This window comes from Marmota monax, unplaced genomic scaffold, assembly GCF_021218885.2.
Source record: "Marmota monax isolate L192 unplaced genomic scaffold, Marmota_monax_Labrador192_F-V1.1 WCK01_AAM20220418_F8-fsc00008, whole genome shotgun sequence".
NCBI lineage: Eukaryota > Metazoa > Chordata > Mammalia > Rodentia > Sciuridae > Marmota > Marmota monax.
In genome coordinates, this window is record NW_026694432.1 from 26973981 (window position 1) to 27253599 (window position 279619).

The 279619-nt window shown below is 60.9% G+C and overlaps 2 protein-coding genes across 3 annotated transcripts; both read right to left on the reverse strand.

Annotated features, from left to right (window-relative positions):
* Positions 1 to 513: 513 nt before the first annotated feature.
* LOC124075307 (uncharacterized) lies at positions 514 to 3190 on the reverse strand. Its single transcript, XM_046418825.2, has 3 exons — positions 2921 to 3190; positions 1605 to 1849; positions 514 to 1337 (listed from the first exon to the last, which is right to left on the reverse strand). The coding sequence occupies exons 1-3, from the start codon at positions 3062 to 3064 to the stop codon at positions 1070 to 1072; spliced, it is 657 nt and encodes a 218-aa protein (XP_046274781.1). The 5' UTR covers positions 3065 to 3190; the 3' UTR covers positions 514 to 1069.
* A 19207-nt stretch (positions 3191 to 22397) lies between these two features.
* Positions 22398 to 202552, reverse strand: Igsf21 (immunoglobin superfamily member 21). Of its 2 annotated transcripts, none has more exons than XM_058571116.1 (10): positions 202500 to 202552; positions 130746 to 130858; positions 85251 to 85372; positions 55102 to 55220; positions 35869 to 35984; positions 33177 to 33651; positions 24252 to 24337; positions 23760 to 23952; positions 23345 to 23383; positions 22398 to 22623 (listed from the first exon to the last, which is right to left on the reverse strand). In XM_058571116.1, exons 2-10 carry the CDS (start codon positions 130767 to 130769, stop codon positions 22550 to 22552), a joined length of 1248 nt encoding a protein of 415 aa, XP_058427099.1. In that variant the 5' UTR covers positions 130770 to 130858; positions 202500 to 202552; the 3' UTR covers positions 22398 to 22549. The 2 variants fall into 2 exon arrangements, with proteins under 2 accessions (XP_058427099.1, XP_046324361.1); XM_046468405.1 differs by lacking the exon at positions 202500 to 202552 and adding an exon at positions 201974 to 202089.
* Between the last annotated feature and the right edge of the window lie 77067 nt (positions 202553 to 279619).

Genomic DNA, 279619 nt, shown 5'->3' on the forward strand with positions numbered 1-279619 from the left:
GTGAGCATGAGATCACCTGGAGCAGGGACAGAGGGGGCGGGGCTCCGCAGCGGCACAGCGCCCAGGAGGACCCCACCACCGTCCCCTCCCCCAGCCCCGCCCCCAGGAGGGGGTGACATTTCAACACTTGTGATCCTAATTGAATTTAATTGTCTGCGCCGCAGCGCGCTGAGACCTTCTCAGAGTCCCCTGAAATTAGGAACATGGATAATACACTCCTCGGGGTTTCAATCTGTGTCCTCCCCAAGAATGGCCATTAATTTTTTACAAGCTAATCATATCTCTCCGGCAGGCTGTCAGCGGAGGATCCTCGTCGCTCATCAATAATGGAGCGATCCTGCGCCGCGCTCCCTTCCCGCGGCCTCCTGCATAATTCACGGGGCTTCAGACAAAGGCGGGAGGGGGCCTGTCCCCCCAGTGGGCGTCCTTGGGCATCTGCAGGGGCGGGGCGGGGCGCGGCGGAGGGGCGGGGCGGGGCGGGGGCGTGAAAGCTGATTGATGGCTCCCATCTGGCGCCCCTTCTTAACACTCTCTCACCTGCCTCCTCCATCTGTCCCCGCGCCCAGCCCCCTCCTCTGGCCGCCTCCCGGGCACCCTCTCCTCCCTTCCCGGCCTTCTCCCCTCCTGGTTCCTAACTGTGAGTCTTCTCCACAAGAGCTTCTGGGCGGCTCCCACCTGCGGAGTCGTTTGAAACAGAGGAGGCAACAGGTGCCCATTTGGCAGATGGGTCAACTGAGGTCCAAGAGGAAAGCCACTTACCAAAGATCACAGGGCAAGTCAGAGGTGGGCAGCACTGGGCCTCCGGGTGAGGGTCCCAGGCCCTGCCCTTTCCCTGTGAGCCTCAGGCCCAGCGGGCAGCGGCTGCCTCCTTAGCCTTGAGGCTGAAGGCCCCACCTGGCTTCCCCGTCAACCAGCTGTCCCTGTGCAGAGCTGGCCCTGACCTCTTAGCTTGTGCGTCAATCTGAGGCCAAGGATCAGAGGCCAGAGATGGCGGAGGCCGAGGAGGAGAGGAGAAAGGAGGCTGTAGGCACCAGTGGGACGGTCACCCCTCTCCTCCTTGGACCAGTCATCAGGACCTCTCCCATTGCGACCCAGCCACAGGGAGTCGGGTGCAAAGCCGCGTGAGGAGGTTCCTCACACCTGGGCCTCCAGCCGATGGCCCTGCAGGGCTGTGGTTAAGAAGCACCAGAGAAGCTGGAGTCCAGTGCTCCTTGGGCCACCCTTGTCCTGGGAGGGATGCCGCTTCCTCGCATGGACCACCCCCGTAGGCATCGCTCAGGTGGCAGGGCAGGCCGCAGGGCTCCCGGGTCTCTGTGGTGATCCCCGGATCTGGGTCCCTGGGAAGGCAGAATTAAAGAGGCCGTCCGTCCGTCGGTGTAGACAGTGAATCGGGTCAGGTGGGTCAGGGAGGCCAGCTCGGGTCTGGGGAGTGGGAGAGGGGCTGCCATGCTGATGGCCTCAGAGCTGTCCTTATCAAGATGACCTGCCCTGCTCCAACCTGTTGCTAAGGTAACTGTCCCAGGGACTGTCCCTCCTGCAGGGAGCTGTAATTATGCCCCTTCCTGCCCAGATCCCCCCTGGCCTCTCCCGCCTCTGCTTCTCACCTGTGGGCCACCCCGCTGGGCATCTGCTGGGCCTGGTCACACACGCAGGAAGGAGGAGATGCGGGAAGAGGGCAGGGGACAGAGGAAGCCCAGGACACACAAAGGCAGAACCCGCTCACGTCCTGGGGTAGCGGGACGCCAGCCGCGGCCTTCTCCCTCCCAGGAGGGGTCGCTGTCACCCCCTTTTTAAATAAACCCTGCTTCACTTGCCCGCCTCCGCGTGCGTCTCCAATGTCCACTTCAACCTGTGGGGGACAGGACTGTCACCTAGAGGCAGCGGTGTCACCTGGCCTGAAGCAATGGCCGGGTCTGCTCCCTGGGAACCCAACTGGACAGGTCCAAAAACTTTCCCTGTCACCGTCCCAGCTCTCCACCTCTTTGTCCCTTTGTCCAATTTCTGGGTTGTCACCAGGGTGACCCGTCTTTCTGGTTCACTCAGGGACACGGCGTTGGTTGGTTTTAAAACTGGGCAAGTTCCAAGTCCCTTCCGGCCAGGACCCAGCTGGGGTGGGCCTGGGGGCATGTTCCTTCCGGGGGTTTGCAGCCTGGCCCAGCTCCCCAGGGGGCGGTGACCTTGGGTGACCTTAGGTGGGACCCTCCCTCCCCCACCCTGACTCCCTGGGAGCAGAGGTAAGTCACAAACCCAGCTTCACAAGGTCACTGTAGGTAGGGAGAGCCTGTGGTGTTAGTGCTCTCCTGGCCACCACCCAACCTCCCCTTCTCCTCGCGCACCCCACTCAGCCCGTGGCCGAGCCCTGCCAAACCCACCAGGGCTGCCCTGGCCTCAACAGACACTTCCTGCTCTCCAGCTGGCCATTCAAGGCCTTAGTGGTTCAGCCTCAGCCGGCCTTGGCAGCCCCTCCTCCTGGGTGTCCCTCTGCCTTGAGCTGGAAGAATAATTCCTCAATCTGCCTCCCATACTCCTGCCCTCCTTTCCCTGCCCATCATATCCATTTTAGATCCAGAAGCAGAAGCCCAGAGAGGTCGAGTCAGTTTCTAAAAGTCACACAGGAGTTTAGGGCCAGAGCTCAGAGAGGCTGTCAAGAGTCTGAATTTGGGAGTCACACAGCCTTGGGTTCAAAACAGTCTCAATTTTCACCCTTTAAAAAGGATCCAGGCTCAGTGGTGGAGCACCTACCTAAGGTACATCAGGCCCTGGGTTCCATCCCAGCCCCCCTCCCCCCAAAAAAAACCCCCAATCCTCTTAGTACCTTGGGAGGGTGAGATGATACTCTCTGCCTGGCACACGGTAGCCCGCGCCAAGACCCCTTGCCGTTATTCCCGTTATTCTCGTTGGCCATGTGGTAGGCTCTTACCTGCTTTAACTCAGTGTCAACTTCCTGGGCTGTTACCTGTGAGTCCCAGGAGGGCCACCCAAGGCAGCTGGCCTTCCTAGGGCTCCAGAGCCTGGGTCCTGCTGCAGGATTGCCCAGCAGTATGTGTGACCTTGTCAAGGTCATGGCCCAGGTCAGGAAGGGCACCTGGGGACAACAGAGGCAGGGTGTGTCTCCTGGACTGTGGGGGGGGCGCTGGCCCTGCCTTCTCAGGGCCTGGCTTTGGGGCCTGTCACCCTCTGGATTCCCCAGGGCTCGGGTGGCCCAGCCACAGAGGCAAAGGGAGACTTGTGCCTTTAAAGCTCTCGGATCCGGTTCCAGGCCGACAGCGCTGCATTTGCATTTAAATGGAGGTTGGAGTCTGTAAATCTCCATTTCCCCACCGCGGAGCCTAATGGTTGTTTAATCATGTTTAGACGAACCCCCCACCACCCCCCCCCCCCAGCACCGGGGCTGGTGCCTTTGGAATCCACGCGGAAGAGACAAAGATCAAATGAGGAGAGGACTGTCCCTGGCTGCTGGGGAGGGGGTCATCCACGCCCCGGGTGGCCTCTGCCCCTTCCAGGAAGGCTTCTGGGATTGCTCCCAAGTCAGAAGTCACCGTCACAACTCCCCAGTCTTGGTGGCTGACAGCAGCTGGTGACTTCACAGAGGCCCGGATTGAAATGCCCACCTGCCCCTGGATAATCCTGTGGCTGCGGCAGTCACTCAGGTTGACTGGGTGTCCCCGTAGCTGAAACCTGACAAATCATGGGTAAAGTCCCGGGAGCCCAGTGGGGACTTTTGGAACAGCAGACAATGGGACTTTGGATTGCCCTTGAAGTAGAGAGGGGCTGGTGCAGGACTGGGACCCGGGACTGCTCAGATGGGTTCTGGAAGCTGCTTCAGGTGCACCCCCGCCCCCCTCGGATCAGAGCCTGGGCGTTCTGAGCACAGAGCTGTGGGCTCCTGAGGAGCCAATGGCCCGGGATCGCTGCGCCACTTCCTCGAAGCACCACTGAGGCTGCAGGTGCAACCGTCCTGCTCTGTGCACCTGAGTTCAGGTGGTGGCCTAAGGTCACGCCTGCCCTTTCGTGGCCCCTGGTGTGGAACGTGCTGTTAGGGGGACCCTGACATCTGCAAGAACTTCCTGATACACGCAGGTCACAGTCCCTGGTGGAGGGAGGGTCAGGATGGGGCAGGTCTCAGGGGAGAGCAGAGAGCGGAGCAGCAGTGCCCAGGCCCCCAGGGCCACCCCGACCTGGGACAGTTTCCCACACCCCCTGCTGCCTCCTGCGAAGCTCCACGGGGCTCTCGGGTCTGGGTTGGAATCAGCCCTTGGCTTTGCCACTGTCACTCTTCTCTCCAAGTTTGAGGAGGAAGCAGGGATTTCATCTCCTGCTCATTACTGCCGCCCGAGGTCATTACTCCTGGGGCTCCTCAGGCTGCAGGGGTGGGGACCGCAGCTGTGGGGGCTCAGCCACCTCCCTGCACGCTGCCTGGGGGCCTCCCGGGCGGGGCACGTCCTGGTCCCTGCTGCTGGCTGCCTGTGACAGGAGCAGGAAGTGGTCCTCCCTCTCCCAGCTGGAACCCAGACTTTGGGGCAGCACAGGTGGCCTTTCCGAGGTGGCCTTTCCAGCCGTCCTTTGTTCCCTTGAATGCCAGCCTGGGCTTGCCAGGGACAGCCAGCTCCGCCTGGAGCCCAGGAACCAAAGCCTGCAATTTCAGGAAAGGTAATGAAATGCCTCCTGGAGACAGCAGGAGTCTGGGGCTGTCCCCACCAGGCCACCTGCCATCCTGTCTGCCTGGCCTCCTAGGAAGCTGGCCTCCCCCCAGGGACCCTGCAGGAGCTCCCCGCCCAGCAGCTCTCGCAAAGCCTCCTGCAAGTCAGTCCATCTTCATTTGGTGACCTTGTGCCCTTGATCTGCACCTGTCTTGGCAGGTGTCCTCTGGGGCAGGGGAGGTGTGACCGGGTCCTGGAGCCCTCGGGAAGAGGGGGAACTGAGGGGGAAGATCGGGGCCCCCACTCTGCACTGTGCTCCACACTCGGGGCCTTGGCCTCAGTTTCCCACAAGTCCAAGTTGGGGTTGTGCTCGCCCAGTCCCTTCCACCCGGGACGCTGTGGTCCGTCTCCTGATGGCTGATTGCTGGCAGCCAGGGACCCGCTGACCCTCACCATCCCCTTGGGCACAGGGAGGTTGGTCAGTGTCTGAGCTGAATTGATTTGGTTTATTATTTCAGAATCGGTGCTTCCCCAGGAAGGGTCAACCCACCCCTGGAGCCGATGCCCGGGTCTCCCTCTCTGCCCTCCTGTCCCACACAGGCTGGGGCCTTTGCAGGAGACCACGCCACGGTGCAGCCAGCAGCCCTTGGATCTCAAGGTCTGACAGAGTGTGGACGAGATCGCAGGCAGGTTCTGCTTCTCTGTGCCTCCGCTTTCCCGTCTGTAAAATGGGAGTGATAATATGGAGGCCGGTTGTGGCTCAGTGGCAGAGCACTTGCTGAGCAGGCAGGAGGCCCTGAGTTTGGTCCCCACCACCACCATCATCATCGTGTGGGGGTCCAGCGAGATGAGGCCCATGGAGCCCCCAGCGCGGGGCCCGGTTCACGGCACCTGCTCAGCACAGGTCAGCGGTGGCTGCTGCGATTCTTGCCACCCTCTGGTAAGTCACTAGGCTCAGCAGAGCTCAGCGGGTCTGGGGAAGGTGGCTCTGGGACACTCCAGGCCCTTCACGCTGTGGCTCCTACCCCGATTCTCACCAGGGTCACCTGTCCAGGACAGCCTCTCTGGGGAACTTCCACTCACTGCCCTGTTCCCCCCCACCTCTTCTGTCCGGGGACACCTCCTCATCCCTCCATCTCAAACCACAGCCTGTCGCAACTTCTGCAGGCTGAATTAGGCCCTGCCCACTCTCCCCCTCAAACTTGTCCACCTGGTGGGCACCTGTCCCACCATGCTTTATGCCTGTCTCTCTTCCTTATTAGATCGTGGGCTTCTTGAGGGGGGACCACAGTCATCCCTGGTCTGACGTGTGTGTCTGGGGGCCTGGCACAAAATCAGTGCCCAAGAAGCAAGAGTTATTGCTCGGACGTGTGCAGTGGTATTCAGGGACACTGCCTGGCTTAGCCGTTGAGAGCATAGCCACCGGCAGCACACAGGCCTGGGCTGGAACCCAGCCTACCCCTTATTAATCTCATGACGCAGCTGACATAGAGCCCGGCTCAATAAGGGGGGTCTATTGAACAGCGGGGCCCTTGGGCCTGGGTCTTAAGCAAGTTTAAAGTGCACTTCTACTTTCTCATCTGTGAAATGGGCTGATAATAGTATCAAACCGAGGGCTAAGTGACTCCCTAGTGCACAGCGCGTGGTCCATGTCCAGAGTTTAGCAAGCTCTCGGGAGCCCAGCGGGTTGCTATGACAGCCTCGGCACCCCGCCCCCTCCCTGGTGGCAGAAAGTTCTTTGACCCAAGTGGCCTGCTGCCTTCCCAGGACCTACTGGGTCCCCAGCCCCTCCCGGCCGTCAGACTCTGCTGTTCCTGCTCCGTGGGGCGGCCCCTCCCGTGGCTCAGCCCTGACAAAGCTGATTGGGAATTTGTTTTATTTCGGAGGCTTCCGAGGCCTGTCTCCCCCCCTGAAAAAGCAATTAGACTGTGTTTACCAGAGTGGGTGGCTGTAATCTGTCGTCTTATCCTGTCACTGTCCCCTTAGCCTGCTTTGCTCAGCCTGGGATGCCTGGGATGCAGATTTGCATAATCAGTGAAAGTGGAACTCAGGGTGGGGGTGGGGGCCTCTGGCCTGACCTGGTAGGGACGGTGGGGGGCTTCCCTGACTTGGAGGTGCCCCCACAGGGTCTTCTCTTCCTGGCTCTGTTGGGCAGGGCAGGTCTGTCCTAGAGGCTCGGTGGGTGGAGTTGTCTGTTGACCACGCCCCTCTGCATACAGCCTTCAGTGGCTCCCCATTGCCCCAGCTGCCTGTTCCCCATCTCGTCCTGTGACCTCCCCTCTGTCCCTCTCAGGGGTTGGTGTGGGATGGCAAAAGCCTGGCTCTCCCATGGCTCCGGTTCAGAGCTCTCCAAAGGAGGCTCTGAAAAGGGTTCTGAGTGCAGGTATTTTGTTTGGGAGAAGATTTTAAGAAGCAAGTGGTGGAGTGGGGAGGCTGAGACAAGGAGAGAGATCGTCCATGGAGGATGTGCCCCTGACTGAGCTCCAGGCTCTCTGAGTGGAAAACAGGTGCCAGGCTGGAGCTGAACAGCCCGCAGGCTCATTCTCTGAGGCAGCTGGCTCCAAAGCAGCCTCCCTGTGTGGCTCCTCCCACAGGGTCTGTGGGTGTGGCCACGAGATTTGCCTTGGCCAATGGGACATCAGCTCACCAAGAGCCTCCCCGTGTGGCTCCTCCCACAGGGTCTGTGGGCGTGGCCATGAGATTCACCTTGGCCAATGGGGCATCAGCTCACCAGGAGCCTCCCTGTGTGGCTCCCTGCAAAGGGTCTGTGGGCGGGGTCAAGGGACTTGTCTTGGCCAAAGATAAGCACTTACAATTAGTGCTGGCCCTCTGCAAATGCTGCTGCCAACATAAGCAGCCTGGGCTGTCCTGCCAGAGGGGCCATGCCAGGGAGCCTGAGGCACCCAGCCCTGCTGTCGCTAGCCAGCAGACATAGGAACGAGGCCATCTTGGATCATCCAGTCCAGGTGAGCAGCCAGGTGACTGCTTGAGGCCCCCAGTGAGACACCTGGAGAACCCCCTGCTGGCACAGCCCAGTTGTAGAACCAATGGCAAATATGCATAGATATGTGCTAAGTCACCAAGCTGGGGATGTTTCTTATGCAGCTTCAGATGACTGATACATCCACCAACTCCCGTCCTGACTAGTCCTGAAGTGCTCCAGGTGCCTGTCCTCACTGGGCAAGCCTACGGTTGGGAGGGAGGGTGCCCTTCTGGGGGATGGAGGTGCCTCGGGGCTCCTGCTGCGCCAGCTGGCTCTGAGAGCAGTCAGAGGAGCTTCCATTGGAAGCCGCCCCTTTTAAGAAGGAAGCTCCACAGGGTTGGACGCCCGTGGTCCCACCCCTAGGGCAGTGCCTGGGCGAGCCGTGGGAGTGTGGTGGACACTTGAGATGAAGTAGGGGAGTTTAACCAGGCGGAATGGGGAGGAGAGGACCCCCGCTTCCCTCTTCACCCCGTCTCCCCACCCCACCTCCACTTCTCCCCACATCCTTCTTGCCCTCAGTGCTCTCCACGCCTGGTCTCCTGCAGTAGTGAAGCCCGGACCCCAGAGCACAGAGCTGGTGTGGGGGGAGGGAGGGAACACAGCCCTTGGGGTCTGATGGACTCGAGTTCGAATTCAGCTCGGCCACTTTCTAGCCCTACACCTTCCTCGGCCTCACCTTATTCGTCTGCAAAATGGAATATACGCCCTGTAGAGTCGGTGTAAGGAGAAGCACTATTGGAAGTTCGCAGCACACAGTAGGTCTGCAGGACACAAAGTCTGCTTTGGACTTGACCCTGGGTCCTAGGGCCGAGAGCAGACGGGAGGGGCCAGGGAGGGAGTGGAGCCCCCAGCTGAACACCGTGCAGCCAGGTTTCCTCTCTGGAGCTACGAGGTTGTTCTCTGAGGCCGAGCCATGGCCCATTTTCATCTGGGAATCCTGTTAGGAGGAGGTCATATTTTTTTTTAATTAAATTGGAAAAGTTCTAAGAGAATCTTTGAAATGTTCAGAGTGGTGGCTCTTTAAAATAAAAGGAAAGATAAAGGAAACCCTCCCAGTCCTCGGGTCACACAGGGATTGCGTGGCCCCAAACATCATTTGAAATGACAACCGTCAGCCCATATCCAGGGACCCGCTTTGTTGTAGAGAGAATCCTGGGGTTTGTTGTAAGGGTCTGCCCCACCCCCGCCCTCCCTGGAGAGCGCTTCCAAGGAGCCCCGCACATTTTATATCCATTAGAGTTTTACTTGTCAAATCAGGGATGTAATAAAACCAGTCTCCGATGCTTCACAGAGAACGTATGTGAGGACATTTTGATAAAGTTAAAAGCCTTCTACAAATGGGAGGGATTATTAGCGGTGGCCGCCATGCCCCGAGAGGGGAGGGGATTTTTCCCAAGGTCACAGAAAAAATGGGTGAAAGAGCCAGAAAAAGAAGCAAAGCGTCTTTTGATGCCAAGGGTTGGGACCTTGTCTCTGTGGCTCCAGGATGGAGGTCGCCACACACAGCCAGTGCCCATGCGTATGGACCACGGGACCCACGAACGAGCCAGGGCCAGGATGCCCTGGAAGTCCCGGGAGCCTGAGGCCCCGCAGAGCTTCCCGTCCCGTGTGCGCAGCTGGGCTTCTTGATCGTGCGCTCTCTGTCCTCTCCAGGACTCCTGCCCGGGCCCCGCGAGCTTGGGCCCCAGGTTTCAGGCCTCCCCAGCCCTTGCCCTTCACGGTCTGGTGCGGTCACTGTCAGAGGACATTTCCCACCCTGTGACCTTGACTTTGGCCGCAAGGCGGAGTGAGTGACAGTGAGTCTGGTTCTGGGCATAGCCCTTGGCAGGCCTGCGGGGCCCTGGCCCTCGGCCACTGCTGCAGGCGGAGCGTTCCCCCCCCCCCCCGCCGGCCTGCAGGACGGGCCTCTTGGAGCGGAGCTGCCCTGGCCCAGGGTAGGTTCCGGGCCCTTCTCCAGAGCCACCAGGAGGAACACCTGTGGTTCCTGATAAGCCCTGGGTGAGTCTGGAGCTCCCTAAGACTAGAGAGCCTCTGTGGAGGCTGAGGCCTCCTGCCCCACGCCGGCCCCCACTCCCTGCTCCCGCCTCAGGCTGCTGGTCAGTGTCCTGCAGGGCTCAGATCTGCTCACTGACTGTCCCTAGAGGGTCTCATCTGCAGTCAGACCGCAGGCCCCTGAGACCCACCCATCTGGGAGAATCGGGCTTTTTCTGCAACCTAAAGCCCTTGTCCCCTAGTGAGACAAGTGTCCCCTGGTGAGACAAGTGTCCCCTAGTGTCAAGTGATTGCAGTGGCCACAGAGGTGGAGAGGAGGCTGGGACCCCTGCAGGGGGCCCGCAGTCTGTAGGAGCCCCCTGGTCTGTGATTCCGGGTAGCTGGCAAGAGCCCCCCAGGGTTCTACTCCACCCTCCCCAACCCCGGGCAGCACCTCGTTGATGAAATGGTGGCGAGGCTCAGCCGCTGGCCACCTGGCAGAGTCCCAGCAGAGCTGGTGAACCTGGCGCCCCAGAGGAGGGGACTCCAGAGCCAGGTGAGTTCTGAGAAGGCTTCGGGGCTGGGTGTCTTCATCCTGAGTCACAGGGTCCCAGCCCTGCCTGTGCCACCGAGCCGCCGGGCACCGGGACAAGCCCCTGGCCAGCTTTGCTGTCGCTGAGTCGGGAAGAAGGAGATCACGGTTCCGTCTTCCACCTTGACCTTGTCCAGGGTGATGCTCCCACCCCCAGGAGCACTGGCCGTCGGAGGAGGGGTATCTGCGCCCTCCGCCTGCCTCCTGCTGTCCCTGCGGGGGCGGGGGCTTCCCGGGGTGGGGGGCCGCTCTGCTCACTGTGGGGCCTGGCCTGTAGCAGGTGTCAAGGGACGTACCCTGAATTCTCAGTGTGTCCAGGTGGCTCCGAGGCTCCAAAGCAGACTGGTGTGTCAGAGGCCAGCCGCGTCCAGGGTGCCTGTGGCCGCTGAGGGGTGACAGTGCGGGTCAGCCATGCGTTTCCATCGGCCCCCGTGGGCACTTGGGAACGGAGCTCACTGGGCCTGGGATGACCTCAGAAGCAGGACGTGAGGCTCCTGGCCGTCCCCTCCATTCTGCCTGTGGCCTGTGGCCTGCGGCCTGCCTGGGCGGGGGCTGGAGAGGCAGAGCCGCCCAGGCCCCACTTCCCCTCATGGGTCCCGTGTCCTTGGCAGCCAGTAACCCTCCCCCCAGCCTGGGGTGGGGGCAGGCGAGGGGCGGCCACATCCTGCTTCCCAGGTCATCCCAGCCCCAGGGAGCTGTGTTCTCCAGTGCCCAGTGTGACGAGGGACAGCAGGGGCAGCGGGTGGGGACTCTGCCTTCACAGCTGTGGGGCGGGCTCCGCGCTCTCGTTGGAAGAGCAGCGAGGCGTAAGCCCCGAGGACGCTCCAAAGGGTCCCTTCCCCGCCCCACGCTCTCCTCAGATGGCTGCAGGGAGGCCTTCAGAGAAGGAGAGGTCCCAGGAAAGGGACAAGATGGCCCTTCAGTGTAGAGCCCCGAGGATCTTCTCACGAGGACATCAGTAAGACTGGTGTCCTCCACGGGGACATGAGGACACAGCACATGGAGGGAAGGCTCCGGAGGACGCAGGGAAGGCGGCAGCTACAAGCCAGGGGTCCCGGGGACCGGCCCTGCCACACCAGGCTCTCGGGCCTCCAGCACTAGGGGGACACAGGCCTCTGTTGTCACGGCCTGCTCAGGTCCTTTGTCACCGCAGCCTAGCCGATGAGCACAGCCCCTCTCTGTGGTAACACCAACGCACTAGGCTGGGCCTGCATACGGGGGACCTGGGGCCTCCCACCTGGCCGGGCCTCGTCACCTGGAGCATGAGGAGGTGGCCTGGTGGTTTTCGGGGGGTTTCAGTGCCGGGGCTGGTGGCCAGGAGCTGCTGGGATGTTCTCTGGGCCCCACCAGGTGGCCAGGCGGCGCTGCCCTGGTCACACGGGAGCTGAGTCCCTGTGCGCTCTCCTTTCCATGCAGTTCCCCAGGCTCTGTCCTCGGCCTTCTCTGGACACCTGCTCCTGCCCAGGTCCACGGTCCCAGGACGGGGGCCACAGGGCTGCTGCCTCTCTCTGGGGCTCCGTCAGACCCGGCCTCCCGGGCCTCCCTCCCCCCCACAGATCAGAGCTCACATGGTCCCTGGGGACAGGTGGGACCTTCCCTGGGGCAGCCGTCTGACTGTGACAGTGCAGAAGGGGACAGGATGGCCCTTCAGGAGGACTCCCTGCCCTCACGTCCCTCGTTAGATGGCAGGCTGGCCAGGGAGAGGCCGAGGAGGCCCGGGTGGGAACTGAGCTCCAGCAAGTCATTTGCTGAGGCTACTAACTGGGAACAAGGCTATTTATGATGGACAGGGAGGGGACAGGCAGGGCCAGAGGATGGGACTTGGCCCCCTGTGCACACCTCATTGGAAGGTCCTGTTTCTCATCTTTCACGTGTGGATGGCCCCTGTGTATCAGCCAGCCACTGCTGTGTAAGGAAGGAGTCGGCGGCGTGGCGCCACTCATCCGCACATCAGCTGCAGACACTTGTTTCTCTGCCATGGTCCACGGGGCCTCACTGGCTGGAGCCAGGCTCAGCTCCAAGCTGAGGGGCAAGCCCAGGACTGCCCAGGGCAGGTTGTTATGGTGACGCACTGTGCAAATGAGGGAGCGAGCTAGGGATCCTATGGGAGGTCCCTGCTCAGGCCACTAGCATCATGCTTGGCCATAGTCCCATGGCCAAGCCCAACGTCAAGGGGCTGGGGAGGGAGCTGGCCCCATCTTGGGGAAGGTTACCCTTAGTTACAGAATGGCAGGGAGGAAGTGTCTGGTGGACAGTGACGTCATCCACCACACAGCGTTTTCCCAAAGGGCTTTCCCCCAGACCACCCAGAAACCACGGACTGGGAGACTGCGCCCAGGGCCTGGCTCTCACCCACCGGGGAACCCAGCCTGCCCTCCAGGGCGCCCTCTCTCTGCCTCCCCCTGCTGGCCAAGGGAGGCACTGACGCCGCCTGGCCTGGACCGGACTCCAGGTCGACCTCACCTGCAAGAGGTCACGAGGAGACAGAACTGAAAAAGAAAAGCCACCTGGGCTCAGGGCTGAGCGTGCCACTCAGTGGCTCTGTGGCCTTGAGCAAGTTCCTTGAGCCCCTTCAGTCTCAGGTCCACTGTGTGACAACGAGTCCTCGTGAGGATTGAGAAGATGGACTCGGGACTCACTGGACCAGCTCGGCAGGGTTGGCGGTGACTGCCCAGGACAGGGGTGAGGCACACAGGGTTCTGCCCCCCGCAGGACCCACTGCGTCCTCGAGCCCAGGGAAGGGACCTTCCACGGTGCCAGTGTCCAGCCACCCAGCACCCTGGCGTCCAGGGGCTGCAGGACACTCCCCGTGGCCTCAGCCCTGGTGCCCACCCCAGAGCGCTTTGCTGAGCTGACCCGGTGCCAAGGAAGCCCGTCCACGCTGCTGGCCACTCATGCACCGGCCAGGCCTTGAGGGCTGCGTCCACTGGAGTGGCCCCTTCCTCACGCATGACCTTCCAGCCCCAAAGGCTGACGGGCACCCACCTGGGCACGTGGCCGATGTGGCCGGCCTGCGAGGTGGGCAGCAGGTCCTTGTGCCCAGCCAGTCACCGCTCAGACCTGCTGGCACTGCAGCGAGACCGCCGTGGACTTAATGTATGCTAATTAGGTTTTAATGGGATTCAGGTTCCCGGCAGTGGTGCAGTGTGGGCCGCGGTAAGTTATAATCACGTCTAATTGGTGATTCTCACATAACAAATTTCTTGGATAAATTATTCTTAGTTAATAGTCCCCGAGGAGGAGCCTAGCACAGGCGCACGGAGACGGAGGGAGATTGAGCAAAAGGGCCAGGTGGAGGCGGGCTCGGCAGGCGGGCACCTGGGCTCCTGCAGGGCCACCGGGCCACAGACCCCGACCTGGGAGCTGCCCAAGTCCAAGCCCAACGGAGCCTGGGGCGCGTGGGACGAGGCTGCCACTGCTGTCCTGGAGGGGCCCCTCCTGGGAGGTGGCAGCTGTGGGGCCACGGGGCTCGGCCCTCCTGGGCCCCCCTGGCCACCCAACCCCGACTGCCCCGAGCTCTTCCCTGGTGCAGAGTCCAGAGCCCGCTGCCCGGGGACACCCTCCTTACCCCGTGGAGACTGGACAGTGCGTCAGGGCGCCGGAGGTGGGACAACCCAGCCGCCTCCGTCCTCCAGCTGGCACCTGGGCTCCGCTGACCTGCTCCTCTGCTCCTGGCGCAGGACGAGGCCCGCCCCGTGGGGCGGGGTGAGGGGCTCCCTCCTTACCAGACGCTGGGCCCCGGGGGCCATGGGCCACCTGGTGACCAGAGACAGCGCATCCTCATCCCCTGTGGGTCACTTTGTCCCCCAAGGTGGCCACTGGCCATGGAGACGTGGGGGTCCCCCCTGCCCTCCTTGCTGGGCTGCTGCAGGTTCAGGCTGGCGTCCTGGGGGCCGAGGACACAGTGGGCACGTCCCTCCACTTGGCAGGCCGGGGGCATCAGAAGTCCAGGGCAGGGGCAGGGCTGTGTTCGAGGAGTGGTCTCCACCTGGGCTCCGCTCGAGGACGCGGGGGCCCTACGGGGACAGAACCCTGTGTCCCTCTCATTGGCTGGAAGTGCCACCTTCCAGGGTTCTCCTGGGGGCCATGGGGACAGCCTTGCCAAGGGTCTGAGCCAGCGCGGGGGGCGCTCTCTCCCTTCATCTTTCCCTTCTCTCCCATTTCCCTCTGTTTTCCTGTGGTGACCTGGGGACATGAAATGACCTTGGAGGACAGGAAAGGAGTCCCGGGTTGTTGACAGCCACAGCCGAAGGGGCCCCAGCAAACTTCCAGCTGCCAGCTGATTGGCTCCTCTGTGGTGATGCTCATTGGGCTGTTTCCCCGCCCTTTCAGACCACAGAGCTGCTCATTGGGGGGCTCTTGGCTCCGCCCACATGACCCAGCCAATGGGCCTCAAGAGCGGGAGGAGTGGGGGTTGAGAGGCTCGTGGGAAGCCGGTGGTGGCCGTTGGGCTCTGAGGGAATTCCTGAAGAGCTCCTGAGGTGCTGCGTGTGTGTTCTAAAAATAAAGTTCATTTCTGCTTGACAAGTGGCTCTGAATTGTGCCCAGCCAGACTGCGGCACCGGGTGAGCTCCTTCATCGAGTTCTTCAGGATGGAGGTTCGGGTTACCCCTGAGGCCAAGTGGGTCACAATGACAGATAACATTTATTGAGCACCTACTGCATGCCAGTACTTTCTAACTTTAAACCTTCACACTCTCAGCAGCTCTCCTAATAGTCTGAGAGGAAGGCATGGTCACTGTTTTATTTCCACCATCGAGTCCCGAAGGCACAGAGAGGGTATGCAACTGACCTGAGATCACACAGCTCATCAAAAGCCACATCACGATATGAACACAGGGGATTTTGACTCCAGATCTCACATCTTTCATCACCTCATGGTGCAGCCTCTTGAACTGACCAGTTTAAGATCATTGGAATATTTAAAAGAACCATCTACCTTGATTGGGCGGCTTCCTAGGGGGAGAGAGGAAAGGAAGCCAACATTGGCCAGGGGCTTAGTCTGCACCTGATGCCGTGCGGGGCTTCTCACCAATGGCAGCAAAGTTACCTGGTGCATCAAGCCCAGGAATAGATGATCTCAGCTCCAGGACTTGCTTTGTGACCATTGGCAAGTTGCACAACCTCTCTGAGCCTCTGTTTCCTCAGCACTTCCTGTGTTGAAAGGCTGTTTGGAAGACCAGATGAGATGACGCGGGCAGAGGGCTCTTCACAGCGCCTCGCACGCAGAGGGACTTCCTAAATATGGAAATGCTGATGTGTAACTTGTCACAAATGGTCTGCAGGTTAAGTGTAATTACCGCCTTTTTTGTCATTGGGAAAACTGAGTTCAGAGGCAGGGCTGGGAGCTGAGCTGCTGGCCCTCCAAGCGCTGGGCGGGCTGCAGTCTTCCCTGTCACCTCCCTCCCCGTCCGTTCCAGCCATCGGCTGCCTTGGAGAGAAAGGAAAGGAGACCCACGGCCGGCAGCTGGCGCTCCAGACCTGTTTTCTGTGTCCTGGAGGCTGCAGGGTCGAGGCCCGTCCTGGGGACTCCTGCCTCCCGGGGCCTCTTCTCTTGGCGTCCTCACAGGGTGGAGCAGGGTCCCCTCCAGCAGCCCCACTTCCCATGCCACCCCCTTGGGGGCTAGGATTTCCACACGTGACCTTGGGGACAGGAGCTCAGACCCTAGTGTGGCTGTGGGAAGAGGCTGGGGCTCCCTGGCTCCCCACGCCCAGGGCCTCCCCTCCGCTCCAGCCTTCGCCCATTTCCGCTGCGCCTTCTGATCCTTCCCCAATGAACCGCTTCTTGCGCCCGAATCCCGAGCCCAGGGCTGCTGCTGGAACAGCCCTCACCAACCCTCAGCCCTCAGCATCCACCTGGGGTCTGGGGCCATGGAGAAGCCGGAGCCAGGTGGACGGAGGCTTGCCTCCTGGAACTGGGCCTCCGGGCTGTGCGGTCCCCAGGAGGTGACCCGCCCCTGCGGCTCTCTCTGTGGAACGGGAGCCAGCAGATGGAGAGCCAGGCATACAGCTGGCGCTCCATGATTGCTGGTTTTTCCTGGTAAACTCTGTGTTGGGGGCTGCTGGGCGCGGACCAGGGCCTTGGCCACGCTGGGAGAGTGCTCTGCCCTGAGCTGCATCCCCCAGGCTGGCCACTTCAGGGCAGGTGACTCTAAGAGGCCCCAGACCTCTGGGTACCGCCCTCCAACCCGCCTGATTGTCCAGCGTCAGGGGACTCACCCCTGCCCCCGTTCCTGGCCCTTTAGCCCCTCCTTTTGTGCAGGCCCCGGTCACCCCATGCCACACAACACACGCCCAGGGCTGGGGCCCTCTGCTGCTCCCCCTGCCCGTCGCCAGCCCTGCCCTGCACTCGGGGAGCCCCGGGCACGGCCACTGAGCTTCGCCTCCTCCTGGGCAGAGTGGGGGCAGCACACGGCCGCAGCTGGTGAGTGGTGGGTGCCCGCTTGGGCCTCTCCGGCCCTGACGGACCCCTGCTGGTCTTCCTGGGCCAATGGCAGCTCCCCACGCTCTCCGGGCACACAGATGCCCTGGGGTCCGGGTCCTGCAGACGCTGATTCAGCGAGCTCGGGGGGTCCTGAGCTCCGCGTCTGTCACGCTGCGTTCCGGGGCCACACTTTAGTAGACTCCCCTCTAGCACGGCCCCTCCACTCGGCTTCCAAGCATCTCCTGCAGCTCTGATGCTCTCACCCCTGCTCAAAGGCCGTCGATGGCTCCCTATTGCCCAGTAATGATGGCGATAGCCCACCGTGCGCTGGTGGAAGAATGTTCTAGATCTTCACTGATTGAGGTGAGCATCGTGAACACGGGCCTCCCCATTTCACAGGGGGGAAGACAGAGGCAAGAGACGTTAAGGGTGGGAGTCACAGGGACAGCTGTGGCAGGCAGGCTGGTGGCAAGGTGGCTTCAGACGCGGCTGGGTGGGGCTGGGTGCTGAAGGCAGAGCCTGGCTCTCCCTGGAGAGACCCTGACCCTCCTCTGGGTTCCCCAAAGGACCTTCCCTGGGGTGAGGAAAGGAAGGACCCTGGAGGAGGTGGCACCAGGGCTTAGAGGGCTTCTCCAAATGCACGTTGTCTGTGGCTCTGGGAACTCCAGGAAGGAGAGATGAGGGGACATGGGAGCCGGGGGTGGGGACCGTAAGACCCAGAGCTCAGCCCCAGTGAGCCCCCTGTTAAGAGTGGGAGTGGGAGGGGGGGACAGAGGCAGGCAGGAGGCTTCTGGAAGCTCAGCCCCAAGGGCAGGTGCAGTGGCAGCCTGTGTGTGCTGACATTTACGCCTGTCACCTGTGATTGGGCCCGTTGGGGGGGAAATGCATGTAATCCGCGCGTCCATTCCCTTCCACCGTCTCTCGGAGCTGGTGCTGGAGGAGGCGAAGGCCCGCGTCACCGTCACCACAGAACAGTGAAGTGCTCTTTGGGACCCCCTCGGGCTGTCTGCAGCTGGCTGCGGGGCGTGTCTCCCCCTCTCCTGTCTCTCTGGTCTCTTCTTCCTTGTCTCTGAGTTGAGACTTGCTCTGCGTCCCCATCTCTGTCTCTGTGGTCCCCGTCTCCCCCTGCCCTGTCCCCTCTCCCCTGTCCCACCCACGCCCACTTCTAACCACCCCTCACTTCTCCGCCTCCCTCTCCCCCTCCCTGTTTTGGGGGAGCCCAGCTGGACTGGACGCTTCTCTCCAGAGCCCCTCCCACCCGCACCCGGCCCGGGGGCCCCCCCTGCCCCCCGAGAACCCAGCTGGCCTTCTCCAGACCCCTCCCTGCCTCTCCACGGCCTCATCCTCTTGCTGCTGAGTCACTTACCCGCCGGGCGGGGAGGGGCGGGCAGCGGAGCCCAGACCCCGCTGTTAACAGGGCAAAGCGACTCCCATTTCATGCCTGCATGGACTTCCCTCTATTAAGGGAAAGAGAGGGAACAAAACTGTTTCTTAAAATCTCTTCCAGAAAACAGGCAAAAGCGTTGTGCAACAGAGGCTTATGTAGAATTACTGACGGGCGGCAGAGGGGACAGCTGGTTCCCGTGAGACCAGGCAGTGTTTGGGAGAAGGAAGTAGGGTGAAGAGGCTGTGATACTGTGTGGTTGTTGCCTGCTGATCTAGCCTGAATATTTATACACCGATGAGTGCCTGAGAGCCTTCAGCAATTGGCAGTCGTCAACTTCAGCATGGCGGTCAGCTGGACAATGTGGGCATGCCCACAGTTACTGCATGATGGATCACTCAGTTCTTACAGATTGACAAGAGAAATTGCCATAGGAGACAGCTGGGCTTCCCTGAGGGTATGAAACACGGCGTGTGGGAACCAAGATTCTGGAACTCCAAGTTCAGGATGAGGGCTGCCCGGGGTTGTAAGTAACGCTGAGTCGCCTTCCTTCCTAGATTCCTCACCTCCTGCCATGAGGCTTTTCAGGTCCTCCCAGCCAAAGCCACTCTGGGCCAACCTGTCCCCAGCTGACCTGCCAGCTCTGGGGACCCAAGAGCAAGTGCAGCCCCCATCAGCCAAATGTGACTCGGGTCAGCAGCCGCCCGGGGCTGGAAGCCCCTGCAGGTTGAGATGTTTGTTACACAGCACTGTTGCGGTGACCGCTGGCTGATACACGAGCCATGTGACATGGCGGCACCAGTGCCCGGAGCAGCTAATGCGTGTTTGCTGAGTGAGGGGATCGGGCCTTGGAAGACTTGGCTCTTCCCCAACAGTGCCCAGCCATGCAGCCGCTGGCACTGCCCTCCCTGTCCCTCACCTGCCGACCCCTGTCTTTCCTTCAGAGCTCGGCTCCGGGGTCTCTTCTCCGCTGACCCCCCTCCCACCTGCAGAACCAGCGGCTCCCACCTCCACGCCCTGGGGCCCGGGAGGCTCTGAGCTCCTCAGGGACGAACAGGTCAGTAATCTGAGTGGACTGAGGAGAGGGACTGGAGGAACCTCCTGAAGGGCGCTTCCCGCCCAGCTCCTTCCTCTGCCTCTGCTACCCTCCCCCATGCCCCTGCCCCACGAGGTCCCTCTGCCTCCCCCAGGCCCACAGTGAGGAGTGTCTGCCAGCAGTGACAGGAAGCTCCCGGCCCAAGGTGGCTTGGGGGAGGGGCACATGGTCGGGTCCCTCCAGGGGAGTTGCCCAGCTGCCTTCCAGACGGCAAGGGGGGTCAGCCCGACAAGGGGAAGCGAATCCTAGGCCGAGGGAACAGGTGGAGCAAAGGCCCTGCGGCAGGAACCGGCATGAGAGTTGGAGGAGCAGAGAGAGGAGTGGAACGGAGCCAGGGAAAGGGGGTGTGACGATGAGACACAGTCAGGGGACAGCAGGCCGTGGCCTGTAGCCCTTTTTTTTGGACAGTCTCGCCATCCTGCCGGGCTGATCTCAAGCGCTCCTCCTGCCTCAGCCTCCTGAGTTGCTGGGCTCCAGGGGTGCGCCGGGGCGTCCAGCTCCCTGTGTGGGTGGTACAGGCTGATTCCTGAGTGAGGGGGGCCCCGGAGGGTTCTGGGCAGGGGTTTGCCAGGCCAGGGATGGAGCAGGGCTCCTGCTGCCAGCGAGGCCCCGGCCACAGAGCCGCGTCCCCAGCCCTGGGACTCATGCTGCGGAGGACCCCGGCTGGTGGGAGCCTGAGCTGTGGCCTGGGGAGATCGGAAGACCCAGGGGGAGGCAGGAGCGTGGGCAGGGGGTGGCTGGTGGGGGGGGGACAGTGGGAAGGAGAGGGCTTCAAGGGGTGGGGTGGACGGGGAGGGACGAGGAACAGAGGCGTTCGGGAGCCACGGAATCGACGGGATCGACGCTGTGCCCAGGGAGGGGAGGCCGGGAGGTGCGAGTTTGGGGACACCAAGGGCTGGTCTGTGACCAACTCGAGCTGGAGATGCACTGGGGCCCTCCAGCAGGGAGGGGGCCACCGTGGCCAGCTGGATGTGATGCTGGGATCTGGGGAGTCAGGGAGCCTGAGTTCTGCAGTCAGCAAGGAGATACTGGCTCCCGGCACCCAGGTCCTGACTTGATCAGGGCCCAAGGGGCTGGGTGACAGGACGAGGAAGGAGTCACGGCTCAAGGCCCAGCTCCGTGTGTCTGGGGCCTGCGGCCTAGGAAGGGACAGCCCCATCCCCAGGACGAGTGCAAGGTCTGGAGAAGCACCCGAGCTTCAGGGAGGTCATGGCCTTCTCACTGGGGAGGAGAAGCCTCGGCCCCCACATCTCCGTGATGCGCACGTTCCCTCTCCCAGGGCACCCCCAAAGACCACACTTCCCAGCATCCCTTGCAGCTGGTTGGGGCCATGTGACTTACTCCTGACCAATGGGCTTTAGGCAGAGATGTCTATGCGCTACTAAGCCGGGCCCTCGATCACATCCTGTCTGAACGTATGAGTCTCCTAACTGCTGCTGTAACAAGAGGCTTGGAAGAACCCAGAATTATTACCTTGGCATTCTGGAGTCGGAAGCTTGATGTTATCTTAGGAGATACGGGGTTGGCAGGGCTGGTTGCTTCTGGAGGTGCTCGTGAGAATTGGTCCCCATGCCCTTCCCGGTTGTGAGAGTCCAACTGCAGTGTGGGCTTGGTGGGCCCTCTCTTATGTCACTTTCATCTCCTGCTTCTGAAATCCCCTCACTCTGCCTCCTTCTCGTGAGACCTGGTCATCTCACGGGGCCCTGGGTGATCCAGGATTCTATTTGCACCTTAAAATTCTTCACTTGATCATATCAGCACAGCCCCTTTGCCATGACATAGTCTCAGGCTCTGGGGATTGGGACAGGGACATCTTTGGGACCTCATTAGTCTGTCTGCCACAGTGATCCTCCCGCCCCCTTCCCTGTCCTGGTCAGCCTAGAGGCCACGTGTTCCAGAATCTAGCCATGAGGTGGAAGGGGCTACTGGCTTTTTGTGAGCCCAAGCTATTCTCTGCGTGTTAAGCCAGTAAGACTCGGGGCACAGCATGTCCCTGCAGCGTGGCCTGGCCTGTCCCCATGGATGCAGCTTCCCACGGTCTCCTTGTTGCTCTGAAGCCTTGGCCATGGCTGGGAGAGGTCAACCCCCTCCCCAGGACCCCTGCCTCCTGAGCTGAGAGGTGAATGACATGGGGACTCTCGCGGTTGAGCAGGGGGTTCTGGGAAACTACCCCTGGGGTGACCGGGGGTGGCCGTGGCCGTGGGCTGTGCTCTGGCTAAGCAGCGTTCTCGGTCACCTCAGCCAAGGCCTAGGACGCGCTTGCTGGCTTGTGCTTCTAGAGCTCAGGTGGTGGACGTCCCCAAAGGCCCAGATGTTAAAGGCTTGGTCCCCAGGGTGGCCTGGGAGGGAGTGGGACATTTAGTAAGGACCTGGGAGGTCCTCAGGTCGCGGTGTACCCTGGAGGGGACGGTGGGGCCCTGGCCTCTTCCTGTTCCTCTAGTTGACCTTCTTCAGGACGTAGGAGGTTCTGCTCTGCCACGTGCTCCTACTGCGAAGGCCTGGATTGGAATCTTCAGAACCATGAACCCCAAAACCTTTTCTCTTTATAAGTTAATGATCTCGGATATTTTGTTAGAGTCATGGGGAGCTGACATGCCTGAGCTCCAGAACAAACGCCCGTGGGACAAAGAAATGTGTGGGCGAGACCTGAGCCCACCTAGACTGGGGGCCACCAGGCGGCCTGCTGTCTGAAGCAGAGCTGCCAGGCTGGGCCCAGCCCAGATAGCTAAGCCACTCCAATGGCACGTTGTTAGAGTCTGTAAACAAGTCAGGATGGCGCCTGGCATTTTGCCAGAGGGAGTGGTTTGTGAAGTAACGCCAGCGAGCCGTTAAGTGTGGAGATTCCTGATTGGTTGACTGATGTATCTAGTTTATGCTAATTAAGATAAGCTGTGTGGAATGTATAAATACCTCTGTTGTCCTGCAATAAACGGCTCCCACTCCTGCTGTATCAATCTACACAAGTTGCTCGTCACCCCCCCCACCCCGGTTATTTTGCTGCAGCCGGACTGCAGCAGCATGTGATCATGAACACTTGCTGTGCGCCACTGAGATTTGGGTTGGCTTGTTACACAGCATTATTTGAGCAATGGCTGACTATTACACTTATACCTGAGGGATCTTGGGGTTTCTGAGCGTCTCTGGCCACTTCCCACACCTGGCTGTAAGGATCTGGGTGAGAGAATGGCCACATGTCCACCCTCTATCAGGGAGGTCCATATCCTTTGTGCCTGTCCCAGTTCAGGGTGACAGTAGGTGCCCGTTGCTGCTGTAGAGCAGAGGAAGAAGGCAGCGCCACACACCAAGGTGGGGAAAGTGGGTCTGTTTGTTTTAATTAAACCGATTGAAGAAGCCAAGACACAGACAGAAAGAGACCAAGAACAAGACTGGAAATAGTTTAGAAAAGGAATGAAAATGATGGCGGTGTCCGTGCCGGGTGGCCTCGGGGCGGCCGCGCCCTCACGTCAGCTCCAGGGCCACTGTCAGGGCGAGCACCAAGGCGAGCCGGACACCAGCAGGGCCAGAAGCAGAACCTGCGGGAGGCGGGAGGCAGCGTCAGAGTCTGCAGACCTGGGGGGGTCCACTGGGGGGGGGCACTGCAGGGAGCGGCCCGGGGACGCCGAGCTTAGAGGTCCCCTGCGAAGACGCTGGATTGGGCATCAGGGTGAACGGGGTCCAGGTCCAGCTCTGCCGGCCAGCCCGCCCCACCGCCTGGGACCCGTCCCCCAGCTCTGAGGACGGCAGAGGGGCCTGGGGGTGGGGCGTCCACTGTGAACCGTGAGGCTGGCCCTGGAGCACGTGGGGTGGGGGCGGGCCTGGGAGCAGTGTCTGGGTCCCTTGGGGTGCTTTTCAAGTTGGGGGGTGCAGCCTAGGGAGGAGAGTATGAAGGACCCCAGGTGGGGAAGCTGTTCCCACGTGTCCTGTGGAGTCACTAGGGCCCCAGAACACAGCCTCATGGTCCCTGCTGGACACACGCCCTTGGGGTCGGGGTGCTGAGTGCCCTGGGCTCAGAGAGCTCCAGACACCATGGATCGTGACAGGGGACACACTTGGCTCCCCAAATCCTAGCCGGCTACCTTGGGATCCCAGGCCCCCCTTTACTGCCTCCGTGCCCCCCTCTGACCACACCTGACCCTCCTCTGCCCAGCTACAGGGCGACGGTCTGTCTGAGGGCGAGGACCATCAGGGGGACAGAGCTTCCTGGGGCCTCGAGAGTCCTCACATTTAAGCAGGGAGCCTTAGAAGGGGACTTACCGTTGGAGTCCTCTGTTCCTCTGGGAATATTTGGGTTTTCTATTGGAAAGAAAGAGACCGAGAGAGGGGATGGCCCCCGGAACTCAGAGGGAGACCCTTGTGCAGCACCCGTGTGGGGTGACAGGCAGCCTCCCGCCCTCTCTGTGGCGTGTGACATCAGCCCATTGTGCAGATGGAGGCGCGGGGGGAGGTGGGCAGGCGGCCCCGGTCCAGTGGCAGAGCTGGGGCTAAGCCAGAGTCTCTGACCCCGGGGCCGGCGGGCTCTGACCACTGGGCAACACTGCCTCTCGGGGGGGGCACCTTCTCAGGGCAAATTCAGAGGACGTGGCCCCTGCTGCTCCCTCCTGTGGGGACAGCTCCGAGTCCGGGCCGTCCCCAGGGGCAGCCCTGCGGGTCCCCAGCTGAGGCCGCCTACCGAACACGATGAGCCGTGTGTGGGTGTCGGTGGCGCCCAGCGGGTTCTGGGCCGTGCAGCGGTACATGGAGCCGTTGAGCTCGGCCGGGACCCGCTCCAGCACCAGCTCCTTCCCTGCGAACTCCGCGCTGCCGTCCAGGAGGCGGCTCCCCACCCGCGTCCACGTGAACATGGGCTCCGGGAAGACTTCGTTCTGTTGGCCGGAGCAGGGGACGGCGGGGTCACGGGAGGAGCCACCGTGTCAGGGCCATCAGGGTCCGAGGCAGGCCTGGCCGGGGCCAGCCACCGTCCACTCCTGCCCCCCACCTAGGAGGACAGAGCGTCTCCCCTCCTGGTAGCTCATTCTGCCACTGACCACACTGGGACACTGTGGACAGCTGGCGGTGGCCCTCGGGCAAGGAAGGGCACAGGAAAGGGTCACCAGGAATGCTGGTGACCTGGGAGTGTCCTCCCACCTGCCCGCCCCCCCCTCGGGCTCAGAAAGAGGCTGACCTGGAATCCGTGGACCAGAATCCTCACCGTGTCCCCGACCTTGGCTCGGCTAGGTGTCATCACGATTTTGGGTCCTTTGGGGGCAACTGTAGGGAGAGGAAGGTCGGGTCAGAGAGGTATGTGGCGGGCAGTGGGGGGACCACCAAGGAAAAGAGGCCAGCACGCGGGAGGGAAGGCTCCGGCCAGCAGTCGGCACCCCTGGGTCGGCCGCTTCCCAGTCGGGCCTGCTGCCCCCTCGTCCAGCCACTGACCCAAGCTCTGCAGCGCACAGACCTGCCCGGGACCTGGGGACTCAGTGGGACAGGACACGGTCCTTGCCCTGCAGGGCTCACTCCTCAGTGGGAGAAAGACGGGCAACCGGCCGGAACGAACCCGTGGGACATGGGCAGAGTCCGGGGTGGGACTCAGGTGGGCAACCCGGCCACTCACGGGGAGCCTGTTCCCAGGCCAGGCCACCCGAGCCATCCAGCGCCCACTCGCTCTAAACCCTGGGGAGGCGGGTTCTGCCATTAGTGTCCCCGGTGTCCGGTTCTGTTCACTGAGGCCCAGAGAGTCACAGAGGGACTTGCCAGAGGTCACAGGGTGGGAAGGATGGGACCCTGACCCAGTCTCCTGACTCCTGATCCAGGGCTCTGTCCCCGTGGTTCTCTGGAATCCCAGGGTGGGGGTGCCCAGGCGGGGACACCATGGCTTTCCACGGAGCAGGCGAGGACACAGTGGAAACGGCCAGGGCCCGCCACCCGCGGCTTCCACTCTGTACCAGGAGACGTCACCAGCGCCCTCAGAAGCCCACGCCAGCCGGGATTGGACAGGAGGCGCTGAGAGGCAGAGGGTGCTGTCCTCAGAGGAGGTGGTCAGGGAAGGTTCCAGGTGGAGGGAGCGGCCAGCGCAGGGCCCCAAGGCTGGCCAGGGAGGCGGCCCGGGGGATGCGCCTGCTCAGCTTCCAGGGCCCGAGGACGGCGCGGGGCTGGGATCGGGGTCAGGCTCTGCGCTGCCCTCTCCAGCAGTGGCAGGGGGAGGAAGCTTTGTCCCTGGCCTGGGGGGCCCTGGGGGGCCGCAGCTGCCCTGGCTGCTCCCTGCGCCCCTCCTTCCCCAGCGCTCACTCGGAGCGTGGCTCCCAGGCGCTGCCAACTTCACTCTCCGAGGACGAGACCAAAGAGCTGTCAATTAGCCACGCGCAGGACAGCTGAGGCGCCACGTGGGCCCCGGACGGCGCCTGCCGCGAGGGGTGGGCGCCGGCAGGAAGGCGGGTGCCTGCTGCTGCCTCTGCCAGCTGAGCGGGGGCGTTCCAGAGTGTTCTGTGGCCCTTGGGTGCGTCACTCCATGTGGCCTTCCCAAACGCGCCGTGGGGACCGTCGCCTGACCCTGGCCCGCACCCGCCCGCTGCCCTGGAGATGAAGGGCTTGGCAGCGAGCTTTGCTTCCTTCCTCTTTCCCGTGGTCCTGGGCAGGGGACCCAGGGCCTGGCGCAGGCTGCGTCCACCTCAGGGACACCAAGCGCCCGGCCCTTCCTGCGCCCGCTGTGCCTGACTCCAGTTCACCTCTGGCCTCTCGAGATCGTCCCCAAGAGGAACCAAGGCTTAGCAAGCCCCAGCCACCCCTGGCCTTCTCTACTCCCTCTCAGGTGCCGCCTGGGTTGGGGGCAAATGGGAAGCCCCTGGCGGTGGGATCTGGGTGCTGCGGGGAGCGCTGTCGGCTGCGGCCAGCAGAGGGCGCCCCACAGGAGAAGGCTGCACCCGGGGGGGCCAGGCAGCGGCCCCCTCCCAGCTCAGGCTCCTCGCTGCCCTGCTCTCCAGAGGCCACGCCTCCTCCCTGCTGGCCCGGACAGCACCGGGACTCCATCTATCCGCTGCCTCACATGCGCTAGACTCCTAGGTCCGACTTGCACCCAGGCCAGTGCTTATGAGGCAGGTTACCACGAACCCATCTGACCGGCTCCCGGCACTCAAAGCCTGACCCTTGGCTGCTTCTAGAACCCCACACGGAGAGCACCCCGAAGGCAAGGCCTCGGTCTCCTGAGGTTTACTCCTCTCAGACTCTGGACACTCAGGAAGAGCAGAGCCCAGAGACCCCGGATCCAGGCCTCCCTTCTCCTCTGGCTGCAGGACCTGGGTAAGTAGTTCCACCCGTCCCCCACCCCTGAGAGGGGAGAATAGGCCACACGGGCTTAAGAAATGCTCCCAGATGAACTGGGCGGGAGACAAGGGCACAGTGCGAGGTGTAAAGAAGTGACTCCACCTCAGGGAAATGCAAAAGCCCTGATTAGATAAGCACCCTCCTCTCTCCCCAGCACCCCGATGCAGCACTATGAAGTCCACAGGAAAGTTCTTCTAGACTTCCCCAGGAATTTGGGGTGTTCATTAAGATAGCAACTCACCCACCCACCCATCCATCCATCTATCCCATCCACCCACCCACCCACTATCCACCATCCATCCACAAACCTGCCCATCTATCCACCTATGCAATCCAATCCATCCATCCATCCATCCATCCATAAACCTACCTATTTAACCTCCTATCCAATCCACCATCCATCCATCCATCCACTCACCCACCCACCTATCCATCCATCCATCCATCCATCCATCCATCCACCCACCCATCCATCCATTCTTCCATCCATCCATCCACAAACCTACTCATTTATCCACCTATCCAATCCATCCATCCATCCACCTATCCACCCACCTATCCATCCATCCATTCATCCATCCATGAACCTACCTATTTAACCTCCTATCCAATCCACCATCCATCCATCCATCCACTCACCCACCCACCTATCCATCCATCCATCCACCCATCCATCCACCCACCCACCCATCCATCCATTCTTCCATCCATCCATCCACAAACCTACTCATTTATCCACCTATCCAATCCATCCATCCATCCACCTATCCACCCACCTATCCATCCATCCATTCATCCATCCATGAACCTACACATCCACCCAACTGTCTACCCACAAATCTAGCAATCTGCTCAGCCACCCATTCATTCATCTGCTCCATCCATCTAATTATTTATTGTACACCTAATTTGCATGAGTTACTACGCAGGGCAATGTTGGGGATGCAGTGATTAATAACAATGGCAGTTTATATTCACTGAATATGTCTTCCATCTGTCACTAGGCTACACACTCTGTATGTACTGCCTTACTTAATCTTCACAACAACCCAGAGAAGTATTAGCCAACTAATTATTCAACTAGTGTTTAAGTAATATGTGGGGGTTTTTTTCTGAGCCCTGCACCATATGAACACGGCAAATTAAAGACCTGCCCATTCGCAACTCAAATCTCAGTAGGGGGTTTGGACAAGAAAGAAATACAGACTACACTCTGAGATGAGTGTCACTCCAGAAGACAAAGTCAGCATGGGCCGCGGAAGGGCTGGGAGGAAGAGGCTGTTAGGGACAGTAGAGGCTCAGAGGGAGGAATTGAGAGTGTCTGGGGTACGATTATTCCAGGAAGGAAGGAAAGCCAGAGGCTCAGAGCAGAACTGTTGCTCGTGGCGTGGAGGGCTTTCTGTCTTTGAAAGAAACTCTGGGTTTTCCTGGGGGGAAGTACTATTTGATAGTCCCAGCAATGCAGGAGGGTTCTGGCTGTTCTGTCTCCTTGTCAACACTTGGTATTGTCAGTTTTTAAAATTTAGCCCGTTTGGCTAGGGATGTGGCTTGGGGGCCCAGCGCTTGCCTAGTAAGCACAAGGGTCTGGGTTCCATCCTCAGCACTCCAAAACAAAATGAAATAAAAGCACAGTCTCAGAGGTGGGTTTGAGTGTGGATCATTCAGGCAAGAATAAGGAGGACATGGGGCTGGAGCAGGTGGATTGAAGGGAGAGTTATGGAAGAGAAGCACCTTGGAGCTGGGATTTGGGTTGGAGGTGATGGCGGCCAGGTGGACTGGGTCTCCCCTCTTTCTTCAGACATTTCTAAGTTGTGATAGAAATCTACCTGTCAGGAAGGGCTCTGTTCTGAAGTGCACAATCTGATAAACTTTGATACGGGGAATGGGCGTAACCACCGTCCTGAGCAAACTCTAGAATGTTCCTGTCTCTCCAGAGGGTCCCGTATGCTTCTTTCCTGTCCAACTCCACTCTCCAGGGGTAAGTGCTGATCCACTTCTCTCAACAGAGGTGTGTTTCCCTGTTCTAGAACTTCACAGAAATGAATTCGCACAGCGAGCACTTTTCATCATCTAATTTCTTTTGCTTGACATGATGTTAAACTCCATCACTGTTGGTTCCAAAGCGCATTCATTTGAAATGATGAAAAGTATTTTATTATATAAACATGCCACAAATTTGTTTATCTGTCTTGCTAACCAAGGGCATTTGAATTATTGTTTTGTTTTTTTGTTGTTGAAGCACAAATAAATCTGCAGTGAACATTCAGGTCCAAATCTCTGGAGACATATTTTTCATTTCTCTGGGATCAATTCTTCAGAGCAGAACTGTTGCTCGTGGCGTGGAGGGCTTTCTGTCTTTGAAAGAAACTCTGGGTTTTCCTAGGGGGTAGTACTATTTGATAGTCCCAGCAATGCAGGAGGGTTGTGATTGGTCTTTCTCCTTGTCAACACTTGGTATTGTCAGTTTTTAAAATTTAGCCAGTTTGGCTGGGCATGTGGCTAGGGGGCACAGTGCTTACCTAGTAAGCACAAGGGTCTGGGTTCCATCCTCAGCACTCCAAAATAAAATAAAATAAAATGATTAAAAAGAATTTTTTTTTTTTTTAGCCAGACTAATGGTTGTAAAATACTCTCACTGAAGTTTTGTGGGTTTTTTTTTTTTGTACCAGGGATTGAACTCAGGGCACTCAACCCCTGAGCCACATCCCCAGCCCTATTTTGTGTTTTATTTAAAGACAGGGCCTCACTGAGTTATTTAGCGCCTTGCTGTTGCTGAGGCTGGCTTTGAACTTGCTATCCTCTTGTCTCAGCGTCCCAAGCCTCTGGGATTACAGGCCTGTGCCAAGGCGCCTGGCTTCTCAATGAAGTTTCAATCTTCATTTCCCTGACTCATAACGCACACAACTTTTTGTATATTGATTGGTCATTTGCAAATTTTTACTTAAAAAGTGTGCTGTCTCGTGGTTATGAAGCAGTTCTTCATGTGTCCTGGGTCTGAATGCTTTGTCAGGTGTGTACTGAGAGTTTCTCTCTCATTCTGCAGTTTGCTTTGTAATTTTCTTAAAGAGGTCTTCTTGTAAGCAGATTTGAATTCTGATTCAGTCCAACCAACCAATCTCCCATTTTCCGGGTGGTGTTTTCGTGACTGCTCTGGGGGTTCCCTGCTGCCCCAATGTCGTGAAGACATTTTCCAGTTCTGTTCCAGAGCTTCATGATGCCGGCTTCGCACTTAGGTCCATCATTCACTTCAGATTAACTCGTGGGGGGGGGGGGCGGGGGGCAGGAGTCCAGGCCCGATTTTCCCTCTGCGTGTTCGGGAGCTCCAGGGCCATTCATTAAAAAAGAGACTCCTCTCTCCTTTCTCCGTGGCCCCAGGGTCTTTGTCAAAAATCAGCTGACTCTACACTCCTGGCCTATTTCTGGGCTCGATTCTGTTCTATCAATCTTTGCCTTCATTGGAGGGTTGGGGCAGGTGGACATGTGAGTCATGATCTGATTCATGTTTTAAGTAGATCAGGCTGGTGGAGAATGGGATGGAGCAAAAGTGGAAGCAGAAAGCCAATGTGGAGGTGACTGTGACTCCAGGTGTGAACTGATTGTGCTTAGGTGGGTGGCCGCAGGGGGATGGGCAGCAGGGGCGAGGCTGGGAGCAGGGGCGGGGCTGGGAGAAGAGAGGGGGCTGAGAGAAGGGGCGGGGCTTGGGTGGGCGGGGCTGGGGATCAGGGGCGTGGCTGGGAGAAGAGAGGGGGCTGAGAAGGGGTGGGGCTTGGAGTGGGCGGGGCTGGGGATCAGGGGCGGGGCTGGGAGCAGGGTTGGGGCTGGGGAAGGGGCGGGGCTGGGATATGTTCTGGGGTGGACGGGCCAGAGCTGGACAAGTTTGGACGTGGGATACGGGAAGAGTGGGCGTGCAGGTGGTCCCGAGGCCTCTGGCTTGATCTCTGGGAAGAATGTGATGCCATCCACCAAGATGGGTTCGAGGCACCATCAGGCACAGTGATCCAGATCACATGACAGCGGCCATGCCAGGAGGTCAGGGGTGCAGAGGGGTCCTTCCAGCTGAAGGCCTGGAGGAGGCTTCTAGAGTGGGTGGCATTTGAACTGCGGGCAACCTGCCTGGCGGGGAGGGAACTGCAGGAGCGAGGTCCACGGCAGGAGACCAGCCCAGGCCTTTAGTGGACTGACCTTCAAAGTCCTTGCCAGATGCTTGGGTTCTGTGCCCCCAGGTCATCTCCTCCACCCCGCTGTCTCGCCCAGAGTGCGAGTGCCTGGTGGTGCAAGGTGAGCTCACTCACCCCCAGCTCCCCGCAGGCCACGGGTCCCGCCCACTGGCTCTCCGCCTCCTCAGGCCTCCAGGTGGGTGGGGCGCACAGTGGTGGAGAAGGTGGGTTCCGGGAGGCTGACGCCTTGGCTGGCTGATGCAGGGATAGTCATTCTAAGCCCGGGCCCCTCACCTATGAGGCGGGAGTGACAACAGGGCCACAGCTCGGTGACAAGGGTACTGGCCAGGGAGCTCTTGCAGCCTGGTCCTGCAGTTCCCATCCTGCTCCCCATCGGACAGTTGGGACACTGAGGCTCAGAGGCCTGGGATTGGGGAAGCCAGCCCAGGGCCACCTTTATCCACTCCCCCAAGTGAGCCCCTTTGCGCGGTGGCCCTGCTGTGCCCCCAGGTTGCCACTTCCCCAGGTGCACAGATGTGGCAGCTTCTGTCCACTGCCTGTGAATGGCCTTTCTTCCCTTTACTCTGTGCTGGGTGCGGTGCCCACAGGGATGGCGCCAGGTAAGGGAGCACGTGGGGCGGGACAGGCAGGTGCTCCGCTGTGGCCTGGGCGGGACACTGAGCGCTCCCTCCACAGGCTGACCTGAAGGCTTGTCTGCTCTTTCTCTTTCTTGGTGGGTGGGGCCAGGGAGCCAGCTCTCAGGAAGTGAACATTCCCCCTATCCCCCTTAGGCAGGGGTGGCTCTGATGGACAGGTGGCCAGATGATGGCTGCCCACCCACTACCTGAGCCAGAGGGGTTACGGGAAAGAGGGAGGGGCCAGAGGGGGAAGGGCTGACCAGGGAGGGGCTGAGCAGGCTCTGGGTTGAAAAGACCCCAGCCCCAAGCATAGGGCTGGCCCTGCAGAGCCCCTGAGACGCCTCTGTGGAGTACCACAGTCCGTGGTACCCAAGAGGTGGGGCCTGCGTCAGATGGACGCCGCAGGAGGCAGAGGGAGAGCTCAGGGCGGACACTGTCTGCCTTTGACCCTCCCCTCCCTTGGGCCCTCGAGTGGTCTCCCACCTGTGACGTGGATGCTCACACTGTCAGCCTCACTGGCTTCCCAAGAGCAGCCAATGAGTTAGCACAAGAAAAGCGGCGACGGTCCTGCACACAGTAGGTGTTCAGTAAAGGTGTTTTGGAGGGGGAGATGTTACCCTTACGATTTTCTGTATGGGCAGGTGGCCTGTGGAGACCAAAAGGCCATTTTAAAGGGCCCTCAGGGAACTAGCCTCACAGCCAGCCAAGGGCACCTGGCCCAGGGCTGGTGATATCAGTGGCTGGCATTGTGGGGGTGAGGAAAGCAATAGACCAGGTTCAATATCCCAGCTCTGCTAATGCGAGTAAGTGACTTGGGTCCTGGGGCCCAACCCAACCCCGGTTTTGCTCATCTGTAAAATGGGAGCACATGGCAAACTCATGCTTTCGAGAACCGAAGGGGGCGGTCCCTGCAAATGTCCTGGCACACAGGCAGTGACAAGGTACACGAATCCTCTCCCACGGTGGCTGATGTTGAGGAGGTGTCGGGTTTTCTGGTGGGCCAGCAAGACACAGGCTGTGCAGCCCCCACCATCTTGATCACTGCTTTCTGTCCTTGTCATGAGGGGCCTGGGCTAGTCCCTGACTGCTACAGGCCACTCAGGTGACAACCCAAGTATCCTGGGCTCAGGGAAGAGCTGTTGTGTGCTGTAGATGAGGTTCAAGGGGACACAAGCAGAAAGGACCTGCGTAGGTCATGTGTCCACCCCCCGCCCCCGCCCTCCCAGTCAACACAAACACCTGGCTGTAGGAGGTATGCATTTCTGGTGGGGAAGTCCCACATGTCCCCTCCTGCCCTGCTCTGACTCAGCTGGACAGGAGCCCAGGAGGAGCAGTCTGTTCCTTAGAGCTGCTTTGGGGAGGTTCCAAGTTGGGCTCTGGAGGAGGAGGAGGCACTCACAGGCAGGGGTTGGGTCCCGGGGCTGAAGTGGCCCTGGACCTCCAGTTTCCAGCAAGGACCTGCCTGGTCCATAGCCACAGAGGCGGGGCTTTCCTTGCCCTTAAAAGTGCAAGCAGGAGTCACACCCTTCCCAGGCCTGTGTGTCCCCAATCCAGCCGAGAGGCTTCCTGTGACCTCTAGGAGGCCCCACCTCAGTCAGCAAGCCCACGGCCTCGCTCACACTGTCCCCTGAGCCCACTGGCCTCTTGTGTGACCCAGAAAACCTCCTGTCACCTCCCATGCTCCTGACTGCAGTCTAGACACCTTCACTGACCTTGCTGTGACCTTCCTGGCCTCTTGTGACCCTGACCCTATCCAGCCAGCTCGATGACCTCAGAGGGTCCTGCCTCACCCCAGCAAACTCCCCAGCTTCTGGGAACCTCCCATTTCCTCCAGTCCAGTCGGCAAACCTCCTCCAGCCCCCGGCTCTATCTTGGGGCCGACCTGCTCCCACTCTCCTCCCACCCTCCACCTTCCGGCCGCCCAGGGACACTCTTCCAGAGGCCCCACCACCCAGCTCTGCAGGGGGTCTGTGGAAGGGTCCTGAGCAGCCTTACCCAGCGTGACCTCTGCCTGCATGGGCATGGACAGCGCCGGGTGCTTGACCTCGCAGCTGAAGAGGGCCTCGTTGTCGATCTGCGGGTTGAGCGTCCAGGTGAGCAGGGCGCGCACCTCCACGGTGCCGTCGCTGCCCGGGCTGCGGCTGTGGTGCAGGAAGTACACGGGCTCGCTGCCGTGCACCCAGCGCGGGAACTCGCGGCTCACGACTGTCTCTGGGATGTTCTCGGTGGTCGGCTGGAGGAGGAGGCTGGGATCTGGGGTCAGGCCGCGGGAGGGGCGCTCCGTGTAAGGGCGGCCACCCCGGGTCTCTGCGTCCAGGAGGGATAGTGACTTCTGCATCTTGGTTTCGTCCAAGTCGCGGTGCAGGAGGCTGCGGAAGGGTCTGCTGTCCTGGAGGGGCCCAGAGCTGACAGACGGCGGCTCCGAGAGGGGCACCGCGTCGATGAGATCCCCGTCCCGTTTGAAATAGACCTGGAATTGCAAGGAGGATAGGAGGAGAGATTTCCTGTGAATGACCTTGACCTTGGGTGGGCTCTCAGATGAACCTGCCACGGCGCCGGGTCTCCCAGCGCCTGCTCCTCTTGGTGCTCGTCCAGATGGGCCTCCCAGGCCCTTCCCTCGGGTACCCCCAGGAAGATGAGCCCAGCGTGGCACAGTGGCCCTGTGCTCAGGCCCTGGGGGCAGAGCTCTGGGACAGCTGGGGAGACCCCGGTGTCAGTTTCCTCATCTGTAAGGAGGAATGTCTACATGGCGGGGCTGGTGGAATTCAAATCAGTCTCCATAGGGAAATGGGCTTTGGCGGAGAGAGAAGGGGGGGGGCTCAGGATGAGGGAGGCCGTCCTCTCCTTCCTGTTTGGAGAGGCTGAGTTTAATTTAATTTGCTGTCTTTTTATTTTGGTACATGCGCCCAGAGGCCTGCGGGGATTGGATGCATTTTTTAATAAATCAGATAAATAAATCGATAGGAGACAGGGGGAGAGGAGGGCAGGAAGCCGTTTTCTGGGACACAGGTGGGGAGGGTGGGGGAGTGAATGCGGGATGCGGGGAGTCTGCCGAGAAGAGCCTCCGAGGCGCATAACAGCCTGCTTTAGGGCTCTCTCCCCCTCCCCCTTTGCTTTTTTTTTGTATTTGAAAAGTGCTTCAAAAGCACGTTTGTAATTTATATCAAAGAATTTCTTTCAAGTTCTGACGTCCCAGGCAAACGTAAGATGCCTGGAATGTGAAGAGGTGAGGAGCCGGAGGGGGGGAGAGACAGACAGACAGAGACAGAGACAGGAAGAGACACAGACAGAGACACAGACAGAGCGGAGACCGTCCTTCCCTGGCAGCCCAGCCAGGTGGGGGGTCTTGGCACAGCCCAGGTCTGTGAGAAGCCTTCCTTTGTTCCCTCTGGGAAAGGAATTTCTCTTTGGGTGGAAAAGACCAACTTCTCTGATTTTTAGGGAGAGTGGACTTCTTTAGGGGGTCAGGGGAACATTTGGGGACACGTCCTGCTTTCGACCTCTGGTGGCTTTAAAGCCACCTTTTCTTCCGCTGTTTGTTGGAGACTACAGCTTGCCCCGTGCCCTGGCCCATGTCCCCGTCCCCAGCAGGTGCAGAGGCACCTGCTCCCTGTCCTGGCCTGGGCTTCTGCACACACTTTCTACCCTGTCCTGAGCAGCTGGGTCTATGTGGCCCTATATCCTGGGTGGGACTGGGCCAGATCCCCAGGTCCCAGCACTGGATCACGCCTGAGAGTCACGTCGGCCGCCAGGGACCCTTCCCCTCCTCTTGCTAAGCCCTCGCCATGTGTGGAGCTGCTAGGGTCAAGAGCCAAAGTATTAAAAATGTCAAAACTGGAGGGTCCTCAGCAGCCACAGAGGGGCTCCGGGGGTCCAGGAGGGCGACTTGCCCTCCCTTCACTTTAAAAGTCGGACACACGGAGCTTCTGAGTCCCGCAAGGCAAGGTCAGGGTCAGCTGGGAAGCAGAGGCGGAGGGCGGCTCCCAGCTCAGGCCCCCCCCCCCCCAGGGAATCAGGGCAGGCCCCAGCGGCAGCTCCGTGGTGGGCAAGTAAGGGCCACCCTGCTCCTGCGAGGGGTCTCGAGATGCCGTGAGCTCGACCAGGGGCTCTTCGTGAGGCTGGCGTGGGTCTGATGAGGAGCGGCCACTCGTACTATATGAGGAGCTCCCCTTTCGGATCCCCTCCCTCCTCCCTCCCTCCCCCCTCCCTTCTCCCCCCTCCCCCCTCCCTCCCCCCTCCCTCCCCTCCATCTTCCTCTCCTCTCCTCCTTCTCTTCCATCTTTCCCCCCTCCCTTATGTGAGCCACGTGGGGTCCTGGGAAGAGCCTTGGACTTGAAGCTCAAGGGCAGGGACCTGAGTCCCAGCTCTGTCAATCACATCTGGGGGACTTGGGCAAGCCCTTCCCCCCTCTCCTCCCCGCTCCTGTGTCTCCGTCCTGCAGCAGGGTGTGCTGGACGCTGGGCGCCCGGAGACCACTCTTGCCAGGACATTCTGGGATTCCAGTCCAGGAGGAGTGGGGGTTCTCCGCCTGGGAGCCAGAGAGGCTCGGGTGCCCAGGTGGGTGGAGTGAGGGAGGGGACCCAGGCCAGGGGCGGGTCATGCGCCCAGGCCGCACCCTCGGTGGGCACAGAGGTGACATCTGCAGGCGGTCAGCAGGTGAGGAGGGCGGGGCCGCAGGGGCACTCACCGTGGGCGCTGGCTTCCCCCCGGAAACGATGCAGACCAGCGTGAAGTTCTGGGCCTGGTAGCGGCTGAAGGGGGCAGGAGTGTCAGCGGCCACCACTTCAATGGAGGTGGGAGGAGCTGCCACAAGGAGACAGAGAGGGGGCTCGCTGGGGTCCCGGGCTGGGGCTGGGGCTGGGAGAGGCAGTGTCCCAGGCCTCCAAGGGCGCCACGGGCACCCACCAGGTGAGCTCGGGGTCTCTGTCTGGGAGCACAGACCCAGGCCGGCCCCTGGGGCTCGCAGCCAGCAGGCAAGACACTCAGGAATCCAGAGGCCACCACGGTAAGTGCGTCAGGTACCCAGGGGGTCACAGTGTGGAAAGGGGACCCTGGAGCTCTGCTGGAGAAGCCACACTGTGCTGTGATCTGAGGAGGCAGCAGGGGGCGGGGACAGCAGGGCCAGGACACTGCAGGCCACAGGGGCCAGCTCAAGTGTGGGCAGTCAGGTCCCACCATGGAGCTGGCTGTGCCTTTCCCAGCTGTTAAGGACGCCCTGGGGCAGTGGTGGGCGGAGGCAGGTGACTGGGGCCTCTGGAGCCGGGAGCTTCCCTCCCTTGCTTTCTTGAACTTGGCCACTGTGACCGCAGCCTCCCACCAACTCACCCCCTACTCTCCTCTGGCAAAGCCTGGGCCTGGGCGCTGTGGGGTATGTGACGGGCACCTGCTGCCTCAGGCCCTCCTGGTGCAAATCCCAGCCGGTCACTACCACCCCACGTCCTTGGCCCATCACCCAAGCCGGGGCCTCCGCCTCGGGTCCATTAGGTGGCATCGTGGCAGGCAGGCAGCGAGGAGCGCGCTGCTGGATACGAGAGGGTCCGGCACGTGACAGGGATTCACTGTGATCACCGGCTCCTCCTCGCCCTGGGCAGGACGGGAGCCAGAATCTTGGGAAAGGCCGGAAGTTCTTGCTTCCCAGCCTTGGGCCACGTGCAGAGGCAAGAGTGAGTGAGCGCTGCAGGGGCTTGTCCATCCAGTGAAGTTTAATTAAATTCAGCAAATGCTTCCTGCCACCTACTAGGTGCTGGGCATGGTGCCGGGAGCTCAGTGTGGCACCCAGAGGCGGCGTGGAGCAGCCTGTGGTCGGTGGGGGCGGCAGACACCAGGCCGCTCTATTTTAAGGCCTCCTGAAGGGAAGTCAGGTACCCGCTGCTGTTCATTCATTCTTGCGGCCGCCGCTCAGCTCGCTGTGGGCAAGAGGAGGGAACCAACAGGAAGTGCGAGAGCAACGCATGAGGATTGTGATTAAGGAACAGATGGCGAGTGGGGCAGGAACGCCAAGAAGGGAGAAAGCACCGGAATTCTTCAATCACCCACAAGCTGCAGACGCTGCCATCTGACTTTTCCAGAACTCGATTGGAAACTGGGATCCCTCAGGAAGAACCTGCAGCTGGTGACCGTCACCAGCGGCGGAGCCGGGGATGCCGGGCTCTTCCTGAGGGTGAAGTCTTTGCAGGCACATCATGGGTCTGGGAGGCAGGTTTGTGGATCCCCGTTTTACAGATGGGGACGCTGAGGAGGTGAGAGGGCCTGGCCAGGTTCTGGCAGCCAGCGTGACAGGGGTCCAGGATCTGAACCTGGGGCCCAGCTTCTCACCTGCAGCTGCGCCAGCTCAGCCTTCAAAGGGGAGCTGGGACCTCTTGGTACCTCAGGGTATGTTTTAGCCACCAGGGACAGTCACTTCCCTGACACATCTCAACCTCCAGAGATGCCTCTTTTGCCAGTTAGAGCTCAGCATAAAGCTGGGTGTCTGCAGGAGTGGTGAGCGCCCCTTGGGGGAATCCTGGACCTCAGAGCTACAGAGGGGTGTCATCAAACCACTCCCTCTTTCTTTTTACCTTCACTGAGCGGAGATCAGACACCTAGAACCTCCTCCAGGAATAGCATTGAGGAGTGAATGAGATGATCACCAGGTGACTGCGGAGCGGGTCAGCAGGCCTAACTCGCGTTATCTAACTTTAACGGAGCTTTGACCCTCGGCCCTGGACCCTCACTAAGAAAGCAGAGAGTTGAGGACAGTGGCTAAGAGTGTGGACTCTGCATCAGACTCCCCAAGGTTCAAAGACGAGCTGTACCACTTACTGGCTGGGTGGCTTTGGGGAAGTCACTTCACCTCTCTGAACCTTAGCTTCCTTATCTGCAAAATGGACTTACAGGGCACTTACAAGGATTTGACAGAGTAGGACCTGTGAAATGTTTTCCCCAAACAGATCAGCCGCACTTATTGACAGAGTTACTTATTAACATTATTTGGGGCTACTTGCTAAGGACCAGAAAATAAAGGCTGGCCTCTGCTTTGGGGCACCCGTAGATTAGAGAGCAGACCAGAAGGTGCCTTGACCTGCACCCACACAGTGGCCATGCATGCCAGGAGCATTTGGAATGGGAATTGTCCCAGATCACATGGGCTGGGGTATAAAAGGCACACCAAGTTTTGGAGACTGACTTAACTTTTTTTAAAAACACATATGAGATGCCACTGGTATTTCTATACGAATGGCATGTTGGCGTGATAAGGGTTTCCGTATATTGGGTTTAATAAATATATTATTAAAATTAACTTCACTTTTCAGTTCTCCCTTTCCTAAGGTGCTGATTAGAAAATTCAGAGTTAAGCATATGATTTGCATTTCTGTGGGGCGACTCTGACCTGGGCTTCCTGTTGAGCAGGTGAGCGAGCTGAGCACCCACAGGCACCCGTCTGCCTGTGGTCACACCAAAGTCAATGACAGAGCCTTGACTGGCACCCAGGCTTCCGAATCATGGCCAGGGTCCCCGCAGGACACACGCGCGTGTGCACACACACACAGAGATACTGGAGATCTGCACCCGAGGCACGCACACCACCCACACAGGCCTGATTGGGAGCTGTGTTCATGTCCCTCGTTATATTTCTGAGCAGGTGTTAGCAATGCGTAGAGTTAATCAAGCTCATAAGACAATAACGGATTCCCTGGTGTGGACCTTGAGGCAGCCGAGTTGCTGCTGTCACCACAGACAGCCCCGGTCCCCCCACTCTCCCATCAACGTCTCCTCGGGCACCGTGTCATGGGAAAATGTCACTCTGCATCTTGCTTCCTGTCACTTGGTAGAGGGCTCCGAGTGCAGGCAGGCAGAGAACAGTCCATGCCTGGGAGTCCCCGGCTGTCCCAGGATGCTCGCCCCACACGTCTCTCTCCTCCCGTTCCTCTTCTTCCCGGGACTGAGTGCTGCATCTTAGGCTAAAGACACCACCATAAACCCCCCCCAAGTCCCCCCCTCCAGAGCCTGGAGTCCTTTCAGTTTATTTCTCACTTTGACTTAAGTGGACCGGGTGCTTCTAGAAGTTTCCTTGACTAATTCTGTCCAGCATCAGGCTAGGGGAAGCGGCTTCCTGTGTGACACAGCTGCGGGTCCCTGTTAACCTCCGTGGGCCCTGATCCTTGGCCACTGAGGGAGGCAGGAAGCTACCTGAGACGCGGCATCAATGTGGACACATGCAGTAACGGTCCAGTGACCGGTTTTATGAAATTAGCTCTGAGGTATCGCCCGTCTGGTCATCGCAACTCACCCTGCAGATAACGTGGTGGGTCTCCTTTGCTCGGTAAATCAGCCTGTGGCCTTTGCGACTTGGGAACACAAACCTGATCTGAGAGAAACCCCAGGATTCTTGGACAGGGACATCTGCCCTGAGTCTGTGTCTAACTGTGACCACCACAGTCCAGTTCTCCTCCCAGGCAAGATGCCCACCCCTCCGGCAGCCCCCAGGGCACCAGCTCCCCATCTCTGCTGCCAGCCCCGTGGATCTGAGGGCAGATCGGTCACCTCTCTGGACATCAATCTTCCTGTCTATAAAATGGATTCAACCAGACACAGCTGCCAACCTTGGGCTTCCAGGGGCGGAAGCAAATGAGACTGTGGACAAAGCCCTCCTGTGAGGCCAGAGGGCGGAACCAGCAGAGTACACAACCTGTCCTACCTCCCAGCTGCCCACACCCTCCCTCGGTGGACAGGGATGCACAGGGGCACTTCCATCCCTCCTAGGAGTGGCTGTTGTCTCCAGGAAGGGACAATCTCCCCTGCCCCTCAGGTGCCACTCCGTGTCCCTGCTTGAGTGCCATTTATCACGGGGAGGACATCAATTAGATTTTGGGGAAGGATGGGGGGGCAGACAAGCTCAAAATTATATTACTTGCAAAGAATCCATTCTCTCCGCGCGCTCTATGGACTGCCTGCCCCTCCTTCCGGCTGCCCGTCACCACGCTGCAAACACAGGGAGGGCTTTTCCTTTGTCTTTTTATCTCCCTGCATCTGCGGCAGCTCCGTGTCACCCCTGGTCTGGGCTAGGCTCCCCTTTCCTTCCTAGGGTGCCCTGTAGTGGATAATTAGTACAGACCCAGAAGGTGACTTTCTCTGACTCCGCCCCCGAGAAGGTAAGCACCTTGAGGAGAGGAACTCTCCTTAGTGTCTGTCACATCCCAGGGGCCTGGCGACAAGGACTTGCTCAATAAACAATGCTGGAATGGAGGGATGAGTCGAGGGACGGGGCCGGGTGTCCCCCCCTCCAGTCCCTGCCCACCCAAGTCCTCCCTTCCAGCCGAGGCCGGACCCCACAAGCTGGAGGATCTCCCACGAGCAGACGGGGGAGGGAGGAAAGAGCAACTCTGTGTTTTATGGGAAAATTAAATATTGAGCTGAGTAGTAACAGCAGTCAAGGGGGAAAAACCCGACAAAAAGTCCCCAAATGGAGCCGCCATCGGTGACGAGAGACATAAACGCAGCGTCTGCGCTGGCACGGGCTGCAATGGGCCCTTTTATGCGGCAGCTGCTGAGCCGAGCATCCCCCCCCCCCCCACTCAAACTTGAACTTGGCCTTGCTGAAAGGAGGGGCGGGGAGGTCTCGGGTCTAGTCGTTGCCCGCGTGCCCCGTGCCACTGCCCAGGGATCCTCCCCACGGGGGCTTCCCCGAGTGGACTCCGGAGGCTGCGGGAGGGCACCTCCACCCACCTGCCTCCCGCCCCCCGGGGAGCGGCTGGCAGCGCCCGCTCACCTGCCTCGCCCTCCCCTGCCAGCTGTTGTGCGTTCGCTGTGGCAGAAGATAAAATTAACAGCCCCAACTGGAGGCTCTGGCTGGCTGCTGGGGGAGCACGGGGTGCTGGGGGGGGGGAGCTGCGTGCAGGCGGCGCTGAGGCGGGGGTGGGGGGCACAGGTTATGCAGGTTACTGCTGGTGGGGAAGTAAAACCCCAGGCACTTAAAAGGGTGGAGGGAAGGCCTGGCCGCAGGTTTTGTGCCAAAGCTGGATTTGCACGCTAGCGCTATTTTCTAGAATATTCCTTTGGAGTATGTTCCCAGGACCAGCAGCATCGGCATCTCCTGGAACCTGGGCGGATCTGCAGCTTCTTGAGCCCCCTTCCAGATCCCGCCATCTGGGTGTAACTCGCTCCCCAGGTGATCCCAGGGCAAGTCTAGAGGAGCCTCTGCCCTGACCTGCGCCGGCGTCATTTGGCTCATCTCGAAATTCCGGGTGACAGGAAACGCTCCCGGTGTTGCTATGTGAACCAAGGGCTTGGACTCCAGTAGGTGCTCAGTAAGCAGAAGGGGCTCAAGGGAATTGGGAAAGCTCAGCTTCGCTTCCCCAGGCCCCAGAACAGGGCAGAGTCAGCACCCGGAGCCTCCGGGGCTCCATGCACTGATTGGGTGGAAGGACCCCCAGTTTCCAAAGCCCGCCTGGGCCAACTTTCTGTGCCTGTCTTGATTGGCTGCTTGCCAGGGTTCCAAGTTTTCTGATTGGTCTCCTCAGCTGCCAGTCCTGGGTGGACCCCCCGCTGCTCCCGAGGGTGCGGGTCCCAGGCAGGGCGGGGCCGGCGATCTGCTGCCTGGAGGTGGCCTGTGCGTGGGTGACCGTGTCTCCTCTAACACGCCATCGTAGTTTATGTGACCACTGAGTGAATGTGCTTAAGCCCTACGCTAGGTTCCGTTTCGGCAGAGATGAAATCTATGGGGTGTGACATGAATTCTTTTTAAATAGCAGCGGGGCTGGCCAATTTGGGGGATGTTTTCAATAAGCCCCAGAGGTGCACATTACACACATGAGCGGTTTCTCCCGGTGCCGTGTTTGCAGCTTTATGAGAGAAGCTTCCGGAAGCCTGGGGAAGCTTGGGGACGCCCGGTGGCCGCACCTACCCTGTGGCAGCAGCTCCCAGCTGCTCAGCCAGAGGGCAGGGGCGAGAGGTCTCGGCCACACCTTCCATCTGCAGCCTCCCACCCCTGCCAAGGACTACCCCTGTCCCTCCACCGAACCGTGTCCCCCCATGTCCAGGGCTTAGAACAGGCCTAACTCTAGCCTTATATGCCAAGGTCACAGCCCTTGGCTTAGACGCCAAGTGTCTTTAGGCAGTTGCTTGGCTTTCTGGGCCCCTCCCAGGGGACAGTGATGACAAGAGATGTCAGTGTGGGGTCCGTGGGGAATGAAGTACAGAGAGTGCCCGACTTAGGATGGTCCTGGTTACAGTGTTTCAGCTTCATGCTGGTAAAGTGACACAAGCTCAGTGGAAACGTCCTGGTTGGGTTTGGGGTTCTGGTCTTTTCCATGGATATCACCCTGACACTCTCTCCACGCGGGCAGTGGGGAGGCAGCGGGTCAGCCTGGCGATCACAAGGGAAACCCCCGCTGGCCACCCACCACGGCTGTGCGTGGCCCTTAGTGAGCATACACTAAATTTTACTTGATGCTGTGTTTTTATTTGCTGGTGTGTGTCTGTGTGTGTGTCTGGGGACAGAGGCGTCCAGAGCTGAAGTTCTGCTGGGGCTTTTGAGGCTGATTTCTAGTGACCCCCCACAATTCCTCATTTAAACAGGGGTGCCGCAGAAATGCCTAAGGGTCCGCTCACTCCCCAACACTGGATCACAGTGCAAGGCCACCCCAGCCTCCCATGGCACCTGGGCCGTGGTCACTCTGCCCCCCACGCCCTGGCTCAGAGCCTGTCTGCCAGCGGGATCCCCGGGGACACCACAGCCACCTTTCCTGCCCAATCAGCGTTTTAGGATTGATTTCCCGAGTCAGAGGGCAAGTAAATCATTTGTGTTGCTGCTGCTCAGAAAGCAATTTCCAGAGAGGAACTGTGAAGGGCGTGTGGTGGGAAGGGGGCCCGGTGTTTTCCCCTCCTGGACATTTTGCTATGCAAAGGTCCAAACCGTGCTCTACAGTGACCGCTCGGGCACTGTCGTCCAGTTCTGCAGAGAACTCGCCTCTCTCTGCTTTACTGAGCCTCGATCGCCCCGTGCTGCTGGCCGGGCCGAGGGCTTTGGCTGGCCCCTGGGGAGGGGGTGGGGGCCTCAGGGATCCAGCACTGTGCCCCTCCTGGTGGCCTGGCCCCTGCTCCGGGTGCTGGGGCCTCAGCCACCTGGACGGGGAAACCGAGGCAGGAACCCACTGCTGGGAGCAGCAGAGTCAGGCCTGCTGGGTCCCAGGCCGGGGCGACTCGGGTGTCATCCTGGGCGCAGGTTCCCTTCTGCAGAGGCAGTGGGTGCTCCCTCTCCCCAGGAGTGTCTACGGGCTGCGTCTCTTGGGGGCCGCCCTGGACTCGGCTCTCCGGCCGCGTCCAGCTCTGGGGACACCTGTAGCCTCGGCTCCCGCTGCTCCTACATCACTGGGCCGGAGGCGCCGCGTCCCCACAGCCACATATCACTGGTAATTAAGGGGCTGTCCCAGGAAGGGGAAGTCTACCTTCTGCCGGAGCCACTAAATCCAGCTCCCAGGGAGCAGAGGATAAAGCATCGCAGGCTGCTCCAGCAGGGTCCGAGGCCGGAGGTGATGGACGCCAGGGCAGGAGGGGAGCCAGACACAGAGGGTCCAGGGAGGCGGGGAGCCTGGGGCCGCAGCCCTGCCTGGACAATTCAAGTCTCTTCCTCCTGCTCAGGAGGCTGCGGTGGGCCGTTCTACGTGAGGCTGTAGAGAGGCTCTGGAGCCAGGTGATCTGGGTTTAAAAAGAAGCTCTGCCACTTACTCGCTGTGTGACCTTGGGCAAGTTATTTAACCTCTCTGGACCTTGTTTTCCTCATTGATTCAAACAAGAATAGTAAAAGTAGTTACTTTCTAAAGCTTATGAGATTCAATGCATTAACATATTTAAAGTGCCTGAAACAACAATTGGCACTTACAGCATTCACCATTTGTCCTATATTGAAACGGATCCCCATCTCCTGTGGCCCTCTTGGGAGAGCGGGCCTCTCTCAGTCCTTGCCCCAGAGCTGGCCCACGGGAGAGAGAAGCTCATAAACGTTGGTTCACTCAGAGGATTAGCAAGAGTGAGAGGTGAATGAGCCGAGGGCCTGTCCACCCCCAGCCAGACCTGAGCTCCCTGGAGAAGGGAGGTGACCCCCAGCGTGTGGCCCCAGGGACAAGATGCAGGACAGATGTATGTGCTGCTTCACCAAATTGTCTGCTCTCTGGCTCAAACCAGGGGCTTCCCAGGTCACACCCAGGAGGGCCTCAGAGGCCTGGACTCCACCAGCAGCCAGGCCCGGTCCCCGGGGAGGAAGAGTGGCGTCCAGTCCAGACCCTCGGTTTCCATGTGAGCCGACTGGCGCTGACCCCCTGGAAGGCCAGCCCAGGCGTTTGGCGCTGTCCTGTGAAGTAGAGGCCTGTGTCAGGTGGGGCCCTTGATCCAGAGGCCATATGGCAGCCCTAGTGCCCCCCGCGCGCGGACAGCTGGTGTCCCTTCCTCGGAGCCTCATGCATGGGGGGGGGTCGGGGGCTGGGCTCGCACAGGCCTGAGCTCACACCTCACCTCGCTCACCGCTGGGGGCACTGGGCACGTCCTGACCTCTCCTGGCAGCCCCTGGTCCTCTCACTGGTCCTAGGGTCTCGTGGGGGAGGAGAGAGGGCCACTGAGGGACGCTGTGGGCCTGGGCAGGGGCAGAGTGGGCTGCGGCCAAGGGCACCTGCCGCGGCGGGGCCGTGTTCAGAGACCACCGGTGGGGAGGATTCTGGGAGCTTCTCAGGAAGCAGTCAGGCAGCAGGCCAGACCTTTGGGGCTGCAGCTGGGAAGGACTGTCCTTGCAAGATGACCTGGCTAGCTTCTAAGTGCTCCTCGGAGCCTCACGCCCATCTGTCTGGCCCCTCTCTGAGCCGGCTCTCAGTCGGCGACCTCCACCAGCTGGGGGGGGCGTGGGCAGGCGGCAGGCAGAGTGGACGTCCTCCCTCCAGGCCCCCAGCGGCCTCCGGACACTCAGGAAGACGGTGCCCGGGCTCTGACGCGCTCACGTGCCGCTTCGAGGAGCTTGGCCTCTCTGGCCTCAGTCCCTGGGCCGCGGGCCTGGCTCTGGTCGGCTTCTGACAGCCCAGTTCCGCCGGCCACCTCGGCCCCGCTGCCCTGCGGAAGCTTGGCTGGCAGGCAGAGGTCCACGGGGTCCTTGGGCCCGCGGCCCGGCCTCTGCGCCCCAGTGGCCCTTTCTCTGCAGTCCCCGTGAGCTGAGTGACATCGGGCGGTTGCCCAGGTGCCTTCCCAGCAGAGCCTCTGCATCCAGCACCGGGTCCTGCGACATCTCCCCATCTGTCCCCATCTCTCCATCGGCCCCCACACCCTGCATGCGGCTCTGATTAGAAAAGCCTCTCGGGTCCAGCTGCGGCACAACTGCCCAGGCCCCGGGCTGGCTCCAGGCCTCTCTAGCCTTCTAACAGCTGCCCTGTCCTTGTTAGGAGGCCAGCCTCCTGAAGGCCACACTGCAGCCCAGCAGATGCCCCTGTGGCTTCTACTTAGCAGAGAGGGAACCTGAGGCCCAAGGGCCACGTTCCAGTTAGAGGTGGTGGAGCGTAGTGGTTGGGTCCACGGGCTCTGGGTCCAGACCCGTACCAGACCCGTGTCCTTGGGCGGAGAGGAAGAGCCCTGCAGAAGCTGTTACTTCTCAGTTTACACACTTGTGAAATGGGGAAAGTGGTAACAGGCCCCGCCTTGGAGGGCTGTTATAAATGATACAGCAGGTGCCTGGCGGAACTGTACCTGGTGTGTAGTAAATGCTCAATAAACATTAGCTGCTTTTATTACTATTAGTTGCAGGACCGGGTAGAAAATTTATGTCTCAATCCAAAGCCCACACCTTCAGCCATTCCTCAACTCTCCGAGGAATCAGCTCCTTATTTACGACCAACCTAATTTAATGGAGGGAGAATTTTCCAATCGGGGATTATCCAAACTCCTCCTTTTCTAGTTTGGAGGACGTGGTGGCTTGCCTGTCCCTCACCCAGAGTGGTAGGAAGGGGACAGGGAGAGGAGAAGAAGTGGACATGGGCCTGCCTGGGCGGTGGCTTGGCCCCCAGGCCCTGGGCCTCTGGGGCGGGGGGTGGAGTCCGAGTTCTTGCCTCTCCCTGTCATTCTTGGTGCCCCTCGGGTGTCTGAGTAGCTCTGATCTGGATCCCAACCTGCCCGGGCCTCCTGTGCATGGCAGCCAGTTGGCCCCCTGGAGTCTGTGGCCACTGCAGTCGCCTGGGGCTGTTAATGTAATTAGATGAGTCCAGCAGGGGGCTCATCCACTTAGGTTCCAGACGGGGGACCAGCTGGTAATTTTCTGCTCGGCAGGTGTCCTGGGGGCTGAGGGGCTGTGGCTCTGACTCTTGCTTTCAGCAACTCTGCCAGGAGGTCTAGTGACCTCAGCCGAGCAGGCTCCGTCCACTGACCAAACCTGCCCCCTGGACGGGTCACACACCCGAGCAGTGCAGGCTCTGCCCCGGGGGGTGCCCGGGCAGCCTTCTGGAAGGGGCTCCCGCCGACCAACCCCACTTTCCCACTCGCGTCCCTCAGAGAAGCAGAGGAGTGTGGTGCCTCTGTCCTGCTCAGGCCGCCGGGGACGCGGGCTCTGAGGGGGACGGGCTCTGCTCCCAGCCTGGATCCCCCCACGCCCCTGGGGGGTGCAGACTTTCTCCTTCGCCAGTCCAGAGGGGGTCTTAACACCCCAACTTCTGGGCCTGGGAATCCACTTCTTTTTCTGAACAGGAACACCAGGGCGGGAGTCCAGAGAACCAGGTTGGAGACTCAGGGTCCGTCTCTTCAGAGCGCCTAGGTTCTGGCCAGGCTCACAGATGGGGCTCACGGGGTCCCCCCCTCCCCTTTCGCCTGGGAGCCTCGTCAGCCCCAGGAGAGTTGTTTCAATGGGAAAGTTTGAGACATTGGTCACCAGGGAGCTGTCTGTGGGCCCATCACCCAAAGTCCCGCAGCTGGGGAGCTGGGAACCTAAACAGAAGGGGCCAGAGGGCTTTAGAAAGCACAGGCGTGCCCGAGGGTCGGCTCCCGGAGAGGGAGAGGGAGCAGGAGACGCAGCCCAAAGGAGGCCTCGCGTTCCAGTCACTGGTTTTCAACAAGGACGCCCAGAGGACTCGACGGGAGGGATCACATACTCAGCCAATGCACCAGACCCGGGAGGGTAAGAGCTAAAACTGCACAAACTACTAGAAGAAAAGTGCAGCAAAAGCTCCTTCGCTGGGACACTAGAAGAGCAAGGATAAGAGACAAACTAGACCACATTGAAATTAAAGCCTTTGTCCTTCAGGGGACGCCACCAAGCAAGCAAACTGAGAGCCACAGAATAACAAGAAAAAACGCAAGTAAATATCTGATGGGGGACTTGCTTCTAGATTAAAAAAAAACTTAGAACTTAATATTAAAAAGACAAGTAACCTGATTGAAAATGACCAAAAGATCTAAATCAGTATTTCTCCAAAGACGGTAGGTCAGTGCCCCAGAAAGGGACGGTGCTCTATGTTCCTGGACGTGAGGAAAACGTAGACCCAAACCACAACGAAGTAGCACTTCATATCTAAAATGATGACTTGACTTAAAAGACAGACAATAATAAGTGTTGGCAAGGATGTGGAGAAGTTGGGACCCTCCTAAGCCACTAGTGGGACTGTGAAATGGGTCAGCCGCTGTAGAAAACTGGTCACTCATTCCTCAAAGGGTTAAATGCAGATTTGCCATTTGACCTAGTAATTCTACCCTAGGTATGTAGCCTGGAGAATTGAATTCACTCAACAACTTCCACATGAATGTTTACGGCAGTGTTAGTCATGATCATGAAAAGTTGGAAACGACCCAATGTCCGACTTCCACCGATGAATGGTAAACACATGTGGTCTATCCACAGTGGAATATTATTCAGCAGTGAAAAGGAATGGGGTCCTGATCCCACACTTCAACATGGATAAGCCTTGAAAACATGAGAAGTGTGAGAAGCCAGTCACTAAAGACCACATTTTGTATCATCCACTTTATATGAGACACCCAGAACTGACGAATCCATAGAGAGAGAAAGAAGAGTCCAGGTTTCCTAAGACCAGGGGGGACAGGGACATGCAGCTGGGGAGTGACAGTTAATGGATACACCTTTTCTTTGGGGAATGATGAAAATATCCTAAAGTTGGAGGTGTGTTTCAATCCTGTGAATAGGGTGAAAGTCCCTGAATCATACGCTTTCAATGAGTCAATTATGTTATATTAGTATCTCAATAAAAACACTTTCTAAAAGTATAAGGGATGCTAAAACCCCACCCCCAATAAAAATTCAGAATATACTGAAAAACAAACAAACAAAAAACAAGAACATGCCACGTGTGTTACCATCTATTCTCTGGGGGGCGGGGCTGTGACCCCTGGCTGGGGGTTTGGAAAGATCTGGTGCAGTGTGGTGCACTCTGGCCTCAGGTTCCAAATGTCTACTGCACCCGCCAAGCTCATGTGGAAGCCTCCAGAAGAGAGAGAAGGGGCCCTGAGATGGAAGGTCTCCTCAGTGCTTATCAACGTGAGCCTGGACCCCTGCTCCAGGTGCATGGCAGGCTGGTGAGCACGCTGGGGACGTGGCAGGTGACATGCGCTTGGTTTCTTCATCTGTCAGAGGGAAACCGGGGGTAACTGCCCGTCAGGATCTTTGCAAGTTGTTTAATGAGTCAACACGGGGAGTGCTTAGCACAGTGTCTGGCTGTTAGAGGAGCAGGAGGACAGGTGGCCCGTGTCATTGGGAGCACAGAGCATGTCACTGAATCCTGTTCTGCTACATCGTGGGCTGGAATCATGTCCCCAGAAAAGCATCTGGACGTTCTGGGCCTGGACCCTGTGCGTGTGGCCTTACTTGGAAACACGGTCTTTACAGACGTGACTGAGGTGAGGTGAGGTCTTGCTGGATCACAGAGGGTCCTGATCCAGTGACAGGTGTCCTTACGGACAGGAAGTGTGGACAGAGACTCGGCCCCTCAGGGAGACGGCGATGACCACAAAGGCAGAGGCATCCACAAGCCGAGGGAGGCCAAGGACTGTCACGGCCACAGGGAGAAGGAGCAGGGTTTCAGGCTCAGGCTCCCCGGCTGCGAGACGTATTTCCCGAGTCAGGTCACCGGGTCCTGGCCATTTGTCCCCGCACCCGTGGGAGACGAACACGTTCACCAAAGTAGTTAATTCTGCGCGTCTCACCTCAAGCCACCTGCCCCGGCGGGGCGAGTCCCCCAGGTGGGTCCCCTCTGGGCCCTGGACTGGACCAGGGCCTGGCCCCGGGACACAGCTCAGGAGGGAGCTGTGGAGCCATTTGCATGAACCGGTGAGGCCCATGAGGTGACCTTGTCTGAGTGTCACCTGCTCTGAGCTGCCTCACTGACCACCTGGTTTCCAACAGCCCCACGTCCCTCTGGTTGTCCCCTGGCTGTTGGTCACCTGTCCCCCTTGTGCCCTGCCCGAGGACCCGCGTTTTCTCCTGCCTGGTTCTGGCTGCGGCCGGGGGCGGGGGCAGGGCCTGGGGGCACTGAGGGATGAGCGTGGGTTGAGGTGCCCGGGCACGAGGCGCAGGCCACGGTGGACATGGACAGAAACACGTTCCTTTCCGGAAAGGAGGTCAGCGCTGGGCTGTCCACGTCAACTAGGATTTGCAGCTGGCCCTGGCCCCCGGGGCAGGGGTAGTGGATGAGAAATAAATAGGGACTGGGGCCCAGAGACAGAGGGCGTCACCCCTGTCCCCTCCTTCCCCCCGCCATGGACAGACCCCAAAGGGCAGAGAACCCTGTTGGCCACGGGAGACCTTGGGCACCGAGTGCTCTCAGCCAGAGCCCAGTCCTCATGAGGTCCCCCTCTCGAACACCCCGTGCCTTATGCTCAGTTGACATTTGCGTGACTAAGAGCCTTTATGTCAAATGGGGGTGTCCCCTTGGCAGTCACGGTGGCTCTAGGGGCATCAGCTCTGGCTCAGGCAGACCCGATGGGACCCCCAGCTCTGTCCCTCACGTGGCTGGTCCCTTACACTCCCAGAGCCTCTGTTCCGTCACCTGTGAATCTAGGATGACCACGCCCGGGACCTGGTGCGGGTCACGTGACTGCCTGTCACCAAGCACAGGGCCAGGCAGGGCAGGTGGCAGAGAAGCACTTTCTGGGAACCACAGGAGCCACGGCTCAGCCTGGCGTGGCCGGGAGTGGAGAGGCCGCCCTCGTGACATTTAATTGATGGTCACTGTGCGCCCTTAGCCTGCTCCCCCTCCCTGCACGCCCCAGAGGCACCTGGGAGGTCCTTGCGTGACTGTCCATGGGGTGTCCAGGGCCAGCACGAGGCTCTCAAATCGGCTCACAGTTTATTGGCAGCTCACGGGAAAGCGTTTTCAGGGCTTATGCAGCACACACCCCCGGTGTCACCCAGGGCTCCCGATGTTCTTCCCCCCCACACAGTGGGCTGTCACAGGTGCGAAATGACAGTGGCCACTGCGTTTTCATCTTCACCCGGGGCCTCTGCAAGTGGCCACGGGGGCCAAGAGCCTGGCTCCTGCACCTCCCCCCGGGTGGCCCTGGGCTCGCCCAGCTCCTCCGCTGCCCTGGCCACCGCCCTGGGCACCAACCCTTGGCCTCCAGCTTGGGTGGGGCTGCCTTGTCCCACCACTGGGCGCCCCCCCTCGGCTCTTGTGGGAAATATTGTATGTGAAGGAAGAGGAGGTGGAGGCCGGAGGGGAGGACGATGTTTGAACCTTTTCTAAGCCTGGCCTTTACCTGATGGGATCACGTTCATCACAGGACATACTATGTATCAGTCACCCAGAATGCGCCAGGCCCTGGGCCCAGGACATTCTGCTGTGTGGATGACCTCACTGAGCCTCCGCTGGCCAGGCCTGGGCTCCTCTGAGCTGCCTGGGCAGGGGATCCGGGCAGCTCCTCCTCAGGCCGGCCACGGACGACCGAGAGGCCGCGCGAGACTGCGGTCAGCCCCTCTGCTGCCCCTCCCGGTCACCGCTCTGGACCTTGCTGAAGGATGAGCCCGTGGCTCTGGAGCCAGGAGCAAGTCCTTCCCCGCCCTGGGCCGCAGTCTCCTTGTCTGTGACGGGGGAGAACATACGGTCATCGTCCCCGGGTATCTGCAGGGAGTCCCTTCCAGGACGCTGTGCGGATGCTGGAATCTCCAGATGCCCAAGTCCCTTATATAAAGTGACGTTAGTATCTGCATTTAACCCGTGTGCACTCAAGTGTCATCTCTGATCACTCATGATTCCTAATACAAGGTCGCACTGCGAGGACAGCTGCTTCACCGTGTGGTTCAGGGAACGGTGACAAGAAACAGTCCTTATGTGGTCGGTGAAGACACAATTTTTAGAAAACATTTTCAGTTCACAGTTGGCTGCATCTGCGGGCGCAGAGCCCCAGGGCCACCTGACACCCAGCTGGGGCTGCACCCAGGGCCGGCGGCATGCGTGATGGGAAAGCCCTCTGGAGCAGGCCCCCTGGACGAGGGGGGCCAGGCTGCCCTGAGGACCACCCAGCAGGTTCCGGCGCCCTCTCCAGGGTCGCGCACCAGCCCCACACACCCTGGCGGAGGAGGCAGAGCGCGGGCATCGGGGCTTCTGGGGAGCCAGGGCCCACAAAGCTGTGCTCCCTGAAATATCCACTCCCCAGGCTGCCGTGAGCCAAGGCCACGACCAGAGGCCAGAGAGGCCGCCACGGCCCTGGACAGGAGCAGGCTGACGGGGATGACGGGGAGACAGTCCCCCCAGCAGGAGCTCGAGCTGGGCAAGGAGACAGGCGCCTTGTCTGTACGTACAGTGGGGAAACTGAGGCCAGGGAGGATGAGGAGCCTGAGGTCATACGGCGCAGCTGGGATTTGGACCCAAAGCAGGATGTCCCCAAATCTGTGCTAGAGAGACAAGGGAAACCCTCCTGTGTGGGATCAGGTGAGGTGGGGGCTGGAAGAGGAAGGAGAAAAAACAGGGGCCGAGTCACAGGTGGAGAGAGGGAGAGAGAGAGAGAGGGAGACAGAGAGAGGGAGAGAGAGAGGAGGTTGGTGGGGGGCCACCAAGATAGAGGCTTAGCGTCTGGCCACGGTTTCTCAGTTTGGTCCCTGGCCGGCAGCGTCAGCGCCCCGGGCCCTGTGAGGCCAGCCGCCCTGGCTGCCGGCCCTGCTGAGTCGGGGCTGCCGGTGGGCGCGGCCATCTGGACTCCAGGGTTCTGACGCGTGACGCTCACACTGGAGAACCGCTGGCTCCGATCAGGGACTCTGGCCCCTGACAGCTGGAAGGACCCAGCAGGTGACTTTCCCTCTCTGAGCCTCGGTCCCTGGGGTCATGGGGACCAGGATTCTAAATAGCAAGATGCGTGAAGCCAGAGCTCAGGCACCGTTGGGCACGTCCCAGGGAGGGACAGGGGCGTGCCAGCCCTTGCACAGGGTCCCTTGGGCACCATCAGCAGGGGCTTTCCTGCCCTGTCCGGGGGCAGCTGGGCTGGGAACGGCAGTGACCTGTGAGCAGTAGGTCAGCCAGAGGGTGACGGTGAAGGGCAGGTAGAGTCCCACCCTGGGTTTCCAGGGCCGGCCTTACCCTCTCTGGGACTCCAGGGTGGAGCCCAGGGGCTGAGTCCCTGGCCCTGCCCCTCCTGGGCCTCCTGCAGAGCCTGCTGGGCCCCTCGGCTGCCCCCTGAGTGGAATCTCGGCTGTTCCTCCCTCCCTGCTGCCTCCGTGGCCGCCACCTTAGCAGACTCCAGACCCCACGTCAGCGACAGGGAAGGAGCTGGCTCAGCCAGGAGCACACACCTGCTCCAGGGACATCAGGCCAGCTGTGCAACCTGGGCCAGCCCCCACGACCTCTCTGCGCCTCCCTCCGCATTCTCACCTAGCACATGGGGTGATAAACTCCATTGCATCAGAACTGGGAGGAAATTTGGATTCTCTGGTCCGAGTCCCACTCTGCACAGAGGCTACAGAGGGCAAGTGCCCAGCCCAGGGTGTCTTGGTGGCACAGTGGGGTGTGTGGGCCTCACAGAGGAGGCTGCTGTGGAAGACTGGCCTTGCTCGCAGGCACCATGAGCAAAGCTCACCGTGAGCGTCTGCACCGCTGGCCCAGGAATCAGGGTGCCTGGGGTCTGGCCATGATTGACCACGTTGAGTGGATGTTATGCCAGGCAGCCCCACGCCAGGATGCTCCAGATTTCCTCATCTAAGGCAGGCCAGCCTTACTCTGTACGTGGGACAACCCTGAGCCCCCTGATAACATAGGAAGGTTTTGTGATCTCTGCTGTGTGACCTTAGGCAAGTTGCTTGCTTACTCTGAGCCTCTGTTTCTGCATCTCCAAAATAAGGCTCATAACAGTAGTGACTCAGTACTCTCAGTCCTGTTAGCCACGACACATGCCAAGCACTTAGCTTAGTGGCCTCAGAAAGGCCTCTGAATCTCTCCTCTGCAAACTAGCCACAGCCCACCTGCAGGGACCCTTTCCGTCACCCTGCCACATTTTCCTCTGGTATTTATCAGAATCACTGTGCTGACCGCTCAGGAATGTGTTTTATGCCTCCTCGTTCACTGAGTACAACTCCCTAAAAGCAAGAACTTTGTCCTAGTAAAAGTCTGCGTCTTCTGGGCACCGTGTGGTGGCAAATGCCTGTAATACCAGCTACTTGGGAGGCTGAGGCAGGAGGATCCTAAGTTCAAGGCCAGCCTCAGCAACTTATGAGTCCCTGAGCACTTAGCCAGACCCTGTCCCAAAACCAAAACTGAAACAAACGGGGGACGTGGCTCAGTGGTTCAGTGCCCCTGAGTTCAATCCCTGGTACCAACAACAACAACAACAACAAAAACCCCACAAAGTTGTGCCCATCACCTGGCACATAGTAGGTGCTCAGTAATTATTTGATGAACAAGTGGTTGGGTTCATGTGTCTCTGCCTGGAGCCCTGACGGTGCAGGCTGGGCTTGGTTCCTGGCCTGGTCCCCTGGTGTGGTCCCCCAGGGCTGCACCCTGAGGACATGTTCCTGAATTAGAGGAGTGTCCAGCAAGGCCCCCTCCTCACACCCGGCTCCACCAGGGGGGAGCAGCGTCCCTCTGGAGGCCTGGCCCTTTGTGCCCTTTGTCCAGTGGTCCCAGGACAGCAGACCCGCTGCAGAGCTGAGCTGGGGTCCCAGGACGCACCTGGCCAGGGCACGGAGCTGGCCATGGGGCAGTGGCCTGGGATCACAAAGGGGGAAACTGAGGCTGGGGTGGGGTCCGCCGGCCCAGGGACGCAGTCAGCCAGGGACGGACACCAGTGTTCTGAGGAGGGTGAGGATGGACGGGAACCAGGGACCCCGACACCTAGCCCAGGGCGTTTCTAACTCATCACGTGGTCCTCGGACACCTTCAGAAGGGCCTGGGGGCAGGAGGGCGCCCGGGGTGGGCAGGACCCTCGCCCATGTCAGGTGTGCCTCGTGGCCGAGGCGCTGCCTCTGCTCCAGGAGACCCCGGTGTCCTCCCTGTGGAGCGCCCTGCACCCGGGCTTCCCTGTTCTCTCGTCCTCGGCCAGGGCAGGTGCTCCCACTGCCGCGGGCTCAGGCTCAGCACCCCCTCAACCCCGGGGTCCAGAGCCGGGTGCTCCGTGAATGGCCCCTTGGGCTGCGTCCCTCCCCCATCCTGCAGAGCCTGCAACGGCCTGCTGCCCCAACCCCTCTCTCCTCCTGTGGTCACTCGCCCACTCCTGTGTCCCAGGCAGCCGGCTGGAGCCCCCCATGGGGCACCCCCAAGGATCCGGAGCCAGGCTCAGCCTCAGGGCACCCACAGCTTGGGGTCCCAGTGCTGAGAGATGTCCCTAAGGGGGGACTTGGAGGCAGGGCCTCACGGTCACCCCTGGGCATGGCCTGGTGGCTCCCCCAGTGCTCCCAGACCTGTACAGCAGGTGTGTGGCCGGCGGTCCCCAGGATGCGCCCCTCTCCCCTCCTTCTGGGACCCCGGGGCCAGGGCCCTGCACTCACCCATGACGTTGAGGAAGATGTTGCCTGAAGCCAGGACCACCTTCTCCCTGGTGGCCCGGTCGTAGATGCCCACGTGGCACTCATAGGGACCGTTGTCTGAGATCCGGACCTCGGGTAGCCTGCGGGGAGGCAGAGGACAGGTTGAAGACCACGATCCTGGAGCCAGGAGCGGCAGTGAGGAGGCCGGGGCTGTCCCTCCTGGGGACCTGTGCTGGGCGGGGAGGACAGGCACACGTACGGAAGCCCCACTGTGTGCAGGCCCCGTGCTCTGTGCTGCGGGGGGCCAGGTGGGGACCTGTGCTGAGCTGGAGCCCCCCTGTGCCCCGGGGACCTCAGAGCAGTGGTTTCGCTGTTGGGCTGGTGACACAGGTGCTCACCGGCTCCGTGATATGCCCGGGCACGGGGTCCAGGACCCAAACCACCAGGACCCCCTTCCGCTTAGGGACTGGTTTCCCCTCCATCAACCAGAAACCGAGGTGCAGGGGGTCCTCATGGCCCCCACCCAGGTGGCTAAGAGCCAGGAGGAGTCTGTGTTCCTGCTCCACACTGCCACCGGCACCGGACCCCAGTCCTGGGGACATTCCCATCCCGAGGAGCCCCCATCATGAGCGCCCAGGAGGCTGGGAAGCCTCAGGCCCTGCACGAGGGCGTGGCAACGGGCTCTCTGAGCCCGAACCAGGGGCAGTGGGCCCCGCCTGGGGCACTCAGACTGGAGAAAACTTCTCCCAAAACTTCTCCAGACTCTTCCTCTAAGAGGCCGGAGAGTCCATGCCGTGGGCTCCGATGCACCCCCGCGACCTACACAGCCCAGCAGCCAGCAGGGGTGGGGGTGGGGGTGGGGAGTGGGTGTGGGTGGGGGAGGGGAGGGGGTGGGGAGGGGGAGGAGCGCGGCAGAGCTTCACTGGTGCCCATTGCGCTCTGGACTCGGTCCTCTTCCCGAGGTGCATGCTGCCCTCTGCTTCTCCCTTTTCTTCCAGCAATTCAGACGCGGTAGGAACGTTCTCGCTCACAGCGTGGAAGAACAGGTCCTGGATGGGATTGGCCCTCGGCTGTCCTTGGGTTCTGGATCTTTCTCGGGGGCTGCAGGTCAGATCAAGTGGACCCCCCCGGTGTGTTCCCGTCTCCTATTCTGGAAAGACCCTGAGACGGTGCGAGAAAGCCAAGTTCCAGCTCTCCCTGGCGGTCCTGACCCAGTCACCCGGGGACGCAGGCTGCCCCTCTCTGGGTTTCCCTTTTCCTGAAGTGGAGGGGACCCCTCACAGGACATTTGGAGTGGAGTACCAGGTGCCCGGGACTTCTGTAAACCAGGACGCTGTGGATGGGCACAGGGCCGTGACGTGTCCGGCGTCCTCTGCTGTCCTGTGGGCAGAGGGAGCTCCTGGCACGCGGGCCCTGGGCACTGACAGGCAGGAGCCTCGGCCTGAAGTCACTCTGGGTGGGTGACCTCCAGCAAGTCCCAGCTGTCTGGCTGCAAGTTAGAGGACTCAGTAGGACTTCCGGGGGGCCGGCCCGGGGGGCCTGTCAGGGAGCCAGGAAGGAGGCCAGCTGGGCTCGGCGCTGGGAGGCCTTCCTTCTCGGCTCTCGGGGGTCCTCCCCACCTGCCCAGCCTCCCGCCCGTCTGTTCTGCTGGGCAGGGTGACCTCGGCCTCCCCGGGAGTCGCTCGTTTTCTGTCCCCTGTCCTTGTCTTCCTGCTCCTTGTTCCTCAGGACTCACTGTCCCCCATCCCGCTGCCACCCCCACATGGGGGCTCCCAGGGCTCTCCCTGGGGGGGCAGAGGCAGCCGCGGCCCCTCCCTCCCTTGCACATTAGCATCAGCAGCGTCGACATCTGGTCCCCCACCGAGGGCTGAAGAATGGGGGAAGAACTTGGTGGAGGCGAGGCTGCCACCTCCCCCTCCCATCCTCCCACAGAAAGCACTGTGACAGTGGGAACAGCAGGGGACCGTCTCCCCTGGGGAAAGATTCTCTTTGTTTGTAACTCTGTTAGACTGAAAAAGTAAGTCTCTGGCGGCACACGGTTACTGAGTGACAGTCACCTAGAGTGACATGTTTTGGCGACACTCGCGGGTGTCTGTTAAGAAGTAACCTGCTTCAGTGACTTTCTTGGGGGAGACAGGGTTTCAGGGGCGTGTAAAGAAACAGGCTCAGGGGACCCGCGTGGCTGGCAGCTCCCAGGTGATGTCATAAGATGGTAATGACACAGTTGACACACAGGTGCATGCGTGCAGGTAACTGCCACATGGGTGACAAACGCAGATGTGCTCGTGATAGCAGCGCAGGTGACATGTTTAGGAATTGCCACACTGATGACACGCTCAGGTGACAGTAACATAAGCAATATGCTTGGGTGACACGTGTAGGTGACACGGCACAGGTGGTAGGGAAGACATCTCGGGGGACACCTGGACTGACGCTTGAGGAACAGACCCTTCCCCAACACTATTTCTGCAGCCCCCCCACCCCGCCCCTCCCGTGGGGCTCTCTGGCTCCAGAATGGCCCTGCCCGCCAACACCCAAGTCACACCCCGGCGCTTTCTGGTTTCCACACTCCCCAGATACAGTCGGCCACCAAGTCCTGGTGCTCTGCCTCCTAAAAAATCCCACCTGCCACCCCTTTTCTCCCCTGCACAGGGGACCCCCTCTATCCCCCCTGAGCCAGTCACCTGGTGGAAAGGGATCTTTTCAAATGTACAGGGGATCGGTGGGCTCCTGACCCAAGTGGCTCCAAGGCTTCTTCTGCTCTTGATAAAGGCCAGCCGCCCACAGCCCTGGCACAGCAGCCCCAGGCCCCTCCCTGGGCCGCCTCCCCTGCCCCAGGCTCAGAGGCCCTCCCTCTGTCCAGCCTGCCCTCTGCCGAGCTCCCCTTCTGTGAAGACAACGCTTTGATTTTGGATAGTCCTGGGATTAGGGGAGAGTCGCAAGTCATGCCGGGCCTGTTCTGTCCACCCAGAGCCACCTTGGTGTCCAGGCAGCCCCCTCCCGCGGCAGCAGATCTAGGCCTCCTGGATCTCAGCCAGGTCTGGGCTTTGATCTGGGCCCATCCGCCTCTTCTCAGCGCCTCGCCTCGTGCAAATCCGAGATCCCGCCTTCCCTGTCTTCCTCCTAAGTGGATTAAGTGGCCAGAGTCTCCTTCCCAGGCTGAGTGGCATTGATCTGCATGCTGGCTGCAAGGCCTTCCGCAGGCGGCAGGGACCCCAGGGGGTGGGAGGCGGCCCCCTCTCCTCCGCGATGGGCTGAGATCAATACACTATTAATAACTGCAAAGGTTTCTGGAGAGATCGGCGTAATGCAGTTTAGCGGCTGGGGTTTACCAACACTGGCGGCGTCTCGGAAGGGCGAGTAATTGTGTTTTTGAAAAGCTGGACACAGGAAGAGCGGGGGCCCGTTGGCTGTCCCCGCTGGCCTGTGTGTCTGCCCAGGTGAGGCCATGCCAAGGCCAGCCGAGGTGTGCGGGCCTGGGGGCGGGACCGGGGGCCATCCTCATGCCCTTGTACACCACGCCTGGGGCTGAGCCAGGGAGAGGCCGGAGGGACAGAGGGCGCAGGATCGGCCGTGGCCTGTGTGCCTTCGCCCGGGCCGTTGGCTTGCTCGGGACCTCTTCCCCTTCTTGTCCAAGTGGGGAGCCTCCAGCCATCTTTCTAAGCAGTAGCTCAGTGCGGTGGGTACAGGCGCAGACTGATCCATAATGCCTCCCACCCCAGACCCAGTCCTGCTTTGTGACCCCGAGAAAAATCACATCCCAGTGTGAGACGCGCCACGGGGGGGCCTGTTGGGAAGAGGAGAGGGGAAGTCCAGGGCGTGGCTCAGCCCGTGGCGTAGGTGACCCTGGCCACAGAGCTCTGTGGGTGCCACATTGGGGCCCCCTCCACCAGGCAGGCTGCCCTGATTGCTCTGCCCTCTGTGTGCAGAGCTCATCCCGGCTGTGCCCACATCTGTCTGGAAGCGCCTACCTGCACCTTCCAGGCTGCGGTGGGATCCACTCTCCCAGGCCGGGAGCTCCCCAGGGGAGAGCTTGGCCCTGTGGCGGGATCCAGGGGCGCCTGCAGTGAGAGGAGTCCTGGAAACCCCTGGGCCAGCACTGGGAGCCCTGGCCCTGGACTCCTCCCATCACTGGGAATCTGGAGAGTCGGCCTTCACCTTCTGCCGAGAACCCATGCAAAATTAATGCCCATGCAAAAGCCCTCGGAGCCACGCTGGCGGCTGTGGGCGCCCGCCATCTCCTCCCCCACATCACTGGCCCGGCATCTGGCCAGCTCGTCAATGGGACGAGGCCCTTTGGCTCCTCTGAGCTTCTGTTTCTCCATCTGATAAACGGGTGCAATACTAACTGTCCTGTGCGGATCTCAGCGAGCCCTGCCCACTGCCCGCTGGGCATGCTGGGCTGCGTTCCGGGCACCCCATGGTTGGTTGCTACAGCACGACCACGGCAACAGGGCGCATCCCCACGGTACAGACGAGGAAACTGAGGGACAGGGAAAGGAGGTAACAGCCGAGGTCGCAGAGAGAGGAGGTGGGTGCCCAGATTTGAACCCACGCCTGACGGGTGCCGACGCTGGAACGTTCTCTGCCCTCCCCAGGCGTTGCCCCGGCCCCTCCTCTGCCAGCAAATCCGTGTGGCTCTCTGGCATCTGCCTGCGGGCCTGCGCCTGCCCCTCTCCTCCTGCCTTTGGGAAGAGTCCTGATCCTCTGGGATGCGCTGCAGGGCTTGGGAACCAGGTAGAGCCCTGGGAAGGTGGGAAAGTTATGCTGGGAATCGAAAGATCCAGTATTTGACTTTTGCTGTGACCCAATGCCTGTGGGACTGAGCCTGGCCCGTGGCGGGGGGCCCGCCGTACCTCCCCCCACCCCACTGATTCTATTTTTTAAATCAATCATAAGCGCCAGCCACACACCAGGCACTGATTTCGACGCTGAGCACACCGTGAGGAGAGACAGTCGAGCTTTATGTTGAATGGCAGCACCACGGAGTGGTCTTTCCTATCACCATTAATTACCTGACCAGGATCCAGGTCATCGTGACGTAGGTCACTCTCATTTGCTGGATCTTGGGGGTAGCTTTCTGCAACACTAACGTCTCCTGGGATCTCCTTCTTTTCTTGCTTTGTTTTAAAGTTTGCTTACAGTTTGTTGCAGTATAACTGACGACACAATACACTGTGCATATCTAACATTTACACATTTGATGAGTTTCAACATATTGGAACCATTGCCTCAATCAAGATAAGGAATACCTCCTCCTCCCCAGAAGCCTCCTCCTGCCCTTTTGTAATGCACCCCCCGCCCTTTCTGATCTGCTTTCTGACACTAGAATCATGTTTCCCGGGATGTTATATGAATTGTATCATATAGTGCATGCAATTCTTTGTTTGGATTCTGTGCTCCATTACTGTAACAAAATGCCTGAGATAATCACTTTTTTAAAAGGGAAAGGTTTATTTTGGCTGTCTCAGAGGTGTCACCCCATGGTTGGTTGGCCCCGTTGCTTTGGGGCCTGTGTCCAGGGAAGCAGGTGGCCGAGCAAAGTGGCTTACCTAGTGGTGGCCATGGACAGAAAGAAGAAGGGTCTGGAGTCCCACTATCCCCATCAAAGTTTGCCCCAGTGGATGACCTAAGATCCCCCCCCCAAGCCCACTTCCTCTAGTTCCCACCACCTCCCAACAGGGCCAAGCTGGGGACCAGGCCTTCACCACACAGACCTCTGGGGGACGTGCAAGGCCTGAGCTGGGTCAGCTCTTCCCCTCGGTGGTGGCTGGGCATTCAGAGACGCGGGGGCCTTTGTGGATGGTTTGCTGAGGCCCTCCTGCTGGGTCTCGCTGCTCATTCACCCACCGATGGGCACGTGGGCTGCTCTCAGCGTGGGTCACTACAAACACAGCTGCCACCCGCTGCCCCATGTGGACCCCAGCTTTCAAGTCCCTTGGAGAGTGGCGTGGCTGGTGTCTGACGCTGCGGGCTGTTTTCTAAAGTGACTTCCCAGGGCCTGTGGGCCTCCTCTGACTCCGGCTCCCCCAGGGCTGCCCTCCAGGGCCAGCCCAGTGGGAAAGGGCTCAGGGCCCGGCTGTCGCCATGAGAAATAAAGAAGCAGGCTCTGGAGAGGGAGCTACGTTTCCGTCCCCCATTCCCGCCTCTGTTCCCTCCAGAGCCTCCGTCTCTGTCTCGGTTCCTGCCACCAGTTCCCTGTGAGACCCCCCCGCCCCCAGGCTGCCCTGTCCCATCCCGCCACCAGAGTGACCCAGCAGCGGCCATGAGGATCCAGCCTGTCCTCTTCCATTCACCCAAGGAGCCAATCCAAGCCGTGCGACTGCGAGTCAGACCTGGCCCCGGTCCAGGAAGGAGGAAGAAAGGGACAGATGGAGGGTGGAGAATGGCGGGTGGCCGGCAGCTCTTGCCAAAATCCAGCGACCGAATGCGGAGGCTCTTCAGGCCCCGACTTGTATCCTCCACCCTATTTAAAAGGCATTTTGTAATCCAAACGTCTTCATTTATACCCAGCGTCCCTCATTCTGGGCGAGCAGAGAGGCTTCAGGTGGAGATGGGTCCTTTGAGGCTCGGCTTTAATGAAGAGATGAGAGAGACTTTTCATTTGTTTAACTATTGTTCTCATGGCAACCGGCTCCAGGGCCCAGAAGGGCTCCTCTTGCAAGTAGGTTAGCCCCGCCCCCGCCATCCTATTAGCCCAGCGCCGCCCTCCCCCCTCCCCCGCTGGAAGGATCCCAAGTGTGAAGTCAGGAAACTGCTCCTGCCTCGACCCGCCCCCCCCACTGGCTGCCCCCTCCCCGTGTCCCATTTCTCCCTCCCGGGAACCTGCTCCTCTCCAAGTGCCCGTCGCGTCCTCAGATGCGGGGGCAGCATTTGAGCAGCCTGCAGCCTCCGCAGAGCCGTGAGGCTCAGTAATAAAAATGGCCGTAAAGCCTCTGGCTGGGGTGTCTGCTAATAAGACATTTGGAAAAGGTTTGCTGCTCTGTGGAAAAGGAGGGTGCCGATGTCTCTGCTCCCCACCCTTGGCCCCGTGCCACCCGCAGAGCCCGGCTGGGGTGGGAGTCATCCAGCTGTGCCTGCCTGGTCCAGTGGCCCAGACACGTCCCCTTGGGCCAGCCCTGGCTGCCCCCTGTCCCCGGCTGTCCTCCTGGATTCACACCCTGGGTGACCGTGCAAGCCCCCAGGACTGGGGAATGGAATGGCCTCTGGTGGCAGCAAATATGCTACTGGCAGGCCTGGTAGGACAGATGGACAGGCGCAGGACAGGCCACCCCAGGCCTTTTGTTGGGGTGCGGTCCTCCACAGGAGACCCCAGGGGCAGGCGGGATACTCCTGGGAATCACCTGGGGAGCCCATAGGTCTGGGCGGAGCCTGAGGGTTTCCCACACGGAGCTGCTTTGGTTGGGAGTGATTGACAGGCGCCCGACGGGGGCCTGGTGGATACTGTCAAGTGGAAATGATTTGAGGGTCAACTTTAGAGCCCCGGTGGGTCCTTTCCTCCACCAGGGGCTGCCACAAAATTGGTGGGAGACAAGCAGAGACCTCTACCAGGACCCTCTGCCGTCACTAAATGCTGAGCCTCGTCCTCTGCCTTTGGGGACCGGCCCTGGCATCTCTCCTGGCCTGTTGGACGGGGTCCACGTTAAAGCCCAGACTCCAGAGGGGGCCGAGACGGCCCACCTCGTCTGACTTGGTGTGGACTTGTCCAAAGCCATCTCCAGGGTGACATCCCTGGGCCACCTGCCTGTGAGGATGGAGGTTCAACTCCAAGGACACAGGGACAGATACGAAACTTTACGGAGGCTGCGGGGGTGGAGTCGTGGGCACAGCGCCAGGCAGAGAGGCAGGTGGACAGCAAAGTGTCCCTTGTGGGGAGGGACACTTTATGGGCACAGGGGGGACACCGAGAAGCTTCCTTCCTTTAATATCCACCCTCTGGTGGCGCCTGGTTCCCTTACCAGGGTGACCTGCTGGTCCTGGGTCCTGGTTGTCAGTTTTAGCCCCGAGAGTTCCATGTCCCAGGAAGTCCCAGCCCCGGGCAGATCAGGATGGCTCGTTACCCTACGTTCAGCAAGTGAGACCCGAAAGGGACAGGAGTGACTTGCCCACGGCCAGGGGCCGTCCGTGGCAGACCCAGGGAGGGGAGGCTGCTTCCGGGCCAGGCGTCCATCCCAAGCTCGGGAAATGGGAGGAAAGCAAGCCCCACAGGTGACTGGAGGTCGGTGGCCTGGCGATGGCTCAGGAGCCCTGCACAGAGGCCGTGGGTGGGCAGTAGGTGTGCGGCACCCACAGCCGTCTGACTTGGTGGGCCCAGGGCTCCAGGAGCCAGGGGGATCCCCTGCCCTTTTCCCACCCAGAGCTGAAGAGCTTGGGTTCGACTCCCCAGCTCCTGGGGAGGCTTGGCCAGGGGCTCCGGAGCAGCCTGTTTTCCCCAGGGCCTTTAGGAAGCCATCAGTGTGACCGTCACCCCCTTTCCACCTGAAAGTGGCTTCCTTCATGAAACTGCCCCAGGGGTACGAAACGTCGGTGTCATCTAATCAAAGGCAGTGCCAGCCCCCTCTGTCCCCTCCTTCTGAACACCCTTCACCCCCAGGGAGGCTCAGGGACCCATCCCAGGCCCTGCCCTGCACTTCAGGAGACCCGCGGGTCCAGTCTCCACCTTGAGAGGGGCCCCCTGTGCTGGGCGGGCAGGAACCGGGCTCCGGACCCCCTCGGGCCTCCAGGAAGCCACGCGCCGACTCCCAGACCCCGGCCGCTGTGTCCTGGCCATAGGAGACCTTGGCCTGAGGCCTGGGCCAGGGAGGAGGCCACCTGGAAGCCCCAGCTTCTTGGGGAGGGTGCCCTGGAGATGCCCCCTGCGGCTCATCAGCGGGCACCTGGCCAGGGCCCGTTTTCAGTGTGGGGATCTGCCGCTCAGAAAAGCCAAAGAGCCCAGCTTGGGGTTCCCAAGGCCAGGAGGCTAGTGACGGGGACCTGGGTGATGACGGTTTGGGGTGGCTGGGCCCCGCGCCTCTGGCCCTCCCTCCTGCTCCCTGCCCCTCCGGCCCAGGCCTCTCCTTCCAGCCTCTCGCGGCTGCCATGGAAACCACTCCCTCCCGGCCTGGCGGATCCCCTGAGCCCTCACCGCAGGCCGCTCACCCCGTGGGGTCTCCTTCGCCCTCTTCTTCCCTGGATGCCCTCCTGGCCCCGTGGGCACAGGGCATGGCCCACGTGGACCTTAGAAAAAGACTCTGGGCAGAGGGTGGTCAGGTGGAGGAGCTGGCAGGGACCAGGCGGGAGGGCTGAGGGCGCGGGCGGCGGGCTCCCTCCTTCCCCTTGAGCCGGCTCCGTCCTCTGCAGGAATCTCCCTTCCTCCCCGCTCTGGGATGGCAGGTGAGGCGCAAGGCCAGCCCTTGGAGGCAGCCTGCGGGCAGCTGGAGAGGCCCTGGAGGGAGCAGCCTGCCCCGGCTCCCGGCCTCCTCCTCCAGTTACCCTCCTCTCCTCCAGTGAACCTGGCCAGGCCCTTGCTGTGTGCAAGGGTCTCGTGCGGGACCCTGGGCCACTCGGCTCGGCCTCCGCCTCACCACGGGTACTTTTTGTTTGTTTGTTTAATTTTCTGACAAGTTCTCACTAAGTTGATGAGGCTGGCCTCAAACTTGGAATCCTCCTGCCTCAGCCTCCTGAGTCGCTGGAATTGCGGGCCTGTGTCACACGCCAGCCAGGAGACACTTCAGAACGGATGTCATTCAACCCTCACCAAATACCCTCTACCACGCGAATAATCAAAGTGGCCGATGCCCTTCCCCCGGGAGCCAGATATCCCCAGCTTCAAGTGCCAGAGTGAGTGGCTAAGGACAGGTTATCTAAGGCCCGTGCCTCAGTTTCCCCACCTGTCAACAAGGTTGTCACTTCATCCGGAAAACCCCATGACACAGGCCGTGGTGCTGCCCCGAGTGAGGTGACGGAGGCCCAGGAATGCTCTTTGTGACTGTTGGCCCAGGTCACTTGGGGCACAGCTGGGCCTCACCCTGACACTGGTCCGGGTCCGTGCCTGCTCTGGTCTCACTGTTAGGGACCCTGCAAGATTCAGATGGGGGCCCCTGGCCACTGTGCAGGCTCGCGGAGCCTGTGGGGGCCGCCAGAGGGGACCTGGCCCTTATCCAAGAGCCCCCAGAGGGGCCTCACGGCCTCCACCTCGGGAGGGCCAAGCACTTCCTGACCCACTGAGGAAGACGGGGCTCGGGCAGGAGGCAGGTCCCCACCAGGCAGAGAAACCGCTGTGACCTTGACGTCCCAGGACCCAGAACGCGGCCAGGGGAGCCTGCTGTCCCTCGCGGCCTGGCGTGTGGTCTTCTTTCGAGGCCCTTACGCACTAGGACGAGGCCCTCGCCCAGGCCCATGCTTTTGGGGGTGGGTGGGCGTGGGAGTGGCCCTGGCACCTGCGAGGTCCCTCCACGGGTCAGTGCAGAACGGAAACACTGCTTTGAACTGGAAAGAGTGGCAGGGGACGAGCGGACGGAGGCGGGGCGCTGAGATCTTGGTGGCAAGGACCCGGCTCTGGGCCTCCCACCAGCCACAGGAGCCCGGGGCCCGGGGCAGGGTCCCCTTTGTCTACAGGAGCCACATTTTCCCTGGAAGCAAAGTCCAGGAAGAATCTGTCGTGTGTGTCCTCCTGATGGGACACCCAAGCACCCAGAGGCCAGACTGCGCACTCACAGTTGGAGGAAAGGATCAGAAAGGCTCAAAGAGGTGGCTCTTGACCCCTAGAAAGCAGACGGCTGGCCACGCTCCGCGGTTCAGAGATGCCCCGTCTGCCAAGGGCTGAGCCGGCCTGGCCCACCGTGTGGCTGGCCACCAGCCCAGCTTCCTGCAGGGAGAGAGTCGGGGTGAAATGGCTTCCAGCCCAGGACGGTCTATCATTGAGTCCTGCGATCGCCGGGGGAGATCAGAAAGACAGACCTTATTCCACAGATTAGGAAACTGAGGCCCAGGGAGGCCAAGCAATTTGTCCGAGGTCACACAGAGAAGGCCTAGGGCTGGAGCTTAGGCCCGTGGGGCCTTTGGGGCCCATCAAGAGGATGCATCAGCTGAGAGCGGCTGGAGACCTCTCTCCTTTGCGATGACCCCGGGGACAGCCGCAGCGCAGGACCAATTAGAACGGTCAGGGTAGAGCAGAGCTTCCCTCCCTCCTCGTGCCAAGCCGCGGCTGGGCCTGGGGACCTGCAGGCCAGTTCCTGGGTGACCCGGGGCCGAACCCGACTCCCGCTGCCTCATCAAAGCCGAGCTAAAAACAGCTGCACTTTGGCAGCGGAAATGGGAAGCTCCCGGCTCCCTCTTAAGGCTCTTAAACAGGTCAACCCACCCCAAACCCGAGCCTTCAATCTAGGTTCGCTCAAAAAGTAGGGCAGGCTGATTAGGTCTCCCCGTCCGGAGCTACGTGGGGCTGGCGGCCGGGAAAGGCAGGCCAGGGCGCCCAGGGCCACCGCGGAGAGGAGCCAGGAACCAGCCTCTCCCAGCAGGCTCTTTGTCAAAACAAAATTAAAATGCCTGGACGCCTGCTGGCCCCGAGTCCCGTCCAAGGTAATAGGTATTTATCTTAGCCTGCTCGGCTCTGGGCTCCCTGCCACGGGGATCCGGAAACTGGAGGGAGGGCGCTTCCTAACCTGGCTCTCACACTCGGCACAGGGCCCGGCGCTTAGAGGAGAAGGCGGCTCTGCTCGCTCTTCATTCATTCCTTGGATACATTTTTTACTGAGCACCTACTATGTGCCAGGACCGGTCCTAGGTCCTGCAGACGTGAACCGTGGTGGAGCCCACATGCTGGCCGAGGGAGACCGAGGGAGCTTTAAAAAACGCAGCGAGTCCGTGAGGACAGGCATGTTTAGGAAACGAAGACTCGACGGGGCCGGAGAGGACCAGGTGGAGGCCGGTGCTTAGATCTTAGATCAGTGTCTGGGAAAGGCTTCGGGGAGGAGGCAGCACTGGACCATGACCAGAAGAGGGGAGGGAGGTGGCCGTGGGACCCCGGGTGAGGAATGGACGCACGCCACTAGGCACACGGACACCATCATATTGACAGCCGGGGGACAACTTTAGAAGACGAAGGACAGTCTACCCAGGAAGTAACAGAAGCCGAGAGGCCGAGACAAAGTCAAGCCCCGTCCCCAGCCTGTGAGGAGCGGACGCTCCCGGCTGCGGGTCCTCGTTCTTTAAAGACGCAGGCTGAGCAATCCCAGCCCCCAAGTCGGGAATCTGAGAGGCGCAGGAGTCTGAGACTTTTTGAGCATCAATATGACATCAGGAGAGGAGAGTCCCACATGTGAAACCTCGTTTCACGCACGAAATTATTAAAAACATCGCATCAAGTTACCCTCGGGCGACGTGCCTAAGTGTGTCTGAAACATAAATGAGATTCCTCCCCAGACGAGGGTCCCATCCTCAAGATCACTCATGTATATGCAAATATCCCAGGCTCTGAAAAAGTCGGGGATCTGGAGCAGCTGTGGTCCCCAGGGTTTCAGAGGACAGCTACTCAACCTGTGGTTACCCAGAGAGTTAGCGGGCCACCTGGCTGGCGCGAGTAAAGAAGGTATTTCCCAGCAACCCTTGCAGCAGGAGGGCCGTGTGATGAAGTCCTGGCGGAGGGGCTGTAAGTCGGGTACCGGGTACAACTTCCTGAAGGCTCTCTAAAGGAGGGAGTGTGGCCTGCTTCCCGTTTTCCTTCTGTTGGCTGGGATGTCACCTACAGGCAGGTGCTGCTGCAGCCTTCTTAGACTTGGAGGAAAGCTTGAAAATAAAGGACATCATGAGGGAAGAAGCCGGGGTCCCTGACTCCGTGGAGTCCTGGGTGGCTTGGACGGGCCATCTGGGTCTCTCAGCAGAGAGGAGAGCACATTTTTGTCTCGTTTAAGACACAAGTGTTTTGGATTTCTGTTGCCTATAGTGCAAACGAGTCCCGGCCGTGGGGAATGCAGATACCACTCTCTGGCTTAAATCCAGAGACTATTTATGGTTGTTTTTTATTATATTCTGGGAATAACCAGAAAGAAAAATAAAGTCACATCTTCAGCTTTTTAAAGAGAAGCCGACACAATATGGATGGGTACGTGAATGCTCTTGATTTTCAAAAATTTGTCATTGATTTAACAGAAAACTGATTTTTAAGAATTCTTTATATATGTATGACTTTATTTTATTTATTTTTATGTGCTGCTGAGGATCGAACCCAGGGCCTTGCACGTACGAGGTGAGCGCTCTACTGCTGAGCCACAGCCCCAACCTCAGAAAACTGATTTTTAATTTAAAAAAATTAAATGTGGGTCAAACGGAGCTTGTTGACCGGCCTGTGAGCCCGTGGCTTGTGAGTGAGGCCCGGGGGGAGGACAGCCAGGAGAGGCCGGGCCATCTGGGGCTCAGAATTGATCCTGCCGTGGAAGAGCTGGGCGCCGGTGGTCACCTCCAGGTGCAAGGTCCCATCCTAAGTCCCCGTGGGTTCAAACTCCTGGGACAAGCCTGTGGCTTCTCACCAAAGCCAGAGAAACCGTCCCCGCAAAACACACGCACACACACGCACACACAGGCACACACAGGCACACACGCACGCCCACATTTGCATGCTCATGCACACACACCCAGCACATCGTGCACACTTCCTTGCCCCGACGGCGGAGACGGGCTGGGGAGTGAGCAGCGGCTTGGCAGGCCGGGGCCTTGGAAGGCTCACGTCACCATCAACCCAAGCCGCCACCATCTGTTCCTTCTGCTGACTGCCAGCGTGAGGAGATGTGTCCGGGTGGTGCTGGGGGTGAGGAGAGGGAAGGGAGCACCATCTGTCGCCCCTGTGAGTTTGGGAGGGTCTCGGTGCCCTCCCTGGTTCCCAGTGATGCCGCCCAGAAAATGCCCTGGGGTGGTGTGGCTCGATGTCCTGGCCCGGGGTCCCCACGCCCGCTGCGGCCCAGGTGACCTTTCCCACCGTCCTCCAGACCCCGTGAGAGCCTGCGGGTGACGGGGCACCGGGAGCACGGACGCCGGAGCCCAGCTGGCTCCTCCCGACCCACTCCCCTGCTGACGCTGTGTGGCCTCGAGCAGTCGCACCCCCACTCTGTGCCTCCATTGCCACCTTAAAGTCTGGGTGACCACAGAATCCTTCCCGTGGGCTCTGGAGGATCGAGTGGGAAATCCACGGACGTACTCAGGGCGGCCGCTGTCGGAGGTCCTCAGGGGCCCGTGGCGTCACCGTCACCACACCCGCTTGTCTTGGTGTTGGTGCTTCCTTCTGTCACCTGCTGTCCTCCTGCTCTTGGAGAAGCCTGGATAGGGACGTGGGTTCAGAGATGGGGGACGGGGAGGACCCGGAGGTCTCAGGACCGTGGACTCATCGAGGGGCACACTGAGAACCGGGGCAGGGGCAGCTTTGGACCCCGGGCTGAGCGTCTGCATTTCTCAACAGTTCCTGCTGTCCCCAACTTTGTCCCTTATGTCTGGTGGCCCTGATTCTCAGAGCTGGGGAGGGTGTGGCTTAGTGGCTGGGAGCACAGCCACTGAGGTCTCAGCCCTGCCACGAGGGGGCACTGTGGCCAAGGACGGTTGGAACCTTCTTCCCCAGTCTCCTCTCCGGGACATTAGGACACAGGGACTTTCCCTCAGTGTGACTTTCCCTCAGTGTAACTCCAGAACTCCTTCTCTGCGGTCCTGGCTCTGGCCACGCCCATGCCGGGAAGGAGGGGACATGACAGCTCTGCTCTGACAGAGACGGAGGACTCCAGGGCACCCTGCCCCACTGTCCTGCGCCATCGCCTGGCAGAGCCAGGCCCAGTGACGGGCATGGCTGACGACCCTGCTGCCCCTGCCGTGTCTCTGGCTTGGAGCTGGGTCTGGGTCTGGGTTTCCCATCAGGAGCTCTGACTTCCAGAAAGGGAGCCTGAGAGGCCCCGGGAATCCCTGCACCCACCTGCTTCTGACCTGACAGTGAGCCGCGTCCCCAGGCCAGGAACCACGGGGGCTTCCACCTGTCACCACCTCAGTCCATCCCCCCCCATGCCCCACCCACTCATCCATTCACCATCCACCCACCATCCACCACGCACCCCCCATCTATCCACCATACACCACCCACCACCCACCACCCACCATCCACCCACCAACCACCACCCACCCATCGATCCACCATCCACCCATCACCCACCACCGACTCGTCCATCCACCATTCACCCACTATCCATCTACCTATCCACCACCCACCATCCACCACCCACTCATCCACCCACCATCCACCCACCATCCATCCACCCACCATCCACCCACCATCCACCCATCACCCACCATCCACCATACACCATCCACCACCCACCATCCATTCACCACCCTCCCCCCCTCCTCCATCCTCCATCCCCCGCCTCTCCACCCACCCACCCACCCATGCACACGATGCACCTGCAGTGCCTGCCCCCCGCCACTCAATGACGGGGTGATCACCAGAGAGACGACAGAGACAGGCTCCATCCTGGCCTCATGGACCCCACTTCCTGGTGCTGCCGACAGGTGGAGCTGGCCCCCTGATACGCATTTGATTGACAGGTCTCCTGAGACACGTGGGGTGTGGTGGGCGTGACGGCAGAGGACCCCACCGAGCTACACTGGAAGGTCAGGTGACGCTTCCCAAGGACAGGCCATGGGAGCAGAGGTGCGGAGAAGAGACCCAGCGGACGAGGCATCGTCCCCCGGGGGCCCCGTGGGAACAGCCGGGGAGGCTGGGTGGGCCAGGGGTCCCACTGCGAGACCCTCTCGTGCAGCCCCCCCCCGCCCACTAAACAGCCACAGGCCCCTGGACACGCCGCCTGACCTCGCCCCACGGTGGCCTCCTCCTGTCCTTTGTGCAGTCTGCCCCTGGCCACCAACCACCGACTCTGAGAAGCCTCCCAGGCCCCTTCCCCAGCACCTCCACCAGCCAGGACAGGGGACACACAGGGACTCCCAGGGCCCCAGCCCCCATCTCACCACAGAAATGCCCCTGAGCATGGACACACCTGCTCGCCAGTTCGGCCCCTCCCCGGCCCTGGGCTGGGCCCTGAGGGCCTCCCGCAGTCCGAGTTCCTAGCCCAAGAGAGGCCCAAGGCTTCAGCCTCCGTCCCCACTGGCTGGTCCTAGCTGTGCCCGGGGGACTCCGGGTGGCCTCATGCAAGGCCGGTGCCCTCCCCCTCCTGCCCAGAGCGCACCCCGGCAGGCCCCTGGGCAGACCAAGGGAAGCCCCCGGAGGCCGCGGGAGGGCCTGGCCCACGGTGCCCGTCAAGGGGCCTGGATAAGCGTCAGCCCCACGGTCAGCAGTGACTCGGCACAAGTCACCCTGAGGCAGGAAGGAGGGAGTGTGGCCTCCACCCAGGGACCTCTCGGCCGGGCCCCACTGGAGGCAGAAACCACCCCCAGACAGTTTCTTTGTTTAAAAGAAAAACCCCGACCCCTGGGCTGCGCGGGGGCTGGCGTGAGAATGGGTTTATCAAGGTGGTTTTCAGTTCCCCGTGATTCAAAATAAATAGTCAATTTGGTGTTTATGGAGTGAGTTATGCCTATTAGGGACACGGTGGGCCGAGGAGAGGTGGCCAAGGCGAAATCGGGGAGACTGGCCCCGCGTGGGAGTGATCACCCGAGGCCCCAGCGCGCGGTGAGCTTCCCATCCGTCTAATTTATTGTTTATCAGCTTTAAATGGTGAATAGAGAAAGGTGCCCCCGCGGCCTAACTGGATCAGGGCCCAGTTTTCACGTCTCCCCTGGACGGTTGTGTCCCCACCATGTGGCCCCGGGGACAACTCAACGTGTCCGGGTCGCAGAGTTCCCGCCTGTTCAATGGGACGATGATAATAGTTCGGGGCCCCAGGTAACCAGGACGGATCCCAGAACGGTTCCCCGTGGTCACCCTGGAGCCTAGCGCCACGCCCGTCCAGCGCAGGCTCCCAGCTCACTGTGGGACACAGCCAGGACCCAAGCCCGGCTGAGGCTCAGCACTTGGTCACCACCGACCGCCCGTCTCCCGGGCCAGCCCTGAGAACCTCCGTGCCTCACTTCAGCCTCAAAAACACGCCCCACGGCCAGTGCCCGTGAGCACCCCCATCTAGTGGGGGGACCAAGGCACACAGAGGGCCAGACTTCCCCGGGTCCCCCAGCCCGGCAGCGGCCAGCTGGGACTCAGAAGTCTGGAGCCTAACTCCAGGTGACCCACATGTCAACGCCCCCCACCCCCAGGTCCTCGCTTGCCCTCTGCGTCACCCAGCAGCGGGAGGGACAGCTCGGGTCCACAGCCAGCGGGCGTGTGAGGCCCAGCCAGGACGGGGGGACGCAGGGCGAGGGCAGCAGACCCAGGCCACTGTCCCTGCTGTGCCTGACCTTGATGCAGAACCAGAGGCCCAGGAAGGAAGAGGGGACGTTCTTGTCCTAGGGGCACCATCCATGGGACGAGGAGAGACAGACGTGGAGAACTATTGTCCCCAGGACAACCACAGCTGGGGAGGCGGAATGTGCCCCCAGAGACTCCACATCCCAACCAGCACCTGGGACCCGCCGTGAGGGACCTTACGTGACAGGGGGGGCTCTGCAGAGGTGCCTGAGGATTGGGAGGTGGCCCCTGTGCTGGACAGAGGGGGCCTCAGGGAACCACACAGGTCCTTGCAAGAGGGAGGCAGGGGACAGAGTCCCAGCAGAGACCACGGTGGCCTCCTGTACGTGAAACCGTGGGGTGAAGGGAAAACACACGGGCGGGTGGCACAGCTGGGCCCCGAGGGTCCTCGTGGTCCCAAGAGGCGGGGGAGACTGAGACGCAGGGGCCGAGGCCTACGGGAAGGACAGGGGGCATCCAGTGGCCTCTAAAGAAGGCTCACGGTGGGTCCAGGCCCCCCCGGGCCTCCCTGCCACCCCTCCAGCTGGCCGCACAGTCTGAGCAGGCAGGGTTGGGGACGGAGCGGGGACAGGTCATGGTGCAGGCGCTCTGCCTGCCAGCCTCTCGGTGCCAGCTCGCTCTGGGGGGGTCCCATGCTCCTCGTCGGCTCCCAGGACAGGTCCAGCCTCATGCCGCGCAGAGGCAAGAGGAGGCAGGGCCTCACCCCTGGGCGGGAGGCTGAAGAGAGCAAGGCCACCTGGTGGGGAGGGACTGAGCACCTGTCTGGGAATGGGTGACGCAGGGCTCAGAGAGGCCAGGGGACCTGCCCAGTGCCCCAGGTCTCAGAAGAGGCAGGCCTGGGACCCCGGGCCAGTGGGGACGGTAGGGAGTGTGGTGAGGGGGAAGGTCAACCCCCGGCCACAGGTTGCTGGGTTCAAATCCTGGCTCCGTCCTGGCCAGCGGTGGGCACGGGGGACAGAAGGGCCCTCCCTCCAGGAGCCCCAGCCTGGTGGGAGGAGGGGCCTCTGTCAAACAGTGGAGCAGTGACGAGCGTCCCTGAGACCATCCTCAGGAGCAGGCGCTCCGCCTGGGGCCACCAGAGGCCACCTGTGATGCAGGCCCCCCCAGGACCATGGCCACATGAAATGGTGTGAATGTGTCCCACTCAGGAGGCCAAGTCCGAAGGCATGAAGCAGCCTAAACAAGCCCCGGGGACCCACTGTCTCCTAGTGACATCAGAGGTGCTGACGCTGGGTGACGCATGTGAAGACCAGGATTCCTACCCACCCTCCTGACCACTCCTGCAGAGATGGATCTCCGCTGCCTGTAGCCTGCTGCACCGCCATGGGCACTGGGGGTCCGCATCCCAGACCCCAAGCCTGCTGAGCTCCAGAAGAGCAGTGACCGATGGCCTGTGCCCTGCTGCTGGCCTCTCGCCCGGGTGGAGGGTTTGAGTTACTGCTGTGTGACCTTGGGCAGGTCACTTAACTTCTCTGAGCTTTAACTTTTCACCTATAAATAGAGGTAGCAGTAGGACTGCTCCACGGTGACACTATGACAGGGTCTGGCACATACAGAGGCTGGACGGCACTGGACGGCACCCCCAGCCCAGCCATTCCCGGTCCTCAGGACTCCGGCTCCTGCTCCACCATCTCTGTCCGGGGGAAGCCGAGGTCCAGGGAAGTTAGGTCCCAGTGTGTGGAAGCCCCTGGCAGGGCCCGGAGGGCGGAGGGTCGCGGCTGGAGTGGTGCCCGGCCCACAGAGTACCCCGCGTGCCCAGGAGCATCAGCCGAGCGGGGAGGAGGGCAAGGCGGAAATGGCCGCCTCTCACCTGGGCCCCGGGCAGGAGCATTGGCCCAGCTCTGCCCACTCCTGGCCTCCGGGGACCCTGCTCCACCCCCTGCCCCCACGGCAGGGACAGGCTCCTCCCTGACCTCCCCCTCAGGTCACTCTGGGCCAAGCACCAGCCGGAAAGGAAGCTGGCCTGTCCCTCTGCCTGGTCCCAGGGTCGGCTGGCTCCAGGCCCCCTGACGGAGTGACCCGGGTGTGGGACATGGCCTCTGCCGGTGGAGGTCTGCCGGGTCTTTCTGGAAGCTGGGGGAACAGGGAGCCCGGGGACCAAGTCCTGTCCTCGGGGAGCTTGCCTTTGGGAGGCCGGGCGAACTGCTGAGGTCCCCTGCAGAGCCATCTGTCCCCTGGGAAAGGAGGCAGCCAACGAAGGAGGGGGCTCACAGAGGGACCCCGACAGGGCCAGGCACTCGGGACCGTCCCTGCCAGGTGGCGTTGGTCAAGACCTGGGCGGGGGACAGTGCGTGGTGGAGAAGGCGAGCAAATGTCCTGGGGTGGGACAGGCTGGCGTGGCCGGGGGAGCCGAGGCTGGTGTCAGGCGGAGGCAGGGGCTGGGAGGGAGGCTGGCCAGGGGGGCCCCAGGGGAAACTGGGGGTCTGTCCCCGTGACGGGAAGCCCTGGTGGCTTCACCTGGGAAAGCTCACCGGCTGCTGGGGGTGTCAAACCAGCCTGTGCAGTGAGGGACCGCCATGCCGACCCAGGGGACGGGGCCGCCGTGAGCTGGACACTGGGGAGCTTGGCCCCTGGCTGTGTGACGGGGCGTCACTCCACCCCTCTGATCCTCTCCTTTGTGCAGAGGAGAAAGGCTCCACCTGCAGCCAATGGGGCTCCGTCACCCGGGCTGGGATCTGTCTGCAAACGGGGGGCGGGGCGGGGGGCTGTTGTACACAAGACCACTGACCCCGGCTCTTGATCCTCATCAGTGAGGTCTTAGGTGACCACTGATCCCGGCTCTTGATCTTGACCAGTGAGGTCTTAGGTGACCACTGACCCCGGCTCTTGATCTTGACCAGTGAGGTCTTAGGTGACCACTGACCCCGGCTCTTGATCTTGACCAGTGAGGTCTTAGGTGACCACTGACCCCGGCTCTTGATCCTCATCAGTGAGGTCTTAGGTGACCACTGACCCTGGCTCTTGATCCTCATCAGTGAGGTCTTAGGTGACCACTGACCCCGGCTCTTGATCTTGACCAGTGAGGTCTTAGGTGACCACTGACCCCGGCTCTTGATCCTCATCAGTGAGGTCTTAGGTGGCTTTTCTTGGGACTCAGGCTTAGCACTCTAACAAGCTGGGACCTCCTCCATTCATCCACCTCCTGGTCCATCTGTCCATCCACCCACCCACAATCTGTCCATCTGTCCATCCACCTATTCATCCATGTCTGTCCATCCATCCATTCATCCATCCACCCACCCACTCATCCACCCATCTGTCTGTCCATCTGTCCATCCATCCATCTACCCACCCACCCACCATCTGTCTGTCCATCTGTCCATCCATACATCTACCCACCCACCCACCATCTGTCTGTCCATCTGTCCATCTATCCATCCATCCACCCATCCGTCCATCCATTCATCCACCCATCCGTCCACCCATCCATCCATCTGTCCATCCACCTGCCCACCCACAATCTGTCCATCTGTCCATCCACCTATTCACCCATCCACCATCCATCCATTTATCTGTCCACCCACATGTCCTTCTGTCTACCCATCCACCCATCTGTTTGTGCATCTGTCCATCTATCCATCCATCCACCCACCCACCCATCCACCCATCTGTCTGTCCATCCGTCCATCCATTCACCCACCCATCCATTCATCTGTCCATCCACCTGCCCACCCACATCTGTCCATCCACCTATTCACCCATCCACCATCCATCCATTTATCTGCCCACCCACATGTCCATCTGTCTTTCCATCCTTCCATCCCTCACTAGAGCTTCCCGTGTCCTCAGTGTGACCTTGGCAGGTCACTTCCCTCTCCTCCGGCCCCCTCTCAGCCTGCTGCCCTCTTAGACCTTGGGCTCGCGTTCACGGCCAGTCCCGCCTGACAGCCCCCGGGAACACGATTACCGTCCCCCGTGCAGGAGATTCTCCCAAACCCGGGGATTTTATTAAACCTCAATAAAATATTAAGGGGGAGGTTTGACTCTCTGGGAGCAAATTCTAAAGTGGAGAAATAACCTCGGTGACAAATACTCAGCTCTGAACTGTTGACTAAATCAGGTCTTTCCCGGACATTTTCAGCCTTCAGTTTTTTTTTTTAAATACCAGCAATAAAGTGGTTACGTAATTAGTAATACAGCGGACAGGCTGGGGACTGATGTTTCACTTGGAAGTAACAGGAGGCTGTGCGCATGCACTGTGTAGCCGATTCCTACCAGCTCTGGGTTCTGACTGCAGACAAATAAATTATTTTCCACGGCGGCCATTCTGTGCCACAGGCTGCAGGTGTGGCTTCTGCCCCAGGCCCTGTGGGAAACTGTTTCCCCCAGGATTCAGAAGCTGAGTTTCGATTTTGCAGTTGATTAGCTGTGTGACCTTAGGGAAGTCACCTACAGTCTCTGGGCCTTGGTTTCTCATCTAGAGGAAGAGAGGGTTGGCCTGGGTGATGCTGCAGACTGGTGGATCTGGGAATCTGGGAGGGGGCAGTGGCTTCAAATGTCACCTGTGTGTTGAGGCCCCCACAACCTCTCCCTGGCCAACTTGCTGCCTCTGCTCAGATGCCTAACAGTGTCAAAGCTGGTGTAGACGGAGCTGGGAATCCTTGAGCCACCCTCGGCCTGTCATCTCCAAGGAGCCCCTCCACCCAAACGCAGTGGCCACAGCCTGGGGGTCACCGTGCCTTCTCTCCTGAGGACCCCACTCGGCTCCCGGGGGTCCTGCAGCCCCGCTTCCTCCCCCTCCCCCTCCCCCTTTAGTGGTGAAGCTGGACGGAGACGGACCTCGACGGGTCCCTGTCACCAACTCCAACTGGAATGACCCGGAATGTTCCGCAGCAGTGGTCCTCGGGTGCCAGCCTGCGTGGGGACCACCTGGGGCTATTTCAGACCCCGTGCCGTGTCCCTGCTGCTGATGTCCTGGTGAATGGCGGGGCCGGGGCTCCCAGCACGTCCTGCGGCCTTGGTCTCCTCAGGGCCTCCCAGACCGGCCTCACCGTGGAGTCCGAGGCCAGCGCCCTGTGACCAGGCCTCTGCGGGCTTCTCGTCCCCGCGGGCTGGCCGCCTCGCCACCCTCCATCAGCACATGAGCCTGCTCCCGTGGGGACCTCACTGTCCCCTCTGCCTGAATGCTCAGCCCACAAGGCCCAGGTTACGGGCCAGCCACTGCCAGAGGAGGGGACAGGCAGCTGGCATGCCCCCTCCCGTCCTCCCATCAGTGTGGCCTCAGCTCCTTAGCCAGGGAAGCCGCCCGGGAGCCACATTCTGCTGGAGGGACACTCTCCTGACTCAGGGCAAGCCCCCCACCTCTTGGTCCCCAAGCCTGGGCTCTGAGGCTGGACGTCGGGACTTCAGATAACAGATGGTGCAGGTGCCACGTGCGGGTAACCCGTGGGCTCGCTATTTGAACGAGACTTTGCGAGACCCCGGGCTGGGCACTGAGCCCTCACCCTGGAGTGGCAGGACCCTTCTTTAGAGACAGGGGCCACAAGCAAGCCACCCCACTTGCAATACCCCAGTGCATCACCAGAGGGCAGCAGACAGCTGTGCTACGTCCCTCCCAGGGCAGGGAGACCCTCGGGACGGGTGCAGTGCTGGGGCCCGGGGCAGTGGAGGGTGGCAGCCAGGGCTCAACAGAGCACACCTTAGCCCCTGGCCTCACATGTCTCCACTGACCCAAGACCCACCCGCCAACACCTCCTGACTCGGCCCCCGAGGGTGGACCCGGGCCTCCTTGAGCCCCCCCCCCAGCATGAAGGTCGAGGTCTGAGCTGCCAGGGAGACTCGGGCACCTCCGAGCCATGAGGTGTGAGGTCAAGGTCAGGCCAGGGGCAAGGTCCCAGGTGTGAGGTCAAGGTCAGGCCAGGGGCAAGGTCCCGAGGGCGCTGTAGAAGGCGGGTCACAGCCCCGGGGAGCAGAGCCTGGGGGGACCCCAGGGCATATGCTGCTGGGCACGGGGAGGACTGGGCACTGTCCTGCCCTGCGAGAGGCCCCGGGGGGGGGGGGGCAACAGGTGGCACAAGGGGCCAAAGTGGAACGCTCTGCCTCCAGAGAGGGTCAGGGAAGGGGCAGCCAGGCCGGGGCGGGGCATCTGAGCTGGGCCTGGGGCAATCCCTGGGCCCCAGAGGCAGGGAGGGGCAGGGGGTGGGGGAGGGAGGGCGCAGGGCCAGGAGGGGCGGGGACCGGAGGGAGGGTGGCGGCTCCTGGGACTTGGGTAGCGCAGCCCGGATTGGCAGGTTGAAAGGTCTCTCTAGGCAGCTCAATGGGATTGGTGCCACCAGCTGGGGCAGCAGGCAGAGCTGGACGGTGGCTTCCTGAGTCCCTCTGCTAGAGCCAGGGCTGGGTGTCACATGCTCTCCTTGTCCAGGACATGCAGGGACCCTGTGCAGCAGTCGTGTGTGTGTGTGTGTGTGTGTGTGTGTACACGCGCGCGCATGCACCAGGGTGGACAGCTGGTCTCCCTCACTAAGACCCAAATCTACAGTGCTGGACTTTGGTCCTGGCATGCGGTGGGCACTCGTTACTTTTGGTCAGAAGAGCCTGCTCACAATGGCCCATTGAATGGACATGGGTCCAGTGGCCCAAGGGACTGCCGTAGCTTGGGTGTGAACACAGGCTTCACTCTGTACAAGCTGTGTGACCATGGGCAAGTGGCCGCACCTTTCTGTTTTCTCACGTCATCCATCATCTGTACAATAGGGTTCAACGTCTCTAAGATTTGTGCTCCGTGGGAGGGTTGCTAGCGCTCAACCTGATGATGGATGGGAAGGAATTTGCTGACGGAGATGACGATTCCCTATTTGATTATAACTCATCGGCCCAACGATGCAGCGACCGGTACTGTGGGCCTCTACCTCTTTTCTTTCTCTTTTTTTCCCTTTGGCACTGGAAATGGAAACCACGGGTGCTCCACCACGGAGCTGCATCCCCATCCCATTTTATTTTTTATTTTGAGACGGGGTCTTGCTAAGCTGCCAAGACTGGCCTTGAACTTACAATCCTCCTGCCTCAGCCTCCCAAGTTGCTGGGCTGACGGGTGTGCGCCTCTGCGCCTGGCAGTGCTTCAGCTATTTCCTCATCTTCAGACCCAGAGGTCTGGCTGCAGGGGCCCCAGAGCCATGTCAGTGGGCAGCGGTGACCAGCCGCCATCCGAACTCTCTGTGCCTTGGAGTTTCCCATTGAGTTCCTGGCCCCAGTCTGCACAGGGGTGAAGCTGGAAGGTGGGTGGGGCAGGGATGTCCGAATCTCACTGCTAAGTTCTAGAAGATGTTTTTAAAATCGGATGGCCCTGCTCCAGGCCTGAGTCAGATTCTGTCCCCAGGAGCCCGGGAGCCAGGACAGATCCTACTGCACGCGCTCGGTGGGCGGTGGGCGGTGCCTAACTGAGAGCGCCAAAACTCCCCTAGTGGCCAGGAGGAGAACTGCAGCTCTCTTCCTAAAGGTGCCTGGTTTGGACAGGGGGACATGGTTCCCATGGTTCCCGCTCAGGGAATCTAAAAAGAGACCATCTGTCATGAATAAAGTGCTGGGGAGGGCTCAGGGCTATTCTGACAATGTGACTGTCATTCACATTCCTGGGTGGTTTCTGGGTGGGAGAAAGTCAGGAATTGGGCAAGACCTTGTGTACTCAGCTCCACGAGGGCAGGGCCCGTGTGTGCTGGCACAAGCCCAGAACATAGTAGGCATTCAGCACGCCCTTGCTGTGTGACCAGGAAAATGAACGGCAGTTTCAAGGGCAAGCAGCACACGTTATATGTGGAAAAAAGAAGTAGGGTGGTCGTGTAGGCCTCCTAGCAACCCAGGAGGCTGAGGCAGGAGGATTGCAAGTTTGAGGCCAGCCTCAGCAACTTAGCAAGACTCTGTCTCAAAATAAGACTGGGGAGCTGGGGATAGAGCTCAGCTGGCTGAGTGCCTGCCTTGCATGCACAAGGCCCTGGGTTCAACCCCCAGCACCAATAGATAGATAAATAACCCGACCACGGTATCACAGTCTGCAGAGAGAGAAGGAGCTGTGGATGTAGACTTTCAGATCCACGAGAGTCAGGTGGTGCTGCTCTGCACCGACACCGAAGAGGGAGTCTGTGGCCTCCGTCGCCAGCCTGCAGGAGAGGCACTCGCCCTCCCGGGGAGGAGGCCCCTCTGCTCTCTGGACTAATCCGAGCCGCTCTTTCCATTAGAACAGATTCCGGAGGCGCCGACTTGGGATCCACGTCGGCCTGCATGGAGTGGCCCCGTCCCTCCCGGGCACTCCCCCCTCAGCCCTGGCACCTGCAGTGCCCTCCTCCCTCCGTGCCCGCTCCCGGCTCCCCGCTGCCTAAGACCTGCATATGCTTCGGCGCCATTTCAGATGCCACCTTCCCGTCATCCCATGGCCGCGTCCCTGATTCCTGGTGGCATTCCGCTGCACCTCCCCTGGGACACGATGGCTCCGTGACTCGGTGGTTGGTTACCTGACTCTGAGGCCCTCCTCCCTCCCTTGTTCCACTCTGCAAATATTTACTGTTCCTCTCCAAATGCCACGAGGTTCTGCAGATACCGAGATGCAGAGGATACGCAGCCTCCGAGGGACCGAGAGGCCACTGGGCAGCGAGGGAGGGGCAGGGCTGACCGTGACTCCTGTACACTGACCGCCTCGGCCGCTGAAGCTCTACGCACTGCTCACAGGACACTCCTTCCCTGTCCCTCCAACCCACCCTGGACTCGGTATGCAGGGTGAACTCTCCTAAACGCCTGTCACAGGAGGCCGTGACCTCCGTGGCTCCCAGGTCCCTGGGAACAAATGCCAACTCGCTTCCTTGCTCCTGTGCTCTGGCCGTGTGGCCCTCAGGCCACAGGACCTTTGCACTTGCCACGCCCTCCGTAGACACCCTCCCTTCCCGGGCCAGCCTGCCTGGCTGCATTTATGCCACAGGTCTCTACTTGGACACCCCGCTCTCGTCCTTCTCTGTCACATCACCCTATTTCCTTCACCACGCTCGTCACACATGGTAAATATGCTCCCTTTTTATTTCAAACACATTTTTATAGGCTGCCTTTCCTCACCCGCTCTATTACAACCCTCCCAAGGACAGCTCTGATTGTGTCTTGTTCATCGTTTTATCTCCATCATCGTCCCTGACAAACGGGAATCACTTGATGTCTTCGTGACACATGAATGACGCAGCCCCGGCGGGGGACGGACGGCGGGGGACGGACACCGGGCCTGGAAGGGTCCATCCTGAGGCGCGTGATCCTGCAGCTGCGGGGTGGGGTGTGGTGGCAGGGCCCGCTGCTGGTCCAGGGACGCATGGTCCCCAGACACTGACAGGCCTCCTGCCCGTGGGCACTGAGGACAGCAGACCCAGGCCCCGACCTCTCGGGGCGTCTGCACTTGGGGGCAGGGGGGCACAGGAGACCAGGCGCCGGGCACAGGGAGCAGCCCCAGGCTGAGCAGGCACCAGTGACGGGGTCAGAAGCTGCTCCCCCAAAATGTGGCATCTTGGCCGCAGAACCTGAAGCTCAGGGGTCTGAGCTACGGCAGGTGCCAGGGGGGTTCTGGGACCTTCCCTGCACCAGGGACAGGAGTGTCCTCGTCTCTGAAGACGAGGACCCTGAGGACTCCCAAGTGTGGGCTGCACTAGGTCCCAGCCCCTGGTCCCTTCCCCCGACTGCCCACCGCCCCCCACTGGCCCAGCTCCCGGGTCTTCACTGCAGACAAGGCCCCGGGTGAGGCCCTGGAGCCCGTGGGCAGCCCCCGGGGGTCAGGGCCCCGCAGCCTGCTGTGGGTCAGACGTCGGAGGAGGGGACCTGCGAGAGCTCTGGGGAAGCTCCCCTGGGACCGCAAGGGAACTGGAGGATGGCGGAGGGCGGCCCCTCTCCTCTGAGAGGACTGCTGTCCCCCTTCTTCCTGGACACTGGCCCCTCTTCCCTCCCACAAGGCCGTCCGCCTGCTGCTGCTGCCGGGCGACTAGTTTGGATCCTCCTGCAGGTCAAGGCTCTGCCCACCGACCCCGGGGTCTCTGCGGCCCCACAGGTGGGTCTTGCTCCCTAACAGTCCCTCCCAGGACGGTCCCTTCCCATCCCTCAGGTCCCAGCCGAGTGCCACCTTGGTGGGTGGCCCTGGCTGGCCACCTTCTGAAGGGCTGCAGCACAGCCGGGCACTCTGCGGGCACCGTGCCCGGCCTGCCCTTCGTCTCACGACGGCCGTGGGGACCCACGTCTGTGGCACGAGTTCCCTTGCCTCCTGTCTGCCTCCCTCCTGGGTGGCAGCGTGGTGCCTTCCTGTGCCCCTCTGCCTCCCTGGGCACCATGCCCCGTGCCAGGCTCCCAGCAGTGCTCAGGGACGTGCCCACTAGGTACCCGCTGGGGGAAGGCTCTCTCGACCATTCTGACCTGGCCTCTGGGCCCTGGGCTCAGAGCTCGGGGTACCCGGGTGCCTGAGCTGCGCCCCTGGACCAGGCAGATGCCCGCCACCAGCTCCACTTCTGTTCCTGGGGCCACCAGCCGGCAGAAGAGCTCGGGAGTCCCCGGGGCGCCTGGCAGCTATCAGGGAAATTGCTCGCAGCCATCCTGGCGATCTTCTCACCCACTTTCCCCAGCTGAAGAGGAAGCAGATCAGAGGCTGCGAGCTGGGATCCTCTGGTTGAGATGCATTAGTTTGTGAATATCTTCATTTATATGTAAATGCTGCGTCCTGAGCCCGCAGCCAGCCCTCCGGGGCCCTGCAGCCTGCCACTCAGCCCCTCCGCACCTCAGGTCCACTGGTGGGAGGGGCCGGGGTCTGCAGCTTCCTCCTGAGTTCACCAAGTGGGTGGCCCAGCTCTCTGGGGTACTCCCTGCCTGGGAGACCACCCGGGTCACGTGTCACGGGGCTGGGGAGAAGGATGAGGAGGTCCAGCCCCACAAAAGCCCTGGCTGCAGGTCCCCAGGCTGGGCTGTCAGTGACCCTGTGTGGCCTTGGGCAAGTTCATAACCTCTCTGAGCCTTGGCTTTCCTAGCGGTCCACCAAAGAAGGTGGTTGAGGGCTGAGCGGGTCAGGCCACTCCAGTGGAGACCCTCCGCGTCACCACCTTCGGCGTCTTCTGCTAACACAGGAAATGCTGTGGGCGAGAAGGAGGAGCCATCACCCCCCCTGGGCTGGCTGTGACCAGGAGGCTGGGACAGGAAGAGATGAGTTTGTTTTAGGGTGTGTGTGGGGGTTGCCCTGGGACGCAGGACTCTTGGGGGGCAGCACTCCCTGTGAATTTGCTCATCCCACCCTCGGGGCCTCAGCCAGCGGGAGGCCTTCCCCTTCCCCATCAGCAACCCCCGTCCCCGGAACCGGCCCGAGACCCCTCTAAAGCAGGGCGCCGAGGGCCAGCATCTGCACTTGGCCACTGGACAGGAGTCTCACTTAAATTCCACAATCGTTCGGGCCTGGGCCTGCCTGGGGGGCGGGGGAGTGAGAGTGGGGAGGCCACCGCCCTGGCCCGAGGTCCCCCAGGGCCCAAGACTGGCCTCTCGGGCTGGGCTGCACCCACGGTCTCTGCTCCGCTGGGTGCTGCTCCGGGCCCTTGGGCTTCCTTAGGGGCTGGCGACTAAGAGCCGAGGAGTGGCCCTGGAGGCCGAGCCTGAGCCTCGTTGCTGGGCACCAGGCGGGGGGCTCTGGGAGGCGGGAGGTGACCACCACTCCCTCTGCCTCCCTTCCCCTAAACGAGCCTTCACCTCCTTCCCCTCGGTCCCCACCCGCTTCAGCATTTCAAGGTGGCGCCGGCCAGCGCGCGGAGTGGCGGCTCGGGCTCACCCGGCTCTGAGCCCTCGGCAGCACCTTCCCCCAGGCCAGCACGGTCCAGGCCCCGAGAGGAGGGTCTGCCCAAGAGGAGGGACGCCCGACAGCCTCCCCCAGGGAGCAGGGCACCTGCCTTTCCCGCCCGGCAGACAGGGCTGTGAGGCCCTCGCCACCCTCTGGTCCTGTTGTCCAGCTTTACCCAGGAGGCCCCCAGGTCGCCGGGCCAGCAGCCTGGAGTCCTCTGCTGACTGCACAGATCTCACGTGCACCTACTGCGCGCCGGGCTGGGCTCGAGCCTCGGGCTCCTGGATCTCAGGTCCCGGGTTGGGGCGAAGGTGAGACCCTCCCCCGGGATCAGCGCCTAAGACACGCGGCGTCGGGCACCTGTGGTCCAGCCACCCCAGGGAGCGTGTGTGACGCTAACTCGGCCGGAGTCCCCCTGCCCTCTCCCTGCAGCTCTGGAGCAGGCGGCCAGCATCTGGCGGGGCAGCAGGCAGAGCAGCCGGCCACTCGGTGGGAAAGAGCTGGTAGTGTGTTTGTGTGCGTGTCTGTGCGCCATGTGCCAGTGTGTGTGCGAGTGTGTGTGTGCGCCCGCGTGTGTGTGCACTCCACCGACCCAGCCGGATGCCCTGGAGGAGCCTGGGTGCTGGAGGAGCAGCCGTCCAGCCGGGGCAGAGCGGGTCCCCCGGCCTGGGCTGCTCCGATGGAAGCTTCCCGTCCGGGGCCTGCCCGAGTGGGGTTCTGAGGGTTGATGAGGAGTTTGCCAGGCGACCAACGGGGAGGAGACACCAGCACGTGGGGAAGGCCAGAGGAAGGCTGTAGGCAGGGTCTTTCTGGGTGGGAGGAGGGGTGGGCACACACTCCTAGAGGTGGATCTAACTGGCTGGTCCTTGGCCTCTGGGACACCGGGAGGACGCCTTCCTCTGGCCCCTGCTGCCTCTGGCCCGGGAGTCCCGTGGTCTGGGGTCATTTGCTGGCTGTGTGTCGACGGGCGCTCTGCTCGCCCTCTCTGGGCCCCAGCGGCCTCGCCGTCCCCTGCCCTCTCCCTGTGCCGGCGGGCCTCACCTCACGGTGGACTGGTACACCAGGTCCTCCCGCTTACGGTAGTTCTCCATGTGCGAGAAGTTGGTGGAGAACATGGCGTCGAAGGTGAAGATCTTCTGCTTGATGGTGCCACCGTCCGTCACCTGCACAGAGCACAGAGGCAGCCACGGTGAGCGCTCAGCTGGCCCCCGGCCCTCCCCCAGGCACCGGGAGGTGCAGCCCAGCAAGTCCCCCGCCCGTGCCCCGGGGTCTGGAGGCGCCCATGGGGGAGGCCGGTGGTCACTGCAGCGTCCTGCACCTCACTGATGGGCAAGATGGGGCTCTGCAGAGTGGACACTCCCAGGGCCTCAGCCACGAGGGAGCAGACTGGCCCTTCCCACGGGCTCTTTCCACGCACCAGGCGGTCCCCCTCCTGGGACAGGAATGGCCAGCACCTCCTGGGGACATGGATGGACCAGGGGGGGAGTGGGCTGTCAGAGCCGTGGCCAAGGGGAGAGGAACGGGGAGGAGACTGGACAGGAGGGTGGGGGCTGGGCCAAGCAAAGAGTGACCGGAGCCGGACGAGTCAACGTGAGGTTCTGATGGCTCCGTGGAGGGTCGGCCCAGCATGGCCGGGGGGCCACCCCTGGGGAGGGGGCTGTCACGGAGGGTGTCCCAAGGGAAGCCAGGTCTGGAGGCCCCTGCAGGACGGAGAGGGCACGCTCTCCAGGCAGAGGGGACAGCGGGAGCGAAGGCCCAGGCAGGAGAGAGCCCGGGGCTTGGTGGACGTCCAGCTTCGAGTGCTGGAAGGAGGGGCGCTGGGACGCGGGCTGCCTAGACCAGGAGCTGGACGTCCCTGCGGCCCACTCACGAGCTCCCCCGGCCTTAGGGCAAGGACCATCCCAGGGGGTGGGAGGCCGTGGGGAAAAGGGGTCGGTGGGGGACTCGCCCTGGACGACCAGTGGGGAGCCGCGAGCCGTGTCTCCCAGGGACACAGAGGCGGGGAAGGCCGGGGCCTCGGGCTCCCAGCTGGTGAGCAGCAGCCCAGTGTCCCCGCCCCCACTCCCTCCTGGAGCAGCAAGGTGTGTGCTGCCACCGCCTCAATTATTTATCTGGTGCCGGCTGCCGTTTTCCGCTTGTCTCAGCAGCTCTGTCACGGGCCCCCGCTCAGCTGGGCTCCGCCACGGCCTGGGCCTGGGCAGGGAATCAACGCCCCGCGGCTCAGGCGAGGGCGGAGGGGCTGCTCCAGGGGCCGTGGGGGACAGGCAGAGGGTGGCTTCTGCAGGGATCTGCCCTCGGGCTGTGGGGACGGGGCCAGGGCACAGCAGGCTCCTCCAGGCACATCTGCACCCCACCTGGCTGAGGCCACCTCTGCCTGGCCAGTGGCCCGGGAACACATTCAGCCAGCGTTTATGGGGCGCCAGCTGTGTGCCAGGCACAGGCCACACAAGCTCCCTAAGGAGGAGGGCCTTCAGCCAGCACCAGGGACGGTTAGAGGATGACCCTGCGCCCACTAACTCTGGGACCTGAGGGGGATCAGCAGCAGGACTTACTCCCTTACTGCTGTGGGACCCGGCTCCTCCCCTGCCTTCCCCGCAGCCCAGGGCCCAGCTGCCTCAGGGTCTGAGCTTCTACCCCAACTTCCCAACACCCCGTCTGGGTGCAGGCCACGGCTCCGGGGCTCCCTCACGCACCCCTCTGCCCAGCCCCGCGCCTTCCATTTGACCTTTTGGAGCCACCAAGGTGCCTTCTACCCAGGGCCTTCAAACAGGGGTCGGTTTTGTCCCCCTTCCCTTCCAGGGACATTTGGCAAGTGCTGGACTTTGGGTCGTCACAACTGAGGAGGGGATTTTGGTCCTGGCATCCAGACGGCAGAGGCTGGGGACGCGGCGACCATGTTACAATACACAAGACTGCCATGGCGCCCGGGGCCAGAGCCCTGGGAAGCAGGCAGGATGGACGACGGTGTCCCCACTTTGAGGATGAAACCGGGGCCTGAAGGGCACAGGGACTGGGCCGAGGTCCCGTACTAGGTCCTTGGGAGGCCCTGGCTCCCGGGTCAGGCTCCCAGCCCATCCTGCAAGGTAAGTGCAGTGATATAATGCCCCAGGCCTGTGCCAGGCTCCGTGGGGGAACGGAGGGGGCTGGGGAGAAGATGGAGGAGGGAGGAGGGGGGAGGGAGGAGGCTGGAGGGGCTGGAGGACGAAGGAAGAGGGAGAGGATGGAGGAGGAGGAGGGAGGAGGATGGAGGAGCAGGGAGGAGGCTGGAGGGGCTGGAGGAGAAGGAGGAGGGAGAGGATGGAGGAGGAGGAGGGAGGAGGAGGGAGGAGCAGGGAGGAGGCTGGAGGGAGGAGGCTGGAGGGGCTGGAGGAGGGAGAGGAGGGAGGAGGAGGGAGGAGGAAGGAAGAGGATGGAGGAGGAGGGAGGAGGCTCGAGGGAGGAGGAGGGAGAGGATGGAGGATGGAGGAGGGAGGAGGAAGGAGGAGGAGGGAGAAGGAGGGAGGGGCTGGAGGATGGAGGAGGAGGGAGGAGGAAGGAGGAGGAGGAGGGAGGAGCAGGGAGGAGCAGGGAGGAGGCTGGAGGGGCTGGAGGAGGAGCTGAGGGGCAGGGTGGAGGCCCAGGTCTGCCATAAACTTGAGGCGCGGCCTGACTCCCGCCATCTCCCTTCAGGTGCGGCTTTTTCTATCTCCTCCTAAACGCACAGGCCTCACCGCCCCCATCTCAAATTTCACTCCATTTTTTTTATTACACAAAAGAGAAAAAATCTGTCGGTAAAACTGTCTCCTCGAATTTATCCCCGGGCCCGCGGGTTTTATTACTAGGAAAACACGCGCACCCCGCGCCGCGGACTCCCACACGGAGGGAGCAGGACTTGTCCCGCCGTAAATCCCGGTTCAGGCGGAGGGACAGGCGGAGGGACAGGCGCGGTTCAAGGACGAGCGGGTTTTCTTTCCATCTCGTTCTCTGGGGCCTCGTCTGGGACCAGAGGAGGAGCCCGCTCTAGGCCTTAGCCATGGAGGCCGAGGTGGCTCGCACAGGGGTGACAGGCTGGGGGCAGCACACGGGGTTCTGGCCACGGTCATCTCCCCTCCCCTGCCTCAAGGGAGGCCCCGGGAAAGGGAGGCCAGGCACTCTCAGGTGGCAGCCAGGGTCTTCTGTACCCTGCCGTAAGGGGTCCCGGGGGTGGGGGTCCCGGCTGTGGGCGGAGGGTGCCCTTTCACTCTGGACACTTCCCAGGTCCGAGAGGAAGTGGGGTGCAGACGCGGCCCCTGCCCACTAGGGGCCTGCAGGTGGGAGGCGCATGGTCACCGTCAGCTGAGGGAGCAGCCAGGAAGGCGGTGGCCGAAGCTTGGTGTTGGCCAAGCATCACCTGGTGATGTCGAGGATCCCTCTGGAGGGAGGGTCATCCAGGAGGACTTCCTGGGGGCGGCGGTGCTTCTCGGGCCCCTCAGTCCTAGGCCGGCTGCTCCCTGGGTCGGGGTTCTGAGCACGAAGCGAGACCCATTTCCTGCCCCCGCAGTCAACCTGGGTTCCTGTGCGTGGCTCTGCCCTGGGACAGCCACTTCACCTCGGCCACCTCGGGTCCTCATGTAGGATGGGGCTCGCGCAGCGTCCTCCTCGGCAGGCATGAGAGAGGGCAAGGGGCCTCTGCCCCACTGCTCCCTGGGCAGGCCGCTGGGCAGGCTGGCTCCTGCTGAGGTGCCAGGGGCAGCAGGAGGGCAGGAAATGAAAGAAGAGGCCGATAGAGAGAGGCCGAACAGAGAGGCCAGCAGGAGCCAGAGGCCACCTGCAAGGTGCTGGGAGAGAAAGCAGGACACAGGAACGCACTGTCCCCAAAGCTGTCCAGGGCAGGACAGGGGACACTCTGAGCGAGGGCCCAGAGTGGGGCCAGGTCAGGATGGAGAGTCAGCAAAGCCGATGAGGCAGAAGAGACACCGTTCTGCTGAGAGAGGACCAGGAGGGGACGCTCAGGAGGGGACGCCCAGGAGGGGACAGGCAGGTCGTCCCTGTCCCAGGGCTGCTTCAGAAACGATCTCGTTCACTCATTCAGGATATTTAACTGAACAGGGTCTTGAACGTGAGCCGCGAGGCAGGGGCTGCCTCCACCGTCCGCGGCTCCGACCCCCAGCTCAGCACCTGGGACGGCAGCCTGAGCCCTTACCGTCTGGGCCCCCAGACTGAAGAACAGGAGGGCCCTTGCGGCTTCACAAGGCAGAGTCACCGAGACAGAGCTGCGCCCACACCGCCGTCTACCTGGGGCGCTCTGACCAGCCGGGCGGTGGCCTAGGACGAGGCCTGCAGGGAGGCTCCAGAGGAGCCTGCGGTAGGCCCTTCTAGGGGTCCCGGCAGGACACTGTGCTGTACAGGAAAACGTCCCAATCACGCAGAGGAGGTGGCTTGACCAGACACGGATGCTGTTTGTGCCTGTGCAAAAAAATCCCCCCTAGCCAATAGTTGCCGGGACCAGGTCTCCATAATGGACCCGGGCCTCCATAATTTCACTGGATCCTCGAGACCGCGACTCCACGCGCTGTTGGCGCCTGGAAACGCACAGGGCTGTTGCGTAACTGAACTGGGAGCTGCGTCTCTTCACTCCCATTTTGCAGATGAAGAAACTAAGGCTGAGAAGCAAGTGAACTTCCCAAGCAGCAGCAGCGGCGGAGCTGCCCCTCAGCATGGGTTAGTGGGTGGACTGTGAGAGGCTTGTGGCCGTCACAGAACCCTAGATTCAGGTCCCAGCTCTGCCACTCAGCTTACTGCTGTGTGACCCTGGAGAGGTCTCTGGGCTTCAGTCTCTTCACCTGCAAAGTGGGAGCCTATCTGCAAGGTGCTTGAGTGAGAATTCAGCGCATAAGAGTGTGTGCACAGGCAGCCCAGTGTACTGCCCGGCACAGGGTCTAATAGCAGAGAAGGAGTGATAATTTGAAAGTCTCCTTTTATCCATGGGGGTTCAGTTCCAAGATCCCAATGGTGCCTGAGACCTCAGACAGTACTGAACCCTCTAGATATTGTGTTTCCCTATATATACTTTTGATAAAGTTGAATTGTAAATTAGGCATGGTATGAGATCAACAATGACAATAATAGAATGTATGAATTATAACAATGTAATTATACACACACACACACACACACACACACATATATATATATATATATATATATATATATATATATATATATATATGTTATAGGAATGTAATCTCTCCCTCTCTTTTTTGTGCATGCACATGGAAGTCCGTAACAACCTGATAACAAAGTTGGCCACTAACAGGAGGGTAATATATACAGTGTGGATACTTTGGACAAAAGAAAAATTCATGTCCCAGGCAGGATGGAATGGAAGGGTGTGAGATTTCATTACCCTATTCAGAATGGCAAAATATTTGAAATTTATGGATTATTTGTTTCTAGATTTTCCATGTGGTATTATCAGATTTTGGTTGACCATGGGTAACTGTGACCATAGAAAATGAAGTCTGAGTTGAGGGGAAGCTACTGCAGCTAGCCCTCAATCAGTGCTTATTGTACGCTAGGTATTGTTTGCAAACAGGAACTCGGTGACTATGTGACAAAGTATTCCATGCATATTTGCTATTATTAATTTTTACTTATGTCTAAAGTAGGGAGGTGGCCAGAGTGGGTAGCACATGCATAATCAGTGCTTAGGAAAGAGTGGCTCTTTTCCCTCCCGCTCTGACAGTGCCTCTGCTGTGAATTCCCCCATGACCCACGGCGGTGCTGTCTCCGAGAGGCAGGCAGCTGGGCTTGGCAAGGTTTCCCTGGGCCTCAGTTTCCCTAAAAGTCTCCTAAGGAAATCAGGGCAGGACAACCTCGGAACCCTTTCCAGCCAGCATGCCCACATGTTCTGGATCGTGAGCAGCAGCCCCAGCTGACCACGGCCTCTCACACCCCCAGGCCACCAGGCCTCGTCCCCGGGTGCACCTGTCCCCCACCTGTGAACCTGGCTGTGGTCAGGCCAATGGGCTTAGTCCAGCCATCTGCGTGAGAGGCCGCTGGCCTACTGGCCGCGTTTTAATTCAAGAAACAAATAAGTCTCCAACTTCAGCAGCCTCACCAACAGCCCCGGGTGCCATCATCCGAAAAAGGAAAAAATAAAAGTAAGGGGGAAAAATCACCTCCCTCCGCCCTCCCACCTCCTTCTCTTTGTGTTCCACAAAACCAATTACAGGTTGGAAATAGCTGTAATAAACTTGATATCCCACTTACGGGCCGATCCCGCGGCGGCTGGGAAGGTGAGAGGCTCGGGGTGGAGGCTGCTGTTGTTGCCGGAGCTGTTTAAATTGCCTCCTGCATTATCCCACCTCCTCTCCAGCTGGGAGGGAATTTGCTCTCTTGAAAACGGAGCAGCTGAGGTCTCCATGTCCAGGAGCCACAGGGAGGGTGTGCACGGAGGGTTTTAATGAACTGATTAGCTATGGAGGAGGAGAAGGTCCCTGGGATCTTGCCTCAGCTCAGTGCAGGTTCAAATCCCAGCACGGGCTGGTCACACTCCCTGGCTGTAAACGGGCGTTCCGGATCACTGCCCAACCAGGTGGCCGCAGGGAAGGTCATTAAGTGAGATAATGCAAGTGACGAATGTCAGCCCGAACACTGAGCTGAGCTTGGGAACAATCGGTTCTGCTGGGGGCTCTCCATTCCCTGGCTCTGGGTTTTCAGGCAGATCCCAGATCTTCTCTGACCCTCGGTTTCCTCATCTGGAAAATGAGGGCTGTTGGTTGAACTTATGTCTCAGAGTTAGAAACGCTGAGAGGAACAGAAATAGGCAGAAGCATCCTGTAAAACGGCAAAGGGGCGTGAACACTACTATTAAGCTTTGTTCCTACGCCATGGAAGGTGATGAGTATTTCTAGAAACTTCCATCATGCATGCAGCTGTCACCTAGAAGTCCCTTTCCTATCTCATTCAACCCTGTGTGTCCAGCATGAGGACTGGCACATAGTATGTCCTCAACGTACATTTGTGAAGTGGACACAGAGTCAGTCAAGGAAGGAGTGGACGTCTGATCCACCTACGTGGACCTGCCCTCAGCTCCGACGCTGGAAATTCTGCTGAGAAAACTGCCCCTGAGGCCCAGGACGGAGACCCCCGGATCAGCTAAGCCTCGGGAAGGGATCCCTGAGGTCCATCCCCAGCGCTGCAGCTTGGGGCACAGTGTGTCTGTGAGGTTGTCGGCTGGCGCCTGGGACAGCTGCAGACCCTGCAGATGGGGGACAGGGACCCGTCTCCCTGCAGTTTCTGAACCTGTACCCCCTGGCTCCTCTGGTCGGGCTGCAGCCCAAGAGCTGGGACCTGTTGTGCCCAGTGCTGTCCCCAACTTCCAGAGGCTCTGGTCCACGGTGGACTCTCTCCTTCTCATCTTCATGAGAAGGAACATGTTTTATAGGTGCAAAGACTGTCGCGAGGAGGGGGCCGCGTGCCGGCTGCCGGGGGGGGGGGCAGTGAAGAGGAGACTCGAACCTGGGCCTGACTCCAAAGTCCAGACGGAGGGGCCGGGCAGGAGGGCTGGGTGGGGGCCAGGACGGGGGAGGGCACGCTAGGCACAGGGACACCTGGGCAGGGGGACTCTGGGAGGAGGTGGAGAGGAAGCAGGGGACCTCGATGTGGCCACCCGATGGCCTGCCGTGTGGGGGAGGGGCACAGGACGCCTGGCCTTCTTGTTGCCATGGCGACCCAGGACCCCTCTCCCCTAACCCTCCCCGCCCACCCGCTGTCCACCCTGAAGCGGCTCTTTCAGCTCCTAGGCCTGGGAGCTGGGCCAGAGGTGTGGCCAGGGACGTGGTGGACAGGGAGAAGGGGACACCAGATTCCCGAGGACAAGAGGGAGGGGGAAGTCCTCGAGTCAGGTGTCACTCACTCTTGGTGGCCGGGCCCACCCTGCTGCGTCTCCCTGTTCCTGGCAGGGCGGGGCGGGGTGACTGGCCCTCCCCGCGTGGGGACCCGGGTTGACAGAGACAGCTGGCATCATAAATTGCCTTGTCTCATCTGGTTACCGTGACGGCAGACGCAGCTCGGGGACGGGCCCGGGGGCAGGCAGAGTGGCAGGCAGAGGGGCGGCCGAGGCTTCCTCCTGGACCCGGCACCGTGTGTGGGCAGGGGCATGAGCAGGGGCGCCACTGGTGTGACCAGTGTGTATGTGGGGGGCAGTTCCTGTAGGTGAGCACGCGCGTGAGCAGCAAGCCTGTGTGTGTGCGTGTGCGTGTGCCTGTGTGTGTGTGCGTGTGCGTGTGCCTGTGTGTGTGTGCGTGTGTGTGTGCAGCCTGTGTGTGTGCGTGTGCGTGTGCCTGTGTGTGTGTGCGTGTGCCTGTGTGTGTGTGCGTGTGCGTGTGTGTGTGCCTGTGTGTGTGTGCGTGTGTGTGTGCAGCCTGTGTGTGTGCGTGTGCGTGTGCCTGTGTGTGTGTGCGTGTGCTTGTGTGTGTGTGCCTGTGTGTGTGTGTGTGTGCCTGTGTGTGTGTGCGTGTGTGTGTGCAGCCTGTGTGTGTGCGTGTGCGTGTGCCTGTGTGTGTGTGCGTGTGCGTGTGCCTGTGTGTGTGTGCGTGTGCCTGTGTGTGTGTGCGTGTGCGTGTGCCTGTGTGCGTGTGCTTGTGCGTGTGCCTGTGTGTGTGTGCGTGTGCCTGTGTGTGTGTGCGTGTGCGTGTGCCTGTGTGTGTGTGCGTGTGCGTGTGCCTGTGTGCGTGTGCTTGTGCGTGTGCCTGTGTGTGTGTGCGTGTGCCTGTGTGTGTGTGCGTGTGCGTGTGCCTGTGTGCGTGTGCTTGTGCGTGTGCCTGTGTGTGTGTGCGTGTGCCTGTGTGTGTGTGCGTGTGCGTGTGCGTGTGCGTGTGCCTGTGTGCGTGTGCGTGTGCGTGTGCCTGTGTGTGTGTGCGTGTATGTGTGTGTGAGGCCGGTCCCGATGGGGACGTCCAGGTGCAGCCAAGACCCAGGGTTCACTGGGCTCCTAACCAGGTGCGCCCACAGCGCTGCCCACCTAGCACCTGCGCCCGCAGCTGCAAGGCCGGTGGGAGGTCAGCAGGCGGGAGGGGAGGGCAGGCCTGGGTCCCAAGCTGGTCTCTCAGGGAGGGAGCAGCAGCCGGCGAGCCCGGCCCCTCGCCATTCCACCAACTAGACACAAAAGCCACAGCGGTGACCCAGCCGCCCGAGTTCCCCACATCCCACCAGCCACGGCCGGGACGCCCTGAGACCTCCCCGCTGCAGGGCCAGCCGGCAAGAAGCAGGAAGGACCTGCAGCCGCTTAAACTCCAGCGCGCAGTGCGATCGCCAGGGCAGCGGTGGGGGGAGGGGTGTGACCATGTCCACTTCCCCAGGAGCCCACTCCAGAGGCTCAGGTTCCCCGAGTCCTGGGTGGAACCTAGATCTGCATTTTTAACAAGAACCAGAGCCTTGCGGGGGGAGGAGGGCCAGGAGGGGAGGCCGGGGGAGGAGGCCGGGACGGGAGGCCGGGAGGGGAGGCCAGGCTTCCTCTATCCCTGACGGGGCTGCTCCCCGGGCAGCGCTCAGGAGGGGCCTGGAGCAAGTGCTGGGGTCCGAAGCCCCTGCCTCCCGCTGCACAATGCCAGCTTGGCTGAGGCTATTGGGACAATTATTGAGGGGAGATGGGGCCACTAAAGGTGTCAAGCCGGGGAGCGCCCCGCGCTGGTAAAATCCCCCTGAGCTGGGCCTGGGGGGCAGACCTGTAATCCCAGAGATTTGGGGGGTTGGGACAGGAGAGTCCCAAGCCTGAGGCCATCCTGAGACCCGGTCTCAGTCTAAAGTACAGAGGGCTGGGCTGCGCTGGGTGTGGACTGACAGACAGACAGACACACAAACCCTGGCCGCAGTGAGCCCGGTAGATCTAGGGACGAGACTGCCCGGGTTTGGAAAGAGGCTTTGGGGACAGAGAGGAGAGGCCATTTTGCTGGACCCACTTCCAGGGTTCTGAACTTGATTTTTGGAACGCATGAACCGGCGGCCAGGTGCGGGGCGAGGCCTGCTGACCCCATCTGACCCCCGCGTCTGTGTGCAAGACTCCGGCTCAAATCGCCTACCTGTGACACCGCCTACCATGTCCCTCCACGGTCACATGTGACACTCAGGCCCATGCCCCCCACCAGTGAGCACACCTGTGTGGACAGGTTGCGTCTAGCAAAGGCTCAGCGTGGGGACAGTTGCCCAGCTAGTGCCAATCTGGCTGACCCTTGCAGTCAGGAGGGGCTGCCAGCCCTGGGAGGGATCTGCCGTGCCAGTCTGCCTGGCACCGCGTAGAGCAGGTGCTGCAGACAGCTGGGCCCGCGCCAGTGGGTTGGCCGCAGGGAGAGCCACCAACCGTCCGCCGGCCCACCTGCTGACCGAGGGCGGCTGCGGCCTGAACCCTGGCGCATGGCAGGTCCCCTCTGTACCTAACACCCGGCACACATCACCGCCCACGGCCCAGCCTCGGGGCTTGGCTGTCGGTCCATCTGCCAGCCACTCCTGGGCCTGAACACTCTCCCGGGAGCCCCAGCCGCTTGCTAGAGAGGAAGACCCTCTGCTCAGCCACCAACCGGCTGAGGGGCTGGGACAGTCACTCTCTCTGGGCCTCGGTTTCCTCGTCGGTGACGAGGGGTGAGGGTGGCCCATGTCTGAGTTCCTCAGCTGCTTGCCAGAGGGGGAGGTTGTGGCCACAGGCGACCCCGGGTGGCAGAGTTCTGCGCTCAGCGGTCACTGCTGGAACTGCAGGCTCTGTGAACTCAGCGACCTTCAGTGAGGACTTGTCGCGGCCCTACTACGTGCTGGAAGCTGTTTTAGGAGCAAGGATACAGACGGGAGCTGGACCAAGTCCCTGTCCTCCTGGGGCCCACCGTCTAGAGGGAGGAGGCCGATAACACATCAACTCAGGAGGATGGAGGGACTGCTCCAGGGGAGAGGGCGGTGCGGACGACGCAAATGGAATGACAGACGCGGAGTGCGCTGCGTCGGAGGCCACGGAGGCCACGGAGGCCGAACCCACGTGCGCAGGCAGGGACGGGCCTGCTCAGGGGAACCCAGCTCTCCCCTCCTTCCTCTGGCTCCTCTCGATTCCCTTGTGATGGCCCCGGCCTCTCGTTGGGCCCTGGGGCTGCCCGGCGTGGAGCCCTCTGCATCCTGCAGATGGGGATCCCGAGACTCGGCTTCCCCAGCTTCATGGTCTACTCCCACAACATTTGATTCTCAACTCGTTTTGTGTGTGGGGGGAGGTACCGGGATTGAACTCAGGGCACTCGGCCACCGAGCCACACCCCCAGCCCTAGTGTATTTTATTTAGAGACAGGGTCTCGCTGAGCTGCTTAGGGCCTCGCTAAATTGCTGAGGCTGCCTTTGAACTCTCGATCCTCCTGCCTCAGCCTCCCGAGCTGCTGGGATGACAGGTGTGGGCCACTGCGCCCGGCTGACTTTGAACATTTTTAAAAATACAGAAAAGGGTTAAGAATTTTAAAGCCGGTTCCTCTGTACCGACTACCTGGCTTCTACGATAGAACCTGACCACGTCTGCTTCCCTGCACATTTCTCCCGACACTTCCGTCCCATCTTGCTGGGGCTCAAGCCCAGGCCTCCCGCAGGTGGGGCCAGGCTCCCCCTCCGAGAAGCTCCAGCCTGCGCTTCCCTGGCCTCCTTCAGCCCTGCTCTTGGATCCACGGCACAGTGAGCTCCAGCCGTGGGCCCTTCCTCTCGGTCTCCTGGTGCACGTGGTGACGTAGAGGTCGACATCGATTTGCAAGGCTTTTTCTTGAGGTAAAATTTACGCACACTGAACTGCACACTCTCACATGCCCCCTGCTCGGGGTTTTGAGTTTTGACAAATGTGTTCACCAGTGTGACCCAAACTCCCCTCAGAGCACAGCCACCCCTCCAGAAAACTCCCCTGCCCCTTGCTGTCCCTTGTGGCCCCCAGAAGCCACCATTAATCTGATTTTTTTTCCCCTCACCATTTTCCTCTGCTAGAATTTTCTATAAATGGAGTCGTATAATTCGTAGTTTAAGTGAAGGCTCTTTTGTTCCAGCAGAATCTTCTAGAGATCCACCGGCTGTGTGTACCCCTAGCTATTCCTTTTCACAGCTGCGTGGTATTCCACTGTAAGGAGAAACCATCCTTTGTTCGGCCACCCTTTTGTTAACAGGCACCTGGGCACTTCCCAGTTTGGCTCCACCACATACAGCTTCTGAGCATATTCTCATACGTGATTTAAAAAAAGAAAAGGACACATCTTCTCTTCCTTTCGCAGCTGCTCTATTTGACAGAGTCAGTTTGGTTTGACGGAGGTTTCCCGGAGGACGGCCCTGTGCCAGTGCTACGCTGGGTGTGGCCTGGGTAACTGGGGCTTTGGGCCTCCCGGAGTGCACAGGAGAGCTGCGCTCCGTCCTGACGGGAGGGACCACACGCCCTGTGCATGTCACCAAATTCCATGGCCCTAGGAGACTCAGGAGACTTTTCAGAGAAAGCGGCTGAGGTCAGCGTGAGGGAGCCACCTTCCAAGACAAGCAGCCAGGCCTCCGACTCAGGGAGCCTCGAGCCCCTGAGCCTCCTCTGTCCTGCATGACGCACACAGCAGCCTCCCCGGACACTGGACATGTGAGCAAGCCACAGGGCCACGCGGAGACAAGGACACGGCGCCTGGTCCCCCGGCCAGGCTCCCTCCCTACATCTGGGGGACCTTCGGAAGCAGCCGGCAGGTTTGTCAGACCAACGCTTCCTTCCAAACTCGGCCTGGGACGTCGGAGTCCTACAGAAGCCTGACGGTCTGCGTGCTCCAGTGACCTCATGCAGCCCTGAGACTGGCCGCCCCGATCCCCGTCCCCAGGCCCCCGTGGGAGCGGCAGAGGGCATGGGGGGACAGGTGTTGACGTGGGGAGTTGACAGAGTTCAAGGTCATCTCCTAAGGCACAAAGCCCCAGTGTAGACGAGATCAGCACAGTCTACAGGGCGAGTTGGACCCTGGACCGCAGTTTCGTGACCCAGCTCTCGGCAAATGAGGACGAGGTGGCGCTCGGCAAGATGGCTCCATGTCCTTCCACATCCCCACACTTTCTGGGACGGCTCTGACCCGCGGAGTCTGCAGCAGCGGCAGGAGGGCCATGTCCAGGCTCAAGTCCTAGAGCTGGTGGCTGCTGCGTCCTGTCTGGGGACAGGTAGCCGCCAGCCCAGGAGCCCAGCTCGGCTGGAGGGCAGCGGGGAGGGAGGGGACCTTGCTGAGCCAGCCGTCCAGCTCTGCCTGCACCGGGGAGGCTGTGCTGACCCCTGCAGACCAGACCAGCTGCCCACGGAGTGTGACCCAGTGACCCCACGGACACCAGGAGGAGACTGGAAGAGCCCCGCCGAGCAGTGTCCCCCCTGGGCCGGGAGGGGCGCCATCCTGGCCTGCACCTGCGCTAGAGTGACTTTCCTGTGACGGTTTCAGATCCCCATTTGCTAAGAGCCACTGGGTTGCTGGAGGAGGCCACCTTGGGCAGGGTCCAGAGGGACTCGGGTGGCCCAGGCAGAGATGGCCAATAAGGAGGTGTCCGTGTCAGGACTGGGTACAGAGGTGTGGGCAGGGCCACGTCCCCTGCCCCCCGGGGCCTGGAGAGGACCAGGGAGAGCATCCATGACTCCTGTGAGCAAAGGGCAGGGGCAGAGAGGGGCAGGTTTCCCTGGGAGCCTGGGCAAAGGGACCCGGTGGGACCCTTGACCCCACCTCCACCTGGCCTCCCTGTCCTGCAGGCACCACCATAGGCCAAACCCAGCTGGAAGGCAGCAGCAAGCTGTCCCAGAGGCCCGTGTGTAGAGGCTCGGTCCTCAGGGAGGCGCTGCTGGGAGGTGGGGGAGCCTTTAAGGGGCGGGGCCTATGGGGAGGTCTCCAGGTCACTGAGAGCCTAGGCTGCCTGAAAGGGGACTGCCGGACCCCAGCCCCTCCTCTTTTTCTCTCTGGCTCCGCCCCCACCACAAGGAGAGTGGCCCTGTCCACCTGCTCCCGCCACGCGGTGCTGCCCCAGCAGAGGCAGAAAAGCCACAAGGCAACCATCAGGGACTGGAACCGGCAGCTGTGAGCCCAAGTAAACCTCTTCTCTTTATACGTTGATTCTCTCGGGTGATTTGTTATAGTAACGGGAATGTAACTCATTGCCCAGCGAGGCCAAGGGTCCAGGTCAGCCTTGGGCATCAAGAAGGATGAGACGGTGAGAGTGGGTCTGGAGGGTCAAGGGAAGATGTCAACAGAAGGACAGATGGCACCGACTGTCCAGGAATCCAAGGGGCCGGGGTCGAGTGGCTCCCTAACCCTGGAACATTCCAGGAGACCCCGTTCCTCATCTGGTTGTTCCAGAGCTGGGCAGAGTGGGCTTCTGCCCCCTGGGGCTCCCTCTGGGAAGGTGGACGAGCGTGGGGAAGGCGCGTCATCAGAGAGGCTCCCACGGAACTGTCACGCGCTCCCATGGCTGGCTCATGAGCACCAGTAGCAAGCTCACTGTGGGGAGAGCGGGCCCCTGGGTCTCCTCACAGCCAGCCCCTGTGAATGGGGACAGGAGCGGAGGGGGGACGCCACTCTCCACCCCTCCACCCACCCCCGGGGGGCTTCCGTGGCCCGAGGCCCTCCTGGGAGTCTCAGAGCAGATTCTGCGCTGCGCTGTGGAAATCTGAGGTCTGTGGTCATGTTCGCAGGAGGCCTCTCCATTTTGCACTGGCCACAGAAATCGGGTGGCCACCCTAATTTCAAGCAAGGGAGAGTCCCCCGGGCCTTTCCTTGACCTGACTCCCTTGTGCGGGTCGGGGGTCAGCACACCTTCTCAGTTCGGCCGCTACGGCCTGAAACAGCTGCAGGAGACCCACGGATGAGTGGCCGTGGCTGTGGCCCCAGGAAACCACTCACAGGAGCAGACGGTGGGCCGGCTTGGGCCGGGGGCCACAGCGGGTCGACCCTGGCCTAGGTGAGCAGGCCCCTCCTCCTGTCTGCTGGCCCGTCCTGGCTCCGTCATTGTGACTCAGCTCAAAGGCCGTCCTTCCATCTCTGGAAGTCCCCCTCTCTGCCGGAACCAAGAGGTGAGATTCGTGCTGAGCCCAGAGGTTGTCAAGGTGAGCAAGCAGGAGCGGTTGCAGCCTTTCTGGGGCTTTGTGGTAAATACCTTGAGAGTACCAGGCTGTGAGCTGCAGGGGGGCAAGGACGGGGACTCTTTTGTTCCACAGTGTCTATCTTCAGTCCTGGCATGATCACGTGGTGAGGACATGACCAACCCACCTCCAAATGCATGGCCTACAATGCTTTTCTACAAGTTGGGCTATTTGAATCCCTGAATCATCTTTGAGGTAGACCAGAGATGCTCAGCAACTTGCCCTACGACACACAGCAACAGTCGAGTGGTAGGGCCAGGTCCATGTCAGCCATACCCAGTCGTTAGATGTAGGCCCTGAGTTCCTAACAGAGCCTGGGGCAGGAGGGTGACACAGGAGCTCCTGTCTTGGGTCCCATTGCCCGCCTGGTCCGCAGGAGGGCTGGTTTATTTACTCTGGGGGATGGAGAATTGAAGAGTCTAGGTAGCTGTCCAGTAACAATCACCCGTATATTAAAAACAAGAAATCTTTGCCTGGCACAGAAGGAGAACTTGGTATTATTACAACCAAAAAAAAAAAAAATCCCGTTTGCTTTTCATTACGGATCTGGTTGTGTTTTGTTCTCTCGTCCCCCGAGAACGCGGGCTTCGTGGGCAAAATTATTAAAAAAGAAAAACAAGGGCAAGACAATGGGAGGCCCGAGGCGTCTGGAGCAGACCCTGGAGCTCGGCCAGTGGCTGCGCCGACTCCCTCCAGCCCAGAGCCTCCTCATCTGTGTGACGGGGACACGGCGGCTCCTTCCAGGGTGGAGGCAGGGATGATCACAGGGCGGGTGACCTCCCAGGGAGACCCAGCCTGCACCCGTAGGCTGGTGCCCGGAGAAGCGGTGGTCACTGAAGAACCAGGGGGCAGATGGCGGGGGACACGCAGGGGTGGAAGGCGTCACTAGGACCCAAGCCAGAAGACGGTGCTGTCCCGGGGGAGCCACGCGGAGGTCGGAGCGGCTGCCGAGGCCCTGAGAGGGACAGGGCTTGCTGTGTTCAGGAAGAGAGAGGAGAACGGAGGGCGAGGAGGGGCGGGCAAGGGGGGAACCGATGGGCCTCGGTTCAGAGAGCCCCGGGGATCAGATCACGTAGGGTCTGAAGGCTGCCGCAAGGAGGCTGGATTTCACTCTGCGAGGAAGGAAAGGTAGTGGAGGGTTAAAGAGGAGACACCTGGTTTCTGCGTTTCAAAGATCCCTCCGGCTGTGGGTCGGGGAAGAGCTCCCTGGTCAGGGGCTCTGCCACTCTGGAGGAGGACAGGGGCTGCCTCCTGGGTGTGAGGGGACAGGGGCGGAGGCCCCCGGCCGTTCCTCGTGCGCTTTCCTTGTTCCTCCCGCCCGCCCCACCAGGTGAGGGACCGAGTGGACAACGTTCCGGAGGATTTGCGGACTTCGTGGCAGCTTTGAGCGAAGATGCCTCTTCTGTCCAGGGGCTCGGACTGGCAGCCAAGAGCCCCAGTGGGCAGGGGGCCCTGGCAAGAGCAAGGGGGCTGCTCGCCCACCTGGAGACCCGCTTCTTCCCATTGCTCATCCCAAAGCCAGGAAACCCACCCCACGCAGGTAGCCATGGTGCCAGGGACCGCGGCCACTCTCCCCCCTTACTAGACCCAGGCCTGCGCCCCCACACCTGCCCACCTCCTCTGAACTGTGGCCCAGTCCCATCTTGCCATGAGAAGTGAAGTCAAGGTCCCACGGCCACAGGGGGCAGACTGGGCTCGGGGCCAGGCTGTGACCGGCCACACAGCCCAGCCGTGGGGACGTCATCTCTTCTTCCAGCCCCCAGTCTCCCGAGACACCCTCCCCCACCCCAGGTCCCCCTGAGGGCAGCCAGGACACCCCCCATCTCCTTGGCACGTGTCCACAGTCCCAGGGGGACAGAGTCATCTCCAGGCACTTGGGAGAGGCCACCGCCCTGGGAAGCCGCCAGGGAGACGGGAGCCTACGACGGAGCCGGGTTGCGTCTGCCGTGCGGCTGAGCGGGACGGGCCTCCTGTGCTGTTGGCTGCCCGTCCTCTGCCTCCCTGGGAGACAGGAGGTAGGAGGAGTCACGACATCTGTGCTTGGGCCTTGGGAGGTGGTCAGAGGGAGAAGGGACTTTCTCCCTCAGGTGAATGACAACCAGGTCTTCTTGGGCCCCCAGGGGCTGCCGGGTGCCGGATTTCCAGATTCACATCTCGAGCGTCTGCAGGGAGCCGGGTGCAGTGGCCACCCAAGTGCAGACCTGGACGGGGGACTTCAGTGCTGGAGCTGGAGAAGCCTGGGACAGCTGACAGGAGTGGGTCACCCTGGTTCTGTGTCCCCCGTGGAGCACAGAGAATATTAATAGGTTGAAGTTACGTGGTGACAGGTCCTCGGGGTCAAGGCAGCCCCCGCAGAGGCTCGCCAGCCATGAACGCCACCTCTGTCTCCGACTCTGTGGGGACAGGGCCACCTCTCTGTGCCCAGCTGGGCTGTGGGGACACCCTCTCTCCACAGTTCAGGCCAAGAGGATAAACCTTTTGAAATCTCCGCTGGACCCTCCAGTGGCCGGGCATCTGGAGGACAGGAAGTGCTGTCCTGGCGTGCTGCAGGGTGGCCCGCATTGTGTCCCCATGGTCAGAAATCCAGGTCCAGGGGGACCAAGTGGCCACAGGGGAGCCATCAGCTGGCTCCTCGTCTGTGCCACCCTGTGCTGATGCCCCCAGAGGGTCCCCTCAGGCGCCCACAGCGGGGAGAAGAGGAAGAAGAAGGGCCAGGTGCCAGGCGTGGGCAGAACCCAGGTGGGCACCGGCCGTCGGGGACCCCCTCCGCCCACTTTCCTAGAATTTCTGGGGCTTGGGAAGGACACAAGCCTGTCCTCGTGGGGGACAGGGTCTGGGTGGCCTCTCCCTGGTTTAAATTGATGTCTGCAAAGGAGCCGCTCCCTGAGCTCTGGGTGAGGGAGGGACGGCCGGGCACTGCCAGGCGGGTGGGGTCTTTTAATTCTGTTCCCCGAAGGGCTGGTGGTCAGCCACAGGAAGGACCGGAGCACACAGCGGGGGACAAGCCCCCCGCGGCCAGCGGAAGTCGGAAAGCTCCACCTGGCTCTGCCGGAAGCCGGGTCCTGGGGGAGGGTGGTGGCTTGTGGGTAGGGGGGACAGTGCAGGGTGACACAAGGCGGCTCCCTGCAGAGGGTGTGTGGCCGATTCAGAGAGCAGGGGGGACACCTCTGAAATGCTGGAAACGCAACTCCCGAGAGGGAGGAGGCGCTCCCAGAGCCACGCAGCAAGGTCCACTGTGCCCTGGTGGCTGACCCTGTCTGTCTGAAGTCCCTGTCATTGCCCAGGGTCCTGGGGCTGAGGGAAGCCCGGGGTTGCAGTGGGAGGCAAGGGGAGTGACAGTGGGGGGGTGACCTCAGACCTAGGAGAGAGGGCAGCTGCCCTCCCAGAGCCAGTGACCCGGGGGCCAGCAGAGAAGCGGTGGCTTCCCTGTGGGGTGGCCTGTGCCGTGGGCCAGGACACCTGGTCTCAGGGTTTGAACACGGAGCCCGCTCCCTGTGCCCTTCGCAGATCTGCCCGGCCACCTGTCCAGGGAAGGGGCCGGGACCGTTCCTCCGAGAGATTGAAACGGATTCTTTTCTCCACCCGAGACAGGACAGATGGGACTCCTCCGCCGGTGCAGGGAGGCGGGAGGCCCGGCCTTCATCCCTGCACCCAACGCACTCGATCAAGCACCTCCCTCATGCCAGGCACAGTGCTGGGTGCTGGGGACAGTCACGGGCACCTAGCCTGGGGGGCTGGTGAAGGCAGCACGTGTTTCTCTAAGCGCCGGGAAGTGGCTATTTGAAGCGTCGCGAGCCACACGGTGTCGGCTGCAGCCCTGGGTCTGCTCTGCGAGTTCCCACACAGCCTGCGGACACGGGCGTGGCCCGCGGGCTGCGGTCCATCTGTTCTCGAGGGTCCAGGCCGGATCCACAGTGTTCCCAACTTTAAAGAGGGAGCCAGGCGAGGTCCGAGGAGCCGGTGGGGGAGGTGGTTTTCACAGGGCTCAGCCTCCCTCCCAGGACTCCCCCTTTCTCCAGGCTTCCCGAGGACCTGAGGTCTCCTTCCCGAGGTCTCCAAACCCTTTCCCTCTCTCCAAGCCCCGGAGGGCTGCTGTGGAGAGAGGGAGGGCGAGGGAATCCAGACTCTTCCCAGAGAGGAGGCCTAAGCAGGAGGCCAGGGGAGAGTCCTAGGAGACTCCACCGCAGACCAGGGACCTGGACGGCCAGCTCCCACACCCTGTCCCTCTGACGGCCTGGCCCCCGCCTTCTAACCCTGGGCTGGCTGGGAGCTTCCTCCGCTTCCCGCGGAGCCTCCCCGCCCAGGATGCCCGCCGGCGGACTGCCCATCAGGTCTTTGAGGTGTCTCCTCAAATCCTCTGGCCCTCGGGGGACAGTGGCAGAAGCCACTGTCTTTTCTGATTATGTCTCCGTCTTTCCTCAGCCCTGAGACCACCCACTCCTTTTACAGCGAGGTCACCGCCTGCCCCGCAGACCGGGCGCTCTCTGTGCAGGAATTACAGCCTCTACAGCCTCCGCTCCCTGGGGTGGAGGCTGAGCCTCTGTCACCAGGGGGGCCTCTCCCAGGACAGGAATCATCTCTCCTGTCCCCATCTGTCTGGGGACTTCTGAGGCACAACCTGCTGTCCCCACTGGCGGTGTTTCCCCAGCAGAGTGGGGATCCCTAGGAGGCAGAGTCCATGGCAACGGGAGTCACAGGGCCCCTCCTCTCTCGGGGGACACAAGACTGTGCCAGTCCATGTCCCCAAAGGTCCCTGTGTGGTGCAGTTGGGGCATGTTGCAGAGTGGCCTCAAGTTCAGGGTCTCTCACTAAAGGGCACCTCCTCTTTCCTGCTGATCCTGGGGATGGCCTTGGGGTCCACTCTGGCCAACAGAAAGAGGTGACAACGCACCCGTCCTGCAGCGAGGCCGCAGGGGAACTGCTCGTGTCCACAGGCCTCTGCCATGGCCACGGGAACCTGTCGGACCAGCCTGTGGGAGCCAAGGGACACCTGGGTCAGGGCTGAGTCGTCCCTGTTGTCCCAGCAAGGACAGCCCGGGGCTGCCAACCCCGCCAATGGGGAGTGAGCCCAGCTGCCTAGCTCATCCCCCAGATGTGTGAGCAAAAGTGCTTATTGTTGCACGCCTCCGGCCCCGTGATCATTTGTGGCACTGCGTTACCATGGCAACAGATACTGATAACCATGCGGCCAAGAATCAGAGCTCTGAGTGCAGTTGGGGTCAGCTCTTTGCTCCACCGCACACCGGCTGTGTGACCTGGAAGGAGTTGCCGAGCCTCTCTGAGCTTGCCTTCTCATGTGTCCCGTGAGAATGACAACGGACATCATCTCACAGGGTGTTGTCAGGATCGACGACTTTGCAGAAAGTGCTTAGGGCAGAGCCGGCCACCCAGCAAGTGGTCAATAAATATTGACTCATGGTAATGTCGCTATCCCAAAGTCCTCGAGGAGAAATCTTGGGTCATTTCCATCTTCTCCGCACTCTGACAGGAAGGGACTTCCCCAACTCCATCTCCGTCACCCTTAATGGATCCCATCAAATCCCTGAAAACTTCCCCTCCACCATGTTCCAGTCTCCCTGGCTCAGAAGAAAAAGTGCTGCAGAGAACAGCGGCCAGGACCCGGGTCCTGCCACAGCGTCACTGGCCCGGACCCTGCCCTGGGCCTCCCTGCCCCGGCCTGCGGCCTTCAGGGAGGAGGCCACACACTGTTCAAGCTCCCTGGCTGTGCAGATCCCGTGCCAAAAATGTGTGTGAAGATCCGGGAATCAGCCAGAGAGGCCTGAGGGGGCGGCCAGCTGGTGGACGGCAGGTGGACGGCAGGGGGGAGGGTGCCTTTCCCCAGCTACTGGGCAGGGGGAAGGGCCTGTCGAGCGGGCAGGGGTCTCAGCACCAAGGGAGGGGCTGGCCAGGTACCACGCCCGCCCACGCAAGCAAGAGGGCAAAGGCGTGCCCAGGCGGGAGGGATTGGGCTGGACCTAAGCGCCTGCAGGGGACAGGGGCAGCGGACTAAGTGACAGTTTCCAGGCCTGGAAGGGCATTCAGAAGGCGCCCGGGCTGGGAGTCCTGGCTTCACAGCCGCGTCTACAACCCGCGGGGCCAGGAGTGCTGGGGGGCCGCGGCCTCATCAGGGCTCGGGACCCACCCGGGGGCGGGGGATCTCGGCGTAATCCCCCTGTTAATATTTCCGCAGTGAAGCACGCAGGTGGCACTGAATGAGACAAATTAAAGGCCATCGGTAGCCGGGCCGGGTCTCCTCCCTGGGAGGTGCAGTTCTCAGGCCTTTTTGGATTTCTGGGTCGCAGGGAGGAAGGGGCTGTGGCCCTGTGGACACACCACGCTGGGGACTTCTACCTGGGGGGACCATCCTGGGGTGGTCCTGCTCAGAGGCCAGCAGGACAGTCACCAGGGCCCTGGAAGTGGGCACTCTCATGTCCACGGTCTGCAGCGGGGAGGGCTGCAGAGGTTACAGGGCCAAGCCACCATAGCCGATGAGAGGAGACGGGCACAGAGGACGCCCACTCTACTCGGAGAATCTTCTGGAAGGAGCTGCCCAGGAAGACAGCTTGGGTTCACTCTGCATGTGTCCTTCACAGGACAGAGATTCTGAATGTCCCTGGAGTAAAGGCCTCAAGGATTCCGACCCCCTGCCGGGGCTTCCTGTCCTCTTTGTCCTCCTGAAGGAGAACCCAGCGGGGACCACACAAGCCAGGCAGGTTCAAGGTTCCTCTTGGCCACCGCAGAAGCAGAGCCCAGCTCTGGTCTCCCTGGGGCTGCCCAGGCAGGCCATCTGGACCCCGGGAGCCTGCCCTCTCCCGGCCTGCCCACCCCCACACCCGCCCGTTGGAGAGCCACTGTCTGCAGGTGGGAGAATGTCCTCCTCGTCCCTCCCTTCTGTGGCCGGTTAAACAAAGCCACCCAGCCGGGCTGGGTCACCTGGCGCTGGCACCTGTGACATCTAAGTGGGAACAACAACTCATCAAATGGAACGGTTTACAATCGCCTGGGATAAAACTATTTCCTTTTCAATCTTCCCTGGAAAGTGACAGATAACGACCAGCCTGGAGACGGTGATGTCATTAGGGCCAAAAATAAAATAGAGCCCCTTAACGGCCTCCTCTTATGGAGAAAAGCCGAGCAGTCACCCACAAGAGGCCAAGTGATGGCCAGGCCCCCCAGCCTGGCCGTCCCTGCCCAAGCCCACCAGCCTACAGTGGGCGCCCAGCTAGTGTTTATTGTCATTTGACGATATTGTCACCTGGCGCGTGTGAATGGTCCCACTCAGCGCCACAGAGATGCCTGACGGGGAATCGGGGTGCGGTCGCAGCGCCCCAGACGCTGGCCTCTGCTGTAAACTCAGCTTTGCCCCCCGTCACCAGCTCCGCGGGGGTTCCGGCCTCGGGACCTGGCGGGAGTCCAGCCGGGGTGGTCTTTCCCCTTTGGCTCTTTTATTTATCCCTCCAAAGCCTCGGTGACCAGACTGCTCCTTTCTTTCTATATTTATTAGTGTTGCTTTCAAGAGGGACCCAGCGGAGGCCAAGGGACAGTGGGAGGGAGGGGCTGGGGGCTTCTTGGCTGGTTCAGCCCAGCGCCCGGGCCTGGGCACCCAGGGGATTCCACTGGAGAAGCTCCCCTGGGCACCAGGTCCAGGGGTGGGCGAGAGACAGATCTGCGGCCCAGACCAGGTGCCAGGAGCTCCATCCTCAGGAGAGGACAGGGAGGAAGTGTCCCCATCTCATGGACAGGTGACAGTCACAGCAGATGAAGTCCAAGTGCAAGCCAGGCTGGAATGCAGGTCTGCGCACCCCCCGAGGAGCTCAGTGCCCTGAGCATGGGGCCACACGGGGACACACAGGGACACACGGGACCCAGGTTTTCCTGGTCCACTCCCCTGCTCTTCCCGCCATCCACCGGCTTTGCCCAAAGCACTGATGGCCAAGGACAAGGTCCCAGGAGCCCCAAGGGTGGAGTCCACCTCTTCATGGTCCTCAGGGCCTTTCCCCTGCCTCGGGGCGCCCTGCTGCGTAGTCAGGCTGGACGGAGGAGGCAATGGGGACGCCCCTAAAAAAGACCTTGGGGACACCGGCAGAGGCCAGGGCAAGGAGGGGACCGCTCCCCAATCTCTCCCTCTGCTTGGGCGTCTGTGGTGTGTGGTCACTCAGGGAGCCGGGAGGCTGGGGTGAGGAGGACGCAGGCCGCCCTGCAGGGGTGGGAGAGCCGACCAGGGCTGCTGCCCCCTGCACGGCCCTCGGTCCCGGGGCCGACGGGACGCTGTGCCGCGGGAGCCACCAGCAGCCCCGCCTCAGCTCCGTGAGGGGCACCGTTCACGTTCAGTGAGAGGGAGACGCAGTGGGCCTCCCCCCGGGCCCTCAGAAGAGGACAAGGGAGGGCCCTGGGGAGCGGAGGGGGCTGCCGAGAACCAGGACCTTGGCCCAAGACGGGGGAGGGTTTCCTCTTTGCTCTTCTCCCTCCCTTTTGGGGAGATGCCTGTGCCCCGGCTGAATCCCAGGTGGGAGGGTCTGGGTCTGGCACATAGTAGGTGCTCAGTAAGATTCCACTGCTGGGGAACCTTTCTTTGGCCTGTAACTTGGTGCCTCTGCCACAGCGTGGGCATTTGGTGCTTGCTGGTTGGAAGTGAGCTCAGAGGAGAAGGCACCCTAGACGCCACAATCGGCCGCCCTAGCTCCAACTGCATCCATGAGTTGATGCAGGATCCCTGGGGGCTTCCACAGTCCCCACTGTCACAAGGAGGAAATGACTGTCCTGGTTTTGCCTCTAGTGTGTTGTGGGGAAAAAAATTCAATGTCAGATGGAAATATTATGTGTGTGTGTGTGTGTGTGTGTGTGCGCGCTGTCATTATAAGAGATTTTCCTATTCATTTTTTCTACAATTACCATCAGTAAGTCTTTCCATAGGTCTGACTTCCATCCTGCCTGCTGTGGTTTGGTAAAGATTATTCCAGGAAATACGAGTTAGGACACCCAATACAGGGATGGCACTATTGTTCAAAAGGAATATGGAGATAAAAATAAAGTGTATGCCTTCTTTAAAAAAAAAAGTGAAAGTGCTTCCTCCACTTTCAATGGCTGTTCAGAATAAAAAGTATAATTTGCTTGACTGCCCTGGCCCATGAGCTTATCACTGAGGGCCTAGCAACTCCAAGAGGGGAGGATTATGCAAATAGAAAATCAGCTTTCAAGAAAGTGGGCTAATCCAATATCACCAGGAGGGCGGGGTTGAGAGGGGAAGGGGAGCCACCGAGAGGGAGCTGTGGACAGCTTGTGGGCTCCTGGCACGACACAGAGCAGAGGGACGGGCTGCATAAGGGCCTCGCTGGCCCAGAGCCGGGCGGCAGGAGAGGGAGCCGGCCTCCACCTCCCTGGCGCTCAGGGCCGTGAGGGTCCTTTGTTGCTGGGAGGCTCCTCCCGCCTTCAGCAGTGCGGCCAGTGGCGAGAGGCCAGTGTGGGGTCAGGAGGCCACAGCAGGAAGTGACCGTTGCAGAGGGTGGACTCAGATCCACGGAGAGCACGCTGCGGGTCAGGCCCAGGCGGGTCCCCCGGAGAGGGGCACAAGGTGCCCTCTGGGCGTTGTCCCCAGCGACGCTGCTCCTCCGGGAAGCTCGGGCATCGGCAGCACCATGGACAGCTCTCCAGGTCCCCTGGGGACCCGGCTGCTTGGGTGACCAGCCACCAAGACTGAGGAGATGGCTCTAGGTTTTCTTTTGGGACACAGGAAGATCGTTGTCCCTTGTGACCTGGTGGCTCTGGCACTGAGGGCAGAGAGCCGGCCAGGCACACAGGACCCACCGTAATAAGGGCTTTGATTGAGGAAGCAGGACACCAGGACACTCGGAGTGGACACACTCCGTGATACGGCGAGCTGGAGGCCGTCCTGCGGCCCGCGGCAGGCCACCGCAGACGCTGGGCAGCACGGGGACAGGGCCACTCGCGCATTTGACACTCCTTCCAGCCACAGCATGGTGGACGGGTTGGTCTGGCAAGGCCACGGCACGGGGCAGGTTGGGAGTGGCAGTCATTCCGGCTACGGCGACGGTGGACAGGAGTAGCACACGGGGTGGACCCACTGGAGAGTGATTCAGGCCCCGGGGTGGCCAGACCTGGTGGGAGACGGCCCGGGTGGGTGGGAGGTGGAGCAGGGGCTGAGGGTGGCCTCAGGGCACGAGAGCCCCTGGGAAGCAGCAGGAGGGAGGGTGACGGAGAGCAGGAAGGTGCGGCTGGAGAGCAGGAGGGTGCCGCTGCGGACAGGGCGCAGCGCAGGCCGAGGCGTAGAGCCAACCCGGGCCAAGGGAGGGTCTGTTCCGCTGACCGCCAGCCTGTCTGGTGTGTCCACATCTGTCCACAGGCACAGCCTGCCGCAGACCCGAGACCATGGGCAGAGTCAGGTTGACCAAGTCCCTCTGGTGGATGCTGAGTGAGGAAGCCCACACCCCGCGGGCACCTGCATGGGCCTGGGCCGGCGGCCAGGAGTGAGGGGTGTCTGCACTCTCCATCCACTCTGCAGAGGAGGGGGCTGGAGACCAGAGGGCCGGGTCTGGGCAGGGCCTGGCCTGGCCCCTTCCCTAGGGTCAGTGTGATTCAGGGAACCTAACACTGGACATGAGCTGAGTGAACCCCCCCCCCCCATTATCCAGAAAGTCCCAGACTACAGCTGAGGGCCCAGCATAAGACAAGGCACTGGCTCAAAAATACGTGCTGCAAGAGTGGGTGCTGGGTGGGTGGATGGGTGGTGGATGGATGGGTGGGTGGGTGGTGGGTGGTGGATGGATGGTAGATGGAAGAGTGGATGGTGGGTGAATGGATGGGTGGTGGATGGTGGATGGATGGTGGATGGTGGTGGATGGATGGGTGGTAGGTGGTGGATGGTGGATGGATGGTGGATGGTGGTGGATGGATGGGAGGTGGGTGGTGGATGGTAGATGGATGGATGGTGCTGGTGGATGGATGGTGGGTGGTGGATGGATAGATGGTGATAGTGGATGGATGGTGGATGGTGGATGGTGGGTGGTGGATGGTGGATGGATGGATGGATGGATGGATGGATAGATGGTGATGATGGATGGATAGATGGTGATGGTGGATGAATAGATGGTGATAGTGGATGGATGGTGGATAGTGGAGGGATGGATGGGTGGTGGGTGGTGGATGGATGGGTGGATGGGTGTGGGTGGTGGATGGTGGATGGATGGTGGATGGTGGAGGGATGGATGGGTGGTGGGTGGTGGATGGATGGGTGGATGGGTGTGGGTGGTGGATGGATGGTAGATGGAAGAGTGGATGGTGGGTGGTGGGTGGGTGGATGGGTGGTGGATGGATGGGTAGTTGGATGGATGGGTGGTGGGTGGTGGATGGTGGATGGATGGTGGATGGTGGTGTATGGATGGGAGGTGGGTGGTGGATGGTAGATGGATGGATGGTGCTGGTGGATGGATGGTGGATGGGTGGGTGGTGGATGGATGGTGGGTGGTGGATGGATAGATGGTGATAGTGGATGGATGGTGGATGGTGGATGGTGGATGGATGGGTGGTGGGTGGTGGGTGGTGGTTGGTGGATGGGTGGTGGGTGGTGGATGGTGGATGGGTGGATGGGTGGTGGGTGGTGGATGGTGGATGGATGGATGGGTGGTGGTGGATGGATGGATGGTCGATGTTGGATGGTGGATGGATGGATGGTGATGGTGGATGGGTGGGTGGTGGATGGATGGTGGGTGGTGGATGGATAGATGGTGATAATGGAAGGATGATGGATGGTGGATGGTGGATGGTGGGTGGTGGATGGTGGATGGATGGATGGATGGATAGATGGATAGCTAGATGGTGGATGGATGGATGGTGGATGGTGGATGGTGGATGGTGGGTGGATGGATGGATGGATGGAATGGTGGATGGATGGATGGTGACGGTGGATGGATGGTGGGTGGGTAACTGGTTGGGTAAGGGTTGAGTGGCCGGGTGGAAAGACAAACACTGAATGATCATGGTCCCTTTATGGGCTCCAGGATGATGACTCTTTGGAAGACTCTGGAAGCAGGGCAGAGCCAGCAGAGGCTGCTTGGGCAGCCTGGATCCAGGGGTGGTGTGGGCAGCAGCCTATTGGTGGTTGATGAGGAACTGCAAGACCGTCACCGCCCTGAGAAGACCCCTGACAGACACTCTTGAGTGACACAGTCTCCATGGCACCTCTTAGAAGAGAAAGGACAAAAAAGAGAGAGACCGAGGCCCAGGCCAGGCCAGCGGGGGGGGGGGGGGAAGCCTAGCTCTGGTGAATGGAAGGACAGACCAAGCTATCCTCGGGTGGCTCAGAGAGAGGGGACCCAGGACTGGCGGCTTCCAGCAGAGACACGCTCTAGACACCACAGTCCCGGTCTCTAGAGGCCCCCGTGCTGTCCACTCCTCCACCTGGGAGCGAGAGCAGGGCCCCAGGACCACCTGCCTGGGCTTTGGGCTGGGCGGAAGGACCTGGCCTCAGTTCTTGTATCTGCGAGATGGTCACACGATGGCACCACCAGCCATGGGGGCTGAACGACTAGAGACCAGGGACAAGTGTTGGCCAGACTCCAGGGCTAGGAAGCGCCAAGCAGCAGATGGACGACCCCCCTGACCTGGCCCTGGCCCCTGCAGGGCCTCTGGCCCCCTGCCTCTCCCTTGCCCTGCCTCGTCTGCCCTCGGGCCCGGCCAGAAGCTCTGCCTGACCCCTGGCTCCATGATCTCTCTCCGGCCCGGCTCTGAGAGCTCTCAGGGAGGGGCAGAGCCAGGCTCCTTCGGCCTCTGTGGAGCCTTCCAGGAGCCCAGTGGCTGTCCCTGCCCGGGGAGACAGAGATGGTCTCAGGCCTCCACTGCCTGCGCTCCCTCCACTGCCTATTCCAGATGGAAGGCTGGTGGTGCCGTCACGTCGACTGGCCTGTCCCTCTAATTGGTGCTTTGGCAGAGGATGGAGTCCCTGCTGAGCATTAAGAACCTTTGAAACTCTCTGTATTGAGCCACTTCTGGGAGCCCAGGCGGGATCCAGGGACCGGCAGGATCCAGCCCCAGAACCCTGGGCAGGGCCACGGGGCGGTGCAGGGGCCCCGTGAGGCTTCTGAGAGGCTGATGGGCTGTGGCCAGAATCCTGGGGCCCGGCCCATCCTCCAAGAGTGGGCTCTCTCGACCCCTTCACTTCCATTTAGGGCAAACAAAGAGGCCCCTTCAAGGACATTGGAATGCAAGGGAATGGCTCAGCCCGGGGACTTGGGGAAATTGGGGTCTACTGTGTCCCCTTCGGTCTCTGGACAAGGTGCCCAGGATGCTGAATCGCACCTCACGGCAGACAGACTCCGGGCTGGGGACCCTGCCCAGAGGGCGCCCGAGGGGCAGCCTGCTAGGGAGGGAGCGCTCTTTAAGCTTGTCCTAATCCCGGGGCAGCTTTGACGAGTGGTAAAGAGCAGAGGCCTCAGGACCATGTGCCTGGCCTCAGACCGGGCTCCAGCCCCACCAGAGCAGGAACCGGTGGAAGGACCGGGTCAGTTTCTGCCTCTGCACGACCATGATCTGCGTTGAGAGACCAGGTCCCAAGTGCCCCGGGCAGCTTCCAGGACACGGAGCCCCACCGACACGGGAGGGGGCTCTGCGATTCCTCCAGCTAATGCCTCCCCCTGGCCGGGGGTCTCCTCGGCATCCAGCTCTGAGCTGGGGGCTCTTCATCCCCACGACCTCATCCCCGTCCTCATACCAACCCCAGGAGGATGGCAGCCTCGAGTCCTGTTTCTAGAAGAGAAGTCTGTGGTTCAGAGAGGGTAAGTCACTAGTTCCATAGGTGACCGCGAGGGTGGCAGAAGCGGGATTAGACCCCAGGTGTCCACCCGTCTGTGTTCCACGGGAGCCGCGGGGGAGGAGAGAGCACAGCCGCCAGGCTCCGGTGGGCGAGACCAACTCCCTGTGGCTCTCCCCTCCCTCCTGGAGCTCCTCAGATGTGACTGGGGGAGAAATTCTGCCCCCAGAGCCTCCCCAGCCTCTTGCACGCCTGCCTTGCTGGGGGGCGGGGAGACCTGGAAGGGCCCTGATTGCACACAGCACACCTCGGCGGCTCGGCCAAGACCACGGCCACCTCTGGGGCGCGCCTCCCCCGGATGGAACGCAGAGCGGACCTGGACATCTCTGAAGGCACTCCAGGGCTACAAGGCCAAGGTTTCATGATCGTGTCTTTTAAAAGCCTTGGTCAGAGAACAGCTCAGCCTCCTGACCTCACAGAATCAGAGACAAGCCTTGGGGGACTCTTCCAAGGGAGGAGAGAGCAGCTCTAACTGTGAGGGCTGTTGTAGTAAGTGCTGGGGTTGAGCAGGGGCCGCCAGGCAGGCACAGTGGCAGGTGTGGTATGGATGTGACAGCTTCCCCTGCTCCTCTGCATCCCGTGGCCACCGGTCACGTGCAGGCCACTGTCATCCCTCATTTTGAAGACTGCAGGAGCCTCCCAACTCTTCTCGACGGTCTTCATCCCTGTCCTCATCAGAGACAGTGCTGTGTGGCCACCAAATCCCATTCCTTATCTTTCTGGGCATCCAGGGAAACCACATTTCCCAGTCTGTCGTGCAGTCGCAGCCAGCAGCCAGGCCTGGCCAAAGAAACATGAGCAGAAGGAACCTGAGATCACCCAGAGCGGCCAATCCCCAGGGCTCTCTTGCTCCTGTGCCTCCTTTCAGTGGTTGCCGTATATTTGAGCGGGTACAGCCACCAGATGAAATGTGCCTGGATCCCGGAGTCACCTCCTGGATTGAAGTTGCCCTGAAGTGTCACAGGACTCACATCTATCTTGCTGTGCAACAAGAAAGACATCTCTGCTGCACCAAGCCACTGAGATTTGGAGGCCCTTTTGTTAATGCAGCATCACGTCAGCTATCCTGACTCATGCACTCCCTGGGAGTCTGGGCTCTGCACAAGAGAGAATTCTCTTTAGAGCCTTAACACTCCCCAACACGCTCCTCCAGGCTAACAAAGACATCTAGACGTCCAAGGCTCCCGTGGGAAAGCCCTGTCTCCTCTCTGATCTAAATCTCCCCCCCTTTGCTCTCTGCTCCCAGCACATGGCCTCATCTCTGGTCAGTGATGGAGCTCGCCTGCTGGGTAGATGCCCCCCCCCCCCCCCCCCGGCCGGGCACGCCCCTCCCCCAGGTCTCAGCAGGGCTCCCTTCAGATGGTACAGAGCTCAGCTTCAGTGTCACTTTCCAAGAAGCCTGTTTCCTGTCCAGCCAGTCTCAGAAGGCCTCGCCACACTAGCTCACCAGACGGCGCTCACCCCTGTCTGGTATTTTCTTGCTGATCAGTTCACTAATGGTCTGCTCCCTCCCCCAGAGCAGGGGCCTTGCCTGTCTTGTTCCCCGTGACATTCGGTGCCTGGATCCTGGGCTCTGTAAGTGCCTCTGGACGGGACATCAACTGCTACGGCCCAGGGAGGTTGGAGCCTCCATCCCCACAGAGGAAACCAACCCTAGAGAGGTTAAGGCCAGGCAGTAAGAGGCAGAGCTCAGAGGCCAACGCCGCCATGTCCGGCTACAGGGCCACCTTTCCTCCGGGGCTTTGAAGGCGTCCACAGGGCCTCAGACAGCACAGAGGGCAGAAGCCCCATCTTAGCAGGGTCTCCCAATCAGGCTATCCCCTGCAGAGGTTCCCTGTCTGGTGGGGAGACAGGGACATTTCTCCTGAAGGGTCACTCAAACCAAGGCAGAAGACAGACCCCACCTCCTGTGACACCCACGGGGGCATTTACCAAGCAATGCAGGTGACGGCTGGGGGCAGAACAGGGAGGACCCCCCAGGGCCTCCATCGATCTGAGGTGAACAGACCCAGGAAGGAGGGGGGAGGGGCGCAGGCCGGGGTGGGCAGAGGGGGGCAGCCTGGGTCTCCCCGCCTCCTCCGAGCCCACGCTCGCTCTCCGGGCAAGGAGGACCGTAGACCACCTCCCAGAAGGTCAGAGGGCGTCCCCGTCCCTCCACAGCAACAGGAAGCAAGGGTGCGGACACTCTCAGGGTCAGGGGTCAGCAGCTGGGCCTGGGGTGGCTCTGACCCGCACCCGCCCGGCTTGAGATCGATTGTGCTGTGTTTGAGGGAGGGGACAGGGACACTGAGTACAGCCTGGGTCTCCCTGTTCTCACCAGGCTCCTCCCGGGACATGTGGCACGTCTGCCTAGACAGGTCCACCACGCTCCTTGTCACCACTCCCTACGCCACTCAGGGTGACTGCCACCCCCATGGCACGGACGTCACTTCAGGAGGGTGAGTATCCAGAGATGGCGTAGAGCCTGCGGGAGGCCGTGTCGGTCCCTTAGATGCCACAGGGTTTTACATAGGGCTGGAGCATCCTGGGCTTTGGTACCTGCAGGGGACCAGGAACAGCCCCCTGGGGAGATCCAAATGACTGTCGCTCCTAAGGACAGTGTTGACACTGAAGTCAAGCCGCCAGTTTGAGTCCCACCTCTTTACTTCACAGCTGTGTGACAGGCAGTTACTGTCCCCCATGCCTTGGTCTCCTCACTTATGGGGACAATGACGCACCCACCCATAGGCTTGGAAGAAGGATCAGTGAACCGGGACACACCACGTGCCCAGAGGGCTTGGCCCGGGCTCAGGGCTCAAGGGCATCAGCTTCTGTGTCACTGCCTTTGCCCCCGAGGCCACGCCCTGAGGCCCCGCCCCACGGCCCCGCCCCCGCGGCCCCTTGAGCTCATTCGTTCCCCCATCGCCCCACGGGGGAGCTCTACCCCCTCATTTTCCAGGTGAGGGAGGGAGGTTTCCGGGAGCCGGTGACCTGCCACACGGCCCCACGCTGCTTGCTGGCCCGTGGCTCCCGCCTGGAGCCTCTGGAGCCCACGAGTCCCCCGATGCGCCCATCTCTGGGTGCCCCACTAGGTGACGGGTCTGGACTCACTCCAAGGATAATGTCACCACCCAGGATGACAACGAGGGACGGTGGCCAGGAGCACTGTGGTGTGGGCCCCAGGGGGTTTGATGGTCCAGAGGAGGAAGGGGACGTACCGCTGTCCCACCCCCAGCCCAGCCGAGCACCAAGCTTGCCTCTGGCAGCCTGACCAAGCTGGCCCCATCCTGGGGTCATCAGGGCCAGTGGCGCCTGTGAGGGGAAGAGTCACCTCCCCGGCTGTCCCTGTCTCGGGGAATAGGAGACGGCTCGAGGGGGGCTCTGGCATCAGAAGGTCCTGGATGCGGGTCCCACCTGTGGACACGGGGTTGCTATCAGCTCTGTTCAGGTGACCCGGGGCTCTTACTCGGCCCCCCGAATGGTGCAAATAACCCACAAGGGCTCCTTCTCTCCTGCCTGTGTCCGAAGCAGCCTCCAACAGACGGGGAGGATGTCCCACAACCTGCCCAGAGACTGGGGTGGAGTGCCGGGCCGAGGGCGGCTCCCGGGCAGCCCTTGGGTGCCTCGAGGGCGTGCTAGACAGGCTGCCCGAGCCCGCACAGCTGTTGGCGTGAATTAGTAAAAGGTGTCCCGAGCTTGGGGCCTGGTGATCACAGGACAGACGGAGCAAGTGGCTCTTGTTTCTCTGTTGGACGCTGTGTACAGAGCGTGACTCCAGGGACTGCGCAGCCCAACGCCAGCTGCTGTCTTTGCAGGGGGCAGCAGAAGCCCGAGGGGCGAGAACACAGGGGACAAGTGTGGGAATCTAGGCCGGGGGCTGGAGTCCTGAGCTCCGCAAGGATAATTAGGTTGACTGTCATCAGGGGAAGGAAGATGTCACTACGGGCTCCTGGGGCATCAGATGCTGAGCAGAGGGGCGGGGGCCGCGGGGCACGCGGAGGCGAGCGATTGCTGAAGAGCCAAGAGCGAGTCCCCAGGCAGGAAGGGGCAAGCAGGCAGGGACACCAAGAGGCCACCAGGTACCCAGAGACCCTCACCCAGGGACAGGGAAGCAGGGAACGATGACATGCTGCAGGGCCGTCTCTGAGCCTGGAGCAGGGGCGCAGTGGACAGGAACCAGGTCAAGGGACATCTGCTCCTTTTCAGTAGAAGCTGGTCCAAGACTCAAGGAGGAAGGGAACCGAGAGCTGGATGGCCCAAGGCCAGGGCGAGGGGAGGGCACTTGTCCTCGCTGTCACTGTCGAGAACGGCCACTGTGCCATGAGCTCTGGTCCCCTCCTGGATCAAGGTTACTACTCCCAGTCCTTGAGGGGATGCGTGTCCATCAGGAGTCCGCCTGACCGTGGTGATGGGTTTGAGTCAGCCCGAGTGGCTCTGGGACCGCAGGGGCTGCCCCTCGCCAGGACCCCGCTGTCGGCCCAGCCAGGTGCCCGGACCCCTCGCCCTCCCGAGCAGGCGGCAGAGCCCAGCTGGGTGCCTGGCACAGCGTGGCGCTCCGTAGATACCTGCTCACGTGTAAATGCAGGATGTCGAAAGTCGCAGGTAAGAAGGAAACGGCGACAGCTGCCTGGAGAGTCAGGGAAAGCCACCGCCTGCCGCTCGTTAGGGGGAAAAGAATGAACTCATCTGATTTGTAGGATGCAAGATAAAACCACACCAAAAAATCAATTGCTTCAAGTCCTTAGAGCCCAGAGACCCACAGAAAATCCAATGAAAGAGATTCCATTTATAATAATAAAAAATAAATACTTGAGAGTTCTTTTAATTTGGGGCACAAGAAATTTGTTTAAAGAAATTATAAAAACCCCATGGAAGCTCAATATTAGGAAAACCATCAACATAATTCATTCCATTAGTAAATTAAAGGAAGAAAACCTTATGATTACTTCAATAGATTCTTAAGAAGCATTTAATTAATTTTTCTTTATAAAAATTCTAGGAGAAATTGGAGTAGAAGTAACCGTCCTGTCTGTGACCAAATGGAAGCCTTTATCAGAAATCAGCAGCAAATATCGCATGCCACGGTAGACTAATAAATGCATTTCCATGAAAACCAGGAACAAGACAGGGCAACATTTTTACAAGAATTCTGGAGATTTTAGACAATGGAATAAGGCAAGAAATTATAATAAGTTCCGTAAATGTAACCACGTCAACCACCCAGCGCCAGGCACTGTCCTGAGTTCATTACATGAGATGGAGAAACTAGAGCACAGAGAGGCACAGCAACTCTCCCAAAGTCACACAGCTTCTGAATGACAAAGCTAGGATTTGAATCCAAGAGATCTAGTTCCAGGACATGGATGTTCCTGACTTAGGAGACGTTGTCTCTCAGGTATTGGAAGAGAATAGAAAACTTACCACTTTTTGTAGATGATATAGAAACCTAAAATGTTCAAAAAAAAATTTAAAAATTAGAATGGGTGTCAGTAGATGTCTGTGCAAACAAAAGGCGTGCAAACATTATCTGTTCCCTTGATGCCCTTAGGAAGGGGCCTGGTGTGTGGCTCGGAGGTGGCTTACTCAGAGCAGCACCCAGGGCTTCAGCCCCAGTGGTGACCGGGGGTGGGAAGCAGCAGCTGGACTGGTGCAGGTGCTCAGAACCCGCCAAGGGGAAGAGGGATCCGGGCAGCGCACACGACAGGGGGTAGAGCCCAGGGTTCTGCTGGAGGGTGATGCCATCTTCTGAGGTGGGGAAGGGTGGGTGGGGGGCACCCGGAGCTCCGCCAGGGCCAGGCTGAGTCTGAGCTGCTTGTCAGACGTCTCTGGGGAGAGGTCTGGAACTTTCTAAGTTGGACGATGGGGCTTCAGATTCACCGACCTCCTGTGGATACCGTCGTCCTGGCTCCGCTACGGGCCCCCCAGACGGCAGGAGCTGCTCAGGTCCCCAATGCCCCCTCCCCCGCCTCCTTCACAAGGCCCTGATGGGAGGGAGAGTCGCCCTCTGTGCCACCAGGACCCTGTCTCTCCAGCAGGATTCAAGCTGGGGCCGCGAGACCCCATGTGGGGTCTGTAGGGCGTCGGCTCTGTCCTGACGGGGGGAGGGGGCAGCCGAGACCCCGCACGCTCAGGGCCTCACGTACAGTCAGGCCTCGCCTCTCGTCCTGCAGAACAGGCCCCGAGCGATTTGATATTCATGGAGTAAACAGGGTTAAGGGGGAGCGTTTAAACCACTTAAGGAAATAAACAGCTTTCAACACCCTGGTCGCTGTGGGAAGCACCTGCTCTTGTGTAATTAATGTGCCAATTAAAATAATTATTATAGCCATTAAAACAGATTCCCTAAGAACCGCTCCCCGACAATGCGCCTCCGCTCACTCGGGTCCCCACCCTGCAAGATGACGATACGTGAGAACACTCAGCTTCGTCCCTAAGACAGGCTCCAGGGCAGACTTTCCACCATCTGGCCACTGTCACCATTAGTGGAGTCCCGGGGTCCTGGTGGGGCCCGTGGGGAGGGCCGGGGGAGCCCCCCCGCCACCTGTCAGCTCTGTGCTTGTCCCAGGGCAGGGGAGCCCCCGTGCGGCCTGTGTCCCCTCTGGGCTGGAAGCTGTTTGTGCTGTGTCCTTGCTGGAGGCCGACAGCCTCTGTAGACAGGTGGCTCTGGCAGCGAGATGATGACAACAGCCCGAAGCAGCCACCCCCGATGACCCCAAACCGTGACATCCCTCTTCCTGAGCAGAAGGTGCCTGAGCGTCCCCGAGGGGAACTGGGGCGGCCCTGACAGCCCTGGGCCCCAGCCTGGGCAGGGGGCAGCCAGAAGCCAGACAGGACAAGTGACCCTCTGCATCACTGCCTCCAACAGCTGGGACAGTTAGTTACTGCTCTGAGCCTCAGTGTCCCCAACTCTGAAATGGACACTTGTCCTGGAACCAGATGGCCCCCATGCAGGCTCACAGAGGTGACGTCTGTGGTGGACCTCACACAGCCCCGGCCTATAGTGTGTTGGTGGCATTAGCAACAGTCACAAGGGAGAGATGGGGTTGTCCTGCTGGTCAGCTGGTGCCCCGAGCCAGAGGGGTCCAGCCCTTCCATGGGTCTGTTCTCCGGCTGCCAGCCACCCAGGGGTCCCTCAGCCTCAGGAGGGTTGGTGGCCTTCCACGGAGCTCAGGGAAAGAGCCCAGCCCTGGGCCAGAGCCGGGCCCCAGACGGACATGACCACTGTTAGCAGCACCCCCTGGGCCAGTTCTTAACTTGGCCTGACCTCAGGTTCCCGTCAGCCCTCGCCCCAGGCTCCCGGGCGTCTCTGAATATCTGAGCTTCATCCTTCAGGGCAGAAGACGGGGAGCAGGGCCGAGGCCAGATCATGCAGGGCTCTGACCGGTGATGCCAGTGGTGGTCCCCATCCTAAGGGCCAGGAGGCTTCACTGATGAGTTTAAAGCAAGGTGACAGGGACAGAGAGGTGTCTTTCAGGCCCTGGGAGCAGAGGCCTCTTCTGGATCTTAGTAAATTCCTTCCCATGCCCCCCCCCAGCTCTCAGGTGGGGGCTGGCCTCACCTCCTTTGAATGGTCACTCAAGGGGGGTCCCTCCCTGGACACTTACAGCCACATGGGTCTAGTTCCCAGCACATGAGGTCGACCCTCTCCAGGGGAATCCGGAACTTTCTGCCACAGTCCCGCCCCTGGCCTTCACCAGGCAGGTGGCCGGGTGCCCCATGCGCACCTGGAGGGCCGAACTCAAGCGCAGACCCCAGAACAGGAGGGCACAGGTGCCCCCCGCCCACCCAGGCCAGGAATCCTGGGGCCTCTCTGACATCTGCTCAGACCCTACCTACGGGGCAGAGCCACCCCGTCCCCAGGAGGCCTGTTACAAAGCTCCCATTGTGAGACCCGAGGCGGCTTCAACGCCCCACCCAGGCCCCTGCCCAGCCCTCATTAATCCCAAGCAACGTCCTCAGCTTCATGGAGACTCTGGGGAGGAAGGCAGAAGCAGAATATTGAGCTGGAGGAACGGGGTAGACGCGAGGTACCCGAGCTCATGGGACGGGGTAGACGCGAGGCGCCCGAGCTCATGGGACGGGGTAGACGCGAGGCGCCCGAGCTCATGGGACGGGGTAGACGCCAGGTGCCCGAGCTCATGGGACGGGGTAGACGCCAGGTGCCCGAGCTCATGCGTGACACAGTGCAGGGGGGTTGGTAGTGGAGCGATCGGGTTCAGAGAGCCTGGACCCAGTCGGTGCGTCCATCCCCTGTGGGGACTCACTGGGTGGTAACTGTAGGAAGATGGGCTGGGGCTGACCCAGCTGGGGCGTGTCCCTGGTGGGGACTCTCTCTGCTCCCTGTGCCACGTTCCAGCCGCTTTCCTCCCCCACCTGCTTTGCCACGATGTTCTGCCTCATCTCAGGCCCTAAGGAAGCGGCTGGCCAGCCATGGACTGAGGCGCGGAAGCCACGGGCTCCACACGGCCTTTCCTCCTGGACGTTTGTTCTTGTTGGGTCTCGTGGTCATGGCTGCCAAAAAGCTGATGGAAGCACCCGGCACGGAGTCTGCGCTGTGCGAGTCATTTAATTACTACAGTCAGTCCTCCTGTCGTGAGCGGTCAGCTAGCTGCACCGGTCCTTCTCTCTGAGGCAGTGACCACAGCCTGGAAGGCTCCCTCGAGGGTCTTTCGCACAGCACCTGCCAATCCCATTCAACTACAGGCTCCGCGACAATAGGGCTGCGTTGTTCTGATTCCGTGCTCTTTTCCCAATGCCTGCACATAGTAGGTGCTCAAGAAACAGCCGCTGGGTAACTGAACACAAGCCCCAGCGTGAGTCTTGGTGGAGTTCTGAATAGTCTGAGGGTTATGAGGTCCCACCTGGGGGGTAGCAGTGGGAGGAGGGCGGGGAGGGCTTAAGGTTCTGGGGAGTCGGGGAGGCTCGGCCGTGGAGGGAGAGTGGGAATGTGCTTGGGGGAGGGCAGAGAAGGGCAACGCTCTGGCATATGCCCCCACGGAGGTGGGAAAGACCCTGCCCACGAGCCATGTGATCCCCACGGTGGGCCCTCGGGGAGCGAGGGAGGAAGCAGAGCGGGAGAAGTGGGCCCACAGAGGTCCTGTCCAGAGGGGCCTTGAAGGTGGGGCTGACGGCCTTGAACTTGGTCCTTAAGGTGGCGGAGGCTCATGTGAAGTGTGAGGTGGGAGGGGCGGCCACAGGAAGGGCAGGCGTGTGTGGGAGAGGCACATGGCCGCGTCTGCCTGCAAGCGTCTGCCTGCAACGAGGCTGAGGTCCCGTGGGCCTGTCACCAGAAGAGGGAGAGGGAGGCTGAGGAGGGAGGGGGAGGCCGAGGAGGGAGGAGGAGGCCGAGGAGGGAGGAGGATGCCGAGGAGGGCAGGCGGCCTGAGCCGTTCAGCCGCGGTGTCTTATTTCCCTGGCGCTCTGGAGCGGGGTTCTCTAATCCTCTCTGGCAAGTTAAGTGGGTCATTTAAACAGCAGCCTGTAAGCCGAGCCGCGGCACCAACACCACTGTTAACTGCTCCTGGTTCCCCTGGCTCAGAGCCCCGCCAGCAGCCCAGGCCAGCACCCCACCCAATGAAGAGGGTCCAGGGTGCCCTGACCCACGTCCCAGGCCTCCTCCCCCAGCCAGGAACGGCGGGGAGGAACGGGGGAAGTAAGCCAGTTGCAGGTGGGAAAATGGCAGCGTGTCCGGGAGACAGCATCTCGCTTCATCCTTCTATTTTCCTGGAGGATCCTGAAGCTCAGAGAGGGCAAGTCATTTGCTAGAGGCCACCCAGCAGGACGTGGTGTCCCAGGGGCTGGCTCCTCTCTATGCACTTGGTGAGGTCAGACCCGTCACCCTTTGCCCCTTGGATCTGCTTCCTCACGGCCATCCAGTGGGAAAGCCCCTTACTGCTGGAGTCCATGCGGGGTCCAATAGGACATCCTGTTACTGGGGTTCCCCCAATTCTTGGCTCCCCTCTTGCGGCTTTGGAAGCCAGGAGCCCTGAGCAGCCCCACCCAGAGCGGAGAAAAGGCCTCCTCGCGGTGTCAGAAGCTGATCTTAATCCCCAAGAGCAGGCGGATTTTCCCCTGGTGAAATCCTTCCCCGCGTGCCAGGAGGGCCGTGACGCGCGGCCAAGGAGAGCCTGTCCTTTCCTCCCTGTGTCCCCGTTTCCCCCAAGGGCCTCTGTGCGCAGATCCAGGCTGGCTGAGCTTCCCCTGTGAGCTTTGGGGACACACTCAGATCCCTGGGTGGCGACTCCCAAGCACAGGTCTCTGGACGTGACCTCTACTCAGGACTCTAGGCGCGTGGCCTCAGCCGCTGTCGCCCGGCTCCAGCCCCAAGTCCACAGAGGAGACTTGGCCCCGTCCTCCTCCTGCCCCTGCTCTCTGCTCCCCTCTCACTCACCCAGCGGCCCAAGGCTGGAGTCACCCCAGAGCCCTTCCCACACCCCTCCCACACGCTCCCCCTTAACCACAGTGGAATCTGCTCTTCCCGGGGCCCCCACTACCTCCCCCATGGCGCACCTAAGCCGAGGTGGCCTCTCCTGCTTCCCCCAGGGTGACCCGTGGCCGTGCTCCCTCCTCCTGCAGCCGGTCCTCACCTGGCACTGACCTTTGACAGTCGGCCCCATCCCAATGCTCGATGCTCGTCGCTGCTCTTGGAAACTCCAGCTCGACCCGAGCACAAGGCCCGCCCCAGGGGCCCTGCCCCCCCAGCTTCGCCCCCAGCTCCTCTCGACCCCCCTGCTCCACCCGTGCTTTGCCTTCTGTTCTGGGGACACGGGACGCTTACTGCCAGCGCGGGTCCTCTGGCGGGACTCTCTGCCTCCTCCCTTGGCGGGGTGGGTTTCCCGTTGCCTCCGTGATCTCGCCTGACGTGAGGGTCTTTCTGGACCCTCTGATCCTTTTCTGTCCCACTGGTCTGCCTGGTGCTGCTCTGGTGGTTACCTGGTGCCTTTCTTGTTTGTCCTTCTAACTTTGCCTCCAAGGTCAGCCACAGGAGGGCAGGCCCCATCCCAGATCTGGGGCCGTGGATAGGTGTCCAGGGGCTGGTTACGTACGGCCCCCGCTCAGGTGATCCTCAGACGGAGCCTCTGGTTTCCCTCTGGTGGCCCTCTCCCTGGCTACCCCCTCCTCCCTCCATGTGGCCGCTGGGCTAGGACTGGGCACGAGGCACCCTTCCTGAGAGAACCTGGCCTTGGGGAGGCAGGGACAGGGAGAGAGAGCTGGGCCTGCTCAGCCCGGCTCCTGTCCTCCTCACTCCCCCTCCCCGACACTGGAGCCACCGAGACCTGGGAGCCCCAGAGCAGGACGCGGGTCCAGGGGGGCAGCAAGGACGCGCCAGGCCAAGGGGCCGACAGGCCGCGTATGGAGCTGGAGGGCCCATGGCATCGGTCCAGTTCTCCTGGTCCCCCGGGAGAGCTCCTGCCTCTTGCGTCGGCCCGGCCTGGTCCCTCCTGGTCCCTCGGGATCGGCATTTGCTGTTTCTTCAAACAAAACGCTGTCAGGGGCTGAGGAAGAGAGGGCCACGTCCCTAGGGCTTCCTCTCCCACCTCCGGAGAGCCAGGGACCTTGAGGGTCTCAGCTGGGATCCAGTGAGATCCCGGCACGACCACCTAGGGACGAGGCGGGGGACCTGCCGGGAGTGCCTTCTGCCATCGGCTCCTGGGACTGCAGGTCGGAGGGAGGTCACAGAATGCGCCCTGCCGTCCTGCCCACGCCCCCCCTCCTACTCTGCAACTGGCCTCTGGACCCTTTAAGTCACCCCAGAGGGTGACAGGCCATGACGACCACTGTTAGGCCAGGTGCCACGGTGAACCACGCCCTCAGCCTACCGAGCACATGGCTTCCTGCCCCATTTCAGAGAAGGCCTCTAAAATTCAAGATGGTTAGGTCACCGGGAGGGTCAACCCCCAGAGTGCCAGTGACCCCTGCGACCTCTACCTTTCCACCCCGACCCCCCAGCCGCTCATCTGTCCCAGCTCTAATGGTCCCAGCGGCCACTGACCCTCCCTGCAGAGGCGCCCAGCAGCTCCCCAGGGAAGGCGCCTGGCCGGGTGGGGTCATCTGGTCTCCCAGCTCCACCTGCGAGGAGCGAGACGCGGGAGCAGACTGCAGGGGGCGCTGGTGCCGCGTGCGGTCTCCCCCCTCCCCTCTCCTCCAGGGTTCCCTTTCCTGTGGCCTGGTGACCTGGGCTCAGAGCAGCTCTTGGGAACAAATTGTGGAGGAAGGAGACGAAGCAAAGATAGCGTGATCAAAACGGCTGAGAAAGGTTAGATTCCCGTGATTCTCTGTGGCTGCTTAATGGATTTCTATGACACAAACAGACCTTTGGCTCTGCCTGTGGGGCAGGCGACCCCCAACTAAATGAGGTCAGACAGGGTTTCCTAGAACGAAATGTCCCTTTTCCCACCTCTGCAACGCCCCTGGAGTCTACAAGACCCTCGCTTCCCCTCAACAGACAGATACCATCTATGGAGCGTCCACACACGCCCGCCCAGAACCCAAGCAGGCTCCCTGGCGGGGCCTAGGAAAATGCACACGTGTTTGCATTTTTACAGCTCCAACATTTGTTAATTTAGCAAATATTGACTGCAGGAGGTGTCGAGAGAACAGCGGGGAAAAGATAAAGCTGTTGCCCTTGAAATGCTTGTGTCTTGACATGAGCGTCCCTTGAGTTGGGACCCACAAGAGGAATCGTGGAGTAGGGCATGTCTGGAACCTTCTGGAGAGGCCAGGAAGACAACATGGGCTGAGACACCGTCTCCTTGAAGATTCCGTTTCTTCATTTGAAAAATAGGATTAATAGTAGAACCGACCTTATAGGGTCAACCTGGACATGAACGTAATGATGTTCCTAAAGCTTCAGTGCCTGCCTATGGTAAAGGGTCAATAATGTTCATACCCAAATTAGTGCTAGCAGCATTACTGAACAAGTCCCCAGTGCACAGGAAGCCATCAATCAAGATTATTATGTGTCATTCATTTCTGGCCTAAGACAGTAGATAGATTGACTGTTACATGACAGCCTCCTACTGGCCAAGTCTGGAATTGCACCTCAGCTCTATTAGCCACTCTATATTCCCAGAGCTGTGTGCATGAGCTGTGAAGAAGGAGCCCGTGAGACTCATACCTGGGAGACAGACCCCTGCCACTGTGGAAAAATCACGCAGAGATGGCGAGGAGTGCCGTGACGCATCCTTAAACTGGGCATGACCTTGTTAGACACTACAGGGCCCAGAATCTCAGGGCCTGATGGCTCTCTTGACATCTTTTGTATGGGCTTTTGAGACCCGTAATCCCTACCCCTTCCCACCCTCCCTCACCACCTGCTGGATCTAAGGATGGCAGGTTCCAAAAATAGAATCATTTTACTGAAATTCATTTTAGAGTTTCCGGGAAAGCTGGCTTGATGTACAGTCCTTTGTTAGGCGAGCGCAGCGTATTCCAGAGGCCACCAGAAAAAAAAAAAAAGTCCACGTATCTAGTGCAGGCTGCAGGGCCACAGAACGTTCTGTGGGAGGCAAACGTTCTCTATCTGCTCCGACCAATATGGTGACTCCATGTGGCTGGTGAGCACTCGAAATGCGGCTAATTGGACTGAGGAAATGAATTTTTTATTTAGTTTAATTTCAATCAAGTTTAAATTGAAACAGCCATATGTCATCAGTTGCTACCACGCTGGACAACGGACCCGGGGGCTCTGAGCGTGGGCCTTTCTCGAGTCTATTCTGTATTTCTGGCATCGTCTACAAATTGGCGGAGCCTCTTCCCAGTTGGCCAGACCATGGGCAAGGTGTCCAAGACTCAGGCCCTCGCTCCTTCCCCTCTCCTTCCCTCCCCACGAGGTCCACAGGCAAGACCTTCTGAGGTTCAGCCAAAGGTCTCAAGAACTCAGGGGGTGACCCCTGTAGGTCAGACAACTTTACCGGCTCTCCCAGTTCCCCGCAGCGAGTCCAGTCCCTTCACTCCGTCTTTGGAAAGTTCAGGATGCTCCTATTGCTAAGAGCACGTCTTTGGCCTTCACACAGGTTTGGGGCCGTCCCGTCCACCCTGGGCTGAGCAGGCAGCACGGCCCTTCACAATGCCTTGCTTTTCCCTTCTGAAGGGACTGGAGGCCAGCCCTGGCGGGGCCTGTGTAACTCTATTCACTTCTTTCCAAACCGGGCTCTGAGGCCCATTCACAGGGCGGGGGAGGGGAGCTGCTCCTGGCCAGCAAACACACAGCAGCAGGGGGGCAGCTCTGCTGGCCAGGGGCAGGCTGGGCCAGAGCAGGGGCCGCAGGAGGGTCCAGCTGGAGGTAGGACCTCCTTGCTGCTTCTTTGCGGCCCGGGCGGGGGCCCTGGCTCCCGGAGCCCCTGTCCAGTCTGCCTTCAGCTGGATCCTGGGGAACAGAGGTGACCAGGGAGGGACGCCAGGGTGGCAGCCGGAGAGAGAAGGCGGCAGCCTGGAGCCACTTCCTGGAGTCTCCTTCCGCCCTCTGCCCCCTGCTCTCCACCACAGGCAGGGCACGTGGGCGAGGCACCACCTCGTCCAGTTACAGAATTAAAAGGGCCCAGGCTTTTGGCTCTGGCGAGTGATTTGCATGTAATTTGCATACATCTGCACACCCCCACTCTGGAGGCCCTCAGTCAAAGGATGTGAAGTGAAATAAAATAATTAGTGCAGCCTACCATAGCCTGGCATGCAGGGCCCGACACCCGCAAGAGCTGTAACTGATTCTTCAAGCAGTGACGGCCACCGCAGGTGGGGGTTCAGAGGCCCGGACGGGGCCCAGGACCAGGGACAGGGCGGAGAGGAAGAGGCAAGTCCGTCCAGCCCAGGAGCTGGGCTGCTTCCTCCTCCCTCCCCTCCCCCACCCCAGGGAGCCTCCTGGATTCCTACATGGGGACCCAGCCAGGCCCTGGCGCTGTCCCTGGTCTGGCAGCTGCCACCGAGTGTGGCAGTGACACTGGATTTCCACCCAGAGTGCAGTCAGCTGCTTCAAGGTGACCGAGGGCAGTGGGCACCCCCTGCCACCTTCACCCCCTCGAACTCTTCTTCTTTCCACGCCCCCTTCCCCATCCCTTCTAGGAGGGCGGAGGCGGGGCACGGTTCCAGGGTCCTCAGCAGTGAGCTGGAGTTCATCTGTCCCAGTGCCTCTGCCAGGTGCTAATGAGATGCTCGCAGCCTGTGTCGGCCAAGCAGTCCCCACAGCCTGTAAACACGCCTCTTAGCGATTCAGTTCAGGGCCCTCGTCCACACAGGCCTTGGCTCTCCCGGGCCCACTCATCCTCCAAGACCAGGCTCCTGTGGGGTGCCTGGTGTCAGGGCTGCGCCTGGGGGGACGCGATGGAGAGCGCTGGAGCTGACCCAGAGCAGGGCGGGCGAGGAGGCTGAGATGGAGCAGAGACCCGGCCAACAGCCCAGCACTCACCCGTAAATGACGAGCCCAAGAAGAAAAATGCAAGAAAGAACCGCGAGGACAGGCTGGCCCCGGGCAAGGCTGGGCCGAGAGCGAGGCGGAGGGGAGGACAGAGTTCTTAGCTGAGACCAGGAGTGGCCAGGTGCCCAGGGTTTCCTCTGCATCCATGTGCTGGCCAATGTTACAACAGACCAGGGGTTTGTAACCACAGTCCCTGAACCAGATCAGCCTGCACCCTGTTTCTGTCGGGCCTGAGAGCTAAGAACAGCTTTGACCCTTTAGAATAGTTGAGAAAGAAGTTAGAAGAGGAATATTTTGCAACATGTGAAAATCGTACAAAATTCAAGTTTTGGTGCCCATGCACGATGTCCCCTGGGACCACAGCGGTGCCCACTCACGAACACACTATCTGAGGCGGTTTTCACAGCACGAGAGTAGAGTGAGAGGTTTCGACAGAGACCACGTGGTCAGCAGAGAGGGAGGCATTCACTCTCTGGGTCTTACTGAAACATGTTGCCCACCCCGTCCTAGCTGATGGAAGGGGAGTTCTGTGTGGTACCCCCGCTGTGCACACCTGAGCATGATGCAGAGGAGCATCATATGCCTCTGTACCTTCTCCAGAGCCCAGCCCTAGCTCCTTCATGGCAGAGGAGAGCATCCTGGGTGCCCCATCCAGACCCACAAAGATTGTAAAGGCCCCGGTGCCCAAGGCCAGGAGCTCTTCTTCCTGTTACTGATGAGCCCTGCTCATCTCTGACCGCTTTCCTTCTCAGACCTAAATCCATGGTGCCAGACACCAGACTGGTCCTGCATGTAATGGGATTAGATGGCAGATTATCTGTGTAATGTGATTTTAAAGAGGACAGGGAGCCTTCTCCTTCCCTCTCCTTTGCCAAGAACATTACCCCAAGCCTCTTACTTGGGATCCCACCATAATGGTTCCTTAGTTGTGCCCTGGCACCAGGACCCACCGTGTTATCAGTAACTTTGAATTGGGTACTAGCGGGGCTTCCTCAGAGTGGGGACCTTTTAGGGACACAAAGGAGGCCAGAATGAGATCGATCCCGAGAGCACAGGAGAAGTTTGGGCAAGTGGTCTTTGAGGAGGGTGTCACACCAGATGGGGACCTGGCAGAGGGCCGGGACCACTCCAGGCCAGGGCAGAGCGGAGAACATAGCGACACCTGTGAGAGTACTGGGGGCTCCAAGGGCTGCGGTCAGCCCCGGCACAGCAAGGACAGCAGTGACCACTTACCCGGTACCATACGATCTCGCGCATGCGACCGTCCGTCTTGAAATTACACTTCAAGGTCACCGCATCCCCAGCCACCACAGGGGGCAGAGGCTCAATGTTAACAGTCAGGTAACCTGCAGAGGGAAGGAGAAGAGGCCGTGAGTAGGGAGAGGACCAGGGCTGACCCCACCCGTGGGGAGAGGGAGTGGGAGGAGCAGAGGCCCTTGACAACTGTGGACAGCGAGGGACCTTGCCTCTCATCCACATCTCCCCATCGGCCACCCCCAGGCCCCCGAGGGCCCCAAACCAAAAGCACATCTACTTGGGATGATTTTATGCCCAAAGGTAGGACCGGCTGGCCCCTGCAGGCAGCCTCAGCGCGTGTCAACGAGACGCCCCAAAGAGCTCTGTCCCATGCTGCTCCTCGGCTCGCACGTGGGGTTCCTTCATCCCTCACCACCCTCTGCTGCCAGGGTCCCTGAGCCACATGAGGACCCCTGTGCCTGGCCTCCTAGTGCACGTGCTTCGTCACAGTCCCGGGGAGGGCGCCCTGGAGGCCACTGCTGGCCTCATTAACACCCCAAGTTCCTGTTGTGCGCACCCCGACTCCCGAGGGAGGGCAGGGGCAGGTCCAGCCCCTCCCACAGAGGAGAAGGTGACTACAGGTGGCCACCTAGAAGGACTCTCAAATCCTAGCAAATAGCAGATGATGTCCCTGGCCCACCTGCTGCCCCTGGGAACACCTGCCAAGCTCCTGGGCACACGGGGATGGGACTCTTGTCCTGGTAGCCACACCTTGGGGACACTGGGGCCTCCACACAGTGTCCAGCCTGGTGAGACCTCTGACCCACTCCCCTGCTCAGCAGGGACCCCGTTCCCGGGCTGAGCACCAGGCTCCTGATAGGCTCATGTCCCCCATTGACTGAGCCGATCAATCCAGTCCAATCGTATTAATGAGAAAGCTGGCCGAGACGGGCCGGGATTTCAATTGTGCAGGCAACCTGAGCGGATCGAGCCCGGGGCCTGACCCCTGCCTGGAACTTAATGGTCACAACACTCCAGGGAAAAAACAAGAATCGATCTCAAGAGGATCAATTTGGAAGTTGGAGTCAGACTGGACCCTCGTGGCCCAGGGCTCTGGACCCCCAGGACCCAGGCCAGAGGGGGGATAGGCCTGGGCTCCCCGCCGCAGTCTGACTTAGGCCAAGGTCAGGCTCGCGGGGACACCAGAGCCCGCAGGGTCCACCTTGGGGCTCTTCCTTCCCACTGTCCCTCAGCTCACCGGCTCCTCTGCTCTGTGCAGACCCTGGCCAGGAAGGAGGTGGCAGGCAGAGGGGACACAGACACAGACACGGCCGGGCCACCACAACTCACAGGGCAAATGAAGATGGGGACCGAAGGCTCAGGGCTACAGGATGGGCCCGGGGACCCTCATCCTGCCTGGATGACCAAAGACCTGGAGCATGACAAACAAAGCCACCCTCAGAAGGAGCGAGCCCAGTGACGACAGAGGTCCTCCAAGGCAAGCCGAGTCCAGACGTGAGCTAGCAATGATGGTCAAGGTCCAAGCCCCAGGCTGGCCAGGCGCTGGGCTAAGCCCTTCACACACGTTCACTCATGGAAAACGACGGGCTCGGAGAGAGGAGCCGGCATGAGTCCCAAGTGCAGTAGGAAAACAGAGAGGTCAAGTAACTGCCCGGATTGCACAGCTCTAGTGCCAGAGCTGGCTTCAGACCCAGCCCTGGGGCCCGTGATAAGCACCCCAGGGTCACAGACCCTCCACTCGCGGAAGAGGTGGGAGGAAATGCTGCAGATGGACAGCGCGGGCTTTCTTCTTTCTGCCTCAGCTGGGGACTTTCCTGGGGGGACCGTGACAAGATTTGAGCTCCAAATCCTGTTGGCCACAGTTCCAGGCCCACGGGGCGGCCACACGGCTCACCTTTCCCGTGGGGCGGCCCTTCTGCCTCTCACCTGCGAAGACCCTGGTGAGAGCCGAGCACCATCGGTCCACGTGCTGATGGCCCGAGACCAGGGACGTCCCCTCCCACCGGCAGGCGCAGGGAAGGCCATACCTGGGATGCAGCCCGGCCTGCCGCGGGCACAGATGGCGGCCACAGGAGGCCGGCCAGGACGGAGGGAGGGCACCGTCGGCTGGCAAGCCACCAGGGAACCACAGGTGCGGGCATGGGGTGGGGACCGGGGAAGCTGAGGCGTGGGGACGGGGGAGCAGATGCCTGAGCCAGGGGACCGCAGGGCGGGCCGGAGAGCGGAGGACAGGGCAGCAGCGGAGGGGCTGGGGACGGCGAGGGGCCACCTGGGGAGGGTGCTGAGCGGGTCATTTCCCGACCCCGGATCCCTGGATCGATGGTGAGGCGAGGGATTTCTGTCATCAATTGACCTTGAGAAATGGCGGGCAGGACAGTCACACCTGGGCCCCCCTCAGGGCTTCGCGGAGCCTCTCCTTCCCCCTTGTCCTTCCGAGTCGGGAAACGATATTCACTGAATCTGCTCTGGGCCAGGCAGGCTCTAGGGCTCCGGGAGGCGTCCCCTCGGCCAGGCCAGCCTCGAGCACACACGGACGCTAGGCCTCAGGCCTGGAGGAGCTGGGAGGCGAGGCGCTCTGGACAGGCCTGGGCGGGGCTCGGGTTCACAGCAGCCGGCTAGCACCTGCCCAGGGTGAGATGACCCTTCCACGTAGGCCGCCCCGGACAGAGGGAGCATCGCAGCCAAGGAGCGTCCCCAAGCAACAGTCCTCTTCTAAGTGCGACTGGCACCCTCTGGCTCTGACCCCACAGAATCCCAGCAGTTTCCAGGTGCCCGGCGCTGGTTCCCCTCAGAAACCCCCTCTCGGGCTCCCCCAGCTCCTCCCCCCCCACGGGCCCCCACCATTGGAGCTGGGTCTGGCTCAGGCTTCTCCCCCTCCAGCACCCACTGTCCAGTCTAGGGAGGACCGTCCAGGCAGAGGCAGGAGGAACAGGACACGGGGACCTGGTCAGGGAGGAGAGGAGAGGCAGAGAGGAGCCACCTGCCCAGGCACCCGTCCCGGCGGGACCAAAGGCAAGGACATAAACCCAGGGAGGAGGCCCAAGGAGGCCCCCAGAAAGTGGCCTCCAGGGCAGCAGCCGCCTCCGTCGAGCCCTCCTGGCTGGCTGAGCAGGCAGGGGTGGGAGAGGCCAGGGGGCCGTGAGGACAGGGAGGGGAGGGAGAGTCAGGTTCTGGTCCCAGCCGGGCACCCGGCCAGCTCTGGGGCCTCTGGCCCGTTTCCTCTGCACCCCAGTGTCCTCCTCCGTGAAGCGATTTTAGGATCTTCCTGCTCCGACGAGCCTGACTTCAGATGCGGACTGATCCTCGCCCTGGTCTCCACGTGGAGGCTGACCTGGAGGCCAGAAGTGGAGGCCACCCTGCCCCCTTCCTTCCCAGGTCAGCTCAACGCCGTTTCTTGGAGAAGCGAGGGGCCCATCGCTCAGGCACCAGCTAGAGACGGAGTGCTGTCTTTCTGGGCATTAAATTTGTCACCAATTGGCCTGGATGCACGAGCCGCCCACCCGCCAGCGCACCCTGGGAGGCAGATCCATCTCAGGGAGCAGTTCTTCATCCCGCGCTCCCCCCACCTCGGCCTTTAGCAAAACCGCGGGCAGTACCTAGGAGCCAGGCACCCTCCAAGGAGCCGATGACAGCCGGGTCCTCGGCGCAGAGGCTGGCCTCGCAGCACCCGGGGACGCTCCTCTGGCTTGCCGGGCCCAGGGTGCTGCTAGCACAGGGCCCGCTGGGGCCAGTTCCACTGGGACGGGTCAGCGAGGGATCCCCAGAGGGACACGGTCCTGCCTCGGCGTTGCGCAGAGACCTGACCCAGCTCAGGGCGACCTCAAGTCCTGCTTTGTCCAGGACCCGGTGGTTTCCCAGGAAAAGGGGCTTTCAGCACTGAAAGTCAAAGCTGCCAGTCCCAGGCAACCGGAGGGTCGATCACCCAGGCATGATTCCCCCTGAGGGTGGCCCTGGGCCAGTCACTAAACCTCTCTCCCTATTAGGACATCAGGGTCACCACCCCTCTGCGGCCAGCTGTTCCCTCAGGGATGGACTCTGTGGCTGTCAATGGGAGGCCATGGTGATAAGGGTCGGAAGGGAGGCCAGGGTCTGTCTTGGCCTCTGGGCACCACGCACACTCCCAGCTGTGTCCCTGAGATGCACAGCCCTGGCCTCCCCGAGGGCCTCCCAGGGCTCCCTCCCAGGAGGCCTGCCCAGGCCCGGTCCCCTCCGGCCTCTCTCACCTCACTCCTCAGCCGGTCACGCCTCCAGGCTGTCCCCAGCCTGGTCCCTCACTCTTGGCTTGGGGAATTCCTGCTCGGCCTTCAGGGAGCTTTCAAATAGGAATCCACGAGTTCTGCCCGGGGTTCGCAGAGGAATTAGTGGGAGATCAAGAGAGGCCGGCTCGACCCGTCTCTCAGATTGAGCAGCCCTTGACTTCACAGGTTTAACCACTACTTTGTCCTGAGAATCTAGGACAGCGACCGGCACCTCTTTAGAAGCCAAATAAATATTTGTTGAAAAAAATGAACATGTGATTCCCACTTGGTAGTTTTCCAAGGATTTCTGTAATTATTATCTCATTGATCACCTTCCTGACCCTGTGGGATAGTGTCCCGTTTTAGAGGTGAAGAGACTGAGGCTCAGAGAGGCTGAATGGCTTCCTCATGGTCACAGAATGCCTGCCCACTTCCGGCCATCTCACAGGAGCCTACCCACTCTTGATTCCAAACAGAGAAGCTGAAAACACAGGTGGGGGAGGGGGACGAGGGGACCAGGAAGCCCAGGAGAAGTCCCGCTTGGGGTGCAGCAGGATCAGACACCCTGCCACAGCCCAGGACACAGGTCATCCACGAGGAGAGTACAGGATGGCTGATGGCTGCAGCCAGGTCCAAGTTCAAATCCAGCAGAGGAGGTGGGAGGGAGACGTCTGTCTGAGGACCTGTTGGCACCAGAAGGGACCCAGGGCTGGACTGGCCAATTTGTTCCACTGCCTCCTGGACACACCTCCTCTGAAACGGCTCTAAACCAATGGATTGGCCCAGACATGGCTGTCACCTGTCCCCCGGACATCACTCACACCACGAAGGCTGTGGAGAGGAAGAGCAGGGGACAGGGCTGGGAGTCCCCAGGGAAGGGGCAGAGTCTCCGTCCCCTCTGTGTCTGGGAGAACAGAAGTGGTGCAGAGAACCCAGGGCCCGTCTCCTGGAAAGCCAGCGCAGGCCGGGCCAAGACTGGACGTGAGGCGGGCGGGTGGCGGGCGGACTCTCCACAGCTGGATCTGAGGCCCCGTTGGAGAGGACCATGGGCATCAGGTGGGCCTGGGATTTCTGTCCATGTGACAGTAGGAGCACGGCACACTCATGGAGAAGAGAGGTCACCCACCTCATGAGGACACATGCCACATTTGTCCTGGGGACGGCGGCCTGCGCTCCGGCGCTGGTAATTGCTGGCTTAATAAATATCATTACAACGACCGACGACAGCAGCCGGGTCCTCCAGGCAGGTCCAAGGGCTTGGTGGACTGCCCGGCCATGCCCACCACAGCTCCTCCCCGCGCCCTGTTATGGGCAGAAACTGGGGCGAGGACGGAGGGGACCTTTTAGGAAAAGAAAGCCATTGAACAAAGAGCAGAAGGCCACCGGGTCCCCTGCCTCTGAGACGGGTCAGTCTGCTCCCAGCAGCTCTCAAACCGCCCGTCACGCTCCACTCTGGGCCAGTCCCGCCCGGTTTGCGCCCTCAAATCCTCCCAGGACACCCTGCGACAGCCGGCTTGTGGGTCCCCCGCCTCCAGCGCTGGCCACGCCGGAATCTCCGTGATGTTTCTAAAATGCAAATACGAGGACGCCCCCTCTCCCCGCTCCCGTCTCCGGCTGATGCCATTCCATTTCCTGCCCCATTGGCTTCCGATTCAGGATCAAGTTCGGAGCCCGTCATGGCCAACTGGGTCCCTGATGGGCTTACCTCTCGCGGCCTCCGACTCAATCAGTCTCACATGGCGCTTTGCCACCTTGCCGCCCCCCAGCCCTCCCAGAGCCCCCGCTCCTCCTGTCTGCCGGGCGTCTCCTCCTCCTGGACTGCCCGTCCGTCTGAGCTCATCTAGGGACATCTGTCCACGTCCTTCCAGGTTCAACGGCACGGTCACCCTCGCCTTGATTTATGGGCGTCTGTTCTCCTTCCTCAGAGCCCACAGACCCGTCCGCATCTCAATCACGGCCTCTGGGATCCTTCCCAGCCCGGCAGAGGGTTCTTTGTCTGTCTGTCCCCAACGTCGGACTAGGGGCACCTTAAGTGGGGACTGGGGTGCGCCTCCGTCCCCTGTACCTGCCCAGCGAGCTGCGCCAGGAAGCTGCAGCCCAGTGACAGGAGGTCACCCTTGCACCAAGGCCTCTCCTGCCTTCTCGTTGCTTTAGGGATGAAGTGACCCCCACCCCTGAGGCCCCTCAAGGGTCTGCTTCCTCCTTCCTCACCCCTTGCCCCTCTCTCTTGCAGGCGGCTCCTCAGACACCTTGAATTACTCAGTCCCCAAATGGGGCAGGCCCCGTGCTGCTCCTGGGTCTACGCACCCGCCGCCGGGAACACCCGCCGTCACTCTGCCGGGGGCTTCAGAGCGCCCCTCGGGCTGTAGCTTAGACAACGTGCACCCTGGAGGGATCCTCAGCTCGCACCCCGACGTCACCCCTAGGGCCCCCTCACAGGTCCACCACAGCCTGAATCCACGCAGGGCGCCACCCTTTCTTGCCAATGTCCCCCCCCCTCGCCATGGCCTTGCGGGGGGCGGACTCCTGAACAGCCAAGCCCACGTCTGTCCACTGTGCCTCATGCTGTGGCCACGCTGTTGGCATTCAGCACTGCTGAGGGACAAGCGAACCCACGGGGAACCAAGAGGTTCTGCAGACACTCAACAGCGCAGCCGAGGCCGGGAGACCCCATTCTGCCGGGCAGTGTCTGGACTGAGGATTTCCCAGCCTAAATTTGAGCCATCAGAGACCATCAAGAGGAAGAGCTACCCCACCTCCCCGCCGCGACTCCTGCTCCCCACCTCCCCTGGCAGAAGGTCAGCTCAGCTCTGGGCCACCAGGGGCCTCAAACACCGGGCGACATTTTCAGGGAGATGTACTTGACACCGGAGGAGACCCAGGCCCTGCCCCAGCCTCCCAGGCTCCTCTGAAATCGTCCCCCTCTGTGATCCCCAGCCAGCTAATCAAATCCCCCCCGTCAGCGGGGATGGATGTGCCTGAGCCTTGTAGTGTCATGTATTATTCATGGCCTATGTATTATTTATCATTAGTTTGTTTATTTATTATTAATTATGTTTCATTATTGATAATGACGTGGTTATACTATTAATAAGACTTGGAAGGCTCTTCCGGGGCCCTCGGAACCCACCCAGCTCCCTGCGGGTAGAAGCCAACGTGGGTTCTTTCTCTTCCCATTTCACATGTGGGAGACACTGAGGCTGACGGGACCCAGAACTTGTGCTCTCAGTCCCCTGCTCTCTGAGTGTCCGCCAGGGAAGGTGACTGTGGGAAAATCCCCATGAGGCCACGTGTGCAGGGCTGACCACAGGTCAAGGGCATGGACCCCTGTAGGGTGCTGTGCTAGACCTGCCAACGGTGGCTCCCCTGGGACCCTGTGCTCTGTCCCAGGCTTCACCAGGGTCCACGCCGGGGCCCAGGGCTGCCTGCACGTTGGCCTTGTACCTGATGCCCACTCTGAGCCACGCGTCTCTGCCCTGACCACACAGCCTGCCACGCGACCCGTGCCCCCGCTCCTGTTCCTCCAGGTACGTTCCCCAGCGTCCCCTGAAGTTTCCAGGGTCACGTGGTCAAGTCCTGGCCAGCCAATGTGGCTTCCAGGCCTGTTCCCTACAGACCCCCGTCTCCCTGTCTCTGAGGCCACCTCGGTGGAGAGGACTCGGAGGAGGGTGGGGCCAGGAGAGGGAGGAGACGGGGACTCAGAGGTGTGGGGAGGAAAGCCCTCCCGTGGTCCGCAGTGGACGCCATGTGGATGGGAACCAGTGGCCCACTGTGTTGACCGCCAGGTCCCGGGGTGGGTGGTTAGACAGTCCCCGATACGCTGCACACAGTAGGTGCTCAATGGTTCTTAGTGAAGACACAAGGTGGGGAGAGGTGACAGAACCAGCCGATCAACCCAGGGATGTGGGTCTGTCCCCGAGTAGAATCCCAGCCAGCTCCCACCCCAGGAGCAGAGGAATGGGACCTGGTCACCCAGGTGCAGAAAGTGAGGCCAGGTAGGAAGGCCCTGGCCAAGGTCTCAGAGCCACCAGGGCCTGGAAGACCAGGCCCCGGTCTCTGGGACACAGTCCTGGGACCCTTCTGCCACCTTGGTCCTCTCTGTGACTGTCCGCCGGAGGAGCTACCCTTGCCCTCCGGAACCTGCGCCTGGGGCCAGGGGAGGGGCGGCCATTTCTTAATCCCCTTTGGTTCCTCCAGAGAACAACTGGAGCAGCGGAGGGAAGAGGAGACTGGCGCAGGACGCGGCGCCCGCGAGACGCCCTGACACCATGCTGTCCTGAGGTGCCTTGTCCAGGGCCGTGTTGGGCAGAGGACCCACCGCGTCAGCCCTGTGGGCAGCCGGTGATGGGGGAGAGGGGGAGACAGCTCAGCTCCTGAAGCAGAAGGGTCCAGAAGGGTCCAGGCTTCATCCTGCCAGGGACACAGAGGCACGCGCCTACTCGTCCCTGAGTCTCAGTCGTCTCTCTGAAAAACAGGCTCGGGCTGCTTAATTTCTCAGGACGATGGTGACATTAAGGTGAGAAAATAGAGGGGACAGCGTCCCCTGTATGGGAAGGGGTCTCCTCTAGGTGGGATGTTCCCAGGGACCACGGTGCCCAAGTACATGACCTTGAACTTGGGAATCTGACTGCCCTGGGACAGTGCTGACCCCCCTGCCACCAGCCAGCCCTAGAGCCCCAAGGGAGCCGGCTCACGGCTCAGAGCCTCCGTTTCCCCTGTGCCCAGTGGCAGAGGGGCCGTTGCTGGGCTGGCTGGGGAGGCGCAGGGGGACAGCTTGGGCGGGGAGCCTGGGACAGCACCTGGTAGACAGGGACCCTGCCGCACGGAGGAGCTGGCCTCTGCTGCCCTGCCTGCAGCCCCGGGGCCCCTTGGCTCCCACCAGCAGGGCTGCTTCCCGGGCCAGGCTTGAGAGCTGGGCAGAGGGCCCCAGGGTGTCGAGGGCCGCGACTGAGCCGTCTCTGCTGGACGCTGTTTGGTTTTCTGGGTGGAGATTCCCGGGGTGTGCGGAGGGGGCAGCCCTGCCGCTGCGACCCCACTCAGCGTCACGAGGACACTTGCGTGAGCAACGGGGAGGCGTCTCTGACTTAGAATAAAATTTAAAATATGGATGATAGGTTATTAAGGAATATTTTAAAAGAAAAATAGTTATGACTCAGGGAACACAGTCTAAGCCAGCTTACAAAGTGGCCTTAATAAGTAAAACGAGGCAACTTAATGAAAAAAATCACAATTTAAAATAGGCCCACATTAAATAATAATGCCTCATAAACACAGAAGTCCTTTAGCATAGAAGAATTAATTGCTGGGCTCAGAAGCTAAAGGCACAATAAAGGAATCTTTAATTTTTTTTTTTTTAGGTCTTTTATTTCTCTCTCTCCAAGAGGCGACCAGCATCCGTCTGGATGACCTCATTCTGGCACGGAAAGGCCTGGAAATCTGCAAAGGGAATTTGCTCAGTAACAATTTTGTTTCCTTGACCCTATTATTTTGAGACGTGGACGGAATGAAGTCGGTTTCCTCTCCGGACCTCCATCCATCAGCGCTAAATGAACTCCTGTGGCAGCGGCTTCCTAACGATGAACTGGGGGACGGGTTCCTCTGGCAGAATCAACGCCCCGAGTTCAGGCCCCGCGAGCCGAGCTGCTCAGTTTGCAGGGTGGTGGGCGGCCGGGTCCTGCGAGGCCCCACCTCTTCGCCCCAGGGGCTCCGAGAACCAGTCCAAGAAAAAAGACTCCTCCTCAAGTCACCAGCAGTGACTCTCCAGCCCCTTGGGACATTTGGCAACTTCTGAGGACGTATCAGGCTGTGTTACCTGGAAGGGGACCCCAAGACTGGCATCTAGAGGGCGCAGGCCAAGGACGTGACGGAACCCTCTGCCCAGGGCAGTCCCCACACCAAGGGTCAGCCTGCCCCAAATGTCAGTGGTGCCGAGAACGAGAAACCCTGCAGTCCAGGGAGGCGAGGAAAGTTCTAGAAGGTGGGTGTGGACTAGCAGTTCCAGGGCATGGAAAGGCACCCTGTAGGAAAGTCCCCCTAAAGGTCACCCCACACCAGCTGCGCCTCACCCCTGCCATTCAGGAACCTCTTCAGCACCAAAATGGATCAGCACCCCCCCCCCAGGACCCCTCCCTCAGAGCCCCCTTCCTGCCTGCAGGAACACAGCTTGATCTGTGACACGGGGATCCTGGGAGAAACGCCCCTTATGGTCCCCTGTGGCCAAGCACATTTATTCTGCCAAGTGCGAGAGCTCAGGCTCCGCGCGTCTCTGGGGCTCCTCCCCCCGGGGAGGGCCTGTCCCCTCCCTAATCCCGCTCGGCGCCCGGCAGCAGGAGCAATCTGCCTTCATATTAATACTTTATTAAAGGCGCGCGTCCTGCCAGATAAACATCAGCCTATTACAGTTGTTCGGTCATGGAGTGGCGGCCCGTCACCCCAGGCAGGCTGGCCAGACCCGCTGTCACAGGGGCCTCTCGCAAAAGCAGGTTGGGGAGCAGCTAGGGGGCTGGGGGATCCAGGGGGCAGGGGACACCTGATCCCCATCTTTCAGGGCTTGGGGCAGAACGCCTGGGAGCCTCAAGGTCGGGGATGCACGGATCCTGTCCACGGACCAGGGTCTGGGGAGCAGGTCCGGGCACATGCCCCCAGCTCAGAACTCGTGAGAAGAGCGAGCCTAGAGCGAGCAAGGATTGGGTGGGCCCAAGCCCGGGGCCAGCGGGGCCCCTGATGGCCAAGGGCTCGAGTCAGCCCATAAGGAGGAACCACTTGGCCACCTGACTCCTGGATGGACAGAGCCCACATGTGTCCCCTGTGGAGGGGACCCTGCTGCCCACTGCCCGAGGCTGTGATAATTGGTGCCTAGCGCCAGCCCAAGATCCCACGCTCGGTTGGTGCCACCGCGGCTGTGACCGCTTGATTCCTCTTTAGAGGTACAGTTGGCAGCAGGTGCACAGACCTCAAGCGAAGGGCCGTGAGGTCCTAGACACACACCCGCCCACGGGTGGCCGCCAGGGGACGATGCAGAATATTCCCAGGACCCTAGGAAGTTCCCTGCAGCCACCAGTGGCCACCACCGATGGCAAGAATGACCTCTACGCTGGCTCCTCGCGATGGCGTTGCTTCCCTGGGCCTCCGTAGAGGTGGCCCCACGCAGCAGGTGCCCCTCGGTGTCCACCTACACCATCTCAACACCGTGTTCTGGACATTTCGTCTCCGTTGTGTTCGTCAGTAGTTTGTATTTTTTTAAAAAAATGTTTTCTGCGTAGAGTTCCGTCCTGTGAAATGACCCAATCTGTCTGTCCATTCCATCACGGAGGGACATTTAGTTGGGGGCCATTATGAATAACATCTATTACTGTCATTGGACGGTTCCTCTCAAGCCAAGGGACCCTGAGCCAAGGGGGAGTGGCCAGATTGGTATCGTCACTTCCTTTCCCAGGGGAGAGGAACTCTGCTCTCGGCCAGCTCTGGGTGGGGAGACCCTCGCTGGGTCATGGAGGTGAAGGTCTCATTCATTGTGCTCCCCAACCCTTCCCTGCTACCCAGGGGCCCTCAGGGGACATCTATATCTCGCCGACCCCTCCCCTAGTTTCTATGATAAATCTTCCCTCAGGGAAACATCCCCATTGGTCACTTATTTGCCTTTGGTATGAATGCCCTACTGACATGGCTCTCCCAGGGCCATGTCAAAACCAATCCCTGCCACTCCTCAAAATAATGTCATTGAAGTGGCCCATGCTTTGTAATCCCAGCAAGTCAGGAGGCTGAGGCAGGAGGATCACGACTTTGAGGACAGCCTCAGCAACTTAGTGAGAATCTGTCTCAAAATAAAAAAAAATTAAAAAGGGCTGGGGATGTGGCTCAGTGGTAGAGCATCCCTGGATTCAATCCCCAGTGCCACCCATACAAAATAATGACACTGACACTTGGAACTATTTTGCTTTTTAATTAGGGGATGTGCCCTCCCGTGGCTGATCCTCCCATGAGCCTAAGGGAGGCCAGTACCTCTGTTTTACAGGCAGGAAAACCGAGGCCCATGGATTCAGTCACGTGTGCATTCACCAGACAGATGTGCAGGCCACACCTGGGGGTCGCTGAGCCAGGCCCGGAGAGCGCCGTGCCTTGGTCCCGGGACAGTGGTGCACAGCTCACAGCCCTGCGGGACCCTTCCGGCTGTCCCACCCTTCCGCACAGCCACCTTGGATCTCACCAGATCTAAGACAGTCTTCCCCTGATCCCGGGCTCTGCATCTGCAGGTTCAACTGGCTGCAGATTGGAAATATGTGAAGAAGCGACATTGCTGTTGACATGCCCTGCGTCCGGCCTCTGAGAGCCGCGTCTGCGCTGGACACGGAGCGGCTTTTCCAGTCAGTTCCTGCATAATTCAGAGTAACAGCGCTTCACAGAGCGCGCACGCGGCACTAGGGACTGGAGTAGCCTCCAGACGACGTGAAGCATACAGCAGGTCGTGCGCAGGTTCTGTGCAGCAACTACGCGATTTCATAGAAGGGAGGCAGCCTCCGCTGTAAGAAGACCCCTGCGGAGACCGAGGGGCACCTGCGCTTGGTCTGCGCACCATCTGCCTCAGCTGCCTGGGGGTGCTTTTTATCCTTAATAATTAACGCACAGCACCCATAGGAATTCAGAAGTGCTTAATAAATGCTCTTTGAAAGTGCCGCAGGTGTAGGGACTGTCACCTTGACTCTGCCACTCTGGATTCCCATGCTCCAGTGAGAGAGATGTCCACATATAACTAAGCGACTCCCTGCAAGGGGCTCTCAGTGCCCGAGGAGGGCGGATGCGGACCCCACACTCGCCCCACGCCTCCCCCAGGATGCCTGGCTCAGGGGAGACATCGCCCAGTCATGCTGGGCACCCCGTCTGTGCCATATTTAGAGGGCCAGATGCAGGTACCAGGGCTTTCGAAAAGTGAGGCACCTTCTCTCTCTCCGGGGACAGAAGAAGGGGTCAGATGAATTCAGTGTCCAAGCAGGACCTCAGCCTGCACCCCCTGGACACTGAAGAAGGCATGTGGGCAGGCTGCAGAACAGAGCGACCCCTGGACGGTCAGCAAAGAAACAGGTACCTCAGTCCCACACCCACCAGGATCTGAGTTCTGCCGCCACCTAAATGGGTTTGCAAGTAGATTCTTGCTCAGAACCTCCAGAGGAGAGCCCAGTCAGCTAACGCCTTGATTCTGACCTCGTGAGGCCTGGAGCAGACACCTGCGGGCAGCCCATCCAGATTTCTGACCTTGAGACAGGTGCCCTTTGAAACTGCCAAGTGTCGTGATTTGTTACGCAGCAATAGCTGACCAATACAACCGTTTATCTGGGGTGGCGGTGGTCTTCTGAGGCATCAATCTGACCATGCCACTCCCCTGCTCTATGCCCTTGAGTAGCTCACATCACATTGAACAGGGAGAGCTGAAGTCTTTGTCATGATCTGGAAGCCAGAGCCACAGGACAGCCACTGTCAATCCAATCCCTCGTCACTCCTGTGGCTCACTCCTGTCCAGCCACATCCACCCCTTGGCTCTTCCCCAAACCACCCCAGCTCATTCCTACCTCAGGGCCTTTCCACCTACCATTTCCCCTTCCTGGAACACGCTTGCCCCAGCTACGCACACAGCTTCCATCCCACAGAGGCCTTGACCACCCAGTCGAAAGGTTTTCCCTAACTTCTCTCTCCCTACACTTTGCTTTATTTTGCTTTATTTTTAATCGCACAGTTTCCCTGCCTGAAACTCTGCTTTGAATTTATCTGCTGTTCACTGCTAATTATATACACACTTCTACCCGCAAACGAGAACGGCGGCCCCGGGAGGGACAGGCTGTCTGCTGTGTTCACGGCAGTGTCCCCAGCTCTGGGAACGGATGTGGGACCAGCTGACAGTTTACCGCGTCTCTGGTGAACTCGGCACTGAGCTCGGAGCCTGCCGCTTATTGAAAATGACAAACCCACACGCGCATTCTCCTCATTAAAGCCCCTCGTCTGGCGGAGCGTGGCTTTAAAGGAACCGTCCCGCCAGCCTTGACGGTCGCCACTCATGGTTTCTCTGACGACTGAAGGCAGGTGGGTTCCACAGAGTCCTCTGTGAAGGTCACCTTGAGCCCCAACCTTGGCCAGCTCCCCCCAGAACCCCATGGGACTCGGGGTCTCAGTGGAGCTCGGAATCCAAATGCCCCGGTGGTGTCCCCCGCCCAGAGGACAGGCTCTCGTTGGCTCCCAAAGCCAAGCCGTGCCTGCGGTCACCTCCCTTCAGGACGGTCGGCCTGAGTCAGGCGCCCGCGGGGGCCGCTCGCTCAGCCCTCCTTTTCCGTCTTCCTTCTTGTCAGCAAGAGAAGAGGGAGCGGCCAGGATGACCGATGTCACTCACACCCGGGAGAGGAGCCGGCTGCTGCCCACGCGGCTCTGGAGGAGGAGGCGGGCCTCCCTGTCCTCGAGCTCTACCTCCAGTGACGTCCCTCCTTGGTGACCTCAAGAACAACAAGTTGACTGTAGAAAACAGAAACCAACATGCGTGATCGTACAGGAGACGGAGTCCCCCTCGAGGCCGTGGGGAGGCCCTGGCTGATGATTACAATCCCTCTCCTTCTCCCTGACTTTTCCGCAGGACTCTGTCACCCTCCCTCACGCCACATAACAACCGTGACAGTCGCGCCCGGTGCAATAACCATCTAAAACTGCGCCGGCCAGCAGGGGACAAGGGACTTCTGGAAGTCCTCCCGGGGCCCGAGGCTCCAGCCTCATCCACTTCAAAGGAGGTCTGAGTTGCGAGGACCTCTGTCCCACTGAAGGACGGTCCCTCACAGGTCAAAGGTCTCCAGCTCAACAGGCGGCTGGGGCAGCCCTGAGCGGTACACTCCGTCATCCCCCTGCCTCTGCGCGGACACCAGCCCGTGACCTGGGGGTGGACTGCATTCATCGTGTTTTTTTGGATGATTCTGCTCTAACCTAGATCTCCTTTTCAGGATTGGAGAACCAGCTCTCGGGCGCCCAGGGTAACTAACCTGTCACCACCTGTCCTCCTGCTCGACCCAGCCCCGGGCCTCTCCCCCTCCCCCTGGAGCCGCACTCAGAGATGCCAAACCAGCAGGCCCAGGCCAGGGGCATCGGGGCGGTTAGCGGGGGCCCAATAACCCCCGGGGTGCACTCCACACCTCAGTGAGGAAGGCTGGCCAGCGTTGCGCTGCGGGGACAGCCCAGGATGGCTCTCAGGATCCTCAGGACCTCTGGGAGTGAGCGCTGACAGTGGCAGTGACCATGACAAGACGCTCCACAGTAGCTGGGAGCAGGCGCCAGAACCCAGCTCTTGACTAGCCCGTGACCTTGGCCTGTGACCTTGGCAGGCGAGTGCACCCCTCTGTGCTCAGATTCCCCCCTGCTGAGGCCGCCAGGCACCTTCCACCCCCTGTGGAAGCCCCAGAGCACCCGGAGGGAAGCGAGGCCGGAACAGCGCCCAGCAGACCCCGCGCCCAGCCTCCCTCGCGGACTCCCTCTGCCCGCCAGCGAGGGGGGTTTCCATTCGCAGATGGTCACGTGGTAAGTGGTTATGTAAGTGCCCACGTGACGGCTCCACTTCCGCCTCGTGCCCTGCAAAGCCCCAAGTGCTCACCATCTGGCCCTTTTCAGGGAGAGGGCTGACCTGGGCCTTAGGAGGGGTCAGTGCTGGAGGCAGGACTGCGGCCTCCTTCCCACGGCCTCTGCTGCTCTGGCCTGGTGAACTCAGGTCATGGTGTGGACCTTTCACGTCCCCCCAGGCCCTGGGTTGAGGGTGTCCCAGCTGGCGGAAGAGGTCAAACTGCTCCAGGTGGGGCCTTGGGAAGAAAGCTCCAACCCCCCCACACACACACAAGGGGGTACTGGAACCCAAGTCTCCCTCTCTCTGCCTCCTCAACACCACGGTTGACCCCACCCCAGCCACCAGGTTCAGCCTCGTCATAGGTTCAGAGTGACCAGGGACTCAGGCCTCTGAAGCCACACGTCAAAATAACTCTTTCCTCTTTTTTTATATTTATTTTTTAGTCGTAGCCGGACACAATACCTTTATTTCACTTATTTACTTTATGTGGTGCTGAGGATGGAACCCAGGGCCTCGCACACATGCAAGGCGCGCGCTCTACCGCGGAGCCCCAGCCCCCGCCCTCTTTCCTCTTCTTAAGTCACTTGCCTCAGGTATTTTGTCGCAGTGACGGAGAGCTGACTAATGATTGCGCCTCCTGCAGATTCAAGGGAACCCAGACGCCCTTTCACCGGGGCCCAGGGGAAGCCGGCCGGCCCTGCTCTGGAGCTTGTAGCAGGGGAGATGGACCTGCTTCTCGCTGGAGGCCCTGGAGCCGCTCATGACTTCGTCGCAAAACAAGTGGGTCAGCGGGAAGGAGCACAGGTCTCCGGTAAGACGAGCTTGACAGGGACGCTGTCCCTTGGTAACACGGACTCCTCTAGAGAAAGCCCGGTCACCTGCCCAGGGCTCAGGGGCGTCCACGTTCCCCTGTCCCCCCAGCCCCCACACGCTGGCCTCTCCCAACGCCGCTCCTTCTCTAGGGCATCGGGAGAGTGACCGTCCGCCCGAGCCCACCTAGTGTGGTCCCGGCACCTCTCCCTGGGGTGACAAGGTCGTGCCCTCTGTGGCTGCTGGAGAAATAGATGCAGTGGCTGAGGCGTGGAAGGGGGCCCCGGATTCGCCGAGGGAAGACACAGAGGCGCCTGGGAGCGTAGGCTCCCCACGTGCCCGTGCCCACCGCCCAGCAGCAGGGAGTGGAGCTGCCTCCTCATCTCCTCTGAGCGCGTGGAGCCCGCGATGGGCCCGGGAGAGCGGGGCGCTCACAGCCTTGTCCCCATCGTGGGAAACTGACATTAGGAAACTGCGGAGAGAAACCTCATGTACCTTCCAGAACGAAATGGGGGAAGCCGGCGGGAGGCAGGGTGGGCAGCGAGCCGGAGGCCAGCAGGCATTTTCCAAGGGCTCACAGGCTCCTGACCGAAGCCGGCCAGTCTCGGGGTGAACAGTGGGGGGAGGACGCGGAGGGAGGAGGGTGCGGGCCACGGGCTCACTCCCTGGCTGGGCCGCAGGTGGGTTTGGCCACGACCAGGGACAGGTGGGAAGGATCCCACCTTCAGGACGAAGCGGAAGCCTGGCCCTCGAAGGCCCTCCCCCTGCTCACTCTTGGACGTCACAGCTGACACCTCGACAGTGCGGAGGGACAGGGAAGGGCAGGCCCCGCCCCAGGGCAGGGTGACGAGGGCGAGGCCAGCGATACCTGCCCCTTGCTATGTCTGAGAGGAACAGTGGGGTCACGTCTGAGGTCCACCACCACGGCCAAGAAGGGACCGGACCAGGGCTGAGACCAGGTCTGCCCAGCGAGGCCGAAGGTCCTTCTGGGAAATTCCTGGTTGACAGACGTCTCGGATCCCTGAAGTCCCTGTCGTAACCGGGCGCCTCGGTGGCAGAGTGTCCCCGTTGGCAAGAACCTCAGGGGCATTTGCTGTCGGATTAGCCTTCAGCCGCGGTTCTGACCCCGCCACCTCCGCGACCCACAACCTGGCTCCCCCCACCCCTCCCCCCAGGCCCTGATTTAATCTCAAGCCTCGGCTCAGCTGGCCCCTTGAGAGCTCCCTGCTCTGGCTTCCCTTATCCTGGAAGGGACGCTCTATCTTTCCTCTGTCAACGCTCGTCTCTCGCGTGGCCATGGCACCGAGTGGACACTGTTGTCTGTTCACACACCCAGCCTGGCGCAGGGCAGGGGGAGCAAGGAGTCCCCCCACCAGGGCTGAGGGGGAACAGAGGAGCAAGACACCTGGATCTCCAAGCAGGGGACCTGGGTGGCCGGCTGCTGCCCACGGCCACAGCACGGCACAGGGCCCTGACCAGGATGGCACAGCCAGATGGTGGCAAAGATATGGCAACGTCCTGACCCGGCACCTGCCAGGGTGGCCTTGTTTGAAGAGGGTCCTTGCAGACAGTGGGTGGAGGAGGAAGGGTGCTGAAGGGTCCGTGGACGGAGAGGGAGATGCGGCCGGAGACACGCAGAGGCCGAGGCCAGAGTGAGGCATCCACCAACCAGGGACGCCAAGGACCGTCCTGGCCCCAGAGCCTCCTTCACAGGACTCCAGGACAGCGCACCCCCACCCACCGGCACCTTGATCTCAGAGACCCCACGGAGGAGCAGGGTCCGGGGCCTCCCCGGGTCCCTGGAGCCCCTCATGTCCAGTTCCTCCAGGATCCTGGTGAAGGGCTGCCCAGGGAGGGCGCCCGGGCCCGGGACAGGCTCCCCGGGGCTGAGCCCACCAGGCCCAGGGCCCTGTCTGACAACCGTGCCCACCGTTGACAGTGTCCCAGGGGCCCACCCCGTGACAGCCGGAGGAGACTGAATGGAGTCGGTCCCGTGACCGAGGAGGGGGACAAGGCTGAGTCCCCAGACTCCATCCCACCCAGGGCACAGGTGGTTCCCCACCACCCCCAAAACGCACCGCAGGCCCCCGGGGCAGGAAGCCGGCAGCCGTGGCCCAAAGGGCGCAGGAGAAGGGTCCCAAGGGCCTGCTTGGGTGGCTGCACCTCTGTCCTGTTTGGTCCCCCCCTGCTGCTGGGCCGTGCCCCTGTCCCCGCTGTCCCCGCACAGGGTGCCGTCAAGGCCTGGGATTACAGAGCTCTGCCTCCAAAGCCACCGTCTAGCTCCTGTGCCTCCTCTACAGGCACAAGGTCCTCAGCTGGAGTCTGACCCTGCACAAGGGGACCAGGAAAGTGAGGGCAGAGGCCACCTCCTCAGGGTCCCAGCAGACCACTGGCCTGTCCCTCAGACCTGCCACGCACCAGCCCCTGCTTTGGAACAACCTAAGCCTTTGTCTCTAGAATCTGTTAGACTCTGTGTGTGTGGGGGGAGACCATGACAGAACCGCAGCCACCAGCTACCAGGTGACGAGCCCAGGGCCGTGTTCCGCTGGTGCAGAGCTCAGGGCTCTCTCTGTGGCCACTGGCCTCTCTCTTGGTCCTGGGCACAGGAGGCCGACGGTTTTGCCACAGCAAGCTGGACCGTCTGTGTCCCCGTGCCGGGCCGCGCGGCTTCTGTGTTTCACAGCTAGAAATGAAGACGGGGACTCGGGTGACGACGGCCATCCCCCTGCAGCCCGCGAGTCTGTCCACATGCTGAAGCAGTGGCTCTCCCCCCTGCATGGACGGGGGCCGCCCTCCCAGCCCACAGTGCCCCAGAGAGCAGTAAGTGTCCCCCAGGGGAGGGTGGGTGGCAGGGACACTGTCCCTGGGATCCAAACTGCCACCTGAGGTGGCACGCCCTCCAGCCTGGACTGGACCGGGGCCTGCTCCCCAAGTCTGGCCTCCAGGGGGCTCGTCCTCAGGTAAGAGGACCCCATCCTGGCTCCTTGGAGCAGAGAAGGTTCTAGTCAACCCGACGTCCCTCAGAGAGGCTCCACCAGACGCAACGCACCCTCCTGTAACTCGGGGAAGTCGAAACTGAACTTTCCGTTAAAGCTCTTTTTACAAAGAGCCAGAAAATCGTCCGCAGTGTTGGGCGTCTCCTGCGCACCAGGCTGGGAGCGCTTAGGGGTTAGACCCTCCACCACTTTTTGTTTTTTGGGGTTTTTTTTTGCGGTACTGGGAGTTGGACCAGGAGCCCTGACCACCCGGCTGAACTCAAACTCGAGACCCTCCTGCCTCAGCCTCCCGAGTCCCTGGGATTACAGGCCACTGTGCCCACCCTGCTCTTTACATATGAAGCAGCTGACCAAGGCGTGGGGAGAGCAGGAGACACGCCTCGTCACTGCAGCTAAGACGCAGTCAATGCAAGAGGTGACACATCTGGGAATGTCCCTGTGTGTCAGGAGTCTTTCTAAGCCTTGGCTTTCCCCATGACACCCCTCCCTAGTTATTTCCTTAGGTGAGGACACTGAGGCTCAGAGTGGTTAAGCCACTTACCCAGGGTCACCCAGCCATTGAGGTACGGTGTGCTCTGAAGTCCACTCTATTCCCAGGCCCCCTACTCTCTCTCCACCAGCAGTGGGCAGGATTCTGCCATGGGGGACCTTTTATTCAAAATATCTGGACCTCTGAGGGTCCAGTTATCAGAACATCTGACTGAGTAAATGGCTTGGCTGAAGATAGAGGTTGAGGGACTCTCATCATGGAGGGGGATTCCCAAGGCCCAGAAAAGTTAAGGAACTTGTCCAAGGTCACACAGCCTGCTGTCGGCCGAGGGAAGCCTAGACTCTGAGGCCAGCCTTCCTCCTGGGCTCTCACAGGTCCTGCCTCCGGGGGACGCCTCCTGGGCCTGCGGCCCCAGGACGGCTGTCCTCTCTCCGCCCACCGCTCGGCTCCAGGCCTCTCTGTCCTCCGGGTGCTGACGAGGATGGGTTGCCTGCCCGTGACCTTGGGAAGGGACGGGAGTGGTTTTAGCAATCTAAACACACTCCTTCCTCGCACCGAGACGCCCGGGCGCTGAGTGATTTGTATGCTCCGAGCACGTCACCTCCTTCAGGAGACAGAGGCTGCCTGAAAAGTCATTTTTCAGCATTTGACACAAAGTCTCTTTCGCTCTCTAGCGAAGCCAGATAACCATCAGCCGCCAGGCCGATTAGAGAAAGTATATATACGCCTGGTGCCGGGAAACCAGGAAACGGGAGGAAGCCGGGGATGGGGATGGGGACCGGGGGACGGGGACGGGGCGTGGCGGGCTCTCCCGCTCAGCGCGGGCAAGGGGCTGTCTTCCCAGAGGCCTCGGTGTCCTGGGCGTTGCCGGGGATGGTGGCACCAGCCCAGGCCTAGGAGGCAGGAGAACAGGTCTTCAGGTGCCACTGCCCAGGATGTGACCTTGGGCCAGTCATTTCCCCTCTCGGACCCTCTGTTTCTTCATGTCACATGGGGACAATAAGGTTGTCACCTCCTGGGGCTTTACTTGGCTTGACTGAGGTCACACATAGAGCATGTGCAACGGGGTGTGGCCCCAGGAGTCCCTGAGGAGCTTGGCTATGAGGACAGACCTTAGGCTCTCGATGACACCTAAGTGGGCTGAGTCACACCCCTGCACCTGGATCCATCAGTCCCTGTGGCTGTGACTCGGGGATCTAAGGCCTGGCCTTTCCTCCTGTCATGAGGTCGGAGGGCGTCCTGCAGTTCTGTATGGACCCCCCTGGTGGGATTCAGTGGCACCCCAAGCCCTCCGCTCCCCAAGCCCACCAACCCACCGCATCTGGCTTTCGGTTATGAAACAGCCTCCTCCTCAGCCTCCCTGCCTCCAGCCGCACTCACCCTGCTCTGCCCTCTAACAGAATGGACCATATTCAGTCCCTGCTTCCAACACGCCCAGGCCTCCTCCCACCCTGGTTCTGTCTCAAGGGACAGAGCCCTGGCCGCCTCCATTCCTGTGGGCCTCAGCTCTGGCTCTGCCTGAGGTCTGCCCCCGTTGCTGGCTCCACCACAGTGACCTTCCTTCTCCTTCCCCATCGCAGTCCCCTCTGGGCTGCCCCCTCCCAGGCTCCCTGCCGGGCTCCCTGGTCCCTGTACTCCTGGGGCTGGGCCGGGTCTGTCCTGGTCCTCTGTCCAGCTGCCTCCCTCCCCAGGGCGTGGGCCCAGCCCTCCAGTCCTGCCCTGTCCCAGGGTAGTGCCGCGGGGCCACTGGCCTCCCATCTCAGGGGCCCCTGGTAGGGGCCAGGTCTGTCCACCCCGGCCTGCGGCCTTCGGGAGCTTGCTTAGCCCTCTGGGACCTGTGAAATCACCGCGTGGCCGCCCCTCAGAGAGCGTTTCTCCAGGGTGACCAGCGACCCGAGCCACGTCCACCTGCAGCATCAGGATGAGGCCTTATTTGGGACGAGGACTTTGGCAGATGTCATCGGGTAAGGCGAGGAGCTGTGGGCCCTGAGTCAGACGGAGACCGGGACGCACACAGGCAGAGGACGGCATGGGACAGCAGGGCAGGGGTGGGAGCAAGAGGCCACCAGCCCAGGTGGCCGAGGAGTGCCAGCAGCCCCGGGCCTGGGAGAGGCGCCTGGCGGGGGCGCACTGCAGTCCCCACGGCTGACCCCGCCGCCGCGCTGCACAGGGCAGAGCACAGGCGCCATCTGAGGTGCGGTCTGAGGTCGGGTCGGCGCCCAGGAGCAGAGCAGGAGACGTCAGGAGGACAAGGTGGCCACGCCCCGCCCCCCCCTAACTAGCGGGAATCCCGCTGCTCCCGCCCGCTGTGGCTGTCCACACGGTGCCTCCTGCTAAACCGCAGCCCCTCGCCCTCAGGGACTTGGGCACAACCAGAGGCCGGGTCTTCACAAAGCCACAGAATCTCGGGCTCCAGGGGCCTCAGACATGGCCGGGGCCAACCTCTTCCTGATTCCTAGACGTCTTCTAAACTGTGGCTCCCGGGAACGTGCACACATGCACTCATACGTGTGCACACACACGTGCACACACGCGTGCACGTGCACACCCACATGCGTGCACACACACACGCCGCGTGCCTGCACACGCACACATGCAGGAAACTCCCTTCCCCTTAGCTTGCTGCGCGGCAGGGGACGTCACTTTTACGTAAGTGCAATGGAGGGAACCCCGCCACGTCACGCCCTCCTCTCTCTCAAGCCTCCCTTGGGTTAGACTCTGAGTCAGTCCCCAGGGTCCAGCTGAGAGCTGCCCTGAGCACAGCTCCTCCACCCTGGACAGGCCAAATGTTCCCCACGGGAGTCTCTGTGTCCCTCTGCCTGTTGTCCTGGCCCCACCCCCTGCCCTTGGCTCTCCGTGTCCAGTGCCCTCCTCCTGGCTGCCCTCCCTGCCTGTCCCCGGCCACAGGGCCTGCACCGCTTCCTGGTGGGGGACGTGGCACTGCCGCCCTCTGGGGCCCTGAAGGAGGGTCGCCGTCCCCTCCTCCCCGTTCCTGGTGCCCCTCTGACGACTGAGCCGCTCCCTGGCTTCCTGTTCTTCAAGACGCCACGTCTGGCTCCCTGGGCACCTCCACGAGGCTCCAGAGGGAGAGCACCCCAAGTTTTTGGCAGAAGAAAATCAAAATGGCAGCTGGAGTCCGGGGGAGTCCGGGAGCACAGGCTGAGTCCACGCTGAGTCCACGGACAGTCCTGCAGGGGCCCAGCCGGGCTCCTGACCACCCTCCGCTCCCCGGCGCACGGCCCAGGTGAACCCGTGGTCCCAGCCCAGGGGCCGGGCATCGCGGGTGCTCAGTGCCAGCTGCAGACCAGGGGCGGCCGCTGTGGCACAAGGCAGCCACAGGACAGGCCCCTTGGGGACAGCCGGTGGGGACAGAGATGACACCTGCACCGTGGGGTGCTGACTGTGCCCCAGGTGAGGTTCTAGGGTCTCGGGGATGCGGGAATTCTCCAGCCTCCGTGGATGAGGAGACTGCAGGACACAGAGGGCTCAGTGATGCCCTGGGAGAAGCCACCGGATGCCGGGGAGCAGCCCAGGCCGCTGCACCCTGCTCAGCACGGCCAGCACCCATGGGGGCAGGAAACGGGTCCTTGGAGGCTCTGCTAGGGATTCTCGGCTGGTAGATGACAGGCCGAGGGTCCTCTCCCACCTCGCTTGGCCCCAAAGCGAAGGCTGGGAACGACCAGGCTCTCCTGCCCGCTGAAGCCTGGCGGGGGAGAGGTGGTGAGAGTGGCGGAGAACAGGAGGCCTCACTGGCCTGGGAGGCAGGGGATGAGGGAGGCCGCCGGCTGGATCCCTGGGAGGCAGGTGTCGCATGCCCTGGTCAGGTGGGGCCAGCGTCTTTCACACGGCCCAGCCCCGAGAGCTGCAGAGGGGCCGGAACCACCTACTGCCCTGCCCACAGCTGCTCAGGTCACCAAGAGATGGGAGAAGCGGAACCGGGGGTGGGACCCGGCAGAGCCCCGAACAGATGCCAGTTCAAAAGAACCGCAGGGCAGAGGACAGACGGGGCCACCACAATAGCCTTGAAATGACAGGAGAAAAACAGGACCAGATGGGCGGCTTCCCCGGCCAGCCAGGCTGCCGCAGCCCGCGCCTCCCACGCCACCAGCAAGAGCCCACGCGCGGCCCTGCCCAGCGGCCTCTGTGGACAGCGTCCAGTGCCGGGGAGCCCGCTCTCTGCAGCTCTTCAGCAAAGCCCAGCGTCATCTCCCCCCGCCCTGAACCTGGCTCTGGTTCCGCCCCGTCCTCCTCTAGCTGTGTAGCCCACGTGCAGATTACCCCTGGTCCCCTCCTTCCCAGGGGCACAGGACTCACAGTTGTGAGGCAGCTCTTTCACACCCACTGCTTCAAAGGACCCTCATAATGACCTGACCAGGTGAGGTCAGGCCATTTCGCACTGGACACACGAAGCCCAGAGAGGGCAAGTGACTGGCCAGAGATCACACAGCTTGAAACTACAAAAGGCAGAACTAGACCTGAGACTTCCCTCCCAAGCCCAGTGCTTTGGCTAGCTTTGCAGAAGGCCTGGTACACAGTCGGTGCTTAACAAAGAGGGGGCGTATGAAAGGGGCCTCTGACATGGATGCTGCCCTCCTTTCCCTCCAGAATTTTCTCCTGAGCTCCTGGAGGTCCTCGGTCCACCCCACGTCTGCAGTCCCTCTTCAGGGGAGCGTTCTTGGCCCCCACCCTCTCCAAAGTCGCCTGGGCCCCTGGGGGGCCGGCCCCGTGTCCTCAGGATCCCCAGGGGATTTTCTGCTGCCGGCCCGGTCCCCGGCTCTCCTGAATCGCAGGCCACGGCCAGGCTGAGCCCGCTGAGGACGCTGGCCCCCGAGATGGCGCGATAGCTGCCGTGTTTTACAAGCTTAAATCCCTGATAAGGGCCGGCCACTCTCTGGCTCTGGAGAGATAAGGGCTGCTGCCCCCCTCCCTGGGCCCTCGCGAGCACCCACGCCAGGGGAAGTGACGGGGACCAGAACTGCTTCTGGCGAGCACCTGCTCTGCCCCCAGGGCCCTGCGACTGCTGGGCGGGTGCTGCAGGGACCCCACAGGACAGTCCCCTGGGTCCCACTCTGTAGGTGAGAGGAGGAGAAGGAAATGGCTTCTCAGTGCCCTCCTCAGCTCAGGACGGCTCATCGGGGGCCTTAGGAAGGCTGGGGAGCACCGTGTGCCCGCAGCCAGCCGGCCACCTCCCGAGCACCACACGCGCAAGGACACACTTGTCTCCGAAGGCCCCCGGGTGGGGGTGGCAGGACCCCATTCCACAGACGAGAGCTCAGGTCGGGGAGAAGAGGGGCGTCAGGGACACCCCGGGGCAGAGGGCTGGGTGCAGGCCACGGGCAGGGAGGCGTGTCCTGGGGCGGCAGCTCTGGGGACCAGGCAGGGGGCGGGGCTGGTCGCACGGGGAGCAAGAAGAGCTCCTGGCCATCCTGCAGGCTCTGCCCTGGGGCCTGGGCCTTGAGGTCAGGTGGCCTTCAAGGGCAACTCCTGGACAGTGGACAGCTGTGACCAGTGCCCGGGGAACAGGTGTGTGGCTCCATCCGGGAAGAGGCCGTGGATGGCCAGCTCTCGGCCTCATGAGAGAGTGGGGGACCCAGCTCTGCTTCCACTCGCCCCTCCCAAGGCAGCGCCCAAAGTTTTTGCCCCTTTAGAGAGAGACACAGAGACACAGGGACACAGAGACACAGCGACACAGGGACACAGAGACACAGGGACACAGGGACACAGAGACACAGGGACACAGAGACACAGAGACATAGGGACACAGAGACACAGAGACACAGAGACACAGAGACATAGGGACACAGGGTCACAGGGACAGAGACACAGAGACATAGGGACACAGAGACACAGAGACACAGAGACATAGGGACACAGGGTCACAGAGACACAGGGTCACAGGGACACAGAGACACAGGGACACAGAGACATAAGGACACAGAGACACAGGGACACAGAGACACAGAGACATAGGGACACAGAGACACAGAGACACAGCGACACAGGGACACAGAGACATAGGGACACAGGGACACAGGGACACAGGGACCCTTCTCGGCCTGCGTCCTGCAGTAGGCGACTTCACTTCCCTGCGCCTCCCAGCCCCCCGTCCATGGGGACCACTGTGACGTCACCTTCCCTGGGGGACAGAGAGGCTACAGGGCAGGGAGGGGTGTCCCACGGACGACCCCCCCGTAGGCACTCAGCCGCAGCTGGACCTCGGGCACACCTCCTCCTGCTGTGGCCACCCCTCACCTAGCGAGGGCCACCATCTTCCCGCCCCTCCCTACGGCCGGACAACCTCCGAGAAGTCCCCGATGTCACCGTGATTAATTTCCCTGGGCACTTCCACTTCCTCTCCACACATCTGTATTTTTCCAGGGAGGCTGCATGGAGGTCCCCGTCCCCGCGAGCGCCTGCCTGCTCTGGGTGATCTAATCAAAGGCCACATTTCCCGGGCACGCGCCAGCCCGGGGCCGCATCTCAGGGCGACCTGATCAGCCAGCCGCGTCTCTGAGGTGGGGATCTAAATGCGCGGGAGCCTCTCCTGGCTCTAGATCCGTCATAGTGTCATAGTCGTATTTCACAGCGGGGACCCAACCCAGGGGTCTGTTTTATGGCCAGGCAATCAGAACTTCCATGTGACGTTTTTCTCTTTTTGGGAAAAAAAAAAAAGATTTTCACGTTTCAGAAAAAGTAGACGTCCCCTCGCGAGCCACAGCTGGGCCACCAGCTGGGCCACTGTTGGCAAAGCCCCAGAGTCTCATGCAAGGGCCGCCCACCTGGCTTCCTCTGTGGTCACCAGGACCTCTGGGGACACAGGTGAGTTGTGGGCTCCTCTCAGATCTAGGAGGGACCCCAGATTCCATGTCCTAGGACTGTCATTTTCTTATTCATTCACCAACTCTGAGTGCCACTTAGGGGCAGGACGGGGGTCCCCAGGGGGCAAGCTGTGCCCTGCCTGGATTCCGTGACGGGTGTCCCCAAGTTCCTGTGTCGAAGCCCCAGCCTGGTGTGATGGCATTTGGTGGGTGGGTGTTGGAGGGTTCATGAGGTGGTGCAGTGGGTCTCGGGACATTAGTGTCCCCCTAAGAGCAGGACATGAGCCCAGAGTGTCCCCTCCTTCCCCACACCCCAGCCAGCAGGCTGCCGGCCAGGAAGAGGACCCTCTCCGGAGCCGAATCTCTGGCCTCTGTGTGGACTTCCGGCCTCCAGGGCCGCAGACAGGAAGGGCCTGTCCGTGGGGTTCTCGGTGACCAGAGCACATCGTCCTGGTTCTGCTCTATGAGGACAAGTGACATCAAACCAAGGGTGACAAGGACACGGGGGCCATGCGTGTGGAAGGAAGATAGCGAGGCTGAGAGCGAGGACCTCGCCCCGGCTGGGAAGGCTGCCCTCGCCCGCGGAGGAGATGCCTGGAGGACCGCAGGGGTCACCCGCAGGGGTCACCCGCAGGCAGTCGGGGGCTGAGGCGGACACTGAGGGGGGCAGGAGAAGTCGGGCTCAGGGGTTGCCTGGCACCTGGGCACCAGAGGGACGGAGGTGACTGGCGGGCTGCAGTGAGGCCGAGGGGGGGCGGGACCCAGGCTGCTGGGCGGACGGCCCTGCTCCCGACCCTGCTGGGCTCTGTGACCTCGAAGCTTTTCCTATAAACAGAGGAGCAGCCACCTGGTGGCACTCAGGTGACAAGGTCCTCACCGTCAGGAAGAGGGAGGCCGGCCTGACCCGACCTGGGCTGCCGGGAGGCTGTGACCTGTGACCTGTGACCTGAGTGCCGAGCGACGCCCCAGGAGCCCCAGGTCCACGGGGCCCGCTGCCCGGGGACCGGGGAGGGGTCCACAGCCACCCACTCTTCCCTGGGCAGCAGCCTCCAAACCCACCAAGGCCTGGCCCTGGCCGTCCTCCAGGCCCGGATGGGTGGTGGGTGCCCCTCGGGGTGCCCACCTGCAGGCGCCCCCTGCACCCTTTGGTCAGGACGAGCGGGGGAGGGGGACCAGCCCCAGCTCTGGAGTCACACGGCGGCCAGGTTCTGTGCCCACCCCACAGCCGGGGGCTCACTCAGCTCTCTGCAGCCTTGTCCTGAACGTCCCCGGCGAGTACCAATGACAGCAGCAACCGACTTCACCAGCACCAAATACTGTTGTGCCAAATGTCACCTGCGGCTGTCCCCTGCGTCCAGTTACTGGTCCCCAGACACCCCAGGACACGTCCCCGTGGGACGCTGGCCCAAGGAGCCCCAGCCCCGGGACTGGAACCCCTGGTCTCCATGATGCTCTTTTGCCCCCTCCCATCTCCCAGGGCAGCTGCTGGCAGCTGGCCACAGGGAGGGAGGGGCGTCCACGTGTGTCGGCTTCAGGGAACTCACGGGGGCAGCTGGTCCTCCTGCCTGTGGGCAGGACGCCACCAGAGCTCGGCACCGCGATCGCAGCACCTCCTCATCCCTGGGGCAGCCGGAGCACCCCGCCTGCAGAGACGGACGCTGTGGGCGCGACAGCCCGTCCCCGGGGTGCAGCCCAGGGACGGTGAGAGCCCGGACGCACGTCTCATTTGAATCTCGGTCGAGGAAAATGATTAAAGGTTCGGGGGATTAACTGACGAGGAAGATTAAGGAGCTGAATCTGTGTAGCTGGGCTTAGCCATGACCGAGATTGGGGACCTCGGGGACGTTTCCAAGTATCTGAAGAGGGTGGAGAGCCTGGGGAGGAGCCTGGCCCAGCAGCAGGGGGCAGAAAAAGGGGAGGGGGACCCAAAATGACGATGACGATAAGCTGGACCCTCGGTGTCTCTGAGGCAGGGCTGACACCGCTGCGCCTTCTGTGAGGCCCGAGGCCGGGACACTCCCTGGACTCTGCAAGGGAGTGGGCTGTCTGATGGCACCTCGGGACAGCGCTGCCTCCGTTTCTGAAACCCAGGAAGCAGCGGTTTAATATGAACACTTGTTCACGGCTCGGTCCTTACCTGCCAGCGGCTTCCGAGGCTGATTGACAACAGGTGTCCCGGTGACCTGACGGCTGCCCTCGGGGCTGGGAAGGGCACGGGAGGGGCTCGCAGATGGGGGAGGCGCTCACCCCAGGGGTCACACCAAGGGGAGGGCCAGGCCGCAGGGGGCGCTGGGGAGAAGGAGGGGACGCTGCGCTGTCCCTGCACACAGTGGGCTCCCCGTGATGGCCACTGTCCACGCGCACACAGGAGGTGGCCAGCTCGTCCTCTGTGTTTTACATACATCAGCTCCGGAGGCCCCAGGAGCTGGGGAGGCCCATGGGCTTCGCCCTCCTTCACAGATAAGGCCATGCCGGTGACCCGGGGTGACCAACTCATCCGCCAGCCCAGGCTGCAACGACAGGCGGCCGTGGATCTGAACCCGGGAGGGCAGCTATCTGGCTGGAAGTTGAGTTCTGCCCGAGTTCCGTTTCGGTGGCTGTAAATGGGAAACGCCCAGCTCAACACCAAGGATGGGCTGAGGTGGCCGCGCAGGGACTGGCCGTGGCCCTCCCATGTAGCTGGGCCCGTGGTCAAGGCTCCGCACGGTGGGTGATCCTGGCCCCCTCCCCGTCTCCTCCCTGTCCAGCTCGCACCCTGCACCCCCTCCCTCACCTTCCCTGCGTCCTCCTACGTCAAGGTCACTGCCCACGCTGCCCGAAATCCACGCACTGTTTCCGGCACTGGCCCAGGGGCTTGAAAAGCAATGGAGACTTGTCCCTCAGCGGCCACTGCCTTCTTGTCCCAGCAGCCTGAGGCTCCCGGGAGGTCATCAGAGGGCTTCTCGACCTTTCCAAGGCCTGTCCCCTGCGAGAATGCCCTGGTCCCAGGGCCTCGCTGTCCAGCCCGGCTTATCAGACCCACCGTCTTGCCCCGAGAGCTCGGGTCACAGCACTCGGAAGACACGGGTGCAGCCATGCGGCCTCCCATAGTGGCCCTCACCCCTATCCGACCTCCAAATGCACCCAGGGGCCCTGCCGAGGGTCATGCTCTGAGGGACGAGTCCTGGCAAGAACGGGGCGAGAGGTGGACACTCTCCAATCCCGGCACCATGGGAACACCTGTAAGGGGTAAGGAGACCACGCTGGCAGCCTGCGCGTGGGCAAGAGGTGGGGACGGGACCGTGGCCAGCTGGGACAACCACCAAGGACAGCCTGCCACCCAGCAACAGCCAGGGTTTGTGTTTTGTGCAGCTGAACCCAGATCCACCCCTGGGCACCCTGGACACCCACACCCCCGGTCCTCGCCAGGCAGCACATGCACAGGGCTCCAGGTGGACTTCACTGGGTAGGGACAGAGCTTCAAGCCCAAAGCCTCCCCCTGTGACCGGCATCCTTTGGAAGTGTCCACAGGTGGGTGATTTCCAGCTCCGGATCCTCCAGGCCACCAGAGGACGTGATACCAAAGTCACGTGGCAGCAAAGACGTGGCTGTGGCGACCCTGAGCTGGGCACAGCTCTCTGCCTCCCCGTCTGCTGGGGGAGTGGACAGCGCCAGCTCCTCCCGCACCAGGGGCAACAGAGGGCAGCACCCGCCGTCAGATCAGATCATCACCATCGGCAATGTCACACCTGCCCTGTGGTTACTGCGGGGGGCCGGAAAGTCCCAGGGAAGCCCCCAAGGCCCTTCGGTTCCTGGGGCCGAGTTTTCTCCATGTCCGTGGTCAGTGATGATGAGCCTGGTTTCCTTGGGGAGTCGCCCGGCATCCAGAGCCCTCTGCTGGGACCCAGAGCCCCCAGCTCAGCAAGGGAGGGACGTAGACTCTGCAGACCCTCCCATGGGGCACGGAGGGCTGGGGAAGGCTGAGGGGACAAGGGGACCCTTACACATCAGTCACACGTCAACTCCCCACGCGGGAAAGGAAGGATTTCTCTTTGGAAAACAGGTCCCAAGGACTGTCCGCCCTGTGTGGGGGTGCACTGCGGTGGCCCTGAGGTGGCCCTGTCCTGTCCCCGTGACGGCATTTCTGGGGGTGGGCAGAGTCTTCAGATGCGGCTCTGAGGCTCGGGAGGGAACCGGCCACCCTCCTGTGCATCTGGCAGGAGCCTGGCCCCGAGTCCAGGTGAAGGCTGCGTCCACGCACCTCCTTCACCTGCCAAGGTGTCTCCAAAGGTGTCCCCGGGTGGCGCTGGGGACGCCCCCCACCTCCCTGCCACAGCTCCTGTCCACCTGAGGCAGCTCTGTGACGCTACCCTGAACACCCAGCCTGTCCTCTCAGCTGTGTGTCCTCAGGAGGACCTGGCCACCTGTGAGGGTGCTCAGCACAGCTACAGGGTTCAGGAAACACCGCAGGTCCCTCCTGGACCCCACGGGGGCGCAGGACCAGCTCTCTGGTGACCTCAGGGCACCAGGGCTGTTGAGATTTAGCAGCCATCACTGTCAATAAGCGGCAGTTACTGACTGGGGTGTGTGTTCGCAGCAGGGACGTGAGGAAAGCAGAAAGACAAAACCCCGGAGCCACCAGGGCTGAGCTTCCTGGAGCATCGTGTGCGGAAAACGACATCTTCATATTCACATAGACCAGACCTGACACAGTGGAACACTATGCAGCAGAGAAAAGGGACCAACCACTGTGGATCCACGTAACCACACATCGAATCCAAATCCAAAAGCCACCACGTTAAATGACCGTGTATGGGGACCTGACTCAGAAATGGTCACTGCCCCCGAGAGCATCCAACCCCACTGCTCAGGCAGAAGTCAGGTCCCCACGGACCTGTCTTTCCCCTCACCTCCCTGTCTTGCCCTGCTGTGACACCTGCGGTGACACCCTGCCGTGGCAACTTGCTGTGACACCCTCCAATACAGGCAAGGGATCCCCAAGGGTAGCATCTAGCCTGGCCGGCACCTGCTGAGTCCTGGGGTCTTGCGACAGCTGGGCGGACACAGATCCATTTGACAACGGGGCCTGTGTCCCAAGCCACTGCCTGTCACCCCTTGGTGTGTCTCTCTGTCCCCTGAGCTCCTCTGGGCTCCACCTCCTGCGGAGGAGGCCACTCCTCACCACCTCTGGTCCCCGCTCAGACAGGTTCTAGCCACCTCTGGGTGGGCCGTCCAGCTCCCCGCCCGGACACCCCCCCCCCATGGACCCCGGACTCTGGCACCAGAGGCCCCGTTCAACGCTGGCGGCCAGCAGGGCGCCCCGGCTTGGCCACCGGTGCCACATCTCCACGTGGGTGGACGTGCAGTGCCACCCCCTCCTCCACAGAAGACCCCACGAAGCCTCTCCGAGCCCCGGCCACGGTGTCCCCACCATCAGCAAGCTCCGCAGAGCGGCTCACGGAGGGCGGCGGGGTTCCGCGCCCAGGACCGTGGGAAAGCGGCCCTGTGTGGACTCCGCGCATCGTGGCCTCCGGGCCTCCAGGCCTCTCCCCCTACACACGGGCCTCCAAGTTCTGAAACCTTCCGAACTCAGAGGGGTGGAGGACAGTGGGGAAAGCCCGCCTCTGGCCCTGGCCGCAGCCAACACCCCTCTCCCGCTGGTTCCTCAGCGTCCAGCCTCGTCTGTCCCTCAGTAGACCCGGGAGGAGGGCTGCTTCCCTGAAGTCTTGGGGCGAAACAGAACCTTCCCTCGAGCCCCTGGGGCCTCCGTGACCTGGAAAGAACAGGGACCTGGGGAGCGCCGAGCCCCAGGCTCAGGAGAGAGACTCCCCGGCCCCGGAGGCTGCTCCAGAGCCACAGCAGGTGGCCTGCAGCACCGTGGTCCCTGCCCCTGCCGGCCCAGAGCCTCCTGTGACTTAAGGGTGGCCTCGCCGCCAGGCACGGTGACTGCAGATCCCAGCTGCACCACCTACCACCTGGGCGGCCACGGGCACAGCCTCCCCCAGTCGTGGCCTCCCCCGCCGTGGCCTCCCCCTCCGTGGCCGGCAGCAGCAGCTTCTCTGACGTGGGAGACGCACGTGAGGACGGGGTCGGCACCTGGCGCCTGCTACGTTAGCTCTGATGGTGGCAGTTCCTGCTCCTCTGTCCCTCAAGCCCTCCACGTGAGGGAAACCAAGGAAGAGCCGGGTGACAGAAGGAAGGAGGGACAGGGCCTCCTGGTGGACCAAGCGTGGTGACATCCCCGGGGTCCAGGGGTCCCGCTCTGGGCCCATCTATCTGTCCTCAGTGCCCATTGTCCACCCTCGGATGGCCAGGGAGCAGTGCGTCGGGCCTGTGCTGCCGAGAAGCTGGGACCCTGGGCCGAGTGACACAGTGACATCACGTGACTCCTATTCACGCGCAGCCCTGTGGTCCTGACGACGCTGGAACCAGCCGAAGGAGCCTCCATAGATCACCCTGCGGCCATCCTGGGCAGTTCACAACAAGGAGAGGTGACTTAACGGCCGTGTTTAAGGTGATTATATGAAAGTTAACGGCCCGAGGCTCCCGAGGCGGCTGGCAGAGGGGCCTGGAGGGGACTCTGGCAGCACGGAGCCCGCCCTCCAGTCCAGGGCCTCAACTGGGTGGCCCCCGCCATGCCCGCCAGTAGGAGGAGGGGACGGTACCCAGGGCTCATGCAGCCCCGGGAGGCGTGTGGACCACCAGCACAGTGTTCACGGGGGACAGGACACGCGGACAGGGGTGTGGCAGGCTCCGCGCAGGGAGAGGAGGGGCCTCTGGGGTCCAGCCTAGGGTCTAAGGAGGGCCGCCCACATTCCAGGTGGCCCAGCCCCAGAACTCGCCAGGCCTCGGCCACAGCCCCGTGACAGGGAGAGATGTGGGGCCTGTAAATCAGGAGCAGGGGACCAGGTGACACTCCAGGCACACAGGAAGGAAGGTCCTGTCCTCCTAAGGGAGCGGGCCATCCTGGGCCTCTCTGCGGCTCAGCGCCTTCAGGGCCCTTGCCCAGGGCCGCCCCACCCAGCCCTCCCCCAGTGGCCGGCGCATGGAGAGCCGTGGCTCCCGGGTCCCGCGCACGGCTCCTGCCCTGCTCCCCGAGTGGACCCGGGACACTGATGGGCTACGACGTCCACTTGGCAGGTTTACAGCAAGATGTGGACGAGGTGCCAGGCCCCCGGCTTCTCTCCCTCCCTTCGAGCCACCTCCGTCCCGCATGGTTCCTCGGGCCAGTGCCACCCCCTCGCTGAGGCCCCTGGTCAGCCCTTGCTCCTTCTCGGCCCTCGGCCATTGTCCCCAGTGTCACTGAGCTGCACCTAGGACAACATTCACTCAGCGAGCACTCGGAGCGCCGCGGCCAAACGCCACCCAACCCCGCGAAGGTGGCCTGGCAGGGAGGGAGCTGCCCGCCTCCGCTTCCTGGCCAGGGTGGACGGACCGGCTGCCGTCCAGGCTTTCCTGTCTCCCTGCTCGGCCCCTCCCCAGCTAGGCTCCCTGTGTCCCCTTCCACCTGCAGAAGTGCCCAGGGGCAGGCCCGAGCTGTGGCCAGCACACCCACAAATCCTCCCTTCGCCTGGGCTTGGAGGACAGGAGCCCGGCCCAGGGCTCAGCCACAGCCCCAGGGAGCAGACGTGGGCCATGCCCAGCTCATCACCCCTCACCCTCCACGCCGGGCGCCTGATCAACTGGGGCTGTCACTCGGAAAGACAAGCATGTGCCCAGTGAGCCCCGCCCCGGGCCAGCCCCCCCGCCCCCGGGCAGCTACGGTCAGCATCATTCAGAGAAGCCAGGCTCAGACTCCACGGGAGAGAGTGGCCAAGGCCCCCGGTGCTGGGCCAAGTGCTAGGACCCCAGGCCGGGGCACAGGATCCCCCGCCCACCACACCCTTCTCTGGGCCATGTCACCGGAGGACAGATTGTGGGAGGGGCCAGAGGAGCACTGATCTCAGGCGCTCAGACTCGGGGACGAGAGACGGAGGACCCTACGCAGTGATGAAGGGGACACGGACCTGAGGACGAGCCTTGGGGCTCTGCGGTGAACTGGGTCGTGTCCCCTGAACTCCCGGGTTGAAGCTCCCGGGACCTCAGAACGGGGCTGTGTTTGGGCTTTAAAGTGTGATCAAGTCAGCGAGGCCCCTCGGGCTGCCCTCGTCCAATCGGATGGGGGTCCTTGTAAATAGAGAAAACTGAACCCCAAAAAGACACTAGGGAGACCCGTGCGCAGAGCAAGGACCAGGTGAGGACTCTGCATGAAAGTGGCCATCTGCAAGCCCAGGCAAAGGCCACGGAGGACCAATGCTTTGATCCTGGACTCGGGTTCCGAACTGGGAGAAGATGGGCCTCTGTGGTTGGAGTCCCCTGCTTAGGGCATTCTGTTCTGGCAGCCCCCCCACTGGAAACCCGTACAGACGCCTACTACAAGTAGCACCCCTAAAATACAAGAGGGCCCTAGAAATCAGTAAGAAAACAACTGAAAATGTAACATTAAAAGTGGGCAAAGAATTGAAAGATATTCACCAAAAAGAAATACAAATGGCTCGACACAGAGCAACAGATGCTCAACCTCGTGCACGGGATTAAAGCAGGACTGGATGCCATCTTTCACTTCGCAGATGGATACAGTTTCCAAGGCTGGCTGTGGGCTGACACCGTGTTTAGCAAGTCCTTGGGACGATAGAGAGGAGCTCCGCAGAGCTGCTGGTGGGTATCATGTTGGGTATCAGGCATGGAAGGCCACGTCCGATTGAAGGAAAGAAGGAAGAAAGAGAAGAAGGAAAGGGAAGGGAAGAAAGGAAGACAGGAGAGCAGAAGGAAGAGCAGAAAAAAGGAAGGAAGAGGGAAGGAAGGAAAGGTATTGGTGCTTTGGAGTCAGTGTTAGTTTTCCACTACTATAAGAAAATACCTGAGATAGTCACATTAAAAAGAAGAAAGGTTTATTTTGGCTCCGTGTTCGGTTGGCTCTGCTGCTTGAGGGCCTGTGGCAAGCTCGCACGTCAAGGTGGGAATATGCGGCAGAAGCAGCCCTCACCTCACAACCAGAAGCCAAGGAGGGGAAAGAGGAAGAAGCTGGGGTTGTAAAATCCCATTCAAGGTCATGCCTGAAGGTGCCCCAAGACCTTCCCTAGGCTCCGCCTCTTAAAGGTGCCTCCACCTCCCAGCAGCACCACGGACTGGGGACCAAGCCTTCAACACACAGGTCTCCGGGACACTGATTCAAACAAGAGCCGTCCGTCAACCCAGCTTCACATGAAAACCTTGGGCAAGAACTTGCTTTGTCTGTGTCTCAGTTTCCTCATCTGCGAAGGGCACAGTGAGGATCCGCAGGGCACAGGGTCCTTCCTGGGGCAGCGCCGTCATTGTCACAGCCATTGCCCTCTCCCCCCACCCCCGGGAGTGCCAACCGTCCCCTGGCCTCCTGGCGGTGGTCCTGTGCTTCTCCGTATGACCTTGGCTGTTTTCAGCGATTGAGCAAATCGGGGGCCCCACTGGGTCTGGGGTGGCGCTGCTCTTGCGGCTCTGCCTTCCCACGTCGCTGCCTCTCCAGGACTTGGAAGCACTGTCACCTGAGGCCCCGAATGTGGCCCTGGCAGTCAGAGCTCTTGACCTCACCACCCGGGAGAGACACCAGTGCAGGCTTCTGTCCTTTGTCACCCGCCAGAAGGGGGGGGCGGGGGGACAGCGTGGCCGCAGCCGTGGCTCCTCGGTAGCTGGGGAGGCCGAAGCCGGCAGACTGCAAGGCACCTGTCACAGATGAGGGCCCCCCGCACCGGGCCTCCGAGGAGTCACCCAGGGCCACGGGGACCTGACCACCCTCTCCACATCCTGCCTCTCCCTGTGCCTCCTCCAGGTGACGCCACCAGGGACCTCCGGGGCCCGCGCACAACACGGTCCTGGCTCCCGAGGCTGAGGACTCTCCTGGGCCTCGGCCTCCCACCCTCAGGGCCTCCCTCCTGCCCAGGGTCCCAGGATGGCGCCCTCCTTTGCCCAAGTCTATAGGGTGCGGTTTCCTGGGCTCAGCTCCCCAGAAGGGGATGGGCTAGACCGTCGCTGAGCACCGCCTGCACGCCAGCCGAGCCCCTAAGGTGGGCGCTATGAGGATCCTCCTTTGCAATTAGAAAACTGAGGCTCAGAGAGGTTCAGTGAAGGTGCTCAGGGTCACACAGCACAGAGAGGGGAAGCGGGGATTCAAATCCAGGTCGGCTTCATCTGTTTGATTCTGAAGCCTCTGGGCCTTGGTCCGCCCTTCGTCTTGCAGAGTAAATGCTTAATAAACTCTCGGCCTCTCGGTGCTGCCCCGTGGGAGCCCTCAGCGTGGGCCGGGAGCACATCTGTCTGGCATCTGCTTTCCTTTCAAACAACTGGTTTTTAACCCTGTTTCCCGGTTTCTTTCTCTTTGAGAAACTCTGGCAGCCTTTCAGCCAGGGGACCACTGAGGCCACGGACTCCTTTGTTCTCCTGTCACCGGGGCCTTTGGAGCGAGCGCCTACTGGGGGCAGGAGCGGCTGTCCCAGCCCCTGCCTGAGGAGCCCCAGGAAGTGGGATCAGAGGAGACCAACAGGCGGCGGTGGCCTGGGATGGTGCTGGGAGCCGAGTAAGGACCCACAGGCCCAGAGTGCTGGGGGGGGCCTGGCCCGGCAGGTTCGGCTGCCTGGCTTCCTGCACCTGCGGCTCCGGTGATAAGGATGCATAAAGGAGTGCCTGCTGTATACGGCAGCCATCCACCCGCCCACGCTGATGTCCGCAGCACGGGAGCCGCTGTGGGTGGAGAAAGGGGTTGGAGTGCTCACGGGGGAGGCCGGGTCTGGGAGGGTTTCCTTTCTCCCTGACCCTGGAGACCAGCAGCTGGCTGAGCTGAGGTGCAGGCCCAGGAGGCCACCCCCAGCCCCCAGGTCCCCACCAGCCCCTGCAGGGCCAGAGCCTGAGGCTCTACGGCTGGGCCCCGTGCCTGCAGCCAAGCGCGGGAGATGCCCGGGTCCCAGCCACCTCCTGTCAGCCAGCCCCGCCCTGCCCACCCCTGGGACCCGGCAACCCCGCGTGGGCAGCCTGGTGACGAGCCCCGGCTCCCCAGGGCACCTGGGCGCTCAGGCCAGGATTCCCGAGCACCGCAGGACGCTGAGGTTCAGAAGGGGCATCCCCCTGCGGCGCCCGCCCATTAGCCGAGCCACAGAAGTGGCAGAGTCACCGGAATGAGCACCGGGTGCCAGGCACCATGGCACCTCCAGGGGCTGTGGGCAGGGCCCCAGTTCACCCCTGGAGGACCAACCCAGCAGATGGGGGACCCCGCTGGGCCTTAAGCCAAACACCTGCGCCCCTGCCTAGGAGAGCAATCGCCCCCAAATCCAAGCTCGGCCTCTACTGTGAGTCCAGCACCCACCACGGGCTGGAGTTTGGGATCCCGCGTCATCCACCCCACATGCCCGCCAAGGCCGGGGGCCCACTGTCCAGGGTCAGCACTGAGCCTCAGGAGACCACCGGCTGGGAAGGCCGGAGCCGGCTGCGCCCCACTGCGGGGCGCAGGGCCTACGCCCCTGGTTCGGGAGCTCCTGAGCTGGCCGGGAGCGACTCGTTCCCTTCTCCTCTGCCCCTGCCCTGCCCTTCCCGGGTACTGCTCCTGCTCCACCCTTGGGGGCAGGGACACCTGTGCCCTCTGGAGACCCCGACCGTGTGAAGACCTGGACGATCACAGGGGAGGGTCTGAGAGGAGGCAGCCGCCGTGAAGCTGCCGATTACTGGGCGGAGTCCTCTGTGGCTCCCTATTGCCCACCTGCCCTCGAGCCCAACAGCCCCTGACCTGGGGCGTCCTCTGCAGGCGGCGCCCGCTCTCCTGGCCCTCCCTGCAGATGACTCCTCCTGGACAAGGGCCTCAGGTGAATAGCAGCCTCCAGGGCTGGGCCCAAGAGACCCTCGGCAAAGCAGAACGGCCGTGGGGCTCAGTGGAACCCGTACCGCAGCGGGACCCAGTGACGAGCGGGTGTGCAGAGAGGCCGCGGACCAGCGCAGGGACCTCAAACCAGGCCCAGGACTCAGGGACGCCTGGGAGGAGGTGTCGCCAAGCAGAGCCCCAAAGGGGGAGTACCCCCAGCTCTGGGGTCGCCCACCTGCCAGGCTCCCAGACACCCGCATTCCTGGGTGTCCCCCCCACTGCCGCTCCCCCCACCTCTTGGCACTAGGTAGTCTTCAGGGTCCCCCTTCTCTGAAGCCCTTCCCTGACGGCACAGCCCTGCTGATTTCCCACTGTCTCCCACCCTACTCTAGCACTCAGCTGGAAGAACATGGAGCTCAGAAAGGGTAAGTGACTTGCCCGGGGTCACACAGCAAATGGCACCAAGGAGATCTGAACAGAAGCCCCAGGGCCCTGCAAAAGGCAGAGAGGAGGGTCCTGGAGGCACGGGCGGAGGGCTGCAGGCATGACCCCTGAGCAGGGGCAGCAGGGAAGGCTCCCGAGACACGGCTCCCACACTACCCTGGAACAGCTCAGCAACCATCTGGGCCTGGGTGGGTGGGCAGCACCGGCTCAAATGCCCCGTCAGGAGGCCATTAACAAGCCGTCCATCCAATTAGGAGCCAGTAATTAAAACCCGTCCTCCTTCCTGCCGCACAGCATTGAAGCACAACACTTCATCACAGGCCTCTTTCCTCCTCATCTGCATAAGCGGCGCCTCTAATTGATGCCCGGGTGCGCGTGGCTCAGCGGCCTGCTGGCTGCCCCCGCCGCAGCTCAGGGCGCGTCCTGCCCACGACACGGTCAGGGCTGCCCAGGCGGGCGGCTCCGGGCGAGCTCAGGGATGCCGGGGTTGGGCGGCAGCGCCATCGGAGGGGAGGCTCCGGGCCGCGGCGGGAAAGACCCCAGTGTGACGGGGAGACCCGGTCCCCGTGTGTCGCCCAGGCTGAGGGACCTGCCCTGGGAGCCAGCTGGTCCCGTGGGGAGAGCCGGCCCCTGCTCTGAGCCCGGGCTACGCGGACGGAGGAGGAGGCCTGGGGGCCCGACGGGGAGGACCCTGACCTCGAGGACCCTGGACCACTGGGAGGCTAAGGGACCGATCGCGGGACCCTGGGACAGTGGCTTGACCCTCTCGGTGCCATTACACACCCGCAGAGCAGGCACTTGGCTTCCTCCAGCGGCCGCGGAGGGGAAGGGGGCAGGGCTCCCCCGTGACCCAGGCCTGGGGAGCCCCGGGTGGCGCTGAGGGGGGGGGAGCAGACACCCCGCCCAGGCCCTGCCCACCGCCCTGCCCAGCCATGGTCCAGGCCTGGAGCTGCCGCCAGCCGAGGTCCTGGAGAACCAAGGACACAGAGGACCACTTGTGACTGGGTCCTGCTGACGCTGGGGACGATAGGCAGCGTCAGCACCGTGGGCCGCGGGGCGGCTGGGGGCTGTTCCTGGGCCGCGGGCCTTTCTGCTGCCCCTGCTCAGCCCAGGCCCTGGCCCGGCTCCCGCCCTCCCAGGCTGGGCTTCCAGGGCACTCAGACCCGAGCGGAGGCCAGAGGGCGGCTGGCCGCCTAGAGGTACACGGAGCGCCCCGGGATGTTCTTTATGGAACCTGCCGTCCCGGCTTTTCCCAGGGCACCGCAGCCCGCCCACCCTCTGTGTCCTCGCCACAAGGCCTTCAGGGGTAGGCAAGAGCAGCCCAGGCTGGGGCTGGCCACGGGACCAGTGCCTGGTTTTCTGGAAAAAGGAAAAAAACAAAAAAAGCCCTGGGCTTGGAGCCAAGTGAATCTGCATTGGAGCCTCAGCTGTGCCTGCCCCCTTGCTGTGCATCCTTCAGCACGCCACTTGCCCTCTCTGAATCTGTCTCATCTGCAGAGAGGAGAGGAGAAGGAGATGCACCAGGAGCAGGAACCGTGTGCCATGTGCTTAGCACTCGGTGTGGCCTGGGGTCTGTCCTCTGCCGGCCACCTCCTCAAGGTCCATGGTTCCAGGTAGGCCGTGGAAATGCCAGCCCTGTCCCAAATGCCGGCCCATGGAGTTTGAGTGGCCTCCTGGTGGTGGACATGGCCGAGGGGAGCCTTGGGCCAGACGCGCCAGGCCAGCCTCGGGGCCATGACAGTCTTAAGGACTCGTTGGCAGGGGGCGGGGCGGCCCTGACGCGGGGGTACTGTCACGTCCCCGTCCCCGGGTGTTCTGAGCAAGGCCATAGCTAGGACAGGCGGCCTCCCAGGGCAGCGGCCGCCCGCCATGGTGCCCACCCCACCCCCTACACACAGTGGGGAACCGCCGCAGGGAGTAGAGCAGACGCGGGGACTGAGGTCCCCTCTGAACGCCGGAGCAGACCACCCAGGTCCGTCTGTGAAGTGGGGGGACGATGGCGTCTCTCCCAGGTGCCATGGAGGGGGCGAGCCCTGGTGTGTGCAGGCCAAGGGCCGTGCCCGTGGGTAGGAGCCTCCACACGTCACCACGGTGTGTCCTGGGGGGAGCCAGGTGGCCAGGGAAAGAGGTCGGTGACCAGGGACACGGCTGATGGTGGCAGGAGCGTGGGCAGGGCGGCCCAGGTGCTGAAGAGGGGACAGAGGACGGGGCGGCATCAGGGCCTCCAGCTGCCTCCCGTCTAAATGGCGCCCCAGCAGGGAGGGCCCTGAGGAGACTCCAAGTTCAAGGGCCCAGGGCCGGGCAGCGCCTGGCAGGAGGAGGGCCAGGGGACCCGGTGGCTGGAGCAGGCAGAGGGTGGGGGAGCCGGGACGGGGAGGCTGGGAGGGGTGATGTCAAGTGCAAGGCCAGCCTCCGAGGGGCGAGGGCTGGGAAGCTCCTGCTGTGATTCACATGGTAATAACAGGTCTCTGGGCACCGCCAGGAGCCAGCACACAGACCAGCTGGGAGCAGCCGCGGCACAGGCAGATGGTGGCCTGGGCAAGAGAGAAGCAGCCAGAATGAGCTTAGGGGAAGAGCGGCCGGGGGGCTGAGGGGAAGGAGCAACCCGCGGCTCCACTTTCTCTTTCAGTCCTTGGCTGAGCGCCATCAGCTGGCTGTGTGACCTTGAGCACTCCCCGGCCCTCTCTGAGCCACACCTTCCTCATCTCTGAAGCCAGGCAGTGCCATCTGGCCGCGCAGGGCTTGCTGTGAGGATGGAGTCAGGTAAAACCAGGGACAGGAGACGGGTGTGGCCAGAGGGCACCCAGGAGGGTGGGGGGCGGGAGGTGGGCTGCTGCTGCTCCCCTGGGACCCTCCCAATTCCAGTTTCCTCACCCACCAGACAAGGTCAAAGGGTGACCCAGCCCAAGGGCATGGGTGGGGGCAGCCCTGTCCTCCCGGGCTCCTGGAGGACTTCAGAAAGGGCATGGGCTGGGGCCGCCTCCCCAGAGCCCAGCGACTCAGCCAGTTACCTGCCCAATCAGGGGCATGGCCACCGTCAGCCGCCCTCTCCATCCCAGGGGCCGGGCTGGGCTCAGGGTGATACCAGGGCTCTGTCCTCCCTGTAAGACACCAGGAAACTGGCAGCGGGTGGGGCGGAGGCATTTCGACCTCTGTCTGGTTCCTTACCATGGGACACTGATTCCCCATAACACCCTTGACTAACAGGATCAGAGAGGGCAGGAGATCTGCCCAAGGTCACACAGCAGAGGCAGGGTGAGTGCCAAGTCCACTGCCCTGGCAGAAGCCACATATTTCTTCCCTAAAACACCAAGCTGGCTTCTGTCCCTCTCTGCCTGGGAGCGCTTGGGCGAGGGATAGGACGGAGCCTGCATGCTCTCGTTGGAAGGCTGAATGAAGGCACCAGGGAGGCCCTCGGGGTCTGGGCTCCGACCCTGACAGTGTCACTGCAGGGAGGAGACGGCTTCCCTGGGGCTCACCTGCCTGGCACCAGGCGGCCGGCTGCCCGGGAAGTGCCCTGAGCACCCTGGTCCCTCCCCAGTGCCCCCCCCCGCCGTCAGTCAGTGCCAACGCTGCTGCCCGCTGCTGCCCAGGCTGAGTGTGGGCTCCCGTCCCAGGGGAGAGAAGGTCACCCCCAGGCCTGTCCCCGCCACCATCCACCCGGCTGTCCCGGGGCCCGTGCCAACTGGGGCACAGCGTCTGAGCCACACGGGAGCAGGCGGCGGGGCTCGGTGGCGCCTGGGGACAGTGGATTTCACTGTGGGTTTCAGATGGTTGGTTTCGCCACTGACTTTGAAGGCCTTTGTGGGCCTGTAAGGGTCCCCACGGAGGAAATCGGTGGCTTTCAGGTGCCCCCGGGGTCAGGGAACAAAGGCCAGGAGTGGCCGCCTTGCCCCAGCAACGGCTCCAGCCATAACTTTCCTCAAAAAGAAATGGCACGAATCCCTCTGTTTCCCTCCGATCCCGTCCCCTGCGCAGGCGGCTGGCGGGATAATCGCGGTGGCATTAGAGGCCGTCACGTCTGAGTGGTGCCATTTTCTCTTTGTGTCTCCCTAAATGCTCCAAATTATCTCCGGCTTTGGGGTATTACTTTGGGAATCGAAAAAGAAAGTTGTTTTTTAAAGTCAGATAATCCAAGGCGGCAGGAGGAGAGCCCGGGGCTCTCGGGACACCCAGGAAATGACCGGCCGCGGGTCCCCGTCTCACCCGCAGCCCGTGGGCGCGCAGAGGGGAAACCGAGGCACAGAGACGGTGACTGTGCCACTCAAGGTTACCCAGAAGGGGACAGCAGGAAGGTGTCTGCCCCGGGCCTGGCGCCACCTCCCTCTGTCCCAGGGGCCCTGCTGGGCCCGGCCGGGGCTGTGAGGTCCCTGGCCCCACGGAGGAGGGGCGCCCCGTGAGGTCCTGGCCGCCCGTCTCAGGGGCTGTGTGTACGGGAGCCCTGAGGACAGGTCAACGGGGCATCCTGTGGTGTCTTCGGGGCATGGGGACAGGACCTGGGTGTTTCCAGAAGGTTCCAGACCCAGGCAAGGCGTGGCCAGGGCTGGGCAGAGGCAGGAAAGTGGAACAGCTTCCCTTGGGGACGGGTGGGGACAGGGGCAGTGCACACTGAGCTCTTCCAGCGACAGGCAGCTCGGTGGGGTCCCGGTGGACAGCAGCCCACCTCCAGGCAGGGTCAGAAGGGCAGCAGTGAAGCCTGCAGACCCCGTCAGCTGTCCCGCCCGGCCCTGTCCGTCCCCGGGGAGGGAAGAAGAAAGGACCCGGGCAACAGTGAACGCTGGCGAGGACGTGGGGGGGCACCACACAGCAGGGGACAGCGAATGGGAGGACCACTAAGGAAACAGGACGGAGATCCTCAGAAAACCAGGAATGCTACAAGCACTTGACCCGGCTGTCCCTCTCCTTGGTCTGTCCCAAAGGACTTAAAATCAGCACACTACAGGGACACAGGCACATCGGTTTATAGCAACTCAGTTCACAACAGCTAGACCGTGGAGCCAGCCGAGGAGTCCCTCAGCAGGTGAGCGGATAAAGACATTGTGGTACGCATACTCAGTGGAATATTACTCAGCTCTAAAGAAGAGTGAGATTATGGCACTTGCCAGTAAATGGTTGGAGTCGGAGATCATCACGCTAAGAGAAATAAGCCAGTCCCACAAAACCAAAGGCCGAGTGTCTTCTCTAACATGCAAATACTAATTCACAATAAGGCGGGGGACACTAGGGAAGAATAGGTTACCCAGAAAGGGGTCGGCAGGAACGGCGTCTGCCCCTGGCCTGGTTGCCACCCCCCTCTGTCCCAGTGGCCCTGCTGGGAGGGGATGAGGGGATAGGAAAGACAGTCGAGTGAAACAGACCTCGTTACCGCCTGAGTGTGACGGAATGACCCATGTGACTCTGCAACATGTGCCCTCGGAAAAATGAGAAATCGTGTCCCATCTATGTGTATCAAAGAGCATGAAAGCATCTGCTGTCACGTGTGACTAAATAAAACAAAAATCTAAAAGAAATGTCATCATACCACAGGGACACAGCCACGTCAATGTTCACAGCAGCTCAATTCACAGTAGCCACGCTACGGAACCCACCTAGGGGCCCTTCAACAGGTGAATGGGTAAAAAAGGTTACAGATGGACAAGGGAATACCACGCAGCCTTGAAGAAGAACAAAATGACGGCATCTGCTGGTAAATGGATGGAGCTGGAGAAGATCATGCTGAGCAAAACAAGCCAATCGCAAAGAGCCAAAGCCACATTTTCTCTGTACGCGGATGTGATTCACAGTGAGGGAGGTCCAGGGGGGATAACAGAAACCACTGGACTAGACGAAGGGAGGGGGAGGGGCAAAGGGAAGGGAGGGGGAGGGGCGTAGGAAAGAGGGTGGAATCAATGGTCCCAACTTTCCCAGCCTGGAATTTGAAAGCAGGACCAGGGCAGCCCCACCCCCACAACCCCAAGAGCGGAGCCCAGGTCACACCTGTGTCTGCGGAATGCACCTACTGTCACGTGGAGCTAGAACTAAAACGCACGGGGCAGAGAGCGCCAGCCCCGTCCTCTGCTCACCTCTTCCCCCGAGGACCCTGGGGCGGGCACGGAGCAGAAAAGGAGGCAGCTCACACTCATGTCCCCTCAGACCACGCAGGGGAGGCCGGTGGACACTGTCCCCACCCTCAGGGGCGCCCGCTCTGACCAAGGGCATCATGCACACAGCCCCCGCCCCGGGAGGCCCACCTGGTGGGGGACACACAGCCCCGCCCCGGGTGGCCGCTGCCCAACAGGACCAGAGCGCCCGCCAATCAGGCCTGGGCCTCGTCAGCCGCTGAGACTGAGGCCACAGCCTCTGGAAGTTGAGGCACCCGGAGCTGGACGCTGACCAGGAGGGCAGGGCCTGGAGCCTGCGTCAGGGCCGGGGGCCAGGTTAGGGGTTTGGACTCAGCAACTGGACACTGGGGACCCCGGACCGTTGTAAGCAGGAGGCAGAGCGCCCAGACCTGCTGGGCCACCTGCAGGAGGAGAGGGGGAGCAGGGGGCTGGCGGCGGTGAGGGGCTGGCCAGGCCTGGCCGGGGGGGCAGGGCCGGGGGAACCTGGAGCTCTGCACCCGGGGCCCAGCCCGACAAGGACCGTGGGGTGGATGACACCTGTGCTCCTCGCGGCCGCCTGGCTGGGCTCAATGACACGGGCCCAGGGTCCTCCTCTCCAGATGCCACTGGTCTGCAGGAGTCAAGGTCGGGCTCGGGAGTCCCCTCCCCGGAGGCCCTGTGGGAGGAGCAGCGGGAGCTGAGGCCACAGCCTCCAATTCCGCCATCAACACCCCCCGGCTGCGGGCTGCGGGCATCGACCCCGACTGCGTCTCCCACTGGACGGGCGGGTGTCCACTGGCCAGCGAGGCCTTCAAAGCGGGCAGCACCAGGCTGGGCGGAGCCCGGAGCCGACCCATCTGGGAGAAAAGCTCATGAGCCCCCGATTTGCATATATGCAAACAAAGCTGCACTGTGGACAGGGCAATTAGCACCGCCGAATGCCTGGCCGGCCACCAGGACCAGCCCAGTGCCGGGGAGTGGAACTGCTGGGCGCCGCGCCCGGCTCCTTCTCAGCGGAGGCCTGGCGGGGAGGACGAGGAAGCCCCAGGTTGGGCCTGAGGCCCCTCAGAGGGCAGGGAGGCCTGGCCAGGAGGAGCCCGGGAAGGGAGGCGGCTGCGGGCGCTGGGCGGGCCCAGGAGGCTTCCCGCATCGCATCTTCTCATCTAGATTTTGGGCAGGAGGACAGGCCAGCTGAGCTCAGGGAGGGCGAGGGGCCCAGCCCAGCTGGTGACACAAAGGGGAGAAGCCAGGGCTGGGAGTCCGAGGCCTGCGTTCCAGGCCTGGCTCCACTGCTTGCAGCTGTGTGACAGTGGAAAAGTCAACCCACCTCTCTGGGCCTCGGTATTCTCATTTGTAAAACAGACACAAAGTGTCCCACGAAGGCTGTGGCGCGGATTCAAGATCCTCAAAGGTAAATGCCAAGGTGTAGAGTAAATGGGGCCCCTGGCCCAGAGGGTTGGTGGGAGAGGAGGAAGCACTGGCTTGCTCGCTTCTGCTCTCCCTGCCCCACCCGCGGTTCTTGGTCCTGCCCATTTTGCCTCAGATCTGCGCTCTCAATGGCATCAAAGCCACGTCTGCCCAACAGCTTATGAAACAGCTGGTGGAGCTGGCTGAAGGGGTTGGCATCAGCCTCATTTTTACAGATTAGACAGCAGAGGCCCAGAGAGGTGAAGCCACTTGCCTAAAGCCATCCAGCAAGTTGGAGCACAGCAGGGAATGGCTCCCCCGCCCTCTCAGCCAGAGAATGGGCAGTTCCCTTGTGTCTGACTGCGAGTCCTCCTCCTGCCGTCTTCCTCGTCCGCATTACAATAAATAGAAACTAAATTTTAAAAGACCCCAAAGCTTTGACCCTCCTGCCCCAGCCTCGTCCTCCCCAGAGACATGACCCTGGGACCCCAGCTCTCGGCCTCAGCTGGCCGTGCACGGCCGGGGCTGCCCTCCACACCTGGAGCTGCGTCCACAGGTCAGCAGGGCACAGGGGGTGAGTCTGGGCACCAGAAGCGGCTACTGCGATACCAGCGCCATCCCACAGGCGGAAACCGAGGTCCAGCGCTCCCGGTTAGCCAGACCAGGCCGCGCCTGCCCGTCGGGGCTGGCCTCCAAACCCAGGGTGGGCCGGGGTCCTTGGTGTAAGTGCCGTGGACTGGATGTGTCCCCAACGCTGGAGCACTGGAAACTCAGTCCCCAAGTCGTCACACCAATGGTGTCAGGACCCGGGGCCTGGGAAGTGATCGGGTGGCGGAGGTCATGAGGGTGGACATGATGGCACCAGTGGCTCTGTAAGAAGAGGAAGAGAGCCGGACCCGAGGGCGCAGGCCGGTAACCCCAGCAACCTGGGAGGCTGAGGCAGGAGGATGGCGAGTTCACAGCCAGCCTCAGCAGATTAGCGAGACCCTGTCTCTAAATAAAAACATAAAGAAGGGCCGGGGGTGTGGCTCGGTGGTTCAGCGCCCTGGGCTCAACCCTGCTACCCAGAGAGAAAGGAAGAGGAAGAGAGCCGGCCGGCACACTGGCTGTTTCCTCAGGTGGCCGATGGCCTCCGCCTCACCGTGACTCAGCAGGAGCCTCCAGAGATGGCGAGCAGAAGCCAGCACCGTGCTCCTGGACTCTCCAGCCTCCAGAACCTCAAGCCAAATAAACCTCCCTTCTTTACCAACGACCCAGTCTCAGGTATTTTGTTACAGCCACAGAACACAGACTAACCACTGAGCCGCACTGCCCTCCAGCGGATGGCCCCACCCAGGCAGCAGCACTTGGGAGAAGGTGAAGATGGAGCTGGACAGGGAGGCCAGGGCAGCAGGCAGGAGGGGAAGAGGTTCAGGGAGGCCAAGGGCTCACGGGAGAAGAATGGGTGCCATGGCTCCGGAGCCCCGTGACGCTCCAGCACTCCCTGTCCCCAACCTGGCCATTGATGCGGCCCCAGTCTGAGCCTGTACCTGCCCCCCCAGTGACCATCCTATCCCAGTGGACTTAGACACGAGAAGGTCTCACGAAGGCCTAAGCAGGGCGGACATCGGTTCTATACGTCACAAGTGCCTTTATTAAGATTAAAAATGCCTGCAGTGGGGACCGTCCTGGAGGCTCCAGGAAAATAGGGGCTCTGACGAGACAATGTGGGTTGGAGAGCTCCTCCCGGAGAGCCTCCGGGTTCAGCAGTTGAGAACAGATTCTAGCATCAAGCCAGGGCTGAGCACGTGGTCTGGCACACTGTAGGTGCTCAATAAGCGCTCAGTGACAGGATCTGAACCCTGCCTCTCCCGCAGACTCTCTAGGGGCTCACTCTCAGGGCCGCAGTTTCTTCATCTGTAGAAAGGGGACAGTGACATCCATGGATGGGAGGTAACTCAGGGAAGCCCTCAGCAGGGGCCAGCTCATAGTACGTGCTCAGCTAACAGCGGAGGTGGCGAGGACCAACCCTCCACAGCACCTGCGCACCTCCACCCACAAGGAGCCCAGAGGTGTGTGGGGCCCTCCCTATTATGGTCTGGACCTTAGGAGGTGGGGCCGAGGAGAGGAAGTAGCTGGGGAGGGGGCTGGAGGGTTGGTCCCAGCCCCTCTCTCTGGCGCTCTCCCCCTGGTTTCCTGGCCACCACCAGGTGAACGCTCTGCTCCCCGCGTCCTGCCGCCATGATGTTCTGCCAAAGCACAGGGAAGCCAGCCCTGGGCGAACCCTCTGAAGCCACGGCCCCAGCGACCTCTCCTCCTCTAAGCTGATTTTGTCAGGTATTTCGTTACAGCGTCAGGACGGGAGCACAGCCCCCCGGGGGCAGGACAGACGGCCCCCCCAGAGCCCCCAGCTCAGCGGTCCCCAGCTCCCTCCCTGCTGCTGGGCTTCAGGGTCCCTCCCGTTACGCCTGCCTCCAGCCCCGAGCAGGCGGCTCACAGGGGTCTAGTGGCATCGGGCCCAGGAGTGGGCCTGGGCGGGGGGACGGGCAGCCGCCCTCGCCCCGTCGCTGCTCAGCCCCGTCGGGACCGAGGGGGTCAACGGCAGGACGGGCTGAGGGCAGAGGAGGGGAGGCAGGACCTGGGGATCATTCCATTTCCCTGTAACATAAGGACCGACAGCAGCTGATCCGGGGCTCAGAGCCCAGGGTCCCGGCTCTGTTAATCCCAGCTCGGGCCACCGTCACCGTCACCGAGGGCACCACTCTCCTCAGCCCAACCATGGGGCGGACGCAGGCGTCCCTGAAGAGGATCCAGCCTCACCACTAGTGGGTGGGGCCCCGGGGCCAGGGCAGAGATGCATCCCCTGGTGCCACCAGGCTCAGCCCCGCCCCTTACCCCCTGCCCATCCTGGAGAGGTCACCAGACTTCCCTTGTCTAAAATTTAGAGGCCAAGACGGCAGCAGAGCAGAGGTAGGAGCCAAGCTGGACCGCTGGAGGTGGAGCCCAGCCCCGTCCCTGACGAGCTGTGCAGCTTGGGGTCAGCTTCTTAACCTTTCTGTGCCTCCGTTTCCACGTGTACAAAAATGGGGGAAGAGTAAAATCTACACATAGAATTTTTAACGCTGATCAAACAAAAATATTTATAAAGCACTTAGAAGTGTGCCCGGTACGCAGAAAGTACTATGTAAATATTTGTTAAATAAACACCTGTCTTGCTTACCTCGCAGGGTTGTGGTAGGACCTCGGGCTGCGATACATGAGGGTCCTCCCTACGTGGTAGAAGTCCACGCAGATGGACCGCAGTCATGGATTCTTTTTAGATCTCCATTCCTACCCTAGGTACGAAATCCAGCACGGCCTCACCAGCCGCAGGACCTGGTACAGCTGTGGCAGGGCACTGGGGAGCCATGGACAGTTCTAGACAGAGGGCAGAGGGTTTGGATACGAAATTTGAAAAGATCGGCTGGCGAGACCCTCACCAGAGGTGGGGGCACCTCAGAGCCTCGGTTTCCTCGTCTGTGAGAATGGTTCCTACGTCACGGGGGGCATCAGGGGAGATGGGCATGTGAGACACCTTGACCAGGGCCTGACCCCAGGAAGCACCTGACGATGTGACCTTCTCCCCAGCTCCCCAAAAGAAGTCACCCCACTCCTGGAGGGTCTGGGGCCTCACCTCTGACGGGACCCGGGCACCGGCTCCTGGGGGTGGTGCCCGGGAGCAGGTGGCCCCCAGGGCCCGGGGGAGAACGCAGCCTTGCTGACAGCTGTCTGCCTCCAGAAAAATGTCCACCAACCTCAGCCGCTGTGCGCCCCTGGCCTCCAGGCAGGGCCCTGGGACCCCGTGGAGCACTTCCCCTGGCCGTGACCGAGGCCCAGGTCTGAGCAGCTGGGGCAGGGCAGCCGGCCACCGCTCTGCACGTCCCCAAGGGGGAGCCCCTGGATGTGAGCCCCTGGGGTTCTTGGGGCCAGCAGGTGGCTCCTGGGGCCAGAGGCTGCACGGCCCCGGGGGGAGGAGAGGACCCCAGCAGCGGCTCAGCCTCCGAGGCCGGGAGGAGCCCGGTGTTTGTCCAAAGGCCCTGCCTGCGCGGGCTACGGTGTCTGCCGAAGCGCTCCCCGAGGTAAGAGGCGGGAGAAGGACGGAGAGAGGGGAGCAGCGGTCACTCACCTCCGGGGGGGTCCCATCCAGACCTGGGCGGGGCCAGACCAGGGGGCAGGGGCGGCTCCTGGGAGAGGAGGGGACGTCTGGGGGCTCAGAGGGTGAGGTGACTCCCCCCCGTCACTCGGGGCGGGGCCCGTGGGGGACCAGAGGGCAGGAGCGGAACCCGACCTCGGCTCCCCAGGAAATGGGGTTCTGCGGGGGGGGCCAAGGGGGTGCAGAGGAGCCAGGAGCAGCCCGAGGGCCTCTCCTGGTGCTGGGCGCACCCAGGCCGTGATCAGCCCCGGGGACAGGGGGAGCTCTGGAGAGCGCCTACCCAGCTCTCGGCTGTGGCCAGAGAGGGACACGCTGGGGCCACCACCACCATCAACCCAGGAGCCCATCCCCGGCCAAAGGCTTCAATGAGGGACACTCCCCGGCACCCGAGAGCAGCTCTCCAGGCCCCTCTCCGGCCACGCGTGATCCCGCTGGACCACCCACGAGGGGTGGGCCGCAGACCCAGGGTCAGATGCAGAACTTGGGGACTCAGAGTCCTGGAGTGACTTGCCCAGGGCCACCCAGCGGGGGTGGGGAGGAGGAGCTGGGTTGGCTGCAGCCGCTGCACACACCCATCTCTTCCACCCGCCGGGGGCTGGACCGGGCCCTCAGGGAGGCGGGCAGCAAGGGTGCGCTGGCTCCGGGGCCTGGTGAGTGGCTGTCCTGAGGCCACCCAGCTCCCGCCCCCTCCGCCCTCCGCCTTCACGGAGCCGCTAATTTTAGCCCTGCGCGGAGGCAGCCGGAGCTTTTAAACCCGGGCTGATTTATGCTTTTCCTTAATTGCTCCAAAAAAGTGCGCAGCATCCAGAGGGAGAGGGGACGAGTGTGACTCTATTTAGGTTAAGAATTTAAAGCCAGATCCACTCTGGCCTGGCAGCTCCGCCGCCCCGCCCCCACCTGCTCGCCTGTCTCTCTGTCCCCAGGCCCGAGGCCACCAGGAGAGAGAGCGCAAAGCCAGGAGCACCCCTGGCCACTGTCAGGGAACCACAGGGACCACGGGGACGCCTGTCACACTTCAGAGCGCAGAGCCACCCACCTGTGCCCTGAGTGAGGGCGGGGGCTCCCCTCTCCTTCCGGACAGCCCGGGACCCAGGGTCGGTGGATGAGTGACTGGGTCACTCCCCGGCCTGGAGGGAGCGCCCGGGTCATCTCAGGCATCCCTCTGCTGCAGACGGAAGCTGCCCTGGCTCGAGCTGCAGTACTGACCTTCCCGAAGGTCCTGAGGCCTCTGCCCAGCAGACACGGACACCCTGCGCTGGGCAGGCTGCGCGCGCCGTGTGGGGCCCCGTGGTCAAGGTCGCAGGCCCCGGGGGGTGGGGTGGGGGGGGTGGGGCTGGTTCGGGAACTGCGGCTTCACCGCCGTCCACCTGCCCAGCCCAGCCCGGGCCAGAGCCTGGACGCAGGCAGCTGCCACCAGAAACCACTGGGCCTGGGGCCACCTCCAGTCCCACTCAGACCCCCCACCTCTCGCCCAGCGCCCCACCTCCCGCTCCTCCTGCTGCAGCCGTGGCCAGCGAGAGGGCATGGACGGCAGGCCACGGACACGGCAGGCTCCCGGCTTTCACGAAGCAGAAAACGTGTTGCCCAAGTCACGTGGCGACGTGTGTGCCCGTCGGGTGTGTGACAGTGAGTGCCACCGAGGTGTAGGAGGGTGAGGCACCGACACAAACTACAGGAAGTAGAAGTGGAAACTCCCGACTTCCTCCCTCCTGTTCCCCCAGCTGGAGAGAGCGGCCATGGGCCCGGGGACCGTGCAGGACCGACCGCTATCGGAAGGAGCTGGACCCCTGCGTCTCCACGTGGAGGGGAGTTGGCTGCCTGTCACGGGTCCTTCCTGAGCGAAGGAGGCGCCTAGTGAAATCCAGAGACGTCTGAGCCAGTGAAATCCTGGGGTACCGTGACTACGGCCCCAAGGCCCCCCGAGCGTGTAGAACACATTTTACCAGACACCATTCTACCAATGAGGGCAGAGAGAGAATCATACCATTTGATTTTTATAACAACGGCCTGTGGCAGTTTTCGCTGAGAAAACAGGCTCAGAGAGGTGAAGTAACTTCCCTGGAGTCACACAGCGGGTAGACAGATCAGGATCTGAACCTGAGTCCAACACCCCTTATCCTTTGATTGATAAGACAATCCCCTGCTGACTGGAGAGTCAGGGAATCCGCTGGAACAGGAGGGCTGATGTCTACCCCCGGGGCAGGAGGGGGCCTTGCGGTTCCCAGTGTGGCTCCTGTTTCTAGGACCAAAGGAGAAGAAAACACAAACACCTCCTTCCGAGCAAGGACAGGAGGCCCCAGGTGGACGCTTCCCCAGCCGAGCTGTCTCTCTGCACAGGCTTCTCCCGGTCCACAGGGACCCCCCTCTCCTCCCAGGAAGAGTCAGTGAGGACGTGGACACCCAGTCCCGCAGCCTGGCCTTGCCCTGGACAGTCAGGCCACATTAGCCACCGTGAGCAACGGAGCTTAGGGACAGCACAGACCAGAGAATGTTCCGGACAGAGGAGCCCCGAGATCCGGTGGGAAGCGAGGGCAGAGTCAGGCTGGGCGGGACGGAAGGCTGGTGCCTCCCACCATGTCCTCCTCCCCCAGGCGCCTGCCCAAGGCCATTCCTGGCCCTGCTGTGCCCAGCTGAACTGGGAGGGAAGGAAGAGCGCTGTCCCCAGACCCCCGGCCACACTCAGGCTGGGTGCGCGGGATTTCCCGCAGCTTCTGCTACAGTGGAAGGGACGTGGGTTTTTAGCGTCCAGAAATGGGGTCAGATCCCAGCCCTGCTAGGTCTGAGCAAGTCCTTCTACTTGCTGTCCCTGATCCTGCCACCTCAATCCCCTTGGTGCTACTATAACAAAGTGCCACCAGCGGGGTTTTTTATAATGGGAAAAAAGAAAAAAGCTGGTTCACAATCGGCGGGAACAGGAAGCCCAAGATCAAGAGGTACAGTCCTTGGGCCTAACGGGCTCCTGTAGGTCCTGCCTCAATACTGGCCCAACTCGAGCCATGCATCCTCTGTGCTTGGGGACAAGGTAGGTGCCCACTGTCCTGGGCTACCGGAATGTGCAAGGTCGGGCCACTAAAATGTGACCAGCACCTGCCACGAATCTCCTAAAGATGATCCCGAATCACACGCTTCCTCTTCCTCACGGCCACCTGCCGCCCTGCTTCTCAGTCTTGCCTTTGCCACAGCGGAGGCTCGGCGAGGCCCTGACCCGGGGCGCGCAGTGCCAGCATCAGTCCCACCCGGGCCGAGCGTGAAACTCAGAGACCAGGGCACACAGTAGGACTGATCTGAGGCCAAGACACCTGGGAGGACCAGCGTCCCTCTGCTGGCCCAGGACTCCCTCTCCACCCCTCCTGTCCCGGTCCCTCCCGGAGGGGGCCCACTCCCTCTGGCCAGTGCCCTCCAGCTGGTCCGAGCCCCGTGGCCTCCTCCTTCCTCCGTGGCCCAGGCCCGAGTGCGGGACGCCCCTCCTGGCTCCGGACGCTCTGCGGCTAATAAGATGAAAGCATATCTCCCGCTCGTAGCATCGATTCCTCCTGATTTACTGTCGCTTCTCAGCTGCTACAAAACGGATGTGCGGCCGCCACCTTCATCTCCATCCATCTCCCCGCTGCCGGGGAGTAACTGCTAATTAATACCTCGGCCTCCTCGCCCGCCGGCCCCCACGGCCCGGCATACTCCCGGCTCCCTGCCACCCGGCCAGGGGGCCAGGAGAGAGGGTCCCGCGGTGGCCCAGCCTGTGGGCCACGAGTTCAAAGTGAGTCAGAGTCAGAGATGCCGGCTCCGAGGGTGTCCCCGAGCCGGGGTCTCCTCATCTGCAACATGGAGAGGGCGCAGGACCCCGAGTAGGTCTGGAGGCAGGTGCAGAGCACCCCAAAGAGCCCCACCTCCACGGAGCACACAGGCACCAGGGGAGCACAGGCAGATCCCCGTGATGGGGCAGGACCCAGGGGAGGGCCACCAGGAGGACTTGGTGACACTCTGGCACCCGGGCCAGGGCACACCAACCCAGGGGCCCAGCCTGACCTTCCTGATCCTTTTCTTCTCCCTGCTCAGCTGGGGCGGGGTGGGGGGGCCTCTTCTGAGAAGCCATCCTTGAAAGTGCCTCCATCCAGAGGAGCCGCCCTGCCCCAGGACCCCTGTCCCCAGCTCACTCCTGTCCCACCCGGCACCATCAGCCACGAGACCCAAGCTCTGGGCCACTGTGCCGCGTGTCCCCAGCACAAGGCGGGAGACAGCGGAACCTGGTGAACGGTAACAAGCTCTCCGCCACCGTCCGCCACGGCAGGCGCCTGGCAGGATGCGAGCAGGAGTCTCCTCACCAGGCCACGCTCCCTTGTGGAGGAGCCAAGGAAACCCGTGGCCCCAGGTGCTGCGTAGTGGTGACCCCACCCCAACAGAGCTCATCACCCCGGTTCTCAGGAGGAAGCCGCGGCCCAGGGATGACCTCACAGGCCTCACCCACGGTGACACCTCTAGCAGGTGACTCAGCTGCCCTTGAGCCCCAGGTGGGCCGTGACCCCAGGAAGGCATCTTCCAGCCGGGAAGGGGACGGCTGCTTCTCCACTGGACAGCAGCTAAGAGGAAGGCCACTCACCCCTGTGGCCATCGGGGGACAGAAATGACCAGCCTGGGGGGCACCTGGCCTGACCTCGGATTTGACTGAGCTCATGGGGAGGGTCAGAAGGTAGTGAGGGTCAGCTGGCGTGCTGTGTGACGTGGACCTCATCCCTCAACCTCTCTGAGCTGATCCCCTTCAGGGACAGCTGGAGAAGCCAGGGCGAGGGGTGCTTGAACGCCACACGAGGTTGTCATTCCACTGTCCCGTCTGCCCACTGCAGGATTCCTGCGCGGCTGGACCCTGCTCGGAGCGGGAGGGCGCGGGGCGGGCCGGCAGCTGTGCCAGCGGAGCCTACGCGGGCACCTTTAATAAAACATAACGAAGCGTGGCTCCTCAAGAGTTTCCTGTAATTCAAGGCTCCCGTGAGGGTGGGACAGGCCCGGCCAGCAGTGGACGGGGGAGGGGGTGTCCCGTGAGGGTGGAACAGGCCCTGGCCTCCAGCCCAGGGCCCTCGCAGGGCCTCCTCCCAGCTCAGGAGGCAGTAACCGGAGGCTCCCTCCTGCTGATGGCCAGGGGACACAGAATAGGGACTGACTCACGTGCCCGGGGCCTTGCTGACCCCAGGAAGGGCAGCAGGTGACGGGGTCTCCTCATAAGGACCTAAATAGAAAGGCTCAGGCCTCCGGCCCACCACCCACGGCCCAACTCCAAACTCCCCTCTGGGCTGCCTGAGCTCAATCCGGGGTACAGCTTAGGGGGCTCGCGGGGCTCAGTGGCGGCGCCCCTCCCAGGCACGCAGTAGGCCCACAGGCTTCCGCCCCTACAACAGGCAAAGCAGGGCTCTTGGCCTGACGGGGGGACAAGGGTTCCCCGATGATCGTCTTGGCCCACACCCCCTTCCTACGGTGGCCTGGGGAACATTCGGAAGTGGGGTTCCAAGGCACGCGGTTTGGGAACACTGGGCCAGGCCAACCCTGCCGTCCCCCGAGGCCTGGCCGGCGTCCCCGTCACGGTGGCTCCTCCTGACCACCACAGACGCCTGCCCGGCCTCCCAACCAGGCTCTGCCGCGGTCACCAAGGGCGGCCCGGGACACAGTGGACCTGGTCACTAGGCCCCCCGCCTGCCCCCTGCAGCCTGTGGCCCCTCCTCTGGCCTGACGTCACCGCTCTCGGGGGCTCGGGGGCTCCGAGGGCACCTGGGGCTTTGACCCCCGGCCTGCTGTGTCTCAGGCACCCAGAGCCACCTGGAACGTGGCGGGTGCCAGACGAACCTCTGTCTAGTGGACGGACGGGTGGACAGATGGACAGACCGATGCCCAAAGAAGAAAGGAATGAGTCCCCCCTTCCTTGGAGGGCCGTGGCCCCGCCAGGCACGAAGGGCTCAGAGTTCAAGGAGCCTGGAAGGATCCACAGCCCGTCAACTCCCCAGCGCCTACAGGTGCCCGGTCTGCGCCAGGTCCTGTGCAGGGGCCGGGGCAGGCAGACCCGTCCCCACAGGTGCTGCAGCCACAGCAGGTGCCCGGGGGGATTATTGAACGAATGGATGCAGTGGTGTCTCAGGTGAGAAGTGAATCCTGAGGAGCACAGAGGGGGCTTCCTCAAAGGGGGAGGGGCTTAGAGAGAAAACAGCACGTGCAAAAGCCCTGGGGATCTCGGGGCACAGGTGGGCTAGACTTCCTGTACACGTTTATGTGTCCCCACGGGTCCCCTCCGTGGGCATCCATCCCCCTCTTCTTCCACACTAGGCAGTGCCTTCCCCCCAAGGCCCTGCTTTCTGGGGTTCCAGATTGGCCCACCCCTCGAGTGCCCTCGCCCGGGGTCATTGCCAGGAGCCCCGCCTCCCCGGCCACCTGCACACCTTCCAAGCTCAGCCTCACTCTGCACACGACACATAACCGCGGCCGCGCCTCTGCCGGCTCCCTTCTGCGGGAAGAAGCTGTTCAAGTAAAGCCCTTTAAATTTTAAAGAGCTGGGTTGTGCGCTCCCTGCAGGGAGCTTTCAGAAGCAAACAGGAAAGAAATAATAATAATAATAATAATAATAATAATAAGGCCAGAGAGAAGTGGGCAGAGGGAGCCACCACCCAGGGACCCCCGCAGCCGGGAGGGCCCAGGCTGGCGGTCTTCCACAGTAGCCCAGCCATGGGGTCCCAGGGCCCAGAGCCCACGCAAGCCACATAGGTCAGGAAGGGAGGTCACAGAAGGTCAAGTAGGACGGGGAGGGCAAGGACCAGAACCCAGGGCAAATGGCTTCAAAACTCAGCACGGCCACTCACTAGCTGTGCCACCCTGAGCAACTGTCTTAACCTCTCTGGGTTGCTGTGTCTTCTACAAAACAGGGGTATGAGCAGCATAGACCTGGGGGCTGAGAGGGTGTCACAGTGCCCAGGGCCCAGCCAGCTCGCTGTGGGGGCCACTCTCCAGGCGAGGCCAGGGAGGCCCCAGGGGAATGAGCTCAACCCAGCCACACCCCTTCTGGACTCCAGGTCCAAATCCTTCCAGATCTCACAGCTAAGAGCAGCTCTTTGCCCCAGTGGCTGTCCCTGCTGCGGGGCGAGGACGGGGACCTGGATGTGAGTTGGCTCCACTTCCTGCCCTGACACCCGTCCCCTCCCTGTCCGCCTGGGGCCCTCGGCAGCAGTAGGAAAGGAGCTGCCTGGGTGGGGCCAGCGGACCTGGGGTCCACCTAGGACCTCCAGCTCACTCAGGACTGGCTGCTCCGGCAAACGCCCTCCTTCCATGTCCCGTGTCGGCGGCCGCCCACCTCGACCCTGGAACACGCACACCCTTCCCCCTTCAGGACACCGCCAGAGGCCCAGGCCCTTTCCAGGGTGTGCGTCACTGCCCCTGTGGTTGTCCCCTCCTGGGATCCCCCCACGCCCTTCTGCCCTGGGCAAACTCCAACGCGACCCTCAAGACCCAGTCACCTGCTGCCCTTTCTGGCGATTGGCCAGGCCCCGGGCCCGTGAGTTAGTCCCTATTCCGTATCCCCAGGACGGGGACGCTCTTGTCCCTTGGAATTCCCAACACGACGCTGCGACTGATTTGCTGGCCTGCCCCCCCCCCCACCGCCCAGAGACTGGGCACACCTTGGGGACAGGCACCCGGTGTCCTTTATCTCTGCAGCTCCAGCCCTAGCACGGGGCTGGGCCCAGGTGACACAGGCCACCTCTGGGCTCGAGGGGATGCCCGGCCGTTGGAGTCCCTTGTCCCTATCAGGTCACTCTTCACCAGAGCCCCCCCCCCCGCAAGCCAGATGCTGGTCTCAAAGGCAGGAATTCACAGGTGGGCGCCCCGAGTCCTACAGGGGATGCCATGCACATCGAGGGCTCGCCCTCCACGTCATGGTGCCCGCTGTCCACGCTTGTCCCTCCAGGGAGGGTCCCAAAGCCCGGGGCGGGGGGTGAGAGAGTGACAGGAAGCCCATGGAGCCACCGAAACCAGGTCCCGGGCACACGGCTGCGAGGGTGGCCACCCCTCCAAGCTGGCATTTGGCAAGAGGCTCGCGGTGCTGCGGCGGATTAGGGGAAGCTGCTTAAAACCCAGCCACACGTCCACCCAGGGAGCTCGGGGACAGTCGGGGGAGCCAGCCCTGTGCCCCACTCCCCCCCCACCCCCGCTCCTCCGCAAAAGACAAATCCAAACGAGGAATCGACTTAAACTTGACTTTCAGGAAATGAAGATGTCGACGGCAGCTCGCACGTGGGGTCCCGGCAAAGGCCGCAAGGGGACGGGAGGCTGGGCCACCCTGAGGGGTGCCAAGCAGAGTCCCCACGCAGTCTGCCACCCAGGGAAGTGGGACTCTCAGGTGGCCCAGAACCTTCTGAGCAGGCTGACAGGGCACAGCGGCCCCCCACGGTGGACCCCCTGCAGACGCTGCAAGGAGTCCTCGTCACAGTCCACTGAGCTCCTGGAGAACGTCACCTCAGCCAACTCGGTGACAGAACTCCCACCAGGAGTCCTGACCCCGGGCAGCACCAGGCCTCCTGAGGTCCCGGCCCCGGAGCGGCCAGGCCGACCTGCAGAGGCTGGTGAGGGGCAGGGCACTCGTCTCGCCCAGAGCACTTCAGATGAGCGGGGGAAGAAATCGCCACTGGCATTTGTCACGGCAATTTCAGCCGAGCACAGAATGGGGAGCGTCTCATGAATCTCAACTGGCAGAATCAGTCCTCATCAAAGTCAATTTTAACTATCAGGTGGGTGGAAGAGGGGGGCCGGCCAGGGAAAATGGAGGGTCAAGAGGAGGGCCGCCTCCGCCCACTCAGACGCTGGGGCCCAGGGAGCTGTCGGGGGACGCTTTCCCAAGGAGTGTTCGTGACCACTTGGCTACTCCTCGGACTCCAGCTACTCCCCTCCGAGGAGATGCCTCGGGAAGTGGTGCTGGAGGAGGCTCCGGTGGCCAGTGTTGACCCTCCCGGTCTCCTCCCTTCTCCCCACCAGCAAGCGGGGGGCAGCCTCCTCCAGGAGCAGCTGGAGGCCGGAGAGTACCTGCTTTCCCACCCAGGAGGAGCGAGCCTGCAGTCACCCCTTGGGTGACCAATGTGGATCAGGCTGCACAGGGGAAGAGCCAGTGGGGACGGGAGGCGAGATGACCTAAATGGATCCGAGGAGAAAGAACATCTCCGTGGGAAATAGGGTGGAAAATAGACCAGGGAATGACGGATCGGCGCGCCCCGGGGAGGAGCCATCCATCAGCCCACCGGACGGGAACGGGGAGGAGCAGGGATGGCGGAGAGCGGAGCAGGAGTGACGCCACAAAGGTCACTACCAGCCACGCAGGGTGCTGGCGCTTCCCCTCTGCAGACCACAGTGTCCCCCCCAACGTCTGCCCCTTGGGATTCATGCTCCCCAGAAATGCCGGCTCCACCCTTCCCGAAGCCCCAGACTCAGATTTTACTTCTTGACAAACAGGTCGGGCCACAGGCAGAAGGGCCTTGTCACTGTCAGAGCTGAAAACAGAAATAGCCGCTAGTCCCAGCACCAGGTCTCACGGCATCCTTCCAGTGGCTCTGTCGGGCTCGGAGCACAGCCCTCCCCTTATAAATGGGGAAGCTGAGGCTTCACGGGACAGAGCTGGGTCCCTGTAACTAGGCTAGGGCTGCACCCAGTCACTGACCCCCTGACCACCTCCTGTGTGCTGTCCCTCCATTTGGATGGACTCCAGGGTGTTGGTCTCTGGGTGGCACCAGTAAGTGATACATGAAGCTGGGGTACGTTTTCCTCCAGCTCCCTCCTGGGTCCCCAGGAGATCACTGCAGGTCTCTGCTCAGGATGCCATGGTGTTGGGAAGCCCTGTGCCTCAGTGACGCCATGCTGTCAGGAAGCCCTCTCTCTCCGCGACTCCACAGGCCACAGTCTCCCGAGGGCTGCCCACCCTGCTGCCTCCCCAAACCCATGCCAATAGCCCTTTTGATGGCCCTCCCTGGTGCCCCAGAGCGAGCTTGTCCTTCCCTGCTGGAACCTGATCCCAGGGAGTGTACCAACTGGTCCCAAAGTCACAGAACTTTCACAGGGAGGCGCTGAACTCAAGCCGCGCTCTGCCTGCCTCGGAGGCCCCCGCCACCCCAGCTGGCTCGTCACCACAGCCGTTCACACCCGCCACCTTCACAGATCGGCCCTATCTCTGCGCCACCTGCTCCGCTTTGTACTTAACATTTTTTTCCCCTTAACTTGACTCATTATTTACTTAAATAAAGCTGTTTTTTTTTTTTTAAAAAAAAGGGGAGAGAATTTAAATCATTGCCCCAAATGGCTAACCAACATCTCTTGTCTTAAACAGAGGGCGACGGAAAAGATAATTACGCTGAAAACAGAACACTGTAGGAAAATCTTGCTTCCTCGGGGAAGGCTGGCCGCCTGTACCTATTATCTTCGTTGGAAAGGGACACTAAAGACACAGTAGCAAAAGCCTGAGCCTGTCTGTCCCCCTTGGTGACCCCTTGGTGTTTTATGGCAATGGGCCTGCCCACGGCTGGAAGCAGTGTCCTAGACCCAGATTGTCTGTGGAACTTTGTGCAGAGATGGAAATGTCCCAGGGGCCCATCGAGCACTTGAAGGGCGTCTGGTGTGGCCGGGGAACTAGATCGTATTGAATCGCATTACCCTGGAGCTGAGAAACCTTATTTAGTTTTAATTTAAACGTCCATAGCCACATGTGGCCAGGTACTGAGAGGCTGCAGCCCTAGAGGGGATGCCCCATGAGGGCAAGCCACTCGCCTCTGGATTTTTGGAAGCCAGCACCAGGCCTGGCCCCAGGCAGCACCTAAAAAGTATCTGTTGCCCAAATGAAATGAGGAAGAAAGGAGAGGGAGGGAGGGTGGAGGGCCTGTCCTGCTTCCTAAAACAGGAAGCTGCAGGCTCTCTGTCCCCAGAACCAGTCCCTCTGCTCCGGGCCTCTGCCCCACCCCACCTCAAGCTGCCCAGCCAGGCGACAGGCCCTAGGAATCGCTGCCGTCCATCGGCTCCCCTCCACGCTGAGCTCCAACCCACTTCTCTGCTGCAGAAGTGAACAAAGCAGTCTTTGTGCTGTGGTGGTCACTGCCACCCCTCTCGCTCCTTCCGCCCCTGCCTGGGACATTAGGTGCCTGCTGACAATTAGCAGCTCATCACCTGCTTCTGTGGCGCCAGACACCTGGCCTTTGGCTATTGTGGGGCCTGAATTCCCACTTGACCAGCCCAGCGCTGTCTGGGCGATGAGCTGTGGACCCGGCCGTGCCCGCTCGCGCCCAGCCTGGCCTCCCCCGCAGGTGCCAGGGCATCTGATGGACGCCTTCCTCTGGGGGCTCTCGGGCAACGGGAGGAAGAGGCCATCTGGGGAGACGATGCCAGCACCCAGGATCGGTGACAAATGAGCCCATCAGAGGCGCCCTGGTGCCTCTGCAGAGAGAGAGCCAAGAGGGCAGAGGAAGAGCCCGGCAGAGGCACTAACCAGCGCCCAGCGGCCGCCCTCCTCGGAGACCCACAAGCTGCGCCTGTGACTTATGAGGCGGGGAGGCTCCCCATGGAGCGCTGCCAAGTCCCCACCCAACTCTAGGGACCTTGGGCTCCCTCACACGGGGTTCTTGAGGGAGTGTCCCCAGGCAGGGCCCCGGGATGGGGCACCAGGGGTCAGACCCATCCCCGCCCCCGCGCTGCTCCGTGCCCCGTGTTTTCAGCTTTAAAATGGGGCAGAGCCCTTGCCTGATGGACGGGGGACGGTGAAGGTCCTTTCCAGCCCCTCGGGCTCCGACACCGTGGTGCCGAAGCCTGGGTTCCGAAGGTTCTTTAGTGTTCCCGGGGTGGGGACCGCACTGTGTCCCCTCCTCCGAGAACAATTCTTCCCCTTCACACTCAGCAGAGGGGAGCCCGCCTTGAGGCAGGCGCCACCACTTTGCAAACCTCTACTGTGTGGTGGGCACTGCGCGTGGGGACACCACGAGTCACCCATGGACCCTCCCACAGCCACCGTGAAGAGCCACCTGTGTCCTTGAGAAATCAAGGCTGAAGGCAAGGAGGAGATTCCCTAAGTCCCCACCTGGGGCCATGGGGTATATGGGACCTGAGGCCCCGTCAGACCCAGGCTCCTGCCTGTGGGGGTCTAGAAGCTTCCCCAGGGCCCTCCTCTGTCCCCTCTTGGTGGGGACAGCCGGGCCAGGGCATGCAATCTTGCCAGGGCCTGAGAAGCGCCGGACTTCCCCTCACAGGTATGAACTGGGCAAAGGGGGCAGCACCCCAAACGACATTTCCTCCTCGAGGCCACTGTCTCTGGACAACCCAAGCCACCGCGCGTCACCCCATGGAGGCCCTAAAGTGTTCAGCTTCAGGTGCCAAGAACAGCCACTTCCCCTTCCTGGAGCCCCATCTGGGCACGGCCCCCAGCTCTGTAGCTGCCCCCAGGCCACAGCTGAGGTCCCCCCTGACCCTGGCAGGCAGGTGGGCAGGACCCCAGCAGCCACTCCAGCCTCACCCCAGACTCTCCAGTGAGGCACTGCCCCACCTCGTCCACCCGCCCACCCTGGGCGGCACCTCTGCCCTCTCCAGGCCCTGGCCTAGGCCCTGCACATCCACCCCCACCGTCAGGAGCACTTCAAACCCTCAGAGTCTTCCTGGCCTTTCCCGGTCATCCCCAGGTCCTCCCCTGTCAGCCACCTAATTATATGTGATCTTTTACTGTCCCCACAGGAGTGTATCGGGAGGGGCTGTGGCAACCTGAAGTCCTGGGGCGTGACTGAAGCCCAGGGCGTGACTGGTCAGTCCCTGGCAGAGGGAGAAGAAAGGCTGGGTCCTCTGGGCTCTCCACGGCCAGCCGACCCCCCTGGGGTCAGGAGGGAGAGCAGGGCCCACTCCGGGGCTCCAAGACATGGCCTCCTTCCTCCACCAACACCCTCCCTCCCTAGGAGACACTGAAACCAAGACCCGGGGCTGGTGACCTCCCAAGAACACCATGCCAGGCGGTGGCCCCGGCTTTGGGGCCAGCAGAGGACCAGCCTGCCCGGGGCTGCTGCCGGGTTTCACAGCCTGACCTGCGGGAGCCCGGTCTGCAGGCACCTGTGCCCGGGATGGAAAGGGCCCCACGGCGGCCGGGCCTAAGCAGCAGGATGATTTCAGAACTGGGAAGGGACGCACAAGGCCGGGGGCCAACCCTGCAGGGCGACCTGGGCAGGTGTCTCTAGGCCTCACACCCTCACCCAAATGGCGGTGCCAACGAGAACTCCAAGTCCTCATGCTGTCCCTGCCACCCGTGCCTCCTCTCACCTCCCCATCACCAGTGAGGGACAGGTCCCTCCCCACGCAGAGCCCAGAGGGAACCGGAAGCCCCCCATCTGGTCTTCCCACCACCTCTGGCTACCGTTACAGCCCTCAGATGGCCGCTGGAGGGCACAGAGCCGGGCAGGACATCCTCACCCTGGAAAGGATGGGCAGAGGTGAGAGAGCTGGGCCAGGACACAAGCCTGGGCCCAGCATCTGGGCAAAACCTCAACTCAAGGGAGACGTTGTTCATACAGTCGTTCAACAAACACGTCAGGAGACCTGTTCTCTGAGCCAGGCCCCGTGCCAGGGCTGGGGAGAAGGGATGCCAGCCCTCAAGAGCTCGGAGGGCATTTTAACAGAGCATTGCCCCCAGTGTCCCTGCAGCCCTCTGAGGGGACCTGAATCAGTGGGGTGGTGTTGGGTGGGGCGGAGTGGGAGGAGGAGGAAGTAGGCAGCCTCCGGGAGGCAGGCAGGAGCCGGGCTGGCTGAGGGCAGGTGTGTGCTGTCAGATCCAAGGAAGGGCAGGAGTGGGGAGGAGGTGGAGCCTCTGGGCAGGCCGAGTCTGTGGGGCTCTGCTGGTCTCCCTGGGTGACCAGGGCACATGGGTGTCCTTGCTGGTGACTGGGGATCCAGTGCCTGCCTGGCTGGCAGGGGAGGGTGGAGGCACAGCCATTGGCCAGGCAGCCGCCACAGCCACAGCCCCCATTTCAGGTTTCCGATTGTCAGCTCACGAGCTCCTGTGGAGCTGGCCTGTCCCCTTCCAGACCCCGGAGCTGAATGGGGCAGCGGGCAGGCGGGGAGGAAGGCAGGTGAGCTTGCAGGCGCTGAACCCAGGTTGGCATGAAGCCCCCACCACTCTATCTAATGGTCTTCAGGAGAGAAATACAGTTCCAGGACCAGGTGTTTCCTGCCAGGAAGTTCACCCGGGAATCCAGCCTAAATTCCACATGCTGTAAGCCTTATATAGAAAGCTTCACTTTCTGCTCTCTTCTACACCAGGAGACCAAAGGTAGCTGACTCACACCCACCCACGTGACTGGCTGGTCTTGCACACCCACTAAGGGTTTTGGGAGGAAGTTTCAATAGTGGGTGGAAATGGGGTCCCAGCCTCCATGCAGCAGGAGCGGGTGGGAAGGGTGCTGGGGTTCACAATAAGACGGGCGACACCCCACATTTCACTATGAGGAAACCACTTGGGTCTCAGACTTGTACAATGGGCCTCGTGCCTCGGGGAAGGGCAGAGAGCAGGCGGTGGGCTCAGTCACCTCCAGCCAGCCAGCCAGGACCCATCCCCCGCTGTCACCAAGCGAGCACAACCAGTCGTCACACCTAGCGAGCGTCAAGTGAGGCGCGTTCCATGTGCGCAGCTGAAATTGACTCTGACAACTCAAGCCAGAAAAAGCCATTGATAGAATGACCAGGGAAGTGGTGGCAAGGACCCAAGGACCTGCCCGCCTGAGCCCGAGGCGCTCTGGCACCGCCGTTCCCACAGTGACAAGCGTCCAAGCTGCAGGACTTGGCCGAGAGCTTTCCATCTACTGACCGCTTCCCTCACCTGACCCTCTTCAGCCTCCAGAAGTGACACAGTGTCTAGGGGACCCCACTGCCAAGGGGGGCTGTGCAGGGCTCTCCATCTCCAGGACTGGGCGACATTCGGACTCCAGGGACAGTGTGACCGCCAGGCCCAGCTCAGGGATGCCTTTCCTGACAGTCCCACCCACGGAGACGATGTGCAATCTGGGGAGGGGGTCCCCCAAAGCAAATCTGTGTGGGCCTAGGAGACATAGGAAAGGCTCGCGGACACACCAAGCCCCCGGTTCCTCTGCTTGGAGGGATCAAATCTGAGTCTCAGAAAGATGGCTCCCCCCACATGGCTCTCTCCTGAGCCTCCGTTAAAGAAGTAATGACCAGGTGTCCAGCTCCCCGCCCCCCAGCTCCCTGCCCCCAGTTCTCTGCCCCGTAGCTCTCTGGCCCCTAGCTCCCTGCCCCCAGCCCCCTGCCCCCCCCCAGCTCCACACAGTATGTCTTGGGCTCCTTCTGTGTCCCCTCCACTCTTGGATCCACTCAAGGTGTAAAGTGGGAGCTCACTGCCCTGTTCCCTCCCAGGAACTTCATCCTGAAGACAGACGCCTCTTAGGAGGCGATGTCATGATGTCATGTGTTTCTGTCACCGTCACCGACACTGATGGTTTCAGGGAAGGCCCTCTCCGCCCCTGCCCCCAGCAGTAGCTGCCTGCCAATTGCTTCAGACCTGGTTTGGAACTCCAGCTCCTCCACCAGCACAAAAGCCTGACCTGGCTCATTCGTGTAAAAAGGAGAAGAAAAGAACCTGGACGGGGGGAGGATGGATGGAGCAGCCGTCACTCATCTTTCAGGAGCACGCCCAGCCCCTCCCCCTCTGAGATGTGGGCCCTGCCCATCCGTCCTCGGCTCAAATGGGCCCGGCCCACAGTGCACACCCATTCATTCTCTTGATGATGACAGTGTCTCTTAGGGACACTCCCTCTCCCATCTGTGAAGATGACAATACCAAAGAATTCTACCTTACCTGGGGTTTGGTACAGTGAACCATTCAGGTCGGGATCTGGACACCTGCCACCATCATGGGGCCCAGAAAGTGACCCAGGCCCATTCTCACCAGGAGACAGGAAAGCACACAGGGGAGGAGCCCAGGCTGGGGAGGGAGGCAGTCCTGTGTTTGAATCCCTGTTCACCACCCGCGGGCCTTGGACAGGTCTCTTAACCTCTCTGAACCTCGGTTTCCTCCTCTATAAACTAGGATTCATTTTACCTCTCAGAGTACTTGTAAGGCTCAAAGAAACAAGAATGATATGCACTGGGCAGGATGCCTAGCTCCATTAGGGTCTGAGGTACCCTTCCTCCCTCCAAGACATGAATCAATTTTCCACTGAGCTGTGAGCACCACGGAGGTTGGGGCTCCCTACCACGGTCAGGGCCCCATTTCCAACGCACAGCATCACACCTGGCAGATCGTACAACAAACATTTGCTGGGGGCATGAACAAGTGAACCTGGGGGGCCTGGGGATGTGGCAGAGGGGGGCTGCTGACTCCCAGGGTGCATAGCCACTGGACTCCAGGACACCCAGCCAACAACTTGGTGGCCTCTTCTTGGTTGGCCTCTGCTTTTGAAGTCAGGGGCTGCTGTGAACCAGAGACCAGAGCCATCAAACTCCTCCATCGCCCTCCCCAGCTCCCCACTCTGCCCCGCCTGCCAGAGGGTAGCAAGATTCAAGTGTGTGACCCGTCCATGTTCCAAACAAAATCAGAGCAGCCAGGTGGATCTGAGACCTCATTTAGATGGCCTCTGACCACCTCTGCTCACACGCCCTGCTCAAAGAATTCTCTGCAGCCAGAGCGAGAACACTGGAAAGCCAGAGGAAGCCTGGGGCAAGACCAGGAGGGAGCCAAAGCAGCCTGTGTTTCTGTCATTAACACATCTGAAGACTCCCTCTCCTAATCTGTGCAGATCCGTCCTGCTTCAGGAACAAGACTGCAAAGCTAGCCAGCAGCCCTGGACAAGCTGCGCTGGTCCACATAAACGGGGCTACCGGAAAAAGAAAAGAAGAAGAAGAAAAGAAAAAAACAGCTATGGTATTAGGAAGCGACCAATCCGAGACTGCTAAAGCGACTTGTGTGCAAGGCTAGTTCGATGTGGGGTCTCATCAGCCACATCGACCACTGCCGCGTACCGCCCAGCCCATCAGCCGGCTCCAGGCATGGGGATTTTAGGGGTGGGGGTGAAATCTGCTCCCTCTGAAAGGGCTCTCTTGCTTGCAAACGGGCATTGCAGAACTACTTAAGTGACAGGCCTCGGAGGTCGCTCCAGCTCTAACATTCTCCGCATTTCATAGGCAAAAAATTATATTAGTTCAACCTCTTGAGAAGCTCGGGTTTGCCTGGTGGTCCGGGTGGGGTTTGGACGAGGGGCGGGGCCGGGTGGGGGCGGGGCGGAGCTGCCTGCCCTGGACTGGGGTCCCCTGGCTGGGGCTGGAGAAGAAGCCCAGCGATGCCGGAGTCCCCACCGAGTGGGGAGGGGGCATGTGCGGAGAGAGGATAAAATACAAAGTCGTCACACCTGCCAGCCGCGCGGCCCCCGCAGTCTCCTCCGCTCGCAGCTCGCCCTGCCAGCCAGCCCTTCCAGCCCACCCACCTGCTGACACCAAGCTGCGCAGCGGGAAGTGGCGGAGCCGCCCCACCCCCAACCCCAGACCCGACCCGGGTCTGCCCGCCCACAGATGTCAGCCTAAAATGTCCCCCAGAGCCTAAAGAGCCAAGTCCAAGGACCCGTCCTACACCCCCTCCCCATGGTCCCCCCTCTCTCACGGGTCAGGACACGGGCACAAGTGCAGGACTTTCTAGAAGTGGCCAGGCATGGTTCCCTGGGGCCAGCGGGGTCGAAAGCACCCCAGGGCGCTTCTAGGTAAACTGGGAGACCAGAGAAAGGTGGGTTCTCCTCGGGAGCGTCTGGTGCTGCGGGTGGGCAACCAGGAGAGGATCTTCCGGCCCCGCCAGCACGGTGTGCAGCGGCTCCTTCCTCCTGCTAATGCCCACTCCGACCCACCTCTGGGGCAGAGCAGGGAAGGGCGCCCTGGCCATGACCCTCCCCCAGCAGTGACCGCCATCGCCCCTCACTGGGCCAGCACGTTTCTGGATGGCGGACCTGGATTCTACCCTCTCGTTCCTCCAAGGCTGCTCCAGGCAGGTGGCCCTGCGAAACCTACAGCCAGGTGCACGCTCTCGGCCACTTCAGGAAGGGCGCCCTCCTCCGGCACAGCCGCCTCTGGCATCTCGAGAGGACCCTTCTCGCCCCCGCGCCCGGCATCGCCGGCACAGACTGGAAGGGGGAAGGGGGACCCCACCCTCCAGCCCTGGCGTCTCCTCTGCGGAGAAGAGAGGGTGCCCGGCGGCCGGGACCTCCCCCAGCGCCCCAGGCTCGGAAAGTTTCCCGTCCGCGATGTGGGTCTGCGCTCTGCACCCCGAGCGCGGAGCCCAGGCGGCGCGGGCTCCCCCCCACCAGACGCGCTCACCCCCGCACCCGAAGCCCCCACCTCCCGCAGCCTGCAGAGGCGAGCGAGGGGAGCGGGGAGCGGAGGCGCCAGGGCGGCGGTCAGCTCTCCGCAGCCGGGCAGCCAGGAGAACGCTGCTCTGGGATCCCGGGAGAGCTCGCAGGGTGGGGTTCTGACGGAGCCGGGGATCCCACCTAGCTCTTCTCATCATCGCCGCCCCCACCCCTGCAGCGTCTTTCTGCCGCGCACTCGGGGGGCAGAGGAAGGGGTGCTCCCCTCGGGTCCCCAGCCCCCAACCCCGCTCCCTGCAATGTCCAGGTGAGGGCTCCAGTGCGTCTCAACAAAGCCCAGCGCCCTTTGGGAGCGCTGGAACCCGGACCCCCCCCCCCCCATATAATCGTTCCCTCCAGAGGCATCCGAAGGGGGGAGCCCTCACCCCAAAGTTAGGGGGAGATTTCGATCCTCTTTGCAAAGTCTTTCGCTCTAAGGGCAGGGGATGAAGTAGAGGCTTGCCTTCTCTCTGGGTTACACCAGCCCCTCCCCCTCTCTGCCAACAGGACCAACCACATTCCCAGCTCAAATTCTGCAGCTTCCCCACCCGCAGAAACTGCACTCTCGGAAGACTAAGGGGGAAGGGGGCGGGGTTATTTGGGGGGTACCCCTTTCTGGCAGGCACTTTCAGAGCCTAGCTAGGCATTTTCCAGTGGGACAAGTAATGTGGCAGAGGTCAGAGCTGACCCTTCACCTCCAACACTCAGTTGGGATAGAGGCCAGGCCCTACTGGTCACGGTGGCTACTTTTTGACACCACTGCACGACCCCACCTCCTTGACAGAGTCCTGCGCTGACTTGAGCAGGGAGGATTCTGGACCTGTCCAGAATTGCCACTGGCTTAAGAGGGGAACCCAGGACAGGAAAGGATCTTCTAGGACCCGGACCCTCAAAAATTGGCACCCACAGCTCTTGGCTTGTCCCACGTCCCTTCTAAGGGGCTTACAGCCTGGCGTCTGCTCTCTGTTCATTGCTCCAAAGGTGCCTGGTCACCAGGTTCCACTCTGCCACCATTTAAGACCCACCAGGCGGCGCTGAGCTGGAGGCCCCGACACAGTCCCGAACCCTGCACCCTGGAGCTGTGGAGCCAAGGCTAGCTGGCTCTCCATTTGAGACCCAAGGAGCTTTGGCCTCCTTCCAGTTGACTCAGCCTAGCCTGGGACCAAGTATACTGTGGGACGCGCACACACACACACACACACAGAGCCAGGCACCCCTGCTCAGTCCCAGAGCATCCATGCACACAAGAACCCCATGCTCTGTCGCACAGCACACTCGCAGCCCACCAAGCAATACGACCCTCCTGCACCTGCACCTCCACACCTCCCAGATGGGCACACTCATGCCTCAGTGCCACATTCCTACCTCCTGTGCCCATAAATACAGTCAGCCACCGTCACACACCCCTACCACACTGGGGACACGTGTGAAACGCCACACCTCACAGAACCATGCTTTAACACGCTCAAACGCGATGTCACGAGTGCACACACTTCACACCCTCATGAAGAAGCTGGCACACGCTCACACCCCAAACACTCTCACACTCCCGCCGGCACCTTCCTCATGTAACTGATCCACACACTCCAGTACCCCTCAGATGCTCACACCATCACACACACACACACACCCCAATCTCCAAATACCTCCCGCACCCTCTCCGCACACAGCTCCTTCCCGGACACCCTAAAAAATGGACACGACAAAGACACACGCTCTCTCTCTCTCTCTCTCTCTCACACACACACACACACACACACACACAAGCTGGCACGGACCCACCAGAGCTCACTCCAAAAGGGACATCCTCACCCTCGCCAAACCAACCAGCTCCACAAGCCCGCAAGCCAGAAAGATGATCGGACCCCGAGCCACTCGGAGTGGCCCGGGCCAGGGCCCTTCCCTGGCGGCCGGTCCCCGCGCGCGTCCCCCCGCCGGGCTCCCGCCGGGCGCCCGCGCACTCACCGCGCGCCAGGTCCAGGATCGCGGCGAGCAGCAGGCAGACGCCGCCGCGGAGGCTCGGGGCGGCTCGCATGGTGCCCGGGAGCTGGCGGCGGTGGCTGGGAGGCGGTGGCGGCGGCGGCGGGTCCCTTCGCCATGGGCTCAGGCGCGCTCCTGCTTCCAGCCGCCGGCCGAGGCGGTGGCGGGCAGCGCGGGGCGCCGCGGGGGCGCCCCCATGCCGCCGCGGCCGGGCCGCCGGGCGCCGGGCTCCACTCGGCTCGGGCTCTGCGGGGCGCCGCGACCCTCTCGCCGGCGGCGTCCTCGGGGCGCGCAGAGGCTCCGGGTCCTCGCCGCGCACGGAGCCCACCGTGGACCGGAGTCCGATCGGCGGCGGCAGCGCCGGAGTTTGGAGCCGAATCGCGCTCGCCGAGCCTCGCGCCCGCCTCTCCCGGCCGCGCGAGCGCCCCCTCCCCGCGCCCTCCCTCCGTCCCTCCCCCTCTCCCCGCCCCCCGCCCTCCCCTCGCCGCGCTCTCCGCTGTATTATACAGACTTTTCTTTAATCCTTTCTGGGCTGTTCGGCTCTCGTCCGCTAAGCCGATTTATTGCAGGGAGAAGAAGCAGCGCTCACCCCCTCCTCTCCCCTCCCCTCCCCCCACCCTAAATTCTCCCTCCCGCGCGCGCACACATCACAACTCCCTTCTGCCTTTGGCTTCGTGACCCTCCCCCCGGTGACCCGGCTCCCGCTCTCCGGAAGCCACGTTTCCCCTGATCCCCTTCCACCCAGCCTGTCCCTGGGACACCCCCATCCTACCCCCAGCCTGATGAAAGGAGGCAGCCTTGGAGCAGGCAGGCAGGGTGTGGCTCCAGGGTCCTGATCTTGCCACCTAGAATGCCCTGATGGGAAGGATTAAGGGGCTTTCCTGCATGACTGTCCCCTTCCCCCGGGATCCCCCGCAAATGGAGTGACACCCTTCATTTCCTTTCCCCATAGAATAGCCATATTCTTGGGTCCAGCCAGGAATGGGCAAGAGACTGGCTGTTCCTTCCTGGCACCTTTTCTCCAGGCCCCAGGAGCGCAGGTCTGGACTTGGGTCTTATCATTATTCTCCCACCAACACCACCCACAGACAGAAGCCCACCTCGGGGCCTGGCCTGAGGGGCCTTGGGCTGGCCTCTGGGGGAGGAGGAGAGATGCACTCTATCCCTGGGCAACTGGGGACCATGAGCTGGGGAAGTGCAGAGCATGGAATTTCAACATGGTGGGGCAGGAACCTAGACTGACAAGACCCCTGAGTCTGCGCTTAGAACTCAGGTCTCCGCAGACCCCTGGCCCCGGGACGCTTTCTGTGGCCTGCTATGGCGAGGTCTCAGCCTCCTCAGGGCACATAGCCAGCTCCACCTCCTGTAGTCCTTGGGGGGCAGGGGCAGGGGTGGACAGCGGTGGCCCCTGGGCTGCCACTCACAAAGGTGCCCCTTGGCAGCGAGCTGCTCCCTGCCTTGGGCCTCCCCAGCCTCTCCCTTGGCCTCCCAAGGCAGCTGGTTTGCAGCTCATACCCTGCTCCTCGCCCTGGGGGAAGCAGCGATTTGCATTTATGAAGATCTGAAAGCATACGTTCACCTGACAGGCTTTAGAATGATCCTCTTGGTAAAATAATAATAATGATCATAATAAACCCTTATAAATAGGTGTTTGATTACAGTTTGTCCCTACGTGGATTTTTTTTTTTTTTTTGAATCAGACTAATTGGTTCCCAGCCTGATTGGGCTGGATGTGGCTTGCACACTGGAGTTGTGGCCCTTTCTTCTCCCCTGGGTTAGCTTTTCCTTGCTTCCTCCATCCCCACCCCAGCCAAGTCCCCACCTCTCCAAGCCGCTGAGGGTGAGCTCGGGGTCGCCTCTCCCCCACCCTCTCTTTGGACTGACCCAGCCATGCATGCCAAGGGGCACAGTCCCTGCCTGCCTCCCCCACCCCCACTTCTTACCTCTGGCCCAGCAAAAAGCCAGCAGAACCACGAACCTGTCCCCACTTCCAAACCCTCTGTGGAAGGCGCTCCCTGGCTGCGAAAGGGCACCAAACTGGGAGGGGCTGCTCTGAGTTCTCAGGTAAGAGCTAAGAGCGTGCAGTGCCCAGCCTTCCTGCTCTCTGGGCCTAGCTGGGAGTCAGCGGCAGACAGGCAGGGGACATTGGAAGAGAGGCCCGGGGAGCAGACGATTCTAGCCCCCTTCATGGGTGAGGCTCCCCCAGCTCTGGTCCATACCCCTGAAAAAACGCGCCCCGGGGGGCAGCAGAACGCCAGACACTTGCCACTCTGGTGCCCACCGTGAATGGCGTCTGGAGAGAGGACAGTGAGGAGGAAGACCTGTAGCTGAGGGACGGAGCTCCCGGGCAAATGACTGGGCCTGGGGCTGGGGACCTTGCTAACCCTCCTGCAGCCTCAGGCCCTTCATGATCCACTTTTTATAAACATCCCCCTGTATTAAAATGACCGGTCTCTCCTAGCCAAAGGCACACAGTAGGCCATCAGTGAACATCTGTTGGATGGTGGATGAATGGGTCAATCAATGAACAAGGGTCTGTCACTATGTCTTGTCCACTGTCCTTCCTGGGTCCTAGCACCAGGCTGGCCCTTGGTTGGTGCTGGGAGGAGACAGAGAACCTTCTAGAGAACCTGCATTGTGCACCTGGCCAGGCCCATCAGAGAGGAACATCCTGCCCAGGTGCCCACTTGATTTTCCCAGAAAGGCCCGTGCCACCTGCTCGACTCCCACCCTGTGGTGATTCCTAATAGCAACGCTGCAGCCTGGAGGTGCTGGAGGAGCCCTCCCCCGTCCTGTTCCATAAACACAGCTTTGGAGCCTTTTCTTCTGCCCCAGAGAAAGGTGACCCCAAAGCACCTTTAACAGGGTTCACAGTGGGCACAAGCTGACTTAGCCAAAGAAAAGTCACCCAGGGCAGCCAAGGCTTTTAATTCCCCTAGCAAATCTTCCTTGGCCTCTATTTCTTAATGGATCTGCTGCCAGAGGCAGGGCTTCAATTTTGCCATCCTGAGTCTTAGACCCATGAGTCACAGTGGGACATGCCCCCTTTCTTGGGCCCTGGGCAGCGGGGCAGGGGAAGGTGCTGCGGTACCCCCAGCCTCCCTCTGGCCGTGGTGCTGTGCAGGGCTGTCCCAACAGAGGGCGCTACCGCCCAAAGCAAATTTCTCCTACCCTACTCCAGGGAACACCCTAGAGGTCAAAGTGGCCCTCTGTGACCTTCTAGTTCACTTCCTTCCAGGAGAAGGGAGAGATGCGGCATCTCTTGCCTCTCCCAATCCGCCTTCCAAGATGGAGGGCTCTGCTGGTGGGGTTCACGAATTTTAAGAGTGCTAGGCATTTATGAAAAGACCTCTCTCTAGGCACTGCTAAAGCATTCAGCGTGTAGGAACCCTGAGTCCTCACGGTCACCTCTGAGTGACACCAGCATAATCCCTGTCTTACAGGGGAGAAATCGGGGCTCAGAGAAGTCACGCAACAGCCACAGCAGTAATGGAGGCAGAGTTGAACCCAGAAAGAGCTTCAGAACAGAGCTCTTGGAGGCCCTCCCTGGCCGACACACGCACACGCACACGTAACATGAGTCTACATACACGTGTGCGTGTGCACACACAGGCACACACACCTGGGAGTCAGCATTTGATGGGAAAACTTTGATCAGAGTCCAGCACCTTCAACCTCTCTGTGCTATTTAATCCCCATAAAAGCCCTCAGTGGCAATTTGCTTATGTCTGATTCACAGATAAGGAAGAATTGCCCAAGGTGGCCAAGATGGCAGAGCGCTGAATCCGGGGACAGGAAGGCGCCTGGGCCTCCCCGCGAGACCAGAGGTCTACCTTCCCCACGGCTCTTCCCACCTCTCCCCCTCGCACCTGGGCAGCTCCCCCACGCAGGCCTCTGGTCCCTCCCAACCCTGCCCTCTGCATCTGTCTTTGCTGGGAATACACCCCCCCCCAATCCTGGATGCCAGGCAAGACCTGAGATTTTTACTGTTTGTCTAAATTAAACACAACTGAGAGTGGTGCCTTCTCGGGGGAGACCCAAACCGATTTAGAACCAGCCACTTGGAATCAAGCCCAACTCTGCGTCCCTAATGGACCCGGGCCCCACCTACACTCTCAGGTCCCCTCATGTCTTCCCAGAGGGGGACCCAGCAGGGGCCCACGGGAATCTCGGGTTGCAGAGGACCTCAGCCTCACAGGCCCCGGGGGGAGTGGGCAGGACCAGCCAGGACAGGGAAAAACCGAAAACCAACGTTCCCCCAACTGAGTCCCACTGACCATTGGTTTTGTAAGTTTGCAGTAAAAAGTCCTTGAAAGAGGGTCCATGGCTAAATATATTTGAGAAATGCTGCACGGAGGCCGTTCCTCAGTTCTGAGAGATTTATAATCCACATGAGCGCGCTGGAGGCTTTGAGGTGTCCTGTGGTTGTTTATGTTTTGTTGTTTGTTTCTTGGTTTTATTTAGCTGAAGTCCGCACTCGTTTAGCTTCCGACCCTCCACACACCTGTGAGCCAGGGTATGGTGGCAGCGGTCGTGATGGTAATAATGATAACAACGAGAACGACCAACATCCACCGCAGGCTGGTGGCATTTACTGAGCACTTACTGACTGTTAGATGCTATTCCAGGTGCTTTCTTATACTGATTAATTGAATGCTTTCCACAGAGCAGACCAGGAACTTAATGCCCAGAGAAGTGAAGTCCTTGCTGAAAGTCACAGCATCAGAACATGATGACGCTGGCATTTGAACCCAGATCATCTCTGCTAACGGGTCCCTCTGCTTCCAGATCCACCATCCATTCTGCAGGTGGAGAGATCCTTCCCCTCTCAGAGTGGATGAGGTCAGTACCTCAGCTCGGTAGCCTCCCAGGGCTCCCTATTGCCGAATGTCTGTAGGGGGAAGTTGCTCTCCACTCCCCGTGGCCCTCCCATTAGGCAGCGCCGATAGCACTGCATTGATGTACCTCTGACCTCAGATGAGTGGATGAATGGGTGAATGAATGGATGTGAGAATTTTTGAATGGATGGACAGATGGATGAGTAATGTGGGTGGGTGGACAGGTAGACAGACGGATTAGAGTGCAGTGTTGGTGGCTGAGTACATAAATGGAGGCATGGATAGATGAATCGAGATCAGAATGCATGAGCAAGATTTCCATTTTTCCCTGTACTGTTGCATTTGCTAAGTGGGAAAGGCCTGGACCCATGGGTATGAGTCATGGTCAGAAGGCCCAGCGTGCAACGAGAAGCCCAGTGGCTACAAACTCGGCTCTGGAGTGGGTCTGCTGGGGCTCAAATCCCAGGTTCAGCACTGAGGAAAGTGACTGTGGAAGGGGCCACTCGCTATAAGAGCATGTGCAAGTTATTTACCTCCCTGGGCCCCAGTTTGCTCGTCTACAAAATGGGGATGGGGTGTTAGCCTCACTGACCAGTGGAGATTGAATAAGACGATACTTCAAATAATGTTAAGTGCTCAATGAATATTAGCTGTATCTTCACCCGACAAAGATAACCAACCAGGAAACCTGTGTTTCTTCTCATCTTCAGCCTCCTGCACTCAGAAGTGGAGAGGGAGGGGTGGAGAGCGACTCCACGGTCAGGTCAAGATCTCAAGAAGCTTTGCTGATGTGGGTCATGACCCCAAACTAAAGAAAACAGCCGACAAGAAGGGACATGCGATTTGCTTTCCCTCTATGACATTTAAAGCATTGATGCATCTATTCTTGACTTTGGATGCTTGTCTTCACGTTGTCAATTCAGGGCTCAGATTTTCTGAGGTCACCAGGGCGCTCCTCCTGCCCTGGCCAAACTGCAATACCACACATTGACAACAGGTGGCGCCATCTAATGTGCGATTTGTCCCATTTCTATAACCTTTCACATTTAAGGGCCCATATTCCATAAAACTCATCAGCTTCTTGTTTCATGAATTCTTTAGGCTTCAGGACACTCAAAACAGGCGTGATATCACTGAACACGTGTGCCTTCTCTAGTCACAGTTGTGAGATGGGCTCATGGTACTATGGATGACGCGGTGCCTTCCAAGCCTCTCTGCTCAGGTGGGCGTCCCATGGCTCTGGAGGGGCCAGGAGGTGAAGAAGGGAGGTCCAGCTTCCCAGATCAGCCGTCCGGTCAGGAGTGTAAAGGCATCTGTTGCAAAAATGCCACAGCTCCTCACAGACACCACAGTGTGAACCCGGCGACCTCCGGCTCCCCCCGAAGCCTGGTTTCTGCCTCGAGTTTCTGGGTCCTGAAACAGCGGAGGGAACCCCAGCTGGATCAGAGCCCAGGGAGCTGCCTCCGTTTCTCTGGCCTCTCGGTTCCTGTTTGCGGAGGCGAAGGCTGAGCTGGCCGTGCAAGGCCCCTGACGGCGGTGTCTTGTCCAGGCCCGAGGTCACCCCAGCTCTCCTTCCTTTCACTTCCTCTTCCTGTGCCACTGAGAGGCAGGCACTCCGGGTGGCACTGAGCTGGGACCTGAAGGATTCCTGAGTTGGCTCACCAGGGAACATGCTGTGGGAGCCGAGCCGCGTGGGAAGCCTTACAGACCCGCCAGAGAGGCCATCGGGGAGGGTCCCCAGTCCCACAGAGCTAGGATCCCCCCCAGGGGAGCGGAGGGCCTTGTTAATGCTGTTTGTGACTCCAAGGAAAGTGTCCAGCACTCAGAGGCATGACAGTGGCCCAGGTCCTCAGGCCCAAGCCCGAGGGCACCCTGCCAGTGTCCCTAAACAAGTGGCTCTCATGGGCCACCCAGGACCCCCAGGCCTCTCCTCTGGACTGATGCTGGGCTGGGTGACACAGAAGCACCAGGCCGAGGCTTGTGCCCCTGGGAGCTCACAGCTGAGACTCGGGGCCACCAGGAGGTGGCCTGTCTGCCCGTCACACCCCCTGCCATTACAGCCCCGCCCACCTGCCGGTGCCCTTGGTTTCTGCCTCCCGGCTGCCTCCCTGGGCCCCAGCTGCTGCCGTGGCCCCGACCCCACCCTAACAGGAGGGACGCTTGAGACTCCCCAGGAGCGGCCTAGCCCTGGGTCTGCAGCCCAGCCCCATGGCCTGGGCACACCCAGGTGGCCAGCCAGTCAGGACCCGTCCTTCAGAATCCTCCCTCTCGTGGGCAGCTTTGTGGTATTTCCTATCCTTGGAGTTCCTCCGGCTCTTCTTTAATGACAGAACCTGTCTGTGCCCTTCTCTGCCTGGGACACCCCCCGCCCCTCCCTGCCCCACCCCCCTTTCCCCGTCACCCCCTGGAAGCTGGCTGGTTCCTACCCACGCTGCAGGCCCCTGACTACTGTCACTGTGCGGGAAGTGTGTGGCGGACGCCTTTTCCTGGCTCCACAGCCTCTGCTCGCCCCAGGGAATTGAGAATGGGGCAGGAAGATGGGCCCCAACGGCGGGGAGGGAGGAAGGAGGGAGGGAGGCAGGTCTCAGGGAGGCTTCGACTCTGCTAACAGCCCAGGTCCCAACCACAGGCTGCAGTGGCCAGAAGAGGCGTCCAACGTGCCTAGAGCTCCCTTGTATGAGCCAGAGGCCCAGGAACAGGATTCCCCGGGGCCGTGCCCTACAGGAAGAGGGTGGGACATTGGTTTAGGCTGGAGCCCTCCATACCTGCAGGCTGCTCTCTGGGAGGGAACTTCAGGGGCGAGTGTGAAGGGCGCATGTTCAGGGCCCAGCTCTCCTTGAGACAGCACCATCCTCTCTGGGAGGACCAGTTCTTCCCCAGAGGCCGAGGGTCCCCCTGGGTCCCCAGGTGCCCTCTTGGCTCCTGCTCCCAGGTCCACTGCCTACTCATCAAGATCAGTAAACTCCACCTCCTCCCGCTGCCCCCCGCACAGTAGGGAGGGCCTGGCGCGCTCTCCGGCAGCCACCGCTCGCGGCTGTTCGATAAGCCCCATATTTCACACCCCGAGTGGCTGCATTTCAGCAGTGGGTGAAGTGGTTTTATTTTTATCGAGCACACAGGCGTATAAATATGTACAAGGAGCTCAGAGGCACTTTAGGGTCTCTCTGGAAGGAAGGCTCCATGTGCGTGGGGGGCGCATGGCAATGAGTTCACCGGAGCACGGACCCCAGTGCCAGGGCGCCTCTCCTGCGGCATCCCAGGCCCGGAGGGGTAACGCCGGCTCTGGGGTCCCTGAGGACAGGTGGGGCCTCAGCAAACTTCTAGAGCAGTGAGCTTGCACACGGTCCCCGTCCTGCCAGGTCCTGGCATCTTTACACCCCGGGGTCCTGGTGTGCCGCCCTGGGGGGCTCCTGGAGGTTTTTCCTTAACCATGAAGGATGAAGCATTGGAAATGGACGGAGAGGAAAACTGAAGGTCAGGAAGGTCAAGGGCATGGGCCAGGTCACCAGGCTGCTGAGCGGCAGAGCCCCCGCTGCACCCCGGGCACCCCGAGGCGCTCCTCTAGCTGGCCGCGCACCTGCCCCCCCAGGCCGCCGCCTTCCTCAGGGAAGGTCCAGGCTCTCGGGCCAGGGAGGTGCCTCCTGTGTCCCACCCAGGGGTGGCTGAAATGCAGCGTGTGGCTGGAGGCGCTTCTGAGGCCAAGAGCTCCTCGGAGAGCCCTGTGACCCCCACCCAGGGTCAGCTTTCATCCATCTGCCAGGCCCCCAGAGTCGGGGAGAGGGACAGAGAGGAGCCAGGGCTCGGTGGGTCGTGTCCAGTGGAAGCTGGACCTTCACCGATGAATCGGCTCTCTGCGGCTCAGGACAGGGGTGGAGGGTGCTGAGCGCTGAGCTCACGTCTCAGGCTGCAGAAGACCCAGAAAGAAAGTGGCTACTCTCTTCCCAGAGGGCCAAGGCTCTGGGGTCTCTGTGCCTGAGGCGTCCTCTCCCCAGGGGCTCCCTGGTCCCCGGGCCCTGTGTAGGGAGGCGCTGCAGACAGAGAAGAATCGCCCCGGGAGGCACCTGGGCTCTGGCGGAGGCACAACCCATGAGGCCAGGTGCCCAGTTTAAGGGCCAGTGACCACGGAGCTGGCGGGGCATCAGGAGGGAGAAGCCCAGGCAGGTGGGGGAGGCAGAGGCAGAACCCGTGGGGCAGGCAACCGTCCCCACCATGGCAGGGGGACGAGAAGGGGCCTCGGCAGCAGCCAAGTGTGGGGTGCCGGCGGGAGAAGCCATCTTTGTCAGTGAAGAGCTCGGCGAGGCTGGGCCCTGATGGTGGCCACCTCCTGGTAGCCACACCTGATGCTCCCCTCCCCTTGACCTGGGCTGGACCTAGCGACTCACGTCTAATAAACAGGACAACAGAATGTGCCAGGAGCCAGTGTCCCTCTCCCTGAACCTCATGCCACACCCAGGAGTCCCCTCCGAAATCACAACTTTCTCCTTTTCTGCCCAAATGGTCTCTGACCTTTGCCCCCCCCCCCAGAAGCCTGTGTTCTAATTAGCTAAGTAGCAACATGGCGGGACTAGGACCCCTCAGCAGCTGGGAGCGACTCCCTGCTCCATGACTGATTCGCACCAGCGAGAAAGGACTCCAGCCAAGGACCCGCTGAGCAAGGGTGATGGGGTGGGGCGGTTGGCCGGAGCCCATGGGTCTTCAGGGGCCAGGGGTGCGTGCCAGGCAGGGACACAGGGGGACGGGGTCAGGGGCATGGCGGGCCACAGGGCTAGACCTGGGGCTCACTCACGGCTTTACCATCCTCCTTGGGAAAAATGGGTCCCAGAGTAAATGCAGGATTTACAGGCCTGTTGCCCACCAGGAAATGGCTCCAGAACGGCCAGTGAGGTCCACGCCTAATCAGGTAGACAACGCAGTGGAGGGGGATAAGTGAGCGGGTATAAGGCACAGCCAGCATTTATTGAGCACTTACTATGTACTCGCCATGACCCTAAGTAGTTATTAATGTCCTTAATTCTCACAACAGAGCTCTTCTGGGCCAAAATTTATGGATATGGTCGCCAGTTTTGGAGAAGTCCAGCAAATCGCCCAAGTCACAGAGACAGAATGGGGATGCAGGCCTGGGAGGGCCACCCTGGCCCACGCTCTCAAGCAGCATGCGCAGGGGGCGGCGGTACGGGGTGTGATGGGACCCCAAGGGGCGGCCCTTCAGCTGCCCAGGCCATAGGAAGTTTCAGGGAAGAAACTCTGAGCTGAGTCTCAACATAAAACCGGAACCCCGCCCGACAGCCCAGCGATCGACACACTGATGGACTGATGGATTCTTTCATCCCACACATAGGCGCCAGGCCCAGAGGAGGTTCTAGAAACCGCTAAACCAAAACAGAGGCCACATGCCCAGGGTTGACGAAGAGGCTGACCTGGGACACGTAATTCCCGTCCGATTTGTCCGCCCCGGGGCCAGGACGAAAATCACGCTGCACTTCCAAGTTCTCCTGGACACTGTGCACCCCGCAGGCCACGCCCTGGCCCCAGCCTGTCCTCTCCCCGCTGCGCCAATCACAGAGCTGGGAGCCGGGCTGCCGTCCAGGCCGGGACTACAGGCTCGAATTGTCTAGTGGCTCTCGGGGACTTCCTGGACCTTTTGCTGCCCACACTCCAAGTTCCCAGGTCCTCTTGACACTCACCAAGGCAAGATCTAAGAGAAGGCCTTCGAGGCAGGGACCGTCCTTTCCCTCCATGTCCCACAAAGTCCCCACCTGGACCTGGGCTGTCCCTGAGCACTGAGAGCCTCCGCCCGCGCCTGCTCTGGGGCCTCGTCTCTCTGGCTTCCTCTTCCTGAAGGAGTGGACACCCCCCACCGCCCCAGTGGTCTTGCCGCGCACCTCGGAGTTGGAGGGCAGGAGGTCAGGGGTCCCATGGAGCCCGAGGGACTGTTGGCAGGTGCCCCGGGCCCTGCCCTTTCCCCAGGTTCTCTGAGGTGGTGGGGTGCAGCACCCACAGGCACCCCCCCGAGTGGCGATGGAGACACACCTTCACTCATCTCCCCTGGGCGGGCTGGCTGACCGCTTCCCACGTTCCACCTTCTTCTCGGAGACGTGTCAGTCCGCGAGGGAGAGCCAGGGCCTCAGAGGCCAAGAGAACAACAGGGAGGAGCAGCTCTGTCCTGCTTCTCCACGGTCCCCAACGACCCCACGGCCTGGGCTGTGCCACCCGCTTCTGACGGACAGGATGGGGAACGGTGACGTCACCTCGGGGATTAGGATGGAAGGGACTGACACCCTCTCTGGCCCCGTCCCCCACGGGCTCTGCTGAAGCCAGCCTCGTGCTGTCACAGTCCTGCGGTGATGCCCCCGTGGCCAGGAACAGAGGGGTCCCCCCGGACAACAGCTCACAAGGCACCGAGGCCTCCCGTCCCAAAGGCCACAGCAACGGAATCCTGCCAAGGGCTGCTGGAGTGAGCTCAGGGGCAGCTCCGTCCCCAGCTGAGCTTCAGCCCTGGTGAGAAGCAGCCACAGAACCCACCTTGCCTGCACCTCACCCCGCAGACGCCACAAGATAACAAGAGCCCGGGTGTTTCAAGCTCCTAAATGTGGGGGTGACTTGTTACGCAGCCATTGATAACCGATGCAGAGAGTGAACAGCGATTCTGTACCGGGGGCTGTTCCCCTGGGGCACCCACCGTGGAGGTCAGGAGCGTCTTCAGAGGCAAGACGAACCTCTCTGTTGGAGCGGGCTCGCGTCTCTCACTGAGGATGTATTAGAATGTGCTCTGCGGGGTCGGGCCCTGTATTATGGTGGACAACAGGACACAGCAGTGGACAGGAGACACGTCCCCACTGAAGAGATTTTCGAAATCCGTTCATGGCTCAGGGGGTGTGGGTGCCCGGCCAGGGTCACTTTTTGAGCCAGGAACAATTCATAGTGCAGACCTTCCCAGCCAGTCTCCAGGCACATGGCTCAGATTTCCACGAGCTGTGGTTGTGGCGGCAGACTGGGGCCCAATCGCTACCAACCTGCACCGTGAATCATTAACAGTGACCAAAACCGAGACCCAGGGCCGGGTGCTGTTCTTCCAGAGGCCCGAGAGCCTCGCGCACTGGACAGGACCCCGGAGCTCCAGCTGTGCCCGCAATCACGCAGAGCCCCAGCTCCCCCGACTGGGGACACCGGGTGTCCTCCGCCATCAGTGACCCGGCGGGGGGTCTGCGGGAGCTTTGTAATTGGCCGCGGCTGCTCCTCGGAGGTGGCCACCATGGATTCCGTTGCGGGGTGGTCGGTTAATTTCACGGTGCGGTGAGCCCTGCTGGGTGGGACTGCGCACGGGTGGCAGGTGGAAAGGAATCCCCAGGTCCCCAGGCTGAAGCCAGCGGGTGCCGGCGCCTGGGGTCGGCTCCGTTGTTATCCCTGGTCTCCCTTTTCCGACTCTAGTGTGGCCACGGGAGCCTCCAGTCCCGGGGGGGGGGCCGTCCACGGGCAGAAGGGGCTGAGAGCACCTGTTACGGCCGCTCGTCCTGCGCAGGGATGCGCCTTTGCCTCGGGGTGAAGCCGGATCGTCGCCCTGAACCGCCTCGTGATGGACACAGCCGTCCCCCGGCGTCCAGACCTCCAAGTCCTCACACCCAGTGTCTCAGAACGTGACCATATCGGCAGACGGGCTCTTTAAAGAGGTTCTGGAATTAAAATGAGATCGTTAGCGTCAACCCAAGGCAGGGCGAGCTCTGTGAGGAGGAGACTCGGACCAGACACACAACGCGGCAGAAGGCGGCGGAGGCAAGCAAGCGGAGGCCCCAGGAGAAACCAGCCCTGTCAACACCTCGATCTTGGACTTGCAGCCTCCAGAATTGTGAGAAAATAAACTTCCGCTGCCTAAGCCCCCGGGGCTGCGGTACTTGTCATGGCAACACTGCAAACCACCCGCCTGTTGATGGTTTGTACACACAGCAGTCTGCATAGCATCAGGGGACTGTAGGAGGGTCACACTGCACCCAGAGACCCCAAGTACAGGCTTTGGAGTAGGAGCCTTCCATTTGAATCCTGACTCTTCCACTTCGCAAGTTCCTTAGTTTCTCGGTGCCTCTATTTCCCATCTGTAAGCCAAGAGTCACGATGATGTCTGCCTCATAGGGCTGTGGGAGTGTTTAAACTGATAAGCAATGTGCAAGCACTGGATTTATTATTCAGTCAACAAATGTCTACTGAGCACCTACTATGCCTGACATCCTGCTAAGAGCTGGAGTATTACAATGACCAGCTTTCATTTTTAATTTTTGCTTGTTCTCTTTTGCATCCCTCTACAAGAGAAAGCTTCCTTATCTCCCTCTGCCATCACTCTCTCTAGCTGTGTGAGTCGACTTTTCATTGCTATGACAAAATACCTGAGAAAATCCACTTAGAGAAAAAGGTTTGTTTTGACTCATGGTTTCAGAGGTTTCAGTCCACAGTTGCTGGCTCCATAGCTCTGGGCCTGAGAACATCAGGGCAGAAGGGAAACTGCTCAGCTCATGGAAGCCAGGAAACAAAGGGCCAGGGACAAAATATAGTCCTCAAGGGCTTGCCCCAGGGACCCACTCCCTCCAACTGGGTCCCACCTCTGTAGTTCCCCCACTCCCAAAGCTCCATTCAAATCATAAATCCATCGGGGACCAACCCACTGATGAGCCCAGAGCCCCCCTGCTCTGATCATTTCCTAAAAGCCCCAGGGACGAAGCGTCCATCACGTGCATTTTGGGAGACTTTCCAGATCCAAACTCTAACACTGGTTTGTGGTTATAAGCCTCACAACAGAAGTTTGTCTCCTCCCAATTCTAGAGGCTACAAGGCCAAGATCAAGGTTTCAGGACCGACTCCGTCATGACATCCAGGGTGGACAGACGCCTCTCCTCTGGCTCCCAGAGTCGTGTATCTACCTGGGACCTCGACGCCCTCCTCGAGTGGCTGGAAGTGTCTGTCGCGCACTGTTCCACGGCCAGGGCTCTGTGGTCCTCATTTTGCCCCAGGCCTGGCCATGTCGTGGGTTCAGTGAACCCGCCTCCCACTGACCCCGGGAACCACTTCCGATTGCTGTCAGTTCCCCACAGCTGACCCTGGTCTGCTCTGCCAGTTCACCCTCCGCGTCACTCCCAAGGTCTTCGCTGAGCTCCTGCTGTAGCTATAGCTGCATTTTAGAGCCTAAACTGGGTGGTCCCAGGCCCTGGTTTGATCTGGTCCCATGCAGGCAATGACACTCAGAGCCACTGTGCTTCCAAGGGTCAGGGAAGGGTGGACGTGATTTGGCCAGCGCGGGATTTTAAGAACAGAAAGAGATTTCACATGCCATCCAGGTCACTTCTGCCCTGAGACATGCTCCAGAACGCACCCCGCCAGGTGGCCGGCCAACCTCTGCCTGCCGACTGCCACTGCTCACGACCCCCGCAACCCCTCCCACTGTGGACAGCTCCCAACGTCCACTCCTGGCTGCTCCCTGTTCTCCAAAGACGTCTCGGGAGTGTATCTCCGACGTCACTCCCTCAACGCTGGGGTCACACAGGCACATTAATCGGGCAATATCTGCTCAGAGAGTTTGATCACCCCTTTCCCAGATGGGAAAACCAAGCCCCCCGATCCCGGCACGGGGAGATGTTTTGTCAAAATCACACTATTTAAACCCAAGAGTGGGGTTGCAACCGCCTCCCGCTGATTCATCGCTGTCACCAAAACACCTCACAAGAGCAACTTAGAGGAGGCAGTTTATCTGGGGTTCGTGGTTTCCGAGGTCTCCCTTGTTCTGCGACCAAGATGAGGCAGGGCGTCGTGGTGGAGAAGAGCTCAGCTCAGGCGGCCAGGAAGACAGAGGGGGGAGGGGAGGGGAGGGGGAGGGGGAGGGGGTGAACAAGGAGCCAGAGACAACACATATAATCCCCAAGATCCCCCTGCAGTGACCCACTTCCTGCAGCCACCCCCCTGCCCACAGTCGCCACCCAAGTGCAGCCTCCCTTCACATTATTAATTCATCAAGTGAATCAGCTCGCTGATTAGGTGCCAGCTCTCCTGATCTGATCATCTCACCTCTGAACATTCCTGCTTAACACCTGAGCTTTGGGGGGACGCCTCATCTCCAAATCGTAACACCAGCATTGCCCTCGACCTCCAGAGACGGAGGGGGGAGGCGGATGGCAGGTGGCTGGTCGGCAGAGGGAGTCCCTCTCCCCGAGCCCCAGGGGCAGCACCACAGGAAACCAGGCTCCGCCGTGTCCTGCCCGGGGTTGACGGTGCCCTGGGGATGGCCCTTGTTCCTGCTGGCTCTAGACCCCCAGGACAAGATCTAGCCCTCTGTCCCCCCCCACCCTCGCTCCCCTCCCCAGGCCCTGAGCTGGCCCCTTGGTGCTGTCCCGGGCAGCTGGCCGAGCTCCAAGGACGCACTCACGGTTCATGGCCGCGTCCGTGGGGCAGAGTCTGAAGTCGTCCTGTTTGGGGACAGCGGAGACCAAGTCATTGTTACCATTCAACATCCAAAGGGGAGAAATTCCAGGGTCCCTGGGGAAAAGGGTGCCTGAGCCAGTGATAGTAAGTCTGGGGACAGTAAGTCACTGGGCCGGGACAGAACTGGGGACAGATGACTGATGAAGCGTGGCCACCGCCAGGCGGGGAGGATTCGGACCACAAGCTCCCGGAGGGCTGTGTGAAATTGGGGTCAGCCTGGGTTCAACCCAAACTCAGCACCTACTGTGTGTGGCTGTGGGCCAGTCACATACCTAGAAGGAAGGTCATTACATGTCCCTTTTAGGGTCAAGGCATAGATGACATAAACGTGTTTGTGTGAACTGCGGCCCCCAGGCTGGCTCCACACGGCAGACCCAGCCTCCGTGGTGAGCTAATGCTCCTCTCTGAGTCCCCCCTCTTAGTGGTGATTAAAGTGGCCCACATTCAGGCCACCCCCCAGGCAGTGCTCCACGCTCAGCCCTGACCCTCATTTCATTTCCTTTGTCTGAGGCCTGCTGGGCCGGCCAGGCTTGGTTAGAGATGTGGATCGGAACAGTGGGCAATAATGGGGGGTCCTGGGGGTGGGCCCAAGTGTATCCATTACCATTACTGGGCTCAGCGGAGGCAGGGGCGGGCTGCTGGTGGGATCTGCGCAGGGAGCTGGGAAAGTAGGTCATGTGTAAGCCCAGGGCGGCGGCTCCGCCTCATCGGGAGCTGATAGCCACAGCTCTGTGCCTCTGCCAGCCCGGCACCCCCACCCCATCCTAGTGGCTGCTCTGAGTCTGCATCTGAGCCCCCCTCCAGCCCCGCAGCACACAGCCTCCTCGCAGACCCTCACCATCCTCCGTAAAGTTCAAGGCCAAGTTCCGCCTGGTGGGCAGGAGCCTCTGACCTTCTGAAGCAGCTGGCAGCGTGAGGCCAAGTCTGAACAGGGCCCAGGAAGACGGGGAGACTGGAGGAGGCCGGGCTGGGCGGGGGCAGCAGGGATGGGGCGCTTTGTCTGAGCCTGGGCCATTCAGAGCCACCCCGGCTGCAGCTGTGAAAACGTCGATCTCCCCACCCGCCCGCGCCCCCTCCGGCCCGGGGAAGGCAGGGCTGCTGGGTTTTGTCTTTCCCGGGCTTATCGACGGCTCCTTTGGGGAGCTCGCTCGATGATGGCTCTGGAAAGCCGCGTGGAGCAGAGAGGCCAGAATGAAAACCGGCGGCAGAGGGACCCCCGCAGACCCCGGCCTCCCGAGGCTTATAGATCAGAAGGTGGAGAACAGCCCCGCCCCGCCCCTCTCCCTTTCATTCCCGCTCAGCGCCACTCCGCTGGGCCACTCTCGTCTGCTCGGCACCGAGGCCGGAGGAGCAGGCCTGACCACCGGGACGTCCTGGGGAAGGCGCTGACCGGTGGCCTTCTGGCGGCTCTGCCCACACCCGAGCCAGAGGAGTGGCTGGCCCATGTGGCTGAGTGGCCAGAGGGAGTGGGCCACGCCGTGAGCCGAGCCCCGAAATCGGAGCCCACGGAACCCAGCGGACCTGGGAAGCAGCCTGCTCCGGGTGCTCACTGGGCACTCACTGGGGCTCCACTCCCCAGGCCTCCGCTGCAGAAAGGGGGTCACCTATCCCTCCCTCCCAAGGGCCCAAGAATCAAGTGCGGTCACACCCCTGCGGCTGGCCCTGGTGCCCCCGGCCCTCTTCCTCCCTCCCTTTCCTTCTGTGCTGAACCCCAGCCCTGGCCTCCCTCCTCGGCCTCCCCTGAGGCTGTGCCTGACCAGCAATGCCATCGTGGGTGGAGACTCTCAGAGCCCCTGCCCCTCAGGTGGAAGGAGCTGGGTGAGCTGAGGCCCTCAGGGGACATGGAAGGGGGCTTGATGCTGCCGTCCTCGTGACCCCGGGCACCTGCGCGTGTGTGCACAGGTGCCATGTTTTCAAGCAGACCCCAAGGGCTGGAAGAGGCTCTGACCCAACCCAGGCAGGCACCCTCAGAGCCAGCAGAGCCCGCTTTCGTGTCGCTGCAAACTCCAGGCGCCCGCAGCTTTGGGGCGTGTCTCCTCTCTGGCCCCGCCCACCGGGATGGCTCGGCGCCGCCTCGTGCTAGCTGCATCCGGAGCCCGGCCGGAGCCCTCGGAGCCGCTCCCCATCCTGTGGCCTCTTTCTTGCGCCTCTCCTGACGTCTTGGAATGGAAAACCACGTGAATACGGGCTCTCCTTAACGCGTGTGCACGTGCGCCACTCACAGGGCCGGGTCCGCAGGCGCCTGCTCACCTCTCCTACTCAGGAGCGTGGCTTGCACACGTGTGTGAGGACTTGTGTGGCTTGCACACTGTGAGAGCGCGCGCGTGTGCCTGTGTACACGCTCCAGTGGGCACGGGTGTCCCTTGCCCAGGTGGCTAAGGCTGCACACGCGTTTGGCTAGCGGTGGCATGTGTGTGTGACTCCGCCCGCGTGGGCCAGGTAGGTGTGGGCAGGCGACGTGCCCACCGCTGCTCCTGCTCCTTCCACACGTGAGTAACGACGCGGGCCCCTTGTTACCGTGTGGCCTTATTAAACGCGCGGCATGTTAATAGCACTGACGAAGTTGGTGATAAAAAGCTCTTTATTAAAAATCACCATGAACGTCCCTCTTGTTCCGCAACTTGTGAGCCACGTCTGGCCGCGCGGGCCGGCGCCTTATTAAAGCAGGAGATCAAGCAAATCCCTCACTGCCCCTGACCTAGGAGAGGGAGACCCGGGGCAGCCCTGAGCAGAGGGCAATTGGCCCCTCACAGAGTCACCTGGGGATCTTGTCCACCTGCAGGTGCTGAGACCAGCTTTCTAACCAGGCCCCACGGGTCATGGCTGCTGCTTCTGCTGCTGGTCAAGGGTCACACTGAGCGGGGACCCTGTGTGCTCTTGGGGAAGGGTAGACAGGCAGCACCTGTGACAGCCAGAGGGTTTTAGTTCACCCAGGGAAGGGCCCACTGTGCCCTTGGGCTGGGAGCTCCCTACTGACTCCCACAGGGTCCAGCCCAGGCTCTGCACACAGGGCTGCCTGACTGTAAGTGGGAAGGGAAGAAAGCTGACAGGTAGTGAGCTTCTGGTAGGCACTCTTACCTGGTCTCCAACGCTACAGCCTGGCAAGCAACTGCTATTCCCATCTGAGAGATGAAGAGACTGAGGGTCAGAGAGTACAGCTGTTAGGTACCAGACACTGGCTATTAGGTACCAGAGGCAGCCTTCACCCCTGGTCTGGGGGTTGCCCAAACCCTCCTTTCCCCACCAAAACAGAGCAAGGACATCATCCATCAGTGTCCTCACACCAGCTCTGCCTCCCCGGGCTGCCTGGGCACTGGGGCAAGAAAGGTGTGCCTGTCTCATCCTGTTTCTGGAACATCCTCTCTGTGGACCCCACACCCTTTGCTAGCATGACTTGAAGCTACGAATGTCTCCGGCTCTCTCTGAGATGGCTGGGGCATGCAACTTTGGAAATTCTGTTTGCAGTTGGATTTCAAGGCACAAGGTGCCTGAAGGGACACCCTGTTTACAAATCAGCCAGGCAGCTGGAGTCCAGGAAGAAGCTAGCAGCCTCCTTCCTCTGGGCACCAACAGAAAGAAGAAAACAGCGGTGGCACTGGCAGCAGCCGCATCTAGTGCTTGCTATCGGTCAAGTGCAGAGCATGTCAACCGCCTTAACTCCCAGAACACCCCTTGCATGTAACCATCTTTATTCCTACCATCAGATGAAGAACCTGCAGGCCAGAGAGGTTGGGTCACTTGCTTAAGGGCCCACAGCTCATGACGGGAGCTGGGGTTTGGACCCTTGCAGTCTGGCTCGGGAGCCCATGCATTGCCTGTTTCCCTGGGCTGCATAGAAATCCCTGTCTGTGTTGAAAACCACAGAGTCACAGGACAGCTGGGCTGGAAAGGGGCACCCAGCATCTGGCGCCACCCTGATTTTATGGAGGGGAAACCCAGGCCCCAGAGGAGGGGCTCTTAACCAAGATCACCCAGCAGGTTGTGGGGAGCTGCGACGCCAACCCAGGCGTCCTCTGAGCAACCTCACTGTGACCTCGGGAGGTCTCACCATCCTCCTCCTGTCTCCCTCACCGGTGTCAGCCGGTCACCTGCACGCCTTCGTTCAGGGGCTGTGTCATAACATGGCCGAGGTTTCATACCATCTCTGTACCATCCTGGATTTGGATGATGCCCACACCAGTTCCAGAACCAGGCCCCGATCTCCCCAAGGAGCTTCCCAAAGTGGCCAGGGTATCGCTGACGCCTGAGAAGCCGGCTCTTTCAAAGAGAGCCACGGCCCTCCCCAGCGCTCCTGAAATGTTCCTGGGTGCGCTTCAAAGACTCTGGCCAACCCTCTCATCCATTAACGGTGGGAGCGCAAATCGATGCTACTGCTTTGGAGGGCAATTTGGCGATAATATCAAATTTTGAAATGCACAAAACCTTTAGCCCGTCTATTCATAGCTGGGAATTTCCTCCATAGGCTCACATCCTTGTGTTTAGACAAAAGACACACAGACACACACATACACACACACACGCACGCACGCACACACATTTTGCAGCATTATTTATAATAGCAAAATAAATAAATAAAGGCAGCCTCCATGCCCACAAATTGGCTAAATAAAGTATAGCTTATTTGTACCCAAAACACCTGGGTTCAGTGGCAAACCAGGAGCTCAGTTCTGGACCCCATTTCCTGGGTTTGAAAACCTGCTCTAACCCCTGCCAGTCATATGAACCCAGGCCGGTGACTTAACCTCGGGGCTGATTCTTTCTGAATAAGACAGGGATGATAATAGGGCCTGCCTGGGAGGTCGCCAGAGAGATGAAGTGAATTATCACATATGAATCACGTGCCCAGAATACAGGCTCCAAACAAAGACCCTTCTCAGAATTGTGGGACTGCTGAGAAGAGCCGGCAGCGGGAAAGATCTAGAAGGTATACTAAGCCCCAAGACAGGGCCCAGAACAGTGCAGGAACAAGCCTCTCTGTGTACCCTTTTTAAAGTGAATCTAAATTATGCTTTTCTATCTCTTAAACCTTTCTAACCATTTATGTGTATTACTTTTATTTTTATAGATGCCAAATAAGAGTATCCAGGGTTGGGCGTGTGGCTCAGGAGTAGAGCCGTTTCCTGACGGGCATTAGGCCCTGGGATCGATCCCTTGCACCCCATCCCAACCCCAGCAAAAGAGACCACATTGTGAGCACGAAGAGACTCTGTTTTCCTTCTTCATAATTTCCTGCATCACAAATGTCAAAACGTGTTAAAATAGCATCTACTTTTAAAATTTGTTTCTGGGGTTAGAAAGACAACACAAAATTGACCGTCGTCGTCGTCGTCGCTTGTAAGGGGACACTCAGTAGCTTGCAGTGTTCTCCTATTGCCGGGCAACCGAGCTCCAGGATTCTTTCATCTTCCCAACTGGAGCCTTGTCCCCATCAACCAACAGTCCCGCCTCCCTGCCCAGCTCAGCGCCCACCTCACTCCGCCCTCTGTCGCCGTGAATCTCACAACTGCAGTCACCGCTCACACGCGGAATCACACGGCGCTGTCTCGCGGAGACTGGCTCATCTCACTTAGCATGTCCTCAGGGCCAGTCTTCCCTGTCGCCTGGGCCAGAATCTCCCTCCTTCTGAGTCTGGGTGATAGTCCACTATAAGGAGTAGACCCCTATCTGAGGACCCCTGGGCTATTCCACCCCTGGGCGATCGTGCCATACGCTGCTACGAACATGGGTGTGCCCATCTCGGTTGAGTCCCGGCTTTTGATTCTTTGGGGGTGAATGCCCCGGAGTGGAGCTGCTGGATCCTGGGGGTGCACACGGTTTTGAAGCCCCATTGGCCTCAGGCAGACGAGCCCCCCTTCCCCACAGGGGAGCAGCATCAGCTGCAGCCCGCAAGGGAGTACGAAGCTCTTACCACGTCCCTGGGGACGGAACAGATGTCCAAGAAATTTAAAACACTCGGGATCACTTGAGAGCCGCTTTTCCCTGGTTGGTGAAGGCCCCGGGGGCTAGGAGCGGGCTGGGGCTGCCGAGTGCTTGGGGAGCCTCGCGCTGGGGCCGACTCACCGCCTGCAAATGAAGCTATGTCACAGTTTCAAAGTGACAGCAGTGGCTTCTTCCTCCCCGCTGTGATGCTGGGGGTGGACAGAGTTCTCCAGCCCGGGCGCAGACAGGTGTAAAAACAGCGTATGGGAAACTGGCACTTTCACCATTTCTCCCCTTCAGAGGAGCCGAGGGCGAGGATGCGGACCTGAGCGCTGATTTCCCAAGAGCCTTTGCTTCCGTTTCCCGCTGGACTGTGGCCGAGCAGGTGGCACCCACGTGGGCACAGCTGGGCAGAGGGGCAGCTAGGAGATGAGACAGTCGGGCCTCGGGTAGGTTCTTGGTCCCTGCTACTCGCCATGAGAGAGAAGGGTCATTGTGCAGTCCCTGGAGACACAGGGATCCATGGGGACCTTCTCTAGGAAGCTGGGGAGCCTTGAACCAGGGCAGACAGGTGGGGTGAGCCAGATGCAGGTATTTGGGGACCCAAGGGTGACAGCCTGGGCTCCTGCAGGTGTTCCGCCAGGGCACTCTGCCATGCTGCTCGCTCGGCAGTTTGGAGGCAGGACCTGAGACAGCGAGTGGGGAGCTTGGGGGCTGGCTGCTCTGCAGAGTGGGCGGCAGGGAAGGTGAAGGTCAAGGTCAGCTTCGGGATTGTCCCCAGGCTCTCAGCTCGCCCCTTCCCTGGGCGGCTCTGCCTCGGTCATCTATGGCCACAGGAAAGCCGGGCAGGGAGCACCCAGGAACCTCAGTGGCTCGTGGCGGTTCAGCTCCCGAGCCTCTGAACAGGGCTTGCTCTAGTGTCTGTCGTCATCTGCAGGTCACCAGGTGACCCTGCAGCTACTGGTTCCCTTGCAACAGTCTTAGCAGGGAGGCCCGAGGACCTCAGTCCGCCCGTGTCTCCTCCTCCTGCGGGGTGACCCCGGCGCAACCCGCGGTCGGAGGGGAGCGGGGACACGTAGGACTCACTGAGGTCTGAACTCAGGGGCAGCATCGGCTGCGTCTGTCACCTTCTGTCCGTTAAAGCCAGTCCAGAGCAGAGGGTGGGACTAGACCATCGGCCTACAGTTTTGAGGATGAGTGGGTGGAAGTCAGAGGGGGACGGAAGTCAGACACCCAAGGAGGGCAGATTAGCAGAAGGACTGTGGGGTGACATGCCGAGGTGACATGCCGGAGACAGAGAATGAGAGCTGAAAGGCGAGACGGAGGCCTGGACGGACGGCCAGGGCCAGGCCAGACAGAGGGTTAAAGCACAGTAAGGAACTTGACTGTGTCCCAGGGCAGTGGGGGGTCCCTGGGATTTTAGCATCAGAAGACTGTGGTCCCCTTTGGTTTTCAGAGGTCACCCAGCTGCTGCTGGGGAAGCGGAGAGGCCAGGGAGGAGGCAGATGTCATTATCCTGGGTCAACGGTGACCTGCACAGGGGGTGGCCATGGTGATTCAGGGAGAAAGCCGGGTGGACTGGGTATTTAGGAGACAGGATCCCGGAGAGACTAAGCGATGACCCGACGCTCAGAGGGAGGATTCCAAGATGCTCCAGGGAGCCCCGGCTGAGTCACCCGGCCAGTGCTGCTCTGAGCACTTAGAGTAACCCTCCCCCAGAGTCCTGACCACGGTCCAGGGACGCAGGTGCACTGTTAGCCCAACTTACAGGTCAGCAAACTGAGCCCTGGGCAGGGCTTGCTCTAGTGTCTGTCGTCACAGAGCCACTGAGTGGAAGAAGCGGGTTCTAACCCCAGGGGACTGGTTGGCTCAGGTGCCTTCTCTTCCTGGTTTTTGGACAGATGGAGGTTCCATTGATTGAGACGGAAAAACTCAAGAAGGGGGAGTTGGTTTAGGGGCCAAGTGGGGCTCCCTGTGGGATATGTCTGACCTGCAGAGCTGGTCAAGGGAGACGGGGGACTTGAGAGCTGGAGTCCTGGGCCAGGCAGGCCTGAGTTCAAGTCCCTGCTCTCTGGCCTCGAGGTGTGTGAACGCAGGCACCTTATGACTCCATTTCCCGACCTGTAAAATGGGTAAATGGTGGACCCTCCCTCAGGAGCACAGGAAGATTGAACTTCACACAGTGGGGTGCCATGCTGGGTCCTTAGGGAGCCTGGGGCTTAGAGAGAGCTTGCTGGTGATGCTACTACCACTAAATGCAGTAATAATTCTCACCCATGGTGTGGGAGCTAAGGTCTCGGAACTGGAAATTGGAACGTCCCGGATTTCAATTGCAGTTGCACCTGCCTTAACCTGGGTTCTCTAGAAAGCAGAACCCACGGTCACAATCTGCTCCCTGCCTAACATGGGACATATTTCTATCTCTTGGACACCGCAACCTGGTCCTACTCAGGGTCTTCCCCCTTGCCCTTCCTCTACCCCCTGTGCTTGCTCTTCTTCCGACTTCTAGGAGTTAGACAGTGGCCAGGTCAGGCAGGGTCTCCCAGGTCAAAGGAGTTTGGAGTTTTTCCTGGTTCCAGCTGGAAGCTGTATCCGTCAGCTGCTGCCTGGTAATGCTGCATAACAAACCGTCCTGCAGCTTAAGGCCACGTTGTCCGTCTCCATACACGTGGGGCTTGGAAGGGGGCAGCCTAGTCTCGCAGGCTCCGTTGGGCTTGGCCCCATCTGAGGTCCAGGTTTGCTCCGTCTGCACACGTCCTCTTCCTAGGGCCAGTCAGATGCTCCCAGCATGCTCTTCGTGAGGCAGTGGCAGAAGCACAAGATGCTAACAGGTGACACCTCTGAAGTCTGGTCTTGGAACTGACACGTTGTCACTTCCACTGGCCAAGGCAAGTCTCTGCCTGAGCCCAGCATCAGTGAGATGAGCAAATGTTCCCTGTCCCTGTGGCGTCACATGGCGCAGGGTGTGGAGGGGGATGGCGAGCCAGTCTAAAATGTCAGGGAGAAGCCGCCATCCAGAGACGGTGCCGTGTGGGCGGCCTCCTCGGCTGCTGGGCTGAGCCTGTGAGCGGTGGCACAGAAGCAGCCCTGGCTCCCTCCCCTCCTCCAGCCCCTCCCCACGAGTGACAGTGGCACCTCTAGGATGGGCTGCCCCTGCCGCCACACTCAGGAGGCGGTGGCCCGGCACGGACTGTCAGCAGGTCAGCTGGGGGACTGTGGCAAGTCCCCGGGGAAGAGGCCGAGGCACGTGGGCAGGAGCCACAGGAGCGCAGCTGTGACCTGCACCTGAGGGCACTGCAGGAGCCCGTGGAGGGGCAGAGTCGATGCCCGGGGCAGGGCGGGGCCATGATAGAGACAGGTGGCCCTGGCCTTGGGGGTGGGGGCAGGCTCTGGGGACTTCCCAGGGTGGCCCGACTGGGACAGAACGAATTCCCACCCCTGGAGAGCCACTGAAGCCTGAAGAAGCCAGGGTGAGAACCGGGAGCTGCTGGTGGAGGTGACTCCGCCGTGGGACGTGGTCCCCTCTCCCAGGGACAAGGCACAGTGATCCCGACTGCTGCTTGCCATCGGCTTAGCACGAGCCCTCTGGGGCCACCCCCTCGGCACAGTGACCACAAATGTGGACTGTATGCAGCCACCAACTCCAAGCCACCGTCTGGGTGACCTTGAGCAAGTCACGTACCTCCTCGGGCCTCACGGTTCTCAGCTGGACGCTGGGGACAACAGAGCTGCCCTCCTGCGGCTCCAGGAGCAGAACGAGTCTGGGGAGCCCCCTGCTCCGCTGCGTCCATGTCCTCCCTGGCCTTCCCCTTTGTCGTTCCCGTCATCTCCCTCTCTGTCCTCCTCTTACTTCTCCTGTCCCCTCTCTCTCCTGCCCGAGCCCCGGGTCCCCGTGGGCAAGGCACACTGGGGTCCTGACCCCACTCCTACTCATGCCCACTCCAGAGCACCGAGCGGAATCAGGGCTGGGTCTCTGCAGGGCCCTGGACGTGCTCCCCAGGGGCCCTGCCGTCACTCACCCCGGCAGCAGCCTCTGGAAGCCACCACGTCCTAGAAGGTTCCACGTGGGCGACACCCTTCTCCCCTCCAGTGTCTCCCCCTGCGGCAGTCCCAGCCCCCGCCTCCTCCTTCCTCACACCCCCCTCTCCCCCCCCACAGTCCCCATGCGGCAGGCGGGGAGCCCCCAGGGGACCTGGCAGCCCACCTAGAAGAGGCAAAGGAGAGGGAACCTGTCACCACGCTTCCCGCCAGGCTGCGTCACCGGGCTGCCCTGTCCTGGAGAGAGCCCCTCCCTGCCCAGAACAGGTCCCGAGCCCCAGGGAGCAGGGTGCCTGGCCTCCCGCGGGCTCTCCCTCTGGGTGGCTGCGCCCACGGGCCCCACAGTAGGGCACTCCTCCCTGAGGTCTAGGACTGACCCTGATCCAGCCACGGGCTGTAAAGGCCCCTGGACCAGGTCAGTGTCTCTGCATCCGGGAAGCCTGGCTTCTGACCTTTAACCTGGACAAGGGCCCTCCTGTCCATCTTCCACTTCACCCTCGGGCTCCCCAAACCTTGCTTCTTCCGCTGCGTACCCCACCCCACCCTGGCTTCTGGCCAGGGCCCAGTGTTGATTGACAGACAGGTTCCATGACTCAGCCTGCGAATGGCTCCGGCCACCCACACAGGAGCCGCAGGCCCAGGACCCCTGAGGGCTTGGCTGCCCTCGGGAACCACGAGGTGCCCCAATCCCACGTGGTCGGGGCTGGTAATGCCAAGGGGCACAAGGAAAGTGAGCTCTAGTCGGGTCTCCTCCTTCCAAGAAGGTGGAGGGGGCTCCCTGCACCACCGGAGGGGCCCTGGGGGGCAGCCGGGAGGGCACCGTGGCCTCGGACCTGCTCCTCACGGCACGCTGGCTCCCTGGCTCCTTCCACGTGCCAGGACCTGCTCAGAGCCCGAGTCAACGCACCGTCCTCCTGCCAGCCCACAGGGCTGGAGCCACCGTGTGTCAGGGCTGGTCCTCTGGAGGCCCCAGGAGTCTGCTCCTGTCCCCTCCAGCTCCTGGGGTCACCTGCGTCCTTGGCTGTGTCCCTTCTCCATCTTTGGAGTCGTTGGTGCCGCGCCTTGTCTCTTCGCCCGGCTCCCTCGGCTCCCTCACCACACGGCCGGCTTCTCACTCGGGCCCCGCTGTCCCCATTACAGGGTCCCCCTGTGAGCAGGACAATCTGGATCAATCTGCCCTTCTCAAGATCCTTGATTTCTCACAACTGCAAAGTCCCCTTAACCATGAAAGGAACACTCACAGGTTCTGAGGGTTGGGGACCATTTCTCAGTCTACAGCAAGTACTGTCTGTTAAGTACTCACCACCCACCAGCCGCCCGCTCAGTACTCCTCCACAGGCTGACTGTGTCCCCCGACAGAGCCCTGGGAGCAGGTGATGCCGTTCCCCACATCTCACGCATGAAGAGATGGATTCCCAGCCAGGCACAGAGGTGCACGCCTTGATCCCAGCAGCTCCGGAGGCTGAGGCAGGAGGATCGTGAGTTCAAAGCCAGCCTCAGCAACTTGGTCAGGCCCTAAGCAACTTAGCAAAATTCTGCCTCAAAATTCAAACAACTTAAAAAGAGCTGGAGAGGGGCTGGGGATGTGACTCAAGCGGTAGCGCGCTCGCCTGGCATGCGTGCGGCCTGGGTTCGATCCTCAGCACCATGTACAAACAAAGATGTTGTGTCCGCCAAGAACTAAAATAATAAATATTAAAAAATTCTCTCTCTCTCTCTCTTTCTCTCTTAAAAAAAAAAAGAGCTGGAGATGTGGCTGAGTTCAACCCCAATACCAGGAAAAAAAGAAAACAAAGAAATGGATTCCCACCAATTCAAGTGCAGAAGCTGGGATGTGAACCCAGCACCTCTTGGCCCCAAAGCTGTGCTCTTGAAACTGGCCGCGCCTCCAGCTCAAGGCGGTGGGCCTCAGGTGACAGGATTCCGTGAGTCCTCATCTCCGTCCTCCCTTCCCAACATGCAGGGCACGAAGTCACCAAAGGACAGCCTCCTCCTGAGCCCCGTGAGGCCAAGTGCCTCCCGGCCTCCACACCGCAGCTAGCTCTTCGGCCAGCGCGCTCCACCGGAGGCAAGACAACCATCTGCTGTCCGCAGAGCTTCCTGCACAGAGGGGACGGGGGTGCGTCAGGAGAGGCGAGACCCAGGCACTGGGGCAGCCAGTGCGGTGGGGCGGCCTGGCCAGCCTCGTCTCATCCTGGGCTGCCCGCCCCCGTCCCCCTGCGGCCTGGCTGGCGGCCCTTTCCTGGGCTGGATCAGATACAGGACCGTGATTTATCGATTGTAATAAACATTGCTTAACAGGCTCTTCAGCCGCGCGGCTCGCGCACCATTTAAGTAAATCCCCGCCCGGGGCTGGGGGCCTGCGCTCTGCCAGGTTAGAGAAAAACAGGAGCCACGCGGCACACGACGGGCTCCTCTGTGGCCAGGAGTCGAGCCTCGTCCCCCCCTGCTCCCCAGCCCCGTCAGGCATTCCCCGAGAGGGTCTCCCCAGGCCCAGCGCTGTCCTCGGCCCTCCCTGACGTCACGTGGGCACCTTGGCCTTGGGAGCACCCTGGTCTCTGCCTGTTCCTTTCCTGCTCTCACCAACTTCTTTTTGCACTAAAAGAAGATCTCCAAGGAGGTCGCGCAGCCCCACTCCCGCAGGCTTTGGGAGGGCACCTTGGGGGGACCATAGGTGTGTCCTGCGGTGAGGAGGGGTTTCCCCAGGGCCCGTCACAAGGTAGAAGGCAGGGCAGGAGCTGCAAGAGGGGACCTCTTCACACGCTGCCTGCTCCCGGGGGGACTGTACTTAGTAGGTGCTCAGTAAGTGCTGGTTTGGATGCTGATCCCAGAGGCAATGACCAAGTGCGTGTCCACGCGCTGCAAGCTCGGCACCCCGTGTAGTGGGACCACCTGAGCCAGGCAGGGCAGGGGCGCTGTGTGGAAGTGACGGCCAGTGGCGGAGGGCATGGGAGGGCGCGGTTCTGAGAGGCTCGCGGGCAGCAGGAGCAGGGCTCTTGTCTCCCAGCAGCTCCTCCAGAGCCCGAGCTCCGGCTTCCAGGCCCTTCTCCCTCAGAAGCTCTGCACTGCAAGACGAGGACGCGGGGGGCCACCCGGGGGTGGAGGGAAAGGGACCGTGACCATGGGCACACCTGCATGGGCTAGAGGTGCTGCAAGAGAGTCCCACCGTGAGCCTCAGTGCAGCAGGGGAGACTGAGGCACGGAGAGGCAACAGGACGTCCCCAAGGCCACCAGCAAGTCTCTGGCCCGCCCTGCGCCTACCTAAGATGTGTTTCTAACACCATTCAATTCAGCAAATCTGTTTTCCCTCCGCTGTGTCCAGAACAACCCCAGACATTTTGAGGGAGACCAAGGAACTCTAGTCAAGCCACACGAGCCTGTTGAGACCGGCACAAGCCCGGGGGGGGGGGTGGGTGGGCTGAGTGTGACTCGGGGGAGGAGCAGGTGGGGTGGGGCTTTGCAAAGGTGGCAGCCCAGGGGTCTCAGAGGCCCCAGGGTGGCCCCATGCCTGCCCCTCGGCCTTGCTGCTGCTGCTGACCAAGGAGAGGCCCTGGGCAGGACCAGAGCTGAGGGTCCTCAGGCCCCCAGCAGGAGTCAGCCTCCTGCTGAGGACACGCCGTGAGGGAGAATCTCGAGACAAGCGGGGCTGAGGGAGGGCCAGAGGGGACCTGGGCAGCCCCCCAAGGTGGAAGGGCAGACAGCGCTATAAGTACAGGAGCCCGCGGAGGTGAGAGCAGCTGGGCAAGCCAGAGCCCAGAGAGGCCGGAAGGCCAGGAGGTGGTGCGCTCAGCAACTCAGGGCCCAGGACTCGGCGCTGTCCAGGGTGCTGAGGCCCTGCAGCAGCTGCACTGGGCACCCCGGCTGCCGGAGCCCATCTAGGTGAGGTGGGGACAGTCCACAGGAAGGAGCATCTGTAAATCAGCTAGTAGCAGAATTTCTGTGGTGCAGATGGTGACAGGGGCTTGGGGACACACTGAAGCCTGATACGGGGCCAGAGAAAGAGAGGGGAGGTGACCCCAGTGGGTCACGTCGTGCCTCTGAGGGGCAGGTGCTGATTTTACTGAACAAGTGACAGACGAGGACACCCAGGCGTGGAAAGACTGAATAGCTTCTTGGTGCCTCTTAAAGCAGGATTCAAAGATGGTGGGGGGACCCTAGAGCCCAGGTCTTAACCCCAACCACGCCACCTGGTCTTAGGCTGCATTTCCAAGGATCAAATCCCGAGATAAAGCGTTAAGTACATAGAGTTTATTTTGAAGACGATCCTAGACACACCTGCAGGGCCTTGGAAGGGGGAGACAGGAAAGAGAATCGTGGAGTAGACTTCTGGAGGGACTGACCAGGCTGCAGACCCTGGGGACAGGGTAAGAGGACAGAACAGGCCTGTGAGCTCTTCTAGCCGCAGGGCGAGGGGGCTGGGCGTTCATGCTCAGATCTCTCTGTCTTAGGCTGGGGCTGTCGCACCTCTAGCAGGCAAGGAGGTCTGGGTGCAGAGAAGGCCCTCCTGCCAGTCCCAGGTGCTCAGGGCCACACACACAGGTGCGGGGAGCACCCAGGAGCCACTGAGAGGGCACCAGCACCCTGGCCACCCAGGCACAGCGAGCGTGGTTTCCAGAGGAGAGAGAGCAACAAGACCAGAGAGGAGAGGATGTCTGCAGCCAGGCCAGGGCACCCCTGGGCACCACCTGGAGGGAGGCAGGAGAAGGCCACCACCAAGTCACCACCACAGCAGACAAGGCTTCGCATGTGTTAAGTCAACGCAGAGTTGCCTCAGCTTCGTGGGAAAAGACCGTCTCAGCTGCAGCCCGGGGGCTCTCTGGATGCCTCCCACGTTGCCCGACTCCACCTTGAACCAACAGCTCCTGCGCTTTCCACCACCCAGGGCCCGGGGTTCAAGAGTCCTGGGAGCCCTGGGAGCCCGGCCAGGGCCCCGCCGACTCTGCCCCTGCACTCCCTACCCAGCGTGAATGTCAGCTACCTAAATAGCTTCAGTTATTTGGCTAAATTAATCCTCCGAGGAACTGCATAAATATAACCGGGAAGGCGCGCACACGCACCGCGACGCATATATATTTAACATGTATGAGGGATGCGGAGCCGCGTGCCAATAGCCCGATGACAAGGGAAGGGAAGATATAAATACAAAAAATCATCACCAGAGGCTGCGTGCCGGGTGCAGTGCCGGGCTCCCAGCGCCGGCGCCAACAGCAGGGGCGAGCGTGAGGTCCCCTCCGGCGCTGGGCTGCGGGGGGCCGGGGCTCTGGTGTGAAGCTCAGTGAAGCCTGTTCAGGAGAGGAAAGGCAAAGCCGCTCCTGGAACTTGTCCTGGTGGCTTGACTCTGGGAAAGCTACTCTGCTCTTGGACCCCGACTTCCTCATCTGTAAATTGACAATCAGAGCATCTTAGTAACAGTGGAATGGGACGGAATGCACGCAGCACTTGCTGGGGACATTGATGTGGCCGATGAGTGACGGGCAGATGCACAGCCCTGTTGGGGTTGCCACCTGGCTGATCACAGTGACAAACCCCAAGAAGCATGCCCCCTAATATTTCACTGCCGGTGCTGACGGTAGAAGGATCAATGGGCTCCGTCCCCAAGGGAGAGGCTCCTCCAGCGAGCAGCCGAGCTCACAGACAATCTGCAGGCCAGCCCTGGGCCAGCCGGCTTCCAACGCCACCCTCCTAACCCTCCGTCAGCCCCTGGAGGACGCTGTCATTTATACCCCATTTTCGAGATGACTCTTTCTGAGGCCCGGAGGTCACCCAGCCAGTGATGCTGGCTGACTTCTATCCCCCCAAATGCACATGTCGGAGTCCTAACCTCAGATGACTTAGAATGTGACCTTATTTGGAAATAGGGTCTTGATGGAGATAATTGAGTTAAAATGAGGTCACTAGAGTGAGCTGTAATCCAGCGTGACAGCTGTCCCTCTCAAAGGGAAACGTAGACACGGGGAAGACAGGCACCCAGGGCCAGCACCAGGCGAAGGAGGAGGCGGAAGAGATCAGGGTGGAGCCGCCACAGGCGAGGGCTTCAGAGACTGGATCTCAGACGTGTGGCCTCCAGATCCGAGAGACCATTCGCCTCTGTTGCTTCACCCGTTGATGGAGTTTGTTAGGGCAGAGGAGCCCGGCTGGCTACGTGCGGGGCCAGTTTCTGAAGCTAGATGTCCCTGGGTTTAGCCCTCAGCACGTCCCAACACGTATGGTGTCGCTCCACCCAGACACACAGGGGTGTGCTCCACCAGGGCCTGCAGGAGGCCGGGCAGAGACGGGGCTGTGCCAACAGCAGCCCAGCCCTCCAGCCTCCCTGATAGGGGAGCAAGGCAGACCAGGCCAGCGCCGGGGCACCGCAGGACTGGTGCCCGCGGAGAAAAGCCCCTAATGCCAACTGAGTCCTAAACCCTTCCTCCCTCCAAGCGGTGCGGTCGGTTCCAGGAGGAAGGGCCAGCTGTTCTTGACACAGGCCACTGCCTTGGCTGCGGCCAGAGCTGGACAAGGCTGGGCTGGGCGCAGGACAAGGAGGGATGGGGCTGGTTAAGCAGGGATGGAGAGCTGAGCAGCGGGCGCGTGTTGCCATGGCAACTGTGATCTTCCAAGCGCGAGCCAGCGGAGGCTGGGGTCTGAGGGGACTTGGTGAGGACAAGGGTGCGTGTGCGGGTGTTGGGCAGGGAGGGCAGCGCTCCCAGAGAGCCCACCCTGTGTTGGACGGCGGGCCACACGCTGTCCCTCACGGCTCTTCTTACAAACCCCGCACCGGCTCTTGGATGGGATGTCTTTATCTCTTTTTTGCAGATGAGGAAACTGAGGCAGAGGAGAGGGGACGAGAGCGTTGGTTTGAGCCGACGGAGCTGGAAGAGGACGAGGCGGAGGTGGACCCGAGTCCTCGGCCTCCATCTGTTTTCTCTCTGTCCCACTAGCTGCCTTGGGGACCTGAGGAGGGTCTCCTTTGAGAGCCTTGGAGGGGACGTTTGCTCTCCGGCCTGGCTTCAGCAGGAGGGGTGGGGACTGCAGAGTGAGCGAGCCCCTGCTCTTCAGATAAGCCCGGACGTTGGCATCAAGGGGGGAGTCTGGCCCCCAGGGCTGCCAGCGGATATCCTGGGCTGCCTCCATCGGCCAGTTGGTCACGGGGTGAGGACAAAACTGCAGTGAAACACAGTACCCAGCTTCCACACAGACCAGGCTGGGGCTCTCTTACTGAGCCCCGGAAAGACGGGGCCCGGGGAGGGGGCAGGCTGCAGTCAGGCGGACCTGGCCAGCTCCTCTGCCTGCCAACTGGAGGGTCCAAGTAGCAGCAGGGGCTGCAGCAGGTGGAGTCCTGGCGCTGGGTCCAGGCCCAGGCAGACATCAGGTGGGCACCCTGCTGCCCCCAGGCTCTGCCAGCTGTCCTGGGGCTGCGACGCCCACCGCCTGTTGCGCGGCAGGGGCAGGGGTGGATTCTGAAGCCCGTTGCCTGCTCTCGCCGAGTGGCTGAGGTGGACGGGGAGGTTAGACTTGCCCTGGAGGGCGTCCGGAGCTGAGCTGGGACCTCTGGGCAGATGTGACAGCTGTCACCTTGAGTCCCATCAAGAGAAAGCTCCGTGAGAGCTGGTGCTGCTCAGGAACCGGCTGGTCCTACAGGTAGTGAGCTCCCCGTCCAGGAGGCATCCAAGTAAACCCGGAAGAGGTGTGTCTTGCTGGTCATGGCTCCCTCTGTGCCCAACCAATAGGATGTCTGCCTTTCTCTGGTGATGGTGGATTTTATCCCCCAGTGGGATCAGGTCTGGGGCCAGAGCAGGGGAGTCGGCGGAGTAGCAGAGTGCCCCCCATGGTCATCTGCAATCCCTGCCCCAACCCCTGGTGCCCCCTGTACTCAACCAGATGGGAGAGGGCAGCCTGTACTCCCACCCAGAGAAGCCCTTGACCTTGTCAGGTTGACCTTCAGCTGCAAGCTCCAGGGAGCAGATGGAGGGTCTCTGTGTGGTGCCAACTTGGAGCAAAGTCCTTTGCAAAAAAATGTCACATCTTTTGTTATTAAAACAATCCAGTCTTAGTGACACTTCTATTCACACCCTGTTAAGGTCACACATGCTCAGATGACTCGAGGCTTTTGAAGGGCCCTGAGAGTGGGGGAGAGGCAGTCCTGTTGACAGGGATGTTCCCAATGAGGATCTGACCGTGGCCGTGGGGCGAGGGCAGCGGGTTCCTCCTGGGGGTGGGCAGGGGCGTGGCAGGTCTGAGCTGGTCAGGGTACTTCTCAGGAAGCAGAAGGCGTTGGCCGACGTGCAGGTGCACCTGGGTGGGCAGCAGGAGATGCTGACGGGCATGAGAAAGTTAAGATGGCTGGAACTTCCCCAGGGCCTCCCCTCACACCTTGATGCTGTGATGTCCCTGGGCACTGACACCTGGCCCAGGAGGCCTGACCCCCTCCCTCCTGCTCACTGCTGTGTGCCCACGTGGTCCTTGGACTGCACCAGGGGAATCACCTCTCGCTGGTGGCCCTGTACTCTGTGAGGCTGTGAGTCCTGGGGACAGAAGCCTCCCGCTAATCCTGGATTTGGGGCCAGCCCCATCCCTGGTGACTAAAATGCACAGAGGTGGCTGGGAGGTGACAGGAAGATGGCCAGATGTGGAGCTGCCTCCAGGTCTCACCATTGTCCCTTGCTGGTTCTGTTCTGAGCAAGTCACAAGGCTCTGGGCTTCGCCGTCCTGGACTGTCAACCTGGCCATAAAGGGCACTCACTCAGCAGCTGTCGGTACAGGTGCTCATTGTTTTTAGCACGGGGTGCGCAAGTCCAGGGGCTAACTCCTCAGCATAAGCTGATTCTCCCCATTTCATTCACAGAGAAAGGAGCGGCCGGGTGCGGTGGCCCCCACCTGCGAGCCCAGCAACCCGGGAGGCTGAGGCAGGCAAATGGCAAGTTCAAGGCCAGCCTCAGCCACTCAGCGAGACCCTGTCCTGAACTAAAAATAAGAAGGGCTGGGGGTGAGCTTAGTGGTAGAGCACCCCGCGTTCAATCCTCAATACAAGACAATAATGACGATGAATAATGATAATAAAACAAACCCAAGAAACATAAAACAAAACAAAAAAACTCCAGCAGCCGTGAGTGTGTCTGTGACCTGCCCAAGCTCACGGAGCTGGTGTGGAGGGGCCCGTTCACGCTCAGACACTGCGACTGCTCCGAAGGCCCCCACGTGGGAGGTCATGGTGACAGGTTGAGGTGACGGCACAAGATCACGCCCTGGGGCCTTCTCCTCCTCTCCCCAGTGGCTCCGGACCCTCCTCCGCCCCCTCATCATCATCATCTCTAATAGCGATGCTCTCTCTCCCGGTGGGAAAGGGGATCACGTCCACCTCGTCCCTCTGGGCTGAGTCACTGCAGGGTCCAGGCGCCAGGCCAGCAAAGCCCAGTGCGTCCGTGTGGAGTGGCTGCTTTAGGGGATGGGCTAAGGGGCCCAGGTGGAGCCTGGGAAAGGCTGCAGGGGGGCAGGGCACCAGGCCACCCTCAGCCCCTCCTGCCCGCTGCCTTGGGCCTGGGGGTGCCCCTGAGAGACGCCCAGGTCTCTCTGCTTCGGGGGACTCTCTGAGCTACTCCTTCCCCACCTGGAAATGGGATCATAATGAGACCTGCCTCCTAGGGTCACCTGATAGCACCCCCTGGGTGCCCTGGACACACTGTGTGCCATCTCCATCCCTGGACAGACCGAGACACCAGGAAGTCCCTGCTGTGACATCTCCCTGGGAGGCCACCAAAATCCAGGACCCCGGGCGAGGCTGCCACTGCCAACTGTCTGGAGGGAGAAATGCCACTCGGGTCCAGACGCTCTCGTCCTCAGAGAGCGGAACAAATCCCCCGGGGGCATTGATTGGAGCCATCACGGCCTCGACCCCACGGCCCGCCTGTTTCCATGAGGTAATAATAACCACCCCGCGCGCCGCTCCGCTTTATGAAGGAGAATTTGTTACAGCCGATGAGCCGCAGAAAATTGCCGAGTGGGGAGGAAAAAAAAAGAAAGAAAAAACTATAAATAAATTTGTAATTTTAACAGGGATTACCATGTAATTGAGAGGGGAAGACCGTTAACGGCAGGAGGCGAAGGCAGCTCAGCCCCCGTGGTCCGGGCTCCAAGGCCGAGCTAAGACGCCGCGGCAGACTGTTCATGGAAGGCTCCGGAAAGAAAAGTCAGCAGGCGCAAAGCCCTGGGAGCGGGCCCAAGGAGAAGGGGACGGGGACAGGCCTCATTTGACAACTGATTATTGAACAGCTACTACGGGGGCCTGACCCGAAGGGGAGGACACGGGGAGATGTGCCCGTTCATCACCCGGGGGGCGCGTGAGGGATTCTAATTCAAACAGCATGGCAAAGGCCCCACGGCACCTGTACAAGAGGAGGAAGTCACATCACCAAACAGGAAGCCAGAGCAGGGCCACACAGGGGGCTGGACCCAGGCTTTTGTGACAGTACTCATTCAAGAATTCACCAGAGTTCCACCTGAACTACCTCCATTCCCTCGAGGGCACACACCCAGGGGTCTCCCAGCAGGTTTCACCTCCCCAGGTCACCATGGGACCCAAGTTTCCCACACACGAAACTCTGGGGACAAGCAGCAACCACACCATAGCAGCACCCTCACCAAGACGGTGGCTTGGCTCAGCCTCCACCAAGCCGCATTTGAGAAGCTGGTGACACATCGCAGTGGACGGCCGTGGACGGCTGGTCGAGAGGGAGCCGTGAGCTGGGGGCAGCTTGGAAAGGACCCAGGAGAAGAGGGTCATGGAAGCTGGAGGGGGGATGCAAGGACACTTGGCTAGGCCAGGGGTGCTGTCCGTGCCCAGCCATCGGCCTGTCCTTGGTTGGAAAATAGCCACATTACTTTAAAAACAGACGTGAAACCCTCGCTCGCTCAGCTCAGTGGACTTTCAGAGGGAGCCGGGATCTTTGGAAATTTGAAGAGACTTTTCCACTTTGTGCCTCAGGATCCTGGGGGGCCGTGTCCGCGGCAGGGTAGCCGGGATGTTCCGAGCCCTGGTTCCTATTCTGTGAAATGGGACGATAAAGCGCTGACCTTCGGGACTGTCGAGGGGACGGGCTGAGACGGGCTGGCGGGACCTGCCTGGCGTCTGGCAGATGGTCAGTAAATGTCACGTTGATTCCCTCCAACAGATGAGTTACCTGGCTCAGGACAGACGCTGCCTTAAACGGAGCCCAGAGGGACATCATCTTTAAGATGGGCAGGTGTCGAGGGTACCACGGAGAGCGTGGGAGGCTGGGATGCGGCTCTGGGTAGTCAAGGCGACTTCCTGGAGGAGGTAGGTTTCTAGCAGTTTCCGCAGATGCTGAGAAGAGGAGGCGACTCTTTCCAAGTGAGCCTGGGGTCCCCAGGAGGCGGACAAATGAGTAGAGAGGCGGATCCTGGTCCAGCCTCGGAGGACGCAGTCCCTGGAGAATGTGGCAATGCGCTGAAAGGACCCCAGCTGCTGTGGGCAGCGTGTCCAGTGAGACCTAAGTCCCCCTGGGAGTGATTGGAAGTAAGAAGCTCCGTGGAATTCACTGGATGGGAAGGCTGTCAATCATTCCTTGGAGTTACAGACTGGTCCTGCCTTCCCCCCCAAAGCCCAAGGTGACTAGGAACAGGCCCCCCGATAAACAAACGTCAATGGAAACCCTAAGTCCCCAGCGTCAGAATCCAAAGCAGAGGAGGGCGGGCCGGCCTCAGGAGGAGGCCGATTCCAGGAGATCTAAGCCATGCCAGCTCCGTTCCCCGGTCATGATCAATATGTTCTCCAAAGTGCCTTTTAAATTACTGTCGGAGGCAATGTGCCACCGTTATGTATGTACATGCTCAGAGGTGACGCGAGGGAGAAATGCAATTTCTATTATGAAATCATAATGTGCATTTATCTTCAGAAATAACACATTGAGATGCTGGAGTGGGAAACGTCGAGAGGCAGTCTGTCTATAAATAAGGACGGCAGACGCCCTGACGTTTTAGGGTGCAGGGGATCTCAGAGAGAGCTTCTGTGGACAGATCACCCCAGGGATCGTGATCAAACTCCCAAGACAGCGCTTGGGAGCCCAAATGTCTCCTTGCTGGTGGCCAAAGCAAAGGAAGCAGAGGTTGGTTGTCAGAGAAGACGACGGGGCCGGGCCGGGCCCGGGCAGGACGCGCCAATGGAGAATGGAGCCAGTTCTAGCTGGTGAGAGCCTGTGGGGTGCTCAGAATCAGGAGAAACACAGGTGCGTGGCCAGGCTTCTGGGGCACAGCAAATTCAAAGGAAGTCTCAGGAGTCCCCGCCCCCTGACAGCTCGCGCCACACCAGCCCCATGACATCAAGATCACGTCCCCGACCAGGGGCTGCGGAGTTGGGAGGTCTCAGACTCTGGCGCACGCCCGTGGCAGCATCTTCTGCAAGGACACCCAGCGGCTTTCAATGCTGAGAAGGGATCACGGTGGCAGTGGGGGTTAGGCAGCGTGGGGACCAGGGAGGGATGCCGTCATCGTGTCTCTGACCCAGAACACGGCAGGAGGGAGGCTGTTGGCGGTCTCCTGTCACCCTGGTGCTGATTCATTCCTTCTCTTGCTGACTGGCTCCCCTGCTTTGGAACCGTCCGGGGCACCTTGCGAGCGCCAGGCAGAGCTGGATGTGAGACAGATCTGACACCCCCCTGCCCTGTGGGACCCCACGGCACTCCAGACAGACTTGTAATTGGCAATTACCAGGAAGAGAGAGATGTTTAAGGTGCTGTGGGGCCCGAGGGGAGGGCCGTCTGAGAGCCCAGGGAGTCCAACCCCAGACTTCCTGAGGAACCATCTGGAAGAGTAAGCAGAATAAAGACCCTGGGAAGATAACAAGATCTCAGACAGAGGGAAGGGAGAGGCCGGGCAGGCGGGTCGGTCCAGCGTGCAGACAGGCCGTGGCTAACGGCGCGGGATCCCCAGGCCTGGAGACACTGGCTGACGGTGACCCTCTGTTGAGACGGGGGAGGGGCGTCACCAGCTTCTTAATCAATCAACCACCCTGCACACGAGACGCCTGTCATGCTCCTGGTCCCCGTGTGTGCAGCACCCTGTCACCCGCATGGGGTGGGGAGTCCTGCTCTGCCTGTCTGCCCCCAGATCGTCTGCCCCAGGGACTGTCCCCACGGCAGTGCGTCCAGTATGAGAGAGGATGAAGAATTATTGGAAATTTAAAAATCACGGATCCATGCGAGGTGGTCTGACTACTGCAGGGAAGCGCAGGCCTCGGAGGCAGACCCTAGTTCACACCCAGCCCTGAGCTGGCCACCCTGGCCCTGCTCACACAGCTGCTGGCCCTTGGCCTGTGGACCTTGCTCCCTGTGCCACGTGTCCTGCCCAGGCTGCCTGAGCTGCCCTTTAGGGGCCCCCTGGGCACGGCCTGGAGCTCCTGCCCTGTGCGCCCATCTCATTCCTCCTCCGGGGTGCGGTGAGGAGGATCGTCCCCAGCCACAGATGACAGGGAGACTGGAGGATTTGCAGGTGCTCCCTGGGGTCCCCTGTGATGGCCCCACCAGGCCTCTGCAGTGAGTCCCCACCCCGTCACCCCCACACCCTCCCCGCTGGGTGGCGGGACTTGGTCACCTGTGAGCGTGGCGTCCCCCTCCTGCCGGTCGTGGGTGCTTAGCCCCTTTCTCTGGCCTCCTGGCCTTTCCCCTTCTGGTCCCTTTACGACCAGGGATTCTGCTTTTTTGCGGCACCTGAGCCGGCCGCGGGTTACGAGGGCTTTCAGGAAGGTTTACGAGGTTCCCGCCGGGGGCCTGCCTCCCCACTCCCGCGGGCCCAGGGCAGAGGCCGCGGGGCAGGGCACTGGGGAGCCGACCCTGGGTTTCCTCGTCCTCTTCCTGGGGCCTCAGGCTGTCCCCAGAGAGTCCTTGTGACTCGTCTGAAGAAGAGAGCAAGAAAGACGGGGTCCCCGCTCACGTGGGGTCTCAGCAGCTCTTTCTTTCCCCAGGGACCCGGTTTCCTACTCTGTAAGGGGGGGCGTGAGCGACCTGCTGGCAGGGTCCTGTGGCCGTGCTCTGCCCAGATGAGGCCCACGGACCTTGGAGACCCCTCGTCCACGGGGCATGCGTTCCAAGGCCTCGTCTATGTGCAGTGGTTTTCCCCGTGAGCCCTGCAGGTCACTGTGTAGCACAGGGCCAACCCGTCCTGCGGTGTCCCGTGCCCTAGCGTCCCCTTTGCCACACTGCCCCAACTCTTGGGCCACTATTAGGTAAAATTAGTGTCAATCAAACACGAGATCTAGGTACACCTGCAGCTGATCTGATGACCAAAAAGCTGCTAAGCGACTACGGGGTGGGGGCGTAGGTGGCTTGGGTACGCTGGACAGAGGGATGATGGCCCCCCAGGACAGGACTGAGCAGGAGGGCATGTGATTTAAAACTTAGCAGTTGCTGAATTCTAGAATTTTCCATTGACTCTGTTCAGACCACATTGGATCCTGGGGAACTAAACTTTCAGAGACTAAAAGTGTAACTTAGGGGTGACAGTGAACAGCAGCCCCTGCACCCTTCCTCTCCCCTGGGAAAGAGGCAGCTGCCAGTCTGGCTTGGCACTTCCTATGTCTGGTTCAATCATGGTGACCAGGTGACAACCACTGGCCAGAGCCAGGCCCTGCGTGCGCTAAGCCCTGGAGAGGCTCCTCATTGTAGATTCCTCACAACAACCTTGAGAAGAGGGTGCTATTGTAAAGATGAGGAAACCGAGGCTCAGAGAGGTTCTGTCGCTTACCCAAGGTCACCCAGCAAGAAACAGATGTGGCAGGAATCAGCCCCTGTGCAGGTTGACTCTAGAAACCACATGCCTGGACTTGAACCCTGATCTAGGTGACAGGAGACAGGAAGGAAAGTCAGGGCTCACGGTCGGCAGGGACAGGTTCACCCCAGTCTCTATCTGGGACACCTTTCCAGAGAGAAGAGGGACTGGAAATTTAGGTCCCAGTCTGGACCTCACAGGACGACTCTGCTTTGGGGAATGCCGCCCAGCCCGTGGTGGATGGTGGTCCTCCATTTAGATCTAAAACCACACACCAGAAATGGGCTTATGCAAAAGCAAGAGTACTTCTGTTCAGACATTAGGAAGGACTTCCAGATAAACAAAGGTAGAAGAAACATAAAACGTAAAGCAAAGATGTCTCCAAATATCCTCTTCTGGGCATTTTGTGGGGGACTGGTTTCCAGGGGTGCCCCTGTGGAGGTTGGGACGAGAACCTTCCCTCAGAGCCCTTCCTGCTTGGGCCAGGAACAGAAGCCCCCCACCCCCGCCGCTGCCAACGCAAGTGTGAGGCAACAGCATGCCTGGCCTGGGGGCCTCGTGCCCAGCCTGGTCCCTGCCCGCTGCCCCCCACCTCCGGCCTCCCAGGCCCCGAACAGCTATTTAATGGGGTGATGCAGCGCTGACAGGGTCTCGTCCGGCTGCAGGGGCGGGCCGTGGCAGGGCGGCTTGTGTATCCCGCTAAGAGATATTTAATAAATATGCAAATCGCTCTCTTCCTCCTCGGGCAGGTAGGGGCGGGGACAGGCTGCAGAAAGGCTTAATCTGTGCCCGTGGGCGCTGGGCACAGAGGCAGGACCAGGGCCCACCCCTGGGAAGCCTTCCATCCGGCACCGAGAGCCCAGCTTTGGAGGGTGAAGGAGAGCAGCAGAGGGAGGGGACGCACCGGTGGCCTTTGTTAAAAGGGGCACAGAGCAGCTGCTTTGCTCAGGGAGTCTGAATGTGACGCGGGGACCTGAGGGACAATTTGCACCTCCCTGCCACCATCTCCCAGCAGCGCTGCACCTGCCCATCCTACTGGGCCGCCCACCCAGCTGTTCACCACCCCCCATTACACCTTAGTCACCCCCAAACCCTCAGTCGCCCACGCAACTCATCCTCTCTCCAATTCCACATCCACATGCCCCACGTCACCCCGCAGGAGTAGAGGGATGCTTCCTCCGTCCATCTGTCCATCAACCACCCATTCATAAACCCATCCACCGTCCACCCACTGAGCTGCTAAGCTACCCCACTCCACAGGTCTCTCCAGTCACGCATCTGGGCTTTTACCTTTCTTTTTTTTAGCCATCTGTCCATCATCCATCTACTCATCCATCCATCTATCCATCCCTCCATCCATTCATCCACCCATCCATTCATTCACCTATCCATTAATCCACCCATCCATCCATCTGTCCATCCATCCACCTGTCATCCATCCATCTGTCCATCCATCCATCTGTCCATCCATTCATCCACCCATTCATCCATCCATTTGTCCATCCATCCATCCATCTGTCCATCCATCTATTCATCCACCCATCCATCCATCTGTGCCTCCCTCCATACATTCATCCACCACCTACCCACCCATCCATCCATCCATTCATCCACCCATCTACCCATCCATCCATCCATCTGTCCATCCACCCACCTACCTATCCACCCATCCATCCATCCATCTGTCCATCCACCCACCCACCCGTCCACCCATCCATGTTCGGCTTCCTGTAGGGGACACCCTGAGAGTGCAGATTCAGTTGGACAAGGCCCCTTCCCTGGAGGAGCCTTCCGCACTCCAGAGATCAAAGGAGCAAGGTGGCAAGTGATCGGGACATGCGCCTGCTGGCCATGGCTCGGGGGAGGTCTCCTCTGAGGTGAGCTTCCTTCTGGGACAATAAGGAAACTCCTCCATTCACGTTAGTGCCTCAACTGGAGTGCTGAGGACTGGCCGCCTCCCACGGCCGTCCATCATGGAACATGTATTTCTTGAACTGTGGGGATGGAGAGTCAGGCAGGTCCTGATCTCTGCCCCCAAGATGCTCATGGCCTAGTCGGGGAGAGAGAACCAAGCCCTAGCAAATGACATGGTGGGAGACCACGGGGGCCGGGGCAGCAGCTGGCACTGGGCATGGTGGGAAAAGGGCGGGAACAGGCAGCTAAGCCCTGGCCGCGTGGGGCAGGTGGCGCACCCGGCACTTAGCTCTTGGCTTCCGAGGCTGCTTTTTCCCCTCTGGGGCCCAGGCCTGGTTGACTCCTGGGCCAAGTGGAAGCTGCTGACCTGGAGGGAGAGGCGTCTGCCCGCTGGGTCACTGCTTTGTGCTGCGCCCACTGGGGGTCCTGGGGGAGGAGCACTGGCTCAGAGCCAGTGAGCTCTGCACCCTGGGAGCTCTGCACCCTGGGAGCTCTGCACCCTATGAGCTCTGCACCCTGGGAGCTCTGCACCCGGGGAGCTCTGCACCCGGGGAGCTCTGCACCCAGGGTCTGCTCTTCTAGTGCCGAGTCTCCGCTTCCCTTGCAAGTGAGCAGAGGGACGCCTCCTGGGCAGCAGGCTGTGCTGCCCCAGGGCCCCAGCACAGGGCACTGCTCCTTGGCACACAGTGGGCGCCAGTGCAGTGCTGGGGAGCTGGGCCCAAGGGGGGCTGGGCTGTGAGCTGTTCCGCAGGTGGGTGGGCACTGCCCCCGAGGCTGCCCAGTTAGGAACAGCAGCCCCTCCGAGGAGTCCGCACCCGCTTGATCCACTAATCCACACACCCAATGCCAGGAGGGACGGCCTCCCTGCCCCGGGACCAGGAGGCATGGACCTCCCTTCCCTCACCTCGAGCACCAGGCACCGACATTTCCTTCAAGCACCTTCCCACCCGAAGCCTCCGTCTCCTTCCTGCCTCCTGCTTCTCAAGCCGAAATGGAATTGGATGTGTTTTTGCTGTGGTTCGCCTTGGACTGTGTCTCCCCGGGAATCATGGGTAATCTCGGATGCAGATGTCCTCTGCAAATCCAGCTGCTGGTTAAATTAGGAGGAAGCCCAGGGCGGATGCAGCTGCAGGCTGTAGCTGGAATCTCCAGAGCCTTGATTTAGACCTGCAGGGGACACTCGTGGCCTTCAGGGTGGCGTGCAGAGCCCCGCCTGAATCCCAGGGCCCGATTCTCTCTGCGTGGGGTGCAGTCAGTGAGTGGGGGCTGCTCATCTGGAAAGCCTGGGGCGGTTTTCAGGCTTTTATCCCAACCCAGTGGTTCTCACCCAGAGGTGACTGTGTCCCCCAGGGGACATTTTGGTTGTCACAACCCAGTGGATGCCATTGAGTAGGAAGTGGGGACTCTGCTAACCAAAGAGTTACTGGGCCCCAAAAGTCAATAGCTCTAGGTGAGGAGCCGCGCTCACCCCTCCTGTGTCCCCACCCTGGCTGGGCTCCGCGGGGGAAGGGAGGAGGACATGGGGTCAATCAGTGGATTTCTCTCCCTTGAAAAGAGAGCTGAGTTCCTCAAGTCCCACGCTCGTGACATGGGTCCTCGCGCAGCCTGTCTGGATTCTCCTTGTTTGATTTTTCTCGGTCTCCTCCTTCCTGTTCCCCGTCCCTCCTGCCACCCCCCACAGCCCCTCTAACGTCCCTAACATGCGTCCTTAGATGTGGCTGCTTCCTGTAAAGTGGATGGTGCTGTTTATGGGGCGAGTGTGTTTTTATTTACATAAATTGTGTCGGGCTACAGATCTCATTCCGGTGCTTAATTTTTTCACTTAACACTGGGTTTCAGCCCCACCTGTCGCGGGCGTGACTCTCCCCTGACCGCCCGACGACCGCGGCAGCGATTCCTGGAGAGCCTCCTTCTCCCGCAGTGGCCGCCCTGACGGCCTCTCCTTTCCCGTCACCGGGGTCCTACTGGGACCCACATGGGGGTTCCCCCGGCCCCCCAGGAGTGGGGTGGGGGGCCCAGGGTGTGTGGCAACGCGCTCATGTCCCTAAATACTGCCAGGTTTCCTCTGGAACGCTGCAACCGCCGCTCTGCCGTCCACACGTGGCGTTGTCCGGGGGTCTGACTCCCCCCATCCGGACTGGCGGGAAGAGGCGACGTTGTAATTTGGGGAAGGAAAGTGGCATTTTTTAAAAGTACTTTCTGAGCTGGGGACGTGGCTCAAGCGGTAACGCGCTCGCCTGGCATGCGTGCGGCCCGGGTTCGATCCTCTGCACCACATACAAACAAAGATGTTGTGTCCGCCGAAAACTAAACAATAAATATTAAAAAATTCTCTCTCTCTTTAAAAAAAAAAAGTACTTTCTAACAGCAGAAGGTGTCTTCAGAGGGGCGGGCCTGGGGCCTGGTGGCCCTACTCCCCCCTGCAGCAGCAGGCCCCAGAGGGCCATCAGCTTCCCTTCCTCAGCCAGAGGGCAGATGGCACGGGGGAGGCTGAGCCAGCACCGGCGGAGCACGGCGGCAGGCAAGGGGCGGTGTCCTGCCTCTGGACTGAGGGGGAGGGGGAGAGGCCACCCCAGACATCCTTGGTTAAATGCCATCGGTGGTTAGCACTGCAAACCCCCCGGGGTTGCTGCAGGGGTCAGAGAGACCGTCCTCAGGGACCTAGGGCTGGCAGGAATTTCACAGGCAACAGGGAGCAAGTTACACCTGGAGGGTCCAAGTGGGTGTGAGGTGGGGTCAGACCCTCTTCAGAGGACCATGGATGACAGGGGATAGAGCCCAACAGAGGGAGGCTCCCCTCTCCGCACAAGGCTGGAGGCTCCTAGGTGCCCGGCTTGTTGGCTGGGAGTGAGGAGGAGGGGGACGCCTCTCCAGGCCCTCCTCCCCCCGTCCATCTGGAGCTCCCTAGGACATGGGAGCGCCCAGTTCCGGGAGGTCAGGGACGTGTCCCCCATCACTCCATCAGGACACGGGAGGCCAGTGGCGGGTCACCTCCATCAGGCTGGGAGCAGCACCGCAGCAGGGGCTTCCCCTCCTCCAACGGGCTGGCAGGTCCCGTGGGCAGTTCCCCTCCCAGCCTGGACTCACCAAGCACTGGGCCCCTGCCCTGTACAGACTGAACACCACAGCCCCTGAGCCCTGGCTGTGTCTGGACTCGTGACGCCCCTTCCCGCTGGATGACAGGGAGGGGCTGATGGAGCTGGCGTTCTGCACCCCTCCCCAACATGCCTGCGTGCCACCAGCACAGGTGAACAGAGGACCCCCACAGGCCCTGTCTTGATCCTTCTCTGGGCCCACGGAGGCCCTCTGAGGCCTTGGGGTGCACTAAACCTTTTTGTCCCTGTTTGGAGTTGCCCTGGTTACCCAGCCTCGGGGACATCAAAACCGAGCCCCGATGAAGGCCTGGGGGAAACTTCCCTCCCCTCCCTCTGGGGCCTGCACCCACCTCCCGGGCCCTCCCCTCCTGGAGGCGACCCCACCCCCTCCATGGGGGCTCCCCTGCACCCCAGGTGCCTCCTCTCAGCCTCCAGGACTCTATCTGCATGCTTATCAGTGGCGGAGCCCGAGGCCATTAGACTTCAAAGACTATATAAAATGTGTTTAGTGATTGTGTGTTTCTTTTTAATATCAGCAAACTGTATTTCCAGGGAGAGAGGCCAGAGCCACAGAGAGGAAATAAAGAAAACCCTACCCAGGAAAGACTGCAGCTGGGAGGGAGGGAGGGAGGGAGGGAAGGAGGGAGCGGGGACACTTGCTTGCAAACGTGAGCAGGGTTTGCAGGAAACTGGGTGCGTCATGGTCATGGTGGGGGTGCTGGGACCCCCCAACCCCAGAGGGAAGGGGGGAGATGGAAGTTCCCAGCCTGCAGCAGGGACCACACTTGGAGTCAAATTTCACCTGCAGTTAAGGTCCCAGCCCTGGAGTCAGACAGCCCAGCACCCGGCCACACGCTGTGTCTGGATCTGTACCTTGCAAATCCCTCATCGTCAGACGAGGCCAACAGTTGCCCCACCTCAGGTCGTTGGGAGAACTCAGAAGCATGAAGGCTGGAGAGAATTTGGTGAGCGACAGGCCATGCTTGGACCCTGAAGGCTGAGCTCGGGTTCTTGGTGACCCCTGGATTCCCCAGGTTGGGATGGACAGTCCGACCCGAGGATCCTGGAAACGCTTCCAGGATGGACCCTAGTTTTCCGTCTTTGGATCAGCAGAGGCCGGGTGACTGCTCCGGCTCAAGACCACCTGCCCTGGGAGGAGGCTGGCCTCTAACTGTGGGCTGCAGCAGGAAACGAGGAGGGGTTGCCAGGCACCTTCCTGTGTGAATTCACCACCCCCTGAGAGGAATGTGAGGGCACAACCAGACCTGGGTGTGAAATGAGACCCCAAAAACATTATGGTGAGAAGCCCAGGCCTGGGGAAGGGTCCTTCCCCCACCCCAGCCTTCTCCAGGAAGGAAGCCTAGTTAATCCTGGGTCCCCACCTCTCGGCTCGTAAATGACCGCCCTGGGCCCTGGGCGTGGGCCGCTCCCGGTGGAAGGCGAACCCCCCTGTGCCAGCAGCCATCTAGCAGGGGCCTGTGAGGACGCCTGTCTCCTTCTCTGTTTCTTGGGCTTCACGTTACAGACCCTGCGCCTGCAGCTGCGAAGATCAGGATGTGTGCTTTGTTTTGTTTTGTTTTTTACAAGAAAGAAGCCCCAGATGACACCAAGTAGCCTATAAATGTGCTGAGAAACTGTGGGTCTGGGCTCAGAATTTGGAGTCTGTTTCCCTCTGTAGTTTGGAGTCTGCTGCTGCCCCAGGGCTGCCTGCTGCTTCTCCACCCGTCTGTGGCCTGCAGCGGAAGGACACATGCGTCTATTTTTCAAAATGACCAACACTCAGGGGACAGTCCCAGGCTGCAGGGGAGCCACCTGCGCCTCGTCTTTCCCAGCCCTCCCCCTTCTCTGCCATCGCTAAGCCCTCCCCCTCCTTCAAGTGTATTTCAGCCTTGAATTGTCCAACCCCCAGGGGCACTTTCAGCTGAGGAAGGTGGACATGCTGAGAGGTAGGGGGAAGCGCCCAAACCCCCGCAGCCCCCAGGGCCACCCCGGCTCGCTGTGAGTCATGAGTGGTTACCCACTCAGAGCTTTATCTCTCTAAGCCCTTTACGGCTCTTCCACAATGAAGGGAAAGGGAATGGAATTTTGTAGCCCAGAGAAGTAAAGAAAAAGGTTTGTTCTTAGGCGGGAGGTTTAATTCTGTGCATGAAACAGCAGAGGCTCCAAGTCCCGCCCAGTCCGTGGTCCTCTTTACCTGCAGTTTTGATTTCTGCGGTTTCAGTTATCTGTGGCCAACCACAGTCTGGAAATATCATATGCAAAATTGCAGAAATAAACGATTCAAAAGTTTTAAATTTCCTGTCACCTTGAGTAGCTGGATGAATTCTCACACTGTCCCACTTCACCCCATCCTGGATGTGATCATCTCTTTGTCCATCAGATCCACACTGTATATGCTATCCGCCCGTTAATCATCAATAGCCCATGTGTAGGGAAAAAAATAGTATAGATAAGATTGGGGACCATGTGAGGTTTCAAGTACCTGCTTGGGATATTGGAAGTTATCCCTCATGGATAAGGTGGGGGGGGGCTGCCTCTTACATTTTTTGGAGGATTTAGGTGATGTGAAATATAAATTAAAACATAGACCAAAGCTACTCAGCTTCTGCCCCAGCTCAGTGGTTATGTGCCCCTGGATTCAATTCCTCGTACTAAAACAAACAAACAAAAAACTCACAGAAAATATTTATTCTTACATTTGGTCATTCAACAAACAGGCATCATCTATCATGCACCAAGCACTTTGCTGAGCACTAGAAATAATCTGGAAACGGTATCAAGGGAAAACCAGGAATACTCCTGCTTCTCTGTCTCTGGTGTGGCTCTGTGTCCCTGTTCATCTTTGTAAGGTATTCACACGTTTATTATATGCATGTGATACAAATGTCTGTGCTAGGCATCACATGACGCTCTGGGGACAGGAGGGACAACATATATCACAATAAATAACAGCAACAGCCACAACACGTGCTGGAAGCAGGTTGTCGTCCTCCTGTGACGTTACATAATCCCGGGTGGCTGTGGTTTCCCTTTGGAGTCACCCCAGGAACGCCCTCATCACCAGGTCTTAACCTAAAAAGCTGGCTGCCCCCTGGCCTCGCCCGGAAGGTGGGCAGCCGTCTTGCCATGCGGCGTCTGCAGGGGGATTGGGCGTGTGGCTGGGAACAGAGGCCGCGGCTGTGCGGAGCCTGATGCTTCTGGGCCCAGAGCAAGATAAACGCATCTAGGAGTGGGGGGTCATCCAGGAGCGGGGGTCATCCAGGAGTGGGGGTCATCCAGTAGCGGGGGTCAGTCAGGAGAGGGGGTCAGCCAGGAGGGGGGGTCAGCCAGGAGCAGGGTTCAGCCAGAGAGGGCTTCCAGCCGCCCAGTTCCTGGGAGAGACGCAGAGGGATCGTCCGTTTGGAGAGGAGAGCGCAGGACATCCCTGATCAGCCAATTAAACCACTTTTAATGGTTTGCGAGAATATATGTTCGAGTTCCAAACCAATCTCCAGGCTTAGCGGAGCAGGGATAACGGGGCTTTGGCGGTGTGAGATAAACTAGCGGAGTCTGAGCGCAGGCCCCTGCTTTACATCAGGGCGAGCGAGAACCAACGCGAACGCGGGCCCTTCTCCCGCTGCGGCGGGATGCGTGGCTGCCCACGGGAACCCTGCTCCTTCCGGGAGCCGGCCTGGCGCGGGGAAGATACCGAGCCGACGAAGGAAGGAGGGAAGGAGGAGCAGCCCACCCGGCTCTGATCACCACGGCCCGAGGCTGACGCAAGCTGATTAGAGGGTCCAACAAGGAAGGTGGATATTTGGGATTAAAAAGGAAAATCTAGACAGTGCCCCGATGGACTCGTTGGTTTGTAAAATGCAATTCTAAGCAATGAGTTCTGTAAGTGCTTATTTAGCTTGTGTGGAGTGGGATTACGGTCTAAGGGAGGTTCTCCACATCCGGCCCCTGACAGGCTCCTGCCGCAAATCCAAACATTTCTGCCCAAAGGGACGGGCTTGGGGCACAGAGAAGTGCCACTCAGGACCACCAGGTGGGCCCCATCTGCAGGTGGAGCCTCTTCCCTTAGGACCAGGTCAGATGGGACAGGTGCCTCCACTAGGGGCTGTCTCCCCTGGCCGCACTGTCCCCTCATATCTGCAGCTGACGACGCCCCGGCCTTCCTGCCTGCTTCCCACGTGGCCTTCTTCACGGCTCAGCCCCGGGTGTCTGAGTCTGGCTGTTGCTGTTCAAATTCTCGCTCTGGCTCTGAACTGTGCAGCTTCAGGCAGGCTACCTAACCTCTCTGAGCCTCCGCCTTCTCATCCACAAGATGGGCAACGATAGCACCTACCTCCCAGGTTCAGGGACGAGGTGAGGTACATAGAGCAGTGCTGTCCACCTTGGCCACCCGTCAGGGTCACCCACAGAGCTTGAATAAATGCCAGCATCTGGGTTGCCCTCGGCACCCATTACCAGAGAGTCTCTGGGGTGCAGGACTCGGGAGTCAGCATCTTTTGTATCTGACGTTGTTCCCCACGCAGCCGAGGCTGCGCACCACCGTGGCCAGCACGTGGCCTGCCAGGTAGGGCCCACTTGGCTCCTGTCAACTCCCAGTGAACTGTGACGCCGGAATCACACTTGGTCACTTTCCATTAAGGCCCCCCAGCTGCGCCCTGTCTTCTCCTGCAGCTGGTGCCCGCAGCTCCCGGGCTTCCTTGTCATGTCATTACGAATCCTGGAAGGCCTGCAGTCCACTCCCGGGCCAGGGTCTCCTTGGTGGTTGATGGATGTGGTCACATCTCAGAAGGCTCTGGCGAGGGAGACGGGGCCAAACGGCGACTTTGCAAAAGGCGGGTAACAAACGTGGTGCTGCTTCTTCCTGGCAGCGGGAACCTTGGGTGACAGGTCTGGGGAAGGGGTGGGGCCAGGTCTCTCGCTGTCACACTGCACCCTGCTTCCTGCTGTGAGGCCACAGGGAAAGCCCTGCGTATTTCGAGCCCAGTCTGAGGACAAGGAGGTGCAGGCCACGGCTCTGGGGTGCTAGGATTTAGCGAGTCACAAGACATAAGCCCCGTGTGTGGCACAGAGGGGGCTCCATGCCCGCTGCATCCTGCCAGCTCCGGGCGTGCCCAGCTCCCTGTCTGCTGCAGGTGGACCCTGAGCTGCACTTGCGAGCTGCTCTGTGGCTGGTTTGACACCCAGGGAGACGCTGACGGAGGGTCTTTGATGTGTCCATCAATATCTCCGTGGGTGTCTCCTAGGCAGCATGTGATGGGAGGGTTGCTTTGAGCAGATGTCAACCTCCGAAGTCACCAGCTGCTTGTCAGGACATTATGTCACTCAGAGTCACCCTGAAATTGTCCAAATTCCTGGGGGCCAGTGCTCCCACCTGAAGGTGGTCTGTTTTTATGTCTTGATTTCACCAATACAGCTGAGAAGACTTGGCAAGTCTGTGCACCTCCCCCAGACACTCAAACCCCCGGGGAGTTCCCCAGAAGGCGCTGAGTAGCTCTGGGACCTCCTTTTTCTTTTTCAAACACCCTGAGCTACTTTCCACCTCAGGGCCTTTGCACCAGCTCTTCCTCTGCCTGGAACACCCTTTCCTGGTCCCTTTACGTAGCTCTCCAGATAGCCCTCCCTGACCCCCGCTAAAACAGGCCCCAGCCAAGTGACCCTGTGTCCAGCCAGCCCGTTGCTTTTCTTCCTAGCCCCACGGCAACGTCAACTTGTCTTGTTTATTAACTATTAACCCCCTTGTGACTCGTGTCCCAGGAGAGGTCCCCAGGTCACCTGCACGGCACTTGGTAAACACTTCTTGAAAGAGTAAGTGAATCAAGATGATGCGGGCAACACTGGCCTCTTTGGACACGCCCGCCCAGTGCCAGGCACCCCAGGCGCACCCCATGGCTCCTCGCCTTCACCCTGTGTTCAGCAGACACGGGAACAGGGAGGTTAAGGCACATGTCCAGGGTCACACAGCATGCACACGGGGGCAGTGAGCACCTGAACTTCAGCTGCCCGGCTCCAGGGCCAGCAAGACTGAGTGAGAACGAGGGAGCAGGGGACTGAGCCCTGCCCTGGCCCGGCACACTGTCATGCTCAGTGACAGAGGCAGTGACTTTCTTCAGAGCTGCAGAGCTACTTTGCTCGGCCCCAGGGGTCTCGGCGCCCCACCAAGCCCCGGCAGCCCGCCAGCCTGTCCACACGGCCGGCGCCTCTGTGATCAGGCCCAACGTGCCCGCGTTCAAAGACACAGCAACGACATTTTAAGCAGCTGGAGAGGTAAATATTTAAAGGAGCCGTGTGAATTATTGACTCTGCTCTGTGGTGGGCTCTCCTCCTTGTCACTGCCCGGTCACACACTTGTCCTTCAGCTCCACTTCCCCTCCCCCCCACAGCCCCGCTCCGTGCCCTGGAGAGGTGCGCCTTGAAGGGGACGTGGGGCAAGGAGGGGTGGCCGGGCCTCGAGTGACATCTGTCTGTCTGCTCAGGACCTCCCGGGATGGGTGTTTGCCGGTTACATTGCTTTGCAGCTCCAGAGACATTTAATGATCACCTACTGAATGCAAAATCACCCTCCCCACACCATTGTAGAAACGGCCATCTATCAGGCTTCCTGGCTCCATACTGACCCCTCCCTTCTCTCTTTTCTCACCTGCGAGTTGGGCGTAAAGCTAGCCGCTGTCGTCGCCGCAGGGGGTCAAACGAGGGAGCACCAGAGGTCGCACATCGCCCGCTTCCAAAAACACAGTCCTGAGCTCCGTCTTCTCTCCCCGCCCTGGATTTCGTTTCTTTCCTCAAAAACACGGGCGCCGCGTGACCCGCCAGCAGCCCCATCTGTGAGCCTCCAAGAAGAGCTGAGTTTACTTGCGGAAGGTGCGTGTATGTGAGTGTGTGTGTGTGTGTGAGTTGGGCGTGAGAGTGTGTGTATCTCCCACCAAAGTAAAGTATAGTGTGTGGCTGGCCTTTCCTCTGCTGGCCCGTAAGCTCCACAGGGCTAGGGAGCCACCTCTTTTATTCATGGAGGTGTCCTCAGTACCTAGAACAGCACCTGGCCACAGTGGTGCTCACTAAGCATTGACTGGATGAATGGGTGGATGGGTGGATGGATGGATGGGTAGGCGGGTGGGTGGGTGGATGGAAACAGCCCCAACAGTTCCACAGCCACTGAACACATCGTCGCCACTATTTCCTCCGTGTCTCATTAAGGCCCCTCCGCCTGTAAGGTCTTGTCATTGTCTCCATCTTGCAGAGGAAGAAACTGAAGCCCAGGGGGACACTCGGGCTTTCTCTGTCCTCATGTGGCTGTGATCAGGGGATGACGAGCAGGGTGCTAACCTGGCATGGTGACGCTCACCTGTCATCCCAGCAGCTTAGGAGGCTGAGGCAGGAGGATGGCGAGTTCAAAGCCAGCCTCAGCAAAAGTGAAACACTCAGCAACTCAGGGAGACCCTGTCGCTAAATAAAAAATACAAAATAGGGCTGGGGCTGGGGCTCAGTGGCCGAGTACCCCTGAGATTAACCCCCGTACCCCCGCCTCGGCCCAGACACAGAGCAGGGTGCTGCTGGGCTCTTGGGAGGGGCCCCCAGAAGAGGGGACAGGAGGGGACAGCCTGGGGAACAGGCTTCCTGTGGCTGCCTGAGTGTCAGTCCTACCGTGGCTGGTGCTGTATTGGAGCCCCAGCCCTGCTCGGCCACCATTTCACAGGTGGACACACTGAGGCTCAGAGGACTCGTGGCTCCCAGTGGAAAGGGTCAGTCTAAGCCCCTGAACTCCCCGGCTCGCTGCTCAGGCCTGGCAGCCTGGCCTCACCCTTCCCTCCTCTGCCTCTGCCTGGTGAATGCCAGCCCCCCTCCTTCCCTAAGAAGTCCCTCTGGGCTCCCCGCCCACTGGGTAAAGTCCCCTTGCTGGGCCCCTAACCCCTGGGCCGGGTCTCTGTACCCACACGCCTGACCATCTTGGCTGCCTGGACTCCTGTCCCAGCCTCCCTCGGGCTCCACAGGGGCAGCGAATTCGTGCTGTAGCTCAGAGCTCCTGCCCAGAGTGACCGCAACGCCCAGCCCAGGTGGACACTTTCTGAGATGTAAATGAAGGGTCTGGCCCGGGTGCTCGTGACGTGCCAGGGAGCTCAGGCCTGGGTTGGCCATGTCTAGAGAAGGCTGGGCAGCTGCCGGCCATGGAGAGAGGCTCTGCGCACGGGCTGCGCTCGGGGAAGGGCACTGCCGTGGAGGGAACAGCCTGAGAGGGGCTAAGAGGCAGCAGGCAGGTCAGCCCATGTGACGGGGCAGCGGGGCTTTGGGAGCTGAGCCCTGCAGACTCCCCTGGGGACTGGCGAGGTAGACTGGGACCACCACGGAAGCACCCAGAAAGCTGTAGCGGGAGCCGGTCCGCCTTCCAACAGGAAGCGGGGCCTCAGCGACGTCTGATCCGAGCTGCGCTTAGGAAGACGCACGTCACAGGCCAAAGTGGGTCAGAGGAGGGACCGGGTTGGGCGTCCCCACCCTCGGCAGACACTGCGTGGGCTGACCCGGGGCAGCAGTGGGGAGCAGGAGAGGGCAAGAGCAGGGACAGGGACACGGGTGGGGCGGGACGTGGTGGCCGACCGCTGACAGGCAGCAGAGGTGGGAGCCAGACGTCCACCCAGCCTCGGGTGGCAGGCGCCTTTCCTCATCATCAGGGAGACAGAAGGACGGTCACCTCTGAAATCACAGAGGTCACCTCCAGCCCGGCCTCACCAGCCGGCAGCCGCCTGGTGACAGATCGTGACAAATAAGAAAGGGAAGAGGGAGGCGCCCGGGACGAGGACCCACGCAGGAAAGAACTGGGGGTAAACGCGTCCTTTGATCATCGGAGCGATTTCCGCAAAGGCTTGTTAGCTCCGGGAAGATCAAATGGGGAAGATAATGAGCAATTTTCAGGTAGTAGGTGCAGCGTTGGAGGTGACAACCCAATTTAGTCAGAGTCTTAATCAAGTCAGCGTCCCTGACTGGCGCTCGTGGCGGAGCCATTACTCCATTGCGCCCGAGCCTCGCCCGCGACGCCATTCCCGGTCCTTAGAGGTATTTATCTCCCCGCGATTTAATTAAAGTCTAGTGTTTAATGACACAATGTGCGCTAATTATTTCTTGTTGGTTGTTGAGGGTGGTTCCTCCCCTCCCCCCCTTTTACAAAATCTCATTATGTCATTTGGAAAAGGAAAGGTGGGGGCGGGGCTGGGCGGGGTGGCCTGGTCCTGGTGGGACGCTCAGGCTTCCAGGAAAATAGGGAGCATCTCTGTCCCCCCGGGTCCCCAATGCCAGATCCTGTGCTCATGCCTCTGCAGCCCTACTGTGTGTGAAGGGCTTGGCCCAGTGCCGGGCACCAGGTGCAGTAAATGCTGCCTTTATTCATATGCCACAGGCTGTCACCTACTGGTGGACACACAGGGGAGGTGGGTGGGGCTGCACAAAACTGAAGCAGCGCGTGAGTGAGGTCCTGGCTCCGTCACCGGGTCCTGGACGGTTCTGTTCCGAGCCCTCGTCAGGCAGGGCGTGTGTTAGGAGAGGTCTCGGGTTGGACAGCAGTTGGGCTCCACCTTGGAGCGCCAAGCCAGGGACAACAGGCCGCCTTGGAGGAGATGGTCCACTCCTAGTGCCCTGCGAGGGGACAGCCCCTGGGCTTTGTGGTCAGACTTCTGCAGTGTCCTCCTGGCCACCTTAGGAGGCTTGTTCACTCTCCCTCGGACTCAATCCCCTCCTCTGCCCCAGTGAAGGGCAGTGTGGGCTGTGGTCACCCCTCTGCTCCCAGGAGCACATGGCTGGGGCAGAGTACAGCGGGTGGTGGCAGTCCACCTCCAGGGGTCAGGGGTCCACCGGAGTGAGGACAGAGCCATCATGGAAGCTCTGTCTGTGGGTGGTGGCAGCTGAGTTTACCTGACACAGTGACACTGACAGGACCCCAACCCGTGAAACCCCAAGTACCCCTGACGACCATCAGGCCAGGGCCCACCCAGGAGCCAGGGAGCCCTGGGCAGGCTGCGCCATGTCCTCAAGGCTCTGAGGGTGACCAAGGCCCAGGTCTGCTGGGCCACCACAGAGGGGCAGCTCCTGCTGCTGAGGGGGACTGGCCCCTGCACACCCCCAGGCGGATGGGATGGAACAGGCCCTGCCGGCCAGGACGGGGGAGGGCGTGCTGGGTGACAGGGCTGCTGAGACGCGCCCGAGGGAATACAGGACAGAGCTCAAGGCAGGGGTGGGCTAGTTGTGCAGAAGGCCTGGTCCTTCCGTGTCCTGGGCACCCACACTGTGAAGGGACCTGACTTCAGCCTGTGAGAAGGGATGACGGTGCCAATCAACAGGACATTTCGGTTAGTTTTGTTGCCAGGGGACCAGGGCCACAGGAAGGACTGTGATGGGCGATGCCCGGGGCCTGGGGGAGGGGGTGGACCCTGAATCCAAGTCAGAGTCGGGGTGGCCACGGTGGCTCTTCATATCCAGGTTCCATTGTGGATTCAGCCAAGCACGGAAGACAGACGACTAAAAGGACATCTGCCATCTGCAGAGCACGCCCAGAGCTTCCTCCATGGTTGTTCCCTAACGCAGCACAACAGATATTCCCACGGCGTTTCCACGGGGCGTCAGAGGGACCCCGAGATCATTTTAAGCACAGGGAAGGGTCACGCAAATATGACACCATTTGACATAAGGGACTTGAGCACCCCCCGGGGTTGGTGCCTCGGGGGTCCTGACCGCCCTCCCCCGCCATCACCAGGGAGGATCATACCACATGCCAACCCTCCGCAGGCTGAACCCCCTGAACCCCCAGGCGTGGCCCAGGAAGCTCTTCAGGACCCGCCTGCTGTGAATTCACTGCAGTCCTTCCCCAGGCCTGAGGCCCCGGCTTCAGGTCACCTGTGGTGACGCAGGATGAGGGGGACCCAGCTGCCAAGGCCCCCGGGGTTCCAGAGGCAGGGCTGGCCTTTCCTGCTTTGGGGGGACTTGGGGAACCACCAGCAGCAGCTTCAGACAGTGGGAGACACAGGCCTCTGGACTCAGCAGCCGCCGCTGGGTGTGGGGGGCTGGAGTGTCCTGGGCCCTCGCCGGCATTCCCTCCGGAACAAGCTTCTTCCTTCAGCCAAACAAAGAAGCCTGGTGTGGGGGGTGGGGGCTGTGGGATGCTGCTCTGGGGAGAAGTGAAAGAGGCCCCAAGCTCAAGCACACACACAGCTGGAGGTAGGACGGAGCCCTCCCCGTCGTCCTGCAGCCGCAGGGCATTTGGGATGACCACGCCCCCAGTGTCACCGCTCTGGGGGGGGGGGGCAGAAGGGGAATGTGACCAGGCTGTCCTCCAGCCCCGGCCTTCTGCCCTGTTGCCCCCCTCATCACCCACCTGAAGAAATGGGGACCCTCCCGGCCCGGATCTGAGTCTTCCAAGGCGGAGGCCCAGGCAGAGCACTGCTGTCCCCTCAGGGGCCCTCGGGGGTCAGGCAGCCCGGAGGCCACTCTGCAGACCCCGGCCATTCCTCTCCCACCTGCCCAGCCCTCACTCTCGGCTCCGTCTCCCGTCCTCTGGGCAGAGGATCATTTGGGAGACCTGTGCGGCCCGTCTGGGGACATTTGCATCGAAGACAGGTCACAACAGGGACCCACCGTATAGCAACAAGAAAAATGACAGCCACCAGCACCAGGGGGTGGCTCACCTGGACGAGCTCCCGGCGTCCCTCAGTGAGCTGCCGCTAAGGGCCAGCTGTCCACTGCACCTGGACGAGCTCCCGGCGTCCCTCAGTGAGCTGCCGCTAAGGGCCAGCTGTCCACTGCACCTGGACGAGCTCCCGGCGTCCCTCAGTGAGCTGCCGCTAAGGGCCAGCTGTCCACTGCACCTGGACGAGCTCCCGGCGTCCCTCAGTGAGCTGCCGCTAAGGGCCAGCTGTCCACTGCACCTGGACGAGCTCCCGGCGTCCCTCAGTGAGCTGCCGCTAAGGGGACTCTTTCTCCGTCCCCATTTGACAGATGAGGGGATCTTTGCGGCCCTGGGGTGTAAATGACCCCTGGAGGACACAGGCTCCAGTCACTCATTACCTCCAGCCCCAGGAACGCGAGGTCGAGCCTCAACACCTGAGTCTAGCAACAAGAAGGGAGGCCGAGGGCCAGCCCGAGCTGACCAAGGGGCACAGGCCTCCCTGCGGACCCCTTGTGTGTGCCCCGGGTGGCTCAGACTGAACGTCTGTGGGGTGGCCCCCGTGTCCTCCGGGGCCTTCAGCATGGCCTGCAGAAAGCCACACCAGCTCAGTGACTCAATCAGCCTCAATCAAGAACCCTCTTCTTACTAACTGTGTGGCACCGGGAAGGTCCCTCAACCTCTCCGAGCCTCAGATTCTGACAGCCAAGCAGACAGTCGTGTCCCTGTGGCAGGATGGCATGGGGATCCGCGAGGCCGTGCGCGATGGTCCTTAGCACAGTGCCTGGCACTTAGCACACGCTGATAAATGGCAGCTACTGTGGAGCAGGTGACAGCCACAGGCACGGCAGCCGTGGGACCGGTGCCCCTGCCCATCAGTCACAGATCTCGGGTCACACGACCGACCGCGGCACTCACTCCTGCTCCTGTTGGCTGGGGATGGCAGGCCCCGCTGAGCAGCGCTCCCTGTGGCCCCGTCCCTTTCCAAGCCCAGCCGAAGCAAGAGAGCTCAGGCTGCACTGCGTCTCAGGTGTCCGCCTGGGTCCCATCTGCTGGGTTTCCAGCAGCCACCGCAAGGCACACACCAAGCCCAGATGGAGAGGAGGAGGACAGCAAGGCCACCTGGGCGGCCCTGCACAGCGAGGAGGAGGGGTGGCCTCCAGGGAGTCCGCGGCAGACCCGCCACCCAGGCCATTGCGAGGAACAGCTCAGCCCGAGTCTCTGCCACTCACAGGAGCCCACATGGGCGGCCGCTGTCACCCCCGCTGGTCTCTCCTGGGAGGCTGGTGTCATCTGGAGCAGAGTCAAGCAGGAGTCCTGCCTGCACACGTGGCCCAGGCATCCCCGGGCCAGGATGTGGGTCCGGGCGTCGGCATCCCTCGTGAATAGGAACATGTCCTGTGTACATATGTGGAGACCATTTGGAGCCGGAGAACCAGGAGGAGAAGGCCACTTGGAGCGAAGCCATATTCAATTCAAAGAGCAGCAGAAATTCACAAATACTGTTGGCAGGTGTCTGAACTAGTTTCCATCAATTTTACAAAGCAGCTTGGAATCAGCAAAGTTGAAGATCCCCATCTCCCACAAATTGAAAGGCCCTGCTGGGCACGTGACTAGAGAACATGTGTCAGAACATTCCAGCCGCACTCGGGTCTCACAAACCCCAAAGGAGGGCCAGGGTCTGCGGCAGCCCCGCGTGTGCGTGGCGCTCACAGAGGGAGAAGCCAGCCGAGCTGTGCGGATGTGCACACACCAGTGACAACCAGTGACAACCCCCAAGGAAAGCCAGGAAGTGGCCGTCATTAATGCCAGAACGGTGTCCACAGCTGAGCCCGGGAGAGAAAGGACAGCAGGGCCTTAGGGGATGCGGAGCTCCATCTCCTGGCCTGGGAGGGGCTGGGGACTCACTCGAGAGTTATTTATGAATCTGTGTGTGATACTTCATGCATTTTTCCCACGTGCAATATTTCAAAATGAAATGTGTTTCTTGAGGACAGTAGCGGAAGGAGGGGGTTGGTTTAGAGAAAGCGGGGCGTCTTGGTCTCTGTTGCTTTAACAGCACCTCGGGCTGCGAAACCCATACAGAAAAAGTGGTTCTGCTCCAGGTTCCACAGGCGGGAGGCCCAGGAGCTCAGCCCTGGAGTCTGCCTGGCTCCGGGTGAGGCCCCTGCTGCACCCCAACCTGGCAAGACAGAGCAAAAGTGGCAGAGAGAGTGACTGCACAGAAAAGCCACTCCCCTGGTGACACATGGGCCCAGGATGGGATTATCCACTCAACAGGGCAGAGTTCGCATGTCCCCCTGGCCACCAGAGGTTCCATTTCTCAAAATGGCTGCACTGGGGACCAAGTCTCCAAGCCATGAGATCTGGGGTTGCACATTCAGAGCAGAGCACACAGGGTCAGGGACACCCCGACTTGTGGCATTTGAAACGCTGGGTGGGAAGGACAGGGACCATGGGACCCCAAAGGACAGGGAACCAGGACTGACGGAGAGAGGCTTCCAGGGCCCGGGTTTGGCTCAGTAGAAAGAATTCCAATAACCGGGAATGTTCAAAGATGGCGTGCCCTTGGGGTAAGAGCTGAGTTCCTCCTTACTTGATCAGTGGACTGCACAGCAGGCTGATGGGCACCTTGGCAAGGATCCTGGAGGAGGGCGAATGGGGGAGCTGGGAGCGGGCGGAGCTGACCAACTCCGAGACACACAGGCAGCGTGGGACAGCCAGCCTCGAGATGGACATCCCAGTTCTACTGCTCATCAGCTGAGTGACCTTGGGAAAGTTATCTGACCTCTCTGGGCTTCCATTTCCTCAATTGAAAATAGTGCTGCCTAGGCACTGCCCACTACAGAGACTGGCACTGAGTAAGCCCTTGATAAATGGTGGCCATTATTAATAATAATAATAATAATAATAATAATAATAATAATAATAATCTTGCGATGCTAAGGTTCTCCACCTCCACTGAGTACGTGTGTGAAATTGGTCGGGTGTTTGTGGCACTGAAGCTGCCTGCCAACCCCAGTGGCTGGTGAAACCGTCCCCCGTGATGTGTGCATGGGTCCAAAGGCCAGCCGCACCTTGGCAGCTTGGTGGGGCTCTGGGCTTTGGGGTTCAGCTTGCAGATTAGGGTGAGGACCGCTCCACATGCCCTGATCGTGACAGGACAGAAACCTGGCACAATACGAGTGACCTCAGTGTCACTTTCCCTCACATCCCAGTGCCTCCCACAAGTCACAGAGCCATGCAAAAGAAGTCACCCGTGCAGGAATCAGCAGTGGCTACTTTACTATAAAGCCACGTGGCAGAGGGGATGCAGCTCAGTGAAAACCTGGGGACTATGGACCTAGCTATTGCATGCCAGGGCCTGGATCTAGTAAGTGCTCAATAAACACAGACAGGTCAGGGAGCCTCTGAGAGCAGGGGGTGGTCCAGGTGGCCTGGCAGACAGGAAGCCCACAGTCACCGTGTGCAGGAAGCGGGGTGAGGAAGAAGGTCAGGCTCAGCCGTGAGGAATGTCTGAGAGTCATTCTGTTCAATATGAAAGAATGTATTTAAAAAAAGAAATCTGCAGGAACCGTGAAGCTATGAAATATAAGGTTCAAAAAACTCAATCGAACAGTTAACAGTGAAAATGTAATTTTCCCATTTTATTGGCTTATATAATAAAAACCTTCGCACACCTGATTAGTTTTAATGTGCCGTGGCTTGTCATTGAATAGGTAAGTCAGAGCTCTGAGGGACTTTTTGCTAATTTGTTTCTTACAAATGGCCAAAAGACTCCTGAGACTCACCTACCCCTGGACGGACTTGTTTGTTTCTTTTTTTCTAATTTTTAATCTTACTTTTTCCCTCGTGGACCCTGGGAAAGCTGGTTTTTCTGTATAAGGCTCAGTTTGTCTCTTGGAGTGGAAGCGAGGGGAGGGTGAGGACAGGGCTCTGGGCCGAGGCAGGGCACGCAGCCAGGTGCATCTGAGCAGAGCACAGCCCAGTCCCCTTGGAAGAACCGTAGCTGGTCCCAGGCCCGGGCCCACGGGGAAGCCCCTCCTCTGGCGAGCAGGTCCCCATGCCTGGCAGCTCAGGCTCAGAGGACGCTGGCAGGGGACAGGTGTCTTGCTCTTCTGACTCTTGGGAACCAATTCCGGAAGGGGACACCACTCCTCCACAGGTGGCCTGGTCTCTGAGGATGGGGAGGAGCTGTCCCTGCAGGGGAGCAGCACAGAGCCAGGCTGCCTTGTCCAGGTGAAGGTGCCCGGGGCCTTGGATAGAACAGAGACGAGGAGGGGACCAGCTACTGGGTCTGCCACCATGCAGAGCTGGGACAGACGGTGCCACTCACCTCTCTGTGGGCCTCATCTCCAAGCAGGGTCGAATGTGAGGACCCTGAACTTCCCAACAGGGAGAAACACAGTGCAGAGGTTGAGAGGGAAGACCGCGGGCCCTGCTCCAGGGCGCTGCTCTACTTGGATGTGCACCGCTGTGTGATCTTGGGCAAGTTACTGAAGTGCTCTGTGCCTCAGTGTCCTTGGCTGGAAAACACCTGCACTGACCTGGAGGAGGAAGTCAGCAGCCATATCTGGAGCCCAAAGAGGCCGCTGTTGTTACTCCTGCCTAAGACGCGGGACCACGGTGCTCCTTCTGTGACCCCAATCGTGTTCCCAGGTGGCAGGGCTGTTAGGTGGACTGCGTGGGTGCAGTGCATGGGCTGGCGGCAGCCGCTGAAGCACCTCTCTGCAGAGGCCGAGCCTCGCGGCAACTGGAAGAATCCAGGAAAGAGCAAGGGCCCAGAGCGGATCCTTCTGGGGCCAGAGGTGCAGAGGTCCCCAGCCGGAGTCCCGAGGGCTGCTCAGCCCAGTGCAGCGGGGAAGTCTGAGGCGAGCTCCAGCTGGTCGGTGGGAAGCAGAACTGGCAGGATTTCACCCCCGGGCCCAAGGCGAGTGCCCCTCTCCAGCCTCTGAGGGTCAACCCAGGCGTGAGTTCCCGCGGTGGAGGCCGCGTTCACTTCGTGTCTGGGGAAGTGTCCTTAGAACCTTTAGGGAGAGTCCAGGGAAGTCCAATCACCAGCACAATGTGTCTGGTGTGACCCCGAACATGGGGCCTGTCCCCACCTCCCCCCAGGACATGACTGAGAGTGTAGGTAGCGAAGACCACCAGGCTCTGACCCCACACCACAGTGCTCAGACATCTGATGAACTGAAAATAACTGAACTCCAACCTACAGGTCACCTTCTGTCCCCATGACACCGGACAGCCTGTCTGATTTTTATTTCCTGAACTCAATGGTGACATGGAAGTCCTGGAGCCCTGTCATAGCCCTCAGAACAAGAGACCTGAGGGCCAGATCATCAGGTGATGCAAGGTCAAGAGGTCTGTCTTGGAGGTCTGGGGACAATGTCATCTGACCAGAGAAATCCTGTTGGAGGGTTTGTGGTCTGCGTCAGCTGTACAAGTCTCTGATCTGGGGCTCACCTTCGCAGACGGCAGACCTGTGTTAGTCAGGATGGGCTGGGTGACGCTGCAGTAACAGCGATCCCCACCCCCAGGGCTCAAATCTCAACAGTTTGTTTCTCCCTCCCTCTCGGTTGCGACAGGGCAGCATCTTCACCCCAGGAGCCAGGCTGGTGGCTTCAAGTCCATCGTACCTATACCTCCACAGTCATGGCAGCAGAGGACAGGGATTCTGGAAGGTCTTGCACCTGCCATTACAGACTCGGAGGTGACACATGGGGACCCAGAAACACAAACCCATCATGTGCCCAGAGGGTGGCACTTGAGCTATAGGCACCAGTGAGGACCCCCACAGGCCTCTGCACCCCAACAGTCTGTGCCTCCCACCCCAGTGGGAGCTGCTTCAGAGAGAGAGAGAGGGAGAGAGAGGGAGGGAGGGAGGGAGGAGAGAATGCGCCCTCGGCTCTTCCTTCAAGGAACAAATGACTCTCTGACATGGCAACCCATTACCAGGGCAACTCAGTCCCCGTGGGCCTTCTCATTACACGGACCCAGTGTTATTATTATCGTTTATCATTTACACCATGCGGCCAGCCTCGGCTCTTCCTCTTCCTGCTTCCCACAGACCGCCCCCAGGTCCCGCCCCCTCACCAGATGCCGCCCCCTCGCCAGGTCCCGCCCCCTCGCCAGGTCCCACCCCTTCACCAGGTCCCGCCCCCTCGCCAGGTCCCGCCCCCTCACCAGGTCCCACCCCTTCACCAGGTCCCGCCCCCGCCCCCTCACCAGGTCCCGCCCGCTCACCAGGTCCCGCCCGCTCACCAGGTCCCACCCCTTCACCAGGTCCCGCCCCCACCCCCTCACCAGGTCCCGCCCCCTCGCCAGGTCCCGCCCCTTCACCAGGTCCCGCCCCCTCACCAGGTCCCACCCCCTCACCAGGTCCCACCCCTTCACCAGGTCCCGCCCCCGCCCCCTCGCCAGGTCCCGCCCCCTCGCCAGGTCCCGCCCCTTCACCAGGTCCCACCCCCTCACCAGGTCCCACCCCTTCACCAGGTCCCACCCCTTCACCAGGTCCCGCCCCCTCGCCAGGCAGCAGGAGAAAGGCCCATGCAGAGGGGCGGAGACTGAGGCGGAGACCAGGACAACTTGCAGTGGCACACATGACACGTGTCTGGCGCGTGGCAGAAGAGAACGCTCCGGAAAGCACTGGCCTCCGTGGGTATAAGGGATGAGGGTCCCATGTTGGTCTCAAGTGGGGCTGGGGATGAGCGCTGGGCCTGGGGACAGGCCTGGCATTGGAGGACTGGTGCTGCCCATCTCTGTCCTTGCAGACCTCAGGGGCACTGCCTGTCCCCCTGCCGTTTTGCTGGTGGTCCCGACTGGGGACTGGGCTCAGGGTCCCGCCTGGCTGCTGGGGCCAGTGAGTTGATAATGCTCACTTAAACGGTCACCTTCAGCATTCCTGCTTTGACTACCTCTAGGGAGGGGGGTTGGGTGGCTCTTTCTCCAGAATGTCACTAATTCCACATCTGTGTGCTGCTGTGAGCATGACGTACAACTGGAGCCCGCACCCTCTCCCCTTTGTGAAGGAGGAAGCTGAGGTGTTGGGCCTGACCCACCCACGCTGGCCTCCTGCAGCCTGGGCTGTGTCCATGGTGCCACCTGTCCTGGTCCCTCTGATCCTGAGCTTCAGTCCTGTGTGGGCACCTCCTGCCTCGCTCTTCTTCCGGAAGATTCTGGGTCTGGTTTTCCTGCATGTCTACGAGGCTGGGAGCTCCCCTGGGGATGGCATCCCCCTCGTCACCAGGCATCCCCCTCACCAGGAGCACCGAGGGGGCTCCACCAATAGGGATGGGGGGGTGTCCAGCGGGGCCTAGACACGGGAAGGGAGCGGGAGGGAGGTGAACCCAGCTCCGTGGAAGATCCTGGCCCAGTTTGCTCCCTCAACTCCTCCAGGGAGACAGTCCTTCTCTGGCACATCTCAGCAGATGACCGTCACTGGGACAATCTCCAGGGTCACCAACTTCCTTCCTGCCTGGCACCTGGACCTCCTCTTCCAGGGTCCAAACCATCCCTGGTCATCAACAAGCACAGTGTGGAGCTCGTGGAGGGCCCGGGAAGTCAGCTGACGGGAGCCCAGGACAGGGCGGGGGTCCAGGGCATGTCCTCCCCCGCTTCTGCCTCCTGCCCTCGCCCACAGCTCAGCCGCAGTCCGGGGGCGCTGGCCGCCTGCTGCCTTTTCTTACAGCTCCCCAGAGGAGACCCCGTCAGTGCTGAGGGCTGGACATTGTGTACCCCGTTCACCTGTCCAAGCCCAAGCCCCAGTGTGATGGCATCTAGGGAGGGGACTTTGGAAGGTGACAAGGGTCAGATGAGGTCATCGGGGTGGGCCCCATGATGGAATTCGTGCCCTCATGGGGACCAGGAAGCAGCTCTCTTGCCCCCCTGTCCTGTAGGGTGAAGTCAGAAGGCTCCATCCACAGCCGGGCAAGGTGCCAGACCCCCACTCCAGCCTCCAGAACCCGGGAGGCAGAGGTCTGCTGGGCGAGGCCCCCAGGCTGCGTGTTTGTGCCCCAGCAGCCTGAAGGGACAGAGATGCTCAGGGAGGGGTGGAAGCCCCCGCCCCCTGGAACCCTTGCCCGGACTCACTGGTCAACATAACACATCGGCCACCTGAAGACCCTGGGTTCTACCAAAAAGAGACCTGGTCCCACTTTAAGGAGGGCACAGTCTATGCAAGAGAGTGACAAAGAGTCAGTTATAAAACTCTGTGCCCACACTCACAGGCTGTGGTCTGAGCAGGTGCTCGCAGAGTGCCAAGGCCAGCCGTGCTCTGCATAACCAGGGCCAATCCGGGAGGGCTTCTTGGAAGAGGTGACTTTGGAGCTGAACTTGGAGTTGCTTGGAGATTCTGTCCTGACCTTTGATATCAACCCCTGCCCCCAAGCTGGTCCCTCTCCTGACATGCAAAGTGACCTCTTCTTCCATGATGTTCTCCATGGAAAATCCTGCCCACTTGGGACTCCCCAGGAGAGTCCGCCATGTCTGCCTTGGGAGAGCACCGCGGTGTCCCTAGGGTGTTGGCAGTTCTCTGCAGCCTGGGTGACAAAGACCAGGGAACTGAGGCCTGCCAGCAGGCTTTCCCCAGGGACCGCTCTCCCGCCACCCTGCTCCAAAGACGCGGAGCAAGCACTGTCTGAGGACGGGCAAGGGAGGCCAGCCACTCCTGTCCCCAGGGCATCAGACATGTCCCCTGCAGCCCCACAGCAGGGCCTCCATCTCTGTGGCCAGCACGCCCGGTCCTCCGCTCACCGCCGCTCTGTCTCTAGCTGAGTGCTGTCCCAGGATCACCATGGGACGTATCTGCATGGTGTCCAGCGCCTCCCCGCCCCCATCATGGAAGATGCTTCATGCCATCGCCACGCTTCACCCCCCAATCAGTAGTTCAGCAGACCGTGTGGGAAACGTGTCTGTTCGTTTTTACTGCCTGGCCCTGGCCCTGGCCCTGGGGACCCCCGATGACATTCATGTGTGGGACATGCAGAGCCCTTGGAGGAGCTGGGCTTGGCAAGGTGGGGCGACCACAGGCCATTGGCATGTCCTATAAATGATGATTTCTTCTCCATGCATTTGACCCTGGCCCTCGGGGCCCCCTCAACAAACGGGGGGCTGGAGTCCCAGGGCTTGTGGGCTCTGGGCAGCCCTGCTTTGTGCCCTCCCCCCAAACTGGCTCTGCAGTCTGTCTGCGGGCTTCCTGCTCTTCCAGGCCACCAGCCTCCACAGCTGGTCTGTGGCTGCTCACCTCCTCTCCCAGCTGGAGGCTCAGGGCCTCGGCCTCCTAGTCACCAGGGGATGCAGCCGTCACCGGGGAAGCCCACCGGCCCAGCCTGCTCATCGGACCCCGCAGGTCAGGCTGGGCAGCTCACCTCCTCCCAGGGGAGCCTCTTCCCGGCACCAGCTCCCGCCTGTGAGGCTGGTGCAGCAGCAGCCCCCGTGTGACAGCGAGGACAGAGGACCCCAGCCCGCCCGGTCTCGGCCCTGTTCAGGGCTCCCGGGGAATCGGTGTGGGGTCCCCTTTTCCGTCTCTCCTCTGCTCTTCCCGTCTGGCTGAAGCGCCAAAGGCACCTGCGTTACAGCGGGCTGGACGCTGGACCAGGGTCCTCTCCTCGCCGGCCCAGCCTCTGAGCCGCTGCCCTCCCTGCCCTCCCCCGAGGGGCACCTCCCGCCAGGAGGCCCCAGGTTGGCGCCTCTTCCTACACCAGCCGCCACCGCCCGGCAGCTCTGAAGCAGGGGCCCGGGACCTGCAAGGAACCCAGAAAGGGACGCTGCCCTCCAGAGCTCTGTCCCCCTGGAGAGAAGAGGGAGGAGGTCACAGATGGAGACCTCCCCGTGGAGCACGCTGACGGCCCCTGGGGACACGGGCGGGGCAGAGACCCTGAGGGAGGGGAGCCTCTTCACAGGGTGGAGGCCGCAGCCTCCAGTGGTGACAGAGGGTCTGAAACCTGGGACTCTTGCAGAACAGGAAGCGCTGGCCTGTCCACTCCCTGACAGCGGTGAGGTCGGACCCGCCAGGTGCTGGGTGTCCCCTGGTCTGCGTGCTGTGGGCCTCGGCCAGCCTCTCCTCCCGCCCTCCCTCTATGGCCCTCTCCCTCTCCCGCCCCAGGACCCTGGTGGCTCCCACGTGGGACGCTGCAGCACACCAGGCGGGTGGGGTCTGCTCCACATCACCGTGGCTTGGGTCACGTGGAACCTGATTGACAGACGGATGTGCAACCTGTCGGGGCTTCAGAGACAGCCCTCCCGGCCTCAGACCCCACTCCCCTCCCAGCTGTGTGGCCACTGCCCAGTCACTCAACCTCTCTGGGCCTGCAGAATGGGAATTCAGAGAACCTCAGCGGCCTTTGGCTCTTGGCGGACACTCCATCAGTGGCAGCTGTCCATCTCTGTAGTGTTGATGGCCCTGTAACCTTCAGGGCAACCTGCAAGGAACACACTGTCCCCCTGGACTTCACACATGTGGAATCTGAGGCCAGGAGATGAAGCCACCTGCCCAGGCCACTCAGAGAGGGGGTCTCACCTGGGGTCTGGCACCCTGTCCACCAAGTCCTCTCTGGGGAGACCCAGGCCACGGCCTCCCCAAGGAGGCACTTATTCTGTGGAGGTCCTTGGGGAACAACTCTGCCTGGAGGCCGACAGGGCCAGCTCCTCCGCGGTTGCTTCCCAGCCAGTTCCAGGTGCAAGACAAGAAGCCGGCTGGGCCCAGGCTGCGGCAGGGACCACGAAGCGCCTACTGTGCGCATCCCCTTCATCGAGGGCCTCCTGCGAGGCTGACCTGCTGACAGAGGCCTCAGAGCTCCATCCGCGTTCCGCTGCCAATGGGGGAGGCAGGAGGCTGAAGGGGGAGGCTCTCCATCACTGGGGAGGGAGGAGGCTGGTGGGGGAGGGGGGAGGAGGCTGGTGGGGGAGGGGGGAGGCTGGTGGGGGAGGGGGAGGCTGGTGGGGAGGGGGGAGGCTGGTGGGGGAGGGGGAGGCTGGTGGGGAGGGAGGAGGCTGGTGGGGAGGGAGGAGGCAGCTGGAGACTGCGTCTCCCTCCTCTGCGTCTTTAATGAACCTTTTTAGCATGCTTAAAAAAATAAATGAGGAGAAAATTTTTTGAAAAGCCCTTTTTAAAGATTTTGGCAGGTCTGATTAGTGGTTCTGAAAGCCCTAAGCAGCCACTTAATTGGCGAGCCCCTTGACAGCTGGAGAGAGGAGCCGGCACGCGGCTGGCGGCGGGCGCGCGGCCTCCCTCTCCCCCACCGCGCCTTCCCAAGATGGCTGGCAGGCCCAGACTCCTGACCCCCATCTGCTGTCCACGGCCCTGCAGAGGCAGCCGTGCCAGGCGGCAGACGGACACAGGATTTCAGGGTAGGGCAGCTTGTGGACTGGATGCAGCACCCAGGAGAGTCGGGGGTTTTGGTGGGATGTCTTGGGCAGGGAGCGGGGGACAGGATTCTCACGTGTACAGTGAGGCCCTCCCAGGGGGACGTGGCTGCTTCACCTTCAGTTCAGACCCTGCCTCACGGGCTGGTCTGCCTTTGAACCCTGAGTGCACCCCTTCTCCGCTGTGTGACTCTTAGAGATGAAGAGTCTCTCTGAGCCTCAGTGTTAACCTCTATAAATGGCGGCCAATTGTACCCATTTCACGGGGTGGTTAGAGGTAAGTAGCTGAGCGCGTGTGAACTGCCTGGCCCACAGGAAGTGCTCCAAAAGGCTTCACTCCCCCATCCTCAGCTTCTAGGCCATTACTTTTCCCGTCTTGGTGTCAAGAGACACAAAGAGTCAACCATACAAGTAAGGGCAGGAAAGCCTTGGTGAGGATGTGTGGCAAACAAAGGGCTTCTAGGAACAGTCGGGGGGTTCCAATGGGACACAGGGAGTCCACCACGAGGGGTCTTGGCCATATCAATAGAGACAGAGTATGTAGCAGATGGGAGGTGATGGTTCTGCTCAGCTCTCCTCTAGGACTCCTGCACTTGGAGAAGTCATTGACCATGGAGTTCGTTTTCTGAGTGGTCTTAACCAGGGGTGGAAACCCCCAAAGCTTCATCCTGGTTAAATATACACATACAAGGAGGAGTTTGAAAGTCAGAACCCGCCAACTGTGAAGTTCCCCACTTAGGCAGCTGTCTACCCAGGCGCTGCCCTTGGTCCTGGAATTAGAAGGTGACCCAGCAGAGCCCTGGCCCTGGAGGATCTCGCCTTTGGGTGGACTCCGCTGCCCAGGAGCTGGCGGGTCCCCAGGAGGGCCAGCTGACCGCTCCACAGACGGAGCCCGGCCAGGGCTGGGCCGCGTGGCCCAACATCTGTGCCTCCTGCCCGTCTGCTGACTGGTGCCAGGCCCCGGCCTGCAGGCAGCCACCTGCTAAGGGCGCCTCCTGGTCGCGGGCTGCGTTCAGGGCAGAGCAGCCTGGAGCTGGAACGGGGAGAGGGGCAGCAGGGGTGGGGCCAAGGGCTGCCATCCCAGTGCGGTAGACGTCCCTCAGGCTGGGCCTCCGGACACCTCCCTGGCCTCTGGAAGGGCAGCCCTGCTGCCCAGGGCCCTAACCCGCCTGTCCTCTCGGTCCAGGTGGCTTGAGGGCAATCTCCGCTTCCTAGCTCCAGGAATGGGGGGGTGTGGTCCCAGCCTGTCCAATCAGAGCAACTCCTTCAACAGACCATGCTGATTGGTTCAGAAGTGCCACGTGACCCAAGCTGGGCCAATGGGAGTCCTCTGGGGTCAGGGCTGGTCTTTAATTGGGGTCCGTGGGAAACGGAGTGTGCTTTCTCTCTGGGAGGATGAAGGGAATCCTGGAGGTGGGCAGCCACCTTGCCTTCACGACAGGGCAGTCTCCAAAGGAGGACAGAGTCAAGACAGAGCACAGCAGGACCAGGCAACAGGGAGAGAAAAATCAGTATTTTAAAAGTAGGGACCGGTTAAAAAACCATTTATATTGTTATATCATCCTGACAATATTTTAAAAACCACCTGGATCCAACCTGACCTGAAGCTCTATCCCATATCTGTGTCTAACAAATTGTCTGTGGAGGTGGTTGCTTGAGGCAGTTTGATTTAAATATTTCTGTCACTTGCTCCCAAAGAGTTCTCTCTGGGGGAGGGGGCTCTGTTAAATATAAGATTGTTCCTTCTTCTGACAAACCTTGGATGACTGGCGGGAAGGGGACCATTTCCAAAGGAAAAGGAGAGGCTCTGTCAGCATCTCAGGGAGATCCCAAAAGGATCAGCGCGGGAGTCTTGGATTCACCACACTCTTTAAAGCATTGGGATCTGGGCAGGGAATTCAAGCAGGCGGCACAATTCTAGAAGCAGGGGACAGAGGAGAATGCCGGTTGTCCCTGGTCTGTGGTTGTTCTTGTGGTGATTCTAGCACTATCCCCCCCCCCAGGCTCTCCCACTGTGCCCAGGAGCCAGGCCCGCAGGCCCCGGGGAGGCAAGCCGCAGTGTCCTCTGGTCACCATCATTATTATTATTACATTAAAAAACACCTTTGGAGATTATTAAAATACCAAGCAAGGACACGTGGGCCCACAGACCGGGCGCCTGCGGTTCCCCTGGGTCCCTGACGCGGCTCTGGGGTTGAGTAATGGTGCTAATTTGTAGCTAATGGGCGCCCCTTCAGCTGGCAGGTCACAACCTGCTGGAGGCTTCGCGGGGAGCCTGCCCTGAGCTTCCCAGTGGGGAGAGTGGCCTGGCCAGGCCCCAGGCGCTGGGGGCAGGGGCGCAGCTCAGGCCTGGGCTGGGGGGTTGGGGGACAGTGAGAAGAACAGGACACCCCACCCCGGCCAGAGCACGTCCTGCTACCCACCTCCAGCATGGGGGGGCCGGGCTGGGGGGCCAGGCCCACCCTGACCTCCACATGCTGCAAGACCCCAGGTGGCCTCTGGACGGCCACAGCAGGCTCTGGGAACATGGAGGAAGGGAAGGCACCCAGGGCCAGGGGGGTCCCCGCATGGGAGAGGGGACACCAGGGAACAGGGTGCAGCCGTAGGGTCCTTCTTTGAGCTGCCCAGGCCCAGGGGGATGTGCACGAGGGTTTGAGCAGTGGCCCGGGACCCCTGGGTGGGGAGGTGGGCCGGCTGCGCCTCACCTGCCCCTCCCAGAACCCTCTGCCATCGGGTCACAGATTTCATCCAAGGGAAGGGATCCAGGGTCTCACAAACAGATGGCTGACCACCAGGACACGTCCACACTCCCTGCAGCCAACGTCCAGCTGGGACCGCAGAGGAGCAGGTTTTCACAGGAAGGCGCGTCCTGAGCCTCGCGGGGCCTGAGGCTGGGGAAGGGCCTGGGTGGGAAGATGGGGCTCGAGGAATGTGGACATGGGGCCTGCAGGGGGGCAGCAGAGGCCAGACCCAGGGAAAGCAGAGCCTGCAGGTCTGGACAGAGACCGGAAGATCAGGTCCCCGGGGTCCTGCACTAGCAAGTCCCAGGCAGGGAGTCTCAGAGGCAGGGCCCACAAGCCAGACTGGCGGGAGCGGCTGGCTCTACTGCGTCTCAGAGTCTGTCTGGAAACTCACAGGGAACCGGGGGCATCCCGGGTCACTGAGGGGGTGGCTGTGTCACCAGCTGTCATTCTCCACACCATACCCGCCACCAGTTCTCAACAGGTGCTTCCCAGGGGGAGAGAAGCCCTGAGGTCCCTCACCAGGAATCCAATCCTCCACTGGGGAAGTGTTAGTCGCTCAGCCAGGGACAGGCAGGAAGTCCCCTGCGGCCACAGGCTGGAGAAGCACAGAGCTGGGAAACACAGGAACACCCCACCCAGAGCTGCTTGGGTAGCAGAGCATGTGCTGAGGTGCTGAGGAGCATGTGCAGGACCCTTTCTCTTTGTAAGTTGATGTCTCTGGTATTCTGTTACAGTAACAGATCCTGACCAACACAGCCCACTGCAGGAGATCATCATGGGACCAGCGGCGAGCCCCGCTCCGTGGGTGGGAATGTTCTCATGGGCCCTGTGCACCTTGCGCCGTCTCCAGAGGCTCTTTCTGCTGGATCGCAGCAGGTGATGAGGGCTGTTCCAGAGCCACAGAGCAGCATTCTCACTGTGACATGTGATTTTGTGACAGTGTCACAAGACACTTGTCAAGACATCTTGTCACAAGTCAGAAGTGAGGACCACCCCACCCTCAACTTTCCCTGATGAGAATGTCACCTTTGCCCACGGCCCCCAGTGATGGCTGGCCCCGTGTCCACAGCCAGCACAGGAGGCTGGGGAAGGAGATGAGGATCAGACCTGGGAAAGAGTAGCCAGAAGGTTCTGGATCCCGTTCTACATAATCAAGAGCCGGCAGGAGGGGGAGGCAGGAGGAGAGGTCTCCGAGCCTGGGTTTGGAGGGTCGGGGTGGGGTTGGATCCAGAAGTACTGGAGTTCTGGCCTCCACTCAGGTTGCCTCCCAGCCCCATGCGTCCTCCACAGACCTGTGCAGAGGCTGAAGTCCCCGGCTGGGGCGAAGTCTGGGCTTGGACCAGGCCCACATCCCTGTGACAAGGGCATCCTGAAGGAAAGGTCTGGAATGCAGGTCTCAGGGGCCCAGAAGCCTGAGCTGTGCGGGGTGCGGAGAGCAGAGCCCGGCTCCTCCGCCTGTCCCCCCCCCCCACCCCCCGCGAAGCAGCAGACACGGAGGCTCCTCATCCCCCTGCGGGCCTCGGCAGCCCCGCCTGACCTGTGGGTCCACCCGGCCCACCCCAGGCCTGGGCAGAGGCAGCGGGCACGAGGAGATGGTGGGCTGGAGCGGTGACAGGGCCGGGTCCCTGGGGTGTGAGTCTGGCTCTGCCACCCCCAGTGAGAGGGTCAGCAGTGCTCCCAGCTCCCGGGCTGAGCCTCAGCCTGGGCCCTGCACCCCCGCCCCACCCTGTGCCCCAGGCCCTTCTCCCGCCTCGGGCCGCTTCCCTGGCCACCTTGGACAGGGAACTCGTTTCAAAGAAGATGGACTAATAGCAAATCATGACCTTTTTTGTGTCCCTTTTGCCATTTAGAAAGAGAAACAAAAGGTGTTTCTGATCCCAAGTCAAACATTGACCAAATTAATTCTCCTCGAGAAATTTGTTTGAGATTTCAAGGGCTGGCGGTTCCCTTCCCTTCTTAACTCCACTCCATCGTAACGTAATTACCTGATTAAGGGATGCTCAGCTTGCAGAGTGACACATTTTTTAAAATCAGAACGCTCGAGCCATCGCACACAGCCCTGTCTCCCCAACAACGTGGTCTCAAGGAGAAGAGACGGGACAAGGGCATGCGGGACACCCAGAGGTGGGGACAGGGCTTTGGTGACCACTTTCTGCCCCGTTTCCCCAGGGCCACTCCCCAGCTGCCTCCCACCCCACCCCCGTCTGCGCAGACTGGCTCTCAGGGAGACAGGGGAGGGGGACTCACAGAGAACTGCCACTCGAACCCAGCCCTGCTGTCCCCGGACATTCCATGGTCTCTAGGATCCGGATGCCGCTCTCCAGACCTGCACGGGAGACAGGGCAATAGCATGACCATGGGACGGGGGACAAATAGACTGGGAGGGCAAGGCTTCCCTCCTGTCCCCGATCCCATCCCATGATGCTCCTGCCGACGCCGGTCTCCCTCCCCCCCCACACACACTCCACATTCAGTCCCCCGCCCAGTTCCCTCTTCTCCGAGTGCTCCTCACTTACTCCTTGGTCAGCTGCCTCCTCTCACCAGAGTCCCCGCTGAGCGCCTTCTCCGTCCCCCAGGCTGGAGGAGCAGCCCCTGCAGTCGGGTCACCTCCCGCACTTCCCTCTCCTCACATGCCACCAGGTACCACAGGACAGGTCCTCTTTGTGTGGCTGCTCCTGTGTCTGTCGCCTGTAAGCGGCAAGAGCTGGGTCTCCTATGTCTTCTTGTCCTCTGTCTTCCCCTGTGGAACACAGCCTGCCAGGTTCTTGTCCACAGTGAGCATGCGCAGGTGAAATGATGGTGGGTAGATGGACAGGTGGACGCATGGACAGGTGGATGAATAACAGGTGGATGGATGGATGAATGGATGGGCAGACAAACAGATGAACAGATGGATGGATGGATAGATGGATGGACAGGTGGATGGATGATGTGTGGATGGATGATATATGGATGGACAGACAGAAAATGGATGGATGGATGAACAGGTGGATGGATGATGTATGGATGGACAGACAGAAAATGGATGGATGGATGGATGGGCAGATGAATTGATGGACAAACAGACGGGTGGATGGATAGATGGATGGGTGGACAGGTGGATGGATGGATGAGCAGATGAATAGATGAATAGATGTATGGATGGACAGGTGGATGGATGATGGATGGATGGATGGACAGACAGAAAATGGATGGATGGATGGATGAACATGTGAATAGATGGATAGATGGATGGATGAACAGGTGGATGAATGGATGGATGGACAGGTAGGTGGATGGATGGATGGATGGATGAACAGACAGACAGACAGATAGATGGATGGATAGATGGATGGATGGTCAGGTAGATGGATGGACAGGTGGATAAATGGATGGATGGTCAGGTAGATGGATAGACAGGTGGATAAATGGATGGATGGACAGGTGGGTGGAATGATAGATGGACGGACAGGTAGATAAATGGATGGATGGACAGGTGGGTGGAATGATGGATGGATGGATGAACAGACAGATGATGGATGGATAGATGGATGGATGGAAAGACAGACATGTGGGCGGGAGGATTCAGGGACGGGCATGTACGTAGATGGACCAGTGACAGTGCTGCTGTGTGGCTCCCCCCACAAAGGACACTGCTCTCGGGGATCTGATCTTTAAGCTGTTCCCCACCCAGGCTGCCGGGGAGAGGAGGAAGAGCAGGTCAGAGTGGACACCAGGACCCAGGAGTCCCTATCCTCCCCCTGCCCGGGGTTAGGTGACCACCCCTCTTTGGGTCTCACTTTCCCATTGGAGATGTGAAGCATTTGCTAGACCACCCGAGACCCCCTCCTCACTCTGACCATGTGGGGGCCTATAAAATAAACCCAGAAGTCGGTTCCGAAGCCCATTTAGCCTGAGGTCCCGTTGACACAGATGGCCTGGAGCAGGCCGTGTGGAGACAGAAAGTAGCTGGGTGTTGCCAGGGCTGCGGGGGGAGGGCTGGGGGCGGTGGGGGCGAGCACGATGGCCCAAAGCCACCGAGTTTCCCTCTGGAGCAATGAAATGTTCAGACATTGATTGTGGCGATGGTATATACTAAAAATCATTGAGTTGTAAAAATGTACGAAAATTTCAACTACAGTAGGAAGATAGGTGGTTTAATGAGCTGGACGTGGTGATTAGGGCCGAGATCCTGGCCACTGTGCCCAGTGGGCAGCCACCTGTGTCACCCTGTGAGCCACAAGGGGTCTTTGGAGACCAGAGGGGAGTCAGGGTCAGGTGGCTTCCTGCACTCTGCCCCCACCCCAGGGCTTGGGCTGGACAGAAGCGCTGGCCTGCTCTGACCTTGACAGAGCCATCGGCTCACCTGGCACCTCATTTTCAAGACTGATTTGCTTTTCTTTTTGATGGAAACCATCTCCTGTCTGGCCAAGGGCAGACCTGGCCCTTCTCCAGAACGGTGAGGCCTGTAGGCACTGCCCAGTCACATCTGCATGCTGACACCAACTGCCCCTCACCCAGCAGCCCCCGCGGGGTGGGCTCCGTCCCAAGCCATTTGCAGGTGCTTGACCCTCCCTATCATTGACCCCGGGTGGAGCCCTGCTCTGCAGGTGCACGTGGCGAAGGCGGTGATGAGCCCCCATCGCAGTGCGGACAGGACTGGAACCCGCAGCCAGGAGCAGGCCTGCGCCCCCACCCTGGCACAGGACCCTCGGGGATCCAAACCCTCCTCCTGCCCCTGCGCTCACACAGCACTGCCCGCCGCTGGACAGCGGGTCGCTTATCTCTCTGAGCTGTCATCTCAGGTCTGATATGGAGCCGGCAAGGCGCCCAGCAGGGTGCAGTGGGATTAACTGGGAGTGATGATTGACATGATGTGACAGGTGGTGATGTGATGTGACGGGATATAAAATAAGTGCCAGGTAACACAGATTTTATTCCACCTCATATAAAGGGTGTTTTCCCTCTAGTACAACATATTAGATTAAAATACAGCACCCCACCCAGAACGGGAGCTTCAGGACCCCAGAGCAACCCAGCTCCACCAACGAGGCCGGGCCAACAGGTGGTGCTCAGACAAGAGGCCCTCAATGAAGGGCCTGAGGAAAGGAGCTGGCACGCAGTGGGCGCCAACACCTGGCCCTGCTGCTGTGGGTGAAAGCCAGCCAACCCCCACCAGCCCGGGCAACACCCACCCCAGGCCCAGACCTGGCGAGACTGGCTGGAGCCGCACAGGTAACAGCTTCCTGCCATTGCCAAGGGCATGTCTGCCACCCAGACTTAACTGCTGGCCCTGGAGACTGACATCTGTCAGTTCTGTCAGGGATCTCACTGGGCCCCCAGAACCCTTCACCCGTGCTCCAGCTCCATCGGTTCTGTCCACCATCAAGACGGTAAACACTGAGCCCAGCCTGTACAGGTACCCCAGATGGCCAGGCGGGTACAGCCAAGGGCAGGGGGCAGGTCAGTGAGGGCAACGTAGGCCAACCCAAGTGTGTTCTGGTGCCCTGCCTGTGCCCGCTCTATGCTTGGCATGGAGCCCCTGTGGCCCCCTGCACCTGCCTCTGTAGGAGGACAGTGCAAAGGCCCACTTCAATCGTCGGCTTGATTGGATTAAGAGATGCAGAGGATCCTGGGTGTGTCTGTGAGGGTGTGTCTAGGGATGATTGGCATGTGGGGTAGCCAACTGAAATGGAGACCCTCCCTAATTGTGGGCAGCACCGACCAATAGGATGGCGACTTGGATGGAATGAAAGTTGGAAGATCAGGAAGCAGCAGATGCCAGCTCCGGTCAGACGCTAGCTTCTTCACTCTTCCAAAGCGTATTCTCCAGAAGCCCTCCGTCTCGGATGGCACCGTTGATGGCTCTTGTTTTGGGGCTTCAGCCTCGTGGACTCACAGCTCCTGGTCCTCCAGCTCTGCAGCCTGCAGACGGCCATGTGGACTGTCCAGCTTCTGGTCATGTGAGCCAACCTGATAATCACCCTGTTTAATTCTACTTCCTGTTGGTTGTGCTCCTCTAGAGACCCTGACTAATACAACAGGGAGGACTTTCCTTGGCGAGGGGACAGGTCCTCCCTCCCTAGTCAGGGGCTGTCTTAAGAACAGGCTCCCGCTGTCCTCCTCTGCATCCCACTCTAAGCTCCCCCGCCCCAAGGGTGTCCAGGATGAGGTCCACAGTGACGAGTTCACAGGGCGTATTGCACGGCCCTGCCTGCACCGCGGCACACCAGGCGACCTGGCTGTCTGTGCTGCTGTAACAGAACGCCCAGCGCTGGGTGGTTTATGAAAACCTGAAGGTTGGAAGTCCAAGCTCAAGTCCAAGGTGCCTGCATCTGGTGAGCGCCTCCTCGCTGCTCCATCCTGTGGCGGAAGGTGGAGGGGCAGGAGAGAACTCATGGTGGTGAGGAGCCCACTCTCAGGATCCCCAACCTCCCCGGCATAGCAGCATTGACCACGACGGGGCAGAGCCTGGGTCCCTGAGCGCTGCTGCAAGGTGCCCCCTCAGCCCTGTGAAGTTCAGCACATGAACGTGGGGGACACCTTCAAGCCACAGCCACAGCTTTTTCCTCTTGGGCTAGAAACGCGGTCAGCGCTGACGGCAGCCTCCCCCGGCAGGACTGAGGCCAGGAGACTGGCAGGAAGGGGGCCAGGGCTTGTTCACGGGGAGGGAGCCGCTGGAGGGGGGAGCCGCAGAACGGGGCTGAGCGCGGCTGGGAAACTCGATTTTGTGGGAATCTGGGTCTGAGATGAAATGAGCCTTTGGGGATGGGATTTAATATTGTCTGGGAGCCTCTGTCTTCATTTAGGGCGACGGATCGCATTTATCGCCACTTCTCCCCTCGTCCCAGTTACGTTTATTTTGGATTTATTCACTTATGAGTCTTGCAACA

What these genes read in the sequence shown, in the direction of transcription:
- Igsf21 (XM_046468405.1), bottom strand. Translation starts at nt 202,043, where the DNA reads ATGCGAGCCGCCCCGAGCCTCCGCGGCGGCGTCTGCCTGCTGCTCGCC. An exon ending in GATCCTGGACCTGGCGCGCG is followed by an intron (nt 130,859 to 201,973) that starts GTGAGTGCGCGG and finishes TTCCCTCTGCAG; the next exon opens with GTTACCTGACTGTTAACATT. An exon ending in CATCTTCCTCAACGTCATGG is followed by an intron (nt 35,985 to 55,101) that starts GTGAGTGCAGGG and finishes TCCTTGTGGCAG; the next exon opens with CTCCTCCCACCTCCATTGAA.
- LOC124075307 (XM_046418825.2), bottom strand. Translation starts at nt 3,064, where the DNA reads ATGACCTTGACAAGGTCACACATACTGCTGGGCAATCCTGCAGCAGGA. An exon ending in TTGACACTGAGTTAAAGCAG is followed by an intron (nt 1,850 to 2,920) that starts GTAAGAGCCTAC and finishes TGTCCCCCACAG; the next exon opens with GTTGAAGTGGACATTGGAGA. An exon ending in CCCAGCGGGGTGGCCCACAG is followed by an intron (nt 1,338 to 1,604) that starts GTGAGAAGCAGA and finishes CTGCCTTCCCAG; the next exon opens with GGACCCAGATCCGGGGATCA.